Genomic DNA, 288,358 nt, shown 5'->3' on the forward strand with positions numbered 1-288,358 from the left:
TCTCTAACCTCAGAGACTTCTGCTGCAAACTGCCTAAGAGACTTAGATCAGTTTACACAATAGGCTTTCACCAGGGGCCACTGTCTTTTTTTTCTTTTCCTTTTTGCTATTAAATTTATTTTGTATTGAAATATAATTGCTTTACAATGCTGTGTTAGCTTCTGCTGTACAACGAAGCGAATCAGCTATACATATACATACATCCCTTCCTTCTTGGACCACTCCCACCCAGCCCCCACCCACCTAGTCCATCACAGAGCAGCAAGCTGTTTCCTGTGCTTTGTAGGAGGTTCCCACTAGCTATCTGTTTTACACTGTCTTTCTTTAGTCTACTTTGAATCATAAGTCTGGGGCATGGAGCTACAATAAACAATTCCTCCTCATTTACAAAAATGTTTTATAGCTTTGGAGATCATTTTAAACCCATGGCATGTGTGCATGCTAAGTCACTTTAGTTGTGTCCTGTTCTGTGGGATCCTATAGACCGTAGCCCACCCGGCTCCTCTGTCCATGGGATTCTCCAGGCAAGAATACTGGAGTGGGTGGCCATGCCCTCAACCAAGGGACTGAATCTATGTCTCATGGATCTCCTGCATTGCAGGTGGATTCTTTACTGCTGAGCTATCAGGGAAGCCCTTTAAACCCGTACAGAGGAGTGAATGCCTCACAAAGCATCAGTTACCTGAGACAGTTCTGAGGGATCATCTTCCTTGAACAGGATCTGGGGGCCAATGGAACTAACATAATCTAGATTAGACATATCTCCATTATCATTTAAGAAAACCTAGTGTAATGCCTCTTGATTGATGCTGTAAGAAGTAAGTGTACAAAAAAAATAATAATCTTTTAAAATGTCTGTTAAAATAAGCACAAACCAATCCTCAGTTATTTAAACAGGTAATCTCAAAGAAGTACATTTTCAGTTAAAAGTTTCTATAGAACAAACATTATCTATTTGTTCTCCCAATTTCCTAGACTATATTAGTGGGGAGCGGGTTGGGGGGCGGGGGTGGCTTAACAGGAAAAAAATAAACAGAATGGTATTTTGAAACACCTTAAATCTTCATAAAGTTTATCTGCTTCCAAAATGATGTAATTAGAGGGGCTAAGGACAAGCAACAGGAGAATGAGATTTCTCCCTTAAGGTAATTGGTATGTGATTATTACTTGAATTTGCGTGCTGCATAATTTCTTATTGTTCATTGCTGCCACTTGATTAGAATCTGAAAAGAGTGGAACAAATCCAAAAATAAACTTCAAATTCCTTAAAATGCTAAATTATCCTAATGGCACTAAATAGCTTTAGATGTTTTGGTAATCAGTAAAAAAAATAAAAAAGAGGTTTGAAGGCTAGGGTTATATTAAAAATCATCTTTATTGTATGATTTAAGTTTAAGTTAAACTGAGTGTGTACAAAGTAAAAACATCCTAGATAAAAGCACAATGCACACACAGAAAGCACAGTTTGGTGATTAACCTGTTGGAACAGAATTGCAAATAGAAGAATTCCAGCCTAGGAATTGAATTGTCATGTCACATTTATCTACAATGCTCAAGCCAACTACATAATCTCTTAATCTTTATTGTGAAGCAGAGGATTAGCCAAGGTTCTCCAGAGAAATAAAAGCAACTGGAGATATATATTTATATGATGAGCTTTGTTATAGGAATTAGCTTATGCAATTATGGAGGCTGAGAAGTCCCATGATCTCAATATCTGCAACCTGGAGAACCAAGAAAGCCAGTGTTGTAATTTAATCTGAGTCTGAAGGTCTGAGATCCAGGAACCCTGGTGTCTGAGGACAGGAGATCAATGTCTCATCTTTAGCAAATTCAGCCTGCTTCTGCTTCTCTGTTCTCATCAGGCCCTCAATGAATTGGATGATGCCCACTAACACTGATGAGGGTAATCTTCTTTATTCAGTCTCCTTATTCAAATGCTAATCTCTTCTGGAAACACTCTCACAGACAAATCCAGAAATGATATTTTACCAGCCATCTGGGCATCCTTTAGCCCAGTCAAGCTGACATGAAAAATTAAACATCACAAGCAGTGTAAAGCATAGAATTGAAGCAATTCCCCAGATAATTCAAATTTGAAAGGGAAACATACACACATTTTAGCTTAAAATAATCAGAGATATAGGTATATTCTGAATAAATAAAGCTAATTCTTTCATTCATAAGTAAGCAACATAGGGTGTAATTTCTGTGATAATTCTGGAAGAGTGACTCACAAAGTCATTCAAAACAGCCATGCTTCTCTAAATCTATTATTTTTCAGATCTGGAACAATTCCTTTCAACTTAAAAATTTGACTTGGGTAGTTGTAGGACATTAAGACTTTTTACTCTGTCCACATTAACTTTGTTTCTAAACAGAATTTTGTGATTAAAGGTGAACAATTAAAAGAGCTTACTGGTCCTTATTTTTGTCTTTTGGTTGTTGTTATTGTTGCTGTAGACAAGAGTAGAATCATACTGGGAGCAGGTTTAGTGTTTTATATTGGTTTTCAAATGGATATTGATTAACAACAGGGTATTGAATATTAAGTATCGTAACTGCACAGCATCTCCCAATCCACTCACTCTCCACTCATTTCAGGCAAAAGCAATCCCTTGTCTTTTGAACTGCACCAGTAGAACTGCCATGCTTCTATATTACTTGACTTCTGCTTCAACTTTTCCTTCTACACGCTGAGTCAATCAGAGCCCTTACCTGAGATTTATGGGAATCTGAGATAGAGTAACTGTTGGTAGCAGAAGCTTAAAAATACAAAACTCAGAAGCTGTTGCTGCTGCTGCTGCTAAGTCGCTTCAGTCATGTCCAACTCTATGCGACCCCAGACGGCAGCCCACCAGGCTCACCCGTCCGTGGGATTCTCCAGGCAGGAACAGTGGGTAGCTGTTACTGGCCTTTTAATTGCCAGTCAGGAGAAATCCATCTACAGTTGGGAAAAATTAAGTTAACCCAAACAGCAAGTAGGGGAAAATAAAAAAATAAAAAGGGAGAGTGAATTCTGGTAGTAATTGAGACTCAGTTCTATTCCTTTCCTTTCCTTTCCCAATTTTATGTTGAACCATTCCTTGGATCCTTTGAGTCAATAAATCTATACTTTAGCCAACTGTGAATTGGGCTTACCAATCTGCTGCTGCTGCTACTGCTAAGTCGCTTCAGTCGTGTCCGACTCTGTGTGACCCCATAGACGGCAGCCCACGAGGCTCCTCCGTCCCTGGGATTCTCCAGGCAAGAACACTGGAGTGGGTTGCCATTTCCTTCTCCAATGCATGAAAGGGAAAAGTGAAAGTGAAGTCACTCAGTCGTGTCCGACTCTTCGTGACCCCATGGTCTGCAGCCTACCAGGCTCCTGCGTCCATGGGATTTTCCAGGCAAGAGTACTGGAGTGGGGTGCCACTGCCTTCTCCATACCAATGTGCACCTAATCTAATATAAACAGACACATAAGACCTGGATCATCTTATCAATACCAGCATACACCAATCAAGGATAACACATTTATTACAACATGGAAAGAAATCTCCATGAAATCACATTTTAATCTACTCTAAAACTGACATATAAATAAGATGAATCTCATTACACACACCCCTGCCCCAAAATAAAACAGGCTGTTTAATACTTCACATCAGGTTGTGTTACCCTAAAGTCTGAACATGCAGTTAGAATTTTCAAGATACTGTAAATTTGGATTTAATTCCGTATTTGTTTAAATTTGCAAAGGTTTAAATTTTTTAATGCCAAGCTTGTTTCTACCTCAGGGCATTTCCACAAGCTGTTTCCTCTCTCCAGAATATTCTTACCTGGATATTTTCGTGGCTCATTCTACCTCATTAAGTAATAATAAAATAGCACTATCTTGGAGAGACTTTTTCATATCAGTTACACAAAGCAGACTATTCCTACCTCTAGCTAGTTTCTATTATGCTATCCTGACTTTTCATTATAGCACTTTCTGAAATTCTTACCTATTTCTTATTTTTTCATCTCCACTTTGTCTAGACTACATATTTCATATAAAGAAACATATCTGCCTTGTTTATGAAGCATCTAGAACCCTGCCTGGCACTGTAGGCATTCAATAAATATCTGCTAAATGAAAGGAAGGGAAGAAAGAAGATGGAAAATCAGAATGCAAATTTGATGAGCTTGATTTTTTTTTTATTAAATTGAAAAGATTTCAATATTGGGAATGCACACTGGGATTACTATCCAAGATTATCAGCTGGCTACCTGCAAAACCTCTGAGGGACTGCATCTCTCAGGACACCATATTTTCAGAGTATGGATTTCCCATCTTAAAATTCCAGAAGCTGCATATTCTTATTTATCCAAGTATGATCCAATATTCAGTGGTAGCCATTGAATAAGTTAATCACACGAGGCCATTTTAGCATCCACATGCCATCATGTTGATTATAATGGATGAGAGTAATGCTTGAATTCCATCCCAGTTTCCCAACCTTCCCACATTTCATATCTAACCTCACTTTCTACTAGTATAATGGTGCCAAGTAGGTCGACTGAATAATCAAACTATTTATTGATTAAAACAAAATTCAAGGAAATGTTTTAGTCCTAGGAAGCTACTGAAACCTTAGCAAACGCAATATATCAAACTTAACTATACCTGAGAATGGTTAGGACTTTCCAGGTGGCACTAGTGGTAAAAGAATCTGCTTACCAATGCAGGAGACATAAGAGATGCAGGTTTGATCCCTGGGTTAGGAAGATTCGCTGCAGAGGGCATGGCAACCCACTCCAGTATTCTTTCCTGGAGAATCCCATGGACAGAGGAGCCTGGTGGGCTACAGTCCATGGGGTTGCAAAGAGTTGGACATGACTGAAGCGACTTAGTATGTATACAAGCACGCAAACTGTTAAGAGATATACCAGCGATCCAATATACTGTATTCCTTTCCTGCAAAACACTAAATATATACTTTTTAACTCTTTTCTCTATGTAAGGCTTTTCTCTTATGTCAATATGTTCTTCCCTTCATAAGTATTCTTTTTACATCCCTATTCACCACAGGATTTATCATTCAGAGTTGAATTTACTTAGCTAATTCCCATGGTACAAAGCACCCCATAACTTTAGCCTATACAAATTAATTTTAATAGCCATCTTTTAAAAAGCCTAATAAAGTCCTTATGATCTTAGATACTGTTGGAGAGAAGGAAATTTTCCTCTACCCTTTTAGGTTCTTCTGGCTAGTCTAAGAATTAAATTGACATGGCACAGATTAAAAAGAGAAAATCAAACAAAGTTTGATAACATATATATGGGAGAAATTAAAATTAAATTAAAATTTAAAGATGCTTGCTTCTTGGAAGAATAGTTATGACAAACCTAGAGAGTATATTAAAAAGCAGAGGTATCAATATGCTGACAAAGTTCTGTATAGTCAAAACTATGGGTTTTCCCGTAGTCATGTATAGATGTGAGAGGTGGACCAGAAAGAAAGCTGAGTGCTGAAGAATTGATGCTTTCAAACTGTGGGCTAGAGAAGACTCTTGAGAGTCCCTTGGACTGCTAGGAGATCCAGTCAATCCTAAAGGAAACCAGTCATAAATATTCATTGAAAGGACTGATGCTGAAGCTCTAATACTTGGCTACCTGATGCAAAGAGCCAACTCATTGGAAAAGATCCTGATGCTAGGAAAGACTGAAGGCAGGAGGAAAAGGGGGTGACAGAGGATGAGGCAGTTGGATGGCATCACCGACCGGATGGACATGAGTTTGGAGAAATTCAGGGGGATAGTGAAGGACAGGAAAGCCTGGCATGCTGAAGTTCATGGGGTCACAAAGAGTCAGACACAGCTTAGCAAGTGAGCAACAAAATACATGGGAGAGACCCAAGAGTACTGTGTAACTTTCCAAAACGGGTGAAACTCTCACTTAAAATAACATCTTCAGCTAAACACAAAAGAGGATGGTGGGGGCAGGGGTTTGGGGCTACACAGGGGAGAAAGGCAGTTCATATGAAGATGGAAAGAAAAGTGTTTGGTAAATAAATGTTTGCTGAGCCTTGAAGAGACAGTGGGACATAGAGAAGAATTTTTAACAAATAGACTACTGGGTCCTCTTTGTCTAGCACACTAGTTCATACTATAGTTACCTATGGTGACAGCACTATTCCTGAAATAGACCATCTACCTAAATTCCTCAAGCAGTTAGGGGCAAGGTCCAACATTCTTCCCAAAGTTTTTTGGGCCTTGATTGTTTTCAGCTTAAAATAATCCACATGCCAAAGAGATAATTTGGGGTGGCAAATTTAGTTTTCCTTGACTTACAATGAAAACTGACCTTTTCCAGTCCTGTGGCCACTGCTGAATTTTCCAAATTTGCTGGCATATTGAGTGCAGCACTTTCACGTCATCATCTTTCAGGATTTGAAATAGCTCAACTGGAATTCCATCACCTCCACTAGCTTTGTTCGTAGTGATGCTTTCTAAGGCCCACTTGACTTCACATTCCAGGATGTCTGGCTCTAGGTCAGTGATCACATCATCATAATTATCTGGGTCGTGAAGATCAGTTTTCATTTCAATCCCAAAGAAAGGCAATGCCAAAGAATGCTCAAACTATCGCACAATTGCACTCATCTCACATGCTAGTAAAGTAATGCTCGTAATCCTCAAAATTCTCCAAGCCAGGCTTCAGCAATATGTGAACCGTGAACTTCCTGATGTTCAAGCTGGTTTTAGAAAAGGCAGAGGAACCAGAGATCAAATTGCCAACATCCGCTGGATCATAGAAAAAGCAAGAGAGTTCCAGAAAAACATCTATTTCTGCTTTATTGACTATGCCAAAGCCTTTGACTGTGTGGATCACAATAAACTGTGGAAAATTCTGAAACAGATGGGAATACCAGACCACCTAACCTGCTTCTTGAGAAACCAATATGCAGGTCAGGAAGCAACAGTTAGAACTGGACATGGAACAACAGACTGGTTCCAAAAAGGAGTATGTCAAGGCTGTATATTGTCACCCTGCTTATTTAACTTCTATGAAGAGTACATCATGAGAAATGCTGGGCTGGAAGAAGCACAAGCTGGAATCAAGATTGACGGGAGAAATATCAAAAACCTCAGATATGCAGATGACACCACCCTTATGGCAGAAAGTGAAAAGGAACTAAAAAGCCACTAGAAAGTAGAGAGTGAAAAAGTTGGCTTAAAGCTCAATATTCAGAAAATGAAGATCACGGCATCTGGTCCCATCATTACATGGGAAATAGATGGTGAAACAGTGGAAACAGTGTCAGATTTATTATTTTGAGCTCCAAAATCACTACAGATGGTGACTGCAGCCATGAAATTAAAAGACGCTTACTCCTTGAAAGGAAAGTTATGACCAACCCATATAGCATATTCAAAAGCACAGACATTACTTCACCAACAAAGTTCCGTCTAGTCAAGGCTATGGTTTTTCCTGTGGTCATGTATGGATGTGAGAGTTGGACTGTGAAGACGGCTGAGCACTGAAGAATTGATGCTTTTGAACTGTGGTGTTGGAGAAGACTCTTGAGAGTCCCTTGGACTGCAAGGAGATCCAACCAATCCATTCTGAAGGAGATCAGCCCTGGGATTTCTTTGGAAGGAATGCCGCTAAAACTGAAACTCCAGTACTTTGGCCACCTCATGTGAAGAGCTGACTCACTGGGGATGACAGAGGGTGAGATGGCTGGATGGCATCAATGACTCGATGGACATGAGTCTGAGTGAACTCCCAGAGTTGGTGATGGACAGGGAGGCCTGGCGTGCTGCGATTCATGGGGTCGCAAAGCGTCGGACACGACTGAGTGACTGAACTGAACTGAACTGACTTACAATGGGGATATATCCCAATAAACACACTGCTAGTTGAAAATGTATTTAATGCACCTAACCTAGCAAACATCATAGCTTAGCCTAGTCTATGTTAAATGTCTTCAGATCAGTTACATTAGCCTACAGTTGGGCAAAATCATCTAACCCAAAGCCATTGTATAATACAGTGGGTTTTGTTGTTGTTCAGTCACTCAGTCGTGTCCGACTCTCTAACCCCATAGACTGCAGCACGCCACGCTCATCTCCCAGAGCTTACTCAAACTCATGTCCATCAAGTCAGTGATGCCATCCAACTATCTCATCCTCTGTTGTCCCCTTCTCCTCCTGCCTTCAATCTTTCCCAGCATCAGGGTCTTTTCCAGTGAGTCATCTCTTCACATCAGGTGGCCAAAGTACTGGAGCTTCAGCATCATCCTTGCAATGAATATTCAGGGTTGATTTCCTTTAGGACTGTAACATCTCTTATAATTGACTGAATGCTATACTAAAGGTGAAAAGTAAAAGGTTGTATGGGTACAGAAAGTTTTCAGTGTGTTTACCCTCATGACTGTGTGGCTGACTTGGAGCTGTGGTCTACTGAAACTGCCCAGGATCACAAGAGGATATTGTACCACATACCTCTAGCCTAGGAAAAAATCAAAATTTTAAACTCCAGGTATGGTTTCTACTGAACGCACATTGCTTTCACACCACCATAAAGATGAAAAACCCTCAACTGAACCATTGAAAGTCAAAAACTATTTATAAATACAACATGAATAAATAATACATACAACTCTAAAAACTCTTCCACCCAGTTATATTCCACCCAATCTGTCTCCTCTAACTTCACCTCTTTCCTGTATTGTTCTTGCTCCCTTAATACTAGTCAACCCAATAGGATAAAAACAAGTGTCATTAAGTGAGAAATTAAAGCAATATTTCGCAGTTTGTCTCTTTCTTTAATAAAATTTTGTTTTTAGAATTCTAAGATAAGGTGTCCATATGTGCGTGGAATTATCTCTGGGCTTTCTATTTTATTCCATTGATCTATATTTGTCTTTGTGCCAATACCATACTGTCTTGATAACTGTGGCTTTGTAGTAGAGCCTGAAGTCAGGTAGGTTGATTCCTCCAGTTCCATTCTTCTTTCTCAAGATCGCTTTGGCTATTCGAGGTTTTTTGTTTTTCCACACAAATTGTGAAATTATTTATTCTAGCTCTGTGAAGAATACTGTTGGTAGCTTGATACGGATTGCGTTGAATCTATAAATTGCTTTGGGTAGTATACTCATTTTCACTATATTGATTCTTCCAATCCATGAACATGGTATATTTCTCCATCTATTAGTGTCCTCTTTGATTTCTTTCACCAGTGTTTTATGGTTTTCTATATATAGGTCTTTAGTTTCTTTAGGTAGATAAATTCCTAAGTATTTTATTCTTTTCGTTGCAATGGTGAATGGAATTGTTTCCTTAATTTCTCTGTTTTCTCATTATTAGTGTATAGGAATGCGAGGGATTTCTGTGTGTTGATTTTATATCCTGCAACTTTACTATAGTCATTGATTATTTCTAGTAATTTTCTGGTGGAATCTTTAGGGTTTTCTATGTAGAGGATCATGTCATCTGCAAATAGTGAGAGTTTTACTTCTTCTTTTCCAATTTGGATTCCTTTTATTTCTTTTTCTGCTCTGATTGCTGTGGCCAAAACTTCCAAAACTATGTTGAATAGTAATGGTGAAAGTGGGCACCCTTGTCTTGTTCCTGACTTTAGAGGAAATGCTTTCAATTTTTCACCATTGAGGATAATGTTTGCTGTGGGTTTGTCATATATAGCTTTTATTATGTTGAGGTATGTTCCTTCTATTCCTGCTTTCTGGAGAGTTTTTATCATAAATGGATGTTGAATCTTGTCAAAGGCTTTCTCTGCATCTATTGAGATAATCATATGGTTTTTATTTTTCAATTTGTTAATGTGGTGTATTACATTGATTGATTTGCAGATATTGAAGAATCCTTGCATCCCTGGGATAAAGTCCACTTGATCATGGTGTATGACCTTTTTAATGTGTTGCTGGATTCTGATTGCTAGAATTTTGTTAAGGATTTTTGTATCTATGTTCATCAGTGATATTGGCCTGTAGTTTTCTTTTTTGTGGGATCTTTGTCAGGTTTTGGTATTAGGGTGATGGTGGCCTCATAGAATGAGTTTGGAAGTTTACCTTCCTCTGCAATTTTTTGGAAGAGTTTGAGCAGGATAGGTGTCAGCTCTTCTCTAAATTTTTGGTAGAATTCAGCTGTGAAGCCGTCTGGACCGGGGCTTTTGTTTGCTGGAAGATTTTTTATTACAGTTTCAATTTCCATGCTTGTGATGGGTCTGTTAAGATTTTCTATTTCTTCCTGGTTGAGTTTTGGAAAGTTGTACTTTTCTAAGAATTTGTCCATTTCTTCCACGTTGTCCATTTTATTGGCATATTGATAGTAGTTGATAGTAGTCTCTTATGATCCTTTGTATTTCTGTGTTGTCTGTTGTGATCTCTCCATTTTCGTTTCTAATTTTGTTGATTTGATTTTTCTCCCTTTGTTTCTTGATGAGTCTGGCTATTGGTTTGTCAATTTTATTTATCCTTTCAAAGAACCAGCTTTTGGTTTTGTTGATTTTTGCTATGGTCTCTTTTGTTTCTTTTGCATTTATTTCTGCTCTAATTTTTAAGATTTCTTTCCTGCTACTAACCCTGGGGTTCTTCATTTCTTCCTTTTCTAGTTGCTTTAGGTGTAGAGTTAGGTTATTTATTTGACTTTTTTCTTGTTTCTTGAGGTGTGCCTGTATTGCTATGAACTTTCCCCTTAGGACTGCTTTTACCGTGTTCCACAGGTTTTGGGTTGTTGTGTTTTCATTTTCATTCATTTCTATGCAAATTTTGATTTCTTTTTTGATTTCTTCTGTGATTTGTTGGTTATTCAGCAGCGTGTTGTTCAGCCTCCATATGTTGGAATTTTTAATAGTTTTTCTCCTGTAATTGAGATCTAATCTTATTGCATTGTGGTCAGAAAAAATGCTTGGGATGATTCCTATTTTTTTGAATTTACCAAGGCTAGCTTTATGGCCCAGGATGTGATCTATCCTGGAGAAGGTTCCATGTGCACTTGAGAAAAAGGTGAAATTCATTGTTTTGGGATGAAATGTCCTATAGATATCAATTAGGTCTAACTGGTCTATTGTATCGTTTAAAGTTTGTGTTTCCTTGTTAATTTTCTGTTTAGTTGATCTATCCATAGGTGTAAGTGGGGTATTAAAGTCTCCCACTATTATTGTGTTATTGTTAATTTCTCCTTTCATACTTGTTAGCATTTGTCTTACGTACTGTGGTGCTCCTGTGTTGGGTGCATATATATTTATAATTGTTATATCTTCTTCTTGGAAAGGAGGCAAGAATATACAATGGATTAAAGACAATCTCTTTAACAAATGGTGCTGGGAAATCTGGTCAACCACTTGTAAAAGAATGAAACTAGACCACTTTCTAACACCATACACAAAAATAAACTCAAAATGGATTAAAGATCTAAATGTAAGACCAGAAACTATAAAACTCCTAGAGGAGAACATAGGCAAAACACTCTCTGACATACATCACAGCAGGATCCTCTATGACCCACCTCCCAGAATATTGGAAATAAAAGCAAAAATAAACAAATGGGACCTAATTAACCTTAAAAGCTTCTGCACATCAAAGGAAACTATTAGCAAGGTGAAAAGACAGCCTTCAGAATGGGGGAAAATAATAGCAAATGAAGCAACTGACAAACAACTAATCTCAAAAATATACAAGCAACTCCTACAGCTCAACTCCAGAAAAATAAATGACCCAATCAAAAAATGGGCCAAAGAACTAAATAGACATTTCTCCAAAGAAGACATACAGATGGCTAACAAACACATGAAAAGATGCTCAACATCACTCATTATCAGAGAAATGCAAATCAAAACCACTATGAGGTACCATTTCACACCAGTCAGAATGGCTGCGATCCAAAAGTCTACAAATAATAAATGCTGGAGAGGGTGTGGAGAAAAGGGAACCCTCTTACACTGTTGGTGGGAATGCAATCTAGTACAGCCACTATGGAGAACAGTGTGGAGATTCCTTAAAAAACTGGAAATAGAACTGCCTTATGATCCAGCAATCCCACTGCTGGGCATACACACTGAGGAAACCAGAAGGGAAAGAGACACGTGTACCCCAATGTTCATTGCAGCACTGTTTATAATAGCCAGGACATGGAAGCAACCTAGATGTCCATCAGCAGATGAATGGATAAGAAAGCTATAGTACATATACACAATGGAGTATTACTCAGCCATTAAAAAGAATACATTTGAATCAGTTCTAATGAGGTGGATGAAACTGGAGCCTATTATACAGAGTGAAGTAAGCCAGAAGGAAAAACATCAATACAGTATACTAACGCATATATATGGAATTTAGAAAGATGGTAACAATAACGTGGTGTATGAGACAGCAAAAGAGACATTGATGTATAGAACAGTCTTATGGACTCTGTGGGAGAGGGAGAGGGTGGGAAGATTTGGGAGAGTGACATTGAAACATGTAGAATATCATGTAAGAAATGAGTTGCCAGTCCAGGTTCGATGCACGATGCTGGATGCTTGGGGCTGGTGCACTGGGACGACCCAGAGGGATGGTGTGGGGAGGGAGGAGGGAGGAGGGTTCAGGATGGGGAACACATGTATGCCTGTGGCGGATTCATTTTGATATTTGGCAAAACTAATACAATTATGTAAAGTTTAAAAATAAAATAAAATTAAAAGAAAAAAGAATTCTAAGCAATTGTCAGAAACAATGAATTAGAGCTACATACAGCAACAGATTTTTAAACTGCAGGATTATTTAAAGAAATAAAAAGTGTATATTATTCAGGCAAATTAAAACACATATATACATAAAATATTGTATGAATGCTTATATGTAAACTTACATAACAATACTGCATGGATTTTCAGTGAGATATACATATGCAAAGGCATATATACAAAACATTAGAGTAGATGTCAGATGGATGGGGGATGGGAGTAAAGCATGGAAGTGTGTATCAAGTCAAAACAGGGTAAAGCAAGAAAAGATGGATATTACTTATCTCTCATAAACTATAGAGTATGCTTGACTAATCTGAGTACATCTTTGATCTCCTCAAAACTTAAAATATTTAAGTAAGAAAGATGTACATAAACTGATTTTTAAAGATGTCTGAGTTAAAGTCAAAGCTATGGTTTTTCCAGTAGTCATATGGATACAAGAGTTGGACCATAAAGAAGGCTGAGTGCTAAAGAATTGATGCTTTTGAACTGTGGGGCTGGAGAAGACTCAAGAGTCCCCTGAACTGCAAGAAGATGAGACCAGTCAATCTTAAAGGAAATCAACCTCAAATATTCATTGGAAAGACTGATGCTAAAGCTGAAGCTCCAACATTTTGGATACCTGATGCAAAGAGCTGACTCATTGGAAAAGACCCTGATACTGGAAAACACTGAGGGCAGGAGGAGAAGGGGACAACAGAGGATGATATGGTTGGATGGTATCATTGACTCAATGGACATTAGTTTGAGCAAACTCCGGGAGATGGTAAAGGACAGGAAAGCCTGGTGTTCTGTAGTCCGTAGGGTCACCAAGAGTTGGACATGACTAAGTGACTGAACAACAATTGAGTTATAAAGTAAAAGAGGTAGTTGCAGAGTAGTTTGATCCCATTTATGTAAAAATAAATACTTACATATGCACACATAACTATGATCATGTGTGTTCAGAAAATTTCTGACCTTGCACAAAAAAACTTAAAATTTATGTTTGGTGAATAGATCTTGGAGGCAAAATTTCAATTTTATGCATGTATCAATATAATCTTCTGAATATTTTTTTTTATCTAGGAGTTAATATAAGTATAATAAGCTTTTTTAAAAGTAACCAAAGAAATTTGAAGACCAAGCTAATTCAGAAGATACAGACAGAGAATTGTGCTTCACTTAAAACTTTGGAAACTCAATTCCATAAACATTTACTTCAGATTCAATAGAATGGGTGAGAAGTAGGGGTAATATGTGCCAGTTTATGTGGGTGAGGTATTAATTTAAAACTTAAAGATATTTGTGCCCATGAAAAAGCTAAAGGAAGTAAAAAGATAATGAGAAAACTGCATGTTTTCCCCATGGGGTTAGGGTCAGGTGGGCTAAACTGACAAATACATATAACAGTATGCTGCTGCTGCTGCTAAGTCACTTCAGTCGTGTCCGACTCTGTGCGACCCCATAGACAGCAGCCCACCAGGCTCCCTGGGATGCTCCAGGCAAGAACACTGGAGTGGGTTGCCTTCTCCAGAATCTTATTCTTCCTGGCAATCACTTCTCCCAAATGCATTAAGAAATAGCTCAGGAAACACAGAACAACATGCTATATAAGTAAACACACTACTCACACACAGTAAAGAATACCTCCTGGGGTGGGACTGGAGAACTCACAGAACTTCAACAAGGGAGATCCCCAGGAGATGGGAATTTTGGCAGGACCGCTGATCTTGTATGTTGCCCATGTCCAAAATCACAGGTCATGTTGATCCTGTGTGTGTGCTAAAACATATTTTAAGTGCCTTGATACTCATTTTTAATACATGAATACATACAAAATACTAAAACAGTGCCTGACATACAAAAAGTGATCAATCAATTCAATTGCTATGCTAAGTATATATTCCATGCCTACTACTTACCAGGCATTGTTTGAAGGTCTATAGAAATACTGATGAACAAAATAAGCAAAAATCTAGAACTTCATCAAGGTTCCATTTAATAGGAAAACAAACCCTAAATAAATAACTAAAATATATTGTACATTAGATGGTGATAAGTGTATGGAGAATGATGATTAAAAAAAAAAAAAAAAAACAGTTAAGGCAATAGTAACTATAAGGCCAAGGGGGGACTTCAATGTAAACAGAATAGATGATGACACTGGACTAAACACCTAAAGAAGGTGAGGGACAGTCACGCAGATTTGTGCTTTGAGGGTTCCTAGTCATCGAGCACACATCTTTGAACATAGGCTAATCCATGGCACTGTGCCAAGCCCTATGTGCAAAATCATAAAATTGGCAAATATTGAGCATTTACTATGAGCTTGGCACTGCACTAGAATATGCAATATCTTACTTAATCTTCATAAACATGGTTTATGAAAGAAGTAGAACTTAAAGAAGCTAAGTGTTTCACGCAAAGTCACTCAATTACCCAGAAACAGCACCAGGATTTGACCTGAGGGCTTAGACACCAAATCTGTTATCTGAACCTCATGTTTATTTACTGAGCACCAGACAGTTCTGTGCTCCCAGAGAATCTTATATTTTTCCTGGATGGCACTTAACATTATATTTAAAGTATCACTCATATAATTACTTCTTGAATGTTCGGAGTATTTTTCAAACTACATTACACACAGTAGGAAGGCAGGGACCTACTGAACTTCTCTTGCTCACCACTGAATTTGCAGCACCCAACATCATGTGAAAGTACACAGGAGGTGCTCAATTCATGTCTTAGGAATTAATCAATCCAACATACCTAATCATCACAATTTCTTTGCAATATGTTAGTGGTTGCAACAAGAACATGTTACTTTTTCCATTTTTCAAAGAAATATTTAATGTAGAAAAGTTAAAGGCACCAAGTGGCCTTGACATTCTGAGAAACATGATCAAAGTAGGGCTTTTGGAAGATTATCCCATAAGTCTTTGCAGTTGATTAGTTTCGTCTGCTCAGGATCTATTCTTCAGATATAATACCCCAATTGTTCTTTGGAATACACCTTTCTCTCATAATTGCTCCCTTTGTGGGAGTCTACCCCATCATTTAGCTTCAAGGATGCTTGAACAGCAGTTCTAACACCCACCCCAAAGAAAGGCAATGCCAAAGAATGCTCAAACTACCACACAATTGCACTCAACTCACATGCTAGTAAAGTAATGCTTAAAATTGTCTAAGCCAGGCTTCAGCAATATGTGAACCATGAACTTCCTGATGTTCAAGCTGGTTTTAGAAAAGGCAGAGGAACCAGAGATCAAATTGCCAACATCTGCTGGATCATCGAAAAAGCAAGAGAATTCCTGAAAAACATCTATTTCTGCTTTATTGACTATGCCAAAGTCTTTGACTGTGTGGATCACAATAAACTGTGGGAAATTCTGAAAGAGATGGGAATACCAGACCACCTAACCTGCCTCTTGAGAAATCTGTATGCAGGTCAGGAAGCAACAGTTAGACCTGGACATGGAACAACAGACTGGTTCCAAATAGAAAAAGGAGTACGCCAAGGCTGTATATCGTCACCCTGTTTATTTAACTTATATGCAGAGCACATCATGAGAAACGCTGGGCTGGAAGAAACACAAGCTGGAATCAAGATTGCCAGGAGAAATATCAATAACCTCAGATACGCACATGACACCACCCTTATGGCAGAAAGTGAAGAGGAACTAAAAAGCCTCTTCATGAAAGTGAAAGAGGAGAGTGAAAAAGTTGGCTTAAAGCTCAACATTCAGAAAACGAAGATCATGGCATTCGGTCCCATCAATTCATGGGAAATAGATGGGGAAACAGTGTCAGACTTTATTTTTGGAGGCTCCAAAATCACTGCAGATGGTGACTGCAGCCATGAAATTAAAAGACGCTTACTCCTTGGAAGGAAAGTTATGACCAACCTAGACAGCGTATTGAAAAGCAGAGACATTACTTTGCCAACAAAGGTTTGTCTAGTCAAAGCTATGGTTTTTCCAGTAGTCATGTATGGATGTGAGAGTTGAACTGTGAAGAAAGCTGAGTGCCGAAGAATTGATGCTTTTGAACTGTGGTGTTGGAGAAGACTCTTGAGAGTCCCCTTGGACTGCAAGGAGATCCTACCAGTCCCTTCTAAAGGAGATCAGTCCTGGGATTTCTTTGGAAGGAATGACGCTGAGGCTGAAACTCCAGTACTTTGGCCACCTCATGTGAAGAGTTGACTCACTGGAAAAGACTCTAATGCTGGGAGGGATTGGGGGCAGGAGGAGAAGGGGACGACAGAGGATGAGATGGCTGGATGGCATCACCAACTCGATGGGCATGAGTCTGAGTGAACTCCAGGAGTTGGTGATGGACAGGGAGGCCTGGCGTGCTGCGATTCATGGAGTCGCAAAGAGTCGGACATGACTGAGCGACTGAACTGAACTGAACTAACACCCACAGATCTATCCTCTGGCCTCAAGTGTACCCATCATAAAGCAGGCTAAAAAGACTCAATCTTAGATATTCAAATAAACTTTGGAAAAGAGACACTTTGCTTCTCTGAGTTGCTAACATGTTAGAATGTATATCTGGAGTTATTCCTACTCATGTATGCAAAATCATAAGAAGAATCTGCCTGAAGAAATAAACCTGAAAAGGGGAAATGAAGGTATCATTTATCTTCTATAAAAGATATGGGAATAAGCATATTCCTAGCAACAATTGTTTGTACCTAAATATATCCATCCTTTTTTAAAATTTTTAATGAAATATAGTTGATTTACAATGTTGTGTTAATCTGCTGCACAGCAAAGTGACTCATACATATATATATATATATATATTCTTTTTAATATTCTTTTCCATTATGGTTTATCATGTGATAGTAAATATAATTCTCTGTGCTACAGACTAGGACCTTGTTACTTATCCTATATATAAAGTTTGCATCTGCTAATCCCAGACTCCCAATCCTTCCCGCCCCCAATGCATCCATCCTAAAAGCCATGCCCCCAGAATTTTCCATTATGTGAACAATAGATACATTCTTTTTTTGTCCTTGAACCAATTTGAATTAGCATATTAGTTAACAAATGTTTGCAACGCTCATAATGAATTACCCCAATTTTAATGGCTTAACACAACAAAAATCACATTAAATCTCACAGTTTCTAGTAGTTAAGAACATAACATGGCTCAGATGGAATTTTCTGGCTCTGTGTCTCTCATATTATTGCCCATAGGTCTGATGCTATAGTCATCCAATGGCTTGACTGAAATGGGGAATCCCTTTCTAAGATAACTCACTGACATGGCTGACAGGTTCATGCTGGCTGCAGGCTAGAGTAAGGGGTCTCAGTTTCTTTCTTGAGGGCCTATGCATAGCGCTTCTTGAGTGCCCTCATAGCATGATAATGAGCTTCTCTCAAAGTGAGAGAAGAGCCTAAGACCAAGGCTGAAATGTCTTTTACAACCTAACCAACTAAACTTGAAAGTCAAACCATCACTTCTGCCATATTCTATAGGTCACACAAGGTCAGCCTTAATTCAGTGGGGGAAAAACGCTCAAAGAAATGAATACCAGAAGATGAAGACATTTAAGAGTCAACTAGAAGACTGATTATCAAAACTAGTTTTCAATGTCTGAAAATTAGAACGCTGCCTAACATCATACACAAAGATAAATGCAAAATGGATTAAAGACCTAAATATAACATCAGAAACCATAAAACCCTTTGAGGAAAACACAGGCAGAACACTGCATGAAATAAATCATGGCAAGATACTCTATGACCCATCTCCTAGAACAATGGAAATAAAACAAAAATAAACAAGTGGGACCTAATTAAACTTAAAAGCTTTCCACAGCAAAGTAAACCATAAACAAGGTGAAAAGATAACCCTCAGAATAGGAAAAAATAATAGCAAATGAACCAATTAACAAAGGATTAATTTCCAAAATGTACAAACAGCTCATGCAATTCCATACCAGAAAAAATGAACAACCCAATCAACAAGTGGACTAAAGAGCTAAACAGACATTTTTCCAAAGAAGATATATAGATGGCTAATAAACACATCAAAAATTGAACTGAGTGAAGATGCTTAACATCACTATTAGAGAAATGCAAATCAAAACTACAGTGAGATTTCACCTCGCACCAATCAGAATTAGTTCAGTTGCCCAGTCGAGTCCAACTCTTTGTGACCCCACGGACTGCAGCATGCTAGGCTTCCCTGTCCCTCACCAACTCCAGGAACTTGCTCAAACTCATGTCCACTGAGTCCGTGGTACCATCCAACCATCTCATGCTCTGTCATCCCCTTCTTCTCCTGCCTTCAATCTGTACCAGCATCAGGGTCTTTTCCAATGAGTCACTCCTTTACATTAGATGGCCAAAGTATCGAAGTTTTAGCTTCAGCATTGTTCCTTCCAATGAATATTCAGGACTGATTTCCTTTAGGATTGACTGGTTGGATCTCCTTGTGGTTCAAGGGATTCTCAAGAGTTTTCTCCAACATCACAGCTTAAAAGCATCAATTCTTTGGCACTCAAATTTTTATAGGCTATGTCTCACATCCATACATGACTACTGGAAAAACCATAGCTCTGACTAGGGGGACCTTTGTTGGCAAAGTAATGTCTCTGCTTTTAATATGTTGTCTAGGTTGGTCAAGCTTTTCTTCCAAGGAGCAACCATCTTTTAATTTCATGGCTGCAGTCACCATCTGCAGTGATTTTGGAGCCAAAAATAATAATAATAATAATAAAGTCTCTATTTCCATTGTTTCCCCATTTATTTGCCATGAAGTGATGAGACCAGTTGCCATGATCTTAGTTTTCTGAATGTTGAGTTTTAAGCCAGCTTTTTCACTCTCCTCTTTCACTTTCATCAAGAGGCTCTTCAGTTCCTCTTCACTTTGCATATCTGAGGTTATTGATATTTCTCCCGCCAACCTTGATTCCAGTTTGGGCTTCATCTAGCCCAGCACTGTGCATGATGTACTCTGCATATAAGTTAAATAAGCAGGGTGTCAATATACAGTCTTGGCATAATCCTTTCCCCATTTGTAACCAGTCTTGTTCCATGTCTGGTTCTAACTGTTGCTTCTTGACCTGCATACAGATTCCTCAGGAGGCAGGTCAGGTGGTCTGGTGTTCCCATCACTTGAAGAATTTTCAACAGTTTGTTGTTACCTACACCGTCAAAGACTTTGGCGTAATCAATAAAGCAGAAATAGATGTGTTTTTTTTTTCTGGAATTCTCTTGCTTTTTCTATGATCCAATGGATGTTGGCAATTAGATCTGATAGAGTGCCTGAAGAACTATGGACAAAGGTTCATGACATTGTACAGGAGGCAGTGATTAAGACCATCCCCAAGAAAAAGAAATGCAAAAAGGTAAAATGGTTGTCTGAGGAGGCCTTACAAATAGATGAGAAAAGAAGAGAAGATAAAGGCAAAGGAGAAAAGGAAAGATATACTCATTTGAATGCAGAGTCCCAAAGAATGGCAAGGAGATATAAAAAAGCCTTCCTCAGTGATCAATGCTAAGAAATAGAGAAAAACAGTAGAATGGGAAAGACTAGAGATCTCTTCAAAAAAATTAGAGATACCAGGGGAACATTTCATGCAAAGATGGGAAGAATAAAGGACAGAAATTTGTATGGACCTAACAGAAACAGAAGATATTAAGAAGAGGTGGCAAGGGTACACAGAAGACATATACAAAAAAAGATCTTCATGACACAGACAACCATGATGGTGTGATCACTCACCTAGAACCAGACACACTGGAATGTGAAGTCAAGTGGCCCTTAGAAAGCATCCCTACAAACAAAGCTAGTGGAGGTGATGGAATTCCAGTTGAGCTATTTCAAATCCTAAAAGATGATGCTGTGAAAGTGCTGCACTCAATACATCAGCGAATTTTAAAACTCAGCAGTGGCCATAGGACTGGAAAAGGTCAGTTTTCATTCCAATTGCAAAGAAAGGCAATGCCAAAGAAGGTTCAAACTACTGCACAATTGCACTCATCTCACATACTAGCAAAGTAATGCTCAAAATTCTCCAGTCAGAATGGCCATCAGAAAATAATCCACAAATAAAAAGTGCTGGAGAGAGTGTGGAGAAAAGGGAACCCTCTTGCACTGTTGCTGGAAATTTAAATTGATACAGTCACTATTGCAGACAGTATGGAGATTTCTTAAAACCCCAGAATAAAACTATCATATGACCCAGCAATACCATTTCTAAGCATATAGCCTAAGGAAAAAGACATATGTACCCCAATGTTCATTGCAACATTATTTACCATAGCTAAGACATGGAAGTAACCCAGATGTGCACTGACAGATGAATAGATAAAGAAGCCATGGTACATATATGCAATGGAACATTATTCAGCCATAAAAAGGAACACAACTGAGTCAGTTCTAATGAGGTGGATGAATCTAGAGCCTGTTACACGGAGAGAAATAAGTCAGAAAAACATATCATATATTAACAAATATACGAAATCTAGAAAGATGGTACTGATGAATCTATTCGCAGGGCAGCAGTGGAGACCCAGACACAGAGAACAGACATGGACACAAGGGGACAGGTAGGATGGAGAGGGTGAGACTGATGGAAAGAGTAGTATGGAAACATATCCACTACCATGTGTAAAATAGATCATGAAAATCTGCTACATGACTCAGGGAACTCAAACTGGGGCTCTGTAACAGCCTAGAAGTGGGGTAGGGAGGGAGGTGGGAGAGAGGTTCAACAGGGAGGGGACATATGTGTACCTATGGCTAATTCATGCTGATGTATGGCAGAAACCAAAGCAAACTGCAAAGCAGTTATCATTCAATTAAAGGCAAATACACTTTTTTTTAAGTCCTGTCTGAATTTATAGGTTACACAAGTTTTATAAATGTCATATGTATCCTGATAAAAGGTTCAAAGAAAGAAAACTAACCTCATCAAGGCCAGCTCCAGTGAGAAAGCATACTTGAATCGGGCCTTGAAATTTGTTTAATTTACTTTTTAGGTAAAGATGAAAAGAAGACATTTTAAGGCTGAGAAAAGATAAAGGCATGAAGTATTAATATAAAGTAGTCTGTTATGACTGAAGTGACCAGAGGGATCCTATTGGAAGATAATGCAGTCAATGAATGATGATACCACTTGTGTTAGGGCCCTGCATAGTTTTTAAAGAGCTTATATTTAATTTGGTAGCACTTTTCCTCAAGAAATAAAAGCAATATTAAGGTGATTGGAAAGGGAATGGGTAGGCCCAACCCTAGTATCTCTGAACAGACATTGCAACACTCAGATTTACCCGTTTCTCAGTAAGAAGGTTGTTGGTATCTTACATGATTCCTTGCAAAATCTCCATGGGCAAAGACCTGATTCTTATCTTTTCAATGCCAAAAGTTCTCTCTTATTCATTTATTCAGGTTGATTAGATTCTTGGGGACTAATTAATGTGAATCAAACTCACTACCTATTGATTAGCAACTTGAAATCTAATTTCTTCACTTACAATGAGAAACATTATTGCCTCATGGACCAAGATTTTCAAGTGGATAGTGTATTCTTTTTCTAGTGGGCAAGATTTCTTGGGAAATAAATTAATATGAGAAAGTTGCTTGGTAAGTGCAGAAATGATGGAAAGGAAATATGATGATCTTAATGAATTTATAATTAATTGATTTTTCTCTGTGTTTATAGCACTTGACTTATTTGCTCACTCCACAAATATTTACTCAGCATCTTCTAGTCCCTCACTCCTATGAGTTGCTAAGGCATGTTAAACATATGAAACTCAGCCTCTGACATCGGTAGGAGGACAAATGGGGAACCAACATTAATCAAGATCTTAGTATGTGCCACACATTTTACTAGGTGATTTATGGCCATATCTCTTTGAATTTACATAACTCTAAAAGGAATTTACATTTTACCTTGCCCTTCAAAGATGAGAAAAATCTTTAAATTAAAAATTCAATTTTAGCAACTTACACAAGATCACAGAAATAGTTTGATGACTAAACATGTTTGTCAAAACTCATTAGATTGTACACTTAACTTGGGACTTGTATCATATACTTCAACAAAAATGATTGAAGGAAACTATTTCAGACAGCCAAAGAGAAGATTTGTGAAGACACATTTTTGGGAAAAAAAGGTTTTATATACTGTAAGTTCTCAACCCCCAACCAAGGAAGGAAAACAAAATGGTACTTCCTTTTCCTCAAGTCTACTTAAAGGCATATCCATGGTACCACTTAGAGAATCAGAAATGTATTCCTTAACATTCCCCAGATAATTAGCCCTATGCAATATTTAAGTTCATTTGTCAACTTGGCTAGACTGTGGAGCTCAATTAATTTTTTGGTCACATACAATCTAGATTTGGCTGTAAAGGTATTTTTTTTTCCTAAATGTGACTAATATTTAAATCAGTAGACTTTGGATAAAACAAATTAATCTCCATAGTATGGGTGGGTCCTATCCAATCAGTTAAAGTCCTAAGAGCAAAGACAGAAGGTTCCCAGAGGAAGAATTCTGCCCCCAGGGTACAACATAAAAATTCTGCCTGGGTTTCCAGCCTTCAGACTCAAAACTAGAATATCAACTCTTACTTGAATCTCTGTCAGTTTGCCCTATGGATTTAAGACTTGCTATGCACCACAATTATGTGAACCAATCCCTGAAAATCTCTCTCTTCATCTATGTATATGTCATATTTATATCTATATTTATAACTATATGTATATTCTAATGACTCTGTTTCTCTGAAGAACCCTAATACAGATTTTGCTACACAGAGAAGTTTTTGAGGGCCAGAATCTTAAGGATGAGTTTTTTGATTTGAGAAACCTAAATGCAATGAAGACAGTTGTATCCCAGGGTGCCAGGGACCAAGTACAGCCATTTAATTTCCAAAGGCAAAATGAGATATTACTTTAGTAGACAGCAGAGTCAACGCTGTAGTCATAACAGTTGCCTCACAGAGATCTTCTAACATTAGTCGATTGATCACAGTGTCCCTAGAAGTTAAATATGAGTAGTCTACTTAATTCTTACTTGAATTTAGAGAACTTGGAAGAGTTCAAGGTCAAGTACACCAAAGTCTAGTTTGAATCAGATAAACAGATTTGAAAAATTCCCAAACTTGAGTCAGTTTACAGATCAAGAACGCCTTTAATGAAAGGGAGACCAGGTCCCCTTAAGGAAGGATCCAGCTATGCTGCTAAAAATGTATACTATTAATCTTTCTCCTAGCTTTTTTCCAAAGGGAAGGTCTGTTACCAAGGTGACTGTACAGTGGAGAAAAGAAAATTATCAGAAGCTTCAGAGAGATTAGTAGACCCTGGTTCTGAACTGACACTGATTCAAGGAGACCCAAAAAGTTGCTGGGATTCATTAAAGGCTTATAGAATTCAGGCGATTACTGGAATTTTAGCTCAGGTCCATCTCAGAGTACATCCGGTGGGTAACATGATGGCTAATTTTATGTGTCAATTTAGCTGGACCACGGTGTCCAGATATATGGTCAAATATTATTCCAGATGTTTATGTGAGGGTTCTTTTGGATAAGACTTACATTTAAACTAGTGGACTTTGAGTAAAACAGATCACTTTCTATAGTATGGTTGGTCCTTATAAATTAGTTAAAAAGTACAATAGGCTGACCTCCTTAAGTAAGAGGGACTTCTGACTGCATTCAGACTTTATCTGCAATAGTAGTTCTTCCTGGTTTGCTAGCAGACCACCTCTGAACTCAAATACAGCTCTTATCTAAGCCTCCAGTCTGCCAGCCTTCCTCATGCTATTTTAGACTCACCAAGCTTCCACAATCATATGAGTCAATTTCTTAAAATACATAGTTTTTTAAAATTTAAATATATTTACTTGGAATACGGAATGAGGCAGGGCAAAGACTAATAGAGTTTTGCCAAGAAAATGCACTGGTCATAACAAACACCCTCTTCCAACAACACAAGAGAAGACTCTATACATGGACATCACCAGATGGTCAACACCGAAACAAGATTGATTATATTCTTTGCAGCCAAAGATGGAGAAGCTCTATACAGTTAACAAAAACAAGACCAGGAGCTGACTGTAGCTCAGACCATGAACTCCTTATTGCCAAATTCAGACTTAAATTGAAGAAAGTAGGGAAAACCACTAGACCATTCAGGTATGACCTAAATCAAATCCCTTATGATTATACAGTGGAAGGGAGAAATAGATTTAAGGGCCTAGATCTGATAGATAGAGTGCCTGATGAACTATGGAATGAGGTTCGTGACATTGTACAGGAGACAGGGATCAAGACTATTCCCATAGAAAAGAAAAGCAAAAAAGCAAAATGGCTGTCTGGGGAGGCCTTACAAATAGCTGTGAAAAGAAGAGAAGCGAAAAGCAAAGGAGAAAAGGAAAGATATAAATATCTGAATGCAGAGTTCCAAAGAACAGCAAGAAGAGATAAGAAAGCCTTCTTCAGCAATCAATGCAAAGAAATAGAGGAAAACAACAGAATGGGAAAGACTAGGGATCTCTTCAAGAAAATCAGAGATATCAAAGGAACATTTCATGCAAAGATGAGCTCGATAAAGGACAGAAATGGTATGGATCTAACAGAAGCAGAAGATATTAAGAAGAGATGGCAAGAATACACAGAAGAACTGTACAAAAAAGTTCACGACCAGATAATCACAATGGTGTGATCACTGACCAGATAATCACAATGGTGTGATCACTGACCTAGAGCCAGACATCCTGGAATGTGAAGTCAAGTGGGCCTTAGAAAGCATCACTACAAACAAAGCTAGTGGAGGTGATGGAACTCCAGTTGAGCTATTCCAAATCCTGAAAGACGATGCTGTGAAAGTGCTGCACTCAATACGCCAGCAAATTTGGAAAACTCAGCAGTGGCCACAGGACTGGAAAAGGTCAGTTTTCATTCCAATCCCAAACAAAGGCAATGCCAAAGAATGCTCAAACTACCGCACAATTGCACTCATCTCACACGCTAGTAAAGTAATGCTCAAAATTCTCCAAGTCAGGCTTCAGCAATATGTGAACCGTGAACTTCCTGATGTTCAAGCTGGTTTTAGAAAAGGCAGAAGAACCAGAGATCAAATTGCCAACATCCGCTGGATCATTCAAAGAGCAAGAGAGTTCCAGAAAAACATCTATTTCTGCTTTATTGACTATGCCAAAGACTCTGACTGTGTGGATCACAATAAACTGTGGAAAATTCTGAAACAGATGGGAATACCAGACCACCTGATCTGCCTCTTGAAAAATTTGTATGCAGGTCAGGAAGCAACACTTAGAACTGGACATGGAACAACAGACTGGTTCCAAATAGGAAAAGGAGTTCATCAAGGCTGTATATTGTCACCCTGTTTATTTAACTGATATGCAGAGTACATCATGAGAAATGCTGGACTGGAAGAAACACAAACTGGAATCAAGATTGCTGGGAGAAATATCAATAACCTCAGATATGCAGATGACACCACCCTTATGGCAGAAAGTGAAAAGGAACTCAAAAGCCTCTTGATGAGAGTGAAAAAGTTGGCTTAAAGCTCAAAATTCAGAAAACGAAGATCATGGCATCCGGTCCCACCACTTCATGGGAAATAGATGGGGAAACAGTGGAAACAGTGTCAGACTTTATTTTTCTGTGCTCCAAAATCACTGCAGATGGTGACTGCAGCCATGAAATTAAAAGACGCTTACTCCTTGGAAGGAAAGTTATGACCAACCTAGATAGCATATTCAAAAGCAGAGGAATTACTTGGCCAACAAAGGTTTGTCTAGTCAAGGCTATGGTTTTGCCTGTGGTCATGTATGGATGTGAGAGTTGGACTGTGAAGAAGGCTGAGTGCTGAAGAATTGATGCTTTTGAACTGTGGTGTTGGACAAGACTCTTGAGAGTCCCTTGGACTGCAAGGAGATCCAACCAGTCCATTATAAAGGAGATCAGCCCTGGGATTTCTTGGGAAGGAATGATGCTAAAGCTGAAACTCCAGTACTTTGGCCACCTCATGCGAAGAGTTGACTCGTTGGAAAAGACTCTGATGCTGGGAGGGATTGGGGGCAGGAGGAGAAGGGGACGCCAGAGGATGAGATGGCTGGATGGCATCACTGACTCGATGGACGTGAGTCTGAGTGAACTCCGGGAGTTGGTGATGGACAGGGAGGCCTGGTGTGCTGCGATTCATGGGGTCTCAAAGAGTCGGACATGACTGAGCGACTGATCTGATCTGATCTGATCTATGTATGTGTGCATATGCATATTCCTATTGGCTGTTTCTCTAGTGACCCTAATAATACAGTCTCCAAACCCATCCTGTAGTTATTTCCCCAGGTCTGGAATGCACTATTAGAATAGAAATCTTCAGTAACTGACAGAACCAGAATGCTCATGTAGATTTCTTGACTTGTAGAGTTTATGCAATTATGGTAGGAAAGGCCAAGTGGAATCTTCTACCTAAGGAGAATTGTCTCTACCTGGGAAAAAAGTAAACCAAAAGCAATACCACATTACTAGAGGGATTGCAGAGATTAGTGGCACTATTCTATTGGTTTTGTTTCTCTGGAGAACTCAAGAGAATTCAGTTTGACTCAAACCTGGAATATAAAGCAAGCCGAGTTAGCAGGATACAGTTGGCTTTACCTGCATTTCCAATTTGTTGGGACAAGAAATGAATATTTCCCCTGGATCAATGTGGGTCACTTGAGGTCATCTTGGTCCTAATGAATAGGGCTACTTAAAAATGTAGGCATCCCCACTAGCTAAAGTGGACAGGGGATTCCAAAGAGTGTGAAAAGGAGTCAAAGTTTCTACCCAGAAAATGCCTAGGTCAAAGAAACTGTGAAATAAAAATCCCTGGTATTGGGAACTTTTCAAGAAACATAAGAAAGCACATCACCAAATTCAGTCCATAAATATTTACTGAACTCCTGTTCATGTGCATGCTCAGCAGTGTCTGACTCATTGTGGCCCCATGGACAGTAGTCCAGCAGGATCCTCTGTCCATGGAATTTTCCTGGCAAGAATACTGAAATGGGTTTGCCATATCCTACTACAGAGGATATTCCTGATCCAGGGATTGAACCCATGTCTACTGCATCTCTGGGACTGGCAAGTGGATTCTTTACCATTGCACACTTCAATTCAGTCACTCAGCCATGTCTGACTCTTTGCAACTCCATGGACTGCAGCACGTCAGGCTTTCCTGTCCATCACCAACCACTGGAGCTTGCTCAAACGCATGTCCATCGAGGCAGTGATGCCATCCATCTCATCCTCTGTCATTGCCTTCTCCTCCTGCCTTTAATCTTTCCCAGCATCAGGGTCTTTTCCAAGGAGTCAGTCCTTCGCATGAGGTGGCCAAAGTATTGGAGTTTCAGCTTCAGCATCAGTCCTTCCAATGAATATTCAGGACTGATTTCCTTTAGGATGGACTGGTTGGATCTCCTTACAATCCAAGGGACTCAAGAGTCCTCTCCAACACCACAGTCCAAAAGCATCAATTCTTCGGTGTTCAGCTTTCTTTATGGTCCAACTCTCACATCCATACATGACTACTGAAAAAGACCATAGCTTTGATTAGACAGACATTTGCCAGAAAAGTAATATCTCTGCTTTTTAATATGCTGTCTAGGTTGACATAGATTTTCTTCCAAGGAGCAAGTGTCTTTTACTTTCATGGCTGCAGTCAACATCTGCAGTGATTTTTGAGCCCAAAAACATAGTCTCTCACTGTTTCCATTGTTTCCCCATATATTTGCCATGAACTGATGGGCCTGGATACCATGATCTTAGCTTTTTGAATGCTGAGTTGTAAGCCAGCATTTTCACTCTCCTCTTTCACCTGCATCAAGAGGCTCTTTAGCTCTTCTTTTCTTTCTCCCATAACAGTGGTGTCATCTGTGTATCTGAGGTTATTGATATTTCTTCCGCCAATCTTGATTCCAGCTTGGGCTTCATCTAGCCTGGCATTATGCTTGATGTACTCTGCAAATAAGTTAAATAAGCAGGGTGACAATATACAACCTTGGCATACTTCTTTCCCAATTTAAACCAGCCCATTGTTCCAACTCCGGTTCTAACTGTTGCTTCTTGACATGCATACAGATTTCTCAGGAGGCAGGTCAGGTGGTCTGGTATTTCCAGCTCTTGAAGAATTTTCAACAGTTTGCTGTGATTCACGTGGTCAAAGGCTTTGGCATTGTCAATAAAGCAGAAGTAGGTATTATTCTGGGACTCTCTTGCTTTTTTGATGATGTAACAGATGTTGGCAATTTGATCTCTGGTTGCTCTGCCTTTTTCTAAATCCAGTTTGAACATCTGGAAGTTCACAGGCATGTACTGTTGAAGCCTGGCTTAAGAGAATTTTGAGCATTACCTTGCTAGCATGTAAAATGAGTGCAATGGTGTGGTAGTTTGAACATTCTTTGGCATTGCCTTTCTTTGCAGTTGGAATGAAAACTGACTTTTCCAGTCCTGTGGCCACTGAGTTTTCTAAATTTGCTGGCATTCTGAGTGTAGCATTTTCATAGCATCATCTTTTAGGATTTGAAATAGCTCAACTGGAATTCCCTCACCTCCACTAGTTTTATTCATAGTGATGTTTCCTAAGGCCCACTTGACTTCACATTCCAGGATGTCTGGCTCTAGGTAAGTGATCACACCATCGTGATTATCTGGGTTATGAAGATCTTTTTTTGTATAGGTCTTTTGTGTAGTCCTGCCACCTCTTCTTAATATCTTCCGCTTCTGTTAGGTTCATACCATTTCTGTCCTTTATTATGCCCATCTTTGCACGAAATGTTCCCCTGGTATCTCTAATTTTCTTGAAGAGACCTCTTGTCTTTCCCATTCTATTGTTTTCCTCTATTTCTTTGCATTGATCACTGAGGAAGGCTTTCTTATCTCTCCTTGCTATTCTTTGGAATTCTGCATTCAGATGCTTATATCTTTCCTTTTCTCCTTTGCCTTTATCTTCTCTTCTTTTCTCAGATATTTGTAAGGCCTCCTCAGACAACCATTTTGCCTTTTTGTATTTCTTTTTCTTGGGGATGGTCTTGATCCCTGTCTCCTGTACAATGTCATGAACCTCCATCCATAGTTTTTCAGGCACTCTGTCTATCAGATCTAACCCCTTGAATCTATTTCTCACTTCCACTGTATAATTGCAAGGGATTTGATTTAGGTCATACCTGAATGGTCTAGTGGTTTTCCCTACTTTCTTCAGTTTAAGTCTGAATTTTATAATAAGGAGTTCATGATCTGAGCCACAATCAGCTCCCAGTCTTGTTTTTGCTGACTGTATAGAGCTTCTCCATCTTTGGCTGCAAAAAATATAATCAATCTGATTTTGGTATTCACCATCTGGTTATGTCCTTGTGTAGAGCCGCTTCTTGTTTTGTTGGAAGAGGGTGTTTGTTATGACCAGTAAGGTCCCTTGGCAAAACTCTGTTAGCCTTAGACCTGCTTCTTTTTGTACTCCAACGCCAAATTTGCCTGTTACTCCAGGTACCTCTTGACTTCCTACTTTTGCATTCCAGTCCCCTATAATGAAAAGGACATCTTTTTTGTGTGTTAGTTCTAGAAGATCTTGTAGGTCTTTATAGAACTGTTCAGCTTCTTTGGCATTACTGGTCGGGGCATAGACTTGGATTACTGTGATATTGAATGGTTTGCCTTGGAAATGAACAGAGATCATTCTGTCATTTTTGAGACTGCATCCAAGTGCTGCATTTCAGACTCTTTTGTTGACTGTGAGGGCTACTCCATTTCTTCTAAGGGATTCTTGCCGGCAGTAGTAGATATAATGGTCATCTGAATTAAATTTGCCCATTCCAGTCCATTTTAGTTCACAGAAATTGCACACTTGGGAAGCCATTATTGAGCCCCTATATAGTATTAAGTACTATTTTAGATTCTGAGGATATACTACTACACAAAACAGACATAAATCATTGCCCTCATAGAATCGTCATGCTAGCAAGGTGTGGGAGACATACATAATAAACATGAGAAGAAAAAGCAGGGCAAGGGGGTCAGAAATGTCAAAATAGATGAGGTAGGCATCATTGAGAAGGTAACAATCTGAGCAAATATGCAAATGAAGTAATGGAGTAACTCACAGAAATATGAGCAAGGTAGAGACAGAACATTCCAAACAGAAGAAGCAGTATAAGGACTCCAAAGATGGAAATCTTAAGTTTCACTGTTTTCTCAGCATGAACCAGTAAGGGGGAAGTCTTACCTTTGAATGAATATTGAAATGCTTAATTAATATCTTAGACTGGACAATCTAATCTCTAAATTAAAGCCACATTTACAACTTTAAGGAATCATAAATCAATTATCTGAGTGTAAGGCATTAAAAAGCAGAGACATTGCTTTGTCAGAGACATTACTTTGTCAATAGAGGTCCATATAGTCAAAGCTATGGTTTTTCCAGTAGTCACGTATGGATGTGAGAGTTGGACCATGAAGAAGGCGGAGCGCCGAAGAACTGATGCTTTTGAACCGTGGTGCTGGAGAACACTCTTGACAGTCGCATGGACTGCAAGATTGAACTAGTCAATCTTAGAGGAAATCAATTCTGAATATTCATTGGACAGACTGATGCTGAAGCTGAAGCTTCAATACTTTGGCCACCTGATGCGAAGAGCTGACTCACTGGAAAAGACACTGATGCTGGGAAAGATTGAAGGCAGGAGAAGGGGATGACAGAGGATGAGATGGTTGGATGGCATCACTGACTTGATGAGATGGACATGAGTTTAAGGAAGCTCTGGCGTGCTGAACTCCATGGCATGGCAGAGAGTTGGACATGACTGAGCAACCGAACAACAGCAAAGAAGTAAAGTCATAAGAAATATGCAAGTCTCTGTCCATCATAGAAATATTTCCCCTAGTGAATACAGCTGGAAAGAGCATTTAGAAACAAAACAAAGTTGCTAATCACTCTTACAGCATAGCAATTATCTTAGCAATTAGTTTACGCATTATAATCTTTTTCACGTATCTACTTAAGTTAATCCTCTTCCCACAACCATATGAAGAGAGAAACTATTAGTGTTGCACTTTTTTTTTTTTTTGCAAAAAACTTTCAATTTTGAGGGAGTTAGCTAAAGGACAGAGCTCTTATGAATGTGAGAACAGTGAAGCTTAAGATTTCTCCAAGATTTCCTGCTCAACACTGAGCAAATTCAAATAACCAATTGTTCTCCATTGATATTTCCATTTTTACTGCAACCACAGGAATAAATGCCCTTGATTAGGTGCTTGGATAGATTGTGATAAGGCAAGCCGCTTAGGAAGATATTTGAGTGGCTCAAACCCTTACTTATTTTTCAGCCACAGCCCATCAGCTCCACTGATAAGCTTTAGCACCGACTTTGGGGTTGAAATGTCATGATGGTATACAACATTTTCCTTGATGGCTCGAAAACTCCCTGACTTAATTTACTTCAATTTTCCCTTTTTATTGTCAAGTTCTCTTCTGAAAAGATGCATCAGACTTTTATAACTGTATTAGAGGTGGAAATTATAATCCTTGCTATTACAAAGCACTCACAAAAAGCATCAAGTGCTGAGATCTAAAAAGAGCTGTCAAAATGATCTTGCAATAACTGGTGTTCTGGCTGCTTGAAGGAGCCTAAAAATATTCACCAGCATGCAAGCCCTCCTGCCCAGACATACGTAAGAGGATGATACAGAGTCAGAGGCCAGCTATTTGTTATTTAAATAGAACGCTGATGTAATAGAAGGTATTTGCTTGTTTCAGCAAGACTACTATCCTAAACTTTGTAGAGTAATACCTTACCTTTAATAGCACAGTTCAGGGATCATTACAGGCAACAGCCACAATATGTCTAGTATTGTAATGGACTGTAGTTCAAGTTAGAATTTCCCACCCCATATCAGGAAGTTTGTAAAGTGACCTAGAATGATAAAAGCCTCAAATATCAGGTCCTCTACCATAGCACTCTGAGCTCAAAAACAGATTGAGAGCAGCAGAAATGATGCACTTTCCCAGCAGATTGTCAGGCTGTTTAACCTGCCAAAGTTCTTGGGACCTAGCTAGGACTTAGTTTCATCTCTCCTTGTTTTCTCATTATAGAAGATGAGACAAAGCCATTCCATCAAAGAGACTCAAATTTTTCTGCTTATCCTCAAGTGCAAGATGTAGAAGACCCAGACAAGAAATCAACCTTGATAAAACTGTATTGCAAAAGGTACACTGAATACCTGTTATGCCCATTTGGACCACTAGAATTGGTTTTGCTTTCCCTTCCTCTCTTTTAAAGAATATTTGTTTCTTTATATTTTAAATTCACACACTTTTCTTGTAGAAAACATAAGCATTTATAAAGAAAAAACAGGTTTCCCACAATATCTCTAACCCATGAAAACTCTTAGGCATATATGTCCAATATTTAATGTTTTATATGTAGACAAAGCCAAAAGTTGAAACTCTGGATACCACTAAGATAGTATTTGTAGATATTTTCAGAATTGATTATTCAAATATGACTAAGAGAGAAAGCAAAAGATATTTAAAATTAAAAAGAATATATGAAGAGCTGAATCTACTTAGTCTCTCACAAAGTAAAATCTGAATTAAAAGTAGGATGGAAGTAAAATTTTCAAACATCTATTAAGTAATAGGCACTATATATTATCTACTTTACTATTAATAAGCTAGTGAGGAAAAGGAGGATAACTTCAATATTTTAAATCAGGCAGTGTGCTAAGTATTTTATGAATGCTATTACTGAATATATTTAGTCAATATAACAATTCTAATTATAATCCTATTATATATTAGGCTTCCCAGGTGGCTTAATAGTAAAGAAGCTGCCTGCCAATGCAGGAGATGCTGGTTCAGTTCCTGGGTGGGGAAGATCACCTGAAGGAGGACATGGCAACCCACTGCAGGATTCTTGCCTCAAAAATCCCATGGACAGAGGAGCCTGGCGGGCTACAGCCCACAGGCTTGCAAAGAGTCAAACACGACTGAGCAACTGGGCATGTTATATGTTAGGGTGTCCACTTGCAAATGAGTAAACTTAGATTGAAAAGTTTTCAAGATCAGATCGCTAAGTAGACCTAAGATTATATACACACATCTAAGATAGCACTTAGTTACTACGCTTTACTGTTTCTTGTGAGCTATGTTTAATCACTAATTTTAGAGCTCAGAAATTGAGGGTCAGATCCATCATGACACACAGCCAAGGATAATTCGATTCCAGATCTGCTTTGCACCAAAGTTCCAATTTAGCCAACCTCAAGGAACTAAATAAACAAATATTTCATTGTTAAAAACACATGTCTTGGGTCTAAAAATATGGATTAAAAAAAATCTATCAAGAAATGCTAATTAAATGAATAGAAAAGAAGCCTCTGATTATTCTTCTAGGTAAGAAAACCAAAGGTCCTCACCTATTCCAAATTATAAAGATCATTTCTTCCATTCCAAAATAACCAGTCCTGAAAAAAACACCCACTCTTTAGGTCAGGATGTTAAATATAATTGATTATTTCTGTTTCACTGGGAGTAATTAGAACATGCAATCATCAACAGGGCAAGCCACTTGAAACAAATCCCTTAGAAATGCCAATGAAATAACAAGGAAATTCTGCTCCGAGCAATTGCCTGAAATATCAGTCCCTATAACAAGTGATAGTTCCACTATGTAAATTCTGATCTGCAGATTTTAGGATAGCTAGAATGCATTTAAGTATAAATACATGCCAAATATCTCTTTCAATAATGAGTCAGAAAAACTCTCTGTAAAAAGAACTGTACAGAGATCTAACATACAAAGTCAGAGGTTTTTATCAAAGTATAGAAATTAGAGATTAGAAATTTCTTTTTTTTTTCTTCTTCTCTTTCTTTATTTTTAATTTACTTTCCTCTCTCGTAGGCTTTATTAAGTCCGTTAGGCCAGGCCAGTTTTACTGCAGAACTGAATGCTGAAAAGACTGTATTCTTTAAAAAAAAAAAAAGTTTTTTCACTTTTGGCTGCGCTGGATATTTATTGCTGCATGCAGGCTTTCTCTGTGGCGCATGGGAGGCTAATTTCCAGTCGCAGCATGTGGACTTCTCATCGTGGTGGCTTCTCTTGCTGAGGACCATGGGCTCTGGTTGTCCGGGCTTCAGTAGTTGTGGCACATTGACTCTAGGGCACAGTTCATTTGCTCTGTGCCAAGTGGAATTCTCCTGAACCAGGGATGGAACCCATATCCTCTGTATTGGCAAGCAGATTATTAACCACTGGACAGATTAACCACTGGATCACTGGAAGTCCCAAGACTGTACAATTTAATAAATTCATAGGAAATGGCAAGCCACTCCAGTATTCTTGCCTGGAAAATCCCATGGATAGAGAAGACTGGCGGGCTACAGTCCATGGAGTCGAAAAGAGTCAGACATGACTGGAGCGACTCAGCACAGCACAGCACCCTAAAAGTGAATAAAATCTAAGCCAAAGAATATGTGGATTTAGATTTAAAATCCTCCAGATTTAAAATATAATTAAAAATAAAAACATTCTGAGAACTGAATTGGTTTGGGGTAATGTATATTTCACTTCCCATTTGAGTGGTGGACCTATTCCCAATCTTGAGTCCTAACTGATAAATAAAACATAGAAAAACTTTCATTGAAACTGCAACTTATATTAATTGATAATAGCTATCTCTAGTGTTTCCAATATAACTTTCTGCAGTGATAGAAATGTCCCATATCTGTGCTGACTGACTCAGTAGCAACTAGCCACATATACTTAATGAGGATTGGTCCTTAATGTTCATTAGTGTGGTTGAGAAATTAAATTTTAAATTGTATTGAACTTTACTTTCTTTGCATTAAATTTAATAAAAAATTTTACACCAGTAAATTTGACAATTTTAATAAAGTGGACAAATTCCTTGAAAGACCCAAAGTTTGCCCAGGAAGAAATAGAAAAGCAGAACATCCCTATATCTACTAAACAAATTTAATTTATAATTAAAATCCTTCCCTTAAAACTCAAGCTCAGGTGACTTCACTGGTCTACTAAACTTTTAAAATTAAAATAATTGTTAGTTGCATACAAATTTTTCCAGAAAAATTTAAAAGGAGGAAACATTTATACTTCATTTTGTGGGACCAGAATTACCGATATCAAAACCAGACAAAAATATTAGAAGAAAACAAAAGCACGACAATATACCTCATGAACACAGATGCAAAAATTCTTAGCACATTTTCAGCAAATTTAATCCAACAATGTATAGAATAGGCAACAGATCATAACCCAAGTGAAATATATGCCAAGAATGTAAATTTGACTTAACATTTAATAAGTCAATGTAATTCATTATATGAGCAAACAAGTCTACCCAAATGCATACAATTACATCAATAGATGCAGAAACAAATTTTTTCATAATTCAACCTGGATAAATTCTCAGCAAAATAAGAATAGAAAGGATCTTCCTCAACTTGACAAAGCACATCTATGAAACATCTACAGATAACCTCATTCCTAATAGTGAAAGACAGAGGCTTTGCCAGTAAGATCAAGAATAAGGGAAGCATATTTGCCCTTTAATTTTTTTCTGCAAGTTTACACTTTTTGAGCCCCTTCACCCATTTCCCCTATTCTCCACCCCCACTCTGTTCTGAGTTCTATTCTTTTGGATTCTATTGTATTTCTCTTTCTCAGTATGACTTATTTCATTTAGCATAGCACCCACAAGGTCCATCCATCTTGTGTTAAATGGCAGGATTTCCATCTCTATAGCTGAATTTTTTATTACATAAATTACATAAATAAAAAATTTATTACATATCACATTTTCTTTATCCACATTGATAGGCACTTAAATTGTTTCCATATCTTGGCTACTGAGCTTTTGCAGATAACACTGTAATAAACAAGGGCATGCAGATATCACTTCAGCATAGTGATTTGGCTTCCTTCAGATATACACCCAGAAGCAGAATTTCTGGATAATATGGCAGTTCTATTTTTAATTTTTTAAAGAACCTTTACTGCTTTTTGTAGTGGCTGCACCAATTTACATTTCCACCAGCAATGCACAGGGTTCCCATTTCTTCATATTCTTGTCAATACTTGTAATTTCTTGTCATTTTGATGGTAGCCATCCTCACAGGTATGAGATGTATCTCATCATGGTTTTGATTTGTCTGACAATTAGTGATGCTGAACACCTTTTCCTATATTAGCCCCTGATAGGCTAAATAACTTATGAATATTTTCTTCCATTCTATAGGTTGCCTGTTCACTTTTTGATAGTTTCCTTTGCTGTGCAGAAGCTTCTTAGTTTGATGTAGTCCCACTTGCTTATTTTTGTTTCTGTTGCCTTTGGTTTTGGTGTCAAAAAAATCATGGCCAAGACATGTCAAGGAGCTTATCTCCTACATTTAATTCTAGGAGTTTTATGGTTTCAAGTCTTAGACTCAAATCTTTAATCCATTTTGGTTTTGATTTTGTTTTTGTGTATAGTGTAGTATGTGGGTTCAGTTTTATTCTTTTGCATGTGGCTGTCCAGTTTTCCCAGAGCCATTTATTGAAGAAACTATGCTTTTCCCAATGTATATTCTTGGTTTCTTTATTGTCAATTAATTGACCATATATATGTGGGCTCTTTATTCTGTTTCATTCTGTTCCATTGATCTATACATTTGTTTTTATGCCAATTCCATAGTGTTTTGATTACTATAGCTTTGTAACTTATTTTTAATTCAAGATTAAAATTGAATGGTAGGCACAAAAAACTTTGGAAAATGATAGATATGTTCCTGATTGTGCTATTTTTCATAGGTGTACATACATCTTAAAACTCAAATTGTAAACTTTGTGCAATTTATTGTATGTCAAAAAACCTCAAAAAGTGGTTAGTATTTTGTTTAAATAATCAAGTGTGAAGTGGGTGCAGCATTAGATGGTACAGATCTAGACTTTCAAGGCATTCAGAGTTACTTACAAACTTAATGAAATGGAGCATCACAATCAAATATGATACCTGCGCTGGATATGAGAGAGCAAAAGGAAGCACTGTGTTATGCTTGTCAGTACACATCATCATGGGACTTCTTCCAGGATTCCAATTACCTGCTGCTGGAATTCTGTATTCTGACCCAGTCATGGCAAAAATTTTCAGGCCATTCAAAAGGAAACATTAAGTCCTTTGCCAGTGTAAACAGGGAAGTCTGGAGAGGCTGATAATGAAACAATCTTGCTAATCAACTTTAACACCTTTCTTGGCATTTTGAATGTCATCATTTTGCAATAAATCCTTATCATGGTCATAATTTTATAGAAACATGATTGGTGCTTAATTAATTTAAATATGGTACAAGTTTTAAAGAAATAATCCTACTACCTAGAAATAGGCTAGTGAATCACGAAGTTTTTTTGTGTAGTTTATGTTTTCATTCTTATCCTCTAAAACATATAATAATCCTGGAAGGAATGAAGGAAGGAAGAAAAGAAGAATTTCATGACTCTAAGACTGAGAAACACTGAAACAAGTTTACCTTGCAAAAGCTCTATCTTGCTTTTCAGGATTCATAAGAACTGACGTGTTAATGCTATAGGTAATATATGGGCGCTGCTGCTAAGTCGCTTCAGTCGTGTTCGAGTCTGTGCGACCCCGTAGACGGCAGCCCACCAGACTCCCCCGTCCCTGGGATTCTCCAGGCAAGAACGCTGGAGTGGGTTGCCATTGCCTTCTCCAATGCATGAAAGTGAAAAGGGAATGTGAAGTCGCTCAGTCGTGTCCGACTCTGTGTGACCCCATAGACGGCAGCCCACCAGGCTCCTCCGTCCATGGGATCCTCCAGGCAAGAGTAATGGAGTGGGGTGCCATTGCCTTCTCCAATGCGTGAAAGTGAGAAGTGAAAGTGAAGTCGCTCAGTCGTGTCCGACTCCCAGCGACTCCGTGGACTGCAGCCCACCAGGCTCCTCCGTCCATGGGATCCTCCAGGCAAGAGTAATGGAGTGGGGTGCCATTGCCTTCTCCAATGCGTGAAAGTGAGAAGTGAAAGTGAAGTCGCTCAGTCGTGTCCGACTCCCAGCGACTCCATGGACTGCAGCCCACCAGGCTCCTCCGTCCATGGGATCCTCCAGGCAAGAGTAATGGAGTGGGGTGCCATTGCCTTCTCCGAATATATGGGTAAGGGAAGGCAATAGTAAAGGGTCTTATTTAAGTAAATCAAGAGTTAAATATTTTTTGAGAGTTTTTTTGAGAGTTAAAACTATAAAATAATTACATGGTTAAGAGCAGTATATAATGTCAATATACAGAGAAAAAATATAGCTTCCATGGCAGCAAGATGAGAGTGTAATTCAATTTAAGGTATTAGCATAACTAAAGAAATAATGTCAAGTATAAAAGCATCAAGCAGTGATGAAAACACAGAAAAATAAAGGCCAGGAATATTTTATTTTCCCAAGTCCTTCCAGCACTAGCCAGAGAAAGAGTGCCCTGTCAAGATAACTGAATATCTTCTTGCCTTCAAACTTACCTATTCCTGCTGCATATTAAAGCATCAGCATTCCAGAACTCAAGGAAAACAAAGCTGTTCTATCCAACAAACACTGCTCTCTTTTTCCTTGTTAAAATACACTGATTTTATTCAACTATCAGGCAGCCATATGTTTTAGAGAAATGTAAACTTGTTCCAAGCTCAAAAGGTAAACAATGATGGGCTTTAATATCAATAGTGAGGTTTGGAAAGTACAAGTGAAGCAAAGCACTCCCTTATTATCCCTAGAGATATTGTCATCCGGAGGCGACATGTGAAACGGTGGCAGCTATCTTGACACCATGAGGTTGGTCAACTTGAGAGGACAAGCCAGGAAGACAAACTGATGAAAAGACATCAGATCTGTGATGATATCATATAGGCACTGAATTCAACAACTCTAGAACCTTCCTACCTTTATTTTAGAGCAGGATTACCAGTCTCACCACTATGGACACTTTTGGCTCTATAGTTTTCTGTTCTTGTTCTGGGGAGTTGTCTGTGCATTGTAGGGTTAATAGGATGCTTAGCAACATCCCTGGTCTCCACTCACTAGACTATTAGCACACTCTGCCAACAGTAACAAGCAAAAGTGTCTCCATACATTGCTAAATGTTCCCTGGTGTCAAAACTGTTCCCAATACTGCCCTTGTGATCCACTGCTCTAGGTTTATTGTTCTATGAGATAATATATTTTCTCTATTGTTTTAGGCATTTTAACTGGATATGCAGCCAGAAGCATTCCAATCTAAAACCTTCTGTCATCAGTCATAACTTTAATCTATTTTAAACCTCTTTATTTGTGTTCTGGTATCTCTGTTTGCAAAACCTTTTTTAAAAAATCATCTCATCTTTCCTCTTTTTTTTCTTGCTTTAGACTGTCCTCTTCATCTTTTCCTTTTCTCTCCTCCTCCTCATTTGTCTCTTCATTTGCTTCCTCCTGTCTCTCTCTCTCTCCTCCCCCTTTCTTTCTTATCAGGGAAAAAAAAAATACACAAGCCTGAATAAATAATTGTAAGAGTTAGCTTTGGTAAAGTTGACCCCATTATGATGCATGTATTAAATCAAAGAAGTTGGAGTGACAAGGTCATTTATCAACTGATTGTTGAATAGAACAGCAACAAATGAATTACTGCGTCTGCTCGTCTTTCTCAGAGGTAATGTCAAACATGAATCATATATGCTGATTTTGAATGTCCTGTGAGGTGTAACAAAATATTCTGCTCACAAACTGGCTTGAATCACTCCAGGCAAAGCCCGAGTAGACTTAGTATATCAGAGGAAGAAACAACACACAATGACATTGTTCAGGGGTCACTTGTGAAAGACTCTTACTCTCCTCTACTTCCACTGACCTCACAATGTCATAATCGTTTCACAATGATAACTATCGTCTTCACTTTTCTACATGTTTCTGAAACAGTTCTTACATGAAACCATGATGAAATTTAGCATTACTTTGAAAGGAGCTTGATGTGAGTTTAAGACATATATATATTGTACTAAGTGGCTGTGTTACAAATTAGAGAATATTCTTTCCCTAGAAGTCTTCTGTGACAGATATAATGTAGATATAATTACAGATTGTCAGGAACAAATTTTGCTTCAATTTAAGATAATTAAAAGTAGTTCTGGCAAATTCAGTGTTCTTTTTTTTGTAGCAAGGATAACTTAATGTCTTCTTCCTGTAGTTACAAAACTATAAGCCTAATGGAGCATTTTTGTTTCAGAATTAAATTGTCATGTTTGTCAAAGATGCATCTAAATCCAATGCCAAGGCTTTCATTAGCTATGTTATTGCAATTCAATAACAGCTCTACAATTTAGGAGGCAAGTAAATACCATATTTTGAATGGAATTTCTAAATAACTGAAATCTTAAAAGACATATATAGCTTTTCAAACACTCTATGGTTATAATACCTGGTAGATTTTATCACCCGAAGAAATTTCTGTTCATCTCTACAAAAACTCCAGTAAATGGTCATTGAACCAGGATTGCAAAACTCTACTGTAAAGTACTGAATTCAATTTTTGGATACCTAGGATATAATTGCTTTCTTCCTCTCTTTTTCTTTCCTTCCTTCTTCCCATAGTACTTACTAAATGAAAATATGTGACCAGTTCTGTTAGGTCTACAGATATAAAAATTAAAAAGATAAAGTCCCTAACTTCAAGTAGCTTACAGCATATACTGAGACAAAGTAATATTATAAGGCAATATAGGATGAAAAGTACCAAGACAGAGACAATAATCTCAGGCATATTGGAAGTAAAAATCAGCAAATATTACTGGATATCTATTGTCACCTAAGCATTGTAGTTAGAGCTAGTGAGCTCACAGGACAATTCTTACACTAAGATAAGTAACTTTAATTCACTGCTCTCTAAAAACATGCAGGAAAATCCGCATCCTTTTGCCATGTTCAACAGTCTTGTCAAAGAAATGTTTTATCTTCTCTCTCTTTGGCAGGCATTCAACAGCAAATTCTGTATGATTATCCCCTAATGTTAATTTAAAATTTTCTGATGATGGGAAGAGAAGGAGGAAAGTTTGTTTGCAATTTTCCATCTTTATTTCAGCTTTGAAAACAAAGCACTGAAGATTGTGGTCCTTTATTAATAAGTCATCCTCATAATCAACACAGAAGTCAGTGCTCAGATTAGCATTTGAGATCACTTGCTGCTCTTGCATTTCAGATGGTAAAAAGTGCCAAGTTCTTAGAGGACTAAGGTTATCAAAGTTGAATTTTCTGGATGACATACAATAGAGACGAACTTTCCTTCATTTCCTTTACTTTCATAAACATTTGTAAAAGCATAACAGACAGTTTAGGATTTGACATATACATTGTTAAGAAATGTGAATTAACTGAATAAGCTATGGCTTGTGACTTAGGAGCCCTGGATTCTATTTCCAGTTATGTACTAACTAGATTTGTGACCTTGAGAAAGTCTCTTAATTATTCCAAGTCTGATATCATCAACTGATTAATGATGATATGAATCAAGGATCCCCTAACATCACATCCTATGATTTTGAAAAAACTTTATCAAATAAATAGGTAAGTCAGAGAATCATACGACAAACGTGTCTATAACTCTTTCCTACCCTTCCCCAACTGTCTCTCACTCAGTAAATCTAAGGAATTCTACATTTCCCCCACATATTTTAACTGAGTAGGCCACAGGACAAGGGTGGCTCAGCCAGAACTGAAAATAATTGTGTTCTAAAATACAAAATGACATGCTAGATTCCTGATAAACACTTTCCCATTCTATCTTGTAATCACTTGTTTTGTATTCCTTTGTCTCATCTTTCCCACACTATTATCATTGTGTTGTTTTAATTACTGAGTAACCAAATACTAGCTGACTTCTTATATGTGCTGGGAAACATTCTAAGTGTTTTATAGGCATTAGGCACAGGGCTTGGCATCTTTTAAATATTCAGTATCAAGCAAATTCATAAGTAAATTTAAAATTATTTCTCAATAATTACTATATTCTATGACAAATGCTCAAAATTCTCCAAGCCAGGCTTCAGCAATACGTGAACTGTGAACTTCCTGATGTTCAAGCTGGTTTTAGAAAAGGCAGAGGAACCAGAGATCAAATTGCCAACATCCACTGGATCATCGAAAAAGCAAGAGAGTTCCAGAAAAACATCTATTTCTGCTTTATTGACTATGCCAAAGCCTTTGACTGTGTGGATCACAATAAACTGTGGAAAATTTTGAAAGAGATGGGAATACCAGACCACATCACCTGCCTCCTGAGAAACCTGTATGCAGGTCAGGAAGCAACAGTTAGAACTGGACATGGAACAACAGACTGGTTCCAAATAGGAAAAGGAGTATGTCAAGGCTGTATATTATCACCCTGCTTATTTAACTTATATGCAGAGTACATCTGAGAAACGCTGGACTGGAAGAAACACAAGCTGGAATCAGATTGCCAGGAGAAATATCAATAACCTCAGATATGCAGATGACACCACCCTTGTGGCAGAAACTGAAGAGGAACTAAAAAGCCTCTTGATGAAGGTGAAAGAGGAGAGTGAAAAAGTTGGCTTAAAGCTGAACATTCAGAAAACGAAGATCATGGCATCTGGTCCCATCACTACATGGGAAATAGATGGGGAAACAGTGGAAACAGTGTCAGACTTTATTTTTGGGTCTCCAAAATCACTGCAAATGGTGACTGCAGCCATGAAATTAAAAGACGCTTACTCCTTGGAAGGAAAGTTATGACCAACCCAGATAGCATATTCAAGAGCAGAGACATTACTATGCCAACAAAGGTCCGTCTAGTCAAGGCTATGGTTTTGCCTGTGGTCACGGATGTGAGTGTTGGACTGTGAAGAAGGCTGAGCGCCGAAGAATTGATGCTTTTGAACTGTGGTGTTGGAGAAGACTCTTGAGAGTCCCTTGGACTGGAAGGAGATCCAACCAGTCCATTCTGAAGGAGATCAGCTCTGGGATGTCCTTGGAGGGAATGATGCTGAAGCTGAAACTCCAGTACTTTGGCCACCTCATGGGAAGAGTTGACTCATTGGAAAAGACCCTGATGCGGGGAAATATTGAGGGCAGGAGGAGAAGGGGACGACAGAGGATGAGATGGCTAGATGGCATCACTGACTCGATGGACGTGAGTCTGGGTGAACTCCGGAAGATGGTGATGGACAGGGAGGCCTGGCGTGCTGCAGTTCATGGGGTCGCAAAGAGTCAGACACGACTGAGTGACTGAACTGAACTGATGACAAATCTATGACCTATTGTCTTTGTGATCTGCTAATTTTTTTGCCTTGAACCAGTCTACTTTTTAATGTCTCTCATTTCCTTGTCTAGAAAAGCAGGGTGGGTGGAGGGGGGGAAAGCAGTTCATGAAGTGCGTGCTAGGATCAAGTGAGATTAAAGCAAAGTTTGTTTTGATAAATAAATAAATATATATATATATATATATATACACACACAAAACTAGCATAGGTTTAATAGCTATAGCCTAGTCTCAAACTTGAGATGTCTGAAAAGGTAGGTCAGCATTATAAATCCCAGACATGGTAGCAGGAGAGAAAGATGAATCTAAAAATGGAGGTTGAGAAAGGTGAGCTCCTCTTAGCAACCATTCATATCTTATCATCACCAACATCATCATTCCAAACATCAAAACCAAAAGTTTAAAGAAGGGGTCACAAAATTAAATGCTCACATGGTCTAAACAAGTTTTAGAAGTGTGGCAGATGGAGGATATGATAGAGTTCAGAGCACATAACTCATTTTAACTGGGCTACCATTACTCTAGTCTAATGCATTACCAGACCTTCCAAATATTGCAAAGTAGCTAGAAATTTATTGTCTATCCAAAATTACCTGTTTTTCAAGATGCCATGCAAAACTAAACACAAAAGATTGCAAATCATATCTACCATTACATTCATTTTCTGACAGCAGGCCTCAAGTCACTTTGCCTTTTTACAGGTAATCATGTCTTATAATTTTAAGTTTATCATTTTCTTGCCATATTCTCACTTTCACTGAAGTCTAAGCCCTTGTCATCTCATGCCTACATCACTGCAGCAATCTTCTTAATGGTTTCATTCCTTTTCTGCCAGGTTAATCTTTCTGAAACATGATTTTCATCAATTTAATCCCACACTGAATCATTTACAATGACTCCATAGTCTCTATCACACTAATTCCACATTCTTCTACCTGTTATTGAAGATTCTCTCTAGTTGGATCCCATTTTATTTATCTGATCATCTTCTTATTGTCTGTAAAGACAAAAGTGGATTTTCAGGAGGCCAGTCTCCTTCTGTCCTTGTAACTGCCAAGTCTGTTTTCCCTATGCCTTTCCTCTGCTAGTCCTTCAGCCTGGAATAAGTCCTGACCTGACCTCTCCGTGCCTATCAAACATCTGTTCTTTTCATGAAGGTGCTAGAGACATTATAGATTGATCAAATAGTTAGCTTAGAAACCCCATTAGGGAACTGCAGATAGAGAGGTAAATTTAGGGGGCTTTGGGAGACCACAGCAAGACTCTTCATCAAGTAATGGGACCACATCAAGACTCAAGAAAGTAATGGGAAAATTCTGAAACAATGTGGGCTTGCTTGACTCACAAAGCAAAACAAGTTGCTTAGCATCAAAGTCAGGCTGCTTGCTTAATGATAAAATAAAGCTAACTTGCTTAGCAACAAAACCATGCAACAGAAGCAGAAGACATGCCCCCAAACAAAAAAAAATGGTGGCAAGAGACCTACATCCTGCCCAGTCAATTCAATGAGTTAGTAACCCTCAAAACATGTTCTTTGGCCCATAAGACATATTCTTTGCACAGTGCTTCCCAAACAATAAAACAATAGTAGATAATAAGGCCTACAACCTACCCAGTGGTGTCATTAAGTTCAGTTCAGCTGCTCAGTCATGTCCAACTCTTTGCAACCCCATGGACTGCAGCACACCAGGCCTCCCTGTCCATCACCAATTCCTGGAGTTTACTAATGACCCCCCAAAACAAGCTTTGTGCACACAAAAAACGATCATTTATGGGAAGGTGACTTTTCAAAATGAAAGATTCTCATTGTACTGAGACCTGAGGAGACTGTCCAAAGTACGATGACAGTCCTGGCCCAACCATATATGGAGGGAAAGTAAACTTCCCTGCCCTACCTGAGGGAGGAATGTGATGTCTACTCAAGAAAGACAAAGAAGGTCTTTTCCCCCCAACCCCTCTCTCCCTCTGATTATAAAAATGTAACCCACTGAGTACTCAGGGCAGTGCAACACTTGCCTGCCCATTTGTGAACCTTAAAAGCATCCTATTCTAACAAACCACTTATCTATCACTTTACCTTTGCTGAATTCATTTCTGCATGGAGACATAAAGGACTGTGGTGCCTGAGCTCTTCAGAGTCCTGGAAATGCCGCCTAATGGTTCAAAGACCTCCTTGATATCCTCATCCATACTAAACATACAAAAAAGACACTGCTTTCTCTGAATTTCTATCTCACATACCTTCAGCAATAAATATTAACAGCTTAACAGCCTCCAATTATTCTCTAATTGCATTATATGTTAGAACATAGATGCATGAATAGGGAAACTTGACTTTGGTTTAGATCTTTATTGTCACACAGACCTGGATCCAAGTCCAGAATCTACCATATAAGAGTTGTGGATTTGGGGATTTGTGAATCAATCTTATCCGAAGTAGTAATAATAGATAACACTTATTGAATATTCACTATTCCAGACCCTCTCATAACTACCTAACTCAGTAGTTGTCTCAACAACGACAAACTAGATAATTTTCTTATTCCCATCCAAGATAATTTTCTTATTTCCATTTTCTCATTCACATTAAAAAAAAAAAAAAAGCTGAGAAGACTCAGGTGTAGAGAATAAGATTAAATAACTTTTCCAGAATCACAGCTAATACAGGTTAGAGTCAGTATTTGAAACCCAGAAATCTTTGAAGACTACAATTGTAACCACATTGCCATGAGAATAATACAGTACCTTCCAGAAAGGGTTGGTACCAAGTTGTGGCAATAGTGGTCAGAGAAGCAGTATCTGTTTCACCTTTGGAGAATGATTTCTGTTCTCTAGTGTTCAGGGTTCATTCTATTGTATCTATTTAACTGGAGCTTTGGAATACACAAATGAGAATTCATAAAACTTTAAGTGTTATTTATTATATTATTTATTATATTAAATAACTATTTAAAAACTAGCTATTCAGAACTAGTTTTATTAACTCTATTATACTGTGAAGGACTTCTCACTCTTTCTATCATTAATAAATTCTTGAATTTTTTTTTTATTTCTTCCTGCACCATTGTAATCAAGGCCAAAACAGTCAATTGGGCCTTCTAACCTGCTACAGATAACAGGTTAAAATAAATTACTAAATAATTCAGCAAACAGACTCCCAGACCAAAGCTTATGGTTTCTGTCTTTAACCTATGGGGTATCATTATAGCAGAACATGTGCAATTCTTACTAGGTTAAAAAATATATATTTGAAGGAATGTAGATAGCACCTACATAGTTGCCTGTGGATCTCAAGTTGGGAATTATTACATGGATTGGTAGACAGGCTAAGCTGGGATTCATTTACCTCTCACCCTTCTTCCCCACAGACTTAAATATCTCAAATGGCTTTCAATTCACCCAGGAAAGGCTGTAATTACTGCTTTCCGATTTATCTACAATTGATCTTTCTGTTTATTTTTTCAATCAGTCCTATGAAGACTGCTTTTTCCTTTGATTCAGAAATTATAAAATCTTGCTGTCAATCTGTCCTGACTGATGATCCAAGAGAAATAAGTGATAATTCTTCAAGTGAGGAGCTTTAGGACAGCTGACATAAATAGTCCATTGGAGAGTAAATGAGGCAGAGTTCTCTTCTGGAATGCAAGTATCCTGACCTCACAGGGAGAGTGGTTTAGAGGCCACTGAGAAAGATTTTGTTCAAATAAAATTTCAAACAGAATGCAGAGAACTGCTCAGGAGTCCTGGTTACAACAATGAGGACCTCTCACCCTGGGACCTATGAGCTCTAGATTTCTGGGGGAATTTTTAAGACTGGCAGCCACATTTGCTTGGAAAAATATAGGAAAATTATGTTGGTTTTTACAGCATTTCCAACACTTAAGCAGTATCTTCTAGGCACCAGTCTAACTCAGACTGAAAACATTCTTAAAGGTTTTATAATTTTTCAAATTAAAACAATTTTTAAGTTACTTCTAGCTAATATAATCCCCTTCTTAAAACCATAGCATATTAACAGATATAGTTGGGAAGAGGAATGAAGAGCCAGGGGAGGATGAAGCAGAGCTATGGATCATTATGGTAACGTTGCCCTTTTCCTAAGAGGCTTTATCTCACCCTTTTAAATTCAAACTAGGGTATAACCAGAATTCTTGGCAGCTTGTGCTAACCATCAAAAATCCAAAATTACATTTTTGTTTTCCAAATTGGAAAGAGAGGTTCCTCACCTTTCTACCTCTGATTTTGTTTGTAGAATGTTGTGGTGAGGACCAAAGCGTAGAAGCATATTTGTTTAATAGCTGTAATCTAACTCGATTAGCTATGAAGGAGAGGAGCCAAGGACAGTCACTGCTCAACAATGTGATCATTTAGTGCTGTTCTGCATAAAGATGAAAATTTCCATTCTCTTCTCAGTTCACTAATAACGCTATCATTAGGCTTCAATATGCTTGATTATAACTCAACATTATTCTATTCCAAAGTAGTAGCAGCCATTACAAAAAAAAAGAGTACAGAAGTGGATGGCTCAGAGAGGGTATTAATTAGGCTTTAATTTAGAAATAATAATCGTGTTAACAATGGCCTTATTCTGTTTTTTTCCTGTTTGATCTCTCTTCCTCCACAACATTGCTTGCATGCATGCTAAGTCACTTTAGTCATGTCCAACTCTTTTTGACCCTATGGATCGTAGCCCACAGGATCCTCTGTCCATGGGATTCTCCAGGTAAGAATACTGCAGTGGGTTGCCAAACCTCCTCCAGGGGATCTTCCCATCCCAGGGATCAAACCTGTGTCTCTTACATCTCCTGCATTGGGAGGCAGTTTTTACCGCTAATGCCACCTGAGTGAGTGAGGCAAACAAGCCTCAACCAGCCCGTATGGTAGGATGAATGCATACATGGGAAAGTAGTTCATCTTTTCTAAAGATAAGAGACATTGCCTTTAGAACTCTAGAAGAAAAGAGAATATTTCTGAAAAACCAAATCTTTCATTTTATCCTATATTGTCTAAGTGAAGAAAAATCATAAAAGATTTGATTTTTTGACAAATGCTAATCAGATCAGATCAGTCGCTCAGTCATGTCCAACTCTGTGCAACCCCATGAATCGCAGCACACCAGGCCTCCCTGTCTCTCACCAACTCCCGGAGTTCACTCAGACTCACGTCCATTGAGTCAGTGATGCCATCCAGCCATCTCATCCTCTGGTGTCCCCTTCTCCTCCTGCCCCCAATCCCTCCCAGCATCAGAGTCTTTTCCAATGAGTCAACTCTTTGCATGAGGTGGCCAAAGTACTGGAGTTTCAGCTTCAGCATCATTCCTTCCAAAGAAATCCCAGGGCTGATCTCCTTCAGAATGGACTGGTTGGATGTCCTTGCAGTCCAAGGGACTCTCAAGAGTCTTCAACACCACAGTTCAAAAGCATCAATTCTTCGGCACTCAGCCTTCTTCACAGTCCAACTCTCACATCCACACATGACAATAGGAGAAGCCATAGCCTTGACTAGACAGACCTTTGTTGGCAAAGTAATGTCTCTGCTTTTGAATATGCTATCAAGGTTGGTCATAACTTTCCTTCCAAGGAGTAAGCGCCTTTTAATTTCATGGCTGCAGTCACCATCTGCAGTGATTTTGGAGCCCAGAAAAATAAAGTCTGACACTGTTTCCACTGTTTCCCCATCTATTTCCCATGAAGTGGTGGGACCAGTTGCCATGACCTTCATTTTCTGAATGTTAAACTTTAAGCCAACTTTTTCACTCTCCACTTTCACTTTCAAGAGGCTTTTGAGTTCCTCTTCACTTTCTGCCATAAGGGTGGTGTCATCTGCATATCTGAGGTTATTGATATTTCTCCCAGCAATCTTGATTCCAGCTTGTGTTTCTTCCAGTCCAGCGTTTCTCATGATGTAAGTCAACGTGAGGAAAAAGTGAAAATATACAGGAGAAACCATCCCTGAAGTTGGCTCTATTTTTATCTCATTTCTCTCTACAAACCTATAACAGAGGATCCTGAGCCAGTGTTTCATAGCACTCTGCCATGCCTCCAGTGGACTGAGGGTCTGCCCACATACCCATCCCCACAAGCCTTCTTCAAGGCCAGGTGTGGCCTGGGGAAGCCAGAACTGTTTATCTTTTATACAACCAGACCTATTCAATATCCCCGATGTGCCTTCAAGTACTATCATTTTTTACATATGCCATAACAGGATAATATTTTAAAAGTATTTGCTGGCAACAATTCTGCATAAGACTTCTCCATGGGATAGATCATACTAAGTTAGCCACTTCTGCGTGTCTGTGTGTGTGTGTGTGTGTGTGTGTGTGTGTATGCACACACATTCTTTCAGAACTAGCCTCAACATCCCTAACACTCTTTGAGGACAGCAAATTAATAGTACAAAATTTTGCAGCACCTCAGAATACAATGCTCTATACATAGCTAGATTTTTTTTATAATAAAATGCTGCTGCTGCTGCTGCTGCTAAGTCGCTTCAGTCATGTCCAACTCTGTGCGACCCCATTGACGGAAGCCCACCAGGCTCCCCCGTCCCTGGGATTCTCCAGACAAGAACACTGGAGTGGGTTGCCATTTCCTTCTCCAATGCATGAAAGTGAAAAGGGAAAGGGAAGTCGCTCATTCGTGTCTGACTCTTAGCGACCCCATGGACTACAGCCTACCAGGCTCCTCCATCCATGGGATTTTCCAGGCAAGAGTACTGGAGTGGGGAGCCATTGCCTTCTCCGAATAAAATGCTAGTTGATATCAATCCATTAGTGTCAAAATGAATAAGACTAGAGACACATCACCCACTCTCTCAACTGAGGAAGCACTTAGACAAATTCAGATTTGTTGCAACTCTTTGCAACCCCATGAACTGTAGCATACCGGGCTTCCCTGTCCTTCATTGTCTCCCGGAGTCTGCTCAAACTCATGTCCATTGAGTCGGTGATGCCATCCAACCATCTCATCCTCTGTTGTCCCCTTCTCCTCCTACCTTCAATCTTTCCCAGCATTTCTTTTCCAGTGAGTTGGCTTTTTGCATTAGGTGCCTAAGTATTGGAGCTTCAGCATCAGTCCAGATGAAGAAATGATTATTACTTTTGGCATTTAAGCCACATTTCATGTATTGACCAAAGTTTGGAAAAGATTTTGCTTCAATGTTTCCAATTATGTAAATGATGATTTACATAACAATATTTAAACAAGGGGTGGTATATAAGATAAAAACTCAAACTGGAGGCCAGAAAGCTGGAGGATGGTCCCCAAAATTGCTTTAAAAGTTGTTCTATTGTATCAGTTCAGTTCAGTCGCTCAGTTGTGTCTGACTCTTTGCAACCCCATGAATCGCAGCACACCAGACCTCCCTGTCCATCACCAATTTTTAAAAATCTCTTCCTTTCATTTTTTAAGTCATACAGTCTGTGGGTTCCCCCTGCTGGCTCTTTTAACTGTTAGAATTAGAAGCTAAAACGCTTCTGATCCCTGCACACTGAAAACCAATTCCAGAGAGAGGAAAGGCATCTGAATGGTGCCTGCTCCTGGAGGAGTCTAGTTTGAAAGGGAAGCCCGATTCGAAGATAGAACTAAGCCTAAGCCAAGAACCAGTGAGATTCAGTCCATTATCACTGACGTGTTCATCCACTTAATGTCTTCGTGAGATGGTTTCCAGTACTTAAAATCTAGATTTAGTTTCACTTGAAAGACAGCCAACTGTGAATCAATATTCCCCAGATGAAGTGTACCCACCGGAGTTTTCCACAGTTACCAGGACTCCACACTGACCTGCTGTCTGTTGTTTATTATCATCAGGCACAAGCATCTAGTTTTTAGATATTTGGCCAGTTTCATTCATTATTGCTTTGTGTTCCAGTTCTACCAGGTATGTGACTCTTGGACTTCTGCTTTGACACATAATTTAAAAATCACTTTCTCTAAAAACTGCCACTGACTGTTTCACATCCTCAAACCCCAAACCCTTTCCAAGCTATGTATCTTGTTATTTTGACATAAAAAGAGATAACATGCTTGGGGAAAGTATGCTAAGAAAACTGTAATTCACAACTTAATTGCTTATAATGAGACAGCTCCTATCATTTGAGGCTTTAAACATGAGGGTAGTACACGTAGAGAGTTTTCTTAATGAAGAAAAATTATCAAAAGAATACAGTTTAGAGTTACTCTGTCATTTCTGAATCCACTGCCACAGCTGCACAAGAGAGCAAGCAGTATCCAGAAAACCGAATCAGTCAAATGGAAGAAGAGAAATGTACTATGAGTGACTAAGAAAGGGATGAAAGGAATATTTGAGGTCTTTCAAGAGAAGACCATATAATCTTATCAAGACCTGCCGAAAGCAGGCTAGAATTTAGGAAATTTAAACCTCCTTTTAAACTGCATTTGGATTTTTTTTTTTTTTTTAAGTAAAGCTTTATTTGGTCTGTTATGATGTGCCCCCAAGAAACTTGAACTTGCTGTCTGGGCTCACAGCTCTTTGATAACAGTGGCCTTGGGCACTGACGGTTCACCAAAGCTGTTGTTAAGTTTACTTTGCTATATATATTTGGTGTAGAATATGTCCTTTGGCTTGTTGGGTTTAGTTTATTTTTCTCTCTCTCTCTCTCTTTTTCTTTTTTTTTTTTTAAGCACTCGAACAATTAAATAAGGGCTTTCTGAGAACTTTCCCTCCAATTCAAGCTCAATTTCTTTCCTCCATCCACCTCTCACTGTCCATTGCAATTACTTCTCTTCCCCCATCTCAGTAGCTCTTTTATTTAGAGATAACAAAATAGAGCAGCGTAAAGATTATGGCCTGGGAGTGAGGACTCCAGGCTCCAATCATATCTCTGCCACTGATCACTGTCTGAGCTGGTTTCTTCCATCAGTGAGATACAGAGTTTGAAATACAGAAAAATGCATTTTTTTTTCCTTTGACTAATACAAAATTAGATGTCTACGCACATGTGCTTACCTAGTTTAATATTTTTAATTAAAAACATAGGTGAGTTAAAGGGTCCACAGTTGGTATATGAGACTTTATCTATGGCCCAAACACAAGTAAAGTGCATAGGGAGGTTGTATCACATCTGTTTTCCTTTTGGCAGCAAATATTCCATCCCTCTCATTTTGCAATGAAATGTTAGTGGAATGAGACCTGAACAGCTCAAATTGCGTAATAGCTTCTATCAGCATCAAATAAAATAAAAGCTAGCTAGCCTGACACCTGGGGAGTTGGTCTCACAGACAAACAGATGGTTAGGTCCCAAAGGCTCAAAATATCATGATTGGTAATTACATTCAAAACAAAAATTTTAGGGAACTCCTTGGTGGTCCAGTGGTTAGGACTTGGAGCTTTCACTGAGGTGGCCACGGTTCAATTCCTGGTGGGGGAACTAAGATCCCACAAGCTGTGTGGCAAACTGGTCATATTTAGTTCATATTTAGGGGTGAATAGCAGCTGCCAGGTATTAGATGATAGCACTCTCATGGCAGAAAGTGAAGAGGAACTAAATAACCTCTTGATGAGGGTAAAAGAGGAGAGTGAAAAAGCTGGTTCAAAACTCAACGTTATAAAAACTTAGATCACGGCATCTGTTCCCATCACTTCATAGCAAATAGATGGGGAAAAAGTGGAAGCAGATTTTCTTTTCCTGGGTTCCAAAACTACTGTGGACAGTGACTGCAGCCATGAAATTAAAAGATGCATGCTCCTTGGAAGAAAAGCCATGACAAACCTAAACAGCATATTAAAAAGCAGATATCACTTTACTGACCAAAGTTGATATAGTCAAAGCTATGGTTTTTCTAGTAGTCATGTATGGATAAGAAAGTTGGACCATGAAGAAAGCTGAGCGCTTTTGAATTGTGGTGCTGGAGAAGACTCTTGAGAGTCTCTTGGACTGCAAGGAGATCCAACAGGTCAATACAAAAGGAAATCAACCCTGAATATTCATTGAAAGGACTGATGCTGAAGCTGAAGCTTTAATACTTTGGCCACCTCATGCGAAGAGCCGACTCATTGGAAAAGACCCTGATGCTGGGAAAGGCTGAAGGTAAAAGGCGAAGGCAGTGCAAAAGATGAGATAGTGAGAGAGCATCTAGCATCGCTGACTCAATGGACATGAATTTGAGCAAACTCAGGGAGAAAGTGAAGGACAGGGGAGCCTGTAGTCCATGGGGTCACAGAGAGTCAGACACAATTTAGGGACTGAACAACAACAACAGATATTAGCTGATCATTAATATCTCTTCACTTGTAATATTCCTGTCCTGGTCCTTCTTGCTAAAGCAGTATTTTTCAAAAGGCATTTCATGGAATTTCACTTCGTGTTCTAAAAAAAGAAAACACAAAGGGTGGGGGTGGGGAGTAAACGAGAAAAGAGGGGAAACTATATTTGGGATACGCTGAATTAAATGAAAACTATTTTTAAAAGGAATTCTTCCCAGAATCTTTAATATACCAAAAAAAAAAAAAAAAAGCTCTGTGAATTTGCATGAGGTGAGAGCTACGTTTGTTCTACGTGATATTTGGTACCCTCCATCAAGGGTCACTTTTTTCATTTAATTTCATGGCTGCAGTCACCATCTGTAGTGATTTTGGAGCCCAGAAAAATAAAGTCTGACACTGTTTCCACTGTTTCCCCATCTATTTCCCATTATGACCAACCTAGATAGCATATTCAAAAGCAGAGACATTACTTTGCCAACAAAGGTCCGGCTAGTCAAGGCTATGGTTTTTCCTGTGGTCATGTATGGATGTGAGAGTTGGACTGTGAAGAAGGCTGAGTGCCGAAGAATTGATGCTTTTGAACTGTGGTGTTGGAGAAGACTCTTGAGAGTCCCTTGGACTGCAAGGAGATCCAACCAGTCCATTCTGAAGGAGATCAGCCCTGGGATTTCTTTGGAAGGAATGATGCTAAAGCTGAAACTCCAGTACTTTGGCCACCTCATGCGAAGAGTTGACTCATTGGAAAAGACCCTGATGATGGGAGGGATTGGGGGCAGGAGGAGAAGGGGATGACAGAGGATGAGATGGCTGGATGGCATCACTGACTCGATGGACGTGAGTCTGAGTGAACTCTGGGAGTTGGTGATGGACAGGGAGGCCTGGCATGCTGCAATTCATGGGGTCTCAAAGAGTCGGACACCACCGAGTGACTGATCTGATCTGATCTGATCAAGGGTCATTTAGAAATGTTTTAGGGCAAATTTTGATCATCATGACAGCTGAGGATGCTCCTTGCACTTGAAGGCCAGATAGTGTGGATGCTGAATGCCCTGCAGTACTTGGGACAATACCACACAACAAAGAATTGTTTGCCCCCAAATGCTAGTAACCTCTCATTGACGCTGGCAGAGAATGTAACATCCCCAAAGGAATCTGACCACAGAGCCTTTAATTTGGAGAGCAACTTGTGAAACTAGTACTTCCTGGGATTTATTTTGGGAACGTTCACTTAAGGTTTATATTTCAAGGCTTAGATTCTAGCACTAACCAACATTTTGCCTGCCTCCCACTTCTAAATTTCTCTCCTTTTAAAAACTGAGTTATAATTGACACATAACATTCTATTAGTTTCAGGTGTACAACATAATGATTTGATATTTGTAGATATCACAAAATGATCACCAAAAAAGTCTGGTTAACAAGCATCACACACATAGTTACGGTATTTTTTTTTTTCTTGTAATGAGAACTTTTAAGATATATACTTTTAGCAACTTGCAAATATGCAATACTGAATTTCTCTTTTTAACTAGGACTTAGTGAAGAGTAAAATTATTTCCAGCCCTTTAATCAATGTGAAGTGAAGGCAGTGGAAGGGAGATTGGTATTTGTGAGAAAAAAATTCTGCTTTGAGTCCACAGAGTCAGAAAGCCAACTTTGTCTCTTTAGAATATTGTCTCACTCCTCTTTCCTCAAGTGTTGCTGCTACTGCTAAGTCGCTTCAGTCGTGTCCTACTCTGTGGGACCCCATAGACGGCAGCCCACCAGGCTCCTCCGTCCCTGGGATTCTCCAGGCAAGAACACTGGAGTGGGTTGCCATTTCCTTCTCCAGTGCATGAAAGTGAAAAGTGAAAGTGAAGTCGCTCAGTCGTGTCTGACTCGTAGCGACCCCATGGACTGCAGGCTACCAGGCCCCTCTGTCCATAGGATTTTCCAGGCAAGAGTACTGGAGTGGGGTGCCACTGCCTTCTCCCCTCAAGTGTTAGGATGACTTTATAATCAAAACCTTTCCACACTGTAGGAAAAATTGCTCAAGTGGAAGAGAACCGTTGTCTGGCCACTGGGATTGATGTCAGGATTTTGACCAAAGATGAAAAGATACAGATTTAGAAATGTATGGGGGAAAAAGTCTAAGTCTTACATGTGCCTACATAATTGGCTGTGGCATTTCCCCACCCCTACATCAAGAAGTCTGCTCCTTTCCACTTTCACAGAAACCTTCTCAAATCGTTACCCTTTTGGGACTTTCCCCACCTCAGGTGTTGCTTGCATACAGTTCATCATGTGATTTCATTTCCAAATGCAATGATAAAAAGAGAGTAGAAGCGGGGATAGACGAGGGATGTGAGGGCCATTTTATTTATATTTCCACCCAAAATGATAGATTCTTTATTTAATGCAAAAACCCCTGGATCAACTTGGGAAAATAATTTATATTTTTGGTATCTCAGCTTCCCTGTCACTAAACCATTTGAGTGACAAAAAAATACATACTTTACAGAACTTAAAGTCCTAATGAAATGAGCTCAGGTAGCAAAAGTCCTTGATCCTAGCATATAGTTAAATACTGATTACATAGTAAAACTGTTTTTTTTTTTTTTTTTAATAATAACGAAGCAAATCTTTTGACTCTTCTCATCTAGTATGACTATATACCATACTCAAAAGGAGCCCTTCTGCTTCCAGGTGTAGCTAAGACGATATCTTTTACATAACAAGCTCAGACAATCCTGGTGCAAGCAGGCAGCAGCTGTACCCCATTGGCCTGACTTCTCCTACCTCCCTGGCTTGCTTTGCTCATTCCTTTTTCCATCACTCAAAACCTCAATCAAGAAGGCACAGCAGCTGGGAGAATGCTGCTGCTGCTAAGTCGCTTCAGTCGTGTCTGACTCTGTGCGACCCCATAGACAGCAGCCCACCAGGCTCCCCCGTCCCTGGGATTCTCCAGGCAAGAACACGAGTGGGTTTCCATTTCCTTCTCCAATGCATGAAAGTGAAAGTGAAGTCACTCAGTCGTGTCCGACTCTTAGCGACCCCATGGACTGCAGCCTATCAGGCTCCTCCGTCCATGGGATTTTCCAGGCAAGAGTACTGGAGTGGGATGCCATTGCCTTCTCCAGCAGGGAGAATGGATACATGTATATATATGACTGAGTGAGTCCCTTTGCTGTTCCCCTGAAACCACTGCCACATCGTTAATTGGCTATACTCCAATATAAAATTAAAAGTTAAAAAAAAAAAAAAGGGCACAGCAGCAGAGGCCAGCAAATTAACAACTTCTCTAATATTCAGTTCTATTAGATTTACTACTCTCTTGTTGATCTGAACTGATCCCCAGGGTAATTATAAATGCCATTATATTCTGTTCGTCTTTATTAGCTGGCCCATTTGGCAGCTTGTGGGTAATAGTTGCATAACTGATTCTGTATGGAAGAATCAAAGGATCCAAATTGACTGCAGCTGTATCCAGCAACCAGCCCATGCTCCACGTTTTTACTAAGAGAGAATCTGAGGCCTAGAGGGGGCTGCCATTTGTCTTGGCCTCACTGTGGGTAAACTGCAGAACTCGAATCGGGTTCTCTTGTTTCCTTCAGGACACAGAGTATACTATTTTAGTATACTTAGTGCTTCTTGCAGTCATAAGCCAAAAAAGCAGGAAAATTCAGTTATAAGGATATTAATATACTAGCAATATATTTTGCTTAAATTCAAAATGTAGTTATGTTACATTAGGAATCCTTACAAGTATTGGACTAAATAATACTGAAATGGAGCAAGATCTATGGTCCTTGCCAGTGTTCTCTGCCTGCCATTTATCTGTGCAAAAACTTTAGCCAAAGAATAAGTTTAATCAGAGAAGTGAGAAAATGCAGAAACAAAGGAAAACAGTGAAAGGAGACCAAATAACGTAGTCATTAGGCATAGCCAAGAACCTTTAGTTCTTCTCAAGGGCTGTAAATATTTTGAGCCATATCCTATGAGTTGTCTTATCGATACTGAAACCCCCACCAGGTAGAAAAGTTAACTACATGACAACCAGATTGTAGCCATGACACAAACTGCCACAATCCCAATAAGTGGCCTCAACGAAATGGAAATAAATTGACCCTGGAGCTGAAGACCAACTGCAGCTAAAACAGTCAAGATGACACTGATGATCAGACCACTGATAACCAATTTCAAGATGACTGTCAGAACTGATTGTGCTTTTTCTGCCTGTAGCCCCTTCCCTCTGTCTATAAAAGCTATTGTCCCCTGATTTTCGGGGGAGGTGAGAGTCTACCTTTGGACAGGCGTTGCCCTCCCCAACTCAGCATCCTAAATAAAGCAAACTTTCCTTTCCACAAATTGGGCCTCTTTATTGGATTTTGAGAGGCGAGCAGCAGAACCTCACTTTCAGTTACAGTAGCACCTCAAAAAAATAGAACAGAGGGAGAGGGTGGGAAGATTTGGGAGAATGGCATTGAAACATGTAAAATATCATGTATGAAACAAGATGCCAGTCCAGGTTCGATGCCTGATACTGGATGCTTGTGGCTAGTGCACTGGGACGACCCAGAGGGATGGTATGGGGAGGGAGGCAGGAGGAGCGTTCAGGATGGGGAACACATGTATACCTGTGGTGGATTCATTTTGATATTTGGCAAAACTAATACAATTATGTAAAGTTTAAAAATAAAATAAAATTAGATTTAGTAAAAAAAAAAAAGAATAGAACAGAGACCCACCCATTCAGGTCATGAGATAAAAACATCCAGAAAGGGAACATGGTCAGGCAGTCCAGAGGCTGACCTTCCCTGGGGTGGGATGGGACAGCGAGATCCTCTTAATCCAATTCTCACAGGCACCTTGCCATTAAGCTCTGCCCCTTATATTACCTCCATGAACACTTTGGCTCAAGGAAGACAAAAGCTACCACTTGCTAGACTTAACATAATGAAGATAAAGGGAAGAATCTTCACCATCTTCACCTACTTAGCCAAGGGAAGCAAAGGGGCAGTGAACCTGCCCTCTCTGGACTCTTCCCACAGCCCTTCTCCTCAGAACCTCTGTAGTGTCTCCAGGGCAGTACCAGGAGTCCGGGGCTGGATCTCCACAGCCTAGGCTCCAACCCCTCCCTCACTTTCTAAGCAATTATCTGAGGGAAGCCTTTCTCTGCCTTCTGTATCTCCCATTCTTTCAGCCTTTTTCAAGAAACTCTACGCTTCCTTTTCACTTTTTTCAGTTGACTTGCAGTACAATTCAGTTGCTCAGTTATCTCTAACTCTTTGCAACCCCATGGACTGCAGCACGTCAGGCTTCCCTGTCCATCACCAACTTCCGGAGCTTGCTCAAACACATATCCATCCAATGGGTGATGCCATCCAACCATCTCATCCCCTGTCGTCCCCTTTTCCTCCCACTTTCAATCTTTCCCAGCATCAGGGTCTTTTCCAATAAGTCAGTTCTTTGTATCAGGTGGCCAAAGTATTGGAGTTTCAGCATCAGTCCTTCCAATAAATATTCAGGACTGATTTCATTTAGGATAGACTGGTTGGATCTCCTTACTGTCCAAGTGACTCTCATAAGAGTCTTCTCCAAAACCACAGTTCAAAAGCATCAAGTCTTCAGCATTCACCCTTCTTTATAGTCCAACTCTCACATCCACAGATGACTCTGGAAAAACCATAGCTTTGACTAGACAGACCTTGGTTGGTAAAGGAATGTCTCTACTTCTTAATATGCTGTCTAGGTTGTTCATAGCTTTTCTTCCAAGGGGCAAGCATCTTTTAATTTCATGGCTACAGTCACCATCTGCAGTGATTTTGGAGCCTCCAAAAATAAAATCTCATTGTTTTCATTGTTTCCCCATCTGTTTGCCATGAAGTGATGGGTCCAGATGCCATGATCTTAGTTTTCTGAATGTTAAGTTTTAAGCCAACTTTTTCACTCTCCTCTCTCACTTTCATCACGAGGCTCTTCAGTTCTTCTTCACCTTCTGCCATAAGGGTGGTGTTACCTGCATATCTGAGGTTATTGATATTTCTCCCAGCAATCTTGATTCCAGCTTGTGCTTCCTCCAGCCCAGTGCTTCTCATCATGTACTCTGCATATAAGTTAAATAAGCAGAGAGACAATATACAGCCTTGATGTACTCCTTTTCCTATTTGGAACCAGTCTGTTGTTCCATGTCCAGTTCTAACTGTTGCTTCCTGACCTGCATACAGATTTCTCAGGAGGTGGGTAAGGTGGTCTGGTATTCCCATCTCCTGAAGAATTTTCCACCATTTTTTGTAATCTACACAGTCAAAGGCTTTGGCATAGTCAATAAAGCAGAAATAGATGTTTTTCTGGAACTCTCTTGCTTTTTCTATGATCCAATGGATGTTGGCAATTTGACGTCTGGTTCCTCTGCATTTTCTAAAACCAGCTTGAACATCTAGAATTTCATGTTTCACCTACTGTTGAAGCCTGGCTTGGAGGATTTTGAGCATTGCTTTGCTAGTATGTGAGATGAGTGCAATTGTTCAGTAGTTTGAGCATTCTTTGGCACTGCCTTTCTTTGGGATTGGAATGAAAACTGACCTTTTCCAATCCTGCTGCCACTGCTGAGTTTTCCAAATTTGCTGGCATATTGAGTGCAACACTTTCACAGCATCATCTTTTAGGATTTGAAATAGCTAAACTGGAATTTCATCACCCCCACTAGCTTTGTTTGAAGTTATGCTTCCTAAAGGCCACCTGGCTTTGCATTCCAGGATGTCTGGCTCTAGGTGAGTGATCACACCATCATGATTATCTGAGTTATGAACATCTTTTTTGTATCATTCTTCTGTGTATACTTGCCACCTCTTCTTAATACCTTCTGCTTCTGTTAGGTCCATACCATTTCTGTCCTTTATTGTGCCCATCTTTGTATGAAATGTTCCCTTGGTATTTCTAATTTTCTTGAAGCGATCTCTAGCCTTTCCCATTCTATTGTTTTTCTCTATTTCTTTGCATTGATCACTGAGGAAGGCTTAACTCTCCTTGCTATTCTTTGGAACTCTGCATTCAGATGCTTATATCTTTTGTTTTCTTGTCTTTAGCTTCTCTTCTTTTCTCAGCTATTTGTAAGGCCTCTTCAGACAACCATTTTGCCTTTTTGCATCTCTTTTTCTTGGGCATGGTATTGATCCCTGCCTCCTATATAATGTCATGAACCTTCGACCATAGTTCTTCAGGCACTCCATCTATCAAATCTAATCCCTTGAATCTATTTTTCACTTTTGCTATATAATCACATGGGATTTAATTTAGGTCATACCTGAATGGTCTACTGGTTTTCCCTACTTTCTTCAATTTAAGTCTGAATTTTGTAATAAGGAGTTCATGATCTGAGCCACAGTCAACTCCCAGTCTTGTTTTTGCTGACTCCATCTTTGACTACAAAGAATATACTCAATCTGATTTTGGTATTCACCATCTGGTGATGTCCTTGTGTAGAGCCATTTCTTGTGTTGTTGGAAGAGGGTGTTTGCTATGACCAGTGCGTTCTCTTGGCAAAACTCTGTTAGTAGCCTTTGACCTGCTTCTTTTTGTACTCCAAGGCCAAATTTGCCTGTTATTCTATGTGTTTCTTGACTTCCTACTTTTGCATTCCAGTCCTCCTTAACAAAAAGGACATCTTTTGGGGGTGTTCTAAAACATCTTGTAGGTCTTCATAGAAACATTCAGCTTCAGATTCTTCAGCATTACAGGTTGGGGCACAGACTTGAATTACTGTAATATTGAATGGTTTGCCTTGTAAACAAACAGAGATCATTCTGTCATTTTTGAGCCTGCATCCAAGTACTGCATTTCGGATTCTTTGTTGACTGTGATGGCTACTCCATTTCTTCTAAGGGATTCTTGCCCATAATAGTAGATATAATGGTCATCTGAGTTAAATTCACCCATTCCAGTCCATTTTAGTTCACTGATTCCTAAAAGGTCACACTTGCCATCTTCTGTTTGACCAGTTCCTAGTTGCCTTGATTCATGGATCTAACATTCCAGGTCCCTATGCAATATTGCTCTTTACAGCATTGGACTTTACTTCTGTTGACCTTAGTGGCTCATTAAACTCAGACTCTAATTTATCCCTCTTTCTTTGAGGGAAAAGAAGACATAATATTCAAGCCATCCAGGGGATGAGGAGAAACACATTCAATTCTTGCACGTTAACAAAGAAAGGCAAGAAAAGCCAACCATTTAAGTTTCCATCCTAACCTCACCTGAAAATTTATCCTCTCTCCTAATTGTAAATGTGAGGCACATGACGGGAGGCACATAATTCTAATCCAAGTTCCTCACTCTCAGTAAAGTAGCTCTCTGCTCTGTTTCTGATCTCTTCAATAGCGTTTCTGCCTGGTGAAACCTCTCACCTAGTTTAATCTTTAGTCACTTCCTTCTTGTGTTTCCTTTAGACTTACCAACTCCAACTCTTGAGAGCTGACAGTAAGGGGAAATGGGGCAGTGGGATGGCCCATGACCATCACATAGGACAAGACAATAACCAGAGTATCTATCGCCAGCAAAGCCCCTTAATAGTTCCTGAGAAATAAAAATAGAAACTGAATAATAAAATACAGTCTAACCTTTTTTTCCCTCTGCTTCATCTAGTTTCACTTGCTCCTAGGGAACTGCAATGTGAAGGCGTTGCACTGGACACTTCAGGCCAGGGTTCCAAGTGGAAACGTCTGCACCCAACTCGGACAGCTCAGTTCAAGATGGTGGCGGACCTGGGCAGAGGCACTAGCCCAGGACTTGGCAGGATCTGAGCAGCACTCCCATGGAGCCCTGCGAGAACTCCGCCCCTCCGCCCTGCCCCAAACCCTATAAAGCAGTCCCTCCCACGGCCTCTCAAAAAACCTGTGCTCAAGAGCAGCAGTTCCCAACTTTTTGGCACCAGGGACTGGTTTCCTGGAAGACAAATTTTCCATGGACCAGGGGGCTGATTTGAGGATGATTCAATCGTGTTACATTTATTGTGCACTTTATTTCCGTTATTATTATATCAGCTCCACCTCAGATGAGCAGGCATTGGATCCTGGAGATTGGGGGCTCCTGCTCTAGAGCACGAACTCATCCTCTTCATTTGCTGATCAGCGTGCAACGCTTTTCTTTGCTTCTGAATCTAATGATCTTGGTCTCGTTGTATTGGCTCCAATGACACCAGGCAGGAGGACCCTTGTTGGGGTCCAACTCAAAAGGGTGGGTAATGCATGTTACCCTCTGTGCCATGGCAGTTCTGAGGTCAATCATAAAAGGCTAAAAAGTGGGGGGTAGCCAAGTTCCTAGAAATCCCCACCCACTTCTTAACCTGTGAAATTACCCAGCCCATAAAAACTACGGACCTCATGTTTGAAGGCCTCTAGCCTTGTGAGGTGGCCCACACTCCGTGTGCAGTGCGATTCTCCCAGACCCACTCTTGCCTTTTGAAACTGATTTCATTCTGTCTAGTAGAATGTGTGTCTATCGAAACAAATCCACTTGTTAATCCATTATCACTTTGTCTCTTGCTGAATTCCTTCTGTGCTGAGACCTAAAGAATCTGAACTTCATTAAGTCCCGGGACCAGGTGTACAAGATTTCAATTAAAAGACAGTGGGTTGGAGTCGCAGCCCGTGAGTTCAAGATCCAATCTGGATTGTGTCTGGGTTCAAGTCCCATCTGAGTTGTGCAGTTTCAGAAAGAGCAAAAACACAGAAAGTAGAGACTGTGTTTGGAATCTCAAAAAAAAAAAAAAAAAAAAAGTTTTAAATGATTAGTGCTTACATCTAAAAACTCAGTTTCTCCCATCTTCTGACTTTTGATGTTCATTCAGTAAATGATTACCTGCTGCCTAGTATGTCCAGACACTCTTCTGTATCTTTTACTTTCTCATGGTGCTTACATTTCTTGGGAGGATACAGACAAAAAAAAAAGTATGTAAATATATATCAGATGGGTATAAATGCTAAAAATAAATAACATAATATAGTTTAAGGGAGAAGGACAAAGGTAGGAGTGATGGGGAGAGGGCAAATCTCCCCGAGGCTCCTTCTCCAGCTCTCCCAAGTTGGACATTTCATGCTGCTTTCATCACAATGTTCTCTCTGACAAATTTTTCTGTGATAATAGAAGGTGCACTAAGCATAACAGATCATTGATAACATAATTTAAAAGAGACCCATAGTCTGCAATTACTAAAACAGATGAAATTTTAGTACATTTCAAAACAGAGCAGAGACTTTTCACTACTGCAATGCTGATTCCTATCAATTTACAACATAAACTTTGTTATAAATTTGCTTTAAATGCTGGCTGTTTTTGTTACCAAAAGGAGTGTGGGGTCCGGCTTCCTGCCACTCATTAAACAGGCTGGTTTGGTGGAAAGGAAAGTTTGCTTCATTTCAGATGCCACAACTGGAGGGGAGGAAAGACGTCTGTCCAAAGGCCGACACCCCCACTGGCAAGCAGTGGGGCAAGAACTTTTATAGACAGAAAAAGGGGGGGTACGTGCAGAAATAGGACAGTCAGTTGTAACAGTCATCTTCTAATTGGTCATCTTGATTGTTTTAGGTACAGTTAATCTTCAGTTCCAGGGTTGATTTGTTACCATTTCTTTACGGTCAGTTCTCGGAATTGTGGCAGCTCATTTCCTGGGTACAGTCTGGTCATCAGGTAGGTAACTTCTCTACCTGGGGTTTCAGTCACAGGATGTGACTCAGAATATTATCTATAGCCCTTGAGAAAGAACTAAAGGTCCTTGCTATGCTTAATGAGTACATTATTGTTATTTGGTCTCTGACTTTTTTCCTTTGCTTTTGCATATTTTCACTTCACTACTCTGATTAAACTTATTCTTTAACTAAAGCTTCCACAGACTAAAGGCAGGCAGAGGACATGGGGTCAGGGGTTGGGGAGCTCGGGTAAGGACCATAAGGGCCCTGCTCTGCTTCATTTTCTTTGAAGTCAGCTCTTCTAAAAATTGAGCTTCCTTCCTTGAAAGTAAGAGCTCTACATAGTGATTAAATTTATCTGGGTGTTTTTCTTTGAATAATGAAAAACAACAATATGTATATTACTTTTATATATTAGTATATTGTGTACTCATATTTACTTATATGAATAGATAGTATTTCACATTTTAAAAACTACTTTTCTAACTATTCATTTATTTAATCCTCACAAAAATCCTATAAAGAATTATCATCCCAATTTTACAAAAGAAATTAGTGAAGCTCACTGATGGTGGGGCCTTAAGTCCTGCACCTGGCAAGCATCAACGCTACTAACAGACAAACAGAAACAATCATGGTTTTGCTGAAAAGGGCCTCCATCTCAACAGTGCTCTCTTTCCCAATTTAGAAATGAGAAATTGAGACAAGGTGTGGTTTAGGTCCCTTTTAGCTCTAAGTTGTGGATTTGATTTGGTGTTTTTTGTAATTACGACTTCAGCTCTAGATCTACATGGTACATCTTGCATTATTGAAGGGACTGCAAGGAAATCCAACCAGTCAATCCTAAAGGAAATCAGTCCTGAAAATTCACTGGAAAGACTGATGCTGAAGCTGAAACTCCAATACTTTGGCCACCTGATGTGAAGAACCAACTCATTGGAAAACACCCTGATGCTGTGGGAAAGTTTGAAGGCGGGAGGAGAAGGGGATGACAGAGGATGAGATGGTTGGATGGCATCACTGACATGATGGACATGAGTTTGAGTAGGCTCTGGGAGTTGGTGATGGACAGGGAGACTGGCATGCTGCCGTCCACGGGGTCACAAAGAGTCAGACACGACTGACCGACTGAACTGAACTGAACTGAAGGTCATGTACACACTGCTACATTCAAAATGAATAAGCAACAAGCATCTATTGTATAGCACGTGAAACTCTTGCTCAGTGTTATATGCCAGCCTGGACGGAAGAGGGCTTTAGGGGAGAATTGGTGCATGAATACGTATGGCTGAGTCCCTCTGCTGTTCACCTGAAACTACCCCAGCATTGCTTATCAGCTGTGTGTGTATGCTGTCACTTCAGTCGTGTCTGATTCTTTGCGACCCTATGGACTGTAACCCCCCAGAGCCCCTCTGACCATAGGGATTCTCAGGCAAGAACCCTGGAGTTGGTCGCTGTGTCCTCTTCCAAGGGATCTTCCTGACCCAGGGATCAAACCCATGTCTCTTACTTCTCCTGCAATGGCAAGTAGGTTCTTTACCACTAGCATGACCTGGGAAGCCCATTAATCAACTGTACGTCAACACAAAATAAAAAGTTTAAAGTTTGGAAAAAAATCTTTTTAAAAAAAGACCCTCTGAAGGCATAATTATCTATTGAAAGAAAAGGTCAACTTCTATGACATTAAGAGGCTGGATGAGAATATATCTAAGATATTTCCCAGTTCTATTAGTCTTCAAAATGCTTTGTAGAACTCTAATTTCTATAGAATTCTGTATTTTTTATTGTATGAAACAGTTTTTCTCTTTCTATTGTAAATATGGTTACCAATATTTATGCATTTTTTTCCTGTAAATTCACAAGAAAATCTCTTTGCATTCCCTGAGCAAACACGCACAAAGAAATTCAGAGGCTCAGAAGCAGCCAATCTGAGTCTGCCAATCAGTACTGAACTGGAGATCTGCCTTTACTGGACTGATTGATTTAAACATAGCTGATTCAAGAATATTTAAGGGTTCCTTTCCCAACCTCAAGTGATATTTCATTCATCACACTAAAAATTTATTCTCTATCCAAGGACTCAAAAGAAACCACATTTGAGTGGTTATGCTCTATGAAAAAGGTTATATCTACATTGCATGTATTCAGAACAACTTGGGAAAATTTCCAGGTCCTTCTGCACTAAAAGATGTGATTAGTGGTGGCATTATAAAACCACAGTCGTTGCTCAAGATCCATACCCTTCTCTTCATTTAAATGATGTAGCTACCCACTTCCAAATATAAAAATATAATTTATAGTATACAGCTAAAAGAGCAAGCCAAAAAAGCAGAGAAGAAACTCTACAATTCAGCAAAATTTGTATCCTATTCATTAGCATCTGTGTTTGTGAGGCCCGAAATAGAGGAGGAGAATGCCAAGTTTCCCTCCCTCCCTCCACTGTGTGCGGTAAATCTTGTCTGCTCTCGGGCTTTCAGCTTCTCATCTGTAAAATGAGGGGCTGGGCTAACTTGGTGGCTCCTGAACCCCAGACGGTAGAAGCAGGAGAAAGGAATACTGACACCCACGTGTACACACACACATTCTATCAACTTAGCACAGGATCAGCACAGGGGAAGGGAGTAAGCAGAAAGCTGTATTTTTAACCAGCTGTGAAAGAAGCATTGATGATCTGTAAAGACTTCCTGCCCCCTGCAGTCCTAGCCCAATATCCCAGCTGCCCAATGCCTTCTAGTTTCTTCCCAGCTTTCAGAAAAACATTATTTCCTCCACGGATACCTGTCAACAACCCCTCCACCTCAGACTGTACTTGTGCTAAGTCGCTTCAACTGTGTCAGACTGTTTGCAACTCTGTGGACTGTAGCCCATCAGGCTCCTCTGTCCATGGGACTTCCTAGGGAAGAATACAGGAGTGGGTTGCCATTTCCTTCTCCAAGGGATCTTCCAGACCCAGGAATCAAACCAGCCTCTCCTGCAACTCCTGCATTGGCAGGCAGGTTCTTTACCACTAAAACCTGGGAAGCCACACCTCAGATTCCCCTACTTGAGTATGCAAGTAGGCACTCCAAATATGCTGGTGTACTTTTCACTTAATAGATGGCTCTTCCTTCCGGTAATTGCTCTATAATTATCTCCTCTCCCCTAATCCTAGGAGCAATCCCATTCCACTTAAGTTAGAATTTCTTGACTGTAATGAAGAAAACATTTGACTCAACTAGCATAAAGGTTAGAAGTCAGGCTTGGGACTCAGAAAACAACCCTGGCACTTAGCGTCTTACATTAAGCAAATCACGTGACCTCCCTAAGCCTACATTTTTTCATCTGTTAAAATAAGGATAATTTGACCTTTTCACCAGGTTCTGTTGAGTACATAGTTTCTGCCCAGTGCATACAGCCATTATTTTTGTTATTATCACTTTAAAGAGAGAAAAATCCTTTCAGAAGAACATAATTTGAAGGGGGAAAACAGCTTTAAATTGGATGAACTCATGGTGTAATATATATATATTTTACACTGGACTGGGCTTTGGAAGACCTGAGAGGACCTGGTCCCATTTCCTCATTGTGTAAACTTAGGTAAGTCCCTTAACCTCCCAGATAGTAAAATAAACCATCATATAGCTTTATGCTGTTTTTCCGGTTAACAATATATTTATTTTCAGGGCCAAATTCATAATGCATTTCTTGCTATATGAAAATGGAGCTGATCTCTTTAAACATTTTTTTTTCCCTTTGTCAGAGGACACAGTATTAAATTTTATCAGTAGAGGGCGCTGGCGAGACGTTGCAGAAGGAACGTCGTAAAATGCACTCTCGTCCTCGTCCCGGTTACGCTGTGCTTTCTCAGCAGGCTTTTGCTGCCCTCAACTCCGGTAGGGAGTGAGTGTGGCTTTCCCAGAGCCTGGCTTCAGCAGTGATCGGTGAACAGAAGCTTCCCCCAGAATTCCCATGCTGAGGCAGTTTTTCTACTTTAGATAAAGACAGCTTTGTAAATAACTTTCCCCAGCCCCTAGAAAGTGGGTTTCCTCCAAGTTTACATTTGTTCATATTCAATTACATCAGGAGTGGCTCCAGGGAATTTCAAAATGTCATTATATACAGTGAATGGGCAGAAACCATGCAGACTGTGAATAGACACAAAATGTTATTTCCTTCATTGACTTCTTATTACATTTCAGCTAAACACTTTGATAAAACGCAAAACAAAATAAAGGTGTGTCAGTCAAGGAAAGCAGATTGGATACCCAAAAATTCATGGTAACCAACCGTGATACATGCTCAACAATGTCAAAACACGCTTCTACATTTGTCTGGTCAGTTCAGTCTTCTTCCTTTAGTTTGACCTGCTAATCTAACCTCAAATCTTAACGTGCCCTTCTTAAAATTTAGCAGTGTGTATAGTTGCCATTCTGTTCTCCAGAGGATCCTCCCTACCTGGGATCGAACCTGGGTCTCCTGCATTGCAGGCAGATTCTTTTTTTTTTTTTTTTTTATTAGATCCGCACCCCTCTGCTTGGGCCCCACGAAAGGCCAGGGGAGCCGCGCGAGCCCAGGACTCTGCCCGTCGAATCCTGTTGGGAGCGAACCCTGTAGGCAAAATCTGCAGGCAGATTCTTTACTGAGCAGACATTATCACCATTTACGAGAAAGCACAAGAATTATGTATATTTATATATAAATATATGTATATATACACATACGCGTGCACAAGTGCTCCTGTCACTTCCCACCAAATAATCACATTTGCCGTATATACTGAACTAAGCTAATAGTGTCTCTCCTTGGTTGAAGTAGACGTGCAGCCGCTTGCCTGAGGTCAGTACCTCTGTCTATGCTTTCAATCTCATCATCATCACTCTTCTCTGGAAAATGGCATGACTGAATTATCCCCCTGAATCTTTTTCTTTTTTATATATTGCAACATCTCTCTGATTCTTCTATTAGTGTTTAAATATCCTCAAGTCTCTCTGAAATTCCCTGGTTAGGATTCTGTGCTTTCACTGCTGAGGGTGCAGATTTGAACACTGATCAGGGAATTAAGATCCTATGAGCCAGGTGACAAAGCCAAAAAATAAAAATAGAAATTCTCTTCATTCTACATCCTGTACCAGTTAACAGTGTATCTTTTGACTCATCTTTAAGGTCAAACTTCTATAATGAAATGTTTCAACTCACCTCCAACTCACTCCTCTAACTACAGCAGTCTAGATTTTTGCCTCTATCATTCTGCTAAAACAGGTCTCCTAAAATGCACTCAGGACCTCCTATTGCTAAATCCTATGGGTATTTACAGGCCTATCTTCTTTAACTTCTCGGCATTGTTTGATTCTTCCGTGCACTCCTTGAGATACTTTCTTCCTCAGGATCCCAGGACTCGATATTATCGTGATTTGGTTGTAGCTACAGCTGTTACCTTTGAACTCTTTTTGTCTCTTTTACTTAGCTGTATAATGTTTAAGCTCTCGGAAGTTCTATTAGAGACACTATTATATTGTCATTTTTCATGCTGTCTCTTGGAAGCATCATCTATGCCCATATGTCTATTCCTCCCTAACCATAGATGACTCCCATATCTTATCTCCAGCTCAGATTGGTTCCTTGTATTTCAAGTACGAATTTTCAATAGTCAACTTGGCAAACTGTCTCAAAACAAACACAATACATCCAAATCACAATCATGAGTCGCCTACCTTCTCCAACAGCCTTATCCTTCTTTCAGTGATACACGTCTCATCCATTCAGTTGAGTAAGACGGAAATCTGGGATTATCCTTGATTCTTTCCTCTCCCGTCCATCACCTAGTTGAGTCAATTTTTGCCTTAAGAATTTCTTAAATATATCTAGTTTTGCTATCTCCATAGACACATTCCAGTCCAAGGCAACAGAATAATATATTCATTATGCTATAGCCAGAGAGATCCAATGATGTCTTGTCTGGATAAACACTTGACTAGCTTTCTTTTTCTCTTAAGATGTAGATCAAAATCCTTGAGCAGTTTACATGATTCTGTCCCAGCCCCTACTCATACCATCCCTCCTCTGGCCTTGTTCTCTCTGTTTTGGCCACACTAACCATCTTTAGTCAATCAGTGTGTCACACTCCTTCACACCCTGTGTATCTGCATGAGATACTCCAATTTCTTTGTTTTACTCAGATAACTCCCAGCTTGTCTTTAGCTCCCACTACACTCATCTCCCCTAGAAAGCCTGCCTGATAGTTCTGTCCAGATCAAATCTTCCAATCATATGTTCTCCTGGTAACATTGACCTTTCCTTCATTAAATGTGTCACCTTCATAATGTTATATTTTTTATATTGAAATTGAAAGTCACTCACTTGTTTCCAACTCTTTGCAACCCCATGGACTATATAGTCCGTGAAATTCTCTAGGCCAGATTACGGGAGTAGGTAGCCTTTCCCTTCTCCAGGAGATCTTCCCAACCCAGGGACCGAAAATGGGTCTTCCGCATTGCAGGTGATTCTTTACCAGCTGAGCCACAAGGGAAGCCCAAGAATATTGGAGTGAGTAGCCTATCCCTCCTCCAGCAGATCTTCCAGCCCAGGAATCGAACCAGGTCTCCTACATTGCCAGGTGGATTCTTTACCAACCAAGCTATCAGGGAAGCCCCTGATATAAATGCTTTTTTATATTATCATTTCATTAATCTTTATCTTCCCTACAGGACTATGTACTTGCAAGGACAAGGAACATACAAATTTATTCTGTCCCCAGAACCTACCATAAGGTCTAAGTTCAGTCACTCAGTCATGTCCAATTCTTTGTGACCCCATGGACCACAGCACCCCAGGCCTCCCTGTCCATCACCAACTCCTGAAACTTGCTCAAACTCATGTCCATTGAGTCAGTGATGCCATCCAACCATCTCATCCTCTGTCGTCCCCTTCTCCTCCTCCTTCAATCTTTCCCAGCATCAGGATCTTTTCCAGTGAGTCAGTTCTTCGCATCAGGTAGCCAAAATATGGGAGCTTCAGCTTCAGAATCAGTCCTTCCAATCAATATTCAGGACTGATTTCCTTTAGGATCGACTGGTTTGATCTCCTTGCAAGCCAAAGGGTTCTCAAGAGTCTTCCCCAACACCACAGTTCAAAAGCATCAATTCAAAAGCACCATAAGGTAAGGTTATCATTAACTATTTGTTAAGTACATAAATAAATGAAAGAAATATCACTAGTTTCTGAAACACAAAATCAGTACAGAGAACAGACTTACTGCATTTGAGGGAAACGTTTAACCACATATGAAGAGGAGGCATTTTGTGAATTTTCCTTTTGCTGCCCTTACTGGTCAAAATGTGTTCCTCATGAACTTGGAAAGCCTTAGAGGTGATCCAGAGGTCAACTAGGAGGTAAATTAGAAGTCAACTGGCAGGGAACCAAACACTTTCTAAGTTCTGTGTTCCATTTGAACTAGATTAACTTTGACTTTCCCTGTGTTTTACACTAGACTTCCATGTGTTTTATAAGTGCCTAGTCTTCATCTTCCCTCTCAAAATGTTTCAAAATTACTGAACTGGGTAAATTTCAGTGTGAAGATAAAAACTGAAGCCCACATTAAATTAATGAAATAACCCAAAGCTACAAAGGTGATGAGTGCAGACTCCCTACATTAGATGGAAAAACGAGGCAAATCCCCTAGGAATGGTATGGTAGCGGCTTCCCTGGTAGCACTAGAAGTAAAAACCTGCCTGCCAATGCTGGAGACACAGATGACACGGGTTCGATCCCTGTGTTGGGAAGCTCACCTAGAAGAAGAAATGGCAACCCATTCCAGTAGTCTTGCCTGGAAAACTCAGTGGAAAGAGGAGCCTGGTGGGCTACAATCTGTGCAGTCACAAAGAGTCGGACATGACTCAAGCAACTTAGCTTAGCTCTGACAACAAATAGAAATTGTTATTTTCCTTCTCCTTCTTTCTTCTCCCTGGTAGTTCCCTTTCCCTCTTGATGCTTTCATTCTTACATTATTGCCACATTATTAAGAAAAAGACTTTTAGAGACTGAATGTGAATATTTCAACTGATGACTTTGTAAAGGAGAGCTATTCCGGTAACTAAGTTTCCCAGGCAATTTTCATTCTGTCATTTGCCAGATGAAAATGCCAGATGCTTTTTAATGCCAGAATGCTCCCAAAATAACTGGCTATCACTCATTTTTATTTCTGAAGTTAATATGAAAATATTCAAACATTAGCTCAATCTGTATTGACACAATTCATCTCTACCAAGAAATTCCTAATAAGCAGGAAACAAATTGGAGGTAAAATATATTGTTATTCCTTCTTTTCAAACACCAGAGGGCACTAAATACTGAAAAAGAAGCCAGAAATTTTTACAAAGCATACATAAATAGATTTTCTCACTAGAGGGAGCAAGAAAAAGTTAAATTAAAATAATATAGTATATGTACTCTTAAAAAATTCTTTCTCTATAGAACACATATGCTACTTTAAGAGAACAAGTATTTACGTTAACCTAGAGAATCATATTATTATCAGAAGAATTATAATAAAAGTCAACCAGAAAAGATGGTCTCTTTCTCAGGAATCTTAAAATGAAGGGAAATTTATATCTACATCATATATTTCATTGCTATCCTCTCTGTGTCTCTCTCCTTCCCCTCCTCTTTCCCTCCCTCTAAACTTGTGCCTCTATTTCTATTTACATCTCCATTTACAGGTCCAGCTTTATACCTTTAGTATGATATATTGATGTGTATCTCTAACTCTCTCACTTTGTCTGCTGTTTATATATATATATAATATGTATATAACAGAACCAAAACTGAAGTATTCATGCTAGTAAGTACATAGTAAAACAGACGCTGTCATACACCACTGGCAAGGGCATTATAATGGTCAAACAAAACAGACAAATACCAAAAAACAAATTCCGTAAAACAATATGAAGATGCACGTGTTTAGACAGAGAGATTTTTTTAAGCTGAAAATTCATTTTAAGTATACTTTAAGAAAATGAGAGATATGTAAAATATGAATGTACAGACATTTGCTAGAGAAACACAGTAGTAGCAAAGTAGAAACAAGCCTTATACCTTATAGTAAAGAAAATGGTATAATAAACCGCTGTTTCAGCCATAGACTGAATATTACGCTGTCATTAAAATTTATTCAGAAATTATTAAGTGACATGTGACATTATGACATAATGTTAAATTTTTTAAATAGGAAATAAAACTATATAAAAATATGTTCTCAATATAATTTTAAAATGTTCTTTTATTAATGGTTGTTAGATTTCTATAGTAGGGTTACAGATAGATGGTAATTTCTTTTTAAATTTTTCATCTTTTCTAAATTTTCTTGAGTGGGCACAAATCAATCTTCTTCTTTTTTTTTCTTTAAAAAAATTAATTTATTTTTTATCGAAGGATAATTGCTTTTCAGAATTTTGTTGTTTTCTGTCAAACCTCAACGTGAATCAGCCATAGGTATACATATATCCCCTCCCCCTTGACCCTCCTCCCATCTCGCTCCCCACCCCACCCCTCTAGGTTGATACAGAGCCCCTGTTTGAGTTTCCTGTGGTCTCAGGCAATCTTCTTGATGAACTTCTCTGGTTCTTTTAGTCTGGCCTCGGGTGGTCTTCTCTGGTATGAAGAATGCTGACATCTTCCATTTGTTGAGTTTTAGTTACACAAAGAGCTTGAAGACATTGTTCTGTGTTTCCCTTGAGAAGGAGTCAGGACCCTGCTCCACGGCTGCACTACTGTTTCTTCGCTGCTTCTCCCTTGACTCTGCACGCCTTTCATTCCTGGATTAGCAACTGTTCAAATCTGCCCTTAGAGAAAAGAAATTCAAAACTGCCCTTAGAGAAAAGGAATAGTTGTACATTTTATCTTAGAAAAAAAAATCAAAGTTTCTAAAAAGATACAAGAAAAGTAAAAACAGCTCTTATTAGGATACATTTAAGAAATGAAAGTATTCAGGTTAGATGATATTTTGCTCTTTACCTGTCTTTCAATTCATCCATCCAGCCAATCATCCATCAAGACATACACATCATTGGTGTATCAGAGTACTTATTTTCTTTTTTTTTTAATTTAATTTTATTTTTTAAACTTTACATAATTGTATTAGTTTTGCCAAATATCGAAATGAATCCGCCACAGGTATACATGTGTTCCCCATCCTGAACCCTCCTCCCTCCTCCCTCCCCATACCATCCCTCTGGGTCGTCCCAGTGCACCAGCCCCAAGCATCCAGTATCGTGCATCGAACCTGGACTGGCAACTCGTTTCTTACATGATATTTTACATGTTTCAATGTCATTCTCCCAAATCTTCCCACCCTCTCCCTCTCCCACAGAGTCCATCTTAAGTACTTAACCAGCATTGAATAATATAATGTGTTTATGTTTTATGTGACAGCTGCTCCGTCGTGTCCGACTCTTTGCAACCTCGTGGACTGTAGCCTGCCAGGCTCCTTTATCAGTGGAATTCTCCAGGCAAGAATTCTGGAGCGGGTAGCCACTTCCTTCTTCATGGGATCTTCCAAACCCAGGGATCGAACCCAGGTCTCCCACATTGCAGGCAGATCCTTTACCGTCTGAACCACCAGGGAAGCCCTTAGTCTCCTTTAATCTAGAACAATTTATTAGGCTTTCTTTGTCTCTGGCAACACTGATTTCTTGAAAGACCATAAGTTAATTACTTAAGTATAATGTCTCGCAACAATTTGTATTTTTTTTTTCTTCTTATAATTCAATTCAAGGTACAATTTTGTCTGGGATACTAATGAAGTAATGTTTTCTCCTCAGTGAATCACATCAGATGCCCCATTTTTGGTGACTAGTAAGTAATTTCTGGTAAAATACTTTGAGATATGTACATATCCTATTTCCCTTTAAAATTTATGTTATGGTTCTATCATTCTTTGATGGATGGTTCATGTCTAAATCAATTATTGCTATCATAATCACAAAACGGTGACTTTCTAATACCATCATCCCTTCTACTTTTAGTAGTTGGCATTCTTCTACTATTAAAAGATTTCCTTTCTCTCTCATTTACTTATCAATGGGTTACAATTCATTACTATAATTTTTTTATTTTGAAATTTCAATTGTGCCAGCTTTGGCCGCTGAAAGCCCCTTCAGGCTTGCCCTTTGTCCTTTGGACACAATCCCACCTTTTTTTTTTTTTTTTGAGCACTGTCTTAAAGTCAGTTCAGTCGCTCAGTTGTGTCCGACTCTTTGCAACCCCATGAATCGCAGCACGCCAGGCCTCCCTGTCCATCACCAACTCCCAGAGTTCACTCAGACTCACGTCCATCGAGTCAGTGATGCCATCCAGCCATCTCATCCTCTGTCGTCCCCTTCTTCTCTCGCCCCCAATCCCTCCCAGCATCAGAGTCTTTTCCAATGAGTCAACTCTTCGCATGAGGTGGCCAAAGTACTGGAGTTTCAGCTTTAGGGCACCATAAGATGGTCCAAGTTCATTTGTACTTTTCCTGTTTCAACCCTGGAAAATTCTAATCTGATACTATGAAGTTCTTTGTAGCCTTTCTCTATTCCATATTGGTATCTCCCTTCTTCAAGATCTACAACTCTGGTCATCAGTGTCTTTACTCATTAGCTTAACACTGCAATACACAAAAAAGTAGTTTCTAAATTGCTACCCTCTTGCTACTATGAAATGCAAACTTACCAAGTAGAGCTCAAAATTAGTTTATAGTTCTTTTTGTCTTTAGAATAAGGGTATGGTTCAAAAGTTACTAAAATATTATTTAAAGTTATTTGATTAGTTCTTTTTGTCCCTCTAAGTTGTACTATTTGAAAAAATATGTTTACAAAGCTAATTATACTTGGTTGGTTTTAGAAAAGGCAGAGGAACCAGAGATCAAATTGCCAACATCTGCTGGATCATAGAAAAAGCAAGAGAGTTCCAGAAAAACATCTATTTCTGCTTTATTGACTATGCAAAAGCCTTTGACTGTGTGGATCACAATAAACTGTGGAAAATTCTGAAAGAGATGGGAATACCAGACCACCTGATCTGCCTCTTGATAAATTTGTATGCAGGTCAGGAAGCAACACTTAGAACTGGACATGGAACAACAGACTGGTTCCAAATAGGAAAAGGAGTTCGTCAAGGCTGCATATTGTCACCCTGTTTATTTAACTTATATGCAGAGTACATCATGAGAAACGCTGGACTGGAAGAAACACAAGCTGGAATCAAGATTGCTGGGAGAAATCTCAATAACCTCAGATATGCAGATGACACCACCCTTATGGCAGAAAGTGAAGAGGAACTCAAAAGCCTCTTGAAGAAAGTGAAAGTGGAGAGTGAAAAAGTTGGCTTAAAGCTCAACATTCAGAAAATGAAGAACATGGCATCCGGTCCCACCACTTCATGGGAAATAGATGGGGAAACAGTGGAAACAGTGTCAGACTTTATTTTTCTGGGCTCCGAAATCACTACAGATGGTGACTGCAGCCATGAAATTAAAAGACGCTTACTCCTTGGAAGGAAAGTTATGACCAACCTAGACAGCATATTCAAAAGCAGAGACATTACTTTGCCAACAAAGGTCCATCTAGTCAAGGCTATGGTTTTTCCTATGGTCATGTATGGATGTGAGAGTTGGACTGTGAAGAAGGCTGAGCACCGAAGAATTGATGCTTTTGAACTGTGGTGTTGAAGACTCTTGAGATTCCCTTGGACTACAAGGAGATCCAACCAGTCCATTCTGAAGGAGATTAGCCCTGGGATTTCTTTGGAAGGAATGATGTTAAAGCTGAAACTCCAATACTTTGGCCACCTCATGCGAAGAATTGACTCATTGGAAAAGACCCTGATGCTGGGAGGGATTGGGGGCAGGAGGAAAAGGGGATGACAGATGATGAGATGGCTGGATGGCATCACTGACTCAATGGACGTGAGTCTGAGTGAACTCTGGGAGTTGGTGATGGACAGGGAGGCCTGGCATGTTGCGATTCATGGGGTCGCAAAGAGTTGGACATGACTGAGCGACTGAACTGAACTGAAGTGAAGGAGCCAATAACATTTGCTAGCAACTAAGATCATAAAGCCATCCAGCCTAGCCAGGATGCCTCTGCCTATTATGGGCTGAATATTTGTGTTCCCCAAAGTTCCTATGCTGAAACACAAGCCCCCAGTGTGGCTATATTTTGAGGCAGGACCTTGGGGATATAATTAGATTTAGACTAGGTCAGCAGGATGGAAACTTCATGATGGGATTAGTGCCCCTATAAGAAGAGGAGGAGAGATCTCTCTCTGTCCTCCCACATACTTTGAAGAAAGGCCGTACGGGAACAAAGTGAGAAGGTGGTTGTCTACAAGCCACAAAGAAAGCCCTCACCGAGAACTGAACTGGCCAGCGCCCTGATCTGGGACTCCCTGTCTCCAGAATTGTGAGAAATAGATAGATGTTCAAGACACCCAGTCTGTGGTGTTTGTAACAGCAGCACAAGTTGACTAAAACAGGGCCTTTTCTCACTTCTACTAGTTTTCTTCTCCTCAGCTTTGCCCCCGGAAACCAGAAACATCAGTTGGCAAGTGGATTAGGGGAAGGGCAGAGGGATGAAGAGGTCAATCATACAAGCTCTTTCCTAAGGGCAGGCAACTGCCATCTACAGACTTTAGCATGGAGGGAGGTAAGAAGTCTTATCTTTTAAAAAAATGTTTATTTATATTTTGGGCTGCACCGGGTCTTCGTTGCTGTCTGCAGGCTTTCTCTAGCTGCAATCCACTGGCTTCTCCCTGCGATGGCTTCTCTTGTTGCAGAGCATGGGCTGTAGAGCGCACAGGCTTCTGTGGTTGTAGCGTACAGGCTTAGCTGCCCTGCAGTACATGGAATCTTCCCCAGCCAGGGACTGAACCCATGCCCCCTGCCTTGGCATTCATCTTAACCCCTGGACAACCAGACAAGTCCAAGAAGTCTTATCTTTCAATAACAATTGAATCACTTGATGGATATCTGAAAATGTGAAATTCTAACTACTGAACTGACATAGTATTTTGTAAACATGAATGTAATAAGGTTTTAAAAGCTGAAAAGTATTGACTCATTCCAAACACCATCCAGGGCTAGGCACTATTTACTTCTACCAAACAAATATTTAAGAGACAGTGAAAGATTAACATGAATTAGTGCTTGAACGGTACATGAAATCATGCTTGCTCATTATCCTGAATATACATCTGTCATGACCTGAATTGTGTTTGCTCCAGATTTTATATGTTGGAGCTCTAAGCCCCAGTACTTCAGGATGTGACTGTATTTGGAGATAAGGCCTTTAAAAAGTTAAAATGTTAAGATAAGGCTGAAAGGGTGGAACTTAATCCAATATGACTGGTATCCTTGAAAGAAGAGGGAACCTGGATACACAGAGAGACACCAGGGGCATGTGTGCGCTGAGCAACAGCCATGTGAGAACACAGAGAAAAGATGGCCATCTGCAAGGCAGAGAGAAGGGCCTCAAGAGAAACTAAACCAAACCGAACCTACTAGCACCTTATCTTAGACTTCTAACCTCTAGAACTGTAAGAAAGTAAATTTCTGTTAAGCTACCCCATGACATAAATATATATGTGAATATATATATTTGAATATATATGTGTATATATTTGACATGTCACAGTTATTTCCCCAACACCTTCTAGTTCTCTGTTTCTAACCCTAAACACATGCCTCAAACTAATTCATCCTCTTTTTCCTCTGTTATTGTCCTTGGCTTTCTTCCTAAGCTGCAGTTGGAATCCATTCTCCTGTACTAAGCCTTCTTTTAGCCTCTATAGGGACAAAATGAGCAGATATAAATGGAGGCTGGCATTTTTCCTGAAGCCTCTTTTACAGGGCTCCTGCAATCACCAGATGCTAGTTTTTTTTTTTTTTTTTTCCATCTTCAACCCAAATCCTGTGGTTGAACCAAGCCAAAGTCTGCCAGCTATACCTTATAAATGTCTCATCAACTAATACCCCACCAAGACTAGGAGACATGAACTTCCCCTAGGCACTGGAAATATGTTAGCAAGTCACATATAAGCTGAACTACCAGTTCAAAATCTTTGATGGCTCGTTAGCACAATAGGATCAACCTCAGGAGAGGAGGTGTGATATCTGACAGCTGCAAATATGCTCTACACCAATCATCCTCTTTTTTCCCTTCTACTTTTCTCCTTATGAGATCTGTGTATTGCCTGGAGTAGAGGTGTGTGTGGCTAGATGACAGCCCTCTCTCGCAGAAAAGTTCTCTGTGGCTGGAAGAATAGTTTTTTTCTTTTTCTTTTTTTCAAGAATGAGGTGTCAAGTCAATAAAAACGATGGAAAGAATAGAGGCACTGGGACCATACTTGCTGCCCATCATACCTCTTGGGTCATATGAGAGCTCCTGGGCAAGAGAGGAGTTAGGACCAGAGTATGAAGGAGGCCCTACCATGAGGGACCTAGTGAGAGTTGAGGGATTGGCACTGCCCCTATGGGACTCAGTTGCTAGAAAATTGAGCAGAGGATCATTCCCCTCCCTTCCTTAAAATACCCAGTGTTGGCAACTACCTTGGAGAAGGAATACCATTCTGATATTCTTGCCTGGGAAATCCCATGGACATAGGGGCCTGGTGGGCTATGGTCCATGGGGTTCCAAAGAGTTAGACGTGACTTAGCAATTAAATTGGAGAAGGAAATGGCAACCCACTCCAGTATTCTTGCCTGCAGAATCCCATGGACAGAGGAGCCTGGTGGGCTGCTGTCCATAGGGTTGCACAGTCAGACACGACTGAAGTGACTTAGCATGCATGTATGCATTGGAGAAGGAAATGGCAACCCACTCCAGTATTCTTGCCTGGAGAATCCCGTGGACAGAGGAGCCTGGTGGGCTGCTGTCCATAGGATTGCACAGTCAGACACGACTGAAGCGACTTAGCATGCATTCATGCATTGGAGAAGGAAATGGCAACCCACTCCAGTATTCTTGCCTGGAGAATCCCAGAAACAAAGGAGCCTGGTAGGCTGCCATCTATGGGGTCACACAGAGTTGGACAGGACTGAAGTGACTTAGCAGCAGCAGCAGGGGACTGCCTTGGTGGTCCAGTGGTAAGGCTCTGAGCTTCCAATGGAGGGGGTCTGGGTTCAGTCCCTGGGCAGGGAACTAGATCCCACATACAGCAACTAAAAAAAGATCCCCACATGCCAGAGTGGAAAGATCCTGCTTGCCACATCTAAAAGCTAGCACAGCCAAATAAACAGATAAAACTCCTGCTTTGACCTCCAGGGACCTCCACACCTTTATTTTAGCTACATGCATGTATAATCACAGGTGCACTGAGATTCCCTCAAGCGACTGTGAAATGTTGGGTTTGACAAGGGAGACTTGAGTGAGATACAGCAGGCGCTACCTGTTGTTTGTGGCTGAACAGAGACAGTGGATGGATTTTGAGCATGTTTGACAGGTGCTCTTTGAGGATCCCTGAAAATGAGAAGGCAAGATACCTTGTTGACAGAGGGGACATGGGAGTACACTGGAAGTACTGACCGAGGATAAAATTAACATGGAAATCTACTTCCTTTCTGCTTTATCTTTCCATGTAGCTCTTGCTTGTACTCAGTCATGTCTGACTCTTTGTGACCCCATGGACTATAACCCACCAGGTTCCTCTCTCTATGGAATTTTTCAGGGCAGAATACTGAAGTGAATTTCCATTTCCTTCTCTAGGAGATCTTCCCAACCCAGGTATTGAACCTGTGTCTTCTGCACTACAGGCAGATTCTTTACCACTTCCCAGATTCTTCTGGGAAGCCCCATGTGAAATAACTTCTAAAGCCACAACAATCTCATCCCAGGATACACAATTTTGTTACATCTACAAAGAGTCTTATTTCCAAATAAGGTCTCATTCACAAGTATCAGGGGTTAGGACTTAAATATACCTATTGGTGGGGACACTATTCAACCCACGACCTATCCTATGGAAATGTTCCTTCAGCTGAGAATCCTTCCTTTTTCGTTAATCCCAGTTAGGCAAGGCGATTTTTGTAGTCTGTATTACCAAAATTTTAGCGTTTTTTCATTTTCTAGAAAAAATTACATTTAGTTGAACTTTGGTTTTCAAAATATGTTTGGTCTTTATCCACCTTTCATAGGTAGGACGGGCTTCCCAGGTGGCTCAGTGGGTAAAGAATCCACCTGCAATGCAGGCGACTGGGTTTCAATCCCTGGGTCAGGAAGATCTGGAGGAGGGCATGGCAACTCACTCCAGTATTTTTGCCTAGAGAATCCCATGGACAGAGGAGCCTGGAGGGCTGTAGTCCATAGGCTCACAAAGAGGCAGACACGACTAAAGCAACTTAGTGCACAGCACACACACAGCATGGGTAGGAAGCCTTAAAACGGCTGCCAGTTACACTGTGCTCAGCTACTTACCAAGAAAGACAGCCTCAGACAATTCACTGCACTGATCAAGGTTGATTGAATTGTTTCCTTTATTCCTGGGCACCGTGCAGGCAGCATTTCCCACTTCCCTTTGCAGTTTGGTGTGGTCATATAGCTAGTTGTGAGCAGAAATGCTGCACATCGCTTCCAGCTGGCCCATAAACCCTCTCAAGAGGTCACCCATTCACCTCTCTCTCCCAACTCCCTAACATACTCCAGTCTGGATATCTAGATTCAGGGCAAAGTTGAAAGCGACAGGATGATGATGGTGAATCATCTATCAGTCTGAGTTCCTGAATGATTAAGTAAAATAGAGCTCCCTAACGGTGATCAGGAACACCATTTTGGAATTTCATGGAGTAAGAAATGTACTTCTATTTCACTCAGGACTAAGTGACCAAGATTTTGAGGGTTATCTATCAGATGAGTAAACATTTTCTTAATACAAATAACAAAGGTGATGAGTAATCGATTCAGTTGGGTTCTTCCTTACTGGGAAGTTTGAAGGCCAAAGACACAAAATAGAGAGGATAATCTACAAAAAGTGAAAGGGTAAAATTCACACATTTCAAAGTGACCCCTTAGAGTCTAATGAAAACACACCTACTTGCCCCTTCTACCTCCTCTCCTGCCATTCAAACTGAGCGGCTTCACTTTCACTTTTCACTTTCATGCATTGGAGAAGGAAATGGCAACCCACTCCAGTGTTATTGCCTGGAGAATCCCACGGACTATTAGGCTACAGTCCATGGGGTCGTAAGAGTCAGACATAACTTAGCGACTAAACCACCACCGTAGTACGTTGTACAACACAGGCAATCGACACAGTGAGTAGAGCAGAATATAAGGGATAAAAAGTTGATATGAATTCATAAAAGAATAAGAAAAAACAGTTGAAGAACAGGTCACCCTTAGAAACTTAAAAAGAGGTTTTTCTCCAAACTCTTCTATTTCACCTTTTAAGTCCCTAGATACACCACTTCCCCCGTTTCTCCTCTTCCTTAGAAGGATGTTGGAGGAAATAGCACTTGAACATGGGCTTAGTTAGACACAATTTCCAATCCACGCTGTGCTACTTACCAGCTTTGTGACCACGGGCAAGTCCTTAACCTCTCTGCTGTTCAGTTTCCTTGTTCACAAATAGGGCCTTATGGGGATGACAATTTACCTAACAGGGAAGTTCCTTTCTGTCCCCTCTGTCTTTCTCATACTGAGGCACCAAATCTAGTCATGCCCTCTGAGTAGATCTCCAATGCTCTTGGGCTTCGTTTCTCTCCTTCCTGGCCCCAGTCCAACCTTCATACATCTTAAAGGAGGTAACTTGTGATACAAATAAATGAAACTTTATTGAAGCAATGACAGGCAGGCAGAAAGTTATTTTTGTCAGGGCATCCTCCATGGTCATTTACATAATACAAATTGGTAATCACTTTTGCTGTAACACATTAGCTAGGCAGTAAGACTTTTCAGCTGTAATATATGAAGTTAGTAAACCATTAGGCAGCCAAAAAGTGCAGAGAGGAAGAGCATAATCTCTCGAGCTTACCTACCTCCATGTAAATCCTGGCTTTAGCCCTTACCTGTTGTGTAACGGTGGGCAAGTTACCGAAACCCTTTGCAGCCCAGTTTCCTCGTGAGAAGAGGGACAAGAGTGCATATTGTACGAGGTATTAGATTAAATGATATATAAAGTCCTTAGACCAGAGTCAGAACTAAAATTAGTTGAATAAAATGACTGAAAGATCCCTAAATATGAAGAAAATGATACATGTTCTTTTACTATTAACCTTCTTTTATTCAAAACAGCTAACCCTATAGTTTGAGCAGATATGTGAGCTCTGACTCAGAGATAAACACCTTAGGCTTAACTAAATGAAGGTTAGACACACAAAGCTTTATGAAGGGTGACATGTAATAGCCACTCATTCATACACTGAGAAGAAAAAAACAGGTGAACCAAGCCCAGACACAGAAAACTTTACCTTCTATTTCTCTCTCAGACACACACACACACACATCACCCACATATCCTTGTTTTCTATGTCCTATATAAGTGCCATATAATATTGTATGAAAGACTGTTGATTTTTAAATGAGTTGAGTTTAAAGCCATTATAAAAACTAATTAGGAACTAACTTAAAATTATAATATAGTGTTTATGATCATGAACCCCTCTTTATCTGTTTCGCCTGTTTTTCAGATAAGCAGATTAAGTTACAGAGATGTTACAATACTTGCACAAAATGACTGGGGAGAGGAGATACATTTATTGGTCTGTAATAGGTTTTTGTTTTTAAAAAAAAAATAGGTTAGAGTCTTAAATTCTCCACTCACCTAATCTCCACAACCCTCCAAAAAAAGACATAGACCCATTTCACAACTGAGGGAACTGAAATCCAACAAGAATTGGAAGTTTGTGCAAGATTATAAAACTGGTAAGTAACAGAGCTATACTTTAGACTTCAGTTTGCCTACCCAAATGCCTCGAGTTTTTCCCTTGGTTTCTCAGTTTTTCTCACTTTCCAGTAGCTGGGTGAAGCCATATGAAATTAATATAGAGTTTACAGACCAAATTTGGGATTTGCACGTAATTCAATGTATACTCAGAGATGTGCCGTGCATGCTGCTGCTGCTAAGTCACTTCAGTCGTGTCCGACTCTGTGCGACCCCATAGACGGCAGCCCACCAGGCTCCCCCGTCCCTGGGATTCTCCAGGCAATAACACTGGAGTGGGTTGCCATTTCATCATAACTGTTCACTCTCATTCTTGCTTCCCTACGTTTCCTTTACTTTCTCAAGTTCACAGCTTAACATCCTACAGGTATGGACACTGATTTGAATGGAATACCATTGGAAAGATCTTGGAGAAATATGAGATACGATCTTTGCTCTCAGATGACTATGGTTTAGTTAGAAAAGAAAAAATCCTCATGAAGGAAAGGATCAGAGAGGAAAACAATGAAGGAGAGATTCACTGGGATATCAATTCATCTGAATATTCATATGTCGAGCCCTATGCTTGCCTCTGGTGGATGCAGTAATGAGTAAGCGACACAGTTCGAGTCCTTGTGGAACAAGAGGTGAGATCAGTGAACAAATAATGGAATAATCACAGATAAAAAATCTGTTCAGAGTGCCTCGCTGCTCTCTGCCTCTCTGTCCATCTCCAGGAACTTCTCTGACCTCAGTAGAACAAATATTGATCAGTTAACTTTTGAAGCAGCCTGTTTTTCTTTTACAGACTCCCATTTCTTTGTCTTTGAAGATGACTTTTCTGGCAATTTGGGGATAGAGTCCTCCCCTGAATGTACAGCAGGTATGTAATCAAGCAGGGTGGGAGTGACTGCTTGCAACTACAAATAAGTATCTAGCTTGGGGGAACTAAATAAAGAATGTGATTAAGAACTTTCTTCTTAAAACATGAAATTACAAACCACAGCAGGCTAAGTTACAAGCTTGCTCGTGATTTGGGGACAGTCAAATATATTCTTGACGCTTCTTATGCTTCTGGTTATAACCACGTAGCCATTGGGTGGAGTACTAGAAAGAGGATTTAATTAGGTACATAAAATGCCAGATGTAACCACTGAGGGAGGGACACACTTTAATTACATTTTCTTTGTACTTATGGTCGAAATTGTAACCAAATTAGGTACTTTGAAAATAGACAAAGTTTGCACAAACATTTTATAAAAGGCTTGACAAATGTCATTGTACAAAATTGTATGCTCTCACTAACTAGACGCTTCTGTATTTCAGTCAAGTTTGGTTTTCTATTTAACCCAAGTTTTAAGGACTCCTTTAAAATTTCAATCGGGGTTGTCATTTATTTTAAGGAATATGAATTGGATGACAGCATATTTAAATCCAAGCATATCATCTTTTAATGGGAAATTACTATTTCTTGGAAGCTTTTATTTCATTGCCACAGCACAGAAGATCATCTGAATGCTACAAAATGGACCATTTTAATCAATAATGTGAGTCTGCTGGGTCTTCAGAATTCCTTCCATTACTTCAAGCAATATTTGTATTGACATCTTTATGCATGACATACATGATTTCAAAATTCAGAAATTTTTTGTTTGCTTCATATATTGTAAAAATATTAGACTAATAAAAATAAATTCCTTCATAGAAATTAAAGGCATGAATATATATATATATATATATATATAATTTTTTTTTTACTTTTTAGAAATTTTTGACGGTGCTGTGTGGCATGTGGTATCTTAGTTCCCCAACTACTTCAAGCCAGTGCCCCCAGCAATGGAAGCACTGAGTCTTAACCACTGAACTGCCAGGGAAATCCCGGAATGAATATATATTTAACAATAAAAGGCTCCAGCTTCTCAAAACTTTACCACTTAAAATCAGCTCAACACCACCAATAATAACAAATGCAATAAAGTGAAGACGGCACCCCATGGTTTAATATTTGAACAAGTGAAAACATACGCATTACTATATTTATTGAACCTAAACAATCTTGTGAGTTAGGAGTTATTTTATCCATTTTATAAATAAAGAAACTGTGGCTCAGAGAGGTTAAGAATCTCATCAAATATCACTTGGTTAAGGACTGAGACAGCTAAGATTTGAGATCAGTTTCATCAGGCCTCAGAGCCAACACACTTAACCATGAACAATATAGCCTGATGAGAAGAAAGAAAATCAACTATCAGGCTGCCATAGTAAGCAAAAAGGGAGGCTATGAAGTGAAAGCAGTAGGAAATTACCCAGTGCGACTTCCAGCTGGGTGAAATCATTTTCAGTAACTGAAGAGTGAGATATTTCAAAAGAATAAATATCAGAAAGCTGGCAATTTAGATGTATATTATGAAAATACTGCACAGAATCAAAGTTGATTTTAGTTTCCACCTTGAAAAGCTATGTGGTGATTAAGAACACAAATTTTGGAATCAGGCTATTCTGGGTCCAAGCTCTTGCTCTTTTAATAGCTATGCAATTGTGGACTTATAACCTTTTTAAGCCTTAGTTTACAAAATATTTTTTAAATGGGGATAAAAATAATAATTCTGTCTTAGCTTGGGTTTCCCCTAAGAGGAGAGCCCAAGGTAAGACTTCTGTACAGGAAGGTTTTTCTGGGAAATGATCTTAAGGAAGGCTGGGAAGAGTCAAACATGAACAAACATGAAAGGAAGACAAGGTAATCCAAGGGCGAATGGAGGTAGATCCCTCTGAAGAACCCTTGAAGCGTTATGTTAAATGCACCTCAGAATTGCCTCTCCAAGGGACAGTGGAAAAGGGGCATATTTATCCTTCATTCCCAGTTGGTCAGAGTTGCCTTATGTTGTGTTAACATTCTCCTGCTTAAAGGCTTGCATGTGTGTCAGAATAGTGTGGGGTGGAGGAAACCTACTTCATGGTGGTGGAGAAAAACCAGGACAGAAAGGATGAGATACTCTGTAGAGTCAAAGTAAGCTTCTTTCAAACTACACATACGCATAACTAATTGCTATAGTAAAAACTGGAATAAAAAGGTGAGCTGTAAAATTGTGAGAGAATATCAGTAATTGCCAGAGGCTAGTGGATTAGATAAAGGAATTGACTTCAAATGTGTGGAATAGTTTTGGCAAATGTTCCAGTTTGTGAATGTGGTGATTGTTACATAACTATTTATGTCATAAAGTTATTTAATTGCACACTTAACATTAATGATTTTAATTATTAATATAATTACTAATAAATATTATACCTCAATACAGTAAATTTTAAAAGAAAAGGTGAGCCAGGCTGTGCAATACACACAGAGATGTCTGATGATAAGTTGCTTACCTCACATCATCATGAGGAATCAGTGTAGTAATATATCCAAAGCACAGTAATTAATACTTACATGAATAACAGTGGCTATTATAATTACTAATCACCTGCTTGAGATAATCCTGATGACTTTGAAATAAGTGGTAGAATTGGGAAGTTGAATTAGTTTGGAGGAAGACTGATTTAGCCTTGCATTTATTCAAATTAGATGACTAATATTAAAACATACAAGTGACTTAAGACTTTAGAACTTTCCAATGAGCACTTAGTGTGGAGCTGGATATTTGAGTGGGAGCCTCAAAGAAGAGATAGTTAATGAAAAAAAAAAAAAAAAGAGTAAACGAGAATAACAAGGGAGAATTTGCTGAAAGAAGTTCATCTTCCAATTTCAAGGAAATCGTTGAAAGTACAAAGGAAAGATGAAAACTGACATCCTTTTAATGAATACTTTGTGCCAAGGACTTAGCACTATTATTTTCCATAACCACACTGTTGGGTGGATACGATTGTTTCTATTATAGAGATGAGGAAATTAAGGATTAGAGAAGTTAACCCACTAGCTAAGGGCTACGCAGTCACTTCATACTTGGACAGGTCTGCCTGATCCAGAATGTCTGACTGTAACGTGCCTGCTCTTTCTCGCATATCATGTTTCCAGAAGAGTAAGAGAGTCAGAATTATGTCAGAATTATGGATGGAGACTCAGAGTGGCACAGGTCCATTGTGAAGATCTGGAGAGACATGCTGGATATAATGCTAATAGAAGGCAATGAAGGATAACCTTTAAGGAAACAGTTTCTTCCATTGGCATGATGAGGTTCTAAAGGGATATGATGGTAAAGAAAATGCAGAGCCAGTGGGTGTAGGTTTCCTGATGGAAAACTTTATCTGTGAAAGAGGAAAGGGAAATATAGTAATATAGGTATCCCCATTCAAGGTCCAAGATCCAGATTTTTATTTGATGCAGCCAGTGTAGACCATATGGGTTCATTTGATTTTTCATCTCCTGTGTATGTATATGCCAAAGACAAATTACAATCCTAAGCATCTGGCATTTAAACAAGAAGATGTGATTGCTTTACACCAAAGGAAACTTGTTAATACAGGAACACAGCAGCACTAGAGCACAGATGGGTCTTTGCTCTCTTCTTGAGCTTCCCTGATGGCTCAGTTGGTAAAGAATGTGCCTGCAATGCAGGAGACTGCTGTTTGATTCCTGTATTGGGAAGATCTGCTGGAGAAGGAATAGGCTACCCACTCCAGTATTCTTGGGCTCCCCTTGTGGCTGCCACCACTGCTTGCCAAAGGTCTATTCTATTTTCAAAGAGCAGCCAAGAGATTGGTGCTCAGATAGTGAGGCAAAGTCCTGACTATTGTCTCTATCTCTGCTGATTCTAGTTGTTTCTTTATGTAAATTTTAGAGCTTTTTTTTTTTCAAAATTAGAAAATTATTTCTTAGAATGGCATTGAGCCACAAGCCACTGCAAGTGTGTAATCCAATTATTCTCCCAGATGCAGGAAAGTGAGGGGCAATGAAGAAGACAGCTAGTGACTCAGGGAATAGGAAATGTGATGATAAACCTTTGACAAATCATTCATTCAACAAATATTTGTGAGAACCTTTCTATGCCATTCTAAGTGCCATTGATATATGAGAAAAGAAAACTGAGAAAACCTCAGCCTCCAGGGAGCTTATACAAAAATAAATATGCACAAACAATTAAATATACAAAGTCAGAAAGAATGGCTCTAAAGGAAAACTTTGGGCTAAGAGGATAGTAATGTGAGGTTATTGACTCAGGGTGGTCAGCAAAATTCTTCATTCGGATAGAAAAATGATGGAAGAGAGTGAACCATCAAATATCTGTGTAAAGATTTTTATGGAGAAGAAAACAGTGAGTACAAAGTGCTTGGGAAATGATGGGAAAAGTCTTACTCAGTTTGCGGAATAGCAACGAGACAGCATGGCTAGAATACGATAGCAGAGGTGGGAACTAGGCCTGGATCATGTAAGGATAGTGCTGCAAGCCTACTGGTAAGAAAGATGGTTAGATGTCCCCTTACATGTGATAGAAAGTCACTGGCACAGCTAAGCTTGGTGCTCTGTGATGACCTAGAGAAGCTGGATGGTGGCAGGGGGCGGTGAGTAGGAGGGAGGCTCAAGGGGGAGAAGATCTAGGAGAATACTCACAGCTGATGCATGCTGTTAGTACAGCAGAGACTAATACAACATTGTAAAGCAATCATCCTCTGATTTAAAAAAAAATCATTGCAGACAGCAGAAGAAGCACATCATTTATGATCTCAGGGGCTGTTGCAAGCTGTCATGAGAGAGATGAAAACATTCTTGTTTCTCATCTTTTGCTGAGACAGTTCCCCATCTCTCTAGACTGGGAACCAACTGCATCTTTCCAGTTACAGGGCACAGTAGACATGCCACCCTGAGTCTTTACATTGGCAAATGGTAAGGTTGCATGTGAGTACTCAAAATTGTACTGGTCTTTCTGATGATCATAATAGCCCCAGAGGCCAGCCTGTAAAGTGAGTTTTTCTAGGAGAGGGAAGAATGCCAGATGGTAGGCAGTCCTAGTAGATAGGGCTAGGGCTCACTGAAAAAGTCTAGGACCTAAATAATCAGGATTCAAAGAAACAAATATTGCAGTATTTAAATATTACAAATAAGGAGATTTGGCCCCCTCCACTGACACCAGTATTAGTGGTGAGGAATCTGTGTAGGGTCAGAAAATGCCTGCAAATCTCAGAGAAATGGTTGAAATGGCATTTTTGTTGGGTGGAGGAAACAACACCCCACAACTAGTATCCCTACCTACTGTCAAATCTATAACTACCTCTGCCAGTCAATAAAACTTTCTCATGTTTGTTACATTTTTACTGTTTCCAAAATCCTTTCATGCATACGATTTGTTTGACTTTCACAACTTTGGGAGATGGGTGTAACAGGTTAAGAGCCTTAATAGTCACAGGCAAGGAAGGAGGGATGCAGAATCATCTACTCAAGGTCATCATGCCCTTTAGCTCATTAAGGGACAGAGACATGCAGCTCTTTCGACTCCTGATTCAAAGATTCATACCTGAGAGCAGGCCATTTTATGTGGATTGTAATGATGCTGAAAATATATGGACTAAGTAAAATTTTTGTGTGCTGTGTGCCAAGTCACCTCAGTTATACCTAATTCTTTTGTGACTCTATGGACTGCCAGGCTCCTCTGGCCATGGGATTCTCCAGACAAGAATACTGGAGTGGGTTGCCATGCCCTCCTCCAGGGGATCTTCCCGACCCAGGGATGGAACTCATGTCTCTAACGTCTCCTGCATTGGTAGTCTGGTTCTTTACCACTAGCGTCACTTAAAATTTTAGGAGTTAAAAAATAAATGAATGCCAAGTAGCCCAAAAGGAGAACACTTACTGTAGGAGTTGAAGCCTTGGCACAGAAATACCAAGAAAGCAGACTGATCCAGACCACAGCCTGCAGGCACCATATCTTTGCTTTAAATACCAGCAGGGAGAAGGATTCATTGCATGACTTTCCAAGATCCTTCCTGGCTTCCAGAGTGTAGCTCATGAACTTGTCCTCTTTAGCCTTAAACCCATCTATTTAACGAGGCTGCTAGAATAAAAAAAATACCCACATGCAGTTGTTGCTCATTTTTATACATTTAACTTTCACACAGCCCAGGCTTGCATGTATTATATACTGACACGCATAAAGAGTTTTTTCTACAGAGAATCTACACTTTTACTTACTAGTTATTGTCGTTTAGTTACTAAGTCGTGTCAGGCACTTTTACAGACCCCATGGAGCCCACCAGGCTCCTCGGTCTATGAGATTTCCCAGAATACTGGAGTAGATTCCCATTTTCTTCTCCAGGGGATCTTCCTAACCCATAGATCAAACCCATGTCTCCTGCATTGGCATGCAGATTCTTTACCACCAAGTCACCAGGGAAGCCTACTTACCAGTTGGCAAACAAATATTTTAAGCAATCATTTGACAGTTTAGGACCCAAAGTATGACAATTTTTGTATTTACAGCTGTGTTTCTATTGTCATTTAAACACTTGCAGACCTCCCTTAGGATAGGACACAAAAGGCAAATTAAAATATAAAGGCACTACCAAATGATGCAATAACACTGAAACGAAGGGTGAATAATCTGGAAATAAAGGCTGAAATAATTTGGAGGGCTAAAAAAGATCACTTTCTGCTCTCAATACAACACTTAACTGTGTATTCAATTACATTAAAATAATATGTATTCATTATTCATAACATAATTCTGGAAATTGATGGTTGAAGATTGAGTTTAAAGAGGCGGGGTGTAGCAATGGAAGAAACTGACAGATCCTAAAATTATGAATGGATAAGCAAGATAAAGAATTTCAGTGATACAAATACAAAGAAAATGTCTCAAGATCTCAGGCGTTATGGAAAAAATACATACCTTTATCGAAAGAACACAAGAAAGATCCAACTTTTTTGTAAACAAAGATTAGAGAAGATGAATATCAGCAAAATCTGCATCAAAATATTCAATTTTGCACAAAATCATCATCAAATGTCTTTTTCACATGTCACTTCAAATACGGTGCAGAATCAAGAAATATTAAATATACAAGTCTATAAAATTATAGGAAAATTATTTTGTTGTTATTTTCATTTAATCTACATAAAGCAAAATCTGTACCGTGTGTTAAATCACAATACCCACAGCACCCAGCAGAGTAGCTGGTATATGGGAAGAACACAAATCACATGGTAAACATTTTATTAGACTTAAACAATGATTAGTCAAGAGGTAAATACCAACACTTGTCAGGTAACCACCAATTTATTATAATTACATGTAAGTCTACGGCTTAACTTATGAATACTGTTAGGTAGTTAGAATAGGGAAAAGGAGTCCAGAATGGCGGTGTCTAAAAGATAAGGAAGAGAAAAGCCTGCGAATATAGAACAAAGGAAGGTCTGAGGACTGGAGTGAGGACCTCAGGTAAAACAAACAACACTCCTGGCTGGCCCAATTTACATAGGACAGGTCGGGGGTGGGGTGGGGGGGGGAACATATAAAAAGAGGAGCCAAAGCTAGCTCTCTCTCTCTCTCTCCCGTGCGCTTGGGCGCTCTTCTCTGCACATCTTTGGGTTGACATGCCCTCACGCCTCGAGGATGGATTTTCCTGTTATTATCTAAATAAAATAGAGCTGTAATACGGAGCTGTAACACTGATTTGTCTAAGAGGTATAACATAGTCCGTTCGAGACCTGAGAGCTATAACACGGTCTAAGACCCAAGAGCTGTGACATGCTGAGGGCTTTAATGTCCGTCACTCCAAATCTTTGTTGTGTTGAGACAGAACCGAGGAGTATATACTCCTCGGTTGCCTGACAAATACCAACATTTCAAACACCATTCCAAAACACATCAAGTAAGCAATTGCCTATAGTCTGAAAGAGAACAGACAGCAAGGCATAGGAAAAAAAGAGATGATTTCCAGTTCCACAGTTAACCATTGACTTCACCAAAACACTTCTCGCAGGCCTATTTTCTCATCTGTAAAAGATACTTTTAGGCTCAAAAATGTCAATAGAAGGGGGAAAAAATAGAGTAACATGAAAATTCAAAAAGTTCAAGTCTTCCTTGGTTATGTTCTTATTCTTAAATGTGCCCATACCTGCCCCAAACTCAGTCACTCCCTCCTTAGCACTCTCAAGACCCTCAGCTCAGACCTCTACCTCACCCTTAGTTCATCACCACTTATCTATTTCCCTCTTTTAGACAGTAATTTTTATCTCCCAATTATTGGGGAGCTGGTATTGTTAAGGTCTCAAAGACATAAATCAATTCAGAGGAGCCTGTGAAGAGTGTGACCATTCACTCTGCTTGAGGTCGAAATGCTCAAGCCACTAAGAAACTCTGAGATGGAGCAGGGCTCAGTGCAAAATGGCTTCGTCTTGAGAGCATCTGAATTCTTAACTCATTACAACGGCACTGTACAATGTGCCCCTCACAAATCCCCGAGGTGGGTCCTAATAATGGTTCTCTTGAAGAAACAAGCCAATGTCTCCTGAAGAAACTTGACCAATGCCATCTAACTTCCAAGGGGCAGAGGCTGAATTCGAATTTAGGACAAACTTGACTTTCCACCAACTGTGTGAGATGAGATTCCCTCTGAAATGCAGGAAACCTGGGGTTTGATTCCTGGATCGGGAAAGTCCCCTGGAGAAGGGCATGGCAACCTACTCCAGTAATCTTGCCTGGGAAATCCCATGGACGGAGAAGCCTATGGGGTAGCAAGAGTCGGACACGACTTAGATACTAAACCACCACCAACCGTGTTGCTGCTACCTGCGCAGGATTCCGGAAGGAGGGGCTGCTAGAAACTCGCAGAACGGGCCACGCGCGGGCCTTTTAAGGGGTGGGGTCCCCTTAAGGAAGGCAGGTTTTTTCTCACCCGACAAAAAATAACTCCTCATCCGGGAAGGGGGCTCTCTCCGAGTGCCGCCCATTCTAGGCGGAGGGCCGGGCAGATAGATGGACGAGGACCTGACCGACAGGCTGAGGGCGCAGTTCGCCCGTCGGCTGGCAACAGAGAGTGGTTCGGAGAGAGGGGAGGCGGCAGCCCAGGAGAACCGGGAGCCCAGGACGGGCGCCAACACGGTGGGATGGGACCAGCAACACCAGTTGAAAAGCGAACTGCCGGACCAAGAGGGCCGGGAGGCGGCCGCGGGCCTGGAAGGAGAATGGGACGCGGAGGAGCCCGGGCCGAGTGAGGCAGGGGGCGGGAGCGAGAGGGAGCCCGGTAGCCCGCAGCCCAGCGGGTCGAGGGGCGGAGAGCTGGCGGGGAGGAGAGAGAGGCGGGGAGAGCCGCGGGAGGGCCAGAACCGACAGCACTGGTGGAAGCCGGGAAGCTTTCATCCCGGCACGATCCAGGAGATGTACTGGGAGCGGTCCAAGAGGCGCTACCGGGAGAGGGCGCTGAAGCTGAGCATCAAGAACCCGAACAAGTGGAAGTACCGGCAGGATAAGAAGCCTCACGGGCTGGCGCCCCCGAGACCGGAGGAACCCAAGGAGATCCACGTTTACAAAGAGGACCTCTTGATCCCGTCCCAAGCACGGCGGCCCACCGTCAGATTCAGCTTCCAGACCGCATTTCAAAAGTCGTCGCAGTGGTCGACCGTCTCCCCCTCGGGCAGCGTCATCAACGAGCTGGCGAAGATGGGCGACCCAGACGTCCTGGAGATGGTGCAGCAAGGTGGGAGCCGGCTCGCGTGGCGCGGAGACCCCGGGGGGACGTTGGCGGCCCGGCCGCCCGGATCCCAGGGACGTTCGTGGATGCGCTGCACCCCGCGCGAGACAGCGCCCGCCAGGCGCATGGTCCCTGCCCGGGTGGGTGAGCGTGGGCGGGTGAACCGAGGTTCCCCAGCCTCTGAACTTGGGCAGAGGAAAGAAAGAGCCTCCTACCAAGGGGAGAGCCCAAGCTTAGCGCGCATGACAGCAGTTCCCGGTGTGGGCCCTGGAGTCCTGTTGCCTGTTTCTATTTGCCAATTACTGTTCAAGCTTTGAGATCCTTGTTAATTATGGGAGGAGCAGACCGAACCCTAAGGTCCATCAGTTTGCGATTCCTATGCACGTGGGGAGGCTGCTGTTTCACAAGGTTTCGTTGAATTTTTAGTTTCTTTGGGGAAATACTTGTTCATCCTTTGCTCCGGGGTTTCCCATCTCCCCCTACCCGTGATACTTGGGCTTTCCTCCTGAGCCATGCCAGAGGCCCCAGGAACCAGCCAGAAGCTAAACAGGTGTGGGTCCAGGAAAATACCAAGCCCTCTGGGACAGGATGGGACAGAGACAGGGCCAGCCTCTGGAAACTCCCCTTGTGGCCGTCCCGAACCCGTATTCTGTGGGTCTGTTTTAGTACACATTTCTTGAAAATGCACATATTTTCGTAGGTCTGTCTCCAGGGCCTTCGATGATATTCAGTTGTCTCAATGACACTTTACTTTCATGTCTTGTTAAGTGTTAGATCTGAACATGGAAGCAGTGGGTTTTTTTTTTTTTTTTTTGTAAAGTGATAAATGATCTAAGAAGTCATACTATTTAGTCTTCAAAGACACCAAAGAAATAAAATGCCTTATTTTATTATGCATCCTCCTCCTCCCCTTAACAGCTTGAGATATAATTTAAATACAATAAGAATCACCCACTTTAAAGGTACAGTTCCAATTTTAGTATATTTACAATTTTGCCATCATCAGCATAATCTGATTTTGGAACATTTTCATTACCCCAAATAGAAACCTCTTAGCTGTCACTCCCCCTTCACCCTCTCCCCACCTCAGGTACCCCCAGCTCTAGGCAGCCTTTAATCTATTTACTGTCTCTAGGTTTACCAATTCTGAACACTTCTGGTAAACAGACTCATACAATATGTGATCTTCTGTAACTGGTTTTGCATGTTATAACTTGTATCATTGCATTATTCCTTTTTATTGTCAAGTAATATTCCATTGTAGATATATTCATACTTAATCTGTTTATTGATTGGTGGACATTTGAATTGTTTCCACTTCCTTGGCTACTGTGAATGATGCTGCTATGAACATCTATTGCAAGATTCTGTATGAAAATACGTTTATATTTTTCTTGGGTATACACCTAGTATTGGAATTACTGAATAATATGGTGGCTGTATATTGAGCATTTTGAGAAATTGCTGAACTGTTTTCTGCCTCATTTTCGTATTTTTACAAGTAGTATATAGTGACCCCAATTACTTCACGTCTTCACTAACATTTGTGATTGTCTGTCTTTTTTATTTATAGCAACCCTAGTGGTTGTGAAGTGCTGTCTCAATGTGATTTTGATTTACATTTTCTCAGTGACCAGAAGTGTTGAGTATCTATTTCAGTGCTTATTAACTATTCATGTATCTTCATTGGAAAAAATGTCTATTCAAATCCTTTGCCTGTTTTAAAAAAATTAGTTAGTTGCCTTTTAATTATTGTGGTGTAAGAAGTCTTTATATGTTCAGTGTATATGGCTTGCAAATATTTTCCTCCGTTTGTGGGTTCTCTTTCCATTTTATTGATGGTATCACTTGAAGCAACTCCTCCCTTTTTAAACAAAAATAATTAAATACAGAGGGAAATACAACTACCACCAGGGAAGTCCCCCACAGCATGAATTTTTAAGAGCTACTTTTATTCTTGTGTTTTAATATAAAATGGATTTCTTAGAGTAAATTCCCCAATATAGGTAAGCCTGAATCTGTGTATTATATATTTTCTAAATCACCTTTGAAGAGAAACCTGAATCTGTGTATTACACATTTTCTAAATCATCTTTGAAGAGAAAGTTAAACAGTTGATTTACATGTGATAAAATTTCTCCCTGGAGAGAGAATATTTACACTGTGCCTTTCAGACATAATAGATTTTTCTAGGATTTGTTATATTTTCTGTTTATTTTCTTTACAGTTGAACACAGGAACAATCAGTGATCTCCAATTAACTGTTTTCCCACAATATAATAATTTTTAAAGTGAAATTATAAGGGCAATGTGTAATAGAACATTAAATTATTATATAAAGATATGCTGCTGGCAAAATGTCAGTGTTGCTGAAATTGACTTATTGACTGATCGACATTGTTAGCAAGTTCTGATTTGAAATATTCATTTATTTTTTGTCTGTGGCCGTATTTATGTTTATGTTATTTTATACTCCTGGAAGAAATGTAAACTGAGAAGACCACTTGGTAAATCCAAGGGCTATTTTTGGGTTCTGGGTTCACTGAGTGTGTATTACTAACGTGCTTTCAGTGAAACTCAAAGCTGTCTTTGGGCTGGCATAAATTTTGACTCATATTTTATGATTCTCCATAGTGATCGATAGGGCTTCCCTCATAGCTCAGTCAGTAAAGAATGTGCCTGCAATGCAGGAGACCTGGGTTCGATTCCTAGGTTGGGAAGATCCCCTGGAGAAAGAGATGGCAACCCACTCCAGTATTCTTGCCTGGAAAATCCCATGGACAGAGGAGCCTGGCGGGCTACAGTACATGGGGTCGCAAGAGTCGGACATGACTTAGCGACTAGAGAGAGAGAGAGAAAGTAGAGATAGTGATCTATACTGAACCTTTCGTAGTTCTGGTTTCTAGGCCACAGGAATAGTGGCCTAATCAATTCTATTGACTTGAGGGGAAGTTGCAGGAATAGCAAGAAACTGATCTAGAGTTGTTGGCTTCAAATCTTGCCTCTTCGGATACGCCTCTGTGTTGACAGAGGTTTGTAGATTATGCAGTTTCTTCAACCTTATATTCTCTGGGTGTGAAATGTATCTGGGTCTCTGACATGTGCAAACATCTGATTGTGTGTGTGAGAGAGAGAGCGCAAATAAGTGAGCGCTGTATGAGAGAGGGAGCATGGTGTGTGAGGAAATACATCTATCTTCTTTAATGTTTCTGCTTTTCTGAAAGGGATGCTGTTTACAAAGTGCACTCCACCTGCTTCTCAGGGAGTTTGCAATCTTATAGAGGGTGGTGGGCTGCAGTCCACAGGGTGGCTAAGAGTCTGACACGACAGAGACTTCACTTTCACTTTTCACTTCCATGCATTGGAGAAGGAAATGGCAACCCACTCCAGTGTTCTTGCCTGGAGAATCCCAGGGATGGGGTACCCTGGTGGTCTGCCGTCTATGGGGTCACCCAGAGTTAGACACAACTGAAGCAACACAGCAGCAGCAGCAGCAACAGAGGGTGGTAGAACAGGGCTTACTTAGATCTCTTACTCTGATGCTGGGAGGGATTGGGTGCGGAGGAGAAGGGGATGACAGAGGATGAGATGGCTGGATGGCATCACCGACTCGATGGACATGAGTTTGAGTAAACTCCGGGAGTTGGTGAAAGACAGGGAGGCCTGGCATGTTGTGATTCATGGGGTCGCAAAGAGTCAGACATGACTGAGTGACTGAACTGAACTGACTGAGAACAGGGCTGTGCTGTGCTTAGTCTCTCATTCGTGTCCGACTCCTTGCGACCCCATGGACTTTAGCCCACCAGGCTTCTCGGCCCATGGGGATTCTCCAGACAAGAATACTGGAGTGGATTGCTATGCCCTCCTCCAGGGGATCTTCCTGACCCAGGGATCAAACCCAGGTCTCCTGCACTGCAGGCGGATTCTTTATCATCTGAGCCACCAGGGAAGCCCAAGAATACTGGAGTGGGTAGCCTATCTCTTCTCCAGGGGATCTTCCCAACCCAGGAATCAAACTGGGTCTCCTGCTTTGGAGGCAGATTCTTTACCAGCTGAGCTACCAGGGAAGCCCAGAATGGGGCTACATTTCCCAGAGAACTAAGGCCAGGGTGCTCTGGGAGCAGGGAGGAGGCTGACCAGGGGCCAGATGAGGAGGTTTACTGGTGAGGCTTGAAAGGAAGATGTCGAAACTGTTGTAAAGTGGAAAAATAAGCAAAAATTAGCTAAAAAAAGAAACAGTTGTTAGATCCAGGGTGAGGAATCAGCAAATTGAAAGGCAAAAGCATGAGAGAACTATTATAGATTGGAGATAATCTGAAGGAACTATATCATCAGCTGGTAAAGAATCTGCCTGCAGTGTGGGAGACCTGGCTTCGATCCCTGGAGAAGTGAACAGCTACCCACTCCAGTATCCTGGCCTAGAGAATTCCACGGACTGTATATAGTCCATGGGATCACAGAGTCGGACACAACTGAGCGACTTTCACTTCACTTCAATTCCACATTCTGAAATAAACACTTTGCATCCAGTCCTGATAACAATTTGAAAATATTTTTTAAACTATTTGTTTTATGTTAAGTACAGCAAAAATAATTAGAGGAAGTAAAAGTTAGTGTTTCCAGTTTTTCTACTTTCTTTTCTAAAATATGGAATTATAAAATATTCTATAACTCAAGCTTAAGGTGTACATTTTTTTCTCTGTGCTTGGAACTGTGTTTAATTCTATGCATAACAGTGACTATTTTTGTCCTCAAGAAAATAAAAGCCTCCTTACGCCAGTGTGCAAGTACAATACATTGAGAGACAAGGCATGTATTTTCTTAGACTTCTATTCTTTATCTACTTATTCTAAGAGTTTGCTAGATTAGTTTCCTTTCTTTTTTTTGTGTGGAAAGTCCAAAGAGAGGTAGTCAAGACATTGTGGAATTTTTAGCTGTACATCTAGGCAGTATTCATGAGTAAAACCCTTTGATAATGATACTGTGTGATATTTTATATATATCAGATAATTTTTACTTATATTTTAAATCTTTTAGACGAGAAAACCTGTACTCAGAAAAGTTAAATGCTATGGCTATATCTACAGCATGTTAGTTTTGGACTTTGCTTACACTAGCCATTAACTGTTTAATAGATCCTGCAATAAAAAGACCTGAATACAAAATATATTGTTTTATCTTTATTCTGACACTCAACAACTTATCCAAAGACTTTGAAATAGTTTTGAAAATTAATAAAAGTATAGAATATATCCTAATAATAATAACAGTATCAACAAGAATAACATTCATGATCTCTATGCCAGCAACTGGCTGCATGAGGCAATTTACATGCATTTTCATTTAATGCTTACGCACATCTTAGAATATAATATAGACATAAAAGCCATTTATGTGATATTTGGTAGCTTTGAATTTGGGCTTCCCAGATGGCACTAGTGGTAAAGAACTCACCTGCCAATGAAGAAGTAAGAGATGAGGGTTCAATCCCTGGGTCGGGGAGATCCTCTGGAGAAGGGCAAAGCAATCCACTCCAGTGTTCTTGCCTGGAGAATCCCATGGACAGAGGAGCCTGGTGGGCTATGGTCCACAGGGTTGCAAAGAGTTGAAGGCGACTGAAGTGACTTAGCATGGCAGAGCACACAGCTTTAAGTTTATGTCATATTCTTAGATTGCAAGGAAGGCTAGGAAATGTGTTCTTTTGTTCTTTTTTTGTGAGAGCTCATTGCTGCACCATATAATTAGTATTTTGTTAGTAAAGAACAAGGAAGAGAAAGGATATTTGTGGGGAGCCAGCAGCATCTGCTGTATTAATTGCCTACCATTAATAATCTTCCCTATTTCAGTAAATGGATTCACAAATTGCTCAAGTCTAATAATCTTTCATCTTCTTTGTCTCTCCACCTGCACAGCTGCAATATAATAGCAGTTTGTTTTCCATTTTTACTGAGGTATCTACAGTCCACTTAGGTGCCTTCATTTGCAGTGTTTCCAACTGCAGGCTGGACCCCCAACATCTCTTGTGATTTATTGCAGCAACCTCTCATGATTTATTTCTTTTCTCAGTTCTCACTATCTTTTAACACATCCTCCAGTCAGTAACTAGTGCTTTTCATAAAATTTAAATGTAAATACTATTTAAAGACTATTTCATGGCTTACTATTTCACCAAAGAAGAAATCTAGGCATACAAGGACTTCCACAAATAGTCCCCCACTCTATGCCTTTCTAACACCTTCTTATACCTGTCTGCCATTTACCTACTCATCTTTAGCTTGGCCTTTGTTTCTTTCAACACCTAAAACACTGTTCCTGTCTCGCAGCCTTTGCGTGTTCTCATGTTTCTTGTATCCTCTCAACTTTCACATCTAAGTATAATTATTACCCCCTCAGACAGATTTTCTGAGTTCCTTACGTCTAAACCGCATCTCTCCTTGTTTTTCTCACTTTCTCTGTTTGCTCTTTTAGTCTCTTGTATAGCATTTATCACAGTTTTGGGTCTGTCTCCTCTCATTTCAGTCACTAGGTCATGTCTAATTCTTTGAGACCCCATGGACTGCAGCATGCCAGGCCTCCCTGTCCATCACCAACTCTCGGAGCTTGCTCAAATGCGTGTCCATCGAGTTGGTGGTGCCATCCAACCATCTCATCCTCTGTCTTCCACTTCTCTTCCTGTCTTGAGTCTTTCCCAGTGTCAGTCCTTCCAGTAAATATTCAGGACTGATTTCCTTTAGGATTCACTCTTTTGACTCCTTGCAGTCCAAGGGATTCTCCAGAATCTTCTCCAACACTGCAGTTCAAAAGCATCAACTCTTCAGCACTCAGCTTTCTTTATAGTCCAACTCTCACAGCCATACATAACCACTGGAAATTTGACTGGATGAACCTTTGTTGGCAAAGTAATGTCTCTGCTTTTTAATATGTTGTCTAGGTTGGTCATAGCTTTTCTTCCAAGGAGCCAGAGTCCTTTAATTTCATGGGTGCGGTCACCATCTGCAGTGATTTTGAAGCCCCCCAAAATAAAGTCTCTCACTGTTTCCATTGTTTACCCATCTATTTGCCAGGAAGTGATGGGACTCAATGCCATGATCTTAGTTTTCTGAATATTGAATTTTAAGCCAACTTTTTCACTCTCCTCTTTCAGTTTTATCAAGAGGCTCTTTGGTTCTTCTTCGCTTTCTGCCATAAGGGTGGTGGTATCTGCATATCTGAGGTGATTGATATATCTCCCAGCAATCTTGATTCCAACTTGTGCTTCATCAAGCCCGGCATATCGCATGATGTACTCTGCATGCAAGTTAAATAAACAGGGTGACAGTATACCTTGATGTCAAGGTATACTGCTTTCCCGATTTGGAGTCAATCTGTTGTCCCCTATCCATTTCTAACGATTGCGTCTTGACCTGCATACAGATTTCTTAGGAGGCAAGAAGGTGGTCTGGTATTCCCATCTCTTTAAGAATTTTTCAGTTTGTTGTGATCCACACAGTCAAAGGCTTTCACATAGTCAATAGGTGAAATAGTCAGAAGTAGGTGTTTTTCTGGAACTCTCTTGCTTTTTTGATGATCCAACGGATGTTGGCAATTTGATCTCTGGTTTCTCTGCTTTTTCTAAATCCAGCTTGGACATCTTGAAGTTCACGGTTCACATACTGTTGAAGTCTGGCTTGAAGAATTTTGAGCATTACTTGGCTAGCATGTGAGATGAGTGCAATTGTGCAGTATTTTGAACATTCTTTGGCATTGCCTTTCTTTGGGATTTGGATGAAAACTGACCTTTTCCAGTCCTGTGGCCACTGCTGAGTTTTCCAAATTTGCTGGCATATTGAGTGCAACACTTTCACAGCATCATCTTTTAGGATTTGAAATAGCTCAACTGGAATTCCATCACCTCCACTAGCTTTGTTTGTAGTGATGCTTTCTAAGGCCGACTTGACTTCACATTCCAGGATGTCTGGCTGTAGGTGAGTGATCACACCATCGTGGTTATCTGGGTCATGAGGATCTTTTTTGTATAGTTCTTCTGTGTATTCTTGTCACCTCTTCTCAATATCTTCTGTTTCTGTTAGGTCTCTACCATTTCTGTCCTTTATTTTACCCCTTTTGCATGAAATGTTTCCTTGGTATCTCTGATTTTCTTAAAGTGACCTCTAGCCTTTCCCATTCTATTGTTTTCCTTTATTTCTTTGCATTGATCAGTGAGAAAGGCTTTCTTACTCTCCTTGCTATTCTTTGGAACTCTGCATTCAAATGGGTATATCTTTCCTTTTCTCCTTTGCCTTTTCTTCTCTTCTTTTCTCAGCTATTTGTAAGGCCTCCTCAACCATTTTGCCTTTTTTGCATTTCTTTCTGTCTCCTCTGCTGTACTGTAAATTTAACAATAGAGAATGAATGCACGTTAGCGATTATCACCACCATTATTATCATTGTTGTACTGACAATCAATGGCAAGAACTGTGAAAAGTCTGAGACTTGACTGCATTTGAAAGTTGACAAAGTAGCCTGTTACAATTTTATGGTTACTGGTAGAAGATTATGAGACACCTGGATGGGAGACAAAGAACAGTTTACTATTCACAGCATTAGCAGTAGCCAGAGTAGCAGCATATATCAATTTCCTGAGTCCAGGTTGTCACAGGTCAGTGCAGAGAGGGCCTAAATATTTGTTGTGTGGTTTGCAATACAGGACAGCAGTCTGAGCTTAGGGAACTGGAGTGTTTTTTTGGTGAGTAATTGTATTAATTGTATCCCAACATTTACCTACCCTTAAGTATTCATCCGTAAGTAACATACTTTGGTTTTGCATGGTTAAACTTTATGTAATTGAAATATTGCTAATTATTTCTGCCTTTTTGCTAACTATTTCTGGGAGATTTATGCTTTTGCATCTAATTAAAACTAATTCAATTTTATTGCTAAACACCATACATGGTGTGATTATACTACATTGTATTGATCCACTGTATTGTTTCTGGATATTTGGGGTGATGCTGGTTTCCTGAGTGTTGTATGCTCAGTCATGCCCAACTCTTTGCAACCCCATGGAGTGTAGCCCACTAGGCTCCTCTGTCCATGGGATTTTATCCAGGCAAAAATACTGGAGTGGGTTGCCTTTTCCTTCTCCAGGGTATCTTTCCAGCCCCAAAAATCGAACACACATCTCCTGTATCTCCTACGTTGGCAGGCGTTTTTTTCTTTTTTTTTTTTACCACTGAGGCACCTGGGAAGGCTTGGTTTTCTGGTTATTACCAGTAATACTGTTACGAGCGTTCTTGTACCATTCCCATAGCGCATGCATTTCTACTGAATTTATAGCTAAGATAGCATTTGTCAACTTTTTTTTTTTTTTTAATCTCAGAACCCGTTTATACTTTTAATACTTATTAGGAACTTCAAGGAGCTTTTGTTTATGCGTTAACTTTATTGATCAGCCAAGGATATTCGCTTTTGTCACTTCTATTCAGCATAGTACTAGAAGTTCTAGCCAGACGAGTTAGGCAGGAAAAGGAATAAAAGACATCTAAATTGGAAAGGAAGAATTAAAATTGTTTCTGTTCACAGATAATATGATCTTTTACATTTTGAATTCTCCCTATTCAGAGTTTTAATGTATTGTGATCAGTTGGCCATTTTAACGTGACTTTTTTTTATTGTTTAATTTAGACAGACGATTCAGTAAAGAAGAACGTTATTCCAAAGCAAATGAGGTAAGTTAAATATATGTTTTAGCTTTTATAAGTCAGAACAAAAATTGAGGCAAGGTTAGATATGTACTTCATATGAATACTTGGGTCTTTGTACTTCAGTTATTTATTCATAGTACATTCTTCATGTTTTGTCCTCCACCTTATTAATTCTTAAGTAAAGCAAATTCCATGTTTCACATAACCTTAATATTGAATCTTTCTGGGTGTTATAGGAGAGAAAACATAAGTTTGGATTTGTTTTGAGGCTTTCTGTGATGTAAACTCAGATATGCTGAGACTTGATATGCAAGATAATAGTATTTAGCTTAACACTCTGCTTGACTATAATGCAAGGAATAATATTTGATGGCTATTTTTGGTAGAGTTAGCAGTATCTGATTAGTGCCTTTTTACTGAGGTATAATTGACATATAATCTGATATTTATTTCTGGTGTGCAACATAATGATTCATATTTGTTCTTACTGCTAAATGTCATCACAATAAGTCTAATTACCATCCATCATCATACAGAGTCACAGATGTTTTTTCTTGTGATGATAGCATTTAAGATTTATTCTCTCTTAGCAAATGTTTATTCTCTCTTAGCAAATGTGCAGTACAATACCATTGACTGCAGTCACTGTATCATATATTATATCCCCATGACTTATTTGTAACTGACTCTTTATGCCTCCTGACACCTTTCAAGCTTTTGCCTGTCTCCAACCACCTCTTTTCTGGCAACCACCCATCTGTTCTGTATGTCTGTAAGTTGTGTTCCATTTTGTTTGTTTTATTTTCTAGACTCCTCATGTAAGTGAAATCATACAGTATTTGTCTTTCTCGGTCTGATTTACTTCACTTAGCATAATACCCTCAAGTTCCGTTGATGTAGCATGTGGCAAAATTTTATTCTTTTTCTTATGGCTAAGAAATATTCCATTATGTGTGTGTGTGTCCATATTATTTATTAACTTATCCATTCACAGGTACTTCAGGTAGTTTCCATATGTTGGCTATTATAAATAATGTTGCAGTGAACTTAGGGGTTCATGTATCTTTTCAAATTAGTATTTTCTTTTTTGTTGGATAAATAACCAAAAGTGGGATTGCCAGACCCTGTGGTAGTTCTGTTTTTAATTTTTTGAAGAATCTCCATACTGTTTCCCATAGTATCTGTACCAATTTATATTCCCATCAGCAGTACATAGGGGTTCCCTTTTCTCCATATTCTTGCCAACACTGTTATCCTTATCTTTTTAATAGTAGCCATTCTTACAAGAGTAAGGTGATATCTCACGGTGATTTTAATATGCATTTCTGTGATGATTAGTGATGTTGAACATCTTTTCATGTGCCTGTTGGCCATCTGTATTTCTTTGGGAAAATGCTTATTCAGATCCTCTGCCCATTTTTTCAATTGGATTGTTTGGCTTTTTTGCTATTGAGTTGTATGGCTTTTTTTATATATATATGTATATGTATTTTGGTGTTGACCTCTTATCAGGTGTATGATTTGCAAATATTTTCTCCCATTTGGTAGGTTGCCTTCTCACTTTGTTAATGATTTCCTTTGCTATGCAGAAACTTTTTAGTTTGGTGTAATCTCACCGGTTTATTTTTGTTTTTACTGCCTTTGGTTTTAGAGTCAGATGCAAAAAATTATCTCTGAGACTGATGTCAAGGAGCTTACCACCTAAATTTTTTTCCTGGGTTTTATGATTTAAGATCTTACACTCAATTCTTTAATGCATTTTAAATTAATTTTTGTGTATGGTGTGAGATAGTGGTCTAGTTTCATTATTTTGCATGTGACTATCCAGTGTCCCTAACACCCCTTATTGAAGAAGACATTATCCTTTACCCATTGTATTTTATTGGCTCCTTTGTTATAAATTAATTGATCATATATAATGGGTTTATTTTTGGGCTCTCTGTTCTGTTCATCTATATTTCTGTGTTTATATCAATACTATTATGTTTTGATTACTATGTATTTATAATATAGTTGGAAATCGGAAGGTATGATACCTGCACATTTGTTCTTCTTTCTTAAGATTGGTTGGGTTGTTCAGGGTCTTTTGTGGGTTTAGGCAAATTTTAGGATTATTAATTCAGTCCTGTGAAAAATGCCATTGGAATTATGGTTGGTCGAATTAATCTGTAGATTGCTTTGTGTGATGTGGACACTTCAACACCGTTAAGCTTTCAGCCCATGAGCACAGGCAGCTTTCTGCTTACGTGTCTTCAGTGTCTTTCAGCAGTGTGTTCCGGGTCTTTCACTTCCTTGGTTAAATTTATTCTTAAGTATTTTATTCTTTTTGATGCAATTGTAAATGGGATTGTTTTCTTAATTTCTCTTTATGATAACTCTTTACTAGTGTGTGTGGAAGTGCAACTGACTTTTGTGTATTTTTGTACCCTGCAGCTTTACTAAATTTAATATTTAATTCTAACAGTTTTAGGGGGGCAGTCTTCAGGGTTTTGGTTATATTAACACATGCCATCTGCAAATAGTGACAGTTTTGCTTTTCCTTTTAAATGTAGTAGGTCTTTTATTTATTCTTCTTGCCTAATTGATCAGGCTAGGACTTGAAATATTATGTTAACTAAAAGTGTCAGGAATGAGCATCATATTATTATTCCTGATCTTATAGAAAAAGGTGAAAGCTTTTCTTTTGAGCATGATGTTTGCTGTGGGCATGTCATATATAGCCTTTCTTATGGTGATATATAATTTAATAATTAATCAAAAACTTCTCAACAAACAAAATTCCAGGACCAGATGGCTTCACTGGAGAACTCTACCAAAAATTCAAAGAAAATTTAGTATCAATCATTCTCAAGTTCTTCCAAAATATTGAGGAAAAGGAAACACTTCCAAATTCATTTTATGAGGCCAGAACTATGCTGATACAAAAACCAGACAAGGGCACCACAAAAAAAGAAAATTACAGGCTAATATACCTCTTGAACACATATAAAAATATCCTTAACAAAATATTGTAGCAAAAAGAATTCAAAAATGCATTAAAAGGATCATATGCCATGGTCAAGTGAAAATTTATTCTAGGGATGCAAAGATGGTTCAATACATGCAAATCAGTCAGCATAATACATCACATTGACAAAATGAAAGACAAAAATCATATGATCACATCAAAGATAAAAAGAATATGATACTGAAAACCATTTGACAAAATTCAACATCCATTTATGATAAAAGCTCTTCATAAAAGTAAAGATCAGAACAGAAATAAATGACATAGAGACTAAAAAGACAATAGAAAAGAACAATGAAATTAAGAGCTGATATTTGAAAAGATAAAATAAAATTTACAAGCTTTCAGTTTCAACTAAGGAAACAAAAGAACCTAAATAAAATCAGAATTAAAAGAAAAAAAGTTATATCCATGCTGTGCTTAGTTGCTCTTCTGCTGCTGCTAAATCGCTTCAGTCATGTCCGACTCTGTGCAACCCCACAGACGGCAGCCCACCAGGCTCCCCTGTCCTTGGGATTCTCCAGGCAAGAATACTGGAGTGGGTAGCCATGCCCTCCTCCAGTGGAGCTTTCCCAACCCAGGAATCGAACCCACATCTCTTATGTATCCTGCATTGTCAGGTGGGTTCTTTACTGTTAGCGCCACCTGGGAAACCCCATGTACATACAGAATTTTGCATCCAATTTCATGTGTTTCATAGCTCCCCTGAGTTGTAGGTTTAGATTTTGCATAGAGAATCTAGAGTTTTTGTTGTTGACAGTTGTATGCTCTCCATTGCCTTATTATTAACAGTGCTGTGTCTTCTCCATGGTGCTATTAGGACCTGAGAAGCGGAGAGTCCAGTTTTCTCATCTGTCAAGAACCACGGGTAAGCAGCCATCAGTAGTGCACTTTCTTGCATGGACATGATGGGTTATCTTTGTATAATCAGCATTTATGACTCTTATTTAGTTCACAGTTATTTTTCAAGTTCTTATACATGATATTTGATGCTTTATTTGCAAACAATCCATTGCTTGTGGGGAAAAGGTGTCATCAGGCACATTAGTTAGAATGGTGCATAAAGCATAGCACTTTGCTTGCATTTTACTTTCCCAGTTTTAGAGATGAGAAAATGAAGGGTGTGAGACGTTTAATGATTTGACCAAAATTAAACATATGTTTAGGGGGCATATCCTGGACTAGGTTAGAACTCAGGTTTCCGAGGTCTAATTTAGTATTCTTTCTCCATACATCTCTCGTCCTACCTGTAGCTGCACACCTAAGAATAATCATGAAGAAGTACAATTTATTTAGCAAATTTGAATGTCAATTAAGAGGTAAATAAAGGCATTCAAAATTTTATATTAGTTGCTTACTAACTAAAAGATACCATTTGGGAAGATATGGAAACAGAGTTATTTTCTTACTGACTATTTTGATACAAATGTTTTCCTTTTCACTAGCATACTGATCTTTATGTTCCAGAATGAAGATTGTGGGGTTGATCAAAATAAAATACCGGAAATTTTATTAAAAAAATTTTTTTTAACTTATTTTAATTTATGTTTATTTTTTGACCATGTTAAACACTTATCTGATTCCCAAGTTGAAAACCATAGATCAAATAAGGTTAAGTGGAGCCTAAAGCATATGCTATTTTGGCGTCACTTTTTAAGAAGAATAATAGGACAATAATTTACTTTAAAACCCTTACAAAAATGTTTGACCGTGAGAACAAGCACATTGCTAGAATTCTTCCTAAATGCTTGAAGGGACTGATGTAAGAGGCACTGAAACTTTGACTTCATTATTTGCTGGTAAATCCATCTCTGTTTGAAACTATGAATCAAAGCATTTCAAGGAAAAGTTTCTTCTTTCTTTTCTCCTCTCAAGTCTTCTGTAGTGAGCATTTTTAGTTAGTCCTTCCAGTGCATCGTGCATCCTTTACTTTTCTGTGTGTCCGTGTCTAAGTACATATGTGTATTTACATTTCCCCTGCTTCTTACACTAAAGATAGCATACTCTATGTATTGCTCTGTTCCTTGGTTTTCACTTAAAAACATCCTGGAGTTACCTCTGTATTGTGTATCGATTTCACTCTCATTTGCTAGTGTGTGACATAGTATTCAATTGTGTGGGTTTAGGATAATGTATTCATCCAGTCTTTTATTGATGGACCTTTGGGTTGTTTTTAATCTTGGAAATCTTTTCTTTTTTTTAGTCTTTAACCCTTGGGAATCAGGCTTATAATATTTTGGCCAAGTGTATCTTTCTAAATAGTATTTAACCATCAAAAATAAAGGCATATGTAATTTTACCATATATTACCAAATTTCCTTCTGTTTTGCATTTCTAAGAAATATACAAGTGCTCTCTTTCTCCAGAGCCTTACTAACAGTGTTTACTGAGTTTAGATGTTTGCCTGTCTGTTAGAGAGATATAGATAGTGGAGCTTTTTCATTTACTACTGTATCCTAGGATAATTTAAACTTTCATACCTCTCAATATGAGTGAGACACTTATCTTTTTTCTACATTTATGGTCATGTTCATTTATTTTGCTGGATCATCTGTTATATATCTTGTCTATTTTTCTGTTAAGCTGTTAGGTTTTCTTTTTTTTTTTCTCCTTGATTATTTTGTGGGAACCGTTTACATATTTATTATCACCCCCTTGCCCATGAGGGAAATTGAGAGGGGACATTCTCGTTTCCCTGATGAATGATAATGTTACACATCTTTTCATGGGCTTATTGACCAATCATACATCTTCTGTTAACTGTATGTTCAAATCTTTTCTGTATTTTAGAAACTGGATTATCTTTTACTGGCTTTTAAAAAGTTTGAAGGCAAGACCTTTGTCAATTTTGTGTATTCCAAACATCTTCTCCCAATCTATGACTTTCCCCTTTTTTTTTTTAACTTAACACTGTTTTTAAAAAAAAAACAAATTTTCAAAATGTCAAAGTTCAGATTCTCATTCTTTTTTTTTTTTTAAATGAACCATGCTTTTGGTGCTCTAAAAAATATTTGTCTGTACCAAAGTAGAGGAGATTTTCTCAGATTTTCTACAATTTTATATTTTTAACTCTTACCTTTGGTCTGGGGTTCATTTTGAGTTCACTTTTGTAGATGATTTGTGGTGAGAATTAAATTTATTTGCTTTTTACTATGCATATGTAGCACGTGCTATCATTTCCTCATAGAACCTTTGTGGAAACTGACCATGTAGGTGTGAGTTTATTTCTAACTCTGCTTTGCCCCATCATATGTCTGTTCTTCTGACAGTATTACACTGTCCTGATTACTCTCAGTTCAGTTCAGTTCAGTTCAGTCACTCAGTCGTATCCGATTCTTTGCAACACCATGAACCGCAGCACGCCAGGACCCTTGTCCAATACTAACTTCTGGAGTTTACCCAAACCCATGTCCATTGAGTGTGTGATGCCGTCCAACCATCTCATCTTCTGTCATCTGCTTCTCCTCCTGCCCTCAATCTTTCCCAGCATCACGGTCTTTTCAAATGAGTCAGCTCTTCGCATCAGGTGGCCAAAGAATTGGAGCTTCAGCTTCAACATTAGTCCTTCCAATGAACACCCAGGACTGACCTCCTTTAGGATGGATTGGTTGGATCTCCTTGCAGTCCAAGGGAGGCTCAAGAGTCTTCTCTAACACCATAGTTCAGAAGCATCAATTCTTTGGTGCTAAGCCAACATCCACTGGATCATGGAAAAAGCAAGAGAGTTCCAGAAAAGCATCTATTTCTGCTTTATTGACTACCAAAGCCTTTGACTGTGTGGATCACAATAAGTTGTGGAAAATTCTTCAAGAGATGGGAATACTAGACCACCTGACCTGCCTCTTGAGAAACCTATATGCAGGTCAGGAAGCAACAGTTAGAACTGGACATGGAATAACAGACTGGTTCCAAATAGGAAAAGGAGTACGTCAAGGCTGTATATTGTCACCCTGTTTATTTAACTTGTATGCAGAGTACATCATGAGAAACGCTGGGCTGGAGGAAGCACAAGCTGGAATCAAGATTGCCGGGAGAAATCTCAATAACCTCAGATATGCAGATGACACCACCCTTATGGCAGAAAGAGAAGAGGAACTCAAAAGCCTCTTGATGAAAGTGAAAGAGGAGAGTGAAAAAGTTGGCTTAAAGCTCAACATTCAGAAAACGAAGATCATGGCATCCGGTCCCACCACTTCATGGGAAATAGATGGGGAAACAGTGGAAACAGTGTCCGACTTTATTTTTTTTGGCTCCAAAATCACTGCAGATGGTGACTGCAGCCATGAAATTAAAAGATGCTTACTCCTTGGAAGGAAAGTTACGACCAACCTAGATAGCATATTCAAAAGCAGAGACATTACTTTGCCAACAAAGGTCCATCTAGTCAAGGCTGTGGTTTTTCCAATGGTCGTGTATGGATATGAAAGTTGGACTGTGAAGAAAGCTGAGTGCCGAAGAACTGATGCTTTTGAACTGTGGTGTTGGAGAAGAGTCTTGAAAGTCCCTTGGACTGCAAGGAGATCCAACTGGTCCATTCTAAAGGAGATCAGCCCTGGGTGTTCTTTGGAAGGACTGATGCTAAAGCTGAAACTCCAATACTTTGGCCACCTCATGCGAAGAATTGACTCATTGGAAAAGAATCTGATGCTGGGAGGGATTGGGGGCAGGAGGAGAAGGGGACGACAGAGGATGAGATGGCTGGATGGCATCACCGACTCGATGGACAAGAGTTTGAGTGAACTCCGGGAGTCGGTGATGGACAGGGAGGCCTGGCGTGCTGCAATTCATGGGGTCGCAAAGAGTCGGACACGACTGAGCAACTGAACTGAACTGAACTGAAGCTTTCTTTATAGTCCAGCTCTCACATGTATACATGACTACTGGAAAAACCATAGCCTTGGCTAGAAGAACCTTTGTTGACAAAATAATGTCTCTGCTTTCACTTTGTAGTAAACGTATGAAAATCAGATTATTTCCAATTTATTCTTCTTTATCAAAATTGTTTGGCTACTCTAAAATCTACATTTTTCATATAAATTTTACAATCAGCTTGACAAGTCTAAAAAAATTATTTTTGGTGTTTTGATTGGTATTGCCTAGAATCTATAGATTAATTTCAGGAGAATTTACATCTTAACAATATTGACCCTTTTCAAAAATACATGAACATAAAATATATCTCTGTTTTGATATGTTTTAGTATATATCAGCAGTATTTTCATTTTTAATGTGCAAGTATTATACATATATGTTAAATCTGCCCATAGATGCTTCATATTTTTGATCCTCATGTAAATATATATATTTTTTCATTTCCAATTGGACATTACTCTTTCTCTCTCTCTCTTATCTCTATCTTTGATTTTAAAAATATACAGATTTAAAGCACCTGGCATAACAATTCAAAAGTTAGGCCTTAAGGTGTTCAAGTTATGTGTAATGAAAGAAAGATGTTATTGCCGACTCCTGTGTAGCACCAGTAATAAAAGTTTTCAACGCTATTTATAGAGAAGAGGCTCTGACATATCTTTTTACAAATAAATTAGATTAAATTTAATGAATTGAAAAGACACATACAAGTTGTGCTTATGGTAAGTTTATAATAATATGAGAACTAAATATCATGGTAATATTATTAAAAAGGCAAGAAAAATGTGTGGATTACATGTAGCCATTTATTATATTAAAAAATTCAGTGCTTAGATAAAACTAGAAGTAAATACGCCAAATGGTTACAAAGTACAAGGAAATAGGAATGATTTTAAAAATACATTTTTAGTAGGTTTAGTGTTACTATTTTGTAATGAAAAGTGAACATATTCGGCACATGATGGCAATGTATAATAAAGTTATTAATTCTAAATTTTTAGTCTATGGAATGTTAGTTGTATCATTTTGTAATCAAGTCCTTTGGTGATCTTCATTTAATATATTTAAAATTAATTTTTAGAAATGTTAAGTCAGTACTTTTTCAGGACCAGCTGTTGATACTGAGCTCACTGATTTTTATATTGTGAGGATATCGTGTATTGGAAAGGCTGCAAAGTAACTTGACATTAGATGTATTTATCACAGAAGGCTTTTTACCAGTCATTTAGGTAAATTTTTATACCTTGCATACTCAACATTCTTAATGTGGTGGTACTAGTTAAACCATGACTCCAGGGCCAACTTATTATCCAGGCATGGGAGCCACAAAATACTTTTTGGAGCCCGTGGAAATGTTTTAATTTTAATATATTTTAAAATCAGTAAAAAAAAGTATAATCATATTATTATTTTTTATTAAAAATTTTAATAGAAAAGGGACCCGTGAAAGTCATAATATGGTCCTATGTGGCTTCTTAGAGTATGAGTGTTTCATTTCCCTTAACAATTTTGTGATGACTTCTGGTAAAACATCTGAGAAAAGCAGTAACTTGTGCATCTCATGAAAGATGCCAAGAAAATTAAAGTGCTAAGTTGAAATATTTCAGCCCAACACAAAATAATATGCTTTATACAGTGACCAACATCCATCATGTATCTGTCTTTTTTTTTTAAATAATGGCAGTATTAAGTCATCTATACATAGTAGGTTGTTCAGTTTACAGAGCTGAGACTTTCCCAGCTTAGTCACCAGTTGCTGGGTCTCTTTAGCATTTTCCAGAAAGACAACAGTTTAAACAAAACTTTGTATGGCAAGAACTGAAATTCTTTATTGATAATTTAATTAGATAATTTATAATTTCATTTTACTGTGAAATATAGTACTTGCCTTTTTGTGCCATAGGTTGTTTTCCTTCCAAATATCATTGATTATCCCAGATGTTTTGTAGTGAATTGCTTTGGTATTCTAAAGATAATGGTAACCGAAGATTGAAGACAACTCAGCATTTAAGTAATTAAGTTACTTTTTCCCCCCAGTATTCTGATAGTGAAATATTTTAATTGTAATGAAAGATCGTTAATCTTTTAGATCTGATTAAAGCTTGGAACCTCTTTCTAAAAAAAAGGCAATTACACACACACTTATATGGTAATGGTAATTTCAGTATTTTTTTTCAGTAATGAAATATTTTACATTATTGGGTGAGCTTTTCATACCATACGTGGTCCCAGAATAACTGTAATAATTTTGCTTTCTTTGCCTGATGTATATAGGCATACATAACAGAATTTCTACTACATCTATTCTACTTTACATTTCCATTCTCATGTTTTCCTTCATTATTTTTTCTGTTCTTTCTTTCTTAATCCAGGCCCACAAATGTATATTATTTAAAGTTACTGTAAAAGGATTTAGGGAAATTTACTCCAAAGTCCCCTATTTTTCTTTCATTTATTGTCTTCTTCCTATTTTTGTTCTTCTTTTCTTCTTACTGTCTTCTCCCACCTTCCAAATCTCAAGTATTACACACACACATGCATATTCACTTGAGCGATCATACTGGGGTTTGTTTGTTTGCATGTCTGTTTTGGGGGAACTCTTCTTTAATTCTGGGCAGGATTTGCTAACATTCTATTGATTGCTTCACAGTCTGCCAAGCGATTCAATTTGTTCCTGAGGCGGCGTCTTCTGGTAACCAGCGTGGAGTGATAACTGCCTGTGCTTTGGATGGCTACGTTGCTAGCCTGAGTCATTTTTGTTGTAATGAATGCTATTAATTTGAGGGTGTTTGTCATTGGTTCCTATTCCCCAGACAACTGAGATTTTAGAATGGTGATTCATAATCTTTTTGGGGTCTGATTTAAGCTTTGGAACCTCTTCCTTAAAAAATTGTAATTGCAAACACACAAATACGCGCACTTGCACTTACACACTTTCAATTTACATACAGTTTCAGAAGTTTATGAATTCCCATGAAGAATTCTGAGGTTTATGAACCTCAGAATAACTACCTCATTCAATAGCCACACAGATGTTTGCCTCACTATAAACAGGCATTTCCAAGAACAAATACAAATACAATCAAATATAAATAAAAAGATACACACACTGCAAAAAACAATGATCTTAATGTCATGTTTTCTGCAAAAGAATGAGATGTTTTCATAGTTTTCAGTTACGTGTAACAAAATTATCATGTTTTTTTGCCCCAGTTGACTTCAGCCAGTTTCTGTGAACAGTGCTAAGGACGTCTGCTGCTGCTGCTAAGTCACTTCAGTCATGTCCAACTCTGTGTGACCCCATAGACGGCAGCCCGCCAGGCTCCCCCGTCCCTGGGATTCTCCAGGCAAGAACACTGGAGTGGGTTGCCATTTCCTTCTCCAGTGCCTGAAAATGAAAAGTGAAAGTGAAGCCGCTCAGTCATGTCCAACTCTTCGCGACCCCATGGACTGCATCCCACCAGGCTCCTCCATCCGTGGGATTCTCCTCATAGTGTTTACAGGGCTACCAGTGATTTCTCTGTATTTAAAAAAACTTTTACAGTGTATAGTTAGGGAATGACATAATGATAGAAATGTGGGTTTTTCTAGGTAGCCTTTGGTTTTTGAGAGAAGGGAATTACATATGCTCATGGACAGAGGAGCCTGGCAGACTACAGCCCATGGGGTTGCAAAGAGTTGGACACAACTGAGCAACTAAGCACAGCACATTTCGACTGAACGTTCAGGAAATAATTGGATTAAATAGTCTAGCTGCTTTGTTTGTTCCCTAATGGAAAAAAACTCTGAGTGTGATTTTTGTTGATTTCTATATGCACATCTTCTGTCACCAGAACTTCTCTTTGTGGACCTAAATTTAGCTGTTCAAATATGAATTCTTACCAATGTATGTCATAAAAAAAAAAAAAAAACTCTACCAGACAAAATATGACTGACCCAGACTTAGAGCAAAAAGATTATTATTTTTCCCTCTAATTTTTTGCTTTGATTGCATTTAATCTAATTAGTATTATTTTCCCTTCCCCAGTTTGGGAACTTCATAAAATATGCTAATCCTGTGACAACTTACAAGAGCTCAAATAATTTTTCATTTTGTTCACTTTTATTTAGTGATTTATAATCAAGATCTATAACATGACAGTTTGAATTTTTCATTTGTTTTTTTTTTTTTTACTTTTATGAGAAGAGAGATGACTATGTATCCTTTGGGGTGCAAAAAACTGAGACATAACATTTAAATAACTAAATCTTGATATGTAATCTCTACACTCCTTGAGTATTTTTTGTTTCTCCATTCTTTTTTCACTCATTTCCTCCTGTGCATTGGGAGCTAGTTCTTTCTGAGACATACCAGTTATGCATTCATATAACTAAAATACAGTTATTCTGTTCATAAACCACAGATCAAACATGAGATTTTTTTCTTATTCTTACTTGACTGATCTATATCCAGTCCTTTTTATGGGTGATTTGCCTGGCCTGACTTGAATGAAAAACAGCATAGAATACCATAAAAGAAACTCATACACTGAAATAAATACAGTTATGAAAATTAAACACCCAGTTCCCCATTCACTAGTTAGCTCAAGCAGTTGGAAAGTTGTCTATATTATGAATTTGCATCACAGGGTTAGAGAGATCACTGATATGCACTGTATCATCTATTTACATCATTCTAAGTATTATATGTGGACTGTTCCAAATATTAACTATTACATATTACATGTAAACTTCCAAGAGGACCAAATCAGTCAAACTTAAAATCTCTTCTTTTTGAAGCTCTGATGTTTTTGTAGTTTTGAAAGGGGAGGAATTAATGAACTATACATGTGATGGGTGAATTTGCAAGTTTGATCATTTTACTGAGAGAATTGATAACACAGATTTAAACAATGGATTGATTTTGGCTCACTTAAATAATTGATGTTGAAAAGGAGATTTGTGTGCAAGTGTATTTGAATTGAAGCCAGATAGCAAGCTAACTTGCTTTCTAATTTTCAGCTGCATCTTGATTTTATTTTAACCCTTCAAAAAGTTAATTAAAAAGTAGCAATTTTATGAAAACATAGCATGAACATTAATTATGTTTTTGTTCTTGCAGTGTTCTTGCACTAATTCATGAATTAGTCTGTAATTAATTATACCCCTAAAATAGTATGTGACCATGAATTATTTGTTGGACTAATTGATATTTTGCTTAATGAAGTAACAAGTCTCTCTCTGAATATGCTTTTGGGATCAATGTATACATGTATTCATTTTGTATTTTGGTATAATTGTAACATTTTTATTATAGTGCATGTAGTCAATATGGTTCGTTTCATCTTGAGTCTTCATTGTTTAATATGTAACTTCTTTATGAATGTGACTTTCTAAAATAAGCATGATCTTCCATTGATGAAAGCTCTGTCTTCATCTGTCATTTTCTGAAAATGAAATTAGATGGTGACCAAATTTTAATTTCTTTCATTTTTTTTTTTTGCCATCTGAAAATAAAACTGTAACTTAAAGCTGTGCCATTCATGTCTCCTGCAGTTTAAAAAAGATGAACAAAGCAAAGATTCTATCTTCTTCAGAGATGGGATTAGGAAAATTGATTTTGTGCTTTCCTATGTTGATGACATAAAGAAAGAAGCAGAATTAAAGGCGGTAAGTACTTACGAGAGATAGAGATGGGAATAATAAAAAGAAGCACATTCCATAATTTGATAGGGATGTTTCCACTGAAATTATTTTGTAAAAGTTAGCAGCCCCAGAGTATTTCTGGAAGCAGAAACTGAGTGGAAAGACTACAAAATATGCAACCCAAAAATGCATATGTAATTTCAATTTTTTTTTTAACATTTTGGACAGTGGCTTCTCTTTGTAGCTCACCTTTGTTCTTAAATGTGACCACCAGAATCTGAGGTGTATGTATGAATATAATATTTATCTTTTGTATTCAATTTCATTTCAGCTTTCAGTAATCCATTCTATCTGAAATAGCCTTGACATTATGTTCTTTCTGAACTTACATTATCACTTTCTAAACTTACATTATTTGTGGTTTTTTTCCACTTGTTTACTGTCTCCAACACCATAAAGTAAGTTCACAAAACCAAAGACTTTGTCTTTTTTGTTACTGTATACTCAAATGCCTAGAGGAGTAGTTGGAGAATAATGGATGCTTAATAAATATTGGTTGGTTGGTTTAGTCCCTAAGTTGTGTCCAACTCTTTTGCGACCCCATGGACTGCGTAGCCCACCGGGCTCCTCTGTCCATGGGATTTTCCAGACAAGAATGCTGGAGTGGGTTGCCATTTCCTTCTCCAGGGGATTTTCCTGACCCAGGGATTGAACCTGGGTCGCCTGCTTTGCAGGCAGATTCTTTGCTGATTGAGCCATTAAATATTTGAGGTGTCCTGCAGTCCATGGGCAGAGCAGGAAATGACACCCCACTCCAGTACTCTTGCCTGGAAAATCCCATTGTCAGAGGAGCCTGGTGGGCTGCAGTCCATGGGGTCGCAAAGAGTTGGACACGACTGAGCGGCTTCACTTTGAGTTTTCACTTTCGTGCATTGGAGAAGGAAATGGCAACCTACTCCAGTATTCTTGCCTGGAGAATCCCAGGGACGGGGGAGCCTGGTGGGCTGCTGTCTATGGGGTCACACAGAGTCAGACACGACTGAAGTGACTTAGCAGCAGCAGCAGCAGCAGCAGCAGTACATGGGGCCTCAAAGAGTTGGATATGACTTAGTGACTGAACAACAGCAATGGGTAAGCATATAAACACACATTTACTAACATGCTTAACATCAGAAATAAATGTCCCATAAAGTAAAAAACTAGAGATATTATGTAAGTTCCTGTACATATCCCTCCCTGTCCTTTTCTTCTACTCTTTCCCTGGAAACTCTTTCACTAGGGCACTAAAATTCATTCACTGTCACCACTTTCAGCTCTTGTCTGAATGTTCTTCAAGCCTAGCTCCTCTTGGGGATTTGATGCCTTCCCCAGCAGCCCTCTTAAGTGGTGCTGGTTTTTCCCCTGCAGACTGTTTTTCCGGAGATGGATGAATGCCTGCTCTCCTTGTATCTTGTTGATTCCAGTCCGTCCTCCCTTGCTTAGCCCTAAAACTCCTGAGCTTTAAATCTCATCAGAGTTATCACTACCCAGCATTGTTGCTGCCCTTATTCCATCCCTGATCTTCCAACAGGGAAGATTTTGTTAACAAAAAGTTTCTCAACAATTTTAGCTCCTGGTTCACTATTACTCTACACCCAAGCTCCTTTTTTAAGTATTTATAATCTCAGTGCATATATAGATGATTATTTTGGCATCCTGGCCTCTGTGTTCCTTGAACTCCCTTTTCCAGTTATCTTAGTCTCTAACTCAGCCTTTCATTCCCCTAGAACTTGCCATTACTAATGGCTACAACTCTTTACAATCTCATACCAAGTATCCACCTGTCTGACTAATACCCTTCTTCCTTCAACTCACCAGGACCAGATTAAATATAATTATGTTAATCTTCTTACTGCTGCTCCTTATCTTTATGCTCTTTTTTATGCTTGTTCAGTTTAAATCTCATATCAAATTATACTTTATGGCATATGCCATCGAACCCCTTGCTCCTCTCTCAGTCATACTTAACTTTGCAAAACAACTTCGTTAAACCCAGCTGTCTACCTACTACATGCTAGAACCATCAGAAAGAAAGAGATATATCTCACTTACTGACTTTATCTCGTGTTTGTGCCAATGGACCTCAACTAGGTCCTTAATGCTATCTGGCAGTCACACTTTACTTCTTTAAATTATTCGATTTCCCAATCTGCTGGATGACTGTTTTATAACCTTTTCTCTCTCTTATCTTGGATGTATCCTCCTTATTTTCAAGCTTGGCTGACCACTTTTCTAAGTCACTGAGAAAACTGAAGCAAGTAGAAGAGAAATTATTAATTTTCATTATCATGTCTGTCCCTCTACCAGTATCTTCATCTGTGTAATCTGCATTTCTTTCTGTTACCACAGATGAGCTGTCTGTCCTTCTGTCTAAAGCCAAGAACTCTGCTTGTGTCCTGAATCCATTTTTAGGGATCAGAAAGACTACCCCAGGTTTGCTGATTCAGTAAAAGACCTCACAGAACACAGCATGCAGCCACACTCAATGGCTATGATATATTGCAATGAAATAAGTAAAGCAAAATCAGCAAAAGGAAAAGAATGTATGGGACAAAATCCAGAGAAAATCAGATACAAGCTTGTAAGAGTTCTCGCCAGGTGGAGGGGACTCATGGGATGCACTTGATTTTTCTAGCGACAATGTGTGACATTGCACTGGAAGTGTTGACTGCTGCTGCTACTGCTGCTAAGTCACTTCAGTCATGTCCAACTCTGTGCCACCCCATGGACTGCAGCCTACTAGGCTTCTCCATCCATGGGATTCTCCAGGCAAGAACACCGGAGTGGGTTGCCATTTCCTTCTCCAATGCATGAAAGTGGAAAGTGAAAGTGAAGTTGCTCAGTCGTGTCTGACTCTTAGCGACCCCATGGACTGCAGCCTACCAGGCTCCTCCATCCATGGGATTTTCCGGGCAACAGTACTGGAGTGGGGTGCCATTGCCTTCTCCCGTTGACTGCTAGGGAAGCTCATTAATGATGCAGCGCTGTAGGATTTTACTTGTCACCTTCTGCTGAGCTCATACCGATATTTCATAGTCCTAAAGGGAAGCAGGTGTTCAGTATAAATGACATAGTTTTGTACAAACTATGTCATTTGTGACAAAACTGTGTACAAAACTGTGTCATAGGTGAAGTGAAGTCAGCCACTCTCAGTAGTTCTGAGAGTGGTGGGAACACTCCCCAAAACCAGTTTCCAAACACCAGAACCAACCTTGCAGGCAGGCTTCTCTAAGAATACGTTTTAAGCCTGTTATAGTATGCCTACTTAGGGATGTTGCTTTTATAATTCTTTCTCCCTTAAACTGCATTTTGTGTCATTCTTTACTGAATCATTTCTTTCAACAAGTGAATGTGCTGTTAATTGTTCCTTATTTAAAAAATAAAAATTAAAAAAGCAAGAACAAAAAACCTTCTCTTGATCCTAGTTTCCCTGCCAGCTACTGTCAATTTCTCGATTTTCTTTTGGCTCAGTTTTCTCTTAAACCCATTCCTATCAGGCCTTAACCTCACCCACTCTGCTTATCTTTATATAAATGAATCTAGTGTTCAAGTCTCAACCCTCATTTTGCTTGACCTGTTAGCAGCATCTGCCACCACTTAGCTTTCCTTTCTCTATGCTGCACATTCTTGACGTGGCTTCCAAGTCTCCAGATTCTTTCAGTTTTCTTCTTATTTCACTAGCCACCCCTTTTCAATCTTTTCTTCTGCCTGATCCCTTGTTAGCATAGTGCCGTAGGCTCTGTCCTTGATCCTCTTCTTGTCTCAATCTACATTGATTTCTTTGATGATACATCCAGTCTCACAGTTTTAAAATTTAAGACCATGTTGGTGCTAATTCTGTTTACTTTTCCACTTCATTCTTCTTTCCTATATGGCTGTTCTGTATCTCTACTCGGAAGTCTTACAGAATCTCAGACTCAACAGGTCTAAAATGAACTCCTGGACTTCTCCCCAAAGCCTGATTCATCTACAAGTCTTCCTCATCTACAGTTATTTATCATATATTCAGTAGTTACAAAGGACAGAATTTATAGTGTACTGTAAATGGTCCAGTTAAATCACTTTTTAATTTATATCCCTAGAAGGTAAATGTCATGGCAATTTGGCACCCATCATCATTTATTTTTAAAAAATGAATTATATGAAGAAATTCTTTTTTAACACTTCAAATTTTACATAATTTACTTTTTTCCACCTAAAATTTTCCTTCCACTTTTTTCTGTGTACTTTTTTCCTAATTTAAATGTGTTTTATATTTAAAGAGGCTTCTATCGTTTGTTCAGTCAAGTTTGCTATAACAAATGTGTATATACATTGAAGGGTTTTTATTTCTTTATCAGAACGGTCTAAGCCTTAAGCTTTTTCATTTGTTTTTTGAGGGTTTTTTTTTTTTTTAATACAGTTGTACAAGTGCATAATTGGTAAACCTTGAAATACTATAATATTTGACAAGTAATTATCAAACATCAAAAGTAAACTCATCCTAAATGCATCAGTTAACGAAATGAATGCAGGGGCTTTAAACAATATCTTCTTTTTCTTTTAATAATTTTGTTGATTTATTCATATGTGACTGTGCTTGGTCTTCATTGCTGCTGCACAGATTTTCCTCTAGCTGCGGCTCTCAGCAGCTGTTCACTCGTGTGGTTTTCAGGCTTCTCGTTGCGGTGGCTTCTCTTGTTGAGGAGCATGAGTGCCAGGGTGCTTGGACTTCAGTAGCTGCAGCACGTGGGCTTCAGTAGTTGCTACTCCCAGACTCGAGAGCACAGGCTCAGTAGCTGAGGCACACAAGCGCAGTTGCTCTGTGGCGTGCGGGATCCTCCGGGATTAGGTGCTGAACCCATGTCATCTGCCCTGGCAGGCAACTCCTCAGCACTGAGCCACCAGGGAAGCCCAACCAAATTTTCTTTATTTGTAGATGAATGAGAATTATTCCTAGAATGAGATGCTTCTCCTTCAAGTATATTCTTTTTTTCATGTTAGTATAAATTAGGCTTGTTCAGATAAATAAGTAGATTGGAATAGAAATGGTACTGCTTTAGCAGCTTTAATCTTTTTTGGGTGAACTCCTGAATTACAGCTGCAAATTACAAAGTGATTTGTCATAAAAGTAATATTTAATGGTCTATCACCTAACAATACTTAGCTCAGCTTTTAATTTTACTGAAGTCAGAGAACTGGTGTCTACATGTCTCACAAAACCATTTGTTACTGTAATGAGAGGAGGTATTCCCTTTTTTTGGAAGAAAAGCTATGAGCAACATAGACAGCATATTAAAAAGGAGAGACATTACTTTGCCGACAAAAGTCCATCTAGTCAAAGCTATGGTTTTTCCAGTAGTCATGTGTGGATGTGAGAGTTGGAGTATAAAGAAAGCTGAGCACCAAAGAGTTAATGCTATTGAACTGTGGTGTTAGAGAAGACTCTTGACAGTCCCTTGGACTGCAAGGAGATCAAACCAGTCAATCTTAAAGGAAATCAGTGCTAAAGCTGAATGCTAAAGCTGAAACTCCAATACTTTGGCCACTTGATGGAAATGTCTTTTCCACACATTGGAAAAGACCCTGATGCTGGGAAAGATGGAAGGCAGGATGAGATGGTTGGATGGCATCACTGACTCCATCGACATGAGTTTGAGTAAGCTCCAGGAGTTGGTTATGGACAGGGAAGCCTGGCGTGCTGCAGTTCATGGGGTTGCAAAAAGTTGGACATGACTGGGTGACTGAACTAAACTTACTCACTTTTTTAATACTGATAATGTACTTTGAATGTCCTTCTTGCCCTTTATTTTTTTGTTTTGTTTTGCTTTCCTGGAGGATTGCAGCCTACTTTTTCTTTTGGTAACATAGGAGAAGGGCAATTGTGAAAAAGTATCAGATAGGGGAGAATTGTTCATAAACATATTCTCACATGTTGTAAATGTTAGATGTTGGAGAAAAAGAGCACATTAAAATTATATTCCTTGTAAAGTTTGAAGATCTCTCAAGGTGGACATATCCACTTGAAGATATGTCCTGTGATATCCTAGTAAAACCTTTTAAAAATTCATTTACTATTTTTCATAGTTATGTTATAATTTTTTACATTTAAGTCACAGTTGCAATTTTTCACACTTGCATAAGGGTTAACTCATACTTGAATTATACTTAAATCACAGTTACAATTTTTCACACTTACAGTTAAAGCCAAAAGCATTTTGAACAGTTAATTATTGTTTTAAAGCTCACAAGTAATGATTATTTGCACTTAATTGAATTAAATTTAATTTTACTTTTTCTGAGTGAAACTATTCTTCATGATTAAAAAGTCATGATGATATTTTGCCTGAAAATTGCATTAAATATGTCATTTGTTTAAAATATCTGATATCTTTGTAGGATTGAGTCTTCCCAACTATAAATGTAATATATCTCTGTTTATCAAAATGTTTTATGTTAATTTAGTAAAGTTTTCTGTATTTTTTTTTTCAGAGAGTAGTCCTGCATATTTCCTGGAGATTATTCCTAGATATATTGATTTTTATAGTTATAGTATGAATTATAATACAGGTGAAAAGCCATTCATGGCACTCAGATGGGGGTAATATATAGAATGCTTTTATGTACAACCAAGAAATGTCTGAAGGCCCAGTCATTGTGTAACAAGTCTGTTTATCACTGGGCAAATAAAAGTATTTTACAGAATTCTACTGATTTGTTTTTCCATAGGAAAGAAGAAGACAATTTGAACAAAATCTCAGAAAAACTGGTCTTGAGTTGGAAATTGAAGATAAAATGGTAAATGTAGTTATTAGGCTATACCAGAGTCTTGGTTTTTTAAGTTTTGTTTCCTTGTACTCTGACCTTTGACTGACTAGATTGTGTTTGGGAGCAAAATAAGTTTTTCTGCCTACAGACATTTACACTGGGGTTGATAGGGCCTGTGATATTTCAGGTAAATAACTAGGTCAGTGCTCTGAAATTGAGATGATGAGTAATGAGTGGAACACTTTAAAAATAGGCATGCATAGTTCTCATCAGGATCCAGAGAAAGGAAAGACATGGCTTTTGTTTCATATCTGTCTCATTTTGAAGGCGGCCTATAATCTAACACCTTAACTAGTTAACCTGGCTGTCTTGCAACACAAACTTTTAGTTAAGGCCTAGACATATTTTTCTGTTCATTAATATGACATTTTTTCCCCCTAACCTACCATTTACTTGTTGTATTGAATTTCTTTCCAAATTGCTTTTAAAGACCTATTTCAGATCCAACCCTGTCCATGAAACTCTAATACTCTAGTTCTAAATTAATATTCTCTACTTTGTATTTATTGCTGAATTTTTTTCTTACTAAACTCTAATAAATATGAATTATACCATGTATTCTATCTGTAACTTAACTATTCTCCTTTGTAATGAACTGTTGTTACCTAAAGTTCTTCTGGGTATAGGCAATACATTGAAACTGGGTAAGAAGAGCAAGTACACCTTATGCTTTGCGTGTATTTCTCATATACCCTAAGCACAGTTCTGAGCTAATAGCTAGTTGTTAAAAACTTAAGAGATTGTCCAGAATCGCATGTGTTTCTATGGATATCAGGCTAGTGTACATTGACCCTGAAATATATTTTCAAAAAGACTCTCACTTTGTTTTTCTATGTCTCTTTCTTTCTCACACACGTGCATGTGCGTGTATATACATGTGTGTGTGTGTATGTGTGTGTGTGTTATTATTTTTAGCTGCCAAGTGGTATCTGACTCTTTTGCAACCCAGTGAACTGTAGCCCACCAGGCTCCTCTGTCCATGGGATTTCCCAGGCAAGAATACTGGAATAGGTTGCCATTTCCTTCTCCAGGGGATCTTCCCAACCCATGGATTGAACCTGTGCCCCTCCTGCATTGCAGGCAGATTCTTTACCACTGAGCCACCAGGAAAACCCACATATTATACATACATACATATATGTATATATATATATCTCACATATATATATGAGAAAGAAATGGCAATCCACTCCAGTATTCTTGCCTGGGAAATCCCGTCCCAGTCCATGGAGTTACAAAGAGCCAGATACAACTGAGCAACTAAACAAGAAGAAGGTATGTACCACTGTTTTAAGCATTACTCTTCTAGAAATTTTGCTGAAATTTTTCAAAAAATTGAAAATGCTGTTACATCTTTAATTTGGGGTTTTATAAAAATTTTCTTTCTTTAATCAATTTAGTAATCTTTCCACTATTTTGCCTCCATTTTATACAGAACTCCGAAGATGGAAGGACTTATTTTGTCAAGATCCATGCCCCTTGGGAGGTGTTAGTTACTTATGCCGAAGTGTTGGGAATCAAAATGCCTGTTAAGGAGAGTGATATTCCCTCAGCTGACAGACTCCCTTTTAGTTGTATGCTTGAGCCTCTGAAGCTCCCAAGGGATGTGAAGCATCCTACTCCGGATTATTTCACTGTCCAGTTCAGCAGACATCGGCAAGAGCTCTTCCTCATTAAAGATGAGTCAAGCTTCTTTCCATCCTCATCAAGAAACAGAATTGTAGGTAGAGAAGACCTTTGGGTCCATCTCTTCAATTGTGCTTTTATGTGTGTACATGTGCAATACTATGCCTTACAAGGTGTTTCTGGGTAAACTCTGATGTGTTCCATGATACTGGGCAGGTTTGAATATCCATCTTGGACCACTTAACCCTGTCAACCTCCCTACTTCTCAAATTGTTTAAAAGTGAATAGTTGACAGTGTGAATATAGCAAAGAGAGGCCTCATGCAATATTGGGGGAATCACTTAATTGAGACCTAGAGGACTTTGATGTTGTAAGATTTCTGTAAAATCATTAGGAGAAATATTGGTCATTCCAAATGGAAATGAAATGTTTTAATTTCTTTACATATGGTGTTGACTGTAAAAAAAGCACAACCTAAATATTGAGAATTATGTTTTTTTCAGGGACATTGTCATAGACTATAGCCTCTGAGGAACTGTTACAAAAAGGTCATGGAGAACCCAGGATAAAAAGAAATTTTTGCTAGGAAAAAAAACCCAAAAAACATGTAATGGAGCATTAAAAGATTACTGCTAATCACAAAACACAGATATCTCAAGTTAATAATTTTAGTGCTCTTCTGGGTATAGGAAGATTCTGGAGTCTGGGCTCGTTGAAATTATTCCTTTGATATACCTCTTAACTATGTAGGACCCTATCCTGCTTTTCTCTGTCCTGAATTGCCCATTGTGGGATGGCTGCAGTGGTTAATGGCTTGTTGGCAGGCAACATTCCTTGTATATTGAAATGGCAGGCATTATTTTATTTTGTCCACAATAGACAGCATTTGAGAAACATCACAGCTTTTTCCTTTCATTTAAAACCATTTTCAGTCTTTTTTATAATAGTATTTCCTCTCCGGTTGTAGTCCTAGAATCTTTAAATTTCTCATTAAAAATCTCTCACTGTTTCTTTACCCCTGTTTGTTTTTGTTAAAAGAACAGTAATGCCCACCTCATAGGTTACCCTGAGAATTAAATGAGTTAAGGTGTGAATGACTTTGAGTAGTTTTGGGAATGCATGAGGGATTTGCTAAGTGTGAGATCCTATTATTATTGATCTGACTTTAGAGGAAAAAAATTCAGGTTCTTTGTTACTCTTTCCCCATGTATCTGTTACCTACTAATGAAATCACCAGGGTTCTAACAAAGACAAGAGTCTTCTTGAGATTACTTACTCTTTCCTTGAGGAATGAGCAACTTCATTCACTTAGATTCACCACTCCTAAGTGTCTAAGAAGGATTTTGAAATAATCATTCTTCTAGTCCCTAGATCTGGTTTTTGAAAAATTCACTGACAGGAATATTAAACAAAATGTAGTACCTAGAATTTAAATAAAAATGCAAATCAACAAACTAAAAGTTCTCTCCCTTGTCTTACCTGGATTAAAAAGCACCAGCAGCAGGAATAGCAGATCTAAGAGGCAACATTTAAGGGGATGTTGAGCACATGGCATGAAATCAGAAAGCCAGGTTTCAATTCACAAGTCTGCTTTATAAACAAGATAATCTGTCTTGAGCAGATTATGTCTTGAGCCTCACAATGTGTATTTCACAGATGACCCCTCTATTAGGCTTGGCTGCACTATTTGCCACATAATTTATTCTAAGTTCATCTACTAATTGAAGTGTTCATAATAATAAAGCTTCTCATATATCTATGTGAAGCAGGTAGCTACAACTTGGAACCAGATGCCTAGACTACACTCCCATATAGAGACAAGGAACCAGCGATGCTGCCTTCCTTGATGTTTTCATTTGAGAGAGATGGTTCCTAGAAAACTTAAGAAAAACACTCCTGAGTTAGAGAACTGGCAAGAAGTTTATTTAGCTTTTAAAAGGATTTGCATACATCTCTGAGAGAAGAGAAAAAGAATTTATAATTATAAGTCTCTGAAGGAAATGCTTTAAGATTTGGCACCAGGGAAATGTCTGTTCGTTTGTTCCTTCCTACATCCATCCATCCTTCTTTACTCTCTTTTTTCCTTCCTTCCTCTCTTTCTTACTATTTTGACATATACCAAATGCATGTATCCAAACTTGTATTCTTCTTAGTTATATTTGCAAGTATATGCTTACAACAGTGACACCTCAAATGTGCAAAATAGTTTTGAGTTTCCTTAAAATACTAGTATTGTTAATAATAACAAATATTTAAATCAGTGCAGTTCAGTTGCTCACTCATGTCTGACTCCTTGCAACCCCATGAATCGCAGCACGCCAGGCCTCCCTTTCCATCACCAACTCCCAGAGTTCACTCAAACGCATGTCCATCGAGTCAGTGAAGCCATCCAGCCATCTCATCCTCTGTCGTCCCCTTCTCCTCCTGTCCCCAATCCCTCCCAGCATCAGAGTCTTTTCCAATGAGTCAACTCTTCGCATGAGGTGGCCAAAGTATTGGAGTTTCAACTTTAGCATCAGTCCCTCCAAAGAAATCCCAGGATTGATCTCCTTTAGAATGGACTGATTGGATCTCCTTGCAGTCCAAGGGACTCTCAAGAGTCTTCTCCAACACCACAGTTCAAAAGCATCAATTCTTCAGCACTCAGCTTTCTTCACAGTCCAACTTTCACATCCATACATGACCACTGGAAAAACCATAGCCTTGATTAGATGGACCTTTGTTGGCAAAGTAATATCTCTGCTTTTGAATATGCTATCTAGGTTGGTCATAACTTTCCTTCCAGGGAGTAAGCGTCTTTTAAATTCCTGTCTGCAATCACCATCTGCAGTGATTTCGGAGCCCAGGAAAATAAAGTCTGACACTGTTTCCACTGTTTCCCCATCTATCTGCCATGAAATGATGGGACCACATGCCATGATCTTAGTTTTCTGAATGTTGAGCTTTAAGCCAACATTTTGTCTCTCCTCTTTCACTTTCATCAAGAGGCTTTTTAGTTCCTCTTCACTTTCTGGCATAAGGATGGTGTCATAGGCATATCTGAGGTTACTGATATTTCTCCCAGCAATCTTGATTCCAGCTTGTGTTTCTTCGAGCCCAGTGTTTCTCATGATGTACTCTGCATATAAGTTAAATAAGCAGGCTGACAATATACAGCCTTGATGTACTCCTTTTCCTATTTGGAACCAGTCTGTTGTTCCATGTCCAGTTCTAACTGTTGCTTCCTGACCTGCATATAGGTTTCTTAAGAGGCCGGTCAGGTGGTCTGGTATTCCCATCTCTTTCAGAATTTCCCACAGTTTATTGTGATCCACACAGTCAAAGGCTTTGGCATAGTCAATAAAGCAGAAATAGATGTTTTTCTGGAGCTCTCTTGCTTTTTCGATGATCCAGTGGATGTTGGCAATTTGATCTCTGGTTCCTCTGCCTTTTCTAAACCAGCTTGAACAACTGGAAGGTCACAGTTCACGTATTGCTGAAGCCTGGCTTGGAGAATTTTGAGCATTACTTTACTAGCGTGTGAGATGAGTGCAATTGTGCGGTAGTTTGAGCATTCTTTGGCATTGCCTTTCTTTAGGATTGGAATGAAAACTGACCTTTTCCAGTCCTGTGGCCACTGCTGAGTTTTCCAAATTTGCTGGCATATTGAGTGCGGCACTTTCACAGCATCATCTTCCAGGATTTGAAATAGCTCAGCTGGAATTCCATCACCTCCACTAGCTTTGTTCTTGTTCGTAGTGATGCTTTCTAAGGCCCACTTGACTTCACATTCCAGGATGTCTGGCTCTAGGTGTGTGATCACACCATCGTGATTATCTTGGTCATGAAGATGTTTTTTGAACAGTTCTTCTGTGCATTCTTGCCACCTCTTCATAATATCTTCTTCTTCTGTTAGGTCCGTACCATTTCTGTCCTTTATCGAGCCCATCTTTGCATGAAATGTTCCCTTGGTATCTCTGATTTTCTTGAAGACATCTCTAGCCTGTCCCATTCTGTTGTTTTCCTCTATTTCTTTGCATTAATTGCTAAGAAAGGCTTTCTTATCTCTCCTTGCTATTCTTTGAAACTATGCATTCAGATGCTTATATCTTTCCTTTTCTCCTTGGCTTTTCGCTTGTCTTCTTTTCACAGCTATTTGTAAGGCCTCCCTCGATGGCCATTTTTCTTTTTTGCATTTCTTTTCCATGGGGATGGTCTTGATCCCTATCTCCTGTACAATGTCACGAACCTCAGCCATAGTTCATCAGGCACTCTATCTATCAGATCTAGTCTGATATTTAAATAGCACTAATATTTAAATAGCACTTACTATATCCTAGACACTGTTTTTTGTACAACATAGTGATTCAGTAGTTTTGCTGGTTATATTCCATTTAAATGATAAAATACTGGTTATATTCCCTGTGCTCTATAATATATCCATGTATCCTATTTATTTTGCATATAATAGTTTGTATCTCCTATTTCTTCTCCTTATCTCACACCTCCCACATCCTTCTCCCTTCTGATGACCACTAGTTTGTTCTCTCTGAATGTTTCTCTTTTGTTATATTTATTCATTTCATTTTATTTTTTTTAGATTCTACATATCATATTCTACATATTTGTCTTTCTCTGACTTATTTCACTTAGCGTATTACCCTTCAGGTTCATCAGTGTTATAGCGGATGGCAAAATTGAATTCTTTATTGTGGCTGAGATCTATACTCTCAGATCTATACTTACCCTTACAGTTTTCCCTTTTGTTATTACTTTATGATAATAAAGTTTAAACACAGGCCTTCCACACTCCTCTTCTGTTTCATAAATTGTTACCTGAACTATTTATCCTCATCAATCCCGTGAAACAAAGTACTTGCCAGGTGAATTAACCAAACTTCAATTGGACTTCTTTCTTCCCCTAAAGTCCCTAAACTTTGATGTACCCATAACCTGAGCCAACGTTGGCATGTAGACTAGCCCTTCCTTAACACAAAGAAAGACACTTCGTGAACCTGGCTTACTTCTCCAGGTTCCCATATCTCTCTTGCAGTAGTCTGCCTCATCCTCTCCCTATAATCCTTCAAAGTCTTTCCTAAGTCTAAATTTGTTTTTATTTGACAATGTCATGCTGTATTTATTAACATAGCTTTATTATAAGTCTTAATATCTGGAAGAATAAAGTATTGCACTCTGTTAGCTCCCCAATATGGAGTTCTTTTTGGTGAATCTTTCCTTGGGAAATAATCCAAAGTATGTAAAATAGCTAATATTTATCACATTATTTATAAAATTAAAACTACCTCACATAAATTATCATTTATTTACCAGACATAAGTATTAAACAGCCCTTAAAATGAATAACCAGATTAGATAAAGATTCAAGATTGTAATCAGCAATTCCTTCGATAATAAAATGTTTAAAAGGTGAGGAGAAGAGAAATAGATCTATACAGTGCAAAAAAGCCCAAAATCAGAAAAGCTGATTGTTCAAGTTCAAAAGTTCAAAAAACTTTTGAAAAGTTTCTGAAAGACAAAAAACAGATGAGATTGAATTGACAAATATACAAGAACACAGCCCAAGGAAAATATAGAGTTTTATAAAGGATAAGACTGATAAAAATATATAAATGATCCCATAGTAGTTATATAGAGAGGTATGATCTTCTTGAGTTAATAAATTCATCATCTTATGTTAATATTAGGAAAAGGCCCTGTATAAAACATCAGAGTAATGAATTAGAAAGCATTCAAGACAACTTGGCCAAGTGTCAATTCTACTCCCTATTACCCTAACTCAACTGTTAGGAGCAGTGATATTAGACTCCAACTTAAAACCCCAATTATAGTATCAATTCTGGTACAAAGTACTCCCAGAGGAGCTTGGGACGTGAGAAGAAAAAATAAGTTATAAGCCATTCTCCCTCTCCCTGAGGGAATAAGGAGCTCTCATACCCAGGAGGTGAAGTACCTGTAACTACACAATCCTACCTTCTGCATCTTCCCCCAAACAGCAAGGGGAAGATTCCTTCCATTACCAGAGCCTGTATCTGCATTGAGAAAAAGTGTGTGTGTGTGTGTGTGTGTGTGTTTAGTCGCTCAGTCATGTCTGACTCTTGCAACCCGATGGACTGTAGCCTACCAGGCTCCTTTGTCCGTGGGGATTCTCCAGGCAAGAATACTAGAGTGGGCTGCCATGCCCTTCTCCTGAGAAAAAGTAGACATTGTTAAACGGTGATTTTGAAAAATGTGGAAAGCATAAGTTTCTGAAAGGTGTATCTATGCTTACCTCATAGGTTTATTATATTCTCTCACGGTGTCCTTTTGGCATGGAAGACGGGAAGAAAAGGTTTGGCATTGAAAGACTGCTAAATTCTCACACTTACTCATCTGCCTTTCCACTCCATGATGTAAGTATATGCTTGGTTTAGAAATACTGAGCCTGTTTTTGCTTTCCCGCATTCAGAGACTTACTTGTTGGGAGACAGAATCTTCCATTTGTTTCCTCTTTCATGACAGGTTGCTTAATCTCACTTATGTTGGGGAAAATCCCTTGCATTCCCTAGGTCCAAGCCGAGAACTATGCTGAAACACATAGTTAAAACCTCTCTACATTGAGGTTTCAATGGAAATTTATTAAAACATCTTTACATTTGCACGAGTTTTCTTTAGAACCCATATTGAAAATGGAAGTTATATTATTAGTAAAAGAATATTTTAGAACATAGCTTTTGAAAATTTGTATTCAGATTCATCAAATCTTTTCTTACTTGTAAAGTTTTGAAGTTGTAAAGGACTTAAATTGTATGCATTCTTGTATTCATGCATCAAATATACAATTGGTTTTAGTTATATGTAAAAAATTCCATGGACAGAGGAGTCTGGTGGGCTACAGTTCATGGAGTTGCAAAGAGACAGACATGACTGAGCAACAGAGCATGCATCTTTGCAGAGCATTCCGTTAGGTATTATTGGAACACGCCATGAATCCAGGCTCACAGGCTAGGAATTTCTGGGAAGTAAAGCATTAATACAAATGTAAAACAAGCTAAAGACTTCAGTCCATAGGAAAGATTTAAATAACTGAGATTGTGCAGAAGGATTCCTTGGGCCTGGCAGATCATGTTGAGTTCAATAAAGAAGTGACATTTATATCATGCATCCATTCAACCAAACTTACAGCTTGACTTGTCAACCAAGACAGCCTAGTTTCTGGGGCTATCTGAGAGAAATCTTTCCTTTTGGATATTTAGTGTTTAAATTTCATCACCTGTTATCAGCAGGCATTATTTGGCTAAATTCATGTGAACTACTTAGGATCATTTCCTGGAGCTTTGCTTTCCTTTGTTCTTGTTTAACTCTTCCACACTTATAAAGGCTTTTTGATGATGATCTCTTTTTGAGAAACACATACCTTTAGAATATAGAAGAATTAGGTATTTCTGTTTAAATAAGGGGCATCTGAATCATTGCCCATGTTTTTGAAAATTATGTTGCTCTCATGGTTTCCAAAAGCCCAACAGGCAACCTCTCTCTTTTCAGCTATCCTGTCAATATTTATTCAAGTGTTAGCTGTTGACTCTAAGTCTGTTTAACATTGGTTAGTTGATTATCTTTCCTGTGTTAGCTACAAGGGTATAGAGGAATTCTCCACAATGAGTGGCAATTCGCAATACAAGTATCAATTGAGGTAAATTTAACTTGTGTTAGAGAAACTCCCCCCATGCCCCCCCCCCCCCCACACACACACACACTTTTTTTTTTCCACTGGGCCCAAGAACTTCTAGGGGATTATGTATTTCAAACAATGCCAAGACATTTGATCAAGTAGAGAGATCTATAGCAGTTTAATAAACACTTTGCAATGCAGTCTTTGTATGTCTTTCTCCACCAATGGGTTCATTCTTTTTTTTTTTGAAGATTTTAAAAAATCTTTTCAGTTCCTAGCAAGCAGAAAAACCAGAGTTTCATTGACTTTCATCTTTTAAAAAAATATTATCTATATTTATTTGTGGTTGCGCTGGGTCATTCTTGCTGCAAACAGGCTTTCTCTGGTTGTGGCAAGCGGGGGCTACCCTTGGCTAGCTACCCTTTGTTGCGGTGTGCAGGCTTCTCATTGCGGTAGCTTCTCTTGTTTCAGAGCAGAGGCTCGAGGCGCCCAGGCTGCAGTAGCTGCAACACGTGGGGTCAGTAGCTGCAGAGTGCGGGCTCTTGGGCACGCAGGCTTCAGTAGTTGCTGCACACAGGCTCGGTGGCTGTGGCTCATGGGCGCCATAGCACACGGGCTTCAGTAGTTGCTGCACATAGGCTCGGTGGCTGTGGCTTGTGGGCGCTGTAGCACACGGGCTTCAGTAGTTGCTGCACACGGGCTCAGGAGTTGTGCCATGTGGGCCTAGTTGCTCCATGACATGTGGAATCTTCCAGGACCACGGATCAAAGGGCTGTCCCCTTCTTTGGCAGGCAGATCCTTATCCACTGTGCCACCAGGAAGTCGCTTTTTTTTTTTTCCCTTAAAGATTTTGAGGATTGTTTGTTTTCAGGGCATTGATTCTTTTCTAACTACCAGACTGTCTTCAGTAACCAGCAATTTTAATCCATACATCTAACCTTCTTGTAGAGTCCTCCATGCTCACTAGAAAATCAGTCTTGCTAGGCTGTTGCTAGAGAGAGCTATCATTTACTGTTAATTTTTACCTCTTTTTCTTTATTCTCTCCTCAATACAGGTTTAGGTACTAGACTTTTCCCTTATGTGCTTTAAAGAAACTCTTTTTTTTTTTTTTAAAGATATCCAAATAGGCTACTTTTTTCTTTGTCGTTTCTCAAGATTCAGTAGGACTAGCTACAGGAGATGAAAGTTGGAATCTGGATGATATAAAATTTTATACCTTATCATACAGAGATTTTTCATATGTGTTTAATTTTAAATTAGGTGTTTGCTCCATGTTGTCTTCAACACTTTGCTTTTCTAGGCAAACGGTTAAAGAAACAATATTGAACAAATATATATAGATAGTGTTCTGCATGCGTACTCAGTCGCTCAGTCAGGTTCTACTCTCTGCAACCCCAGGGACTGTAGCCCACCAGGCTCCTCCGTCCTTGGAATTTTTCAGGCAAGAATACTAGAGTGGGTTGCCTTTTCCTACTCCAGGAAATCTTCCCAACACAGGGATCAAGCATCTCCTGCATCTTCTGCACTGGATGGCAGATTCTTCACCACTGCACCATCTGAGAAGCCCTAGACAAAGCTCTGCTAAAACCTAATTAACTTTATATAAATAAGGCTACTTGGAGCTTACCTAGTGGTCAGTGGTAGATAACCCACCTGCCAATGCAGGAGACATGGGTTCAGTCCCTTGGTCAGAAAGTTCCCCTGGAGAAGGAAATGGCAACCTACTCCAGTATCCTTGCCTGAGAAATCCCAGGGGAGAAGAGCCGGGCAGGCTACAGTCCATGGGGTTGCACAACTTAGCAAATAAACCCCAACAGTATTAAGGCTACTTGGTACCTAAAAATGGGGGAGGAACTTATGCATGAAATAATATTGAGGCTCTGAAGTGCCTTTGACTGTGTGGATCACAACAAACTGTGGAAAATTCCTAAAGAGATGGGAATACCAGACCACCTTGCCTGCCTCCTGAGAAATCTGTATGCAGGTCAAGAAGCAACAGAACCAGACATGCAGCAGCAGACTGGTTCCAAATTGGGAAAGATATACATCAAAGCTGTATTGTCACCATGATTATTTAACTTATACGCAGAGTACATCATGTGCAATCCCAGGCTGGATGAAGCACAAGCTGGAATCAAGATTGCTGGGAGAAATATCAATAATCTCAGATATGCAAATGACACCACTGTTATGGCAGAAAGAGGAGAGAAACTAAAGAGCCTCATGATGAAAGGAAAAGAGGAGAATGCAAAAGCTGGCTAAAACTAAACATTCAAAAAACTAAGATAATGGCATCCAGTCCCATCACTTCTTGGCAAATAGATGGCGAAACAGTAGAAACAGTGACAGACTATTTCCTTGGGCTCCAAAATCACTGCAGATGGTGATTGCAGCCGTGAAATTCAAAGATACTTGCTCCTTGAAAGAAAAGCTATGACCAACCTAGACAGAATATTAAAAAGTACAGACATTATATTGCCAACAAAGGTCTGTCTAGTCAAAGCTATGGTTTTTCCAGTAGTCATGTATGGATGTGGGAGTTGAACCATAAAGAATGCTGAGAGCTGAAGAATTGATGCTTTTGGACTGTGGTGCTGGAGAAGACTCTTGAGAGTCCCTTGGACTGCACAGAGATCAAACCAGTCAGTCCTAAACTAAATGAGTCCTGAATACTCATTGGAGGGACTGATGGTGAAACTGAAGCTCCAGTATGCTTATGTTCTCCAGTATGCTTCAGTATGTTCTTATGCGAAGAACTGACTCATTGGAAAAGACCCTGATGCTGGGAAAGATTGAAGGCAGGAGGAGAAGGGGATGGCAGAGGATGAGATGGTTGGATGGCATCACCAACTCAATGGACATGAGTTTGAGCAAGCTCTGGGAGATGGTGATGGACAGGGAAGCCTGGCGTGCTGCAGTCCATGGGTTCCCAAAGAGTCTGATACAACTGAGCGACTAAACTCAACTGAGAAGTGCTAAAAGTCTGTTTTATATATTTTAATTAAGTTTTTTGGGGAAATGGGTGTCAGTAATAGCCAGTGACTTTGGATCATTCACTTAACTTTGCTTGAGGTTGTTTTTTTCATCAATAAAATTAAAAAGTCAGCCTATTTTCAAACAGTCAGCCTATTTTCAAAGTCCCAGCCAGTTATAGTTGTAGGAATCCCTGAGCTATGACTATTGGAACTTGAGTAGGAATGAAAGGAGCATTCCACATCAAAGGAGCAGCTTGAGTTAAACCAGTCTCAGGCTTCCACTTGTGGTTTTAGATAACCAGGTGTGAGAATTTAATAAATAGAGCACTGTTATTTTCATTTGTTACAGAGTGTAGCAAATATACTACACTCCATAATACACTAAAGTGAAAGTGAAAGTCGCTCATTCGTGTCCGATTCTTTGCGATCCCATGGACTGTACCTTCCATGGAATTCTCCAGGCCAGAATACTGGAGTGGGTAGCCTTTCCCTTCTCCAGGGGATCTTCCCAACCCAGAGATCAAAGCCAGGTCTCCCGCATTGTAGGCAGATTCTTTCCAACTGAACTATCAGGGGAGCCCATAATATACTAAATGGTACAGTAATTTACATCGATGGAATATGAAAATCCAAATTGAAAAATGAAAAAGAACATTTGCCTCATCCACTCGCCTTCTTATAAAAGCAGTGCTCCTTCATTATCCTGTGTCTTTTGTTTTGCTGTTCAGTAATTTCTTCTTGCCTACTGTAGGGTCAATATTGGAAGGCATCAGAACCTCCTAATCCTGTCAATCAAAGGAACATACTCTACCGGAACTGGGCTCGGTTTTCTTATTTTTACAAGGAGCAGCCTTTTAATTTGATTAGGTAAGTTTCTTACACAAAATCAAACTGATTAAAACTTGATTATGTCCTTTTTATTCACAATGGCATTACATTCCATTCATTTTACTCTTTTCACCCACTGTATTTCCTATCTGCCCAGTTTTGTATCTAAACTATCATTTAGTCATTCATTTGTGAGAAAAATGCTGTTGTGAATGAAAATGGTCTTAACCACTATGCAGAGATAGCTCCATGGTTCAGAGGTTAGGCCTTAGTATTTAGGTAGATTAGGTTCAAATCCAAGTTCTTTCTCTTAGAAACATATAAACATGTTCAAGTTATTTAACCTCTAGGAGACTCACCTGTAAAATAGGAATCACAATAGTACTTTCCCTTTGGGGTTATTTGATAATTAAATGATATATATATTTTTTCTAGAATGGGGTTAGCGCTTAGTGTTTAATATATTTATTTTGTGTTTGTTTTTCTCTGGGTCCAGGAATTTAGAAGATAACAGAAAAGTTGTATATAGTTTGTATATATCGATCTCAGCTGTGAAGGCAGTTGTTCTATTATTTCAATTCCTAGTTTTATTCGCTGTGCAAGAAGAGTCTGGTTGCAGGTTCTTGCTTTGAACCATACAACGCTACATACATACGGGGTGTTAGGAGACTCCCGCTATGGTTTCAGTAAAGAAACAATCAGATGACAGAACCCCTGATTGCTGTATTTTTACTCAATGGTTTATGTTTTAACTGCTCTGCTTGCATAGCATCACAGCCTCTTTTTTATAAGACCGATTTGGATGTGTATATGCAGGTCAACTAAAATGTTATTCCAGCAGTCTCATTAAAGGCAAATAAGAAGGGAAATTTTTAAGAATAAATAAAAGACAGCTAGCATATAAACAACGGTTTCTATAAATCATTATATGAACTCTTCATTGGATGGATATTTTAGTTGTTCTGATTAGTAGTCATTTAATTTTTTACGTTATAAAAGTAGCACATGTATCTGAAAAAATTCTAAGCAATAAGGATGTGTGCAAAGTTTTAAGTGAAATTCTACCTCCCTAAACTCCACCAAAGTAACTATGCTTGATTTGGTGATAGTCATTCAGCTTTATTTTTATGTGCATGCATAACAAAATACATACACAATTTTTTTTTTCCTGGAGCAAGGGAATCTTTACTTACTTTTTTGCTAAGATTTTATTTTATCACTAAATAATATATTGTTCATATACTTCCCTGTGAATGCACCCAGATCTAGCTTCTGCTTTTTAGCAGAACACAGAGTACCATATTATAAGTTTTGCATAACTCTTTTATCTATTTTTCTTTTGAAAAAGATTAGGCTGTTTCAAAAATTTCACTGTTACAGTCAGTGCTGTTAAGAACCTTTGCAGACATTGTGCCCTCAGAGAGTGTTTCCATAGTATACTTTCAAATCAGCAAGGTTATCAGAATGAGGCTTACATATTTTACATTGCTGAAAATATATTGAGAGTACTTAGCTGTCTACAGATATTTCTGCTATAAATATTCCCCAAAGGTTTATACTTATAACCTTTGATATAGACAAACACATTACATCTCAGATCAGTACCTTGTTAGCACTTTCTGATTTTCTTTTAGAACAAAGCGGAAGCTCAGATATTTCATCAGATAGCAATATCTAACTTAAATTTAATAAATTTTTAAAGTTTTTCATCATATTATAGCTTTTCATTTATAGCAAATTGTACTGCTTTTCCATTTCAGTAATAATCTTTAAAATAAAGTTAAAATTTTAACAAAATTTATATAAAGAATTAATGAGTAGGTGTGAAGTTTTTAACCAGGTAAATCAAAAAGACAGGAAAGAAGACACCATGTTATCACAGAGAAAGGAATTGCAGAAAGCATTTATTATCCTTAAGGTTGCTTCTCAGTGATTATGTAGGACAGTATCCTTATTCTTACTAATAGACAATGAAGTATTTAAGGTAAAGGACCATGAAGTACATATTCAAACAACTTATTTGTAAGTAACTCAAATATATACATACATACAGCTACCCACTCTAGTACTCTTAGGCTTACCTGGTGACTCAGACGGTAAAGAATCCACCTGCAATGTGGAAAACCTGGGTTTGATCCCTGGGTTGAGAAGATTCCCTGGAGTAGGGCATGGCAACCCACTCTAGTATTCTTGCCTGGAGAATCCCCATGGACAGTGTGTATACACACACACACACACACACACACACACACACACGTGCGTTAGTTACTTAGTCGTGTCCGACTCTTTGTGACCCCATGGACTGTAGCCTGCCAGGCTCCTCTGTCCATGGCATTCTCCAGGCAAAAATACTAGAGTGAATTGCCATTTTCTTCTCCATTTGATTCCTGACCCAGGGATCAAACCCTGGTCTCCTGCCTTGCAGGAAGATTCTTTACCATCTGAGCTGTAGGGAAGTTCATATATATATGGGGCACATATATATGGGGCAATATATGAAGTGAGATAAAATGCAATGGCATTGAAACATGTATAATATCATGTATGAAACGAGTTGCCAGTCCAGGTTCGATGCATGATACTGGATGCTTGGGGCTAGTGCACTGGGACGACCCAGAGGGATGGTATGGGGAGGGAGGAGGGAGGAGGGTTCAGGATGGGGAACACATGTATACCTGTGGCAGATTCATTTTGATATTTGGCAAAACTAATACAATTTGTAAAGTTTAAAAAATAAAATTAAATTTAAAAAAAATGCAATGGAACAATATTTTACTTATAATAAAAGAATTAAAGGGTACATAGGTATTATTTGAATTATTCTTACAACTTTACCTCTATATTTGAAATTATTTCCAAAGAAAAATATTTAATAAAAGGAGAGTCCTGAAATAGATCCATATATATATATATAGAGAGAGAGAGAGAGAGAGAGATTTTCAATAAAAGTGCCTGTTGTTCATTGGGGGAAGCATAGTCCTTTCAAAATATGATACTAAAACAAGTGGCTATCTACATGAAAAACATGAATCTTGACTCTTTCCTGTATAAAAATTTAAACTAACTTGAAATAGATAAGAGAACTAATTATAAGGACTACAATTACAAAACTTCTAGAACATATAGGAGAAAACTGTGGTCTGGAGTTAGGCATGGACTTTTCAGATAAAATGCAAAAAGCACAGTTTTAAAAACATAAATTTAATTTCAAATATTAGATTGTATGCTCTTTAAAAAACACTGTTACAGAAATAAAGAGCAAACCATAGGCTGGAGAAAATGCTTGCACAACACACATATCAGTAAAGGACTTTTATCCAAAATATTTAAGGAACTTTTATGACTCAATGATAAGAATAAAATGGAAAAAAAGATTATAAAGGATTTCTCAGCAAAGAAATATGTTTATGGATTGCCAGTAAGTATGTCAAAAGATGTTGTTGCTAAGTTGTGACTCTCTGCAACCCCATGACTGCAGCGCTCCAGGCTTCTCTGTCCTCCACGATCTTCTGCAGTTTGCTACAGTTCATGTCCATTGAGTCGGTCAAGCTATCTCACCATCTCATCCTCTGCCGCCCCCTTCTCCTTTTGCCTTCAGTTTTCCCCAGTATTAGGGTCTTTTCCAATGAGTCGGCTCATTGCATCAGGTGGCCAAAGTATTGGTGCTTCAGCAACCGTCCTTCCAGTGAATACTCAGGGTTGATTTCCTTTAGACTGACTGGTTTGATCTTGCAGTCCAAGGAACTCTCCAGAGATGTATACTATCTTTATTCACTAAGGGTATAAAAATTAAAATGGCATTGAAATACCACTGCACACCCACTAGAATAGCTAACATTGAAAAGATTGGCATCAATAAGGGCTGTTAGGGATGTGGGACAACTTGAAATCTCAAAGGTTGGTGATGGTGATACAAAATGGTATAGCAGCTTTGAAACAATAATTTTGACGGTTTCTTATAGAGTTAAATATGCACTTTCTATTCAAAGGATAGATCTACTTTTATCTGCTTGTCCCCAAAATATTAATATTATCAAAACGTTTATCATTGCCTCAATGATTTGTGGTACCACCTGTATCACACATGCTTAGTCACTCAGTGGTGTCTGACTCCTTGCAACCCCATGGACTGTAGCCTGCCAGGTTCCTCTGTCCATGGCCTTCTCCAAGCAAAAATACTGGAGTAGGTTGTCATTTACTCCTCCAGGGGATCTTCCCAACCCAGGGATCGACCCTGTGTCTCCTGCATCTCCTGCACTGGCAGGCGGGTTCTTTATCACTGTGCCACCTGGGAAACCCTTTACCATGTGCTAGACTTCTTTATGTACTCTAGCTGATTTCTGGATGTTCTGTCTATTCGGTTGATCTTGCTAACTATCCATGCACCAGTAGCAGGCTGTTTTTTTTAATTTAATTTTTATTTTATATTATGGTTGATTTGCTGTATGTTGTGTTAGTTTCAAGTGTATAGTGAAGTGATTTGAAGGCTGTTTTAATTGTAATGGTTTAGCTCTAGTGTATTTTAATATCTAGTTGGGCTAATAACTCGTCATAGTCAGTGTTTCTTTGTACATTCTACAAGTTTATCCTTCCATATAAACTTGAATCTCAACTTGTCTGTCTTGTTACTAAAAAAGATGGTTGGTATTTTTATGGAAATTACATTAAGTTTATAAATTAACTTAGGTAGGCTGGTAGTCTCATCTTGAGACATTCTAGTCAAGGGAAAGATGTGTCTTTGTTTAAGCCTACTTTGGGTTTTTTCAAGGGTATTGTAGAGTTATAAAACCTTCTTAAGTTTAATCCTCAGTAGTTTATATTTTTGTTGCTGTTATAAATTATATATTATACATATTCAAATTATAGAATCAGTAATTTTAAGGTAAAAGATCAATCTTACTACTATGCACCTAACCAGAAAATTACTAGGGAACTCATAAACTGATATTCAGATATTTTTATTCTTTTTATTTTGATGTTATGCAGTATCATAAAATTGCTATATTCTTCAGCAAAAAAAAAAAAGGGAGAAAAAGCAAGTTTACTCATCTTCTGTGAGTGAACCTAAGGAAGTTGTAAGTAAATTAACAAGGGAATACAATGGAATCATAGTTTAATTTCAGGTTTATAGTAATTTGAAAAGCAGAACAAGGAAAAACAACCATGTAAAAATGTTTATTATCACTGAGAAGAATAGAAGGTGGTACAAGCAGAAAGATCCCTTTTTTGTTAGAAAAGATGAGAAATTTTGAAAACTGAAGGATGGGAGGTTCAATAAAATTAATATTGAGTGAGAAAAATATTTTAAAAGCTTCTCATTGGGAAATTAAGTTTATGTTAAGTTTGTATTATGTAAAAGTTAAACCCTTTATGTTTAGATTTGTGGTTTTTTGAGTGTGGAAATTACAAGTTAATCATAAATGGTATAATAGATTTATGTATACCATGCTATTAGTGTCCAAGTAGAATTACATTTCTCTGACTAGGAAGCTGTGGAAAGACTTCACATGTTTGGTGAGCTGAACTCTATATGAATAAGGGGAAAGATTAACCTGTTTTGTGTTTTTAAAATTTTTTTTTAAAGAAGTCTAGTTTTCTGAGGCAGAAAAAACCTTGTTCTCTGGGTCTTTGAGAGATTCCTTAAGGGAAGAGTTAGTTTAAAAAACAATAGCAGAAAAAAGATAACAACTTGATTATAAAATTTGAACATTTGTGCTAACTAATGCTGTCATTTTTTAACTCGTAAAGCAAAAGCTGAGCCCGTATATTCTTTGGAATGTTATTGCATACTCATTTTTTATCCCTTGGTTTGTACCCCATCTTACTGTTGTGTACGATCCATCAGAGGTCCAGATTTAGAGGAAGATAAAAGTTCATACGTAAAACTACCCTCGTCCATTGTAGTCCGAGTATTTTCTTCAATCTTAGAGATAAAGCAGAAGTCTTGGCAGTTATTGTGAATGTGATTTTGATTTGTTAATTGCTAGAAGCATGTTCTGTACTTTATTTCAAAACATTTGAACTCTCTTTAAAATTGCAAAGTTTTTCAAATAACCTGATTATTTAAAAATAAATCTTAACTTCCACTCAGTTGGCTTCTTATTTATATGTGTTGTCTCTTTCAAGCCTCACACCAAGTCTATAGATAAGCATCATCCTGCGTTTTCTGATGTGGAAACTAAAGTTTAGAACATTTAGTAACTTTATCAAAATTACAGGGCTAGAAGGCAATGGGGCCAAAGCTAGAATACAAATGTGTCTGAATGGAAAACTAAGACTCTCTGAAGTGCATTATTCTTGCAGCCTCTGATTTTATTTTTACCTTCTTTCACAGGGATTATTATGGAGAAAAAATTGGCATCTATTTTGTCTTTCTCGGATTTTACACAGAAATGCTGTTTTTTGCAGCTGTGATTGGCTTAGCTTGTTTTATTTATGGTTTATTGACGATTCCTAAGACCTCAGGCAGGTAAGTGCACCTGAGCTGCCCAAACAGAATCTTATGTTAACCAAGATTGTATTTTTCTGAAATTTGTGTCAGAGTGTTTTTTATTACAGCAGGTAATTGATATTTCTGAAAAAGACCCAAACACAACAGCTACCTCTCACTTGATACTTTATGGAAAGTCTGTTTAAGAATGGGCTCTAAAGATTCTGTTCCTTAAGCATGATTTGATCTACAAAAATTGCTGCTATATTGCCCTGGTCCCATATGTGAAAAATTGTATAAAGATGTTTCAACAAGAATAGCTTTGTACTTGCACCCAAACACATCACTTTTTTTTTTTTTGCTTGGAATGTTTTATTTATCTATTTATTTATTATTAATTAATGTTTATTGCAGTGTAGTTAGTTTGCAATGTTGTGCTAGCTTCTACTGCATCACAAAATGAATCAGCCATATGTATATTTACATATACCCCCTCCCTTTTGGATTTCCCTTCTAGTTAGGATACCACAGTGTGTTAAGTAGAGTTCCTTGTGCTATATAGTATGTTCTTATCTGTTGTCTATTTTATACATAGTATCAATAGTGTCTATGAGTCATTCCAACCTCCCAATTCCTCCCACCCCCACTTTTCAGGGCTTCCCCAGTAGCACAGCAGTAAAGAATCCACCTGCAATGCAGGAGCCTTAGGAGACGCTGTAGGAAGATGCCCTGGAGGAGAGCATGCAACCCACTCTAGTATTCTTGCCTGGAGAATCCCCATGGACAGAGGAGCCTGTCAGGCTAAAGTCCATGGGGTCGCATCGAGTTGGAAGCAACTCAGGTGACTTCGCACACATGCATACCCCTTTCCCCCTTGAAAACAAATGTGTGGATACCAAACACATCTTTTAAAATAGCATTGCTCTTGGGAATTCCCCGGCAGTCCAGTGGTTAGGACTGTGCACTACCACTATACAAGACATGGTTTCTGTCCTGGTTGAGGAACTAAGATTCTTTATGCCATGAGGCATGGAGAAGGAAATGGCAACCCACTCCAGTGTTCTTCCCTGGGAAATCCCATGGACAGAGAAACCTGGCAGGCTACAGTCCATGAAGTCGCAAATGAGTTGAACACTTAGCAACTAAGCAACAAATGCCACAAGGCGTGGCCAAAACAAAACAAAACAAAAAATAAAACCAAACAACTTTGCTCTTCCCTCAGCAGCTCTGAGATCTGTGATCCTAAGATTGGGGGTCAGATTATCATGTGCCCACTCTGTGATGAACTGTGTGACTATTGGAGACTAAATTCAACCTGTTTGGCTTCAAAGGTATGTCTGTATTGTGGTATGCTTGAAGACTTGCAGTTTACTTCCTTTTGTATTGCATTTGATACTAAGTAGTCTTTCTGATATTGTTGTTTTGCAGATCTCCCATTTATTTGACAACGAGTCAACAGTGTTCTTTGCCATTTTCATGGGAATTTGGGGTAAGTAAATAGTTACATAAAAACAGCTTTCTCTGTGTTATGTGTTACATGGCTATTCATATAACATATACAGTTGGCATACCTTATAAACCAAAAGTAATTTTACATATTTATGTCTCTGCTAGCATCACTACCTTAATGGAGTCTACATCCATGGTTGTTAGTCCTTGGTCCAGAAAGGTCCCTATTAATCATCTACTCATTTCTCTGAAAAACACTTTAATTTTTGAAACTTCGTATGTATTCAGATCACATTCTCTCTTAGCACTGTGTAAAAATAAGCTCAATAATTGCTTAATTCAGGAGAATAAATGTTAAGTATTTGGTGGCTGGAGGATATTGAGTCATGGACACAAACTTGAACAAGACTCAAAAATTTCTGAGGGCTCATATATCAACATTTGAATTTAAGTTCCCTGTGTCAAATTCTATTTGGTTAAAAGCTCCCATATAAAGTGGAATTCCCCTTAATTTTGGAAATAATCCCAGTATCTCTTCTCCTTTGTATCCCATGGGAAGTAGAAGTGTCATGAAGTTTCTCCCATTGTCAGTGAGTAAAGTATTTTCTGTAAGAGTAACTTGTCAAGAAGAGGCCTAAAGACTTCTAAGACATTGGGGGACTCTGGAAAGGTAGACTTTTTTCTCCCCAGTTTAACAAACAGTCTTTAACAAAGCACAAGTATGTGCATTTAAAAACTGGCCAAAGGAGCAGGGTAACTTGATTCAGTCAAAAGGACACCTACATTTGTGAGGGCGTGTGTGTCTCAGAGAGGGTTATGGGTTTCTGTCACTTCTGCTTGACTGCTTGTCTGAAGAGAAAAGTGCAGACTCAAAGAGAAAATGGGACAGTGAGGTCTCCCCCACAATTCTCCACCCTCCTTTGGTTAAGTTAGTGAGTGGACATCTCTTCATCATGTGCCAGACAGATCCTGCCTCTGTCATTCTTTTAGAATCAGAAATGCATGACAGATATATATACAAATTACAACATATGTAATACTTTTCAATTCTTTCCACTGAGAGAACTTGTACACCAACATTGACCTTACATGTCATAACAAACAGACGAGCAACCATACGTGGAACACCCAGCAGCTGCGGTGAATGTGGGGGTGAAGACAGCTTCACGATACTGATTTTGTTTTCTTTGGATATATGCCTAACAGTGGAATTGCTTCATCACATTATAGTTATATTTTTAATGTTTAAGTCACGTTCATACTGTTTTCCATAATGGCTGTATGCCAATTTATGTTCCTGCACAATGGTTCCCTTTTCTTCAGTTTTGTCCTGCAAACAAATATCCAATTTTCCCAAAACCATTTATAGAAGAAACTATTCTTTCCTCATTGAATATTCTTGGGCCCTATGTCAAATATTAATTGACCATAATATATGGAATTATTTTTGAGCTCTTGATTGTGTTCTCTAGGTCTGTGTGTTTCTTTTTATGACATGCCAATTGTACCATACTATTTTGATTAGCTTTGTAATATTGAGATCAGGAATATGATGCCTAGAGCTTTGTTCTTTCTCAAGATTGCTTTGTCCATTTGAAGTCTTTTGTGGCCCTATACAAATTTTAGCATTGTATTCTCTATTTCTGTTAAAAATAGCATTGGAATTTTGGTAGGTATTGCATTAAATCTGGAGATCACTTGGGCAGTATGGACATTTTTATATTAATTCCTCCAATCTATGAGCATGGACTATCTTTCCATTTGTTTCTATCTTCAATTTCTTTCATCAATGTCTTATATTATATAGTGTACATATCTTTCACTTCCTTGGTTACATTTCTCCCTGGCTATTATGTTCTTTTTGATGTTATTACAAATGGGATTGTTTTCTTAATTCCTCTTTCTGATAGTAGTGTATAGAAACACAACTGTTTTTAATATATTTATTTATTTCCTGGAACATGGCTAAATTTATTTATTCTAACAGTTTTTTGGTGGAGACACTAGGATTTTTTTGTAACTTAATGTTATATGAAAATAGAGACAGTTTTACTTCTTTCCTTTTTTCTTTCTAATTTATGTGTTTGTTTGTTTTTCTTGAGTAATTGCTCTGGCTAGACTTCCAGTGCTCAGTTGAATAGAAGTGGCACGAATGGGAGTTTTTGTCTTATCCTTGATGATAAAGGAAGTTTTCAGCTTTTCACCATTGACTATGATGGTAACTGTGGACCTGTCATGTATAGCCTTATATTGAAATAGATTGTATTTATACCCATATTTTGAGAGTTTTTATCATAATGGATGTTGAATTCTGTTAAATTCTGTTTCTTCATTTGTTGAGATGGGTTTTTTTCAAAATCATTTATTTTGTTAATATGATATACCCTGTTGATCGATTTATGGGTACTGAACTATCCTTATATCCCTGGAATAAATCTTATTTGATCATGGTGTATGATTCTTTTAATATATTGCTGAATTTGATTTGCTACTGTTTTGTTAAGGTTCTTTGTATCTACATTCATCAAGTGTAATTTTCTTTACTTGTATTGTCTTTGTTTGACTTTGGTGTAAGGGTAATGATGCCTCATAAAATGAGTTTGGAAGGTGTCTTTCCCCTTCTAGATTCTGGAAGAATTTGAGAAGGATTATTTCTTCTTTACCTATATTATAGAATTCACCATTAAAGCTTTGAGGCCTGGACTTCCATTTGTGGGGAAGTTTTTAATTACTGATTTGATATCCTTAATATTTTCTGTTTGTTCATGATTCGGTTTCAGTAGGTTGTATGTTTCTAGGACTTTATCCATTTCTTCTAGGATATCCACTTTGTTGCCATATAATTGTTCATAGTAGTCTGTTACGATCCTTAGTATTTCTGTCATACCAGGTGCATCAGTTCAGTTCAGTCGCTCAGTCTTGTCTGACTCTTTGAGACCCCATGAACTGCAGGACGCCAGGCTTCCCTGTCTGTCACCAACTCCCGGAGCTTGCTCAGGCTCATGTCCGTCAAGCCGGTGAGGCATCACCAACTGCCTCAGGGGCATGTCCCCTATTTAATTTCTAATTTTATTTATTTGAACCTTATCTTTCTTTTTTCTTGGTAATTATGGCTAAAGGTTTTTATTTTATTTATCTTTTTATTGATCTTTTCTGTTGTCTTTTGTCCCTATTTTGTTTATTTACACTCTAGTGGTCTTTGTTATTTCCTTACTTCAACTACCTTTGCTTGTTCTTCTTTTTCTAGTTCCTTAAGGTCTAAAGTCGGCTTGTTTATTTTAGCTTTTTCTTGTTTCTTAATGAAGACATTTATGCCTCTGAACTTCTCTCCTAGAACTGCCTCTGGTGTATCCCATAAGTTTTTGTATATTGTATGTCTAGTTTAATTTGTCTCAAGATATTTGTTGATTTCTCTTTTCATTTTCCTAAGGCCCATTGTTTGTTCAGTAGCATGCCCTTTATTCTCCATATATTTGTGAATTTTCCAGTTTTTATTTTTCATATAATTCTAGTTTTAAACCATTATGGTCAGAAAAGATACTTGATATTATTTCAAACTTTTGAAATTTATTGACTTGTTTTGTGATGGCAATATATGACCTTTTCTGGAGAACATTCCATGTGCACTTGCGGCTAAGTTGCTTCAGTCGTGTCCGACATAGATGGCAGCCCACCAGGCTCCCCCGTCCCTGGGATTCTCCAGGCAAGAACACTGGAGTGGGTTGCCATTTCCTTCTCCAATGCATGAAAGTGAAAAGTGAAAGTGAAGTCGCTCAGTTGTGTCCGGCTCTTAGCGACCCCATGGACTGCAGCCCACCAGGCTCCTCCGTCCATGAGATTTTCCAGGCAAGAGTATTGGAGTGGGGTGCCATTGCCTTCTTAGAAGAATATTTATCCTGCTACTGTTGGATGGAATGCACTGTAAGTGCCTGTTAAGTCCTTTTAGCTTAACAGTAAAAGTAATTTAGTGAAAAAGTAATGGCAATTTTGGACAGTGAATTTTAAATCATTATAACTAGGTTCAAACACATCTTTATTAATCAAATAGGAACCATTACAATCAACACATTTTGCCAACAAGAAATAAGACTGTTTATTCCTGTAGTGTAAAAATTCATGCTTCAGATTTTGATGAACTCTTGGAAAGCATTTTCTACTGCCTGCTGGTTATGGAAGCATTTTGCCTGCAAAAAGTTGTTGAGATGCTTGAAGAAGTGGTAGTCGGTTGGCAAGAGGTCAGGTGAATATGGCAGATGAGACTTCATAGCCCTATGTGTTCAACTTTTGAAGTGTTAATTGTGTCACATTCAGTCAAGCATTGTCATAGAGAAGAATTGGCCTTTTTCTGTTGACCAATACTGGCTGCAAGTGTAGTTTTTGGTGCGTCTCATCGATGTGCTGAGCATAATTCTCAGATACAATGGTTTCTCTGGGATTCAGAAAGCTGTAGTGGATCAGATGGGCAGCAGACCACCAAACAGTGACCGTGACCTTTTTTTTGGTGCAGGCTTGGCTTCGGGAAATGCTTTGGCACTTCTTCTCAGACCAGTCACTGAATTGTACAAAATTCACTTTTTTTCACATGTCACCATCTGATCGAGAAATGGTTCATTATTGTTGCATAGGACAAGAGAAGATGACACTTCAAAATGGCAATTTTTTTGATTTGTGGTCAGCTCATGAGGCACCCACTTATAGAACTTTTTCACCTTTCCAGTTTGCTTCAAATGCCAAACAACTGGAGAATGGTGGAGTTGAGTTCTGCAGCAACAGTTTTGTTAATTGTTTTGTAATTGCTTTGTTCCTTTCTTCCTCTGTTGCCTCCTTCTTTGGGGGTGTGATAATTGTCTGTAATGTTATGCTCAGATTCCTTTATCTTTTGCATGTCTTTTATGGGTTTTTGCTGTGTGATTACAAAGGGGTAAAACATCTTGTAATTATATCATTCTATTGCAAGCTAAGACAAATTAATTTTAAATACATATAAAGCTCTATAATTTTACTTTCTGTCCTGTTTTATGTTTTGATGTTGCAGTTTACATCTTCTTAGTGTATCCTTTACCAATTATTATATTGTATATAACCAATTATTATAGTTACACAATTTTGTTGTAGAGTTATTTTTACTACTTTTGCTTTTTAACCTTCATAATAGATTTCCAAGTGATTTATCCACCACCATTATAACATTAGAGTATTTTAAATTTAACTGGATATCTACCTTTACCAGTGACATTTATACTTTCATACGTTTTCATTTTAGTTTAAAGAGGTCCCTTTAACATTTCTTCAAAAGCCACTCTAGTCGTGATAAACTTTCCACTTTTACTTGTCTGGAAAACTTTCTAGGTAGAGTATTCTCGATCCTCAGGTTTTGTTTTGTTTTTTCCCAGTATTTCAACTATGTGCTGCTCCCTTCTGGCCTGCTAAAAGTCTTGTAAGTGTTGCCTTGTACATAACTTGGTTTTCTCTTCCTGCTTATAAAATTCTCTCTTTGTCTTTAACTTGTGACGTTTTAATTATAATGTGTCTCAGTGTGTTTCTCTTTGTTTCCATCTTTTTTTGGAACTCAGTGGGTTTCCTAGATCTGATATTTGGTTTTTTCCCCCTATGTTAAGAGAAGTTTTTACCCATTATTTGAATATGTTCTCTCTCTCGCTCTTCTCTTTCTGGGACCTCCTCTAATGCAAATGCTTATCTGCCTGACATTGTCCCATAAATCCTTTAAGCTAACTTCACTTTTTAAAAATCATTTTCCATTTTTATTTAATTCATTTTTGCTCCTCTGACTGGATGACTTCTACTTCCTTTTCTTGGAGTTGGCTGATTCTTTCTCAGTTTGATCTAGTAAGCTGCCAAACACTCCTGTTGAGTTTTGCCATAAAAGTCTTGTGTTCTTCAGCTCTGTTTAATGCTCTTGATAATACTCTTGATTTCTCTTTATTACTTTCTTATATTTTCTGTCTCTGTTCACAGTCTCACTTTATTCATGCATTGTCCACTGTACCTCAGTAAGCATGTTTATGACCCTTATTTCGAACTCTTTGTCAAGTAAATCACTTGTCTTCATTTCATTAAAGTCTTTTTTTGAAGTTTGTTTGTCTTGTTCTTTTTCTTGGAACCTCTTCCTCTGTTTTTTTCATTTAGCTTGCCTCTTTGTGTTGATTTCTGTGCATTACGTAAAATAACTACCTCTCCTAGCCGTAAAAGTGGGGCCTGTGATTGGCCAAGCTGCCTCCTTCGTTCTCAGTGGCTCCCAGTCTTTGGGGCTGTGACAAGACCCATCAGGGTCCCAAATGGGAAGATCTTAGTCAGCACCTGGATGCAGGCTGTTTAGAAGTTGGACCCTAAGGCATCAGCTTTTAAAGTTTGCAAGTTAATCTCTTTCAAGGAAATATTGGAAGATGGGTGTTTGTGTCTGCTACTTCTGCATTTAGCTCTGGGCAGAAAACCAGTTAGAAACTGTTTGTTTGCTACAGCAGTCAAAACCGTATGGTACTGACATAAAGATGGACATACAGACCAATGAAACAGAATGGAGTTCAGAAATAAAGCCCTTTGTATATGGTTAACTAATTTTCAACAGGATTTCCAAGAAAGCAAAATGAAGAAAGTATAGTCTTCCAGTGGTGCTGGGAAAACAGGATATTGACATGCAAAAGAATGACATTAGATCCTCATCTTTGTCAGCTGAAAAAAATTCACAACCTAAAAGTTGAGAATTATTTTTCATTTAGCAGACTTTCTGAGGACTTCAAGCCTGGGAGGCAGACTCTCAGATAGCTCTGAGGGACTGCTCCAAAGAGATAAGGGAGGAACCAGGTGAAAAGGAGTTTTGCAAGAAAGACCAGGTAGTCGGTACATCAATAGATTACTGGGGTTTTTTTGTTGTTGTTGTTGTTGTTTTGTTTTTTCTAATTTTATTTTATTTTTAAACTTTACATAATTGTATTAGTTTTGCCAAATATCAAAATGAATCCGCCACAGGTATACATGTGTTCCCCATCCTGAACCCTCCTCCCTCCTCCCTCCCCATACCATCCCTCTGGGCCGTCCCAGTGCACCAGCCCCAAGCATCCAGCATCGTGCATCGGACCTGGACTGGCATCTCGTTTCCTACATGATATTTTACATGTTTCATTGCCATTCTCCCAAATCTTCCCACCCTCTCCCTCTCCCACAGAGTCCATAAGACTGTTCTATACATCAGTGTCTCTTTTCCTAATTAACCTTAAAAGCTTCTGCACATCAAAGGAAACTATTAGCAAGGTGAAAAGACAGCCTTCAGAATGGGAGAAATAATAGCAAATGAAGCAATGGACAAACAACTAATCTCAAAAATATACAAGCAACTCCTACAGCTCAACTCCAGAAAAATAAACGACCCAATCAAAAAATGGGCCAAAGAACTAAATAGACATTTCTCCAAAGAAGACATACAGATGGCTAACAAACACATGAAAAGATGCTCAACATCATTCATTATCAGAGAAATGCAAATCAAAACCACTATGAGGTACCATTTCACACCAGTCAGAATGGCTGCGATCCAAAAGTCTACAAATAATAAATGCTGGAGAGGGTGTGGAGAAAAGGGAACCCTCTTACACTGTTGGTGGGAATGCAAACTAGTTCAGCCACTATGGAGAACAGTGTGGAGATTCCTTAAAAAACTGGAAATAGAACTGCCTTATGATCCAGCAACCCCACTGCTGGGCATACACGCTGAGGAAACCAGAAGGGAAAGAGACACATGTACCCCAATGTTCATCGCAGCACTGTTTATAATAGCCAAGATTACTGTTAATTAAAGAAAGCAATATATATCAAATTAGTGAATTTAGTACTTTTCTATATATAGGAAGATGCAAGAGTTTGGATTCACTGAAATCATTCCTTTGACATGCACCTTGGCTCTCTTGTCTGGTGACTCAGCTGGTAAAGAACCCACCTACCAATGCAGAAAAAAATAAGAGAAGTGGGTTCGATTTCTGGGTTGGGGAGATCCACTGGAGAAGGAAATGGCAACATACTCCAGTATTCTTACCTGGAAAATTCCATGGACAGAGGACCCTGGTGGGCTACATACAGTCCATGGGGTGGCAAAGAGTCAGACAACTGAGTTGTGCATGCACACTCATTGCTTCGGTTCACTTCTTAACTCTATAGTAGTCAGTATTCTGTTCTTTCCTATTCTGAGTTTGCTCAAGGCTTATCATCTGGATGGTTATGGTGGCTTGACGGCAGAAATGTGCTTTGTTTACTGATGTGACAGACAACATTTTTCATTTGCGTTTTGTGTGCGTGCGTGCCAAGTCACTTCAGTCATGTCAGACTCTTTGTGACCCCATGGACTGTAGCCCGCCAGGCTCCTCTGTCCATGGGATTCTCCAGGCAAGAATACTGGAGCAGGTGCCATGACCTCCTCCAGTGGATCTTCCTGACCCAGGCACTGAACCCATGTTGCTTACATCTTCTGCATTGGCAGGCAGGTTCTTTACCACTAACACCACCTGGAAAGCCCCTCATTCACATCTTATACCACCACAAAAGTCAATTCAAAATGGATTAGACTTAAACGTAAGACCTGAAAGTGTAAAACTCCTAGAAGAAAACATAAGGAAAATCTTTATCACATTGGACTTGGAAACGATTTCATGCAGATGACACCAAAGTCCAGGCAACAGAAACAAACAAAATAAGCCAGAGTACATCAAACTAAAACACTTCTGAACAGCAGAGATAACAATCAACAAATTTCAAAGGCAACCCAGGGAAAGGCAGAAAATATTTGCAAACCATGTTTCTGATAGGGGGTTAATCTCTAATATATATGAGGAACTCTTGTAGCTCAATGGTAGGAACTCTTATAGCTTAATAGTAAGAAAGAAAAAAAAAGAATAACCTGATTTAAAAATGGACAAAGAACTTGGATAGGCATTTCTCCAAAGAAGTTATACAAATGGCCAACAGATAACATGAAGGAAAAAAAAAAAAAAACTTAATGTCTAGTTCTCAGGGAAATGCAAATCAAACCACAATGAGATGGTATATCATACCTGTCAGGATGACTGTTACCAAAATTAAAAAAAAGGCATGTTAATGAGATGTTGAGAATTATAATGAAGTCCTATATACTATGGATGGGAGTGCTAAATGGTACAACTGGAAAACAGTGTGGAAAATTAAAAGTAGAACTGCCATGTGATGCAGCAATCCCAGTTCTGGGTATTTACCCAAAATAATTGAAATCAGGATCTCAAAGAGATGTTAGCATTCCTATATTCACTGCAACACTCTCTATTAATACATTAACCAAGGTGTGGAGTGGAAAGAGCCTAAATGTCCATTGATAGACAAATGGTTAAAGAAACTGCTGTGTTTGTGTGTGTTTTACCAGTTACATCTATGCCTTAGGGTGCTAAGGGAGAGTTTCTGGGGGTGCTGATCATGTGTGTGTGCTTTTCTGTAAATATATTATTCTTTAAGTGATAGTTTATTTAAAAAACTATATATATTGTATATTATACTATATATAATACTATATATTATACATATATAGTATGTAGTATATGTACATATAGTATATACATATATAGTATATAGTATATATAATATAGATATATACATATATAGTATATATGTATAATATATACATTATATACCAGGTGCTTCCCTGGTAGCTCAGACAGTAAAGTGTCTGCCTGCATTGCCGGAGACCCGGGTTCGATCACTGGGTCAAGAAGATCCCCTGGAGAAGGAAATGGCAATCCAGTCCAGTACACTTGCCTGGAAAATTCCATGGACAGAGGAGCCTGGTGACCTACAGTCCATAGGGTCGCAAAGAGTCGGACACGACTGAGCGACTTCACTTTCATATACAGAGAGAGACAGACCAACAGGTGTAGACAGAGGAGAGGCACAAAGAAAGATACTGTGCTGTGAAATGGCTCTTATATCTTTCTTAAATTTCCCTAAACCTGAGAAAGTGGTACTGTTGCTTGAATGATTTCAGTAAAACACATGTAAACAAAATCAAGGTGATAGTAAAATGTCACATTCAAATATTATTTCAAGTTATCTGAATGCAGAAAGAGAATAGTGTGCCTAAAAAAGTTTTTCTGTGTTTGTCTAAGAAACTAATTTGTATTTATATATATAGAGTTATTTTAATACTATTTTGTAGTATTATACTAAAATTCATAGTATTATAATTTTATCATCAAACATAATAGTAACAGAATAACCATCATACAACCAAAATGTTTTTTCTAAAGGAAAGAAAACCCAGGTACTGACTTCTTATTCATTTATTGTGCTATCTCCTTATTACATTTGTTTTTATATATTTCTTTGCCCATAGTCACATTGTTTTTGGAGTTTTGGAAGCGACGACAAGCCAGACTGGAATATGAGTGGGACCTGGTAGACTTTGAAGAGGAGCAGCAGCAGCTCCAGCTAAGACCTGAATTTGAAGCTATGTGTACCAAAAGGAAACTGAATGCAGTGACTCAGGTATATTAGGAAACTGACATAGGCAGTGTATTTCAGTGGACACACTGTGGGTGGCCTCTCAATGATGTGTATTTTAATCTGCTGTTAAATATGAATATTCTCCAACATATAAATCACATAAACTTATTTACTTGATTCTAATATGCATTTTGAACACATGAAAAAGTAGGTAGAAAAGAGTAATGAGTCCCAGGACGGAGTCATCACCCAGCTTCAATGATTATTAATTCATGGGCACTTTTTTCTTTTACACACCCACCCCCCCCGCCACTAGAGTGAGCATGCGTGAGTGTGTGCTAAATCACTTCAGTCACGTCCAACTCTGTGTGATCCTGTGGACTGTAGCCCACCAGGCTCCTCTGTCCGTGGGATTTTCCAGGCAAGAATACTGGAGTGGGTTGCCATGCCCTCCACCAGACGATCTTCCCGACTCAGGGACTGAACCTGCGTCTCCTGTGTCTCCTGCATTGGCAGGCAGGCTCTTTACCGCTTTTGCCGCCTGCAATTATTTTGAAGCAGATCCAAGCCATCATACATAGAATACCTGGTTTTAGTGCTAAGGGAAATAAAATGAAATGGAAAATAGTGTGTTGTGGACTTTATATATAAATTTGTATGTATATATATATATATGAAACACACACACATATATGGAAATGATACTAAGTTAATGTGTGAAAATTAAAATGGTATTGTATTAAGGTAAGGAGCTTATGATTGATTGCTTTATTAGACCAAAGTTTATCCATCTGTTCCATACTAATTGTAATGGGAAGATAATTGCACTGGTGTCTAGAAAGGAAAGTCTAGATTTGGGGATAACTGGCAAACTGGCTGTATGTTGTTAATTGAGTTTTTTGACTTCTTGTTAACTCATGTTTGTTTCATGTGAAAATGAAAGGTACTTTGTAACTCTTGGCGCATATTCTTAGAGTTCTTACCTTGCCATACTCTATAATCACCATGTTACCTGATGATATTAAAGGGAGACTAGAAAGCCTCTAAAATCTCTTCAGTACAGTTCCCTACTCTGTTCAGGACACTATGCTTATGTATAACACTCAAAATCCTCACAGTTCAGGCATTCACTAAAGATTTATTAAATCTCTTTGAAACAATACAAAAAATTTAGTAAATGAATGAAGAGAAAAATCACCTCAGAAAATATATTAATAATTTGAAATTAATTGAAATATATTAAAAGAAATATTATCCTAATAATGATTTGATGTATATCTGTTCATACTTCATGGGATAGGAAAAGAATATAAAAGCAGTTCAGTTGGCTTTGCCAAAAACTATTGACCTAAAACCAAGATGTATTGAAACCAAGATGTATTCAAATGTTTACATTTGAAACCAGTTAAAAAAACATATGTATTAGTTCACTGTGAATCATCTACTTCACTTAGCTTTAATGGTTTTGGAAATGAGGTTTTTGTTTTTAACTTCATTGCAGTGCTTCTTCAATCGTAAAGCACAACCTAACCTCTTACATTTGAGTCTGTTAGGAACATGCACATACATGCGTGAAAACCCACACAAGTGTACACACAAATATGCACACACATACAAACACACAAACATTGGATACACACATGTACATCATCAGATGTATGCACAGACATCCTGAAGTTCAGTAGAGCTCTTGGGCAGCCTGCCCAATTCAGTTTAACTCAGTTAGAAAATGTTAGCGTCATTAAAGCATATCCACTTGAGCAGCAGCCTTCAGGTTTGGCTTTGTTTTTCCTGTCTGTGTTGCCCTAAATACCACTAGAATTCAACACTCAGGAAATAATGTATATCTTATAAAGTCTTATCATTTGTAGAACATTCCATCTAGGAGCCTTAAAGGTTTCTACCTAAACGTAAGGACCCACTACTAGCATACAGCTTCCCACGAGCTACGGTGAATCCACTGATTCTGAGCGCCTTGAACTGGGCTTTGTGGTTTTGACTATGGCTTGGAAGCCCGACTCTGACGGTAGATTTTTAATTTTGCTGTGATTTCTTCAAAATTACAGGAGATGGAACCTTACTTGCCTCTATGTAGCCGTCTTCCATGGTACATTTTATCGGGAGTCACAGTGACATTATGGGTGAGCATTCTTTAAAACCGTTGTCATCTATTTGATTTCAGATCATATTGGGGTCACTTCAACAGTTTCATCTGCAATGGCCCGCGTCCCTCTCTTCCCTCCCCCCTCCACGGTATTTTGTTTTTATCTTGAATGGAGCACTTACATAAAATAAACTGTAATTTACATGGATGTGTCATAATTAAACCTTGGAAAAAGAGTTGTGGGGAGAGAAAGGTGCTTTATATTAAAGCCTATTCCTCCTCCTCCCCCAGCTCTTCGTTGATAACTTGAAATCAGAACAGTATAATAAACAATTTGAGCTATTTGGTAATTTTTTTTTAAATTATTAATTTGTCTTTATGCCCATCTAGAGTATCTATACAATACCATTAAGGTTCATTCTCTTGCCAAAATAATGGAAGAAAATGTTACATCTTCTACTTAAAGAATTTAATTAGTATATCCCATTGTTAGGGAGTCAGATTTTCTCCATGTCTTTTACCTAATAGCTTCCTCCATCTTCATAATCTATTTCCTGCCTTCCCTTTCCAAATCTATGCCCTCTTACAGTTAACCTTTAATTTTAGGAAACAGACAAAGTTACCCTCTGAGATGTTAGCCTGTTGAAGTATAAATAATTGGCAATTGTAGACTATTGATTAACCTCTCTACTCCATGTTGTCCCATAATTTTTTTAATCTTTAACCTTTTTTATTAAAGGCTTGGTTTTTCTATTTAAATGTGTATTTTCCTAGATGATATAACAATCATTTTAGGAAAGATGATAGAATTAAAAGGGGTTATAATCAATTGGGGACACTAAATGAAAAATATTCTAGAGTGTGGTAAGATCACTGTCATTTATTTCTAGTACTCATTTAATTTTATTCAGTTCCTCAACTTTCACAATAAAATTCTCCAATCATTGTTATAAAGATCTTTGTGATTTTGCAGTATGGGAAGGTATAAAATTTATACTGGATCTATACAAATATCTGAACTACCAGGCATATCAGACTGCTAATGGCAATATTGTAAGGGGAAATAAAATTGAATTTTTAAACATATTTTTCTTGAGGAAGTATGTAATCTTCACAATACATATTTAACTAAAGCAGAGGTTGCCAAACATTTGCTGTAAAGGACATATTATAGGTTTTGTGGGCCACAAATAGTCTCTTACACATAATTGTCTTCTTCTTTATAATCTTTTAAAAATGCAAAAAAAGGAAAAATCTTAGAGGGCTACCCATAAACAGGTAAGGCCACAGTCAGATGCTGGCTTGCTGGCTAATTTTCCAACTTGTTCAAGAGGGTGGACTTAGAGGATAAGCAATGAGTACTTTTCTATTTTCTACTTACTCAGCTGCTACCATATGCCTTATCTCTAACCTTTTTACTTTCCTAGTTTTCATTTCCTGCCATTTATACCATCTACAGTGAGAGGGGGCTTCCTTGGTGGCTCAGCGGTAAAGAATCCGCCTGCCAAGCAGGAGATGTGGGTTTGATCCCTGGGTCAGGAAGATCCCCTGGAGAAGGAAATGGCAACCCAGTATTCTTGCCTGGGAAATCCCATGGACAGAGGAGCCTGGTGGGCTACAATCTATGAGATCTCAAGAGTTGGACATGACTGAGCAACTAAACAACAACAGTAGTGAGAGGAACTGGTTGGCTTGCTCTCCACGTCAGATCTGCTAAACTTAATATATGAGCTGAAGAGAAGAGTGTGTTTCAGCTATGTATGTGTCGCACAGATACAGAGACCAGAGTGACCGGTTTTTGTTTCCCTCCCCCAGATGGCTCTGGTTGTCGCGTGTATGGTAGCTGTGATTGTATACCGCCTGTCAGTCTTTGCTACATTTGCTAGCTTCATGGAAAGTGAAGCATCCTTAAAGCATGTCAAAAGTTTCCTCACTCCCCAGATAACCACATCTCTCTCTGGATCGTGCTTGAACTTTATTGTCATCTTGATCTTGAATTTCTTTTATGAAAAGATATCTGCCTGGATTACAAAAATGGGTAAGCTGGCCAAATCATTAGTATGACTCTGAAAAAGAATTCCTGCCAATGTTACACCTTCATTCTGGATCAGCCCCCAGGGAGTTCACTTTTCAAAGCACATTTCAAGACAGTTTTGCTCTACAGGTAGACGCATAGCCTGGTACTTCAGGATTCCCTAACAGCTACATTCAGGCCTATTATAATGGAAGCAGGAAGAAGAACTAAAAGGAATTAGGCCTCTGTAGATCTTCTTTGCATATTCTTGCCTTAATCCTTCCTTGATGGGATTAATTGAAGCCTAAATAAAATCCTCACACATTTCTCAAGACACAGATAATTTTTATTTCTTGTATATGGCTTTTGGAAGGTGTTGAATTTTGAAAGCCTGTGTCAGAAAAGCAGATCAATCAGGTCCTCCTGAATAAATCTAAAAGTTAGTGCTTTTCTTTTCAGTTGCCATTTCTTAAGACCTGGATTATGTTCTTGTGAAAATTTCTCCTAAAGCCATGAGGGAAGGTAAAGAGGTCCCAGGTGGAATGGGAGGGTCAGTTGGGGAGAGTAGCACAGGGTTTTCCTGCCCTTGCCCCCAGCAAGCCGGAGATGAGATCAGAGACTTAGCTCCTGCCTCAGCTTCTTCTGTGACTGCACTCTCCAAGAGCTTCTGCCTCTTCTCCAAATCTGTGCACTGTCCTTGGACCAATGGTAACAAAAAAGGCAGCACAGTATTTACTCAGCAGTAGGGTAAACACTGGAGAAGGAAATAGCAGCCCACTCCAGTGTTCTTGCCTGGAGAACCCCAGGGACATAGGAGCCTGGTGGGCTGCTATCTATGGGGTCGCACAGAGTTGGACACGACTGAAGTGACTTAGCAGCAGCAGCAGGGTAAACACTGGGAAGTCACTGCCATTAAATATTCTTTTCAAATTTGGAGTTCACAACAGTGTGTGTGTGTGTATGTGTGTATACATATATGTGTGTATACATATGTGTGTATACATATATGTGTGTATACGTATATGTGTATACATATGTGTGTATACATATATGTGTGTATATGTGTGTATACATATGTGTGTATACATATGTGTGTGTGTATATGTGTGTGTGTACATATGTGTGTATACATATATGTGTGTATACATGTGTGTGTGTGTGTGTGTGTGTGTATAAGCACCTAAAACCCAAGCACCTAAAAATACCTTAGCTTTCATCACCTGTACTCACATTAGAGATTTTGTAGGAATGCAACTAAATTTTAGTAAAGTGGAGGAGTTATCTGTGTCTTTAGAATATGTGTTACCATTTCCATGTTGCTGAACATGTCATGGTTTTGGCTGGATCAGCTCATACCCCTGGAAGATACCATCTCAGAAAAACATGGTCCCTTACTCTTTCACGGCTCATGCTGTTCTCCTGTGGTGTGAAGAGACTCTTAACATTTTCTTATCTTTGGAGTTCATTAAGTGATAGATCATGATAATCCACTTTAAATGAAGGAGAGGGGAAATGTGTACTATCGCTGCCACTGTTTGCATGACATTATTTTAAAAATTGATAAACCCATTTAATTCATGAGAGGGAAGCACAATTCAATGTGGAAATCACCCTCTGCCCTTTATATGATTTACTTTGTTTAAACTGGATTGGAAACAGACAAGAGAGATCTGAAATATTTACAGGATATCATGTAGTGATATGTAGACAGAAATGGCAACCCACTCCAATACTCTTGCCTGGAGAATCCCTTGGACAAAGGAGCCTGGTGGGCTACAGTCCATGGGGTTGCAGAGTTGGACATGACTGAGTGACACACACACACACACACACACACAGATATCCTGGGAATCACGGAGATGAGCAGGAGGCGCTTCAGTTTGATAAGGGTTTGAATTCTGTATTCTGACTGTGTGTCCCTAGGCAAGTATTTCACCCCTCTAAACATACTAATGATGGCTTCCCAGGCTTCTCTGGTGATGAGATTAATGCAATGCTGGTTCTGGAAAGTTTAGTACACATCCATGGCTACTTAATATTGGTCAGTTATGAACTGAGTGGGGAGCATTTCAGTAGACTGTGAGTAATATGACTAGCTATCCACTTGTCCCAGGGAGTAAAACACTTTAAGAAGAAACAGGAAGGTGTGTTATTAAACCTTGTTTTTGTTGTTTGTTTTTTTTTAAATCAGAAATTCCTCGGACTCACCAGGAGTATGAGAGCAGTCTTACCTTGAAAATGTTCCTGTTTCAGTTTGTAAATTATTATTCATCCTGCTTCTACGTAGCGTTCTTTAAAGGGAAATTTGTGGGATATCCTGGAAAATACACATATTTGTTTGGTGTGTGGAGAAGTGAAGAGGTAAGAATTCTCTAGAGAGGTAATATTTATGGCTTCAGTAGGTCACTGTTAGGGAGAGGGCAATGGCACCCCACTCCAGTACTCTTGCCTGGAGGATCCCATGGACGGAGGAGCCTGGTGGGCTGCCGTCTATGGGGTCACACAGAGTCGGACACGACTGAGCGACTTCACATTCCCTTTTCACTTTCATGCATTGGAGAAGGAAATGGCAACCCACTCCAGTGTTCTTGCCTGGAGAATCCCAGGGACGGGGGAGCCTGGTGGGCTGCTATCTCTGGGGTCACACAGAGTCGGACACGACTGAAGTGACTTAGCAGCAGCAGCGGCAGCTCACTGTTAATCCAGTACCTTTTGGTGTGCCCCACACTTACTCAAATTTTATCAAGTTTCAAGAAAAGTGTGAGATACTGACTCTGTCCATGGAGCATATTGGTCTTAGAATCCTGCTATCTGATAGACTCTCCAGTTTATTTGGGGAAAGACAGTTGTATTGTACCCATTGTTTGATATAAAATATGAGCTATGAACTGGAATAAGTAAGTTCTATATTCCTGAAGGCTCCCAGCAAAGGATGAATGGTAACTTCCTGGAGGTACAGCAGAAAGGGCTCCCCGCATGGGTGTAGAATTAGACCCGCTCAGTGATTTCCAAATCTGGCTTGCAACCAGATCACATGAAGAAAATAACAACTTCCGGCCCTAACACAGATAGGAAGATTCGGAATTTTCTAAGAATAAGGCCCAGAAACGTGTGTGTGTGTGTGTGTGTTTTAACGTATTTCACAGCTGAATCTACTAGCTTCCCTTAGTAGCTCTGTCGATAAAGAATCTGCCTGCAATGCAGGAGACCTGGGTTTGATTCCTGGGTGGGGCAGATCCCCTGGAGAAGGAAATGGCAACCCACTTCGGTATTCTTGCCCAGAGAATCCCCATGGACAGAGGAACCTGGCAGGCACAGTCCATGGGGTCTCAAGAGTCGGACATGACTTAGCGACTAAATTACCACCACCACCACTGTGATCATGCTTGAAACTTGGACCTGAATATCCCTTTGTATCATTTAATATCTGTTCCAGTGCAAATCTTCATATTCTCACCTTCTGGTTTGAGATTTCTTTTGTTGCAGAAGTCCATCTTTCATCATTCACTTAATTTTTCTCCTTTTTCTTCCTGCTAGTGTGATCCTGCAGGCTGCCTAGTAGAACTGACAACCCAGTTGACCATCATAATGACTGGGAAACAAATCTTTGGAAACATTAAAGAGGCCATTTATCCGTATGTATGATTTACAAGTTTTGTCTTGATTTAAGTAACCATGAGAGATTTCCTCTGAAAGAAGGTGGAATTCTTTGATTATCATGGTGCCTTTGTTAGCTAATGTCTAAGTCAATAGCAACAACAACAAAAAATTCACTTTAAAAAAATATTTATTTAATTGGAGGATATTTATAATATTGTGGTGGTTTTTGCCATACATCAACAAGAACCAGCCACGGGTGCACATGTTTCCCCCTATCCTGAAATCCCCTTCCACCTCCCTCCCCACCAAATCCCTCTGGATTGTCCCGGAGCATTGGCTTTGAGTGCCCTGCTTCTTGCATTGAATTTGCACTGGTCATCTATTTTACATGGGGTAATATACATGTTAAGTGCTATTCCACTTTTAATCAACAGTCAAATGTATATAAAGGTAATACAGACTTTTAAATATGCATCTCTGTTTGCTTGAGTGTAGTTTAGGGAAAGATAATTATCCCTGTCTCCTGTGAATATTTCACTGGGGAATCTAAATGTTATATGCCCTGTAAATTATTCTATAGTTGCATTTTATTTCTCAAAATTACTGGAAGTCAAACTCTTTGAAGATATCTGTGTGTCGTGGACACATCTGTTACTGAACCAAACTCAGGTCCAATTGCCTGCCCACAGTAAGTCAATCTACCGACACCGGATTGTGGTAAAGGAAAGTGTAGTGTCTATTGTTCAGTTCAGTTCAGTTGCTCAGTCATGTCCAACTCTTGCAATCCCATGAACCGCAGCATGCCAGGCCTCCCTGTCCATCACCAACTCCCGGAGTTCACTAAAACTCACGTCCATCAAGTCAGAGATGCCATCCAGCCATCTCATCCTCTGTTGTCCCCTTCTCCTCCTGCCCCCAATCCCTCCCAGCATCAGACTCTTTTCCAATGAGTCAACTCTTCGCATGAGGTGGCCAAAGTATTGGAGTTTCAGCTTCAGCATCCGTCCTTCCAATGAACACCCAGGGCTGATCTCCTTTAGGATGGACTGTTTGGATCTCCTTGCAGTCCGAGGGACTCTCAAGAGTCTTATCCAACACCACAGTTCAAAGGCATCAATTCTTCAGCGCTCAGCTTTCTTCACAGTCCAACTCTCACATTCATACATGACCACAGGAAAACCATAGCCTTGACTAGACGGGCCTTTGTTGGCAAAGTAGTATCTCTGCTTTTCAATACATCTCTGCTTTTCAACCTATATCTAGGTTGGTCATAACTTTCCTTCCAAGGAGTAAGCGTCTTTTATTTTCATGGCTGCGATCACCATCTGCAGTGATTTTGGAGCCCAAAAAAATAAGTCTGCCACTGTTTCCCCATCTATCTGCCATGAAGTGGTGGGACCACATGCCATGATCTTAGTTTTCTGTATGTTGAGCTTTAAGCCAACTTTTTCACTCTCCTCTTTCACTTTCATCAAGAGGCTTTTTAGTTCCTCTTCACTTTCTGCCATAAGGGTGGTGTCATCTGCATATCTGAGGTTATTGATATTTCTCCCAGCAATCTTGATTCCAGCTGTGCTTCTTCCAGTCCAGCATTTCTCATGATGTACTCTGCGTATAAGTTAAATAAACAGGGTGACAATATACAGCCTTGACGTACTCCTTTTCCTATTTGGAACCAGTCTGTTGTTCCATGTCCAATTCTTTTTTTTTTTTAATTTTATTTTTAAACTTTACATAATTGTATTAGTTTTGCCAAATATCAAAATGAATCCGCCACTGGTATATATGTGTTCCCCATCCTGAACCCTCCTCCCTCCTCCCTCCCCGTACCATCCCTCTGGGTCGTCCCAGTGCTCTAGCCCCAAGCTTCCTGACCTGCATATAGGTTCTCAAGAGGCCGGTCAGGTGATCTGATATTCCCATCTCTTTCAGAATTTTCCACAGTTTATTGTGATCCACACAGTCAAAGGCTTTGGCATAGTCAGTAAAACAGAAATAGATGTTTTTCTGGAACTCTCTTGCTTTTTTGATGATCCAGCAGATGTTGGCAATTTGATCTCTGGTTCCTCTGCCTTTTCTAAAACCAGCTTGAACATCTGGAAGTTCACGGTTCATGTATTGCTGAAGCCTGGCTTGGAGAATTTTGAGCATTACTTTACTAGTGTGTGAGATGAGTGCAATTGTGCAGTAGTTTGAGCATTCTTTGGCATTGTCTTTCTTTGGGATTAGTGAAAACTGACCTTTTCCAGTCCTGTGGCCACTGCTGAGTTTCCAAATTTGCTGGCATATTGAGTGCAGCACTTTCACAGCACCATCTTTCAGGATTTGAAATAACTCAACTGGAATTCCATCACCTCCACTAGCTTTGTTCATAGTGATGCTTTCTAAGGCCCACTTGACTTCACATTCTAGGATGTCTAGCTCTAGTTGAATGATCACACCATGGTGATTATCTGGGTCATGAAGATCTTTTTTGTACAGTTCTTCTGTGTAGTCTTGCCACCTCTTCTTAATATCTTCTGCTTTTGTTAGGTCCATACCATTTCTGTCCTTTATCGAGCCCATCTTTGCATGAAATGTTCCCTTGGTATCTCTAGTGTTCTTGAAGACATCTCTAGCCTTTCCCATTCTGTTGTTTTCCTCTATTTCTTTGCATTGATCGCTGAGGATGTATATAGGAATGCAATATATTGATAAACGCTTATTATTTGTAATAATTTTTGTCTATCTTCATTTGAGTTTTTTAGGCAAGCAGTCCATTCACATTACTATTTGTAATCATAGATTTCTCTTTCATTTCCAGTTCTTTTGACTTTTCTTTTTCATTTTATTGTTTGGCTAAGATCTCCAATAAAGTCTTGAATGTTATAATATACACTCTTATTTTGATCTTAATTCTAAGGGGAATTCTGCTAATTTTTCCCTGTTAAGAATTATGTTTAGCTCACGATTTTGGCAGATGCTTTTGATCAGACTGAGGCAATTTTCTTCTTTTTCTTCTTTTCTATCATAAATAGGTTTTCATAGGTTGTTGAAATACATCAAATGCATTTTTCTGCATTAGTCACTATGATTTTATACTTTTCTCCTTAAATGTGTTAATGTGATGTGTTACATGGATTGAGTTTTTAATTTTGAAAAAGTCTTTTCTTAATTATATCATGATATATTAAATTATATATATATATATAATGTATATATTCTTATATATTTATATAGAGAATTGATTTAGGTAATATCTTATTTAGGATTATTATATTTATTGTCATGTGTTAGATAAACTTCTGTATTCCCTTGTCATACATTTTCTATTGTAACCCATTTCTCATTCCCCCAAGTGGCCTTAGTATCACAACATCGTTAAGGTCAGTGAATTAAATACATAAAAACAGTCCTGTGGTGACCTCTCCTCCATGTGCTCTTTAAAGAGCTGTCTCTGAGTAAATACATTACCCTGCAGAGGCAGGCTTGTCTTACTTTCTTTATCATCCAAATAAAGATCTTTCATCCTTAGCAAGTAGATGTGAACAGAGCACTAGATTTTGACTTGGACTTTAGTTGCAGTCATGTCTCGCTCTACTTGTTCTGTGATCTAAACTTACTTGCCCTCCCTCACCTCCATTTTTTAGATCTAATACTGTGATTCTCTGACCCCTTTCTCTTAAGTCCTATTTCATGTTTACTTTTACCACTTCCAACAGCTTGGTTCTGAATTGGTGGAGACGCCGAAAAGCCCGAACCAACTCTGAAAAGCTATACAGTCGATGGGAGCAGGATCATGACCTTGAAACTTTTGGTTCTCTTGAGTTATTCTATGAGTATTTGGAAACAGGTAATTTTCAACCTCTGCCTTGAAACTTGAAAGAAGCTAAGTAAAATAAGTGTTTTTCATCTCTTAATATTTCTTCCTACCTTGCACATAGTAGGTGTTCAATAAATCATTGGACAGTGAATGAAAAATATTGGCTCAGTATTTCTGTCTTCCCCAAATATAATGCAGGATGAAATTTAGTTTCAAAACAGCAATCTCAGAGATATTTTTCCTATCAACTTAATGTTAGTATTGTTGAACAAAATTAAGTAAGGATCACTTTTTAATACTTGTCTCAAAATAGTTTAGCTTTCTGCTTTTTTTTTTTTTTGCCTTGGTGATTGCTCATAGAGGGAATACAATGAAAAACATTACTAGAGTCTGACATACATTTAGTGTATATCCTTTTTTCAGGCTGAAAAGAATGAAGCTAAAAGTAGATATGCAAGGGAAACCCAAAGCGGACATAAGAAACGCATAAAATATTCTAAGGATTGAAGAGAGTTTGGGGTGAAATTTTAAGAGAGAGAACCCCAGGACTGATTGTGGAATCTACTCAGAGTGTTTCCTCTCAAATGACCTTCTCTGCTGTTTTGGTGAAATTAAAGAGGACAGTTTTCCCAGCTTATTTTCGTGGCCCATGAAAGTCATGGTAGAATAAATGAGATGACCTGAATTTGTTACTGATTCTCCACTGAAATATGTACATATGATACCTGAATTAAAATAGGTATATTTGGGCAAATAGGAAGATGTCTACAGTTATAAAACTAGGCAGTCCTTGATTTGTGGAGTCATAAGGCTGTGATTTTTAAATAATTGTGTATGTTTCAAGTGAATTTTTGCACAAATGTGTCAGAGGTTATAACTGAAAGTAAAAGATGAAATCAGTGTTTCATAACAAGATTAATTATTGAGACACAATTAAGAGTTAATTTATTCTGATTGTTTTACATACTGTATCTCTAATCTTAAAACATTCTACAGAACAGTCATTATTCACTGCGTTTTATTTGAAAGAATACTGAAGCTTGGAGAAGTTATTTGCCGTGGGCCACAGAGATTATAAGTAAAGATCTGAGATTTGAACCTAGAAATTCAAGCTGTTTCTGCATAATACTTCACCTTCATTTTCTGTTTCTCGGTTCAGTAGAGAAGTTAGGAAGGAGGCAGTTTGTTCTCTTGGATTAGTAGATGGAAAGACTGATGCTAATCAGAAAGTATTATGAGAAATGCTGAAATCCAGAAACACTCAAGATCTATCTAAAAATAGAGGACTAGTGGAAGATTTCTTTTTCTTTTTTCCTACAATGGAAAGTCATCTTTGTCTTATTGTTTTTTGGTTCTCTCCTGTGGGAAGTACAGTCTGCCAGCCACGTGGATTCTTTTACCCCAAGCACTGATGGAAACAAAAGAAGAAACATAGAGAAATAAGCCAGCTTATGTAGGTGTTAAGCCTTAGTGAGGAAAGAGAGTAAAACATATTTAGAAAGATGTCAAGTTAGTATAGAGGACTGGGACCTTAAAAAATACCTCATTCTAGGATATCTGTATTTCCTTTGACCACATGCAACTTATATATATATTTCTGATGTTTATGTGGTTCATTTTCTGATTTACTCTCAAATATCTTGTTTATACTACCTTCTCCTCTATTAACATTTTCAAATCTTAAATAATACATTCATTCATAAGGCTTATAGTTGAGTACTTTTATATACTCAGAACATACAAATGAGTCAGTGATTATTTCTGATCTTATAAGGTACATAGGTTAGCAAAATAGAAAGCTTGATTACCCCACAGATGTGCCAATACCAATATAAATACTAGACTAGCAGACCTAAGCATAGGCCATAATAATAAAAGACTGTGTTTTATGAATAAGAAGACTATCTTATCTTATCTAATAAGAATAGATGCTTTCTTCAGACAAGCAGATCTTAAAAGAAGCAGCAGGGATAGAACTGAGCTGTGCATGGCTAATTTCTCCGTCCTATTCTAGCAAGCAATCTCGGAAAGGGGAAGAAGGCAGCTGGAAGGAGGCCTGGAGTGTTTTGCTGGTGTAGATCCCTTCAAAATGAAGGAAGTGGTGGGAGTTAGGCCGACTGTTCCCCCTTTTCCCCTCCACAATGATGAGTTTGTGAATTTCTCTTTTCTCCCCACAGTTATCCAGTTTGGATTTGTTACGTTATTTGTGGCCTCTTTTCCTTTGGCCCCTCTTCTCGCGCTCTTGAATAACATAATAGAGATTCGAGTGGATGCCTGGAAGCTTACGACTCAGTACAGGAGACCTGTAGCTGCTAAGGCTCATAGCATAGGTGTTTGGCAAGATATTCTTTACGGAATGGCTGTCCTTTCTGTTGCAACTAATGTAAGTAGACCTATTTAAGTGGAAACTCTACTTGATGATTTTTTTTCTTGGAGATGGGGAGATTGTGAATAATGTTTAACTCAGTATGTACATTGATTTCATCTTGGTGACCTTCCTAAAGATAAAACATCCCTAATCTTATATGTGCTAAACAACACAGATAAATCTGTGACATGCAAACTCTTAGAAATATAAGGAAAATTGTAAATCATGCTTATTAAAATGCCATGATACCCATACCATGTGACAGAGTAGACAGAAAATAAGTAGTGGTGTAAGGAACCTAAGTAATACAATTAAAGCTTGATTAAACATCAAGTTATGTAGTACAAATAGAATATATAACATTTACCTGTTATTTTTATGGAGCACTTATTAAAAATGATAATAAAACTGAATTCCCAAAAGCTGAAATTTTACAATGCATATTCATGTACGATAATAGTATAAAAAATGAATTTGATAATAAGATAGCCAAAAATTCAGCCACTTAATATTCATGCTTCCAAGAAAGCTTATTGCACAAAGAAGAAATAAAATTGAAATTACAAGGAGAACTTAATTAAAATGAAAACTCATACAAATCAGCTAAAACCACATTTATAAAAAGTATATACCAATAAATGCTTTTATTGTGGAAAAGAAGGAAAGTATGAACTGAGCCTGTTATATGAAACTAAGAAAAAATGTAAAACTAATCAACAGAAAGTGGTAAGAAAGAAAGAATAAAGGTATATGCAGAAATAATCACATTAGAAAATAAATAAAAGGTAACATAATTGCTAAATAAACCAAGAGTTGGTTCATTGAAAAGATAAACAAAATTCTGACAATCTCAAAAAAGAATGAGGTGAGAAAGTTATAAAAATGCTATACATATATATTCATTCTAATACATTTTAAAATCTGTTTGAAATTGTCACTTTTTTAGAAAAGAAAACTGCCAAAATGTGCTCAGTAAGTGATATAAAACAGAGAATGTACCAGTAGCTACAGGAGCAATATTAAAATATTTTTAAAATCTATCACTAAAAGGCAGAGCAAAATGATTTTAAATTGACTCATCTTACCCAAAGGAAACATGAGATTTACACTATTCCAGAGCTTAGGAAAAGATGGGAAAATAGCATTCCTACGGAATCAAATACTGAAATTAATTGCACTGAACTCTGGGAAATTTACCAGTACATGGTCTTCTGTTTCTCCATTCCTCATTCCCTATACACCCCCTGACACACACACACAGAGTCGGTCCTGTCTTATGAAATTGATCCAGGCAAGTTAAATTTGGTTAAAGAGAGAACTGTATTATGAAATAGTAAGAAATGTAAGAAATAGCAAGGCAAGATGGAAAGAGACAGATACAGGTATGGTGTTTTTGGAAACAAACAGTGAGGTTAAATTTTCAGTGTAACTCTTTCTAGCTGTGAAATCTTGTAACACTGATCATACACCATACATGAACTATTTTACGTTTTAGGTCAAAGACTCATATGTTAACATGATTAGTAATAGCATACTAGTAATTTTGCATCCTTAAGGCACAAAGATCTGAACGATATACAAATTAGACTTTCATAAAATTGCTTTATTAGCTCATGATTTTCTTCTTGCTTTGTCCTTTAGGCTGTTATTGTTGCATTTACGTCGGATATGGTTCCCCGTTTAGTTTACCACTACGCCTACTCAGTAAACGAAAGTTGGCCTATGAGTGGGTATATCAATAACAGCCTATCAGTATTCCTCATAGCCGATTTTCCAAACAACACTGTACCTTCGGAAAAACGAGACTACAACACTTGCAGGTTTTCTCTTGTTTTCATTTTGCTTTTTAAATGTATTTCTTAAGTTCTCTGTTTTCTTCATGTCTTAACAAAAATTTACTTGGGGCAGTAAAAATCTTGGATAAAGTACATCAGTTCTAAAATTCATACATTGTATGGTTCTGATTTGAAAAAAGTAGAATACTCAAAAGTAAAAGAATACTATCAGTAAAGATAATGTCACTTTTGAATTGCTTCTTATTTTCTAAATTTATTGGAAAAATTTTCTCCAGCAAATGTCCCCTTGATTCAAGCTTTCATGTCTATAGATCACACAGCATGGTCATATTATATGTGCATTCAACCTACTTGAATTTAACTCTGTGTCCTCAAACAGAGAGAGAGGAAGAGAGAAAGAACAATATAGTTGGTTCATTAGCCATCCCATTTGAAAGGTTTCTTCGATGCAGGGAGTGTGAAATTGGATTTGTAAACCTGCTCTTTTCATACTCTGTGTCTCATGAACTGTGTGGATCTTTTTACTTTAGGATTTAAAGATCATTTATACATATATACACACATATGTGTGTGTGTGTGTATATATATGCATGTGTGTATATACATGTGTGTGTATAATATATGTGTGTGTGTGTGTATATATATGTGTACACACACACACACACACACACATATGGTACATCAACTTAAACCTTAAACCAACTGCTTCATCTGGGATTCCAATAAAAACAGCAATATCTGTTTTTGTCTACCTGCAACATAGGTAGACAAAAACCTTTTTATATTCCATATTTTTTATTTATTGTTGGCTGCCCGCGGGCTTGCTCCAGTTGTGGCAGGTGGGGCTTAGTGGCTAGCTTTGGCGGCTTCTCACTGCAGTGGCTTCTCTTGTTGCAGAGCACGGGCCCTAGGCGGCTAGCTGAGTAGTTGGGCACACAGGCTTAGCCTCCGTGAGGCACATGGTATCCTCCCACACCAGGGACAGAATCTGTATCCCCATGGATGAGGTAGACTCCCAACCACTGGACCACTAGGGAAGTCCTGTTCCATATTTATATAGAGAAGAATCGTAACGAGTGTCAGATTTCTTGATGCCATCACTTCCTAGCTGGACTGAATCTTTGAAGAACATCAATATCTAGACACATTATAGAAAAAAAAAATGAATTCACAAATTGAACACCAGGGAAACCCCCAAAGGATAATAAGTAACACGAAAACAATGCAGTGTCCTGTAAACCAAAAGAAAACAGAGTTTCAAGAAAATGAGAATGATCAACAGTGTCAAGTTCTGTTCTTCACAGACATAAAATAAGATGTGAATTAAAATTTTCCTTCAATTTAATGACCAGAGACAGTTGGTGTCAGTGGAGTGATGGTAGAACTGAGTTGTTAAGGAATAGGAAGAAAGGGAATGAAAAGAGCAAAGTTAGCTAACTCCTGAGAAACTTGTCTTCATGGCAAGAGAGAAGTTTCACTTGTGTCTCCTGCTACATCTATACTATACATTAGAAGCATATGGCTATGATTGTTATCTGTATAGGGAAAATAAATGTTTGGTAATAGCAGTTATTTTCCTTTGACTTGACTTTTGTGGTCAACTAAAAGGATCTCTTACAAGAAACAATATGAATTTATACTAAGTCTCTTTGTTTGTAGTTGTAGCTTATTTTTTGCATTGACTTCCATTTTTTCAGATACAGAGATTACAGAAATCCTCCTGACAGTGAGGACAAATATGCTCATAATATTCAGTTCTGGCACGTCCTTGCTGCCAAGATGACCTTCATCATAATCATGGAGGTAAGCCTTTCTTAACTTTCATGCCAGTAAGTCTCTTTTCACCCTTCAGGCATATATTTCTAAGAGTATCTGTTGAGCAGAAAATTAGCATTATCTCACTAGAGTGTTTTGAAGGAAGTATTTGTTGTCATAAAAAGTAAGTTAGGAATAGTTTAAGTACAGCAATTGCCTGTTATTCCTTGCTATTGTTGAAGATACCAAGGTCACAGAAAAGAAAAATTAAGATCTCTTCCCTTGAGGTCAGAGGATCCACCAATTTTACCAAACACCTGTTATGTACCAGTTCCAGAAGCTATAATAATAACTTTCTACGTTCAGCTGTATTATTCACCCTTGACAAATAAATCTCACAGTCAGCAAAATTAAGTAGTTGGTTTAAAGATAATCAGCTAATATTAAAGCTGAGTTTCAGTGCCAGATATCTCACTGCCAAACCTCCATTCTTCCCACTGCATTACATTTCCTTTCTTGTAGAATAGCTAGTATGATTATGGATATAAGACAAGAGAACCAGTACAGAGAGGGTGTTTGACCAAGGTTTAAACCGAGGACCACAAATCATGAGACATTAAGGCCTATAAGGCAGAGATAAATAAATGTAGGGCTTCCATGGTGGCTCAGTGGTAAAGAACCTGCCTGCAAATGCAGGAGATGCAGGTTCGATCCATGGGTTGGGAAGATCCTCGGGAGAAGTAAGTAACAACCCATCGAGTAGAAGTAGTGGCAACCCATGGAGTGAGGAGTCTGGCAGGCTGCAGCCCATGAGGTCACAAAAGAGTTGGACACGACTTAGCGACTAAACAACTAAGAAATATAAGGCACTTATTCACTTGATTGTTGGTGGTGGTGTTCAGTTGCTAAGTTGTGTCTGACTCTTTGCGACTCTGCCATCCCCATGGATGGCAGCACAACAGGCTTCCCTGTCTTTCACTGTCTTCCGGAGTTTGCTCAAACACATGTCCATCAAGTCGGTGATGCCAGGCAACCATTTCATCCTCTGTTGCCCCTTCTCCTCCTGCCTTCAATCTTTCCCAGCATCGGGGTCTTTTCAAATGAGTCAGCTCTTCGCATTAGGTGGTGAAAGTATTGGAGCTTCAGTTTCGGTGTCAGTCCTTCCAATTAATATTCAGGATTGATTGCCTTTAGGATTGACTGGTTTGATCTCCTTGCACTCCAGTGGACTCTCAAGAGCCTTCTCCCAACACCACAATTCGAAGGCATCATTCTACGATGCTCAGCCTTCTTAATGGTCCAACTCTCATATCAGTACATGACTACTGGAAGTATCATAGCTTTGACTAATGGGACTTTTGTTGGCAAAGTGATGTCTCTTCTTTTTAATATGCTGTCTAGGTTTGTCACAGCTTTTCTTCCAAGGAGCGAGTGTCTTTTAATTTCCTGGCTGGAATCACCGTCTGCAGTTTTTGAAGCCCAGTCTGTCACTGTTTCCACTGTTCCCCACCCCACCCCCATCTATTTGCCATGAAGTAATAGGACTGGATGCCATTATCTTAGTGTTTTTTGAATGTTGAGTTTTAAGCCAGCTTTTTCACTCTCCTCTTGCACCTTAATCAAGAGGTTCTTTAGTTCCTCTTTGCTTTCTGTCATTAGGGTGGTGTCATCTGCATATCTAAGGTTATTGATATATCTCCTGGCTCTTGATTCCAGCTTGTGAGTCATCCAGCCTAGCATTTTCCATGATATACCCAGCATAGAAATTAAATAAGCAGGGTGACAATATATATACAGCCTTGATGTATTCCTTTTCCAATTTTGAACCAGTCCATTGTCCCATTTCTGATTCTAACAGTTGCTATTTGACCTGCATACAGGTTTCTCAGGAGGCAGGTGAGGTGGTCTGCTATTCCCATCTCTTTAAGAATTGTTCACAGTTCGTTGTGATCCACACAGTAAAAGGCTTTAACATAGTCAATGAAACAGAAGTAGATGTTTTTCCGGAATTCTTTTGCATATGGATGTTGGCAATTTGATCTTGGTTCCCCTGCCTTTTCTAAATCCAACTTGAACATCTGGAAGTTCTTGGTTAACATCCTGTTGAAGCCTAGCTTAAAGGATTTTGAGTATTACCTTACTAACGTGTAAAATGAGTGCAATTGTGTGGTAGTTTGAACAGTCTTTGGCGTTGCCCTTCTTTGGAATTGGAGTGAAACTGACCTTTTCCAGTCTTGTGGCCACTGCTGAGTTTTCCAAATTTGCTGGCATATTGACTGCAGCACTTTAACAGCATCATCTTTTAGGATTTGAAATAGCTCAGCTAGAATTCCATCACCTCCACTAGCTTTGTTCATAGTAATGCTTCCTAAGTCCAGCTTGATTTCACACTCCATCTGGTTCCAGGTGTTCTCAGTTCACATACTGCTGAAGCCTAGCTTGAAGGATTTTGAGCATTCAGTTCAGTTCAGTTCAGTCGCTCAGTTGTGTCCGACTCTTTGCAACCCCATGAATCACAGCACGCCAGGCCTCCCTGTCCATCACCAACTCCCGGAGTTCACCCAGACTCACGTCCATCGAGTCAGTGATGCCATCAAGCCATCTCATCCTCTGTTGTCCCCTTCTCCTCCTGCCCCCAATCCCTCCCAGCATCAGAGTCTTTTCCAATGAGTCAATTCTTCGCATGAGGTGGCCAAAGTACTGGAGTTTCAGCTTTAGCATCATTCCTTCCAAAGAAATCCCAGGGCTGATCTCCTTCAGAATGGACTGCTTGGATCTCCTTGTAGTCCAAGGGACTCTCAAGAGTCTTCTCCAACACCACAGTTCAAAAGCATCAATTCTTCGGTGCTCAGCCTTCTTCACAGTCCAACTCTCACATCCATACATGACCACAGGAAAAACCATAGCCTTGACTAGACGGACCTTTGTTGGCCAAGTAATGTCTCTGCTTTTGAATATGCTATCTAGGTTTGTCATAACTTTCCTTCCAAAGGAGTAAGCGTCTTTTAATTTCATGGCTGCAGTCACCATCTGCAGTGATTTTGGAGCCCAGAAAAAGAAAGTCTGACACTGTTTCCACTGTTTCCCCATCTATTTTCCATGAAGTGACGGGGCCGGATGCCATGATCTTTGTTTTCTGAATGTTGAGCTTTAAGCCAACTTTTTCACTCTCCTCTTTCACTTTCATCAAGAGGTTTTGAGTTCCTCTTCACTTTCTGCCATAAGGGTGGTGTCATCTGCATATCTGAGGTTATTGATATTTCTCCCAGCAATCTTGATTCCAGCTTGTGTTTCTTCCAGCCCAGCGTTTCTCATGATGTACTCTGCATATGTTAAATAAGCAGGGTGACAATATACAGCCTTGACGTACTCCTTTTCCTATTTGGAACCAGTCTGTTGTTCCATGTCCAGTTCTAACTGTTGCTTCCTGACCTGCATACAGGTTTCTCAAGAGGCAGGTCAGGTGGTCTGGTATTCCCGTCTCTTTCAGAACTTTCCACAGTTTATTGTGATCCACACAGTCAAAGGCTTTGGCGTAGTCAATAAAGCAGAAATAGATGTTTTTCTGGAACTCTCTTGCTTTTGGCAATTTGTTGGCAATTTGATTTCTGGTTCCTCTGCCTTTTCTAAAACCAGTTTGAACATCTGGAAGTTCACGGTTCACATATTGCTGAAGCCTGGCTTGGAGAATTTTGAGCATTACTTTACTAGCGTGTGAGATGAGTGCAATTGTGCAGTAGTTTGAGCATTCTTTGGCATTGCCTTTCTTTGGGATTGGAATGAAAACTGACCTTTCCAGTCCTGTTAGTAAAGGCCAATATTAGGCTAGGTAAGTCTAAGGCAAGAAAATGCAAATTCCAATCAGTTTTTGTTTGATTTTATTTTTATTGAGGTTATGTATATAATTTAAATCTCTACCCCTCTCAGTTCTTTACGAATTTGTCACCCTCATCCCACATTTTCCATCAGTGTTTTAGATCACCTTTCAGCCTGGTAAATTACAAAAAGAATTCTTTTGAATTTTTGTTTTTGTTTATTTATGATTTTCATTACAGGTTCTGACTCACCATCATTCTGGGAGTTTAACTTTTCTTATATTAAATACAGTATTTTCTTCAATCTATGTTTTTCCCATTCTTGGATTACTAGTTTATTTAGATTAAGCACATCTTTTATTAGTTTTCTGAGGAAAATGGGCAATTTTTGAGAACTTGAATATTAAAATTTCTTCTTTTTCTCATAGATAGTTAATTGGTATAGTATTCAAGAGGAGAAGTCATTTTCCCTGAAAAATTTTGAATCAACTTTATTTAAATATTCCTGAAATTTTAAGACATTGGTCTGTTTTTTGTCAGCTTCCAGTGTTGCTATAAAGATACAATACCATTCTAATTTTCCAGTCTTGGTTTATGATTGTTTATATGTCAGTAAATTTTGAGGATTCTCTCACTAGACCTTCTTTCATGAAACTTCACCAGAAAGTCATGTGATATTGTCCAATATTCATTGTTTTGGACACTCACTAAAGTCCTTGGATCTGCAAATGTTATTAGCCTTTGAGACAATTTGCTTGTATTATTTCTTTGATAATTTCCTTCTTTTCTCTGTCCTATCTTTTTGAGACTTTTCTTATTCAGATGTTAACAACTGTTTTGAAATTCTAATTATCATTTATTTTCTCTCTTATCAATAGTCCAGTTTGTGTCTTTGTCTTGTTATGCTACTGTCTGTCATTCCCATGATTCTCTCTATGTCCTCTTAGATATCCTAAATGGACAATAGATCCTGTTTGTCCATTTCCGTCTTACTCTTCCATGTTAGTCTTCCTTATGTATTTGATTGTTCTTGGAAATCTGCTCGTATTTAAGAGCGAAACAGTGATACCTGGTCATGAGCTTTGTGTGTATACAAGAGGAAGATCATTTTGGGTGGGTTTCACTATAGGCTGAAAAAGGGGCCTTTTCATTTGAGACCTATAAAATTTTGATATCTATAATTCTAATTTCTCTGATTAGGTATATTTTCTGGAGGAAAAATAAATCATTCCACCTCCTGCTTGTTGAGCTATTTCGTGGTTGTGTTGAAAGCCAAGAAGGGAAGGAGGGATTCGAGATCTCGTGATTTAGAATGCTGAACTTCACTGAGTTGTCCTATCTTCAGTATGATGCCGCACCTTCATCTTCTGCCATCTCTGCTGCCTCTGAGTGCACAGCTTTCTGTTTTAATTTCTGCAGAAAATAAAGCACTCAGTTGCGGTCGGGTGGGGGTTGGAAAGAAGTAATACTCAAATGTAGATGAGAGAGAGGTTCTGAAAATTCATCTGCCCCTTTACAGATTTTTAAATAATCCTCTTATTTTTAACTCCACCCACACTATGAATTCACAGTCCTTAGCACCATCTTTCCTGACTTTTTTGATTCAAGACAAAATTAGCTTTTGTCTTGGTTTCTACCATCACGGTATCATCAATTGCAAATTTAAGTGCCAGCTTTCTTCACTCTCCAGTCTGTTTTCACTGTTTGCTCCTTTTTTTTTGTTTCTTTGTGAACAATACAATTTATTAATTTCTTTACAAATATTTGATTAGGTTTTCAGGAGGAAGCATAGATGAAGAGTATATTCAGTAACCAAGTTCAACTGGAATCTCTGTAATTACATATTTTAGTATATATTTCAGAGAAGGCAATGGCACCCCACACCAGTACTCTTGCCTGAAAAGTCCCATGGATGGAGGAGCCTGGTGGGCTGCAGTCCATGGGGTCGCTAAGAGTCAGACACGACTGAGTGACTTCACTTTCACTTTTCACTTTCATGCCTTGGAGAAGGAAATGGCAACTCACTCCAGTGTTCTTGCCTGGAGAATCCCAGCGACGGGGGAGCCTGGTGGGCTGCCGTCTATGGGGTCGCACAGAGTCGGACACGACTAAAGCGACTTAGCAGCAGCAGCAGCAGTATATATTTATTTATTTGCTTAATGTTGGATTTATAGGAAAGTTCCAAGACCAAGGACTAAATCTTCTTGCTTTACCTTCTATCTACTGTGTCAAGCACAGTTTATTGAATGAATGAAATGATTTGTAAGGACATTTTGCTGAACATTTGATAGCTAAACAGTGTCTCTGATTTTCTTTTATGTTTCCTCTAGCATGTTGTGTTTTTAATTAAATTTTTTTTGGCCTGGATGATCCCTGATGTTCCAAAAGATGTTCTGGAAAGAGTCAAGCGAGAAAAGTTAATGACTGTCAAGATTCTCCATGACTTTGAACTTAACAAACTAAAAGAGAACTTGAGGTTGAATTCTGCTTCTTCTACTGATTTTGCCAAGCATTTCACTATTAAGGAAAACCAAGCAAATCTGGCTGAATCAACACCCTAATTAACACAATGAGCAAGTGGTTGGTTGACTGTCTGGGTTCACAGTTTATCTGGATTTGGAGTCAGAAGCCAGAAGCCGTGTGTCTTTTACCCTTTCTTCTTCTTTTTTTTTTTTTTTTTAAACTCAGATTTTTGTACACTTTTATGGAGGCCTTTGTACAGCTTCATGGAAGTTGGAAGAACACCCGTCTACTTCACTGGCTGGACCCTCCCTAGATATTGTTTCTGGGATTCTATAAATAATTGTTAAATGTATGTGTGAAATCAGAATATTGGAAAATCATGGGATGTTGCAGTTTGGAATTAAACACTGGACGTGGGCTCTCCTATCACCTTCCAGTGAATGTGCACATTTTCATGGTCTTCTTTCTTTTGGGTTGTGTTATATCTCTACCCTATCAGAGAAAGTATTGGGACGAAAAGAGTAGAAGTGAAGAGGTCTACTGAGCCATATATATATATATATATATCCTGCCATTTTAGACTATGCAGATGAAAAACCAAAATCAGATAAGATAGGAAAACTTACATATTAAAAATACTGGATAGATATCATGGCAGAGCTTTGTTCTGAAATCATCCTGAATAAGGTAAACCTCCATCAAAATTCCAGATAGTACTTCCTGGTGAACACAAAATTGATTTTTAAAGAGACTGGATTTCAGCCAAGGACTAATAACTCAGTTCTTTAAATATAACACTTTGGTAGCAGTGGTTTTAAGACTGAATCGTCTTATCTGGGAAATAGCATTAAGAAGGTGTTAGATTATTTCAGGTCTTTAAGTAAATGAAAGATATAGTGAAGTGATTATGTCTTCTTAATAGTTTAAGAATGCAAGACAATGTATATTGATTAACTTACTGACTTCAGTCTAAAAAATCGCTGAAATATTTTTAAAAACCATTTTTCATCCACAATGCCTATTTTGCATCATGAAGTGAATCTGAGCATTAACTATTCCTATAAGTTAGGTACAGGTCATTTATGAAACTGTATCTCATTGTTTAAAGCAGTCTCAAGTCTTTTAATGGGTTTACAACTTTTTCTATTGATGCACTGCTGTACAATGTTCAGTGCCTTTGACCCACACAATGTGGTTGTGCTGTTGATTTGATGATGTAACATCTCAGATGTGAGCTTCTTTCAGAGGAATTGTTAGTTTAACATCAATCACAGAGTTAACACCAAATGTGGATCAACCAAGTAAGAATGCAGTGATGGATTTGACAGCTAAGTGGAAAAAAAAAAGTATGTTCATTGAATTACTTCTCTAATGCTTTAGCCTATGGCACAGGTACTCCAGTTTTTGTTCTTCTTTCTCTTAAAAATACTTACTATGTATTTTAAACACTATAGAGAGATGTTTCATTATACAACATTTGAACCTCTAGTTTCAAATTACACTTCAGTTTCAAAAGAATAGTGTTCTGTAATTGCACACAAAACAAGAAACCATTTAAGATTTTTTTCAAAGTAGCATTTCATGATTTGATTCTAATATTTTTATAAAATTTCCAATATTAAGTATATGGAAGGTAATATTAACTAATGATCAGTATTAAGCATTTAAAACTGAAGATTATGAATTTTATAAAACCATGAGATGGTTACCCCACTATGGGCAGTAATTGGTAGTAGGTAGATTTTATGAGTAGTTTTGCATAATTTTAAATGTTCTCATTATTGAAGAATGATTTCACTTGTGGAAGAGATGTATTTTCCTGCTTGAGAGAACCAGTTAGTGATTCTATGAAATTAGCCACAGATGCAGTTCTCTGTCAAATCAAACTCTGTTCTTGCAGTGGTGTACATTTTGTACAGCTCATATTGCTTCCTTCCTGGGTGCTAATAAAAATAAGGAAGAGCATGGAAATTGGTTTCTTGTATATGAGCTTTAATTATTATGGCTGAAGAGTGTTTGCAGAGCTAGGTTATAAGTAAAGACACATTTAATTCACAAGGTTATCTGTAACACTGCAATCTGAAACCAACTCAAGTGTTGAGTTTCTAGGATGTACAGAGAAACCAACAAGGGAGGAAGTAGTTTTTAAGGTAAGTAAATAGTTCCTATGAGGTAGATGTTTTCCTTTTAAAATGCTTTGTACTCACCTTTCAGTTTTCTACCAAGAAATTTCTCACATTTTAAAAGGAAATACAAGTATCGGTCACTTTCCTAAAAAATAAACTAAATCCGAAGCCAAAAAATAAACAGAATCTGATGCCAAATTGGTTCAGATAGATTTGTCTTATCTGTCTCGATTTGCAACAGGGGAGTCGGTCCTCCTCTCGAGTTGTGAGGGAGACATCAGGGTTCCTCTTGTGTTGCAGCAGGGAGTTGGTCCTCCTTGAGCTGTGAGGGGAAACTCAAGGTTCCTCTCGAGTTGCAGCAGGGAAGTCGGGGTTCCTCTCAAGATGTGGCAGGAAATTAGGGGTTCCTCTCGAGTTGTGACGGGGAACTCGGGATTCCACTCACGTCGCTGCAGGGGAATCAGGCCTCATCTAGAGTGGAGGTGGGGAATTCGGGATTCTTCTCCAGTAGCAGGGAGAAACTCGGCTTTCCTCTCAAGTTGCCATGAAGCTCTAGGGGCTCCTTTTAAGGTGCAAAATGGTAGTCAGTCCTCTTCTTGAGCTGAGGTGAGGAACTCGGGTTTCCTCTCAGTTTGCCACAGAAGACCCATTAGTTATTGTGAGAGGGCTGAATTGAGCATCTAACTACCAAATGCAGGTTGATATTTATCAGCATGGCAGATGTTTTTATCATTCACTCAAACCCATAGCTGTTTTATTTTTTTCATAAATGTCCCAGAAATCATTTGAGATTTTATTCAAAATAACATTAAGTACAAAATTAAAAAAAAAAAATTTTTTTAAACAACTCTTCAAATGTCATCTCAAATCCTTGCCTTCATCAGTTTTTCTTTGCACAAAAGAAGCAGAATCCACTTCAAAACATTACTTTTACAGGAACCCATCAAGAAGGGGGTGGGAACTTAAGAAATGGAATGCTCTCTTATTTTTGCTATATTTTATGATCCCTTGACTTTAACAGTTTTCTTTTAACTAAGCCATCAAGCAAATTATCAAGGAAAAGAAAAAAGAAGATAAACAGGAGGCTAAGAGGAGGAAGGAGCTAAGAGTTCTTTCTTTATGAAGAGCTCTTTGCTTATGAAACTTTGTGTACTGCGGACAGGAATCCCTCAGAAGAAATGGAGTGGCCATCATGGTCAACAATAGAGTCCGAAGTGCAGTACTTGGATGCAATCTCAAAAACAACAGAATGATCTCTGTTCGTTTCCAAGGCAAACCATTCAATATCACAGTAATCCAAGTCTATGCCCCAACCAGTAACTCTGAAGAAGCTGAAGTTGAACGGTTCTATGAAGACCTACAAGAGCTTTTAGAACTAACACCCAAAAAAAGATGTCCTTTTCATTATAGGGGACTGGAATGCAAAAGTAGGAAGTCAAGAAACACCTGGAGTAACAGGCAAATTTGGCCTTGGAATACGGAATGAAGCAGGGCAAGACTAATAGAGTTTTGCCAGGAAAATGCACTGGTCATAACAAACACCCCCTTCGAACAACACAAGAGAAGACTTTATACATGGACATCACCAGATGGTCAACACTGAAATCAGATTGATTATATTCTTTGCAGCCAAAGATGGAGAAGCTCTATTGAGTCAACAAAAACAAGACCAGGAGCTGACTGTGGCTCAAACCATGAACTCCTTATTGCCAAATTCAGACTTAAATTGAAGAAAGTAGGGAAAACCACTAGACCATTCAGGTATGACCTAAATCAAATCCCTTATGATTATACAGTGGAAGGGAGAAATAGATTTAAGGGCCTAGATCTGATAGATAGAGTGCCTGATGAACTATGGAATGAGGTTCGTGACATTGTACAGGAGACAGGGATCAAGGCCATTCCCATAGCAAAGAAATGCAAAACAGCAAAATGGCTGTCTGGGGAGGCCTTACAAATAGCTGTGAAGAGAAGCAAAACGCAAGGGAGAAAAGGAAAGATACAAAACATCTGAATGCAGAGTTCCAAAGAATAGCAAGAAGAGATAAGAAAGCCTTCTTCAGCGATCAATGCAAAGAAATGGAGGAAAACAACACAATGGGAAAGACTAGGGATCTCTTCAAGAAAATAAGAGATACCAAAGGAACATTTCAGGCAAAGATGAGCTCGATAAAGGACAGAAATGGTATGGCCTAACAGAAGCAGAAGATATTAAGAAGAGATGGAAAGAATACACAGAAGAACTGTACAAAAAAGATCTTCACGACTCAGATAATCACGATGGTGTGATCACTCACCTAGAGCCAGACATCCTGGAATGTGAAGTCAAGTGGGCCTTAGAAAGCATCACTATGAACAAAGCTAGTGGAGGTGATGGAATTCCAGGTGAGCTATTTCAAATCCTTCAAGATGATGCTGTGAAAGTGCTGCACTCAATATGCCAGCAAAAAAAATTTGGAAAACTCAGCAGTGGCCACAGGACAGGAAAAGGTCAGTTTTCATTCCAATCCCAAAGAAAGGCAATGCCAAAGAATGCTCAAACTACCACACAATTGCACTCATCTCACACACTAGTAAAGTAATGCTCAAAATTCTCCAAGCTAGGCTTCAGCAATATGTGAACTGTGAACTTCCTGATGTTCAAGCTGGTTTTAGAAAAGGCAGAGGAACCAGAGATCAAATTGCCAACATCCACTGGATCATGGAAAAAGCAAGAGAGTTCCCGAAAAACATCTATTTCTGCTTTATTGACTATGCCAAAGCCTTTGACTGTATGAATTACAATAAACTGGAAAATTCTGAAAGAGATGGGAATACCAGAACACCTGATCTGCCTCTTGAGAAATTTGTATGCAGGTCAGGAAGCAACAGTTAGAACTGGACATGGAACAACAGACTGGTTCCAAGTAGGAAAAGGAGTACGTCAAGGCTGTATATTGTCACCCTATTTATTTAACTTATATGCAGAGTACATCATGAGAAACGCTGGACTGGAAGAAACACAAGCTGGAATCAAGATTGCCGGGAGAAATCTCAATAACCTCAGATATGCAGATGACACCACCCTTATGGCAGAAAGTGAAGAGGAACTAAAAAGCCTCTTGATGAAAGTGAAAGAGGAGAGTGAAAAAGTTGGCTTAAAGCTCAACATTCAGAAAATGAAGATCATGGCATCCGGCCCCATCACTTCATGGAAAATAGATGGGGAAACAGTGGAAACAGTGTCAGACTTTATTTTTCTGGGTATCAAAATCACTACAGATGGTGACTGCAGCCATGAAATTAAAAGACGCTTACCCCTTGGAAGGAAAGTTATGACCAACCTAGATAGCATATTCAAAAGCAGAGACATTACTTTGCCAACAAAGTTTCGTCTAGTCAAGGCTATGGTTTTTCCAGTGATCATGTATGGATGTGAGAGTTGGACTGTGAAGAAGGCTGAGCGCCGAAGAATTGATGCTTTTGAACTGTGGTGTTGGAGAAGACTCTTGAGAGTCCTTTGGACTGCAAGGAGATCCAACCAGTCCATTCTGAAGGAGATCAGCCCTGGGATTTCTTTGGAAGGAATGATGCTAAAGCTGAAACTCCAGTACTTTGGCCACCTCATGCAAAGAGTTGACTCATTGGAAAAGACTCTGATGCTGGGAGGGATTGGGGGCAGGAGGAGAAGGGGACGCCAGAGATGAGATGGCTGGATGGCATCACTGACTCGATAGACGTGAGTCTGAGTGAACTCCGGGAGTTGGTGATGGACAGGGAGGCCTGGCGTGCTGCGATTCATGGGGTCGCAAAGAGTCAGACACGACTGAGCGACTGATCTGATCTGATCTGTGGGGAGAGAGGTGTTGGGAGGTGTGTGGTGCAGCTGCGTGTCTTTCCTAAGCCATCTAATGAGGGTGAAAATTTCAAGTTAAAAGCTCCTATGTGTCAAAACTTTTGATTCCAAAGTGACTTTGTAGTGTCAGGTGCCCTGTCTAGCCCTGGGATCTCTGTTGATTTACTCCAATTGTGGGTAAGGAATTTGTAGTACTGATTCAGAAGGTAAATCTGTTGTGAAAGAACCTCTCTAATAGTTGTTTTTAGTTAGTGACAGTTACTATGTTTCCCTGGTAACTCAGTAAAGAATCTGCAATACAGGAGACCCAGGTTCAATCCCTTGGTCGGGAAGATCCCTTTGAGAAGGAAATGACAACCCACTCCAGTATACTTGCCTAAGAAAGCCCATGGATAGAGAAGCCTGGTGAGCTAGTCGATGGGGCCTCAAAAGAGTCTGACACAACTGAGTGAATAAACCACCAAAATTATGTTATCAAAGAGTATCATTAAGCAAAATAGCATCGTGAGATGTAGCATTTGCCAGGCTTAGAGCAGCCTGCTCCCATGAATCACTATAACCATTGTTTTTTTTCTAGACAATATTTAACCTCCCTAATTTGTGTGTGATAATTCAATCACATCACTTATTCCAGGATTATGTGAACATTCAGAAGAATATTAAAAAGGATGGTGTGTTTCAATGTATGTGATATACCTGCTTCCATTCCCCCAAAACTGACTAGGTATGACTTTCCTATGAATGACTCATGGTGCTAACCAAGAAAACAAGTGCTTTCCTTTCTTCTCTTTTTTTCTTTTTTTTGAAAAGAGGGTGATATGAGGTACACAGGAAAATGTGCTCTCATGTTGTCTGCTCAGTTGCTCAGTCACGTCTGACTCTTTGAAACGACCTGGACTGTGAACTGCTAGGCTCCTCTGTCCATGAGATTCTCCAGGCAAGAATACTAGAGTGGATTGCTATTTCCTACTCCAGGGGATCTTCCCAACCCAGGGATTGGACTCGTGTCTCATGTCACCTGCATTCGCAGGCAGGTTCATTACCACTAGCGCTACCTGGGAAGCCCATATACATAAATTTCATTCTTTGCAAGAGATTCAGGAGAAGGAAATGGCAACCCACCCCCGTATTCTTGCCTAGAGAATCCCGTGGACAGAGGAGCCTGGTGGGCTGCTGTCCATAGGGTCGCACAGAGTCGGACACGACCGAAGCAACTTAGCATGTATGCATGCATTGGAGAAGGAAATGGCAACCCACTCCAGTATTCTTGCCTGGAGAATCCCAGGGACGGAGGAGCCTGGTGGGCTGCCATCTATAGGGTTGCACAGAGTTGGACACGACTGAAGCGACATAGCAGCAGCAGCAGCAGGAGATTCAAATAGGCAAGATGAATAAAGTAATACTTAATTTTAAGCTCCATTTTGACGAACTCAATTTATTCTTATAGTAAAATATTGGTAATAATTTTTTTCTGAATTTGACTGTTCTAAGAGGATTTTAAATCATTTTTGGTAGTCTAGTAACATTAAAATGCATTATATGGAACATGTTCAATTCAAAAAATTACAAGTTTGTCACATTTAGCAATGCACATTCCTTGAAGAAAGAAAAAATGGAGAAGGTGGTAATTTTTTGTTGTTTTGCCTTTTTAATCTTTACTACTTTGAAAGGTGATTAAAATGAACAGAAAAGCCCAAGAAGAAAAATAGTGTGTTGAGATATTTTACAAAATTTTTTCTAAGTCCATCTTTCCCCAAAAGAAAGCCACAACAAGCTACATTGGAATTGTCTGGGCTACTTGAGTGAGATAATGCATTTCCCTTGTTTCTATCCCATATCCCTAGGAATATAGTTATGCTGCTGATAAGTCACATGGGAGAGGAGCTTTTAAAAATCTTCAGGCTTACTTTGGGGGGTGGGATATAAAACTGGTAAGAATTTCATAAAAGTAACATTCACTAGCCAAGAGCATTTTATGTAATAACTCCCAAACATCTATCATTCCAACCCATCAGAGAAAAATATGCAAAGGCATGTAGACTCAGGGCTTCCCAATTTGTCAAATTGTTCTAATCCTACAGTGTGAAGAAGTGGCTGAAATCTTACACCCTCAGAACCCTAGGCCTGTGTAGTTAAGAGAATAATTACATAAAATAACTATGGAAAATCTTATTTAAAAGAGATAAGATTAAGTATGTGCTTTTACCAATATATTCAAGAAAATAAAACTGCACATTGGTGAGAAATTAAATACATCACATTCTAAGTTTCAGTTCAGTCGCTCAGTCATGTCTGACTCTTTGCGACCCCATGAATCGCAGCATGCCAGGCCTCCCTGTCCAACACCAACTCCCGGAGTTCACCCAGACTCACGTCCATTGAGTCAGTGATGCCATCCAGCCATCTCATCCTCTGTCGTCCCCTTCTCTTCCTGCCCCCAATCCCTCCCAGCATCAGAGTCTTTTCCAATGAGTCAACTCTTTGTACTAGGTGGCCAAAGTACTGGAGTTCCAACTTTAGCATCATTCCTTCCAAAGAAATCCCAGGGCTGATCTCCTTCAGAATGGACTGGTTGGATCTCCTTGCAGTCCAAAGGACTCTCAAGAGTCTTCTCCAACACCACAGTTCAAAAGCATCAATTCTTCGGTGCTCAGCCTTCTTCACAGTCCAACTCTCACATCCATACATGATCACTGGAAAAACCATAGCCTTGACTAGCCGGACCTTTGTTGGCAAAGTAATGTCTCTGCTTTTGAATATGCTATCTAGGTTGGTCATAACTTTCCTTCCAAGGAGTAAGCGTCTTTTAATTTCATGGCTGCAGTCACCATCTGCAATGATTTTGGAGCCCCAAAAAATAAAGTCTGACACTGTTTCCACTGTTTCCCCATCTATTTCCCATGAAGTGATGGGACCGGATGCCATGATCTTCATTTTCTGAATGTTGAGCTTTAAGCCAACTTTTTCACTCTCCTCTTTCACCTTCATCAAGAGGCAATACAAGTTGATTCTCAGGATATAAGCAGGACCCCAGCAATTTCAATGGGCTAAAATCAATCATTCTTTGTGAATTCTTTGTTCACAATAAAAATCAAGCTAGAAAACAATAATAAAAAATAACTAGGAAAATGATGTAACAAATTTTGAAATAACTCACAAATCATATGATGGAATTTAGAAAATAATACTGTAGAACAGAAGATTCGCTATAAAGATAGGACTTTTGTATTGTGGAAGGAACTAGGAAGTAATTTTCTGGGAGGGAAGTTTTGGATGGGCAGAGGAACTGAACCGTTCAGTGCTACTGAAACACCGCCATGTTTGCGGACACACTGGAGCATGCGCGAACGCGGGACGCTCAGCAAAGAGTCTGTGTAAAACTTTGCCCTGTGTAACTACTGCCCTGAGCTCTCAGTCAAGCTTCACTCAGGGGCTTGGAGCCACTTGCTGACTGGAAAGGTGTGAATGTGGAGTAGAAAAGATCTTGGACAAGTAGAACCCACTGGATCCGTTTCTGTGCGTCCTTCCCCATGTGCTGTGCTGTGCTGTGCTCTGTCGCTTCACGTGTGTCCAATTCTGTGACCCGTGGTCAGAAGCTCACCAGGCTCTTCTGTCCATGGGATTCTCCAGGTAAGAATATTGGAATGGGTTACCATGCCCTCCTCCAGGGGATCTTCCTGACTCATGGATTGAACCCGCATCTCCTGCATTGCAGGCAGAATCTTCACCCCTGAGCCAGCAGGGAAACCTCGTCCTTCCCCATAACTGGCTTCAAAGACATTCAGAAAGAAAGCTGCAGATTCCCTTCTATCTGCCTCTTTTGTAATCTAACGTCACACCATATAAAAGAAAAGACTTCTGGTAAATGCAGTAAAAAATTGGCAAAGTGCAAACTACCATGGAGACAAAAATATTAAAAAATAAACTGAAAAACTATTGGTCATTTGAACAATGTGATTAAAAAGTAGACTTCCCTTCATGAAATATTGTACTCAATATCTGAGGAATAGAAATTTCTTTTCATGCACACTCTAAACATTTACAAACCACTCCAAATACCAGTCTGTTAAAAACAAACCAAAACACCCAGCAATTTCAGTGGGCTAAAATCAAGCAGAGACATTACTTTGCCAACAAAGGTCCGTCTAGTCAAGGCTATGGTTTTTCCTGTGGTCATGTATGGATGTGAGAGTTGGACTGTGAAGAAAGCTGAGCACCGAAGAATTGATGCTTTTGAACTGTGGTGTTGGAAAAGACTCTTGAGAGTCCCTTGGACTGCAAGGAGATCCAAACAGTCCATTCTGAAGGAGATCAGCCCTGGGATTTCTTTGGAAGGAATGATGCTGAAGCTGAAACTCCAGTACTTTGGCCACCTCATGCAAAGAGTTGACTCATTGGAAAAGACTCTGATGCTGGGAGGGATTGGGGGCAGGAGGAGAAAGGGACAACAGAGGATTAGATGGCTGGATGGCATTGCTGACTCGATGGACGTGAGTCTGAGTGAACTCCGGGAGTTGGTGATGGACAGGGAGGCCTGGTGTGCTGCGATTCACGGGGTTGCAAAGAGTCGGACACGACTGAGCGACTGAACTGAACTGAACTGAACTGAAAATCATATAATTTTCTTCATTCACAATAAAAATCAAACTATAAAACAATCATAAAAAATAACTAGGAAAATAATGTAACAAATTTTGAAATAACTCACAAAATTTACAAAATAATTTCAGGTACATGGTACTGAAAATACTGTGCAGCTCAAATATTATGAGTGCAGTAAATACTTCTCATGGGTTTTTAGGGACAATGTGTAGTTTTTAACTAGACTATTTTAGAAGAACAAAGAAAAATAGCATCAAAAGAAGAGGGTAGTAATATAAACTTTTTTAAGAAAAGGAAAAGGAAGGAAAAAATCAATTTAAGAAGAAAAATTGATGAAAAGCGTACAGAAAGCATTCTTAATGGGAACATGTTAGACTCATCCTGTTTTTAATCAGCAGCAAGAAATTACACTTCCCATAATAAAATCCTGGTTCTTGTTCAGATTACTGAACCCTGAGAACAATTAGAGAAACTAGGTCAAGTGTTTAAAACATTGACTAAAAACATCAGAAAATTTCAAGGCAAAGGGGGGCTTGTGGCCTTACAGAACCAGTGTCTGGAGAGGAAAGAAAAACAACGTCCCTGAGTTAAGCCTGTGCCTATGGTGATTTGCTTACATTGATCTTAAGGAAATAGAAGATTTCAAAAGCAAAAATAATGGCTGAAAAGAAAAGTTCAACCAAGCATTCAACAGACTCAAGGCTTAGCAAAAAGTTATCTTTAGGTCCTTCCAAGAATAAGTACACCTGATAAAATTCCAGAGCTTCCTTTTGAAACATTACATATAAGAACACAGGTGGAAAGTAACAGAATGGACCAAAAAGATGCCATGGAAACACTAAACAAAACAGATCTATGCATATATTAGACAAAGAAGATTGGGAAGCAAGATGTAATACTAGAAATTGAGATATTCTACAATGAAAAATCACTCCAAAGTCACTGCAGATGGTGACTGCAGCCATGAAATTAAAAGATGCTTGCTCCTTGGAAGAAAAGTGATGACCAACCTAGACAGCATGCTAAAAAGCAAAGACATTACTTTGCCAAAAAAGGTCCGTCTAGTCAAAGCTATGGTTTTTCCAGTAGTCCTGTATAGATGTGAGAGTTGGACTATAAAAAAAGCTGAGCACCGAAGAATTAATGCTTTTGAATTGTAGTGTTGGAGAAGACTCTTGAGAGTCCTTTGGACTGCAAGGAGATCCAATCAGTCCATCCTAAAAGAAATCAGTCCTGGGTGTTCATTGGAAGGACTGATGTTGAAACTGAAACTCCAATAATTTGGCCACTGTAGTGGGAATTATAATAATATACTTTCATAGCCTTGAGAAATTTCACAGAAGTAGCACCTGGAAAAACAGCATATATTAAGAAACTATGTTAATGATTATCTTTCATGTTTTTCTTAAAAATAATTGCCTTGTTACAAACTCCAAGGCCAGAACCAAAAGGGAGTATGAGTGGGATCATGAAAGTGTGGACTTTGGAATACCAGTCAGTGCCAGGCATGAATGCTGCCTACACACTTGCTAATTGTTCCCGAGACTAGCCCAGAAGGAAGCGGCCTGGGGTAAACACAAGGAGATCTGGACTATGTCAGTGTAGTCCATGACATTTGGGATTAGGTGATTAACACAGCATGTGTCTTGAGAAAGATAAGATCTGAGAAAATCTTATAGTCTGCAATTAGGAATTAAAGCTGGACTCAGAGTGGACTCTGTACCTCATTCCCATAGAGGCTGCAGGTCCCTGACCCATAGCACCAGATTTTGTGTTCTGTCTTCACTCTCATCAGACAATTAGTGCAACAGGCCACCTGATGTGAAGAATTGACTCATTGGAAAACACCCTGATGCTGGGAAGGATTGAAGGTGGGAGGAGAAGGGGACGCCAGAGGATGAGATGGTTGGATGCCATCACTGACTCAATGGACATGAGTTTGAATAAACTCCAGGAGTTGGTGATGGACAGGAAATCCTGGGGTGCTACAGTCCATGGGGTCACAAAGAGTCAAACACGACTGAGCAACTGAACTGATAATGAATAATGGTAATTTAAAAAGCACATGTGCTCAGATGCTCAGTCATGTCCAACTCTTTGTGACTCCATGGACTGTAGCCACCTAGGCTCCTCCGTCCATGGAATTTTTCAGGCAAGAATGCTGGAGTGGGCTGCCATTTTCTCCTCAAGGGGATCTTCCCAACCCAGGACCTAACTCATGTCTTTTATGTCTAGTCTCCTGCATTGGCAGGTGGATTTTTTATGACTAGCTCCACCTGGGGACGTAACTTCTAAATATATATTATCTAATAACATTGAGGAAAACATATTTTAAAATGTTGATAAAATTAAAAAGAATAATAAATCCACAACTGTATTTGGAAATGTTACCATGTGCTTAATAACTGATAGACTAGGCAAGAAAAATGCAGTAAAGATAGAGAAAATTTAACTGATGCATTCAATCAATATGACAACTGACAGAAAAATTATAACACATCCAACAATGGCAAAATACACTTTCTTTACAAGTGCAGATCAGTCAAAATGGAACATATCCCAGACCATAAGCCGTACACAATTCCAAAGGGCTGAAATAATTTAGAATATGTTCTCTGACTATAGTGGATTAAACTACAAACTCAATGGAAAGATAATTCAAAAATCTCCCAGATGTTCAGAATGAAGCAGCATAGTTGTTTATGCCATATGGATCAAAGAAGAAATCTCAGAGGGTATTAGATAACATTTTAAAATGAAAATGAATGTTGATGTTTCAAAATTTGTGAGAAATAGTTAAATCGCTGTATTAGGAGTAATATATAGAGATCTTAATACTATATATATTTTAGAATAAATTACGAAAATCAGTTAAGCTTCTGTCTCAATATATAGACAGAAAATTAACAAAATATGTCCAAAAAACAGAGAAAAGAGCAAATAATAAAAATGTTATTGGAAATCAATGGAATAGAAAGTAAGCATATGATAGAGAAAATTAACAAATGCAAAGTTGATTCTTTGAAAAAAATAGCAAAATTGACAAACACCTAGAAAATGATTAAGAAGAAAATACAAAATCAGGAGAATATCTTCATGACTTGGGATAGGCAAAACAGGAACCAGTAAATATATACAGATAAATTTAACTTCTTTAAAATTAGGAAATTCTATTCAACAAAAGTACATTGAGTGTAAAAATACACGCCACAGATAAGATATTTCCAAAATAAAGACATATTCAAAATGTCCAAAAAGTCCTGCAAAATAAATGTTACTTTCAGTTCAGTTTTACAGGTGGGCAAAAGACTAACTAGACGTTTCACAAAAGGGGTTTTCCAAGTTGGCAATAAAAACATGAAAAGATAAACAGCATCATTATTTATTACAAATGCTTATTAGACCAGTACACTCTCACTATAATATGAAAAGACTGATAATACCAAGTGTTGAAAAGGAGAAGAGCATCTGGAATTCTCATACATTGCTAATGAGACTGAAATTTTTACTATAACCGAAAATTGTTTGGTATGAGCTACAAAATCTAATTAGTTTACCTTATGACGGAGCAATTTTTAAACACGTAGGTCCACCAAAAGACATGTAAAGAATGTTTGTAGCAGCTTTATTAATAATGCTCTAAACTAGACACAATCTAAAAATTCAGCAACGATATAATAAAGTTGTATTATATTAATTAAACAATACTACTAGTAATGAAAAATGGACTGCTCCTGCTGCTAAGTCGCTTCAGTCGTGTCTGACTCTGTGCAACCCCATAGAGGGCAGCCCACCAGGCTCCTCCGTCCCTGGGATTCTCCAGGCAAGAACACTGGAGTAGGTTGCCATTTCCTTCTCCAATGCATGAAAGTGAAAAGTGAAAGTGAAGTCATTCAGTCGTGTCTGACTCTTAGCGACCCCATGGACTGCAGCCTACCAGGCTCCTCCGTCCATGGAATTTTCCAGGCAAGAGTACTGGAGTACTCATGGATAAATTTCACAGAAAATAAAAGTCAATAAAAGGAGTACTTTTTCATGTCTATATGTTTTTGATGTATATAAAGTTTAAAAGAGGGAAAACTAACCTATGATAGTAAAAGTTGGAACAATGATTACTTTTAGGGAATAGCAACAATAGCAGCAGCAGAGTATGAGGGAAGCATATATTTGAACAATGATTTCATCTCAAAATGGATGATGGAATTGTTTTCAATTTTTAAGTATGATAATGGTGTTATTGCTATACTGTTGAGAGTACACCTATTTTAGAAATGTATTCTAAATATTTGTAGTTGAAATGATGTGATTATATCCCTGGAAATAGATTGGAGAGGAGAGGTTAAATGGAAAGAGATATAAATAAAACAAGATTTGCAGATGCTCAAATTTGTTGAAATTCAGTAGTGGGGACATATATGTTTTTAAGATCTATTCTTTTACTTTCAAATATTGACATTTTCCACAATAAATAGCAAACTACACTGTCTGACCAGCAATTTCACTCTAGAAATTGATGTTACATAGATTCAAATTTGTGAACTGTATATTGAAAAATATGTGTAGAGTGTTGATAACTCAAGTACATTCAATTTATTATGGCATTATCTGTAACAAATACTGGAAATAACCTAAAAGTAATTAGGAAGAAATGATTAAATAAGTTAACCTAATGGAATACAACACAATCATTCACTGAAATTGATATGGAGATTTTACAAAACAGTCATCTCATTTGTGTGTAGTTAAATTCACAATTTAACTCACCCATGGACGGAGGAGCCTGGTGGGCTGCAGTCCATGGGGTCGCACAGAGTCAGACACGACTGAGGGACTTCACTTTCACTTTTCACTTTCATGCATTGGAGAAGGAAATGGCAACCCACTCGTGTTCTTGCCTGGAAAATCCCAGGGACGGGGGAGCCTGGTGGTCTGCCGTCTATGGGGTCGCACAGAGTCGGACACGACTGAAGTGACTTAGCAGCAGCAGAATCTGAGATAAAGCCACAAAATATTTTTTTTTTTTTTCCGTAATTACTCTTATCTTGATCGCCACCTGCTGGTAGCCAAGGAGAAATGTAATTTCTAACCCTTACCAGGTGTCCAACTTTGTTGGCTTCAAAGACATAAACAGTGCTTTTAGTTGGGTCTCAGTAATTCCTGGATAAAAATGCTCAGTTTATCAGAGAGCCTGTCTCCCACCGTGTTTCCACTGCGAAGATGGTGTTACAATTTATTCGTGGAAGGAAATGCGGCATGGGAGAAGGCTATCTGGTTTCATGCTGATTTTAGTCTATGAGCTGCTTTCTGCTGTTCTTTGACAAGATAACCCTTATAGGTCTGGTCACTCGGAGCCCTCCTAGCATGCTATGACCATTGAACCTGTAGTCTTTTCTACTGACATCATATGGCAAGTAAATCTGCAGTAGAGGCTTGCATAACACTCCTTGAGAGGAGCAACACCCTCCACTTGCCAGCTCCATTCTCCCGGTTTATTTCTCTCCAGATTTATTTCATGTCCCCACCTTGCCCATGGCTCAGTGGCCTGCTGCTCTCAGCCTCTGCTAGGTAGGGCACTAACTGGCAGTGTCACAGATTCTCCACTTAGGACCCCCTGTAACAAACACTGAGGGAGCCTTGAGGAAGAGAACTAGATGTTCTTTCTGAGCAGACCTATCTGCTCCTTGGTTGCTATGTTGGATTGATCCAAATCAATGTGAAGTCCTCTGTATAACTTCCTAGTTTCCTCCTAGGGACCCCACCTGGAAATGGGGGCAATCACTCCCTGAGTTCAATGCCCGCCCCCCGCCGCACCCCCCCCCCCCCCCCCCCGCCGCCCCTGCTTATTCCAGAGTTTGGAATAAAGATTTGGGTAAAGTACTGTATTTAGGATGCAATTCCAGGGAGTGAGAAAGTGAGACAGAGAGTAAAGCAAATGTTTATCAGGGGGTTACCTTTATGGGAAATTAAAGTTCAATCTCACTGAGAGTCTTCAGAGACTGCATAAAGCAAAGCATAGAATTATTACACTAAGGGATGGACAAGGTGGGATCTTTACCCACTGACTCCCATCACTCATTGATTGAGAGTGGCTTCTAGGAGTAACTCTTACGCAATTTTACTTGTCCTACTAGGACAAGGACGTTCCCGTAGCAGAAAAAAAAAAAAAAAAAATACAGGTGAAGAGTTATAAGTACTTGGGTTAGAATACAACAGTCTTTATGGAAATTGTCCACTGAAGCTACAGGCAAACTCTAGGTGAGTGACGGCTTTGGTGGGGTACTGATAGCATCTGCTTACATCTACTCACGTTATAAGGATGTGTATTCCTCTCCCACTGAAGCCTAGGAAGACATAAATGCGATCTACATCGTATTAACATGCCTATCTCCTTCTGACTTTATCTTTCTTCTTGCCATCCTCCAAAGCTATGAGCAGTGGCATTTCCTACTTGTTATATTTTGCTTCTTCCTAGTTCTAAATCCAATCTTCCTGATTTTTTTTTTTTAATGGCAAATGAAAGTTTTCTTCTCTATGAACTAGAAAAACTCTTATGGGTGACACCTGTAAGCTGGGCTCTTAATTTGTCAAGTAGAAGTCAAAAGAAAAGCTTTATTTATATATAAATATACAACATACAATTTAGTCATTCGTGAGTATAATTCAATGGCTTTTAGTATACTCACAGATATATGTTATCATCAGTACAATGAATTTTAGAATGTTTTCATCACTTCAAAAAGTAAACCTGTAACATTTAGCTATCATCCCTTCCCTAGTCTTAAGCAACTACTATTCTACTTTCTGTCTCTCTGGATTTCCCTATTTTAAACATTTAATATGAATTATATCACATTAGCCTAATAGTTTAAAATTCATATATTTTGTAGCATATCCCAGTGTTTTTTTCTTTTTATAGATTAGTTATATTCCATTGTATGGCTATATCAAGTTTCATTTGTCCATTTGTCAGTTGATAAACATTTTGATGGTTTCCACCTTTTGGCTATTATGAATAATACTGATTTAAACATTCATGTACAAGTTTTTTGTGTAACTATTTTTCATTTTTCTTGGGTAAATGCCTCAAGTGTAATTATTGGGTCATATAATAAATTACTGTTTAATCATTTGAGAAGCCAAATGAATTAAGTAAATACTTTTACTATACATAATGCCTGTATTTCAATATTACTAAACTACTGTAAGATTCTATCATGGATTTTAGAAGCTGCATATGCCCTATACTTTCTCTTCACTTTGTTTTTGTTTTTGAAAAATTCTTAACTGCTCCAATTGGACCAACATCTTGTTCTGACTAAGGTGAATGTTGTCTACTTAAAAATATGGATACGTTCATAAATAATTTTTGAAATATTCTCTTTACATGTGTAAAGAATTATATGTATTGACCTGCAAGTATCTTCGTAAGGGTACACACCAAACTGTCAACAGTAGCTTCTAAAGGGTAGGACGAAGGAAATGAGGAAAGCGTACTTCTGCCCTTGGGCTTCCCAAGTGGCCCTGGTGGTAAAGAACCTGCCTGCCAATGCAGGAAACATAAGAGACATGGGTTTGATGCCTGGGTGTGGAAGATCCCCCGGGAAGATCCCCTGGAGGAGAGCATGCCAACCCACTCCAGCATTCCTGCCCGGAGAATCCCGTGGACAAAGGGTCCTGGCTGGCTACAGTGCATAGGGTCACAAAGAGTCTGACAAAACTGAAATGACTTAGCCTGTCTTCCATTTTTAAGTTTCTGACATTGGTTATTATATTAATTTTATTGCAATGATTATGTAATAAGTAGATTAATTTTTAAAGCCTAGATGGAGAGTGTTCAGATTAATAAAATCAGAAATGGAAAGAGTTAATCCTCTAGGTCCTATAAAGAAAAATGAAAGTCATTCAGTCATATGTGACTCTTTGCAACCCCATGGACTATATAGTCTATGGTATTCTCCAGGCCAGAATCCTGGAGAGGGTGGCCTTTCCCTTTCCCAGGGGATCTTCCCAACCCAGGGATCGAACTCAGGTCTTCCGCATTGTGGGAGGATTCTTTACCAGCTGAGCCACAAGGGAAGCTGAAGAATCCTGAAGTAGGTAGCCTATCCCTTCTCCAGCGGATCTTCCCAATCCAGGAATCAAACTGGGGTCTCCTGCATTGCAGGCAGATTCCTTACCAGCTGAGCTACCAGAGAAGTCAGGTCCTATAAAATAGATAACTCATGAAAATATACTGTATAGCACAGGGATCTCTACTTAATGCACTTGATGACCTGGAAGGGAAGAAAGTCTAAAAGTGAGGAGTGAGGGGATATAGGTCTATGTATGGCTAATTAATTTTACCATACAATAGACACTAACACAACATTGTAAAACAAATACACTCCAGTAAAAACTAATTTTAAAAAGGAAAAGTTAACAACCAATACCACAGAAACACAGAGGATCATAAGAGACTACCACAAACAATTATATGCCAGTAAAATGGACAACCTAGAAGAAACAGACAAATTCTTAGAAAAGTACCATCTTCCAAGACTGAACCAGGAAGAAATAGAAAATATGAACAGATCAATTATATAGGTTGATATACTGGATCAGAAGTGATTACTTTTTATTCTCACAAACAGCATGAAAACAAGAGGGAAGATTTTAGAGACAGCAGGTTGAGGGGAACTAAAGATATTAACAAGGGGTTATGCTATAGGGTGGCTTCAGATTCTGATAACGAGACAACTCCAGTACATCAGCAGCAAGTCCCTTTGCTGAGTCTCCAATAGATTGCAGACCCTGAGAGAAAAGGGCTTAATATGTAGTAACAAGATGTCTGCATTGTCCGTGTCACTCATTGCAGCTGGGAAGATTCTAGGATGAAAGGAGATGCAGGCTGGAAGCAACGTGCTTGCTGACAGTTTCTTGATTTGGTAAAATGCTCTTTCTGGAAAGATAGAGGTCACCTTGCATTTTGTGGAATCACTAACATATTGAAGGAAGAAAAAATTATAAAAGTGAACTGAAAGTTTTTAAATAAGATGATGAATGGGGATTTAGCTTATTAACAAGTCAGATATGTGTGTTCATAACCACTTGCTTTTCATACTGGAACTCCAGTTTGTATTGCCCTTTCCTTTCTTATGTCCTTCATTACTTTTGTTCCTTTATTCTTTCTCTCACTCTCCCTTTATTTCTTGCCTTTCCTTTTCTTCACTTCCCATCGCCTTTTAATCATCTGGACAGAGTAATCCAGTGAAATTTTTCACAACTGAAAGCTATCTCATTCCTTGTTTGGAAGAGATAGAAGATGTTCTAAGTGAACCAATTCTGCAGTCAGGAAATAAAATATTGAAGGAGCAAAAAAGACTAAAGTTATTCCTTAGTTCTTCAGAAATCTGTCCTGCAGCAGAAATGAGCAGAAATTATTCACCAACTTTTCAACTGCAAGTTTTTTGAAACAATTTTAAAGCTATTTTATATCTTTTGGTTATCCATACAAAGATAACTTAATACTTTTGCTGTTAAATTTTATTAAAATTTTACCAAGAAACTTATATGAGACAGTAATATAAAAATTCTAAAACAGCTCAAAATACAGGTAAATTAAGTTTGGGAGGGAAATGAGGACTAGGACATCCAAGGAAATTTAGGCTTCACCATCATCATAGATGCTGTCAATCTATATTATTGGCAGAGAAATATGAATTCACATACTGTTGGGTGAGTGAGCAAAAAAGCAAGTTACATAATAGCATTCTTAACGTGAACCTGAATCAGTTAAGACAGTTATTTAACTGGGGCACAATGACTTAGGCTCAGATATTTATTATTTCAGGTATGGACATCTTAGAGACAGGCAGTTGCAGGACTTTCTCTTTGTTTTAATTATGCCAGCAAGAACACAGCTGTTTCTTTTTTTCCATTCTACCATCCTTACCTGTTGGCTTTTTTTTTTAATCCTCATTATCATTATTTCCTATTATAAGATGGCTACTATATCTGTAGGTATCATGATGGGATTTGAAGCAGGAAAAGGGTATATTAGTCAGGGACTTGAGTTGAAAATAACAAATATGCTATCACTAGTTTAAGCTTAAAAGTAATTTGCAGTATATTCAGCAGCTCATGAAACCATCAGAAGGGTGGGGAAAAGACCCTTAGTTCAGCTTTGAGAAGAAAATCTCAAAATCCATTTACAAAACACACCAGAAACTTTAGCCACTGCATTTGCTTAATGCTAAATTCTAGCACAACTGCGCTCATCTCACATGCTAATAAAGTAATGCTCAAAATTCTCCAAGCCAGGCTTCAGCAATATGTGAACTGTGAACTTCCAGATGTTCAAACTGGTTTTAGAAAAGTCAGAGGAACCAGAGATCAAATTGCCAACATCTGCTGGATCATAGAAAAAGCAAGAGAGTTCCAGAAAAACATCTATTTCTGTTTTATTGACTATGCCAAAACCTTTGACTGTGTGGATCACAATAAACTGTGGAAAATTCTTCAAGAGATGGGAATACCAGACCACCTGACCTGCCTCTTGAGATACCTATATGCAGGTCAGGAAGCAACAGTTAGAACTGAGCATGGAACAACAGACTTGTTCCAAATAGGAAAAGGAGTACGTCAAGGCTGTACATTGTCACCCTGCTTATTTAACTCATATGCAGAGTACATCATGAGAAACGCTGGGCTGGAGGAAGCACAAGCTGGAATCAAGATTGCTGGGAGAAATATCAATAACCTCAGATATGCAGATAACACCACCCTTATGGCAGAAAGTGAAGACCTAAAGAGCCTCTTAATGAAAGTGAAAGAGGAGAGTGAAAAAGTTGGCTTAAAGTTCAACATTCAGAAAACTAAGATCACGGCATCCAGTCCCATCACTTCATGGCAAACAGATAGGGAAACAGTGGCTGACTTTATTTTTCTGGGCTCCAAAATCACTGAAGATGGTGATTGCAGCCATGAAATTAAAAGACACTTACTCCTTGGAAGGAAAGTTTTGACCAACCTAGACAGCATATTGAAAAGCAGAGACATTACTTTGTCAACAAAGGTCCGTCTAGTCAAGGCTATGGTTTTTCCAGTGGTCATGTATGGATGTGAGAGTTGGACTATAAAGAAAGCTGAGCGCAGAAGAATTGATGCTTTTGAATTGTGGTGTTGGAGAAGACTCTTGAGAGTCCCTTGGACTGCAAGGAGATCCAACCAGTTCATCCTAAAGGAGATCAGTCCTGGGTGTTCACTGGCAAGACTGATGTTGAAGCTGAAACTCCAATACTTTGGCCACCTGATGTGAAGAGCTGACTCATTGGAAAAGACCTTGATGCTGGGAAAGTTTGAGGGCAGGAGGAGAAGGGGATAACAGAGGATAAGATGGTTGGATGGCATCACTGACACAATGGACATGGGTTTTGATGGACTCTGGGAGTTGGTGATGGACAGGGAGGCCTGGCGTGCTGCAGTTCATGGGGTTGCAAAGAGTCGGACACGACTGAGTGACTAAACTGAACTGAACTGAAGTTCTAGGACTTGGTTTTACTGAAACTTGAGTATATGATTAAATCTGCATCAAGTTCCCTGACTAGGAGGGTTTGCCTGCTCAATGTGAGGCTAACCCAACAGCTGTTTACCCTAACCGACTGTCCAGTTTGCTTCGTATTGAGCAGGTTCCTGGTGACATAAGATTTTTAGTAGCAAACCATGAACGCCCTGGCCAACCGAAGTTGTACGTCTCTCTACCTCACCACTGTTGAGAATCATATCACCACTGCAGGCCAAATCTGTTTCATTTCCTCCCTCAGTTGCATTAATGAAAGAGGTGCCAAAGGAACAATGCAAAGAGGTTGTTGATACTTTAACCTGGTAACCTGGCCCGTGGGTACCTGTGCCCTCACTGATATCTTACATTTCATGTGGAGAACCAAGTCTCTTTTAAGGGAGGAGCAAGAAAGGAGGTGGAGCAAAGGAAGCCAGAGTTCTCCTTTAAAAATAAGTAAATGCATGGAAAAGTAGTGTATGTTTATAAATGAAACCATTTTTATCTATATTCACACATCATTCCCAGTTGTTAAGCACTGTTTGTTACTAAAAGAGAGAATCCGTATTTCCTGGGTCATCATACAAACAAAAGCCAACATTGCACTCTTCCCTGTAGAGGATAATAGAACTGTGAACTTGAAACTCAGTAAGCAGAAAAAAATAAATCTTCAGTGTCCTTCTTTTTTTAAAAAAATGTCTTTCTCATTTTATTTATTTATTTTTTGGGGGGCTGGGCTTGGTCTTCGTTGCTTTGCACAGTCTTTCTCTAGTTGCAGCAAGCGGGGCCTACCCTCAAGTTGCTGTGTGGAGGCTCCTCATTGCAGTGGCTTCTCTTGCTGCAGAGGCTCTAGGCTGTGGGCTTCAGTGGTTGCAGCACGTGGGCTCAGTAGTTGTGGCACTCAGGATTAGCTGATCCTCGGCATATGGCATCTTCCCAGACCAGGGATCGAACCCATGTCTCCTGCATTGACAGGCAGATTCTCATCCTCTGGGCCACCAGGGAAGTCTTTCAATGCCCTTTTACTCCAGGATTTGCCTGATGCTGCATCTTATCCTTCAATGAAATAGTTGCCCATAGTAGGTGAGCCAAGCACAGGGGAGAGAGATCTGATACCTGTGGCATAGATCTAGCTTTGAATTCTGGATCCAAAATACCAAATTGCAGCATGACCCTTGTCAAATCACCTAATCTCTCTTCTCCTCAGCTTTATCACTTGTGAATTAAGATATTTGAGCTAAATAATCTTTAATTTCTAAAAGTATGTGTCTCAACAACAAGTCATTGTTTCAGTTTCCCCTATTTAAGGAAATATAAAATGACTTCAGGAATCAAACTGTCACCCCTCTACCCTCCAACAAAAACTTATACCCTGTACGATTCTTGATTCATTTTAAAAAGAAAGTGACATTTCCACCAGAGTTTCAAACCAGGTCAGTCTGATGGCAAAGGTGTACCACGGAATTATCTCTTGGACATAAATACTGCTTGCTCTTCAATGGGCATGGTTATTCTATGAAGAGCAATATATTCTTAGGATAGTGAGTAATTTTCTTTTTGATACTGAAGCTGCTTTTTATGTCCATACAACATTGGTTTTCTTCCCTTAAACTGTAGAGAAGCACAGTAAAAGCTGCAAAGTCCCAATGACTTTCTATCCCTTCTCACTCTACGGCACTGTTGCCTCCAGACACGCACTTCACCTGTTAAGGACCTGGACTCAGCTGATCTTTTTTCACTGCCCTCCTGTCCTTGTCCATCTCCAAAGACCACCCTGGGGCTAGAAACAAATTGGATTCTATGAACCTTTTTTTTTGTTTTGAATTCTTGTTTTAATGGGATTGTAAAGGTTATAATGGAGGCAATTATTTGGGGCAGTGGTGTTAGGCACCTCTTCCCTTGGGCTTTCTAGCTCGTTTGGTTAGAGAAAATCTCTAATAAGGCCAAGGTCACTGGAACATATTAAATTGCCACACTGTTCTGTGGCACAGGTTGAATTCCTGGATTTGGCCAATAACCTTTCTCATTCATTCAGTATTAATTCATTCACTTCCTCAACTAGATGCCAGGAACTGAAAAAAATATTAATACTAAGCAGAAGTTTTTAGGCACTTGAATGTACCAGGTACAATGAGCTGTGTTTTACATACAGGATTTCATTTGATCCATACAACTGCTTCATTATTAGCGCCATTTCATATGAGAAAACCGAGGCTTAAGCAGACTAAGGGACTTACTCAAGGAATAAGAGGTAGGATTCATCCCAGGTAATCTGAGTTCATATCAAACTAAAGAGAGTTCTCATTCCCATAGAGCATATACCTCCATGGGGAGCCAGATACTAAAGTTTAATTAGCTAAAGCACATTCAGTTACTCTTTGATCATAATAATTAACCAGTCATTATACAAATGTGGTCAAGAATGAGAAAGGAGATTGAGGACTATTAGATTCTATGGAAATGTCAGAGAACACCGCTGAAGAAGTGACACTTAAGTTGAGGCACAACTATTTAAAGGAGTTAGTCAAGTAAAAAACGTGAGGGGTGGTAAGCTTTCCAGATGAAGGGACCCACCCTGTAAAAATAAAAATAAATAAATAAAGGAAGAGGCCAACATTTATTGACTGATGCAAAACAACTAGACTCTACTAAGTCCTTTATAAGACTCATCTGTTTTAATCCATATAGAAACACTTTAAGGTAGATATTATTATTTATCTTTATTTCATGCAGAAGCTGAAACCAGTCATGGGTTGAATAGTGTTTCCACAAAACTCGCTACTCAAACTTTGAAAGGTGACCTTATTTGGATCTTAAGATGAAATCATTCTGGATTCAGGCTGAGACCTAAATCCAACAGCTGATGTTTTTGTAATAAGAGAGGACACAGAGACACAGAGAAGGGAATGGAAAGAGAGCACAGATTTGAGGAACACATCTCTCCTCTTCATTTTCTTTAGTCGTAAGTCGTATCCAACTCCTTGTGACCCCATGACTGCAGCACTCCTGGCTTCCCTGTCCTTCACTACCTCCCAGAATTTTTTCAACTCATGTCCGTTGAGTCGGTGATGCTATCCAACCACCTTAACCTCTGCCGCCCCCTCAAACACCAGAAACTCGCCAAGATATGAGGCTATTTTCCCCTTATAGGCTATTGGTGCTGACACCTTGAGTTTGGACTTCTAGCCTCCTAAACAGTGAGAGAGTCACTTTCTGTTACTTTAGGCCACTCAATATGTGGTAATCGATTATGGCAGCCCAAGAGAAATAATACAATATTCTTTGCCACAGGGGAGCCTAATAATAAAGCCTAGGAGGATTTATTTATGTACTCAGCCTTGCTGCTGCTGCTAAGTCGCTTCAGTCGTGTCCGACTCTGCAACCCCAGAGACAGAAGCCCACCAGGCTCCCCCGTCCCTGGGATTCTCCAGGCAAGAACACTGGAGTGGGTTGCCATTTCCTTCTCCAATGCATGAAAGTGAAAAGTGAAAGGGAAGTCGCTCAGTCGCATCCGACTCTTAGCGTTATTCATTGTTAATACTGTGTGTCAGATATTTTGACATGAATTATGAAAGGTGCACCTGATGCAAATATGGCATCCACTTTCAAAGACTGCAAAGCAGGAGCTGATAGGTGTCATATGAAACTGTAGATTAATGATAATAATAATAGTAATAATCACTTTCATGTATTAAGTATATGTACCAGGCACAGTGAGTGATTACTTACATACATTATTTAATTTAATGTGCAAAAGGTGTATATAACTTATTGCATTTAGCAGATAAAGAAACTGAAGCATGATGAAGTTTAATTACCTTCTTCAAGGTTGTATATTTTTGCCAATGCCAGGGTGGGATCTCAATTTCCAGTGAGAGAATAAACGAATGAAGTTAAAGAGAATACAAGCCATCAGCAGAAGCTTCTCCCAGGTCTTCAGATTTATGCTGTAGATGCCACCACTTATTTCCTGGGTCGTGAATGATGAGTAATGTTGGGCGTTGACGAATGAAAGGCAAGGAAAAGGAAGTTGTGGGCATTAACAGTGAGAATAAAGGCAGAAAAACAGAAAATGGGCCTTTTGTTAGTAACAGAGTGCTCCAGTTTGTTGGGATGTGTGGTGCACTGAAAAAGAAACATGGAAATTTATTTGGAATGGTAGATTCAGACCAGTTGTTGACCTATTAAAAAATGTCAGGAGAAGCTGGGAAATTATTCTTTGAAGAGATTGAAGTTCAGAAGGATTGTGCCAAACCAAGCAGAATGATCTGATTGCTACTTCAGGGAGATGAATCCCACAGGAGTGTGAAAAACAGACTGGCGACTGGCACAGACTGATGACCAAAGAACCATTTAGGAGCCAAATGTTCTAAGAGAGAGAGGGACAAAATGCATTCACATTCCTCAGAAAGCAACTTCTGGGCCAAACCCCAACTGCTCTTTTATTTAAAAACACCTGTTGAGCCTTTCTGTGCTACCCAAGTAGGGATCCATATGAAAATGTCTAAGATTCACATCATAACTTAAAGGGAAACTTGTCTGGAGCACTTAATATCCTACAAATGAAGTAGGAGGATTCTCCTTCTTAAATTTCTTGCAGCAGGAAGATACTTAAGTGGCTGTCAAATAACTGTATCTCTACAAAAGGAAATAAGTAATCGTGTTTATAGCATAAATCTGAAGACCTGGGAGAAGCTTCTGCTGAGGGCTTGTATGATTATTGCCACTGAAAATCTAGCTGATATCAGCGTCATATCCGCTAGGAAAACTGGCTGTGGGGCTGGGCTGAAGTTTGCTGCTGCTGCCAGAGCCACTTTAATTGCTGGCCACTTTGCTTCTGGAGTCCCTTGGACTGCAAGGAGATCCAACAAGTCCATTCTGAAGGAGATCAACCCTGGGATTTCTTTGGAAGGAATGATGCTAAAGCTGAAACTCCAGTACTTTGGCCACCTCATGGGAAGAGTTGACTCATTGGAAAAGACTCTGATGCTGGGAGGGATTGGGGGCAGGAGAAGAAGGGGACAACAGAGGATGAGATGGCTGGATGGCATCACTGACTTGATGGATATGAGTCTGGGTGAACTCCGGGAGTTGGTGATGGACAGGGAGGCCTGGCGTGCTGCGATACATGGGGTCGCAGAGAGTCGGACACGACTGAGCGACTGAACTGAACTGAACTTGCTTCTGGAAACTTCACTAGTCAGATCCAGGAAGCCTTCTAGGAGCCATGCCTTTTAGTGGTTATTGATTCCAGGACTGACCACTAGCCTCTTACAGAGCTGTCTGTTAACCTCCCTGCCATCACACTATGTCAGACTCTGCACTTGGCGATCATGCCATCCTCTACAGCAACAGTGGGTCTGATGGGAGGGACACTGGCCCAGAAAGTTCTGCGCATGTGTGGTACCATGTGAGCACCCATGAGAGAGCATATCTTATCTCTACTTCTGCAGAATCCTGCAGAAGAGATTGAAAAGGAAGCACAAGCTGCTGCTGGAAAGGCTGTTTACCCAGGAGGAATTTCAGGGTGAGTGTACTGCTTCAGCTCCTGGGTTTACTGCATTTACAGCTCAACCTGAGGTTGGGCTCCCCAGGTGGCACTAGCAGTAAAGAATCCACCTGCCAAGGCAGGAGACACAAGAAATGCGAGCTTGATCCCTGGGTTGGGAAGATCCCCTTGAGGAGGACATGGCAACCCACTCCAGTATTCTTGACTGGGAAGTTCCATGGACAGAGGAGGCTGGTGGGGTACAGTCTATGGGGTCACAAAGAGTTGGACACAACTGAAGCAACTTAGCATGCATGCATGCACAACCTGAGGTTACAGACCAGTCTGAAACTGCGGGCACTCCCTGTGCCTAGTCAACAGTTCTCCAGGGCAGACAGCAGGGCTGAGCCATCCTCAGGGACCTGTCTGGAACTCTCACTGCTCAGGCCACTGAATGGGTAGCAATGACCACTGAGTGGTCTTAAGCTCTTCTTCCATGGGCTCCACACAGAAAAATGGAATACGGTTGACTGAAAATAAACAGCAGTTTATTTAAAACAAACATTCAATGATTAAAAAAAAAAAAAAACAAAAAAAACAAAGACCAGATTCCCTCCTAGAGCCTTTAGAAGAATGCCACCCAGCTGGCAGCTTGAATTTAGCTTCCTAAGGACTGTGTCCGACTTCTACAGAACTCTAAGATAACATATTTCTGTTGTTTTAAGCCAGTAAGCTGTGTTCACTTACTACCACAGCAACAGGGAACTAAAACAGATAGTAAACCAGGAAAAAAAAAAAAGCCAAGATGTTTTTGGGTAGGATTGTAATCTAGAGTGAAGAAAAAATTTGGGAGGATAATATGGCAACGAACCACTGAAAAGGTTATGACACCCGACCTGTGTTCTTGGTGTGTAAGGGAGAGAACGATTAATAGTTAAGATGGAGATGAAGAGGTGGCTTCATTAGAGAGGAGACACTAACATTCTTTGTGAGCTCATCTAACCCTGATCTGAATGAGGAAATTTAGAACTGGTATAAGCTCAGACACTTAATTTTTTCTGTGATGAATATTGTGTTTTTTCTATGCCTGTAAAAGAGAAACATGGGCCTGCCTAAAGTTTTACACAGTAAAGGAAGGGATTTTTTTTTTTTTTTAATTAAGACTTTTTGTAAGAGAAGTTTAAGGTTCATGGTAAAATTGAGGAGAAGTATGTAGAGATTTCCCATATACTCCCTTCCCCCAATATGCATAGCCTCCCCCATATCCACATCCCCCACCAGAGTGGTACATTTGTTAGAATTGATGAACCCACATTGGCACATTATAATCACTCAGCCTGTGTAGTTTCTTTAAGGTTTGTTCTCAGTCTCCTATATTCTATAGGTTTGGACAAATGTATAATGACATGTATACATCAATACGATATCATATTTTCACTGTCCTAAAAATCCTCTGTGCTTCAACTATTCACCCCTCCTCCACAAATCCACCCTTACCCCCATAACCAATGGCAACCATTAATGTTTTTACTGTCTTCATAATTTTGCCTTTTTCAGAAAGTCATATAGTTTAATTTGATTTAATTAAATATAAATTAATTTTATTTAATTAAATATAATTAATTTAATTTAATTTTAATTTGAGTCATACTGTCTGTAGCCTTTTCAGACTGACTTCTTTCACTTAGTTATAGTCATTTAATATGCCTCCGATGTGGTAAAGAATCCACCTGCCAGTGCAAGAGACACAAAAGATGTGGGTTTGATCCCTGCATCAGAAAGATCCCTTGGAGTAGTCAATAGCAACCCACTCCAGTATTCTTCCTTGGAAAATTCCATGGACAGAGGAGCCTAAAGGGCTACGGTTCATCGGGTCACAAAGAGTTGGACACAATTAAGCCACTGATGCATGCACATGTATATGTCTTTTTATGGCTTGATAGCTCATGTATTTTTAGTGCTAAATAATATTCCATCGACGTAAGTAATATTCCACAGTTTATTTATCCATTCAACTACTGAAGGACATCTTGATAACTTCCAAGTTTTGATAAATATGAATCAGTTCAGTTCAGTTCAGTCGCTCCGTCATGTCTGACTCTTTGCAACCCCATGGACTGCAGCATGCTAGGCCTCATCCATCACCAACTGCTGGAGTTGACTCAAATTCATGTCCATTGGGTCGGTGATGTCATCCAACCATCTCATCCTCTGTCATCCCCTTCTCCTGCCTTCAATATTTCCCAGCATCAGGGTCTTTTCCAATAAGTCAGTTCTTTGCATCAGGTAGCCAAAGTATTGGAGTTTCAGCTTCAACATCAGTCCTTCCAGTGAACATTCAGGACTGATTTCCTTTAGGATGGATTGGTTTGATCTCCTTTCAGTCTAAGGGACTCTCAAGAGTCTTCTCCAACACTACAGTTCAAAGTCATCAATTCTTCTGCACTCAGCTTTCTTTATAGTCCAACTCTCACATTCATACATGACCACTGGAAAAACCATAGCCTTGACTAGACAGACCTTTGTTGGCAAAGTAATGTCTCTGCTTGGTCATAACTTTCCTTCCAAGGAGTAAGCATCTTTTTATTTCATGGCTGCAGTCATCATCTGCAGTGATTTTGTAGCCCCCCAAAATAAAGTCAGCCACTGTTTACCCATCTATTTGCCAAGAAGTGATGGGACCAGATGCCATGATCTTTGTTTTCTGAATGTTGTGGTTTAAGCCAACTTTTTCACTCTCCTCTTTCACTTTCATCAAAAGGCTCTTTAGTTCTTCTTCACTTTCTGTCATAAGGGTGATGTCATCTGCATATCTGAGGTTACTGATATTTCTCCCAGCAATCTTGATTCCAGCTTGTGCTTCATCCAGCCCAGCATTTCTCATGATGTACTCTGCATATAAGTTAAATAAGCAGGGTGACAATATACAGCCTTGACCTACTCCTTTTCCTATTTGGAACCAGTCTATTGCTCCATGTCCAGTTCTACCTGTTAATTATGAATAAAGCTGCTAAAAATGTTCAAGTGCAGATTTTTTTGTGGACATAAGTTTTCAACTGAGTTTTGTTTTAAATATAAAAGGGACACAGTCTTCCAATTAAATTGGGATAATTGAACATACCATTTGTGTTCATTTTCTCCTAGTGGCTCACTAAAACAATAATGAAAAGTTTTTGAAAAAGCAATAAAGCCCCAAGGAAAATGAGAATGGGACACCAGGAAACAATATTTAGAAGATGTTACCAAGCTTTCAGAAGATGGAAAGCTGATGGACAAGTGGAAAGTGACGTAAAGAGTGAAGAAGGGTGATCTCCAAATGCCTTCCAGTGGAAGCCAACCAGAAGTCACCTGATTCATGCACAAAGTGAGGAAAAGCTCGGGAGCTGAAATGAACAGATAACTCTGAAAGTAGGGTGGTTGGCTCAGGGTTAAAAACAGGTGCTCTGCTGCCATTGTCTATAAAGAGGAGTTAGACCTACCCAGACAGGCACATGAACTCACCTATCATGAAAGGATATGGAAATGTATCTCTCCAGGGTGATCATATGGTTCCACACCTGAAGGAGATAAGTATAACTGTGGCCTGGGGTGAGATGAGATGCCTTACTGAAAATCAAAAGGAAAAATCAAAGTTTTTATACTGAATAGTAAGACTCTACCCCCAGCTCCTTTCTCTATTCAGCTTCCAGAATGTTGGTTACCAGATGTGTGATCTTCTCCAGGAAAAATCTTAGAGGACTCCAATGTAGATAAGAAGGAGGGGAAATCATCAGGAATATTAAATAAGAATGTTTCCTGATTTGAGGATATGAAAGACTCTGTCTCTTAGCAACAAGCACAAAGAATACAAAATGTCCCTTATTAAATTTTCCAAACAATAAAGATAGAGTACCATAATGCTTCCATAGAAAGATTTAAAAGAAACCACACACATGCATACGCACTTCTTCAGGAGTCATAATGGAATTAATCTTCCCAATGGGAACACTGTAAGATGGAAATCAATGATACAATATGATCAAATAAGACAATATGATCAAAATTATCAGGGAAAAAAGTGTTATACTTAAAATTCATAGCAACAAAACTATCAATCAAGTGTGAAGGAAGAAAAAGTCAACTTTCATATTTGCAGGGTTTCAAATAACAAGCCTTGTGTTAAATAAATAGCAGGCCCCTGTTTGTATATAAACAGACTCCTATTTCAGGAAACCATGGGAGTATGTAATCCAGGAAGGATGCAGGATCCAGAAAGCAAGAAGGGGACACAGAAAAGGAGTTGGAAAGATCTTTCAGAAGATGGTGACTGAGGACTCCAGGTTGGCATCGATATACCAAAACTGGAAAGCACCTAGTGTAGATTGAAGTAGAAGTTCAGAAAGCTCCAGGAGAAATGTATCCATGGAAAAGCAGAATTGATAGATTACCTCATGAGCTTGATTATATCAAGAGGAATTAGTTCTTTTGGCATGTTTTGAGATAGATTAATGACAGGAATATAGAAACATAATAAAACAATGTCAACAAACTAGTGTATAAGATAAAGGAAATGAAAGCAAAGTAGCCCTGTGGCTTGGCTGTGAGGGGGGCAAGGTGGAAGGCTTGAGTTGAAATTCCAAATTTGCCATTGAACTGTGATCATATGAGTGTTGCTTGTTATTATTATTTTGATTGTTATGTTCACATTACATTTTGATTTAAATAATATCAATGAGAGGATGGGGGATAGCAAGTGTGTGCAAGTGAGAGGGAGAAAGAGAGGGAGAGATGTGAAGCAGAATTAAATTTAATAATTCCTCATCTTCCAAAGGAGAATGTCAAAGGACAAGTCAAAAGTTGAAAATCAGCCAACAGCAGTGTAATGATTTTAGTAGCTGACACATACAGTGCTTACTTATTCTGTATGAGGATTATCCTTTAACACACATGCACACACAATCACTCATTTAATCTTCTCCATAAAAGTGGTGTCGGCTAGTAGCAAGAATTGTCAGTAGGTGAAATGAGTCAAAGATGGTGGTGGTGGTTTAGTCACTAAGTTGTGCCAACTTAAAAAATATAGTCACAATCTGAAAATTAGAGAGTTGTTCTATTCAGTAGGAATGTTTAGGACTTCAAGCCTGGGAGATAGCTTCTCAAGTAGCCCTGAGAAACTGCTCTGAGAAGATAGGGGAAGGAGTCAGGTTTTATAGAAGTTTGCAACAAAGGGGTCGATAGTCAATAGCAAAAGTAGAAAGTGTTAGTTGCTAAGTCGTGTCCGGTTCTTTGTGACCCCCTGGCCTGTCCATGGAATTCTCTCTGCAAGAATACTGGAGTGAGTTGCCATTGCTTTCTCCAGGGTATCTTCCTGACTCAGGGATTGAGGTCTCCTGCATTGCAGGCAGATTCTTTACCATCTGAGCTACCAGGGAAGCAGTATCAAAGAATATCAAAGATTATTGTTAATTAAGGAAAATCAGATATCTCAAAGAATTTAGCATTTTGTGTATGGAAAATTTAGAATTTTGTGTATGTAAAGATCCAAGCTTCTGGGCTCACTGAAATCATTTCCTTCATAGGCATGTCAGCTCCCTGGGGCCAGCATCCTGCTTTTTCACATCCCCCATCTACAGGGAGTGGCTGTAGTCTGATGGCTATTAGATAGCAGATATTTTCCTTCCTGAATTCTTTTAGGGCTTACTAGCTCACACCAGAGGGCTGCAATCCCTAATAACTGTGACGTCTTTGTTTACTGATTTTGGCAGGAAATACTCCATGACAGTCTTGTTGACTTATTGCAACCCCATGGACTCTATGTCCATGGGATTTCCCAAGGAAGAATACTGGATTGGGTTGCCATTTCCTTCTCGAAGGTATCTTCCCAATCCAGGGATCAAATCCAGGTCTCCTGCATTATAGGCGGATTCTTTAATGAAAGCTAGACTAAATATAAAATGTATACTGCATTAGAGATATTTTTGTATTGTCTTACTTGCTATGATAGAAAAGTTCTTTAATTTCTGTTATTATCAAAATTTTGCTTTCCATGGGATCACAGAGTCAGACACGACTGAGCAACTGAACAACAACAAGGATAGGAAATCATGAGCTGTTGAAAATTGCTCTCCTTTTACCACCTCTCCTCTTACCCTCTTCTGATCTATAGACTCTGAGGTAGGAAGTGCTGTTAGAAAGCTGAGTTCCAGTCAAATGGGGGAAACTTCTTTTACACACAACTTGTGTGTTCTGACATTGTTTCAAGATTCATTTCAATCCTGAGGACCTTCCCCAAAGGAAAAAGTACAAGTGGCCAATGAATGGGGGTTCATGGCCCCCATTTGTTCCCGAGTCATCTCAGTCTGAAAGGAATCAGCCACTTCAGATCCACTGTTAGCTACTTCTGTCCTGAGGATGAATTCTGTATATTGTTGCCTTGCTTATTTAAAGTATATGTGGAGTACATCATGAGAAATGTCGGGCTGGATGAAGCCCAAGCTGGAACCAAGATTGCCAGGAGAAACATCAATAACCTCAGATATACAGATGATACCACCCTTATGGCAGAAAGTGAAGAAGAACTAAAGAGCCTCTTGATGAAAGTGAAAGAGGAGAGTGAAAAAGTTGGCTTAAAACTCAGCATTCAAAAAACTAAGATCATGGCATCCAGTCCCATCACTTCATGGCAACTAGATGGGGAAACAATGGAAACAGTGACAGACTTTATTTTTGGGGGCTCCATAATTACTGCAGATGGTGACTGCAGCCATGAAATTTAAAGATGTTTGCTTCTTGGAAGAAAAGCAATGACCAACCTCTACAGTATATTAAAAAGCAGAAACATTACTTTGCCGATAAAGGTCTACCTAGTCAAAGCTATGGTTCTTCCAGTAGTCATGTAAGGATGTGAGAGTTGGACTATAAAGAAAGCTGAGCACCTAAGAATTGATGCTTTTGAACTATACTGTTGGATAAGACTCTTGAGAGTCCCTTGGACTGCAAGGAGATCCAACCAGTCCATCCTAAAGGAGATCAGTCCTGGGTGTTCTTTGGAAGGACTGATGCTGAAGCTGAAACTCCAGTCCTTTGGCCACCTGATGTGAAGAACTGACTTATTGGAAAAGACCCTGATGCTGGGAAAGAGTGAAGGCAGGAGGAGAAGTGGACAACAGAAGATGAGCTGGTTGGATGGCATCACCAACTCAATGGGCATGAGTTTGAGCAAGTCCCGGGAGTTGGTGATGGACAGGGAAGCCTGGCAAGCTGCAGTCCATGGGGTCACAATGAGTCGGACATGACTAAGCAATTGAACTGAACTGAACTGAACTGACAAGGGTAGAAAAGTAAGAATGTTAATGGAAGGCATTTTACTTTGACATTTCCCTTTTCTCCACTCACTAAATTAAAGTGCTAATTTTTCTTTTTAATGTCTGGGATCATGCCGGGGTTGAAACAGGACAGTGGGCTAGGGAGAAATAGAATATACTTTTTAGAAATTAAGTTATCTTACAGAAGCAATCTCCCAATGCCATTTGAGTCCACAATTTTCAAACTGATCTAAGCAAGTGTTCTAATGATAACTGTTGTGTACTATATCCATGTGTCTATGGGTAATTTTTCCTCAATCCCTGAATGAGTTAAAAATCTTATGATAAAAGGGAAAAGAAGATTATTTATTTTTTAATATTTTATTGGCTCACACACAACTATTACAGCAGTTACTTTCTGACCCTTTTGCTTTATCTTCTATCCATATACAATTCATCCTACCATTGCCTGATGAACTTCTAAGAAGATTACTGTGCTTGATAAAATCATAATTTTTTTCCAATTATTCATAAGGAAAAAAAATCTAAATTTCTTAATTAAAATCTGAGGTCTCTGAAAGAGACTAAGTATGTGTCTTATTTATTTCTTCTTCTGTAGTTTCCAGCAAATGATTGAGCATGTAATTAAGACAGCAATATTAACAAAGATTTCATTGAATTAACTTGAAATTTAAGTCTTTCTTTTGTCTTACCCCATTCTGCTTTTCTAGTATTTTGTTCTATAATTACTCTTACATGACTCTTCCCTCTTTCTAGTGTTTTTAATTTGTATTCTAAACTTCAGGTTTGTCTGTCCATCCTTTTTTCATTCATCTCATTTTTCCATTCATAGATATTTTCAAAGATGATAAATCAAAATACTCTCAGTTGCAAGTAATGGAAAATCTAACTCCAACGGGCTTGAGTATTAATTAAACGGCATTGTTACCGAGTCCAAACTCCCTCTGCTCACCTCAAGATAAGTCAATGAATCTCAGATGAGGTGTTGGGGTCATTAAGGGAGCTGGCTGACCCAGAAGATGGCAGCTAGCACCTCACAATAACCATCTTGTAGGGGCTGGGTTACCAGTTTATTTTATGTGTCAGAGATAGGGAGAGGTTGAGGGAACAAAAGACTATTCAAGGGCAAGCCTCAGGCAGGGGAAGATGTTAGTTTCATCTCCTTACAGTCCTTCACTGGTGGGAGGCTCAGGTTATCTCCCTGAGGCAGGCCATTATGTATGCCTACAGTAACAACAACAATAACAAAAACAGCAGATGAGGGTAAAGTCACAGAAGCAGATCTAGCATAAATTCAAAATTAACCCTTCCCGATTATAGGATTCATTGACTCAAAAATTTGGAAAATCATTCTTGTCAGTCAGAGCAAAATGAATGACCGAAGGTATTGACACTCAGGACCTCAGTGAATGATCACAGTCTCTCCAATTTACACAGTAAAACCTACCCATTATGGTTCTCACCATGCTGTAATGGTGAATCCGTAGTTAAGTCATGTCCAGTCACTAAGTCATGTCCAGTTTCTAAGTCATGTCCAACTCCTTGCAACCCCATGGACTGCAGCCTACCAGGCTCTTCTGTCCATGGGATTTTCCAGGCAAGAGGACTAGAGTGGGTTGCCATTTCCTTCTCCAGGGAATCCTCTTGACCCAGGGATTGAACCTGTGCCTCTCATGTCTCCTTCATCTCCACACAGATTCTTTACCACAGAGCCACCAATGGTATTTTTACTATTATTATAATCCAACTAGCAGGCACAAAAAATTGTGTAGATGGCATAGGATTATTTAACTATGATTTATCAGTGCCCTGCTATTCTTTGTACTAAGAGAAAAACCACACATATAAATATTTGAAAGACGTTTTCCTATTGACTTTCAAAGAATTAAAATTAACCTCCTGGTGTATGCTAGTTGCTCAGTCATGCCCGGCTCTCTGCGACCCCGTGACTGCAGCCTGGCAAGCTCTTCTGTCCACGGGATTTTCCAGGCAAGAATACTGGAGTTGAAGGAGGAAACAGAACAGGCTCTATCTTGAAAGCAGGAGTCCATCTTGGGCCGGACTGTGGCCTTTGAGCTATATGCCCAGTATCTATGGAAATAACATACCAACTGGAAAACTAGGCCCCAGGAAGGAAGAGCCCCAGGACTCCTACATAGACTCCCTAATTATCTCCAATCTATCTAACCGAATAGAATCATACATTCATTCTATTATGCTTATTGGGGTATGACCACAGGCCTATTGATAACTGTCCACGGTTAACTACCTAGGCTTAAAGCATATGAATCTCGGGTTAACTTTTATTGTATCTTTCTTTTTCTTTGTTCAGACTAGTTTCAGGAAATTTGGGGAGGTGGATTTGGGCACATAACTTAGGGTATATAAGATTTTCACAAAAACTGGTGAGGGTCCTTGGCTAAGAGGAGACTCTTCCTTGGGCCCGCTGGTGTAATAAACTGCACTCCACACTCTGCAGTGTCTTTCTGAGTGAGTTTGTTTCCCAGAACGCGTGGTTACAACAGAGTAGGTTGCCATTTCCTTCTCCAACCTGCTGTTAGGTTAGCCCTTTTAGCGCAAAGAAAATTATCTATTTCAACACTAGAGGGCGGCAGTTAGAAAACATTAATAGACGCCATTGCATTTCACTACATTTTTTGTTGTTTCTTCTCCAAAATTATGACCAGAGTATGCTTACAGCAGTTAAATATTGTATATTTTAAATATTCTACACCATTACCAAACTGTGTATTCATAATATTTACTTTGTAAAGTGTCACTTTAAATATTCTAAAAATGAAAGCTTTTCACCTTCTGCCACTCATAACTTACGTATCTTAGAAAGCAGAGTGAAGAAGTCAACTTGACAGTCTCTAGTGTGTGTAGTCAAGTGGGAGATTTCAATAATGTTATATGCTTTCCTTCAAGGAATATAATGTCCCATAATCTGGAATGATGATGAAAGCAAAATAGCATCCCTATAGGACAGAGAGATTTCAATTAGGTAATATTTCATCAGATCACAAAAATATTCCATATTATAATACTTGTCACTTAGTCTGTTTATTAGTCTGTAAAATACATTAAGGCAGGGTGTTCTCTGTTTTAGGCTTCTTCATGTTGAAGTATTTATTTTATTCTCTTTACAAGTGGCACCTCTTATCTACTAATTTTTCCCCAATTTTTAAAATTCAATCATACCTTTTACTTTAAGAAAAAAATGTTGAGAGTTTAAAGAAGCTAATGTTTTCAAAATCGTTTTGTAATATATCCCATTGCTCTATGTATATAGTATGGGATTCAAAACAAGGAATATGTTTCTGGAATTAGAAGAGCAATAGTTGGTCTTCATTCACTTTAACACCACTTGGATTTTTCCAAGGCACAATGCTGTGAAAGTGAATAAGGATTTTTTCCCCTTGGGTACACAAAGAAAGAAATGACATAAAATGTGTATATCTTTCTAATGGTGAGTTATTTATAGAGAGTAAGATGCACATAGAAAAGACTAATATGTATTTTGGTAGTTTATATATATATATATATATATATATATATATACTTGATTACAGTGTACATTTATTTAAAACTTCCTACTTCCAAATTTTTTATCAGACAGACCACAGGTAAATAAAAAAATAATTCATATTAGGCCATTAAATATAAAAGTGCAGAGTAGTTATATACACAGATGTGAGTAAGACAAACTAAATTATTTCTTCTATCTCTGGTTCTCAAGAAATTGTACCATAACTTATTGGTAATTTCTCTAAAGCTAACACTGCAAAGTAAAGTCAAATAAAGCTGAACTAAAAACTGTCCATTTAAAAACCCTTAGTAAGAAAAAGGTCACAGATGAATCCTAGAGCTTATTTGCATCACTTCAGCCTGAAAGAAGTATGTAATTAGAATGAACATGGATTAAAGAATGCAAAGTCAAATAAAGTCATACTATAAAAAAGCTTCTCAAAGCAGTTTTCTCTTTAAGAATATGCAAGCTGTACAACCTGCATAGAAAGCTATAAACTATACTAAGTCCACTAGTTTACTATACCCCAGGAAAGCACCTATCCCACAGTGGGTGCAATATTTGTTGGGTGAATATTTGTTGATAGTAAATAGAAACTATTGCATTCAAAACAGCCTCAGAATTAGTCTCCTTGAAATATTTTTCAAAATAAATTTGCTTTAAAAACACGTTACCAGTGATTGATAAATAATATTAATTATGATAAAAAGGAAACTTCTCAAACATTACTATTTCAAAAAACTTATTACAACTTATTCTATTGTGAGTGAAAACATTAGCCCATTTTTACCCCCATGATTGCCATGTCATTTCTAAATCTTAACTGAGTGAAGTATAATGACTCTTTCATTAACTGAAGGATTCCCAGACAACCAAATTATTTCTAAGGACTTAAGTACTTGGTCAGACAATTGCAAACATATTGCCCACAAAGGATTCTTCATATTTGTAGGTATAGATTTTAACAAGTACCAAAAAAGAAGAAGGACATGGGAAAGGAAGAGTAGAGAAGAAGAAGGGACTTCCCTGGTGATTAAGATTTTGTGCTCCCAAAGCAGGGAGCTGGGGTTTGGTCCCTGGTCAGGGATTCCCTGGTGGCTCAGACAGTAAAGTGTCTCCCTGCAATGCAGGAGACCTGGGTTCGATCCCTGGGTAGGGAAGATCCCCTGGAGAAGGAAATGGCAACCCACTCCACTACTCTTGCCTGGAAAATCCTATGGACGGAGGAGCCTGGTAGGCTATAATCCATGTGGCTGAGGCTGCAAAGAGTCTGACAAGACTGAGTAACTTCACTTTCACTTTTCTTTCAGGGAATTAGAACCCACATGCTGCCACCAAGACCTGCTGCAACCAAATAAATACATTTTTTAAAAAGGAAAGAAAGAAAGAAGGAGGAGAGAAAAAAGAAAGGAAGGAAAGAAAGAAAACAGTTTTAATTATTAATACATAAAGACAGTTGCTTCTAAATTGGTAACATATCCTTCCACCAGAGGGCAGCATTTGCAAGACATTTAAATGATCTCTCAAAAGCATTTCCTAACACTAAAATATAAACAAATGCAAACTTATAACACTGCTATTGGGTAACCTCTTATGTAATTTTGAAGAATACAAAATTTGATGATGATGATAATTATTTAAACAGTTGCTTATAAAACACTACTTAGTAAAACACAAGCAATAAATTGACTTCTTTAAAATATAAGAAGATAGAACTTTCAGAAAGGAATATATTGCTCTATGTCATTGGACTTTTTTTTCAGTTCATTATTAGCCATGTAACTCAAATATAATACAAAAATTTTAGGGTAGAAGAAATGAAAAAATACTGTTCTACATCAATGAATAAATTAATGAAAAAGTCATAGAATTTTACATGTGGAACGGACGATAGAGATTACGTGCAAGCCTTCATTTTTTACAAATAAGAAATCAGTTTATTAAAACTAAGTAACTGATTCAAAGTTGCAGGGATGATAATCAGCAGAACCAGGATCCAAACACAGTCAGCTGATTTCACATTTTTTATTCTACACCATTGATATTCAAATTATGATCCAGGGGTGCAGCCCTGGAAACTTGTTAGAATTGCTGCACCTTGGTCTCCACTGCAGAACTATTGAGTCAGAATCTGTATTTTAAACAAGGCCTTAAATGGTGAAAAACTACTCTAATCCATGCTGCTTCTTCATCACTGGTCTCATGACTTCAGGCAAATCATTAACTCTCATTTCCCTCCTCAGTAAACTGGAAATAAATTAAAAAAAAAAAAGAAACTGGGAATGAAATTAGTTTGAAGAATCATTATAAAGAGTAAATGAGATCATGTAAATGAAATGAAAGTCATTCATAAATTATAACACTACACACATTAGTTATAGTCAATGAAACCTCCTTTTATTGATAACAGTGCTTAGAAAAAGGGGACAATTTTCTTAGAAGAATTGTCTAATAATGCAATTCAAAGGCTAAAATTGGATGGAATATTAAGGGTAAGGGAAGGTGTCCAGAGAATGGAAGACTTTTTCAGTATTCCTAAATTAATACCATTTGTATAACTATGAACATTTCCTTGCATAAAATGAAAGCTGGTGATATTAAGATCACAAAGGTACATATTTAATGTTTGGATTTGGGGAGCATGAATGAAGAAAATATGTCATTTTCTTCAGATTAGTAAGTAATATCTGAATATATGTCTCTTATATTGGGTGTAGCTATTAACCTAAGAATAGCCTAAATGGTAGTCTAATACAATTCTTGTAATTTTTCACATACAACATTTTCCCCTTGTTTATGAATTTGCTCAAGATATCCCCTCAGCTGAGATCTAAGTGCCATCATCTTTCCCCACCCAATTTCCTGGACTGTCATCATTTTTATAGGACTAAATTTCTCTTCAAGAAATTTAGACAAGGAAACATCACTTCCTGAACTATTTTCTGTACACTTTCACTTCCAGGCTGGGTTACTTAACTTGTCCAATTTCACCCATAAATGGTTGTAATTGTATTTATGTGTCTATTTCCCATGCAGTTTGTGAGATCTTTCAGGGAACAGTCCCAGAACCTAGTGAAATTTTGAGCACTAATAATTATCTTTAAAATGAATAAATGAATATTAGCAGTAATTCTGATTCAAACACTTACCCTTTCATCAAGAGAATGGAGAAGAAAATCAAATGACAAAGATTTCAATGAGGTGAATGTAATTATTTTACACTACAAGCAATGCTTTTGTGTTGGATGTGTCTCATATATATGACACTCAGCAATCAGGCTTGCCAGTGATTTAGATCTCTAGTCATTTGGGCTGAAACTTAGGCAGGAATTCTTAGAAAAATCATTTTTTATATCACCATCTTAACTTCACAGATATTTATCTGACTTCTGTTTTGTATATAATTTTCTGGAACTTCAAGATCACTGAAATCTCTAAATGAATTCAATTTTATGAATTTGGTCATGAAAGATTTGAAAAACAGATACTTTGAAAAGCACTAGATGAGTTAAGTCCTGATGAGCTGGAAGAAGGTAGCTTGTTTGGAAGAAGGTAGTCTAATGTTTCTCCCCTTCTTTTTATAGTTGATCACCTTTGGGGATGGATACTGTTTTGAGGCATTTCAGAGTTTTAGGAAAATCTTGTTCGGTATACAATAAGTATACTTATTTTGATGTGTGTATATATATATATATGCGCACATCAAAATAAGAGAAAGATGCCCCCAGTATCCTTTTCTTTATTATAATTCTTAATAAAATATAATTTGATAAATGTTAAATTTAATAATAGCAGATGGCTTCAGCTACTTTGAAATGTTTCCACTATCCATTCAGTACATGCATATTCATTGTATTATTTGGCCTATTTGGGGAATATTCTTACATGATTCTGTATTTAGATCCATATTTCTGAGATTTGGTACCAAAATCCCTAAGAAAAATCTACTCCCCCTGTTGGTTTAAAGGAAATTCAAGGATTTTGACTTTGAGAATATAGTTCAAGGACAATCTGTTTTGTAACTATTTGCTTGAATTACATCTAAGAAGTTTGTGATTCATGTCAAATGCATTAATAATTAACATTAATCTTGCATAGTTTCCTCACTTTGCTTAATGAAATAGATTCATTGGTGCCATACTTACATACCTGAGAGCAAATGTCTTTCATGAATGTCTCTGTAATTCTGCTTTAGAAGAAGATGTTACAAGATAAAAATTTATATTTGAAAAGATTATAATTAATTTAAAATAATATTGAAAATATAATCAGCAATAATTTGTTAAAAAGCACAAGGTATAGCCACAAATGTCCTCAATATATTGATATTTTTGTAGTGTGTGTGCTGAAAATTAGTTAAAAGTGAAGAAGCATACAATTCCAAGGAATTTATATTAAACTGCTTGTCTTTTATTTAACCAGGATCACTGAGGAACAACTATTCTTTTTAAAAAAAAAAAAAATATTTCTCTACCCTCTCTCTCCCCCTCTCTCTGCCTTCTTCTGTCTCTATTATTCCTCTTTCTTGCTTCCTCCTTCTCTTTCTTCCTTTCTACCTTTTTTCCCCCCTCTTACCTATCAGGGGTTAAAACAAAATACATGAACAATATAATTATGCAGTTTGTATACATATAATTTATATTAAAGGGAGCCCAGGTGCCCCAAATTCCACAAACAGAAGTAAAATATGTTGTAATCGTCCTTCCCCGAAACAGTCAGAGTTGGCATCAGCATGCTGGGCAAAATGTAGCAAACTAGAAGTAACTTGTCAATTTTTAATAAAATCCTTCTCCCTTGCAGAGCTAAATGCACCATTCTCCCTGCAAACCCTGGCGATGATGACATCTTCTCACTTGGTTTCCATAGCATCCATTCCTGAATCCCCAGTATGGTCCTTGGTCAGGGCCATCCTTCCAGTTCCCCTAGAAAGTTGGCAACCTGACTAGCCAAAAGAAACCGCCCCTTTTCCGAAGACTTACTCTGTCCGTGGTGCTGAACCATTTTGCCAAGAAGCGCCCAGACGGGCGCTGTCAGCGGTGCTGAAAAAAATCTTCCCTGACGCTGCCCAAATCAGAACAGTGTATCTGTTATTTACTCACGTCCTCAAAGAGCAGCAAGCTTTCTCCATCTTAATTCGACTCTACCGCAGAGCACAGTTTGCGCTGGCGTGATGAGAGGAGATCATGGGCAAGAAGGAAAAACTAACAGCAGCATCGCTCACCTGAGACCTAAGATGCTCCCATGAGTTTCGGAAGTGCTCTGCTCCTTACAGCAAAGGTACCATTTTAAAAAGTACTATTCTTTTGACTTCGTCCTTACACAAGGGTTCTGTGATATTTCCACCCGCGTTAGAGAGGCCGAGGGTTTGTCAGCAACAAGGCTTTTAAAACCGAGGACTTATATTGTTTTCGAGTGGACTGACTTCCAGGACAAGGATTCATCTGCACCCGCTCAAATACCATGGCACTGCGTGCGCCCTTTGCCACCGGATCCTCCCCTTCCAATGAGACTTTCTGATTGTGTCTACCAACTCTCCTATTAGGAAACCCGTGGGTTGCATGCAGCTATTCTGTTGTATTCTCGTTCTCACTCTCCCTCCCCTCTCTCACTCGCACTCTAGCAAGAGGCACACCGATACCATTCTGCTGAGGAGGGAAAAAAAAAAAACCTACAACTACCTTAAGCGATTAAGACAATATGCGCAACTCTCGCCTTTCATAGCGATCTCTATGTAAATCTGGCAAGAGCCGACACCAAGCTTTGCAAGAATGGAGTCGGTAAAACAAAGGATTTTGACCCCAGGAAAAGAGGGGCTAAAGAATTTTGCTGGAAAATCCCTCGGCCAGATCTACAGGTAAGGGAAAGCAAACCTATGTTTGCCTGGGACTCAGCAGGAAAAAAAATCTGCAGAGCTATTTCCTTAAACCCCGGTTGCTTAGAGATTGTAATACGATCAGAAAATCTTTCTTTTTGCTCATTGCTGAAGTGAGGCTGCTCTGGAAACCTACTTATTAATTCAGGAATGTTGCACTAAATTAACCTGTCTGCTGTTTGTGTGTGTGTGTGTGTGATTTTTGCTTTGGTACCTGCAGATTCTTGTCCTTTCCTACTGAGGATTTATCCTTTTTACAATTGAGAAATGACCTGCACCTGTTCAAAGAGCCTTTCTTTTGTTGCTTATAGTGACACCAAATTAAATTCCTTTAATGCAGAAAAAGGAATAAAGAACACACCACCTAAAAAATTAATAAAATTCTGAAGAGTAGTGGCAGAAAGAAAGCTGGGTCTTAGTTTCAAAACCACTTGAGTGGAGAATCCCCCAGTGAAATCTTCCTTCTGTACTGAAGGAATAATCAAAATATATCAATAATTGATAGCAGAAGCAGTTCCTCTTTTTAAATCTGAAACAATGTATGTGCATTTTTAATTATTTGATCTCTCTTAGATGTCTATTTCTTGTGTGGGAAATATCACAGTGCTTTTAAGAAGAGCCATAATAATAATCAGCCAAATGACTTTGGAAGTATTAGAAATGATTTAAAAATTTAAATCCTCTCTGTAGTCACTGTACTATTCTGTAAATTTTATAACTTTAAATCTGTTCAAGAATATGTAACAAATGCACCTTTTATTAATAATAGGAGCAAAATCAAGAAGAAAGGGCAGAAACAAAAGGAGAAACGATTCTAAGAGAGTGCTAATCTTCAAACTTGATAAATTGAAGCCTTTGGAAATGTATAGGAAATGTAAAGAAAATGACCAATGCACGTCCCAGTTTTCCCAATCTCTCCAGCTCTGGTGGGCTTCTTGTAGGCACCATCATGCACCTATGCGGCAGTAAATACTGCAAGGGCCCTGCAGTTCCACAGATGCCCTGGAAAGAGCTATTCTTTCCCAGCCCAACTGCCATCAGTGGGGAGTTCAGGTGCAGAGTTTAACTTTGCATATATGAGCATATGAAGCCAATGTGAAAAAAAATTTCATTAATGAAACTTTACTCTCCCAAAATAAATACATTGCCATATGCTCTAATGCTGGAATTAGACTTTAGGAATAAGTACTAACATAGCTACAGTTAGCTTTATGATCTATTCCCCAGTTTATATTTTGTAGAATTTGCAAGTCTGATTTTTTTTCCTGGTAGCCTCAAATTGCTTAACAGCTGTCTCCTAAGCTAGGTATTCTTGAAATTGATCTATTTTGCTTTCTCCATGTGTATGAAAATGATTCTGTGTGGCAAGATACATGGTGGATTGGAAAATATCTGCAAATTGTAAACGGAGAGGTTCTTTGTTTAAATATCCATCTCAAAGGTTCACGATGTGTTACCCTTCACATTCCTCTTCTTTTTAATAGAAATTTCACGGATATACTGTGGACCAGAACAGCACTCTCAGCTTCTAGTTAAACCATTCCATCACTCTACTTTCCCCTTCCCCCAAGGACAAAGCCCAGAGCGATTGAATCAGAGGGGTGAAATCTTGTGAAACACTAAACAAGTTAAAAAAAAAAAAAACACAAACAGAAACATAAATCTGGTGTCTTCTACCTTGATGTGGGACATCTTCCTGGAGTTGATTTGGGGGCGCTTTCGTGTATCTGGGAGTCGCATTGTCTTTGGAAATGGGCCCAGGACATTTTTGGTGTTTGTAACTGAGATAGTAATGACGCAAGATTGTGAATAATTAATTATTCATGTTCTGGCAGTAGGAAGCTTTGGTGTCGGCCATATGCGGCGGAGGCCTTTGTTTCAAACTCGAGTAAAAAGAGGGAAAAGAGTAAGCTGTGTCACAGGAGAGTAAACGTTGAACTGGCATCCTGGGGTTAGAGGAACGGGAAGGGAGAGGGCATGACACTCACGGAGCGTTCGCAGACCTCCCCGTGGACACTGGACTGGACAGGCCTTGGTCCCCGGGGGCTCCCGGGCTCAGCCGGGACGGTATCCCGGCGTCCTCCGTCCGGGGGGTTTAACTTAGCAGGAAAGGAAGGGGTACGCGGGTGCAGGAGTGTGCCTGGGCCCGCCGCCGCGGAGCAGCCCTCGGGAGACTGGAGGCTGTATGAAAGCGACTCGGGTAGAGCGCTGCAGTTGGGAGGCGTCTACACAGGTGCTGAGAAGGCACCGTTCGGGTCACTCTTCTTTTCCAAACTGCAGACCCCACAGGAAAGTCAGGCCCAGGCGATGGATGTGAATCAAGGCACTGTGGGGTGAATCCCCGAGGGAAGGGGGATTGGCTGCCAGAGAAGATAAAATATTGAAAGTTGAAGAGATGCGGCCGCAGGGAGGGAGCTTGGGAGTCCCTGAAGTCTGGTGTGACCCCAGCTCCCTAATTCCTGAGGGTGGGGAAGGCGGTCCGGGCCCTCCTCCCCCAGATATGACGGGTTCCGGGAACTGGGAATGGTCCCGGCGTAGGGGGGGTGGGATGGGGTGCCTAACCCCCAGCGTCCTTGCCTCCCCACGCTGTGCCGCGCAGGGTGCTGGAGAAGAAGCAGGACGCCGGGGAGACCATCGAGCTGACGGAGGATGGCAAGCCCCTGGAGGTGCCTGAGAAGAAGGCGCCGCTGTGCGACTGCACGTGCTTTGGCCTGCCGCGTCGCTACATCATCGCCATCATGAGCGGCCTGGGCTTCTGCATCTCCTTCGGCATCCGCTGCAACCTGGGCGTGGCCATCGTGGACATGGTCAACAACAGCACCATCCACCGCGGGGGCAAGGTGATCAAGGAGGTACGCGACGGCTGGCCCGGTGGTGTCGCAGACCCACTTCACCTGTTTGAGCCTCGCTCTCCCCGCCGAATGCGGAGGGCGTGGTTGCCCCTTCAAGGCCCCTCTAGCCCTGCCCTTCTAGATGGGGCCGCGGCAATGTTATCGATCCCTGTTTACGTTGGAGCACGCCGCTTCTGTTCTCTGGGCCTTCTTTTTCTCCCCAGCAAAGTGGAAAATAGTAAAGTGGAAAAAGCTCAATAGCTTTTTGAGGATAGAGATTTCATACAAAGAGTTGATCCTTAATACCGTCCGCAAAATCTAAATCGAACTATTTTTCTTTTACCCGGAGGAATAGAGCAGCAGATCAGTTATTATTTCTCCAACTCCCTACAATTCTCGACCAACATTCTTAATCACCACAATGAAACAAAACCGAAAAACAAATCAAAGCAACTGTGCACACATATGGGCAGTTTTAGCCGAGAGGTCTTTAGGAGCCGCCCTGACTGGCGGACAAAGAAGAGCTTGATAGGCTCAGGGTCACCGGGAATCCAGTCCCGCCCGCCAGTAATCTTACAATGTGCGTTGAGTGGTGCCTAGAGAGAGGGTGGCGGGAGGTCAAAGTCAAGGTCACAGAAAGCCGCGGGTCCGGAGACTTCCTGTAAAGAGACCTGAGAGAATTTAAGTCTGGCAGAGCAAGGGCTGGGGGTTGGGATGATAAATTCGGGATGGGCTGTGGATGGGATACTGTGAGTGCTGATGGGCCCTGGCTTATTCTTGGAGATCCTGCGAAGGGCGTTTGGTTTCAGAATTTTATTCAAAGGGGCAGAAACAGGGTCTCCAGTTTCCCACGCCGAATAAGGACCTTTTCACCTTTCCTTGTGCGGATAGTTAGCCCTGGTTTACTGTAAGGTTCACCTTGGATGGCAAGCCACGCTGGCGAGGGCGGAGTTAGGCTCGGACCTTCAGACACACCCCTCTCCTGCTCTTCAGACTACCCCTGAGCGCCACCTCCGTCTCCACTGATTTCCCCGGTTTCCCTGGGCTTTTCCAAATCTTTCTGGCCCAGGCCCATCCCCACTTTACAGGGACCACCATCCTTCCCACTAGCTCTTCCGACTTCCGCGCGTTTCATCCCAAGCTCCCCACCCCCTCTTCCCTAGCTTTTTCCCAGTTGGGTTCCATTCTCCCAGCGATTCCACCGCTGCAGCCGAATAGGTCGGCCTGGGCTACATGGACCCCCGTCAGATGTCTCTGTCCCCCGCCAGCGAACAGAATCTCCTCGTGGAGAGTCATTTCCCAAATTCAAGCCCTGCCGGGTCGTCGTTCATAGAGGGGATCCGACCTGCCAGACAGTTGTCGGGGAGCAAAATCAAGGCGCCCAGATTCGCTATGAATCCATTTCAAACGAGCACGTTTTTCAGTGAAAAGAGGCGTTTCTTCTCTGTAAGAAGGTATAGATTTAATTTTGTTAGGAAACGAACATTAAGCCATCCCCACGACCAGAAGTCAGGGAGTATCTCGGGCGGTGAGGGCCGTTACGCAGAGAACTACTGATCGTGAATTTCCAGCCCAAAGCCCTGACTAAACGGTCTCCCTCCACTTGTTTCTTTTTTCCCTACTCCATAGAAAGCCAAATTCAACTGGGACCCGGAAACCGTAGGGATGATCCACGGTTCTTTCTTTTGGGGCTATATCATCACACAGATTCCAGGCGGCTACATCGCTTCTCGGCTGGCAGCCAACAGGTAAAGCTCCGGGGCCCGACGGGGGCGCAGAGAGGTGGGATTTATACCCCCCGAGGGGTAGCGGAAGCTGGGGCCGGGGCGAGAGCTCCGCGAGACTGGGTAACTCCCGGACGAGGTCTCCTAGTCCCCTGGAATCCACTATCGGGGCTGGAACATGGTGCCTCCTTCCAGAATAAGGCGCCCTCAAGGATGTGGGTGCAGGTTACCGCCGCCCCCTCCCAGCGCGGGTGTAACCGGCTTCTGGTGAAATGGTCGACGTGCCCCGAGGCCTGGTAGGTGCTGAGGCCTGCCGGGGAGCCGGGCAGCTGAGACAGTGCCGCCCGGTGCACAGAGGGTGGGGGCGTCATTGCGCGCCTCTCCTCTCATCCCTCGGGTACCACGGCTCCGTGTGATGCTGACCTCCTGGCAGGGCGCATCGAAAGCCCGCCCAGATGGTGCTCTGGGTCTGCCGGATTTGTTTCTATGGAGCCAGGCGGGATTTCAGGCGCCCCGGGTGCGATTCCACCTGTTAATGAGCTCGGCGGAGTAGGGGCGGGGTGGGGAAGGCGCTCAGCTGCGTCCAGCGCCCTCCAGCCTGGCTGCGGTGGTGACGGCGGCCGGGGTCCTAGCGCCAGCCCTCAAGAGTGCCCCTGCCGGCACCTGCAGAGGCACCCTGAAATGCGAGGCAAAACGACTGATGGGGTGGGGGTGTCAAGGAGCATAGCCTGGCCCTCCGACGGTGAGAATCAGCTTCATTTGCTTCATTGTGTTCATTATGATAAATAAAACTAAGTACTCCTTAAATCTAAGTGTTAAGCTGAGAAAGAACAGACGCTCCTGCCTTTGCTGGTATTGCTGCATAGCGGTTGGTGGTTTAGTCGCCAAGTCTTGTCGGACTCTTGCAACTCCGTGGGGGATAGCCCGCTAGGCTTCTCCATCCATGGCATTTCCCAGGCAAGAATACTGGAGTGGGTTGCCATGCCCTTCTCCAGGGGATCTTCCCAATCAGGGATCGAATCCGGGTCTCTCATATTGCAGGCAGATTCTTTACCCTCTGAGCCAACAGGGAAGCCCATTCGCTGCATAGAGACCCCAAATAAAGATTTGGGGTCATGTTTCAGAGCCTATACCTCTCTCTCTCCCCACCAAAGGTTAAGTTTTCCTGGGAAGTAATCTAGAACTGGGCACCTCTCTAGTCTTGATCTCCTCTCTGCTTCCCTACACTGGTCTCTCATCCCTCAGTGACATCTCCCAAGCCCCTTCCCTGGCTTTTGTCACCTACGGTCCCATCCAGGAGAGGTGTTTTCCTGCCCCAAATTTCTCAGTCATCTCCAAGACCTAGGGAGAGATTCTTGGGAATTTATTTTCAGCTTAATGCCCCTAGGGTGAGGATTTTTGTTCTCAAAATGTTAAGAGGAGAGAGCAATAGACTAGAAATAATGCCTCTTGAATACTGTCTTTACCCTAACATTGTGATGGCTAATACTCAGGCTCAACAGGATAAAAAAAAATATACTTTTAAAAATGATATGAGTTTAAACTGAAAATTATTAACTGTGTAGAGAACCCTATTTTATGGATGGGATAAATTTTAAAAATTGACATAAGGCAGAAAAATTTAAAGGAATATTTTCTTAAATATCACTGGCAATAAATATGTTACATTTTGACTTTTATATCCCTAATGCAGTGCCAATAATTTTTTCCTAAAAATATTTTCCAAAACAAAATAAATTTCCCAGAAAGATACCCCAAACATACATATGTAAAATATTTTTCACTTCAGTGGAAAGCCATGCATAAATTCACCAAAAAAAAAAAAAAGGAAAGGAAACTCAATAAAAGGTGAAATAAAAATATAATGACTATGCCTTTAAGTTTTTTTTCAGAGTCAAAACCTTCAGTTTGCCAAATGTTAAAATGCTAACATTTTCCTGCCAGGAAAAAACATCAGGATGCTTTAGCTTTCACTCTTTCTAACACTGGGAGGTCAGTAAACAGGTTTTTCTAGGTTTAAAAAAAATGCAAGCTCATTGCTATCACTTGTGTCATGTCTAGTAAAGAAAAGACTGATGCTGACTCAGGTTCTAATTTATTTGAAGATTTTCCTCAAGAGAAAATGTCCTGAAGTTTAGAATTTTTATTTGGATCCAAAACCACAGTATCTTTAAGTAGATATTTAGGAGAGAGGAACAATATTTTCGTATACAATGTTTTGTGTTCTCCAAGGCAGAGAAAACAGTCAAAATTTTTTGTAAAATATTGTGAACAGATAAGAATGTGAACCTGCTCACTTTTTAAGATTTTGATTATCTGCTTTATTTTTAATATTTTTAAAAATATTATTAAAAGCATACAATGAGAAATATACACTGGAAACCTCTTGTGAAAACAGGTTTAAAAATGTATAACATTTCCTTTTCTGATTATAAAAGTGTTACATATCAAATAGGAAAAGTATACTAAAAAGAAAGGACAATAAAAATCATACATAACTTAATCACCCAGAGACACTTTCATTGACTAGTTGGTAAATGTCCATTACTCCTGTACATGCTACATAGAATTTTATCTTAGAAGACTTTTTTTAACATGAAGTTTTAGAAATTTTTAGAATTGGCTTGAAAGATGTATGTTTCCATTTTCAAAACAGCAAAAGCAGCATACCAAGACCCATTTTCCACCTACAAGCATTGTGCACCCATTCTGCCTTCCCTACAGATCATTTAATAATAGAACAAGCTTTCCCTTGAGTGGGATGCTGGGGACAGAGTCCTTTCCCTCTTGGTGTACAAAAAGCTCTCTTTGGAAGTGTTTGCCATCACTGTTGTGGGTGGAACTGGAGTAGAGGAACTGACGCATGTGGAGACAGCTCCCCTAGAGAGAAGTGCTTCTGGTTACACCTCCTGGCAGATTTCTCAATGAAAAACAAACAGCAATGATTTGGCTTCTCCATTTTATGAATTAAGCAAAAACAGCCCCACTCTTGGTCAGAATACAGATTTCTTGTTTTTTTTTTTTTTTCTGGTCCAATTCTCAGTTCTTGCTTTTCTGCTCATTGAGAAGAAGAGGTAGGGGAGTTGTGGGGGGAAGGAAACTGAGTCTCCAGGAAAGCTCCTGAATCATTATTTTCTTTACCTTTCCTCAAACAGCTATTGCACAACCTGGACAGAAGAATTTCATCAACTCCCTCTACAGAGGGTTTTAAAGTGGGGAATCAAAGGAAGATTTCTTATAAAATCTGTAATGTTTTTAGATGAGAACATATTTAATACAGTGATTACAAAGTATTGGGGGCAAATTAATTTTGTCTTTAAACAATAAGACCATAGGGCTCATGGTAACTCAGATACTTACAAATGTGAAATTACTAAAAACGATCTTTATCTTGTATTTAGAGAGTGATGAGGAGCGTGGTCAATGACTTAGTGGAAGAAACAACAAAATTTTTGCAAAGGCATAACCAAAGAAGGTCAGATTTATCAAAGAAAGTTTGGTCAACATTATGTTTTTAGTGGATGATGTTGTATTCACAGAGACTATTCTTGCCTCTGTCTAGGTGGAAATATTACTTAAGCTCTATTTAAAAACATTCCCTCTTCTGCTCCTGTCCTCCCGATTTCCCAACTCTGCTTTAATTTTTTATGTAGCACCACTGCCAGCTATCATACCAGTATTTTTCTTAGTGATCTATAACTAAGAAATAACTGCTTTTCTACAATAAAATGTAAGCTCCATGAGTGCAAGTAATTTTGTCATGTATTAACACCACTATATCTCTAGCATCTCAAAGAGTGCCTGGCTTATGATAGATACTTGTTGAGTAAATGAAATAACATCTCAACAAAGTGTTTCACACTTTAACTATAGATTTTAAAGCCAATAGGGTTGTGTTCAGACTCCTGAATGTACTACTTAATAACCGAATGGCATGAAACATTATTTAAACTCTCTGAGCCTCGGTTTGTATTTCTGTAAAAGGAGTTAGTTAAACTATTTACCTGCTGGGACTATCATGATGCCTAAATAAGAGAATATGTGTAAAATTATTAAGCATGCCTGGTACTTAATAATTGTTGACTGTTACTTATTTCTAATAGCATTTTATATTCTGAAAAAAAATGAAAGAAAAAAGCCCTGATCATTCAGTATCACTTGTGTTTAAATTTGCCTTAAGAATTAGTAATGCAAAAAGATTATTTCTCTTGTGGTAAAAAAATAGCTCTTTTCTCATATCAGATTTCTGCCTTTAAAATTATTTTCCCATACATATTATTCATAGTTAAAATTATTGTTTGCTGAAAGTGCCATAAGTCTCATGTAAAGGCTTGTAAACAGCTGTCTTAAAAAACACATTTAGCCAACAGTATAGGGATTATAGAATTTCGGTATATGGAACCTTTGAATTCTAGCCAGGCATTATAAATGTGCTTAGATAAATCCATAAAAGTTTGAGGTTAGACTTCTCTGATAAAAATTAAAGATTATTTCCCATACCCCTATCCTTTATTCAAAGAGAGTTCAGTTCCTAGTGGAACATTTTATCTTTTCAGGTATTCTTGGGTTTCTAACTTGACTTTTGCTAAAGAGAAAACAGTTCTTTATTCAGATAACAAACTGACCATCACATGTATCTGTAGCATATAGTGAACTCCTGGTAACAGAAAGAACAGCAAGTGAAGAAGAACTAAAGAGCCTCTTGATGAAAGTGAAAGAGGAGAGCGAAAAAGTTGGCTTAAAACTCAACATTCAGAAAACTAAGAGCATGGCATCCAGTCCTATCACTTCATGGCAACTAGATAGGGAAACAATGGAAACTGTGAGAGACTTTATTTTGGGGGGCTCCAAAATCACAGCAGATGGTGACTTCAGCCATGAAATTAAAAGACACTTGCTCCTTGGAAGAAAAGCTATGACAGACCTAGACAGCATATTAAAAAGCAGAGACATCACTTTACCGACAAAGGTCCATCTAGTCAAAGCTATGGTCTTTCCAGTAGTCATGTATCAATGTGAGAGTTGGACTATAAAGAAAGCTGAGCACCAAAGAATTAATGCTTTTGAATTATGGTGTTGGAGAAGACTCTTGAAAGTCCTTTGGACTGCAAAGAGATCTAACCAATCCATCCTAAAGGAAATCAGTCCTGAATATTCATTGGAAGGACTGATGCTGAAGCTGAAGCTCCAATACTTTGGCCACCTGATTCAAAGAACTCTCATTTGAAAAGTCCCGGATGCTGGGAAAGATTACAGGCAGGAGGAGAAAGGGATGACAGAGGATGAGATAGTTGGATGCCTTCACCGACGCGATGGACATGAGTTTGAGTACGCTCTGGAAGTTGGTGATGGACAGGGAGGCCTGGCGTGCTGTAGTCCATTGGGTCGCAGAGAGTCAGACACGACTGAGTGACTGAACTGAACTGAGGGTTCAACTCATTTGATCCTCTCATTGGGAAAGGAAATAGAAAATCAGGGAGGTGGTGACTTGTTCAAAGTCACAAAGAGATTGTGACTAAAACTCAGATGTCCAGTAATACATGACTGCAACCTCTCTCTGCATTGAAAGTTGACATCTCTGCCTGATATTATATGGTTTATTGCAATATTCACTTTCAGTAGCAGGTTGAGCCCTCTACTCTCTGAATGAGTGCCTGTAATCTATCATACCCTAAATCCAGGACAGAAATCCATGAATTAGAGAGAGAAGCCTTTAGCAAGCCCCAGGGATTCTTAGATTTCTGTGGCAGGAGAAACATACTATATCTGTGTGTGTGTGTACTGGCTCCCAAATGATTTAGCCATAACACAGTGATTCTGTTCTTTTCCCTGCAAAAGGCAAATACGTAATAATGACTTAGACAAATAGTGTGATTTTTCTGGAGGAAAAAGCCATGGTATTTGGAAGTTTTTCTACTGACCCAGCCCTTTGGCAGTCTGAGCTTCTAGAAGATTGTAGAGATTTGAGCATGACTGGGATAGTTTAGACCCTTTGTCTAGAAGAAAGAGGTTCTTGCTTGCAACTCTAATTGATACAGCTCAATTTGTACTACTGCTATAAAGAAGAGAGGATTAATACTTAAAAATTAACAAATTCTAATGTATGGATTATAGAACTGTTTACTAATGTGCATTTACATTTATAAAAGTGGAATTTGATATACTTTAGGTAAATATTCTGGCTTGCCTGATTATGAAAACTCCTTTTGTGAGAATGATTTTCAGAAAGAGGAACAAAGATACTTTAAACACAATGCCTTCATACTTCAAGCCCAGAAATAAATAATGTTACTGGTACTATTCTGTCATTTTCTTTCACAAAAATAAAATAATGAAGATATTTATTATAATAAGCATTGGAAATAGATTCTTAAGTCTCATCACCTAACTCTCTCTGTCTCTCACCTGTCTATCATCTTTTGTTTTCTACACTTACTTAGCCATTGCAACACTGATTGCATGCAGGAGTTTCTTAACTCTTCCAGTGAGAAGCATCTACAAATTCCTTTTGGTGAGAAAATAATTCAGACTGTGACTATAAAGCCTGCTGCAAAATACCACCATCTTGCTATGAGGGAACTGGTTCATAGTGATCCAGTCCTTTAGGGCCAGAGGTGACTATCTCTATTTCAGTCATCTGGCTGCCTATCAAACATCTAGCCATTTCCCCATTGTGGGCTCTATAGGTTTGGTATCTGGGGCAATGCAGAAAAGGCCTTCTTTTCTTCTGACAAAAGAAATACCCTTTCCAGGAGATGAATAGATGTATTGGGGAGGAGGGGTCCCTAAGGGTTTGCACGTGGTTTGCTGACACGGGCTTCTCTCGCCTTCCAGTCTCCTCTCCTCCCGCCCTTACTAGGTCTGGTTTCCACTGCGGCTGCCACATTCTACTACTGCAGTGCAGAAGCAGCCTCTGGGGGGAGGGACATGATTTTGAAGGAGGAGAGTCAGGTGGGCAGCTGGTAGAATGATTCTCCCGCTGCCATATGCCACTGTTGGGGCTGTCTAATTTCTCTGTCATGAGTGATGAAGTCATTTTTACAACATAATGAGGTACCAAGGGACCCAGAGGGCTGGCTTGTGCTTGTGTATTCCTTTTTTAATTTGGGAATGGGAGCATCAGATGTGACAAAGGGAGGCACCCAAGCCCTGATTTGATTAGATTAAATCCATTAAACAGCCTGGCTCAGTCTATTCCTACAGATCCTCTCCAAGAGGATTAGTGCCCCACCTGGGGTGAGAAACACTAGATCCTTGTTAAGTGACAAGCCCCTGCCCAAATGGAAACTGATTGATTGATTCCAGGAAAATAGATATCATCTGTAGAAATGACAAGTCACCAGTGTTCCTGTCACCTCTTCCAGGAAAATACTTATCAGGTGGGCTTGATATGTGAGGTTGTTTGTGACTATGGGTCATAGAAAAAAAGATGACGACTGGGAATTTCACAGCGAACTCACTCTGGGTCACGCTGAATGTTAATCATCAGGCAGGTTGTGATGCTGGTTTTCAGCAACTGCATTTGCTTTTTCAGATGTTTCTGTATCAGGGATACTGTATGTTTCTCAGTTCTGGTAATCTGTTTGTAATATAGAGCATCCTCTCTCTCTCACTCACACTTACACAGACACACACACACAGACACACACACCTTTCCTCTTTTTTTGTCTTACGGTATGAAGTGATTGTATTCTTTTACATATAATCACTTTAAGAACACTGGAGGGTGTGTGTGTGTGTGTGTGTGTGTGTGTACGTGTGTGTATAACAGAGGAGAAACAAGTAAAATGAGGTTTTAACTTGAAAATAAGCAAATCAAATTCATCTTAATATGTCATTTACTGCAAAGGAAATCATGAGGAAAACAATTTTAAGTAGCTTTCAAGTAGTTCATCATTTTGAAAAGCAATCTTAATAAGCAAATGGCTGTTATTTCATTTCACAGATATTGTAATGATGCTCTTTGATACATTTAGAGCATGAATTAGTTTCTAATCCTGTTCTTCAGGCATAGAAAAGTTAAGATTTTTTTTTTATATTTACTTTTGCATATTTCTTTGTTTTTTCCCTCAACCAAAATTTACACCAGGAGTGGATTTTTTTAGGTAGCACCTTAGTTGCCAACTATAAGGACAAAGGCTTTAAACAGAATAAATATAATTTTAGCTGAAGTCCTCTTACTACTTGGAACTTCAAGTTCATCAATATTTATCTAATTAATGATTACATATATTGACTATTTTTCAGATAAAGCAATATTTTAGTTTAGTTCATTGCTAAAAAATTAGTATAATTTGCTAGAATTTGCATTGATTGCTTGTTTTTATATATAATACTAATATAAATATACTGCCTGATATTACATATACTGATATAAATATTGTCTGATATTATTGATAATGTACATTTACAAGTCAGAAAATTAAGCAAGTTATTTTAAAATTAAAATATGTTTATTTGGGGAAATTTATTTCTACAAAATATTTTTATGTAAAATATAATATTTATTTTTCTTCACATTATTCACCTTTATTTGGAAGAAGCTGTCATCAGACCTTACATGAGTTTCTTAATTGAAATGGATTATAAAGCATAAAACAAAACAAATGGAAAACTCAGGCTATGGATCAGAAATTGGATTAATTTTACAAATGTGTAATTGGTTAATTATATTGAATAATATCTTAAATGTATATTCTATAATCATCAATTCATTAAAATATTATCAGATGAAATACATTAGTATTTACAGTTTACAGTTTAACATTTAACCTATGATGAGACATTGAAAACCCACCTGCAGAAAGCTACAGTGGAATTTCAAAAGACGAAAGTGTTATAAAAATTGAACCTGAAAAATAAATATTTCCTTTGAGCTCCTGAAGTCAGAAGTCAAGCAGTAGCATGGCTGTTTAACTCATATGATACTGTAGAGTACAACCTTCTCCTAACCCATAGTTAAAATGAATCCAGAAATCTAGCTCTTATATTAAAATGGGGGAAAATAGAAAGCCAGCTCTATTGCATAGCAACACAGAAGAGACAGTCTAATCATGTAAAGTGGAGAGGGGGTGAATGAATATCAGAAGAGCTTTTCAATCAATGTGAGGTAGATCATTCAGGTATAAAATCTCTTCTTTTCCCTAAACAGTACAAACAGTACATTTGTATTGGGGGTGGGAAGAGAGCAGATATGAAATATAAATTGTCTTCATAATTTTCTTAGTTCTCCATTTCAGGAGGCAGATGCAACTGCAATTAGAATTAAATTAATAAATATGCATATCACTAAACTTTTTATATATCATCATTCTTCCTTACAGCAACTCTATAAGGCAGGCATTCTTATATATTCAAAGACATTGTGTTCCTGATCAGAGAACTGAACAGAATAGCAGAGTAACTTTCCCAAAGATCACTACCTGGTAAAAGGAAGAGAAGTCTTTTGATCAGATGATAAACTTGAAAAACAGATGATGGTGGGTATTATTTTCAAATGCAGTTGTGTGTCAAAGTCGAGACTAGTGCTAGGGAAATAAAACACACACAAGTGGTAAATGTTTCTTAATACATAATCTATTTATTATTTCTTCAACTTCTTATGTTCATGCTTATATTTGTTTGTTTCGGTAACATCAAGCCAAACAAAAATGATGACTGTTAAGCATAATACAACAAGCACAACTCCATTAAGCACTGGTAAATGGAGAAATTCTTTAGGAGGACAGTATATCACCTCTGAAACATTACCACCTAATTTGATTTTGAAAGTAGAGCTTAAAGAGAGTCATTTCAGAAGCTGATGAAGATGTGCTGAATAGAAAGTGTAATGGCAGTTGATTGTAGTATATCCCACAATGTTGTTTGGAATATTTAAGGATGAGGCCAGACTGGGCCATGCATTTGCTATTTCAAGTGCAGATTTATCCACAGGAATAGTCTCAATTCTATTAGTCCAGAACTACTATCCTACAGTTATTCTAGGGAGTAACTCAGCTTTCTAGGATTATTAGAATACCCAGAACAGTAGTTTGTGCCCATCAAAGACTCAGGAACAAATAAATGGTCAATTGATCTTAAAGGCTATTGGGATAAAGAAGGCTCAAGAAAGAAAGACCTGTTATCACCTACATGTAGGGAAGGGAAGATATCACTTCCCTGGATTTAAAATCTTTATACAAAAGGAGCTGGTGGTTATTTCTTAAGCACATGCCACATGCAAAGTATTCTGCTACCATCTAGGAATTTGAAGAAATAAAAGATCTAGACTGTGTTGTCCAAGAGACACAAATAATATGGAGGATCTTGGGGTAAGTCTTTTGAAAGTGATCTACAGTGCTTTAGAAATATCTCAGAGAGACAGTTGGAAAAGAAAAGTGTGCATGTGTGTGTGTATGGTGGGTAGGTATTGAAGGCAAGTGTGTAGGAGATACCAAGACAACAAACTGATCTGAAGAAGACTGTCAATTTTTGTTTGCTTGTTTCCTGTCAGATATTTTAAATAGACTATTGAGGCACAGATTGACGGACTGATGTATTTCAGTCCATACTGTGTGCCCTCAGAATGAGAGCTAAGATTCAGGCACTTTAAGCTTCTAGAATTTCAGGATGACACAGGACAACTTTGAATCCATGGTCACAGAAATAGCATTATTAATTAGAACAAAAACATTCTGGAGGAAAAAGACAGATAATAACAGTTCTCTGGAGAACTCTGTTGAATGTTAGGGAGTTCCTATATCATGATAGCTGATATTATAAACCACTTACTGTTAACCAGATACTGTCTCCTTTCATAATTGATTCATTTAATCTTCACGATAATCCCTTAAAGTATAAAGATACATTATCTCCATTTAACAAATGGAGAAGGTAAGGCTTAGAGAATTCAAGTAGTAACAACTGCACAAGATCAGATCTAGTAAGAAATTAGAGTTGGAAGTTGAATTCATACAGTGTAACCATAGAATGTGTATTCTTAGCTAATGTTATGTTCTACAGTTTATATGTCCCAAAGGAAAATATGGCAGCCACTCAATCAGTTTGGTTAATGAACTGAAGTGAAAATTGCTGTCATATCCGACTCTTTGCGACCCCATGGACTATAGAGACCATGGAATTCTCTAGGCCAGAATACTGGAGTGGGTACCATTCCCTTCTCCAGGGGTTCTTCCCAACCCAGGGATCAAACCAGGTCTCCTGCACTGCAGGTGATTCTTTACCAGCTGAGCCAAAAGGGAAGCCCAGGAATACTGGAGTAGTAGTCTATCCTTTCTCCAGAGGATCTTCCTGACTCGGGAATTGAACTGGGGACTCCTGCATTGCAGGCGGATTCTTTACCAACTGAGCTTTCAGGGAAGCCCCCAATTTGGTTAATGAGGACAATCAAAACCAGGTCAGAGGACCTTCTCTTTTGGCCTTGACTGAATGATCTACTTATAATCTATATTTTATAAAGGAGATTGTCCTTTTAAGCGGGTGTTTCCACTTCACCCTTGCTGCTCCCCTCTACAATAAAAGGCAAGGCTCTTATTTCAGCTATGACAAGCTCCGTTCTCTCTGGGCCTTTCCCTTGCCCCAGATCTGTCTCGTTTGTGAAGGCTGGAGGGAATATCCAGCATAATACTGCTAAATCAGTTATTCTCATATCAGGAAAAGCAACATCAACACCACCAGGGTACTTGTTAGAAATACAAACTCTCAGGCACCATACCAAGCTAGGAAATCAGAAGTTCTGGCCCAGCCCTCTGTGTTTGAACATGCTCCTTAAGGTGATGTTCATACATGAGGAACTCTGGAAATCATAGTGCTAAACTATGTTACATTCCAGAGCTTTTTTTTTCCATACTCAGTTTTCCTATTTCTTCGACTTCTTTTCTGAAGCTTAGATTTTGTTCATAAAAGGACAAAACCCTCCTCAAATGAGCTCTCTATTTAACTACTTTGAACTACTAGGTATACATTAAATGTTACAAGGATGTAAAACACATCACAGGAAATATGGGTATTGGTTTATAATGACTTTGCATGAATTTTAATCTATAAAAATATTTAATCACTGTGTTGTACACCTGAAGCTAGTATAATGTTGTAAGTCAACTACACAAAATAAATAAGCAGACAAACCATAGGAGGGACGGAATAGAATTCTTCTCTCACTCCCCACTGCTGTGACCATTCATCTTTCAATAACATTTTGGTCTTTCAGAGTTTTTGTTATTTTATCTGCTGCTGCTGGCACTGTTAGGGCTAGTATTCGTTCTGCCCCTATTAAAGTACAATATAGCTTCAGGGTTAAGTATTTAGAATCTACAACCAGACTTGAGTCATTATAAGACACAGTTCTCCACTTAAAGTGTCTATGTGACTTCAGCAACTTATTTAACTCACCGGGACTTGGTTATTTTATCCATGAAATAAGAATGGTAGTAGTAGCCCTCCAATATAGTTTTTAGTTTAAAATGAGAATCTTGAACAGTGACTGGCACACAACTAGCACAATACCATTGGCTGTGATTATTTCTCCCTGACTGACTCACATTTACGGATTTATTTTTATGCGCCAGGCACCAGTCTAAGCCTTTTAGGTATATTGTTTCTTTTAGCCTCACAACAATCCTATGAAGCGTGATAGACTAATACAATCATTGACCAACTCCTAACACCTTTTAAATGCTTAGGGTATGTCAGACATTCTTCTGGGTCCTTAACTGGTAATAAATCATAGGTTCTATAAATATCCCTGTTTTATAGATGAGGAATGAAGCATAGACAGTAGAGTACACTGTTCAAGATCACTCAAGTAGTAAGCGACAGGAACGGACTTTGAATCTCAGATGTCTGGCCCTGGTAAACATGATCTAGACCATTGCATTCCTTTTTATAGACAAGAAATCAGAAGCCAAATGAGGTTAAGTAGCTTTCCAGTCACGTAGTTATTAACCAACAGAGCTAGAATCTTATCAAAATTTCTGTACAATATTGATTTCATCTTTTTTCCCTCTCCCACTTTAGTGACTTTGACCGCTTTACTCCCCTGCAAGCCTTCCTCTTATCTGAACTTACATGTATGCTTCTCACCTTCTGACTCCCTGACTTCATCACTTCCTACCCCCTCAATTTCAGTAAGCTTTTCATGTTTACTTAACTTTAGGGGCATAATTGCATTCCCTCTGGGGTCACCCTAAACGCTATCATCTCCAAGATGCCATGGACTTATGATTTCTTCTCTTGCCTTCCCTGTTGTATCTACACCTGCTTAAACCCTCCTTACAATTTCCCCGTTCATCTCACTCCTGATGTTCTCCTACTCATGTGTATCACTGTGTTCAGCCGTTTTCAATTCTGCCTTTGTTTCGGATATGTAATGCAATCTCTTCCATGTTTTGAAACTTTGCTGATTCATTTCCTCTTTGGAATTTCTTCATCCTTTTTCATACTAATCTTCCAAAGCCCAACTTTAAAGGTTCCTCCTGAAGGACTTGTTTCCTTGTCACGCCAGCTGGAATGGACTTTTCCCTCCTTTGCTTTCCATTTGCACTCTGGTTATGGCCTTTAGTGTATGTTGTTTTTGGCTAGTTGTCTTTCTTTTGCTCTTCTACTACACATAGAGCATCCTTGTCTTTTTCTAGGTGCCTAGTTGCATCACGTGGGCTCCCCTGGTGGGTCAGCAGTAAAGAATCTACCTGCCAATGCAGGAGATGCAGATTTGATCCTTGGGTTGGGAAGATTCCCCTGGAGAAGGAAATGGTAATGCACGCCAGTATTCTTGCCTGGGAAATCTCAAGGACAGAGGAGCCGGGTGGGCTGCAGGCCATGGGGTCACAGAGTCAGACATGATTTAGCCACTAAACAGCAATAACAACAAGTTGCATCTTGTAGATAAAAGAGCAGAGATTTACAGATTTCCATGTCAGAGAGTTTGGAATTCAGATATCAGGTCTATTGCTTGCTTTTTGTCTCTTACACAGTCTGTCTCTAGTCTCTGATTTGTAAAATGAAAGTGTAACTCAGAGTTGTTGTGAGGATTAAATGAATTAATGTAGGTGGAGAGAGTGTAGCAAGTGCTCTGTAAATTTGGCTCCTGTTTCCTCCTCAACATAGTACCCTAAATATAGTCTCATAGAGGTTTGGAGTGTGAAAGCATAAATCAATGTTGAATGAAGTGGCTGTTTCAATTTTGACTATCTGTAGTACATTAAGAAAAATGTAAAGACCTTCCATATTGGCCAAGAATTTCTATGATCATTATTTTAATTACTTGGATATTGATTTAGATATCATTTTCATAAAATTAGAAAAAACTGGATTCTGAAATGTTTTATGAATTATATTCTTAAGTAGTTGGAAAAAGTCAATCCATTTTTATAATGCAATGACCACTAATAATAAAAAGGATGGCTAAACAAATTAAGAAACTTAAAACTAGGAAGCATTTGGAAATGTCACAGATTATATAATTAGAAACAACTATTCAGGGTAAGAATGGAAAGTAAACATTGAAAGTAATCTACTGACATTTTTAATCTCAGGAATAGTGTGATTTCAAGTAACTTTGTGAAAAATGAGTATTTAAATTTTCAGTTTTAATTCTGAAACACATTACTGACTACATATTATGTGCACAATTAGATGTAAATCCCAGCAACAAAACCCACTGACCTTGGAATTATATGGACTAGATTTGAAACAAGATTCCTCTACTTAGAGCTGCTAACAACTTGGGCAAGTGATATCACTTACTTCAGGCTTAGTTTCTTCATCTAGAAAATGGGTGTATTAATAATGTCATGTCATTGTGTTGCTAGATTTTTGGTATGTGAAGTATAAGCATGATGTCTTACCAGTTGAATAATCACTTATTAAATTTAGTTCTGACTACAATATGAATTGAGTAACAAATAGTTCATGATTGATTCAGCTTTACTGGCAGATGATTTTGTCCCCCAAGGGATAGTTTGTGATTTCTGGGGACATTTTTGGTTGTGCTACGGGCATCTAGTGCATAAAGGTTGGCGTGCTGTTTACATCATCATACAATGCACAGGACTACATCCCACAATAAAGAATTTTGTTCATCTCAAAATATCAACAGTGTGGAGGCTGAGAAACCCTAAACTAAAAAAAGATAAAATTAATCTCTCTCCAGTTTATCTAGAGATAGCAATGTTTTCAAATAGGCAGAAAGAAACTGATGATTGAAAGATATAAAATAAATGTCATGCATCATTCTTTCAAAATAAGTATTAGAAAAGAAGACACATATTAGATGAACCTGTTTAAAAACTATATATATATATATATTTGCAAACCTTAGGATGCACATGCAAAATTATCACCTGGACTGCTTATTACAACCAATTTCCAGGCTTCACTCTTAGCACATTCTGTTTTGGAAAGTCTGGAGTAAGAAGTCTGCATTTTTAATAAACACTCCAGGGAATTCTAATGCATCTGGTTCATGGACAACAATTTGAAGGAATTCTTCCAAAGAGCTGAATGGAGTAGTTGGATGTATAACTCATATAAACACTTTTGAAACTCCTTTAGCATTATGTAGCTCTGGCTCTCTTTATCCTTGATGTTGTAAATAGCCTCAGTCTCATTTTTATTGAGCATAAGAAATAAAGTAAGATGGATATACAGAAACAACAGTAGTTTTCCAGTATACAGAAACCTACCCATAAGCCCAAAACTCCTGTGTCATTTTCTCTCTCTGCTTTCACCTTTTCTGCACAGGTTTAACATTCACACTCCCAGAACGGGAAAGACATTGGCCTTTGGGACGGGTACCATTTACCACTAGGTCCAGGAAGCTTGCTTCATACACTCCCTTGTATCTAGTTCCTCTCAGCCCTAAAGGAAACCTCCAAAATGTTCTGGAGTTTGCACATAAGAGCATGTGGATTTCAGTCTTGAGACAGGTGAAAAGTCAACTGAAAATAATCAAGCATGAAAATACATTTTTAAACAATTTTAATAACAATTTTGAGTTTTTATATTTTAAAGACAGGATATGGGATTTTTGCATTTAATTTCTGGAAAATAAATCCATAGTCGGCAGAAGTTTAATATCGCTGGGCATTTTAATGGGGATAATCATTTCTAGAAATAAAAAGTTTCTATTTTGCGCCAAGCATTTAGGAAATAAGTTACTCTGACTCAGAGCCAAAGATACCTATTCAGGAAATAGCACACAGGAAGAACAGAAGAGAATATTCACCTCTTGAGTGACTGTTTACCTGTGTGAAGAGAAGCCACTGAGAACAGGTGGATTATTAGGCTATAGCAAGTAAACAAAAGTTTTGTGTCCCAGTCTAAGATTCATAGAAAAAAGCTGATCTACTTCATCCTTTCATAAAGTCATTTCTCAAATTTCAGTAGCAGATTAATCATGATCAAGGCTCTTTTGGAAACTCCCGTCTTTAACAGTTACATTTAAACATGCTCCTGGAAAAATGAGAACTTCTATGAGGCAGCCAATTTTCACTGAATTCAAGGTTCAGTGTTTGCCTTGAAAAAATTTACTGAGAACACACAGCTTAGCCCACTAGAGACAATGTGTCCCCAGATTTCTCTGCAAGAGAAATTTCTAAAGTTACCTGGTTAAGGGGATATTTTTCTTCCTTAGTATTATATTATGAGAGATTTTTTTGTTAATAATGGAATATAATTTTTACTTGTAGATGGATAAAGGTGTTAGCAATTCTATTTTGAATTGTTTATATGTATGCAAAAAGAGGGGTATCTAAAACCCCTCCACTCAACCACCTACACAGAAAGACAAACCTGAGGTAGATATATGAAGTATTAATTTTTTCTATTTTAAAAATATATCCTATGGGAGCTGATCATTAGATCTGGGGAGCATTTACATATGATTCCCTTCATAAAATTTTATGAATGGAGTTATAATTTCCATACTTCAAGGTATCACACTAGACACAACTTCATTTAGGCACTTACTATTTCTTTAGCAGCTCTTCAGTGAGTATCTCCTATGTATCAGGCACTGTGCTAGGCATTAGGGATACAACAGTGTATCTGAAAAGCAAGCTCTTGCCCTTCAGCAGCTTACATTGTAGATATATAGACTCAAACCATATGCAGTGCTTAATTAACTATTTAAAATTTGTAATTATATCTATGAAGAAAGTGACTAAAATTATGTATAAACAGATTTATTCAGTTTAGTTCAGTTGCTCAGTTGTGTCCGACTCTTTGTGACCCCATGGACTGCAGCACACCATGCTTCCCTGTCCATCACCAACTCCCAGAGCTTGCTCAAACTCATGTCCATTGAGTTAGTGATGCCATCCAACCATCTCATCCTCTGTCGTCCCCTTCTCCTCCTGCCTTCAATCTTTTCCAGCATCAGGGTCTTTTCCAAGAAGTCAATTCTTTGCATCAGGTGGCCAAAGTATTGGAGTTTCAGCTTCAGCATCAGGTGGCCAAAGTGTTGGAGTTTCAGCTTCAGCATCAGGTGGCCAAAGTGTTGGAGTTTCAGCTTTAGCATCAGCCTTTCCAGTGAATATTCAGGACTGATTTCCTTTAGGATGGACTGGTTGGATCTCCTTGCAGTCCAAGGGACTCTCAAGAGTCTTCTCCAACACCACAGTTCAAAAGCATCAATTCTTCAGTACTCAGCTTTCTTTATAGTCCAACTCTCACATCCATACATGATTACTGGAAAAACCATCGCTTTGACTAGATGGACTTTTGTCGACAAAGTAATGTCTCTACTTTTTAGTATGCTGTCTAGGTTGGTCATAGCTTTTCATCCAAGGAGCAAATGTCTTTTTATTTCATGGCTGCAATCACCATCTGCAGTGATTTTGGAGCACCCCCCCCCCCGCCCCCAAAATAAAGTTTGTCACTGTTTCCATTGTTTTCCCATCTATTTGCCATAAAGTGATGGGACCAGATGCCATGATCTTTGTTTTCTGAATGCTGAGTTTTGTGCTTCAAATGATGTAGCAATTCAAGATAGTCCAATATCTATTTGCAATGGCTAGCCAATCCAGTTCAGAACATTCTTATTCTTTTAGGGAAAAAAAAAAATTCTGTCTTGAAATTGCTTGTAATTAACTTGATCTGAGAAATGTAGACCTGTTAACTCCTTTTATTTTTCAGAGTTTTCGGAGCTGCCATACTTCTTACCTCTACCCTGAATATGCTAATCCCATCAGCAGCCAGAGTGCATTATGGGTGTGTCATCTTTGTTAGGATACTGCAGGGACTTGTTGAGGTATGGAACTACAGGATGACATCATTTTAAGGTTGGCATGCTAACAAGAATCAGAAGATTATCTTTGTTTTGACCTACAAATAAATATATTGTATTAGGTTGTGTCTAGTGAAAGTGAAGTCGCTCAGTCGTGTCCGACTCTTAGCGACCCCATGGACTGTAGCCTACCAGGCTCCTCCGTCCATGGGATTTTCCAGGCAAGAGTACTGGAGTGGGGTGCCATTGCCTTCTCCTCATCCTTTAGCTACTGACGTGTAATGCCCTCTGTGTTATAAACCAGATATGTTTAAATGATGACAGACTACCACTGTGACTGTTTATCCCCACTTATCTGGAATTGAGTGATGATGAAGTGTTTAGTGAATAACATAAAAAAAAAAAAAAGAACAGACAGTTTTGTTAATGTGCTGTGATAAAAATTTTGAGTCCATCCTCTGAATTAATATGTTTGGAGAGTTTTTTAACAAGTCTCTGTTGGCTTTACATCATGATCTGAATTTTCACTAAAAAAAAAAACATTTCATTGAATGTATTCTTTGGGCATCAACTCTAATGATTGACTTTTGCTCCATCAACCTGTTGTCTTTGAAGGAATATCATTTAAAAACTTGAGAATGGTATACATATTGCCCTTTCTCTTTCCATGAAATACGGTGGGAGTAGGTAAGTTAGATAAAGTATCAAGGCACTGAAAACAGTTTCTTGTCTTTCCAAAAAGAAAGAAAAAATGATAGGATCAAAACAATACAAAAAAGAATATTTTAAAGATTTTAAGTTTTAGACACGCATTTCAGGAAGTATAACAACCTTCAAGGATCTAAACTGCACCTTCTTCTGTAGAGATTCCTTTAATTTGGGAATCACTAAGTTTAACTCTTTACAAAATTGTCTCTCAAATTGTTCAGAATTGCAGATGAACTGAATAATAGAGGATCTTTTCTTTAGCCTTAATCAGAAGAAAGCTGAGGTTAGAAGGAAGTCTTAAAGGGCGGGAATAATTTGAACATGTGACTAAAAAGAGGTCATGTCTTACCTGGTCTGGGCTGAAAGTTTTTAAAATGGAATTTTATGGAATCAGCAAAGAAAGGCCCTCACACGGCAACTGGGGACCCTGTGCCCATTCTAAGAAAACAGCATCACATCAGAGAAGTGAATGTGCTTATTTTCCTATGATCCAAGATTCTAAACAGTGCTGATATATTTCTTTCCATCACAGGGTGTCACCTACCCAGCATGTCATGGGATATGGAGCAAATGGGCTCCCCCTTTAGAGAGGAGTCGATTGGCAACCACCTCCTTTTGTGGTGAGTATTATGTGCAGATACAGTTATGTGCATAAAAGCTTAGGAACAACTTTTGTAAGAATTGAAAGTTGCTAAAACTCATCTGTAAGACCATTTGAGGTGTGTCTGTATGTGTACATGAGGAAAGGTTTTTGACCCACGATCTCAATTTCTTTAATTATTACTAGTCTACTCAAATCTTCTACTCCCTCTTACATTTTGTATTTTTCTGGGAGTTTATTCATTTCTTCTGGATTTTCAAATATATTCATTAATTATTTTTATTATAGTTTTTTGAATTTGTTTTTTATTATAGTTGTACTACTTTTATATCTCTGACTTGGGTGTGTAGGTTATATTCACTTGTGTAGTCTTGTACTCCTGGATATGTGTTTGAAGTATGTGGATGAGAGTGCATATACATCCAAGTGTGCAAGGATGTGTTTGTAAGATCCAGTCAAGGAAAATGAGATGAAGTCAAGAGTTTCTATTGATTTCACTTACTTTTCTCTCATTTTCTCTTCTACTTTAGGTTCCTATGCTGGAGCTGTGATTGCAATGCCTTTAGCTGGCATTCTTGTGCAGTATACTGGCTGGTCTTCCGTATTCTATGTCTATGGTATGTTGCATTTCTGTATAATAGAATTAAAAGAAATGTGCATAAACTAAAGCCGTATGATAGATCAATGAATATACTTCTGTGTTTACTCACTATTGTTTTTTCATTGATTCTTTTCTTTATAATCTAAGATCAAGGCCAATATTCTATATCTGCGATTTTCTCTGTAATATTATTATTTTTAAAAGCAATCACATTGCAGATGAAAACTTTGTAATGTACAGTATGTGTTGCCCTTGATTATGAAAATTTTAATTTAGCTCTTGATTCAAAGCTGATTAAAAGGAAGAAGCTAGGCAGCACCAACTTCTCTTTTTGATTCTTACTTTCTTGGTCATTTCCCTGATTCTATTTCCTTGAGACTCAATGGGATAGGAAGCTTAAAGGCCATATTAGTGTTAATGCAAACATTCGATCTTGTGATGAAATATTAGCAGTTGCTGCAGGGGCAGTACAGTTTAGTCCACATTTCCCCAGGATTAAAGAAGATTAAGCCCCCAAGTGGAAATAAAAATGACAGGAAGCCCAAAGTCCAAACTCCCTTTCTATTCACTTTCTAACCAGAATATGGAATCTTACTTCTTGAAAGTATCCCATAGTCTTTTGCTAAGATACACTTTTTTAATAAAGAGAAAAGAAGAAAGATAAGAGATCTGGATTCCAACTGATGTTGTCACTAATTAATACCAGTTTTGGACATGGGCAGGAGAATATGAAAGATTAATGAAGTCATGTGGGAGAACAGAACAGAATTTGGCTGCTTCCAAATGTGCTATGATCCATTTTCATTTTGAAATGTTCTCATCAAAACAAATTCTTATATTTATAGAATGTAAATAGTGGAGGATCTTATCCTGGTTTAAAAGCCATGGTTGGGTTTTGGATTCATGAATACCCTAAATGGTGAGCTATATATGCAGTTGAACATATTTTTGTTTTCTAGGGAAATTTTTTTAACAGATTTTAATCCATAGCTTTTGTTTGATTTTATTTTAAAGCCCATAATTCAAAGATATTTAAAGCACTTACTTACAAGGTATATAGTAAATTTGGTGTGCTGCTGCTGCTAAGTTGCTTCAGTCATGTTCGACTCTGTGTGACCCCGTAAACTGCAGCCCACCAGGCTCCCCCATCCCTAGGATTCTCCAGGCAAGAACACTGGAGTGGGTTGCCATTTCCTTCTCCAAAGCATGAAAGTGAAAAGTGAAAGTGAAGTCACTCAGTCATGTCTGTCTCTTCGCTACCCCATGGACTGCAGCCTACCAGGCTTCTCCACCCATGGGATTTCCCAGGCAAGAGCACTGGAGTGGGTTGCCATTGCCTTCTCCGAAAGTTGGTATGGCCATCCCTTAAATTCTCTGATTTGTGCCTTAGTCCATTATTTAATTGAAGATGTGATGTGACTTTAAGAATATGAATTTTCCACAAAGGACCCAAGAGAAACCTACCTTGTTATTTCAAGCTATATCCCATTTCATACTTATCATTGAATGGCTTCCCAGGTGGCACTGTGGTAAAGAACCCGCCTGTTAATGCAGGAGACATTAGAGATGCCGATTCAATCCCTGAGTCAGGAAGATCCTCTGCAGGAGGGCATGGCAGCCCACTCCAGCATTCTTGCCTGGAGAATCCCATGGACAGCGGAGCCTGGTGGGCTACAGTCCATAGCATTGCAGAGTCGTATACAATGACTGAAGTGACTTAACACACATGCACAATCTGAAAATATCATAATAATAGTACTTGCTTACTTGCTGTATATGACAAAAGCTTGGTCTTTGAGCCACATGTTAAATATTCATTTTTTTTTAATTAATGAGATAAGACCCATATGGCAGCTTAAGTTTTAAAAAGATAACGCATATACAGCAATTAGCTGAGTGTCTAGCACTTCAGATGTATTCAGTTAGTGGAAATTATCATTATTACTCAATTACAAGAGTTCTCATTTATTGAGTACTTATCTTGTGCCATCCACTATGCTAGTTTCTTTATGTATTGCCTTATTTAACTTCTGTTTGCAAAAATCTTATTAAAAAATGAATTATCTCATTTGGTAGTAGAGATTTTCAGAGATTTAGTTACTGATTAGAAGATGTAGCTAATGAGTGACACAGCCTCAATTTGAATATGGGAGAACCATATTCCACAACCACTACACTCTACCAAGCTGTCACACACCATCTGATTCCAAATTGTGTTTGCTATCATATTCAGTAATTAAAAGGGCACAGTACATCAGAAGTTATGATATTAAGAAGCACTTAGAGACTGACTAGCCCCCCCACCCCCCAAAAAATATATATATATATAGTATTATAGTGATCAGAGATTAGATTGTTACCCAAGGGAGAAATAGAACAGTATGAGGAAAAAATGAAATGACCAGTTGATGAGAATCAGGATACATTATGTGATTTTTTTCTGTTATTGATGCTTCAGATTTATATTGCACAATAAGGGCATATTTTAGTGGTGAAAGTGCTGAATAAAGGGATGAAATAGAGCTTGCAGTAGCATGGTTATTGTATTGGAATTTATAACTTTCATCTGTCCAAACAATGATCAATAGGCATATGCTTTGGTATACAGTCACATAAACTGTTAAATATTACCACATTAATTATAGAAGCTCATGTTTCATGTACAGTATCTATTCAGGCTAAAATATTCTTCAGAAAATTGAAAGTGAAAGTCGCTCAGTTGTGTCCAACTCTTTGCGACCCCATGGACTAGTCCGTGGACTTCTCCAGGCCAGAATACTGGAGTGAGTAGCCTTTCCCTTCTCCAGGGGATCTTCCCAACCCAAGGATCAAACCCAGATCTGCCACATGGCCAGCGGATTCTTTACCAGCTGAATCACAAGGGAAGCCCACCAGTACTGGAGTGGGTAGCCTATCCCTTCTCCAGGGAATCTTCCCAACCCAGGAACTGAACTGTGGTCTCCTGCATTGCAGGCCAATTCCTTACCAACTGAGCTATGAGAGAAGCCCAAGAATATTCTTTTGGATTTTATTTAATAGTCTGTTTACTAGAGCTGGGAATTGCATGGACAGAGGAGCCTAGTGGGCTATCATCTATGGGGCTGCAAAGAGTCAGACACGACTGAGCGACTAACACACACACATTATTAGATCTGCACGTGCTAACAGGAGAGGGGAAAAAGCATTTCTTTCCCCTGGAAATGCAGACCACTACCTATATTAAAGACAGACACAAATAAAAGGATTTACTTCCAGCGAAATTTTTTGAGGACAGGAGTGTTTTCTTGTTTATCATATTTCTCTCATTCAGCAGAGTACCTGGAAAAGTAACTGTTCAGTAAATATTTGTTGAATGTATGAACATGTTCCAAACTATACCATTCAATATTTATTGTGAGTTTCCTGTGTTTCAGCATTGTTTAACAGTGACAAAGATTAAATTACAGCACCAGTCTTCAGATTGCGTGAAGTCTAGTGATAAAAGACAAGTAGAGATGGCTAGGTTCATTTGGAGAAGCATAAGCTCAAATTCACATTTTATAATCCTGTTACAAGATTACTGTAATTTTATCCCAGCTACTGACTGTTAAATGGAAATAGTTAGGTGAGTATGCCTTTCCTTGACTTCCTCCTTTTGAACTCTTACTTTCAGGAAGCTTTGGAATGATCTGGTACATGTTTTGGCTTTTGGTGTCCTACGAGAGTCCTGCAAAGCATCCTACTATTACAGATGAAGAACGTAGGTACATAGAAGAAAGCATTGGAGAGAGTGCAAATCTTTTAGGTGCAATGGAAGTAAGAACTTTATTATGGTGTATATTCCTATTCTTGTTCTCCATCTCACCTCTCTTCGACCAAGCAGATTGTTTTATGTGTCCCTATTCAGCAAAACTAATTTAGTATCAGTCATGATTGCTTTTTTTTTTTTAACTCCATGTGTATTCCCTGACTTAGAAATGATTGCTCCTTCTTCCATCTATGATTTCTTTTTTTCTTTAACTTTTCTTAAGCACCTTCAAATTTTAACTGGATTATAGCTATAATACTGGAGCTGTAAACCTCAGTAAATTTTTTAAAATAGCTCAACATAGCTAATTGAAACAAAATTCAACTAGTATTTGTTAAATTTAGATTACAGGAAATGTCAAATCACCTAACACAGTCATGAAAGGAGATATTTTTATTCACTGAATATTCTAAATCTAAGTTTTATACATGTGTATTTCTACATAATTTAGTAAATACTAAAACATTAGTATGCCAACCATAGGTAGCTAATCTGAAAAATATTCTTTATATAATATAACCCTTTTATTGATAAAACATTACCATTTTAGGATTATCATATGAAGATCAAGTGTTATAATATTGTAAAGGCTTTTTCTGATTATAATTTAGTTTCTTGGGCAAGATTTGCTGATAGAGAAAGAAATGCAGTTCTATATCAGTAATACAAATATTTTAGTACACATATTAATACATCATAAATAGCAACTAATGAATACCCATCTGATGCTATAAAAATAAAATAAAACCCTTAAGCAAAAATATTGTAGACAGTCTCAGTAATTCAGGACCTAATCAACTCAATTTCTTTATGCTAGGAGTTGAAAGTTACTGTGCATAACCAAGGACTCTTATGCATTATGCTTCCCCCCAACTTCAGTTGTATTTGATTTCAGCTCTGATTCTCTGCTTCATTTGTTAGGGAAGGCCTGTCCTTGGCATCTCATTCTAGGAAAAAAGGTCTGTCACTGATTGTTGCTGAGGGCATCTTGGTCTTTAATGAATAAGAAAAGGCCATATTGGGTAACATTCAAAATTAAGCCGGTTCTTTAAAAAAAAATCTTACATTGTAGTTGTTCCATTAGCTAAATAGTCTGGCATTAGAAGGCACCCGTTCCTGTTTTCTTCTGTAAATAGACTGATAATTTTTTTTCTGATGGTAGCTACTCAAGAAACAAGTGATGGTGTGGAGGCGGGTTCATACTTAGCTTCCTGTTCTAGTCCAAAATACTCTGATTAGCTCATATCATCATTGATAAAATATGCTTCTTCTATTTACCAGTTCTTGAGAGATTGTGTGGTGTTGAAGTGAGGTATATATTTTTTAAAACAGCAAGAAATTTAGTCTAAGTGAAAACCAATTTCTGGAAATGACTCAAAAGAGAGTAATTGGTAGATTGATAAAACAGTATAGGTAAGCTCAAACTCTCCATTTCTTAGAATTTACTATTTTTCCAAACACAGTATTTTACTTCTTACTGATTTTTCTTTTTTTTTTACTTTCCTGAAGTAAATTTAAAAATGAGATCAAGTGGGAATAGAACTTGTATTTTAGTTATTTTGAACTTTTTATTGTGATCAAGTTCAACATATAACAGAAAGAATAAGTAACAGGAATATCTATATATCCACTGCATAGAAACAAAAGTTTTTAACATCTTGCCTTATTTATTTCACTTTTTCTTTTTGTTGAGCAATTTTAAAGTAAATGAGATGTCATAATACTTTACCCACAAATACATGCTTCTCTAGAAAAATAATATTCTCCTTTATAATCTAAGTACTATCATCATACCTAACACAACTAAAAGTAATTCTCTAACATTATCCAATACTAGATCATATTGAAATTTCAGATGTCCAGTTCAATCCTAATATCTAATCAGTATTCATGTCTTTTGTAGCCATTGTTTGTGAAGTTTAGATCAAATTAAGGATCATATATTGTAGTTTATTCTTATGTCTTTTAAATCTGTTCATTTTCTCTACAAAATGATTAAATATGCAAACAGAAAAATGTACAAATATAAGCAAATAGCTTGCTGAATTTTTACAAACTAAACACACCTATGAAGCAAACAACCAGTTCAGTAAATAGAATATTATCAAAATATCATAAGTCCCCCTACAGCCACCAATAGTTTTTAAGAGAGATGACTAGACACTTTCTCATACATTTGATGAAGTGCTTTGTGGCCTGAAGAAAAAGTACTTAATGAAGATGATCCTGATATAAATTGAAAACAACACCTTCTCTGCAAGAAAAATATTTTCTTCTTAAAATCTTCTGAAGTTATTACTTATTAAAATACAATGCTATAATAGACATTCCTGTATTTGGTCATTTTTATTATCTTTGAAATAAGTATATTCATCTGGCACCATTTTTCTAGAACTTGTCAGGAAAAAATTCTTTTAAATTTGCACTTTTTGAATCCATCTATGATGGTGTCACTAGAAACTTTTACCTAAAGCAAAAATACTCACTATTTATTGTTAGGACAGGTTTTTGTTTTTTGATTTGTTCCCTGTGATCACCACAATGTATCTTCCTACTATATCACTTTAAAGTGATCTGTAAAAAGTTTGATTAGATTCACAACCACTGCTAGTAATTATGAGGCTCTACACCCAGCAATCATGACTAAATCTTGTAAAAAACTGTTTGCCACCTCTTTTACTAACTTATTAGGTTGAGAATCCAAGATAGGGCTTCCCTAGTCGCTCAGAGGGAAAGAATTCACCTTCCAGTGCAGGAGACACGGATTCCATCCCTCATCCGGGAAGATCCTGCGTGCTGGGGAGCAGCTAAGCTCCTCCTCCTCCCCAAGAGAAGCTGTCTCAATGAGAAGCCCGTGCACTGCAACTAGGGAGTAAGCCCTACTTGTCACAACTAGAGAAAAGCCTGCACAACAATGAAGACCCAACACAGCCTAAATAAACAAATAGTATTAAAATAAATAAAGCCTAAATAAATAAATAATACTAAAAAAAATCCCAAAACTAGTGATAAACATTTATATTAGGCTATTGCCCCTTCACCAAAGAGTATTTCTGTGTTCAAAATAAAGAATTGAGAAAGTGTTTGGAACTATGAGAGATTTTTTAAGGTCTAAAAAATGTTAGTCTTGAGGGAAGATAATTGCTTTGTATTTGGGCATACACAGCATCTTTAAATATACCAGGTATAATTTTTTAATGAGTGTCATAAGCAAAGCTAATCATATTTAAGTTAATTTTTAATGTCTTGAATATCTTAAATAGCTAGTTATGGTGTGCTGGGTGGCCAAATGCTTAACCCAGATGTATACCATGTGAATTTTAAAGACTCTTGCACTCCAGTGTCACAGAATTTATACTGATATCCACTGGCTACCAAGAGAATTTGTAGTTAGGTAATGTTGTTATTAACTTTTGATGGGGTCTAGAATACTGCACATTTTTCTTATTTTTCTTTTCCTAACTGCGTTGAATTTTCAACATTTTATATAAAATATGTCAGATAACAAGGTCATTGATTTGGCAGTGAGTTTCAGCTGAGGCCTGATCTATCACTGCCAAAACAAAACAAAAATCTTGGAAACTAGGATCTATGCATTTGGAATTACTTTTTGAGGAAAACAGAATCTTATCTATTTCTAAAACTGAAACAATTTAATCAGGACAGCCATATCTTCTTTTCTTCTTCCAACAATTATTTATGCCGCTAAGGTTAACTGGACTGGTGCAATTAACAACTCACTACCTCCTGCCTATCTCCTACTCATGCTTCAGCATACACATCCTAAAAATGCAAAAGTATCTATGATTCTCATTTAAGTTAGGAAATATTTAAAATGATCCGAATGGCTCTTTTTTTGGAATTTCAGAAATTCAAGACTCCATGGAGAAAATTTTTTACATCTATGCCAGTCTATGCAATAATTGTTGCAAACTTCTGCAGAAGCTGGACTTTTTATTTATTGCTTATTAGTCAGCCAGCATATTTTGAGGAAGTCTTTGGATTTGAAATCAGCAAGGTATGTAAAAATTATCCTTCTTTAAAAAGAGCGTTACTTTTGTACTTTAGTGACTATTAAGTTTCTTTGCCAATATTTTATCTCCTAAATTTTATCTTGAAAATTAGAATTACAAATGAATAGAACAGTCTTTTGGACTCTGTGGGAGAGGGAGAGGGTGGGATGATTTGGGAGAATGGCATTGAAACATGTATAATATCATATATGAAACGAGTCGCCAGTCCAGGTTCGATGCACGATACTGGATGCTTGGGGCTGGTGCACTGGGACGACCCAGAGGGGTGGTATGGGGAGGGAGGAGGGAGGAGGGTTCAGGATGGGGAACACATGTATACCTGTGGCGGATTCATTTTGATATATGGCAAAACCAACACAATATTGTAAAGTTAAAAAATAAAATGAAAAAACAAAACAAAACAAATTAATTCTAGTAAACAAAGACTAAGTTAGGCATCTGAGTGCCTGTTACATTTAAATGCCTGCTAAAAACTGTTGCTGGGATATAAACAAAACAGACCTAGTCTTTGCCCTCAGAGAGTTTACCTCTTGGTTGGGACGGGCAACAACATAGCCTTTTTTCTTGTAAACAAGTATAATTCCCTTTAAGTTTCAGGTCAAAGGCAATACATCAGTGAACAAAAAAATATTTCATTTAAATGAAATTGTATTTATATAATTATCAATCTAACTCTGCTTCGACACCCTCAGAAATCTGTCTGGCTAAAAGATTTGAGGATAGCAAAAATATCTGAAAACATTCTTGTATCTTATTTATCCAGTTTAATCATTTGGCAAGCATTTATATGTGAAGATTTATGTGTTATATTGAGAAATAAAAATGTGGTTCCTCAAGTGTTCACAGCTTGGTGGTGTAGACAAAAATAAAACATTTCCAGCTACAGCACAGCATGCTCAATGCTACATTTATTTGTAGGTATGAAAATGTAATCATTTTAAGATTCTTGTAAGGATTAAATGAACATAAAATACTACAATATATTGAAATTTACAAGGTCTTCTCATATTCATGAATAACCTGTCCACCAACTGAATAACTATCATCATTTCTATTGAAATGATGGAGAAACAGAAGCTAGGGAAAGTATTTAAATTATCAAAGGCCAAGCTAACAATAAGCGACAGAATTAAGTTTAAGCCCATATCCTTCAATTTATGTTTCAATTCCCTTTACTATGCCATTCAAATTCAGGTAAACCATAATTCATTTAAACATGAAGCAAGTATTTTCTCAATGCCATCTCAGTGACAAGTGCTTTGCTGAATACATTTGTCTGCTTTGGCCATGGACTTGCCATTTCTCTTCATGTCATTACATAAGTCCAGCTGGGCTTGCTATTCATATTATGCCTCTTTGAATGACTATCTGAGGCCTGAAACTGAAGAAAACCCGAGTTTAGGAGTAGCTATTCTAAGAGCTCTTTTGTAATCCCTGTTTCTAAGGAAACTGCTTCCTCCATGCCTGAGAAGAATGACTGCTTTAGACAGGGCTCTTCTCTCTGGAGCTGATCAAACATTGCAGGGTAGCCTTCGTGAGCTCTGAGAGGTGTTATACGTCTCAACAAAGGCTGCTGGAGGTGTGAGTCCATTTTCACAATCTAGGACGAGTATGACACTGAGAGGCTATTAATAAAGTCTAGTCTCATCGGGGAGAGTGAGGGAACCAACTGATGTTAATGAAACTGTGTGGTCATTCTGGCCCTTAGCTCCAATTAACAGAAAGTGCCTGAGTGCACGATATTCTGCAAAACCTAAATGTAATCAGCATCTATGTTGATTAATTCACTTATTATATTTTAATTAAAATTTTGATAAATTCTACACATACAAATCGGCCTGAAGATTTTGATTATACTGGTTTAAAAAAATTACTGACTTATCTAAAGTATGTGAAAAGGAGATGATGGAGGCAATAAAATATGAGATTTGGATCCAGGCTGACATGGTCCTAAATCTAAGCTCCGCAAGAGAGTATTAATACATAACTTTGGTCCTGTTCTTGAATAATTGTGTCCTCGGTTTTCACCACAGTGCATTAAGTAGAGTTCCCTGTGCTATACAGTAACACAATATTGTAAAGCAACTATACCCCAATAAAAATTAACTTTAAAAAAAGACCATGCTTCAAAAGTGCAGGAAAATTTAAGTGAACTAAAGTATTTATACAGGGGATTGTTTTAATCAACCTTAGTTAAACTGAGTATCCTACAGATAAAACCACAAGTGCAATGACTTTTTCATATGTGTATATATACACACACACACACACACACACATACAGAGTCTCAGCCTATACTCATATATAAATCTTCTCAACCTCTTGAGAATGGCATAATCTTTTTAAGTCATAGTTTCTTCATCATTGCAATGAAGATAATAATATTAAAAGTTTCTGTCTGGAGTGAAAGAAAGAATAAAATTGCTTGGATATTTAAGCTATTTAGAGTCATTTAGTATCTCAGTTGGAGAAGGAAATGGCAACCCACTCCAGTATTCTTGCCTGGAAAATCCCATGGACAGAGAAGCCTGGTAGGCTGCAGTCCATGGGGTCGCACAGAGTCGGACACAACTGAAGCGACTTGGCAGCAGCAGCAGCAGCAGTATCTCAATTAGTCATTAATCATTCCAAGTCCATGGTCGTGATACCACAGTATACAGCATTGTAAAATAAAACAGAATCTTTTCTTAATCCTTCAGTAATCTAGTTTGGAAGGACACATCTGTACAAATAATGAACATTTATCTAATATTTACTATTTTCTAGGAATTGTTCTTCAAAGTATGCTTAGTAAAAATCTTCCTTATATATTGATGTGTATGAAATTTACTAAGTCCATATGTGTGGTAATACACAATTAAAATATATTTTATTCACAATTTCTGCCTCTGTGATGCCCAGAGGACAGTGTTTTACACATAATTGTTGATCAAAAAAATGTATGTTGAATTGATGCTGGCAGGTTAGGTTTTAAATTGAGCCATTTAGTATGAAATTAGTTCAGAAACTAAGTATGCTATGTGACAGTGTAACCAAATATTGCTATTTGACATGGAAAATGCCTAAAACTGAGAATTGATCTGTATTTTCTGAGCTCTTAATCTATAGAAACTAAACATAAGATATATTTAACATGCAATTAAGGTTTTATCTTTATTATGAATTAAAAACAAATTTTAAAATAGTCTCTTCAAGGTTTGTCAAACGTATTTCTCTTCTCTCTGATTTTGTCTCTCTTTCTCTTTTCCTCTGTTGCTAATGATGAATTTCTACAAACATATTTAAGACTATAAAATAGGCACATAAATGTGAATCATTCTGTGATAAAATTCAGGATAGTTTACTCAGAAACTCAAGATTTACTGACACATAGCAGAAAAGAAGTGTTATCGTCTAGAAGAGAAACAAGAATCAAAGCAAATGTGCTTAGCTTTTCTCATTTATTCTCTGGAAGTTATTGCTTACTCTGAGAATGAGTAAGTGGTCATTTACAGACAGTACTCTTTCCTTCCTTTGTCCATAAAGAGCTTACAAGACCATTAAATTGCCCACATTGCTTATTCCTCTCCTTTTCGTTTCTCATCAGGTTGGCATGCTATCTGCTGTGCCACACTTAGTAATGACAATTATTGTACCTATTGGAGGGCAGATTGCAGATTTTCTAAGAAGCAAACAAATTCTTTCAACTACTACAGTAAGGAAGATCATGAATTGTGGTGGTAAGTATGCTAAGAACACGTTTTTACTTCACAAAGTTCAAATCGACATGATTCAGCTTTTCTTATGCATATCACATATGCTATTAAATTTGTACCTTTAATGTTCATTCAGAATCATTCTCCCATCTTCAAATATTTATAACTTCTAGTTTTAGATAATTGCGTAACTGACTTGACCCTTCCCACTATTGAAACTTAAGGTTGTTTTTGTTGTTTTTCTTAAAACACAAAGAAGGCTTCAGTAACTTCTGTGAATAAATGACTGTTATTATTATTTTGAAGATAGAATCCCTGAAGTGTTTTTCTAGGTCAAATAAGTGTGATCATTTTTAATAGTTTTGACTCACTGGAAACATTGACATAAATTTCTGAAGTATTTTCATGTGTCTGTTTCTGAAGGTTTTGGCATGGAGGCCACGCTGCTTCTGGTTGTTGGTTATTCTCACACTAGAGGGGTCGCAATCTCATTCTTGGTACTTGCCGTGGGATTCAGTGGATTTGCTATTTCTGGTAAGATACTTTTAAAAAAATATATACTTGTAACATTCTGATTTTAAAGAAATTTATATTCTACTTTCCTCTAACATTTTGACTGTTGATAAAGTTTACTCAACATATTTCCACTAGAAAATAACAACGACGAAAGTAGCTCAGACGGTAAAGCATCTGCCTGCAATGCAGGAGACCTGGGTTTGATCCCTGGGTTGGGAAGATCCCCTGGAGAAGGAAATGGCAACCCAATCCAGTATTCTTGCCTGGAAAATCCCATGGACAGAGCAGCCTGGTGGGCTATCGTCTATGGGGTCGCAAAGACTTGGACATGACTGAGTGACTAACACATTGGTGTTTGTTACTATTCACTACTTACTTACCCCTGATTATCCCCTCTTTTTTTTTTTTTTTTTAATGAGCATCTCCTCTTCTCTATGGAGTAAATATCACATGTTAAGTATTGGATAACAAATCATACCTCTTTCTATTCTCATTATATCTCTGAGCTAAATTATCAAAAATAGTTAAGCACATGCTATGAACCTGGTGTCTTTTAAGGAGGTTGGTGAGGGTGGTGGAGAAAATTCTGTAGTCACCTACTTCTGTAAGGTTTGGGATTCTCTGAGTCACACCTTCTGTGTGTATTTCAGGCTTCAATGTCAACCACTTGGATATTGCTCCAAGATATGCCAGTATCTTAATGGGCATTTCGAATGGTGTTGGCACATTGTCAGGAATGGTTTGCCCTATTATTGTTGGTGCAATGACAAAGAATAAGGTAAGACAGAGCAAGAGATGTTCATTTGTAGAATACTCTCTCTCATGATTAGGAAAAGCATCTGTATGTTCTCTGTGGCATTCTGCTTGTGGTCCAGTCACCACATCTCTGAGTAGGGGAGATAACTGAGGCTCAGAAGAAATCTCTTTCCAAACTCTGAGGGAGCCTGCTTCTCCAGCCGATAAAGGTTATACTTTCAACACCTTCTAATACTTCTAGTATCCCTGGTGTGGCAAAACAACAACATCCTAGCTCATTTGAACAGACAAATGGAAATCTTCACAGCTTTATTTGTTAACATCAATTTAGACTTCTCTGTAGTAATTGATGGACGAATATTGCTATCAGTATTTGTCTTTATAGGTAGAGTTTCTAAATTAGGGCTTCTCTGGTGACAAGAATATTGTTATCAGTATTTATCTTTATAGGTAGACCTTTTAAATTATGGTTTACTAAAAGGAAATAAAAGAAGTGGAAGAAAAAACTAAGTAACTCAACGGAATTTACAGAAAGATTATGAAATTTAAAAAATGAGCAGACCATAGACATCTTTGGAGTTCTATTTCAGAACTTTAGACTAAAAAGTTTTGAATAATGAGAGTCACAGTAATATAGAACATTTCACTGACAGTGTTTGTTAACTAGACACAGAACAAGGATTTCCCCTGAAGATAGCATTTTAGGAAACGCTTAATGGTGGAACTTTCAGAGAAGATGTTAGGCTTTTCAAACCCAGGGAGTTTGTTCTCACAATGCCGCTTTTTGTCACCGCAGTCACGTGAAGAGTGGCAGTATGTCTTCCTGATCGCTGCCCTAGTCCACTATGGTGGAGTTATATTTTATGCAATATTCGCCTCAGGAGAGAAGCAGCCCTGGGCAGACCCTGAGGAAACAAGTGAAGAGAAATGTGGATTTATCCATGAAGATGAGCTCGATGAAGAAACAGGGGACATTACTCAAAATTATATAAATTATGGTACCACTAAGTCTTACGGTGCCACAACACAGGCCAATGGAGGTTGGCCCAATGGTTGGGAAAAGAAAGAGGAATTTGTACAAGAAGAAGTACAAAACTCATACAACTATAAGGACCGAGATGATTATTCATAACAAAGTTAATTGCTGGATTTATTTTTAGTGTTTGTGATTAAATTAATTGTGATTGCACAAAAATTTTACAAGATGTGGTGTAAACATGTACACATATCAACCAGGCAAGTCTTGTTGTAAAAATGAAATCAAAACAAACTCATAAAGTTACCATCAAGTGCAATCTATAGAAGTTGTGAAACTCCATCATTTCCATTCAAGTCATCCATTCTTGCATTTGTGATTTAAAGGTTGACTGGTCAAAATTGTAGAAGTAAGTAGTTATTCATTAGATTCATATGAGTTAAAACTCATCACCACTTACTAAAGCACAACTAAAACAGTTGGCACATCCCATCCTACAAAGGTTAGGAAGCCAAAGCTACTTGATCATGCAAAATGCACTTACGTATTTGTTACACCGTATTGCAAGATATCGTGCAGAAGTCCTGTTAAAAAAAGGTGAAGTTGTCATGTTGGCTGCATCGGGTGTTGGCAACATTTATTGAGTATAAATCATAGAGTTGAGATATCTCTCATGTAGAGAAGAATGTTGTGGGCTAGCAACTAGCAAGGTGTACTAAATAATTATTGTTATTACACAATGTAGACTATTTTGTTGATTCTCAAGAGGAATATCTTGCAGTGTTTTATATGAAATGCTTGGGCACAAACACTTTTATCTGTGAAAAGGAAGTTGTAGAGTGAGGGGTATGCTTCATGTTCTTCCATTCATTTACCTAACAGTATAAAACACTTCACACTTCAATAAAATCTGACTTTTCATGTAGCATATCACATAACTTTTTTGCAAAAATATTAAAAATAAATAGACTTCAATGTATTTTTTATTACAACTTTGTACTGGTTGTAACTTGCATTAGGAAAAAAAAAAAGATGCATACACCATAAAGAATCTAATAAGAAATTTACTATGGAGATATAGCCCTTAAAATGCAATATTAACAGCAAAAGAAATAGACATGATAGAGGTATCTTTGTTCCTTACTGATTAAACATATATGAAACTTGTGCCACAGAGCTATATATAATATGAAAAGGTAAACTTAATAGAGATATTATAAGTAGATGATTTTATTATTTAAATTCCCACTAAAATATTTGTCTTAAATATATAGGACAATAAATTATATTAAAACTATATCTATATATATCTGTATATCTTATACATATCCATACACATATACATAATAAACGGTCTTCACAAGAAACCAAAAATAGCATACACCTAATGTTGGGTTAGGGGACTGCAATTTCTACTTTCATAGAGTCATAGAATTTTAGATGGGGCAGAGGCATTTTGCTTGTCATTTCTTAATATAACTCAACAGAAATTGCAACATTTGTGTACCGAGCAATAAGTGCAATGCATAAAATTTCCTGTCTGTATATTTATCTTCATTTTGCTTCTGGTAGCTGTTCGGGTGGTTGGAATGATTTTCTTCCTTTAAAAAGTTAACATCAGACCTCTTTATGATGTTTGAAAATGACAATGATACATTTCCCAATTCAACTTAAAATATTATTGGTGTGTTTGTCTGTTCTGGATATTTGATCTGCTCATTGTATTGTGCTAGTGACTGGAGGCCCTGCTACTGCAAATATAAAACATAAAGTTTGTTTTAAAAACGCAAACCATTCTTGACCTTAAGATAATAAAAATATCTTTTGCTTTGTGTCTCAAAGTGATGTAATGTGATCATCGCTTTTACTGTGTTGAATGAAAAGATGTGGACTATCATTTTGTTGCTGCAAAAAAAAAAAAGTGTTAATAAAATGCTCTATTTATCCTTTTGCACAAAAACAGTACATTAATTTGGGGTCATTTTTTTTTGTTGTTGTAGCTTAACTTTGTACAGTTTAGCCTGCGTACACCCCAATGAAGTCAAATGTAGGGTCAGGAAAATTAGCCTTTTCAGCCACTTGAGATTTAATGGAAGTATATGGCATTCTTTAGATTGTGTGGGATGTGATTCTGCAAAAAGAGTTTTATATCAAGAAATAGGTCTCTAAGTCAAATTCTATCTTTCAATGCCTGGTTTCTCATCACTAGTGCTAAGCTTTAAAACATTAGGAAAAAAACTCAAAACTTGTTGGGTCAATGATACTACTGAATTTTCATTGTGCATGTACCTTGTGCTGGGACTGCTTTAATCATTTTGTGTTGAGTATTTTATGTAACGCCACAAGGACCCTCCAAACTGGGTACTCTTTATTCCCAGGTTACAAATGAAGGAACCGAAGCTCAGAAAGTTTAAATATCTTTCCCAAAGTTAAATTGAATCATGACATGTTAGTATAATGTGTCAGCCAAATCAGCAAACGCGGAGCAAGGTTTCTCAGTGAAGCCAGAGGAATGTCTGCGTCACTGGAAAGATGATCATTCGCTCTGACTCCCTCTTTTACAGATATGTAGGAAGGGATGACCATCATTTTTACAGATATGTAGGAGGGGATGATCATCATTACATAAAATTGGTAACTGAGACTCATAGAACTTACTATTTAAAGAGACTTATGGGATGACTTAGCTGATACCTCTTATTTAACAAATGAGGACCCTGAAGGTCAACAAGGAAACAGATGTGATCAAGCGGACACAGAGGATATTATGGATTTGGAAAGAAGTTGTTATGATTAGTTATGCTTTTACCTTTATTTTTTTAGGCAGGTTTTTATTTAAGGAATTAAATAAGAATATTTTTTGGTTCAACCACTACCTCGTATTCACTACTCACATAACCTCTGAGTGGGAGGTGAGGGAGTGTATTTTCTCTTCCTGTAATCTTGTACATAATGAAACAACAGGCAGAGACCTAGTTTAATTTTTAAGGAGGCCCACATGCCATCTTTATACAACTTGATGGCAGGAATGAAAATGTCATAATCTAACACTCTATATAATTTTTTCAGTTCCCATAAGAAAATTGTTCTAATGATGCCTCTAAATGTTACCATGGGCTACACTCATTTACTTTGATCTCAAACCTGTGAAGTCATCTTCCCTTTCATTTTCCTCCTCATCCCAATGCCCTTCCCCATCTATACTGTTCTATGCATCTAGTATTTTGCAACTTGCAAAATGGCTTTCCATGCATTCTCTCATTCCATCCACACATCTGCTTGTAAAGTTGAAAGGCCACATATCAGTATTAATATTTCTACTCTCCAAATAAGGTAACTGGCTCTAAGCTGTATAATTAACTTCCTAAAGAGTCCCCAGGCAGAATTAGAACAAAAATACATACTATCTGACTATAGCAGGAGAGTAATTTACTTTTAGCTCTTAAGTCTTATTACTCTTCTGATTATGAATATAGGATAAGGGGAGGGCATCTTCATTAAGGGAAGGACAATATTAAAAACAATGAAAATAAGAGTAATCAAAGCACTGTTAACATTTTAGGCTATTTTCTGTGAAAAATACATAGGAAACACCCATATACTTTGTGATTTGCAAATTTGAAGTCATACTTGATCTACTATTGCCAACTATTTTTTTCATTTAATTGTATGGCATGCATATTTTCCTATTTGAATACTAGAGTTCTATAGTTAATATTCTATTACATAACATGGGCTATACTTACTCTATTTATGCCTTCGTTATTATGAATATTTCATTTTTGTACCTCTTTACCTTTGTCTCCCTGCTCCAGTGGTGTTTTGGGGAAACATGAAATACTATACACCAAAAAAAAAAAAAAAAAGAAATACTATACACCTATATTAAGACCTTTAACTTCTCTAAGTGTGATATTGTTTCTGTGTCTAGATATAGATATAGAAATAACAATAAAGATATTGTTCCTAGAGCTACTGGCAATTAGCTTTTCTGGGGTTCATTTACTAGTTCACTTATTTACTCAATAAATATCTATTAAGCAGCTACACTGTGCAGTCAGGGTAGGACACGATGGGGAGAAAACTGGACCTCTCTCTTGGACTCTAAAATCCAGTTCCCATTCTGGAGGTATTGGTGGTACCCCAGTTGCCCAGTCTGACCACACAGAAGCTCCTGGATACCAGAAACTCACTAACCTCCCTCAGGTTTTTTCTTAAACTCTCAAAGACCTAAAGTGAGCTGCTTTCAATGTGCTCCCCATGTCATTTTTTTTAAGTTTCCAGTAAGAAAGATTTTTCTCATCCTTTTGTTCTCCAAATTTCTTTGTTTGTGCTTCTCCCCTGGGTTTCTAAGGACCTATGTATTTTATCTTTTCATTTTTTTCTCTTCATTAACATAGTGCTTCTCTAATTTTTAATGGCACAGAATGACTATTGACATTTATTTCTGCTGTAGTGGTATAGTTAGCAGGTTTTTCTGCTTTTCTCTCCATCCTCATGCAAGACCTCAAACCTCAGTTTTCATTCAGCAGCTGTCAAAAGCACTTTATTTGTGAAGGTTGGTCGATGCTATACAGTCCCTTAAAATGCTCCAGCTTCTCCAAGCTTTCCCCTGAGTGCAGCAGGCACCTGAAAGCCACATCACCTGGACTGTCACCCTGACCCTTGTCCAAATTCAGCAGCTTTTATTGAATAAAATCCTAGACTTTCACCAAGAGCAAACAAAGTGAAGAAACCTCTCCAGTTTTGTTAAATCACTTTCTCGAGCACGTTTTATTACCCTGCTTAATGTGCTTTAGATAAAGATCCTTGCATTTCTAAGAGTTTGAGGTATTCCTTTCCGGATGCATGAGAGCACTGTCAACATTTAGATAGGAAAGAACCTGGGACCCCTCTTCCCACCTCCATGGCGCCTTTGTCTGCTTCTCAAGGAACTTAAAGACATATTTTTTGGCTCAATTGCTGCTTGTATCTCCCTTCCTCATTTTCATTTGGTTTTCATCTTTTACTGTTTGTTGGTTTGTTTTGGTGTTATTACCTTTGATTATATTTTGAAGGAGGAGGTGAATGAGTGATCAAATATAATAATTATGATACACATGCCTGTGTGCTCAGCTATGTCTGACTCTTCGCAACCCCATGGACTGTAGCTCGCCAGGCTCTTCTGTCCATGAAGTTTTTCAGGCAAGAATACTGAAGCGGGTTGCCATTTCCTACTCCAGGGGATCTTCCCAACTCAGGAATTGAACCCTGTCTCTTGCATCTCCTGTATTGGCAGGTGGATTCTTAATCCCTGTGCCACCTGGGAAGCCCAATAATTCTAGTAGGAATTATTTATAGTTCATGAAATGCCAGGCACTAATCTCAGGGGTTTATGTATTAAAACCCTGTGAACATTATTACATAATGTTCACAATACCCTTTTGTGGTAGATACTACCATCAACCCCATATATAAATGAGGGAACTTTGGCACAGAAAAGTTAAGTGACTTATCTGTGGTCATACAACTAATGGATTTGAAGTTGGAAAGTGAACTCAAGCCATATGGCTCCAGATTTGTGCTCTTCATCACTTCTGTCCATTGTCTCTGAAGAGTTGTATGACTTTGGAAAGTTACTTGACTCCTCTGAGGCTCAATTTTTCATTTGTAAAATGACAATTTAATACCTTATTAGTAGCTGGTTTTCCAATCTAATCAAATAACAGAGCTTATTAGTACAGCAAGCCGCACATGTAGAGTTTAACAAATATCCTTTCCCCTTCCTCATTATACTAAGTAAATACTAAATATTAACTCTTCAAGTGTAACTTCAATTCCAGCTTCATCAAAATGGACCGTTTTGGAAACTATCTCTAGAGAAATTTTTTTTGACTATAACTAAATTGCTCAGACTTGTTCCCTAAATTATTTTTTTTGTATTTGTATTTATCAATTATGTGACACAAAACAAGTGCAGAAAACTAAGCACCATTGCTATTTATGTAAAATATAATGTATACTTATACAAATTTAGGAAACTATACACTGTGTATAGTAAAAGATTAAATACATAGATTGGAAAGATACAGAAGTATTCATTAAGTTTGTATCTGGAGAGCAAGAAAGAAAATGGATCTGGGAAAAGCATGAAAGAAATTTATAATTGTCATCCTTTAATTTCAAAGAAGATCTGAAGCATATACGAGAAAATATCAATATCTGTTTATTTTCAGAATTCATGTGTGGCTTTTTATTATATTTTTCATGGTAATTTTCTTTATTTTGAAGTACTAAAGCAAGAAAACTAGATAAGATATAATTCCCAGAGAACACTAGTCTTATTTCTCTCCAGGTTTTTTTTTTTTTTTTTTCTCATATCTGAGCTGCCAATGAAGATATTGTCATGATCTTCAAGTGCATTTGACAATTTTCTGAAGCGACAGAATTTAATGCAATAGCTTTGGGAGAATGTTTTTATTTTATAAAGTCAAGGTAAAGGTAGAATTATACACATTTATGAACAGATTTATGAATCCAAATGAAGTTCTTCTGCACAAAGCCAACAAAAATGTGCATGAGAATAAATGTCACAGATGAAAGCCATCATTCTGACAGATCTCATCATATTCTACTGGACTGATTCTCAAAGATTAAAAAAAGGAGTGTGGTGGGTGGAGGAGCATATCTCTCTTCATGAATTCAGGGTGGAAATTAATATATCTCCATTCAAAAGGTTCATTAACCCTTTCAATTCCAGTTGCAATGAGATCACAGCAAAAAAAACAAAACAAACAAACAAAAAACCCCACAGTTGTTTGGATTCAAACTCTTTACCACTGCCCCCTTTATATAACCCAAGGCAAGTCATATTGGTTCAATGAGCTTGGGCTTTCTCATCTGGAGGATAAAGGGATTGGTTATCTTGAATGGTTTTTGAAGATCCTCCCAGCTCTGAAATTTTCTGACTTCATTCTCACTGATAAACAGCTGAGTTCCTCAAATTAACTTGGTGAAATATTATAATTGTTCTCAAAATTCTGCTAAATAGAAGACCAAATGTTTATTTTCTGCTTACTTTTCTAGTAACTTAAAAAAAAATTAGCCACCCATCTCAATAGCCAAAAGGAGGGACATTATTGAAAGTTTGCTTCATCCTGGTGCCCTTGATTCTGTGGTTCTTCTTTCATCCTGACCTGAGATTTGAGAATTTCACAAAACCACTTATTAACTAAAAGCCCTGCAGTGAGCTGAAATATTTGTTTGAAAAACATGAGTTGAGTTGAGTTTAAGTTCCCATAACAGGTCATACTCACCTTTTACTGGTTTAATGAGATATGTTATAGAGTCCTGGCACTGGAAAAGATGGAAATGCATGTTCAAACCTCTTCTTTCTATAGTTAGGAAAGTTGGGAGGAGAAAAGTAAAAAGAAAGTCTCAAGTCTATCTAACTAGTTAGTGGTAGAAGGGTAACTTGGACTCATATCTTGAACTCATAACTGGGCTCTTGAAATTAAAAAAACCACTTTCATTAAGTTAGTATTTCCAGCAATAAATATTTATTGATACTGTATTACATGGCTGGTCCTAGGAATATAGGGAGTGGGGGGAAATGACTAAATGAATCTTGCCTTCGTAGACCCTAAAACAGTGGGTGACAGATGGTAAAAATGATGAACAGAAAAACCTATTACAATTGTGATAGCTGTTATGCAATAGAAGTATAAGTGCTCTGAGGGTTTCAAATGAGGGACTTGATCGATCTAGTCAATGCGTTGAGGAAAATTTCTTCAGTGATGTGACATACAGGGTGAGACATCAGAGGTGAGATGAAGTTAGCCTGGCAGAGCAGTATTGGAAGAGAGATTCAAAAATGGTATGTGCAAAGACACCAAGAAGGAAAGATCTTGGTAAGTATTTTAATATTTAGTGTTAGCACTCCCCAAATGTTAATGAGTGTACCTGGAATTTAATTAATATGTAGAAATGCTAATCAACTAAAGGTTAAATCTAGCATGCTAAAACATGTTTTTTCAAGAGCTACAGTGCTTGTTCATTGCCTATTCTTTACCTCTGCTGCTAAGTCACTTCAATCGTGTCCAATTCTGTGCAGCTCCATAGACAACAGCCCACCAGGCTCCCCTGTCCCTGGGATTCTCCAGGCAAGAACACTGGAGTGGGCTGCCATTTCCTTCTCCAATACATGAAAGTGAAAAGTGAAAGTGAAGTCACTCAGTCGTGTCCGACTGCTAGCGACCCCATGGACTGCAGCCTACCAAGCCCCTCCGTCCATGGGATTTGCCAGGCAAGAGTACTGGATAGGGGTGCCATTGCCTTCTCCGATTCATTACCTCATCCAACATCTATTAAGCTATGTACAGGCCTATATTACACTATGAGGACACAAGAATAAATTAAACATGGTTTAGAGGTTAAGAATGATACACATAGAAATAAGTGTAGAATGTCTTCAGAGCAAATGAAAGAGAACTTGTGTATATATATCATTTGGGCAGCAAATCCTGCATATCAAAAGATAGTCACAATTATTCCTTATACCATTTAAAATTTTCAGAACACTTTTATGTATGATTTATCACAATTTGCTCTTAGACATGTGTTTGTTTATAACTTTAGTATGTATGTCTACTAAGCCATTAATGCTATAAAGTATATCTTTTGTTCTCTATACTATATCCAAGTTTAACAAAAATAAAGAACTCAACTAATAATGAATGGAAAAATGAATGACCATATTTGATATGCACAGAAAATTATATAGGTAGGCAGATTATTGGGCTCATTAAATTAATTCTCCTTTCCAGAGAGGAAGTTGGGGAGACAAGACATAGAAATGGACTTTGAAAGTGGAATGGTTATTTGCCCACCTTATAAGGGGCTTCCCGGGTGGTTCAGTGGTAAAGAATTTGCCTGCCAACACAGGAGATGCAAGAGATGTGGGTTTGATCCCTGATTCTGGAAAATGCCCTGGAGTAGGAAATGGCTACCCACTCCAGTATTCTTGCCTGGGAAAGTCCAAGTAAGTAATTTGGACAGTGGAGCCTAGCAGGCTACAGTTTGTGGCGTCACAAAGAGTTGGACACAACTGAGTGACTGAACACGCACACACACAACCATATAAATGGAGAACAGGCGTAGAGGCAGAGGCCACAACAGTAGCAGATGCTGGGGGTGTATCTACCATGGCATGTGTCTGGAGGAATGAGTATGATTGGACCACCAAGTGTACATAGGAGATATGAAGATAGATAGGGCATTAAGCTAGCTGGCTCTGCAGTGCTATAGATGCTGGGGTATGGTGTTCAGATGCTATCTTATAGTTGAGGGAATTTTAAGTGGGGCCTGAGTGATTAGTGATTATTCCATCTGGCAAGATGTTGCAGAGCAGAGGGGAGAGACTGGAAGCAGGTTCCATACAAGAGTGCCAAGGAAGATATGGGAGGGAGGTGGTGTGGAGAGACGGCATGACCGGGGGATTGTGGCGTAGTTACAGATATCAAGACAAAAGCCTGGTATATTCATCTCCATATCTATCCACTCACAACTCAAACCACAGAGCAAGAGGTGGATAATGAAAATATATTAACAAATACGCAATTCATGCTTTCTGCAACTTGAATGATGTTTCCGGGCCAGGGTGATCCACTTGTCTCTGGCTTCCACAACTTTAGATAGAAAGAAGCATGCACAATATTTTTGAGAAAATACTCTCTTGTTCTTCTTTTTCAGAATTCTGTATGAAACTAAAGATTTATACACATTCTCTCTCATTTCAAGGGGCATATTTATTCCAGAAGTTTCTCAAGTTAGTCTCTTTCCTCAAGGAAATTGATGCATTCAACCAAGGGAACGATAGACTCACTCACTTTAAGGGTAGATTCACCTTAAGCTTTGGCTGTATCCCCATAATTTTGTTGTGCTTTTTTCCCTGTCATACATCTTCCTTTTTCTCTTGATAAAGCACAGTTATTTATGATGTGTCTAGAAACATAAATGAAAACTTGATGTATCACTAGAGAGCTTTCAAGGTCAAAATCACATTTCTTCTTCAGTAACGGTGGACATTATTGTTGCCTGTATTGGGGTTTACTTTAAAAAAAAAAAAGCATAGGAAGGGCTGGGTGATCCAAAATATCCCCTTACTAGGGGTTGCCAAGTACAACAAGGCAGGTATTGAACTTGTCTCCACATCATACCTCTAATCGCTTATAAGCAAACCACTTCATTTCTCTGAACTCAGTATCCTCATTTGCAAAATGGGTATCACAATGCATATTTCACTGAACTCTAATAAACGTAATGAAAGGTGGTTTGATTTGCATGTTTTGTAAATTTTTATAAGGTTCAAGCAAAGGCAGGAATTTCAAGTTTCTCCATTTGAATGATGGTAACACCCAGAAGCTCCCAGTAAAAGGAAAGTACTAACTGGATGCAAATATATCTATTTGCATTCATAGTAACTATGAATATTTTATGGTATATTAACCGGTGTTCCAAGTGTTTCCAGATAGTCTCTCTTATTGATCCTCACTCCAGTGATGTAAGGTAGAATGGAGAAGGATCGTTATCCCCCTTCCCCACTTTCTTTCCAAATTTAAAAAAAGAAATTAAGACTCAGAGAGTATTTGATTTATCCATCTGGGATTAGAACCGTGGGCTAGTACTAATTCAGATACACCACAGTACTCATTCTTAGACGGGACAGATTCAAGTGAAATAAGTTCCAGGAGGGGTGGTAATTGGGAAGAGCTGCTCTCCAGGAAAGGTAGATTCAGTAGGGAGACCCTTGAGTGGGGGTGGGCAGGAGCAGCCACGTGACTGCATGGGATCCCCGTGTGGCATGAGGAGAAAAGGAGCCCTGAGAAGGAAGGGAATTGGGCTAGTGCATCACGCTTTCCTCTGCCCACTGATGGCAAGTTACTTTTATTTCCATGTCGCCCTTATTTATCATTGTCTCATTGTTTGTGCCTAAATGAGTGTTCCTCAGTGAACTCACTGAAGGTAGGAATCATGTTTTATTTCTTTTCATATATTCCCACATTATGCAAAACTATGCCTCCCACCTAATAAATACAGAATTGAGATGCATGGAGCTCAGAACACCTCTGTACTCGTTTCTGTGGGCTCTTGTAATGAAGTACCACAAGCTGGGTGGCTCAGAACAGCAGAAGTTTATTGGCTCACAGTTCTGGAGGTCAGAAATCTGAAATCAAGGTGTTTTTGAAGTCAGTAGGACCATGTGCTCCCTGAAGGCACTAGGGGATGATCTGTTCCAGGCTTCTCTCCTAGTCTGGGCTATTTCCTGTGCTTATTGGCAGCATAACTCCAGTCTTCACATGGCATTCTTTTCCCTGTGTGTTTGTCTCTTCATGGGAATTTCTTTTCTAAAGATACCAGTCACATTGGATTGGAGACCCACCCTAGTCCAGTATGATCTCATCTTTATTCAACTAGTTACATCAGCAATGGTCCTATTTCCCAATAAACTCACATTCTGAAGTACCAGAGGTTAGGACTTTTGCCTATGAATTCAATCTATAACAACCTCTCCCTGGTCTTAAGAGAGTCTACCAGGCTCTTTTTTTTTCAGAGCTTGTTCAATTAGTGATCACAAAGCAGTTATTTTTAATACTCTCTTTCCTATGGGTAACATGTCTTTTGCAAAATGTTGTTACCGTTGGCTTCTTGTGGTCATTGATTTCCCAGCATTTTCTCCAAGATATGCAGGATTATGACCATCTGATCCCACCGCTACAATGGCCAGAAATGGGAGAGTGAACACACATCCTGAACATCGAGAAAAACATCACAGAGACACTGCATGGCCATTCTGCTGACAAGGAATCCGTCTGACAAGACATGTTGTCGATCCTCTCAAGGATCAGATGGCAGATGTCCTAGATGAAAGGGCAAGAAATAAAATGAGCACCGAAGACAAGGGCATGAAACAAGTGTACTTGGCTGTGTGACTTGTATTTCAAATCACTTGAGACGCCGGTTTCTTCCGTTTGGCAGTATGTGTCTTACTCTATGCTTAACCTCGCTCAGAAAATTCAGTAAAGCTACTCAATGGCAACAGCAGTCACTGCAGGAGTGGAGGAATTATTTGGTGCAAGTATTTATTTAAGAATCAACATCTGTGTATATCTCAGTGTGAGACATCTAGGATACATGAAACTGAAAAGCTACCTGAAAATCAAATAAAACCAAAATACCTATAGGTCGTTCTCTTTCTGGGGTCGAATGAGGTCACATAACAGTTAAACCTGAAGTTCCCTTTTGACTCAGCATCCAACTTTTTTGAGGGGAGCTTCTCTTTGGCTCCCATTTGTATCTGAGTCACTGAAAGGACATCTACTATTTTTGGTACCAGGGAGCTGATCCACCCATGGGTCACTGGCAGTGTTCTTCTGGAAGTTTCAGCAGAAGTTTCAGCATGCTACCCCATGCTGGCCTGAGGGCTATGGCTCTCCTTCACACATAGCTTCCATCTATGGCTTGCCCATGGGGAATGGATTACAAAAGGGCTGATGAGATTTGAAAGGGACATTGTTCCTACCAGTTTAGGTGGATTGATGTCAGGAGAGATTGCTTGGCACACAGGAGTCTTGCCTTTGTGCAGACTACACCTTGCATGACGTTATGAGATGGTTCTACAAGCTCCTGTTTACCACTCTAATCCTCCATACAGTCATGCACAGCACAGTACAAGACAAACTAAAGGTTTTGTTATACAAAAATTTCATCCAAGAAAGGATCCAAGACTATAGATGAAATTTTAGTACAGAGATTTTCAATGGCCCACTACTGGGATTAGAAACTAAATAGGGACCAAGCATATAATGCAAAAGAAAGGCCATATCCTAGTGTGGATATGGCGACAGCGAAAACTCATGCCCAGCCGAAAATGTGTAGCAGATCCTTAGTTGCAGTAGACAGTGGTCACGTGGGAATGATGCCATTTTTTTTCAAGAGGCTGAAAATCCAGATATTTTTGTGACGTGTCAATTGAAAAAAAAAGAAGTGCAACCTAAAAGTTGAGAGTTATATTTTATTTGGCAGAAACTTGGAGGACTTAAGTCCAGAAGGCAGGTACCTCTAATAAACCTGAGAGAACTGGTCCTAGGAGGCAAGGGAGGGAGCCAGTTTATACAGAAGTTTTACAACAAAGAACAGGTGGTCTTAATGTTAAAAGATTACTGTAAATTAAAGAAAACCAAATATCAAGTAAAGGAATTTAGGGCTTTTTTTTTCTGTATAAGAAGATGCAAGAGTATGGGGTCACTGAATTCATTCCTTTTATATGTGCCTCAGCTCTCTGGGACCAGTATCCTGTGTTTTCACATTCTGAGTTTCCTCAGGGTTCGACCTTGGGGAGTAGTTGCAGTCTGATAGCTTGGAGGAGGCACTGGCACCCCACTCCAGTACTCTTGCCTGGAAAATCCTGTGGACGGAGGAGCCTGGTAGGCTGCAGTCCATGGGGTCGCTAGGAGTCAAACACGACTGAGCGACTTCACTTTGACTTTTCACTTTCATGCATTGGAGAAGGAAATGGCAACCCACTCCAGTATTCTTGCCTGGAAAATCCCAGGGATGGGGGAGCCTGGTGGGCTGCCGTCTCTGGGGTCGCACAGAGTCGGACATGACTGAAGCGACTTAGCAGCAGCAGCAGCAGCTGCTGCTAGAGGACAGGTATTCTTTTCCTTCCTGAGTTCCCTCAGGGCTCATCAGATCACCTTCCATGGTGGCTGTAATTGCTGATGACTGACCATCCTTTGTTTACTGCTGTGGCTGGAAACGTTCCATTTCTCAGAAATCTCATAATTTTTTCTAATGTTGGCAATCATAATGGCAGCTTAACAATCATTGTTAGCTCAGCAAAATATCTCCAGATCAAATTGGCCCTCAGGCTCCCAGTTGGAAATTTCTGGGCTCATAGTTTTATTAGAGGCTACATGGCTCAGAAATTCCTCAGGCCTCTTCTAGGGTGCCCCACACTCATTATAAGCCTGATTTGCTGGCAATAGCTAAGAATAACTCCCTGGCTTCCTCTTAGCTGATGTCCCTATGCAAAGATCACCTTTTCCCTTCAACTTCTTAAAAGTATCTACCCACCTCAGAAGCCAGGTTTGAGAGATCAAAGTCCAGAAAGAGAAAGCATTTCCCTCCTCATCTAAGTCTAAAAGCCTGAATTCCATTTATCCAACAAATATTGACTATGTGGCCACACACCAGCAGATATTTTTCCAAACATAGATAGGTATATCATGGAGTTACATGTCTAGGTGACCAGATTTTTCCAAGTAAATGAATAAAAACAGATACTTTAAGAATGGCATGTGTTAGGGCAAAAATTAAGGAGGGTAATGAGATGGAGAATGGTGGGAAGGTGTCTAGCTGTCAAGAAAACCTCTGAGTTGTATGAGTGAAAGTCGCTCAGTCATGTCCAACTCTTTGCGAACCTCTGGACTCTAGTCTGCCAGGCTCTTCTGTCCATAGGATTCTCCAGGCAAGAATACTGGAGTGGATAGCCATTTCCTTCTCCAGGGGATCTTCCCGATCCAGGGATTGAACCCAGGTCCCCTCCATCTGAGCCACCAGGGAAGCCCAAAGCTTCTGAGGAGAAATCTTAAATAGGGTTTTTTTTTGTTTTTTTTTTTAAGTAAAGACTGCGATGGGGATTCTTGGGTGATTTATTGGAAGCATACTTTCCCACAAGGCAAGATCTCATCTAGTAGGTGACAGTACTCAAAGAAGGATTCAGACCCTTTTCAGGCAGGATCTTTTCCTGGACCCTAAGAAAACCTTCTTTGGAGGGCCTGTGCTTTGGACCTGCCCTTTTCCATCCTTCAAATATGGACATTGATGGGAATTAGATTCCTTTCTTCCTTGCATTCATCAACCCTGACTCTCCCGCATTGGGTCAGATGTCTTCCCACTGGGTCTGCTGTTTCCTTCTGTCGCAAATCCCCACTCCTTCCCCTTGCCATTTCTCCCTTCTACTTGAATTTATCTCGGTGTGACCTTTTGATAAGCTTAAGAATCACAGCAATATGTGCTCTTTAAATACTAGAGAAGAGAATATATTTAAAAGAAAGATTTGATTAAGACAGTTTAAAGTACAGCCGTATTTCAAACCCCCTTGATAAGAATGATACTGCCTATAAAATCATGATCAAGAGAAGTTTCACAATTAGTCCTTTGGCTTACAAGGTACATTGTCTCTTCTTTGCAAAAACAACTGGAATAAAGAAGAGAAATACAGGTCCTGATGGAACAGAGACTCTTTTCAAGCCAAAAGTTTCCACAGATTTCTCATTAAGATGAACTGAATTGATATTAGAATAGATGTTATAAACAAATGTGTTGGACACCTTTTTAAGACCACAAAACAACACAGAATTTAAGTGCTTTATCTCTCACAGTAAACAGATCTCCTTTACTAGCTCAGTGGTGTGAAATGAAATATTTCCTGCCATATTTGTTGGCAAGAAATGTCACAGCTATCAGTGATTTCTGGCCTCCAAATGTGAGTGAGGGCTCCCAAAAGGGAACACAATGCCTGCATTCCAGCAAATGCCACCCTATCCCCAATGGTGATTGCTGAGGATCTGGGAAGGGGGATGCAAGAAGCAGTCATCCACTATACCTGTCATCCCTTATGATGAACAAGGAATTAAAGATGTGAGCAATCAAGAAACAGGATTTGGCCCCAGGTAGCTGAGGTGCTTATAAAAGGAACAAATTCAGTGAGCCCAGAGGCTTGCATCTTCCCATACACAGAAGAACACTACATTCCTTAGCTTGATATCTGGTTTTTCTTTACTACTTAACAATAGTCTTTGATGTTCAGACCATCTGTCCCCTTTGATACAAACTTGTGTGTAGCCTGAGCTCATCTCTTGCCTACTTGGAACAATTTTCTCAGAGCAACTAAGATACTGCCTCCCGGGATCATAGTCCTTAGCATTTCCACCAAATAAAATAACTATGTATGGATTGTGACTAATATTTTCTAGAGGCAGTGGCTTAAAAGTTGTGAGCTTGAGAAGAAAACCTGTTTGGTGCCTCTTAAACCTTATCTTGGACTTCCCTGGTGGCTCAGATGGCAAAGAATCCACCTGCAATAGAGGAGACCTAGGTTCGATCCCTGGGTCAGGAAGATCCACTGGAGAAGGGAATGGCTGCCCACTCCAGTATTCTTGCCTGGAGAACCCCATGGACAGAGGAGCCTGGCAGGTTACACAGTCCATGAGGTTGCAAAGAGATGGACATGACAGACTAACACACTTTCAAACCTTATCCATGAAGCAGACAGTCAGAGACATAGAGATAGTATCTACATACTACATGATGGTATCTACATGATAGCAGTTGTGAAGATTAAATGTGAGAGAATGCAGAAAAGATTTAGGGCAGATCCTGACATTTAGTAGGTACTCAATAAATGAAGGTTATTGGTATAAAATGGTGCTAAGATGTGAGATTTAGTGATAAGTGTCAAGATTCTTGGCTTCGGGAGTCTTTGATGGGCCACTGTTAAGAGGATTCAAAGACATAGGGAAGAATACTGAAATCATCGGGGCTTCCCAGGTGGCACTAGTGGTAAAGAACCTGCCTGCCAATGCAGGAGATGTGAGAGACTCGTCGATCCCTGGGTTGGGAAGATCCCCTGGAGGAGGGCATGGCAACCCACTCCAGTATTCCTGCTTGGAGAATCCCATGCACAGAGGAGCCTGGTGGGTTACAGTCCATAGGGTCACAAAGATTCAGACACGACTGAAATGACTTAGCATGCATTGAAATAAATTGTTCAAGGTGGAATTTCAAGTTTTATCAGTTAATGAAATGTGAATGAGAAGCAAAGAACTGAGAGAAGATTTTGAGAAGAAAGCAGGATGTTAGGCATGTGATGGAAATGTGGTTAAGTCTGAGTTGAGAAGACCTTGTCAAACTCACAATGTTTCTGAGGGACACACGTAGCTTGAATACAATACAGATTTTCTTGTCTTTTCCTTTCCCTGTTTTTCTGTAAAATTCTAGGTGTGCAGTGGCGCAAATAATGAAATTCAACTATATATATTTTTAATTATTTATGGGGAAAGTACTTAATTTACAAAAACAGAAGTTTTATAAAGCAGATATTCTACACATGGCAATATAGTGAGATAAAATATTTAAGCGTGTGAGCATGCTTACTGTTCTGAACAGTCCTTCTGATTAACAAGATGATGTATACACCATAACCTAGTGCTTAGTCTCTTAAAATGTCAGGACTAACCACAGATTGGCTTACTATTTGACTTTATTACAAATGGAAAGTATTTCTTGATAGTTGAATAATCGGTTTAAAATTTTGAGTTTATCCCTTACAATGTGGAAAGTTAAACTAATATCTGCATTTATTTAAGCAATAATTTCTAGATGATTCTATTTATTGCTTTAAATATATGTATACATACATGTCGGAGAAGGCAATGGCACCCCACTCCAGTACTCTTGCCTGGAAAATCCCATGGACGGAGGAGCCTGGTGGGCTGCAGTCCATGGGGTCTCGAAGAGTCAGACACAACTGAGCGACTTCAATTTCACTTTTCACTTTCATGCATTGGAGAAGGAAATGGCAACCCACTCCAGTGTTCTTGCCTGGAGAATCCCGGGGACGGTGGAGCCTGGTGGGCTTCTGTCTATGGGGTCGCAAAGAGTCGGACACGACTGAAGCGACTTAGCAGCAGCATACATACATGTTGCTATAGTTTCATCACTAAGTCATGTCCGACTCTGCAACCCCTTGGACTGTAGCCCACCAGGCTTCTCCATTCATGGGATTTCCCAGGCAAGAATAATGGAATGGGATGCCATTGCCTTCTCCAGGAGATCTTCCCGGCCCAAGGAACCTGCATCTCCTGCTTGGCAGGCAGATTTGTTACCACTGAGCCACCTGGGAAGTCGCCCTCTCCCCTTGCACATGTGTATACCTCAGATATACTGTCAGTTTGGTTCCACACCACAGCAACAAAGTGACTATCACAATAGAGTAACACAGTTTTTTTGGTTTCCCCGTGCATATGAAAGTTGCATTTACAATATTCTGTAGTCTATTAAGTGTGCAATAGCATTGTCTAAAAAACAAAGTTCATATCTTTATTAAGAATACTTCATTGCTAAAAATTGCTAGCCATCACCTGAGCCTTCAGTGAGTTATTATCTTTCTGCTGATGGGGGGTGTGAAACATTACAAGAACTAGGCACAGAGGCACACAGTGAGCAAGTGCTGTTGGGAAAATGGTGCTGATATGCTTACTTGATGTAGGGTTGCCACGGACCTTCAATTTGTAAAAAAAAAAAAAAAAAAATTATCTGCCAAGAATAATAAAGCAAATCCATGCCAATTTCACAACAGTAATTCTGCTTAACGAATAACTATATATTCTCAGTGGGATACAACAATAGACATTTATTTCTGGCTCACTGAAGATCCCCTGAAGAAGGAAATGGCAACCCACTCCTGTACTCTTGCCTGGAAAAATCCCATGGATGGAAGAGCCTGGTAGGCTACAGTTCATGGGGTCGCAAAGAGTCAGTCACAACTTCACTTTCACAAGTCTATAAATGAACTGAGGTTGACCTTCTCCTGGTGTCTTTTATGCTTCCTCTGGAAACAACAAGCTCACAGTGCCCATTTAAACCCTATCAGATCTGCTAACAGTTCATTGGCTAAAATAAGTCTTTAGCTGTTGCCAAAGATAAGGAAGATGGTTACTTCAACATCTGTGGGAGGAACTCCAAAGTTACACAACAAAGGACATGAATACAGGAAAAGGGGAAGAATGACAGCCACTGAGTCAATCTACTACATCTTATAATCTTCATCAGCAATATTTTTTTCTTGACATTTTACCAAATCTATGTAAATCTTATATAAGCAGATCAAAACAAATTGTGAACCTTACATGAAAGTCCATTTTATATAGAATTTTGAGTTACTAAGGGCTAGGTGAAAAATTAGGTAAAGTCTATGGTTCAAGTTAAAATGTCGGATTTTATCCTGAATTCAATGGGAACAGGTGAAGGATTTTAAGTAAGATCTATGTTTTAAAATTATCAATGTGGCTACTGCATTTGACATTTGTTTGCATGTTAGTTCTAGAAGGTCTTGTGGGTCTTCATAGAACCATTCAACTTCAGCTTCTTCAGCATTACTGGTCGGGTCATAGACTTGGATTACTGTGATATTGAATGGTTTGCCTTGGAAACAAACAGAGATCATTCTGTCATTTTTGAGATTGCATCCAAGTACTGCATTTCAGACTCTTTTGTTGACTATGATGGCTACTCCCATTTCTTCTAAGGGATTCTTGCCCACAGTAGAAGATATAATGGTCATCTGAGTTAAATTCACCCATTCCAGTCCATTTTATTTCACTGATTCCTAAAATATCAATGTTCACTCTTGCCATCTCCTATTTGACCACTTCCAATTTGCCTTGATTCATGGACCTAACATTCCAGGTTCCTATGCAATATTGCTCTTTACGGCATTGGACTTTATTTCTATCACCAGTCACATTCACAACTGGGTGTTGTTTTTGCTTTGCCTCCGTCTCTTCATTCTTTCTGGGGCTGAAAAAAAACTAACATCCAAAAAAGATGTCCTTTTCATTATAGGGGACTGGAATGCAAAAGTAGGAAGTCAAGAAATACCTGGAGTAACAGGTAAATTTGGCCTTGGAGTACAAAATGAAGCAGGGCAAATGCTAAAAGAGTTTTGCCAAGAGAAAGTACTAGTCATAGCTAACACCCTTTTCCAACAACACAAGGGAAGACTTTACACATGGACGTCATCAAATGATCCATACCAAAACCAGATTGATTATATTCTATGCAAAAAGATGGAGAAGCTCTATACAGTCAGCAAAAATAAGACCAGGAGCTGAAAGTGGCTCAGATCACTCCTTATTGCCAAATTCAGACTTAAATTGAAGAAAGTAGAGGAAACCACTAGACCATTCAGGTATGACCTAAATCAAATCCCTTATGATTATACAGTGGAAGTGACAAACAGATTCTAAGGATTAGATCTGATAGAGTGCCTGAAGAACTATGGATGGAGGTTAGTGACATTGTACAGGAGGCAGTGATCAAGACCATCCCCAAGAAAAAGAAATTTTCTTTTTCAAAATTTTCAAAAACGCAAAATGGTTGTCTGAGGAGGTCTTACAAATAGCTGTGAAAAGAAGAGAATTGAAAGGCAAAGGAGAAAAAGAAAGATATAATTTGAATGCAGAGTTCCAAAGAATAGCAAGGAGAGATAAGAAAGCCTTCCTCAGTGATCAATTCAAAGAAATAGAGGAAAGCAATAGAGACTAGAGATCTCTTCAAGAAAATTAGAGATACCAAGGGAATATTTCAGGCAAAATGGGCACACTAAAGGACAGAAATGGCATGGACCTAATACAAGCAAGATATTAAGAAGAGGTGGCAAGAATACACAGAAGAACTGTACGAAAAATATCTTTAAGACCCAGATAATCACAATGGCGTGATCACTCACTTAGAGTCAGACATCCTGGAATGCAAAGTTAAGTGGGCCTTAGGAAGCATCACTACAAACAAAGCTAGTGGAGGTGATGGAATTCCAGTTGAGCTACTTCAAATCCTAAAAGATGATGCTGTGAAAGTGCTGTACTCAATATGCCAGCAAATTTGGAAAACTCAGCAGTGGCCACAGCACTGGAAAATGTCAATTTTCATTCTAATCCCAAAGAAAGGCAATGCCAAAGAATGCTCAAACTACCTCACAACTGTACTCATCTCACACAGTAGCAAAGTAATGCTTAACATTCTCCAAGCCAGGCTTCAACAGTATGTGAGCCTTGAACCTCCAGATATTCAAGCTGGATTTAGAAAAGGCAGAGGAACCAGAGATCAAAATACCAACATCCGCTGGATCATCGAAAAAGAGAGTTCCAAAAAAACATCTATTTCTGCTTTATTGACCATGCCAAAGCCTTTGACTGTGTGGATCACAAGAAACTGCGGAAAATTCTGAAAGAGATGGGAATACCAGACTGCCTGACCTGCCTCTTGAGAAATCTGTATGCAGGTCAGGAAGCAACAGTTAGAACTGGACGTGGAACAACAGACTGGTTCCAAATAGGAAAAGGAGTACGTCAAGGCTGTATATCATCCCCCTGTTTATGTAACTTCTATGCAGAGTACATCATGAGAAATGCCAGGCTGGATGAAGCACAAGCTGGAATCAAGATTGCTGGGAGAAATATCAATAACCTCAGATATGCAGATGACACCACCCTCATGGCAGAAAGCAAAGAAGAACTAAAGAGCCTCCTGATGAAAGTGAAAGAGGAGAGTGAAAAAGTAGGCTTAAACTCAACGTTCAGAAAACTAAGATCATGGCATCTGGTCCCATCACTTCATGGCAAATAGGTGGGGAAACAATGGAAACAGTGACTGACTTTATTGTCTTGGGCTCCAAAATCGCTGCAGGTGGTGACTGCAGCCATGAAATTAAAAGATGCTTGCTTTTTGGAAGATAAGTTATGACCAACCTAGACAGCATATTAAAAAGCAGAGACATTGCCACAAAGGTCCGTCTAGTCAAAGCTATGGTTTTTCCAGTAGTCATGTGTGGATGAAGAAAGTTGAGAGTGGAAGAATTGATGCTTTTCACCTGGTTTTGGAGAACTCTTTTTTTTTTAATATAAATTTATTTATCTTAATTGGAGCTTAATTACTTTACAATATTGTATTGCTTTGCCATACATCAGCATGAATCTTGAGAGTCCCTTGGACTTCAAGGAGGTCCAATCAGTCCATCCTAAAGGAAATCAGTCCTGAATATTCATTGGAAGGACTGATGCTGAAGCTGAAACTCTGATACTTTGGCCACCTGATGTGAAGAACTGACTCATTGGGAAAGACTCTGACGCTGAGAAAGATTGAAGGCAGGAGGAGAAGGGGACGACAGAGGATGAGATGGTTGTATGGCATCACCGACTCAATGGACATGAGTTTGAGTAAACTCCGGGAGTTGGTGATGGAAAGGGAGGCCTGGCGTGCTATAGTCCATGGGGTCACAAAGAGTCGGACATGACTGAGTGACTGAACTGAACTGAACTGTAGGGAGGGACAGGAAAAGATTATTATAGAGCAGCTGCAGTGTTGAAACACTTTTGTGGATGGACCATAGTGGAGGTTACAATTGTTTGAGTATCTTTTTCTGAATCATTTAGTCCACTATTGGTTTCTTCTAATGTGCTTTTCATTTCAGTTATCATGTTCTTTTTGTCATCCTTTATATTTTCTAACTTTTTGTTAAAAACATCTAATTTCTCCCTCTGTACATCCATTTTTCTTCTGAAAATTCTTTGATCATCTTTACAAACAGTATTCTGAACTTTTTATCAGGTAGACTGTCCATTTCCACTTCACTTAGTTCTTGTTTTGGGGTTTTATCTTCTTCCTTCATCTGGAACATCTTCCTCCATTGCCTTATTTGGTCTAAGCTGCTCTTCGCAATTTTTAAACTTTTTATTTTATTTTGCAGTATAATTGGAGAAGGAAATGGCAACCCACTCCAGTACTCTTGCCTGGAGAATCCCATGGAGGGAGGAGCCTGGTAGGCTTCAGTCCATGGGGTCGCAAAGGGTCGGACACGACTGAGCGACTTCACTCACTCACTCACTCATAGTTGATTAACAATGTCATGTTAGTTTCAGGTGGATAGCAAAGTGTTGGAAAATAATAGATACATGTATATGTATAACTGAATCACTTTGCTATTTGTATTTTGGTAGGTTAGTTACATTTCTGGACCTTGGAGAAGTGGCCCTACGTAGGAAGTGTTGTATGTGTCCCAGTAGTGCACTCCCCTTTTGTTGCCTAAGCTACCTGTTCCAGCGTTCTCCCTAAGAGGGTTGCTTAGGTCCTTCTGTTGTGGTGGGCTGACTATGTGTGTGGTCTGGTGGGCTTGGTTGGCTCCTAGTTGGATTGGCTGCCAGGCCCTGACTTGTGTGGATGCTGCTGGCTGTTTAGTGGTGCCTGGTCACGAGGTGGCTGCAGAATCCTAGGGGACCCCAAGGCTACTGCTTGCTCACTAGAGGACTGAGTCAGGGTCTAAGAGACTCTCAGGCTGTTGCTTACTCCCTAGCAGGTGAAGCCAGGCCTTGGTGTTAGTGCTGGACTACTGGCAGGCAGAGCTGGTTCTTTGAATCTGGTTTCTGGGCCCAGGGATCCCAGAACTTATTTCAGGTTGTTGGTGGGCGGACACCTGTTCTTGACACAGTTGGATAGTAGGTATGGGGTCCAGGATATCCTGAAGGTTCTGTTGGCTTGCTAGAGGGCAGGGCCAGGGCCCACCTGGTTCCAGGGTCAGGTCTGGGCTATGTTGAGAGATTGAAGTTTTCTTACTAGTGGTGTCTGACCCTCGGCGGGTGAGGCTGGTCTAAAGGTTTGTGCAAGCTTCCTGTTGGGAGAGGCTGGTACCTCTCTACTCATGGGTGGAGCCATGTTTTGGCCTTCTGGTGGGCTGGGCCATGTCCAGGGTTGTATCTAGAGGCAACTGTGGGCTCTTTAGTCTTTAGGCAGCTGGTCTGCTGATAGGTAAGGCTGTGTCCCCACCTAGTTAGTTGTTTGTCCTGAGGTGTCCCAGTGCTGAAGACTTCCCTGGTGGCTCAGACAGTAAAAGCATCTGCCTACAATGTGGGAGACCTGGGTTCAATCCCTGGGTTGGGAAGATCTCCTGGAGAAAAAAATGGCAACCCACTCCAGTACTCTTGCATTGAAAATCCGAAGGATGGAGGAGCCTGGTAGGCTACAGTCCACGGGGTTGCAAAGAGTCAGACACGACTGAGCGACTTCACTCATGTGTGTCCCAGTGCTGGAGTCTACAGGCTGTTGGGTGGGGCCAAATTTTGGTACTAATGAATCAAGATGACAGCCGGTGTCTTCACATGGCTGAATATTCCCCAATGTATCTAGCACCCACGACTATGTGCCCAGGGTGAGCTACAGCTACCCTTTTGCCTCTCCATGAGACTCTGCAAGTCCAGCAGGTAGGTCCGGCCCAGGCTCCTATCAAATAACTCCTTTTGCTGTAAGTCTGGGTGTGTGTGAGTTTTTGTGTGTGCCCTTTAAGAATGAAGACTGTATTTCTCCCAGTTCTGTGGGGCTCCTGCAATTAAGCCCCACTGGCCTTCAAAGCCAAATGCTCTGGAGGCTCTGGTACTGGACCGGGCCTGGGGAGCTTGATGTCGGGCTCAGAACTCCCACTCCCATGGAAGAGTCTCTGTGATATAATTATTCTCCAGTCGGTGGGTCACCTACGCAAGAGATATGGAATTTGAATATGTTGTGAGTCTGTTTTCCTCCTATCCTATCTATCTATTGATGATTTGAATATAAATCTGTATAATCACTTTAGAAAACCACTTAATAATACCTGCTAAAGTTAATCAAAGATATTATAAGACCTATCAATTATACTCCAGGGTATATATCCAACAGAAAAGAGGGTTTATGTGTACCTAAAGATATGTACAAGGACATGCATAGCAGTATTAGTCATAATAGCTAAAAGTGGAAGCAACAAACGAGTGCAAATAGTAGACTGAATAAGTTAAATACAGTATATCCATACAATGGGATAATGTACAGCAACCAAAGAATAAATATTACTATATTCACTAATATGGATGAATGTCACATAAATAAGCCAGAACCAAATAGACAAATTGATGAGTGAAATAGAGCATATTGCCTAGAAACCTAGTCACACATATATAGTCATCTGGTTGACTACTAATTTGTCACGTTCAATTTAATAGAGAAAGGATTTTTTTTTCCAATAAGCAAAATGGGCAAGTTGACTATCTGAATGGAAAATGCCAAAGTTTAAATAATAAAGTCTCTAGAAAAAGTACAGGAGAATTAAGCAAATATTTCTTAAAAGGATACAAAAAACACTCATTATAAAAGAAAGTGAAAGTGAAAGTCACTCAGTTGTGTCTGACTCTTTGGGACCCT

The 288,358-nt window shown here is 38.7% G+C and overlaps 2 protein-coding genes and 1 long non-coding RNA gene across 8 annotated transcripts; 2 read left to right on the plus strand and 1 right to left on the minus strand.

The window, feature by feature from the left end:
* Nucleotides 1–74,142: 74,142 nt before the first annotated feature.
* On the minus strand, nucleotides 74,143–95,563 carry LOC113886180. Of its 2 annotated transcripts, XR_003509384.1 has the most exons (3): nucleotides 95,269–95,353; nucleotides 91,553–91,750; nucleotides 74,423–74,722 (listed from the first exon to the last, which is right to left on the minus strand). It is a non-coding gene; the product is annotated as an uncharacterized LOC113886180 (long non-coding RNA). The 2 variants fall into 2 exon arrangements; XR_003509383.1 differs by lacking the exon at nucleotides 91,553–91,750 and having other exon boundaries at nucleotides 74,143–74,717; nucleotides 95,269–95,563.
* Nucleotides 94,598–182,538, plus strand: ANO5 (anoctamin 5). Of its 3 annotated transcripts, none has more exons than XM_027532174.1 (22): nucleotides 94,598–95,396; nucleotides 105,054–105,097; nucleotides 108,901–108,948; nucleotides 115,600–115,641; nucleotides 118,485–118,598; nucleotides 125,322–125,390; nucleotides 126,856–127,140; nucleotides 133,322–133,435; nucleotides 138,422–138,537; nucleotides 144,833–144,967; nucleotides 146,151–146,259; nucleotides 146,357–146,417; nucleotides 156,741–156,892; nucleotides 158,917–158,991; nucleotides 160,770–160,992; nucleotides 163,160–163,329; nucleotides 164,506–164,603; nucleotides 168,270–168,400; nucleotides 170,548–170,753; nucleotides 172,380–172,558; nucleotides 174,232–174,337; nucleotides 180,435–182,538. In XM_027532174.1, exons 1-22 carry the CDS (start codon nucleotides 94,676–94,678, stop codon nucleotides 180,663–180,665), a joined length of 3,429 nt encoding a protein of 1,142 aa, XP_027387975.1. In that variant the 5' UTR covers nucleotides 94,598–94,675; the 3' UTR covers nucleotides 180,666–182,538. The 3 variants fall into 3 exon arrangements, with proteins under 3 accessions (XP_027387975.1, XP_027387977.1, XP_027387978.1); XM_027532176.1 differs by having other exon boundaries at nucleotides 146,154–146,259; XM_027532177.1 differs by lacking the exon at nucleotides 115,600–115,641.
* A 41,311-nt stretch (nucleotides 182,539–223,849) lies between these two features.
* Nucleotides 223,850–265,273, plus strand: SLC17A6 (solute carrier family 17 member 6). 3 transcript variants are annotated; one of them, XM_027532211.1, is made up of 13 exons: nucleotides 223,882–224,264; nucleotides 224,608–224,841; nucleotides 227,459–227,711; nucleotides 229,320–229,438; nucleotides 247,547–247,661; nucleotides 248,878–248,965; nucleotides 249,477–249,563; nucleotides 253,200–253,342; nucleotides 257,203–257,352; nucleotides 260,955–261,087; nucleotides 261,487–261,597; nucleotides 262,230–262,357; nucleotides 263,132–265,273. In XM_027532211.1, the coding sequence occupies exons 2-13, from the start codon at nucleotides 224,756–224,758 to the stop codon at nucleotides 263,465–263,467; spliced, it is 1,749 nt and encodes a 582-aa protein (XP_027388012.1). In that variant the 5' UTR covers nucleotides 223,882–224,264; nucleotides 224,608–224,755; the 3' UTR covers nucleotides 263,468–265,273. The 3 variants fall into 3 exon arrangements, with proteins under 3 accessions (XP_027388011.1, XP_027388012.1, XP_027388013.1); XM_027532210.1 differs by having other exon boundaries at nucleotides 223,850–224,841; XM_027532212.1 differs by lacking the exon at nucleotides 224,608–224,841 and having other exon boundaries at nucleotides 223,884–224,264.
* Nucleotides 265,274–288,358: the final 23,085 nt, after the last annotated feature.

This window comes from Bos indicus x Bos taurus, chromosome 29 (genome assembly GCF_003369695.1).
Source record: "Bos indicus x Bos taurus breed Angus x Brahman F1 hybrid chromosome 29, Bos_hybrid_MaternalHap_v2.0, whole genome shotgun sequence".
Classification (NCBI taxonomy): domain Eukaryota; kingdom Metazoa; phylum Chordata; class Mammalia; order Artiodactyla; family Bovidae; genus Bos; species Bos indicus x Bos taurus.

Coding starts and splice junctions, on each gene's coding strand:
- ANO5 (XM_027532174.1), top strand. CDS start 94,676: ATGGACGAGGACCTGACCGACAGGCTGAGGGCGCAGTTCGCCCGTCGG. Junction 115,642..118,484: donor TCCTGAGGCGGCGTCTTCTG/GTAACCAGCGTG, acceptor TGTCTCCTGCAG/TTTAAAAAAGATGAACAAAG. Junction 156,893..158,916: donor AACTGAATGCAGTGACTCAG/GTATATTAGGAA, acceptor TCAAAATTACAG/GAGATGGAACCTTACTTGCC.
- SLC17A6 (XM_027532210.1), top strand. CDS start 224,756: ATGGAGTCGGTAAAACAAAGGATTTTGACCCCAGGAAAAGAGGGGCTA. Junction 261,598..262,229: donor CAGTGGATTTGCTATTTCTG/GTAAGATACTTT, acceptor TGTGTATTTCAG/GCTTCAATGTCAACCACTTG. Junction 262,358..263,131: donor GTGCAATGACAAAGAATAAG/GTAAGACAGAGC, acceptor TTGTCACCGCAG/TCACGTGAAGAGTGGCAGTA.